This window comes from Hypanus sabinus, chromosome 13, assembly GCF_030144855.1.
Source record: "Hypanus sabinus isolate sHypSab1 chromosome 13, sHypSab1.hap1, whole genome shotgun sequence".
NCBI lineage: Eukaryota > Metazoa > Chordata > Chondrichthyes > Myliobatiformes > Dasyatidae > Hypanus > Hypanus sabinus.
This window is the reverse complement of record NC_082718.1, coordinates 67,855,354-68,143,711: the sequence shown is the minus strand read 5'-3', so window position 1 is coordinate 68,143,711 and position 288,358 is coordinate 67,855,354. Positions and strand designations below refer to the sequence as shown.

The 288,358-nt window shown below is 41.7% G+C and overlaps 3 protein-coding genes across 5 annotated transcripts; 2 read left to right on the top strand and 1 right to left on the bottom strand.

The window, feature by feature from the left end:
• The first annotated feature begins 133,651 nt into the window (after positions 1-133,651).
• LOC132403967 (E3 ubiquitin-protein ligase Hakai-like) lies at positions 133,652-180,489 on the top strand. 2 transcript variants are annotated; one of them, XM_059987856.1, is made up of 6 exons: positions 133,652-133,693; positions 134,293-134,460; positions 150,157-150,254; positions 150,970-151,053; positions 164,219-164,292; positions 178,794-180,489. In XM_059987856.1, the coding sequence occupies exons 1-6, from the start codon at positions 133,681-133,683 to the stop codon at positions 179,827-179,829; spliced, it is 1,473 nt and encodes a 490-aa protein (XP_059843839.1). In that variant the 5' UTR covers positions 133,652-133,680; the 3' UTR covers positions 179,830-180,489. The 2 variants fall into 2 exon arrangements, with proteins under 2 accessions (XP_059843839.1, XP_059843838.1); XM_059987855.1 differs by having other exon boundaries at positions 150,154-150,254.
• Positions 180,490-185,746: 5,257 nt separating this feature from the next.
• LOC132403966 (SCAN domain-containing protein 3-like) lies at positions 185,747-192,575 on the top strand. Of its 2 annotated transcripts, none has more exons than XM_059987853.1 (2): positions 185,747-192,366; positions 192,452-192,575. In XM_059987853.1, the coding sequence occupies exon 1, from the start codon at positions 190,485-190,487 to the stop codon at positions 191,460-191,462; it is 978 nt and encodes a 325-aa protein (XP_059843836.1). In that variant the 5' UTR covers positions 185,747-190,484; the 3' UTR covers positions 191,463-192,366; positions 192,452-192,575. The 2 variants fall into 2 exon arrangements, with proteins under 2 accessions (XP_059843836.1, XP_059843837.1); XM_059987854.1 differs by having other exon boundaries at positions 192,460-192,568.
• A 1,162-nt stretch (positions 192,576-193,737) lies between these two features.
• LOC132403374 (chloride anion exchanger-like) lies at positions 193,738-279,343 on the bottom strand. Its single transcript, XM_059986791.1, has 19 exons — positions 279,216-279,343; positions 277,241-277,380; positions 275,180-275,290; positions 274,929-275,092; positions 263,806-263,970; positions 263,518-263,670; positions 257,291-257,373; positions 236,102-236,249; positions 231,971-232,084; positions 223,591-223,668; positions 219,621-219,716; positions 210,364-210,470; positions 208,476-208,545; positions 208,292-208,384; positions 207,621-207,716; positions 200,874-201,107; positions 200,161-200,215; positions 199,559-199,704; positions 193,738-193,800 (listed from the first exon to the last, which is right to left on the bottom strand). The coding sequence occupies exons 1-19, from the start codon at positions 279,341-279,343 to the stop codon at positions 193,738-193,740; spliced, it is 2,244 nt and encodes a 747-aa protein (XP_059842774.1).
• Positions 279,344-288,358: the final 9,015 nt, after the last annotated feature.

Sequence of the window (288,358 nt, the reverse complement as noted above, 5' to 3'; positions counted from 1 at the left end):
ACTTTGAAGAATTAAACCAAGTCAATGGCTGTTCCACTGTAAATGGTACCAGGTAGGTTACTGAAATCAGCCTGCATTTGGGTATGCCATGGCACTGAGCACTCTACATGCAAAATCTATACAGTTCCAAACCACCCAGTTATGTACAAAACCTTACCACAGAATGCTTTGAATAGAAAGTAATGCATTCAACTCAATGGAGTGTACAGTTCAATTTTGCTGATAACTACTATGTGTTAACATGATGTAAACATTGTTAGTACACTAACCATATGATTTAGAGTTGTCTGCAACCAATTTTATGAGTGTGCTACCTATGCAACAGAAGTTACTTTCCGTAACAATACCTTCTCTACAAAGCGGAACTTTAGATTTGCAGAATTAAACCAAGTCAATGGCTGTTCCACTGTAAATGGTACCAGGTAGGTTACAGAAATCACCTTGCATGGGAGTATTCCATGGCACTGAGCACTCTACGTGCAAAATCTATGCAGTTCCAAACCATGCAGAGTAGTTATGTACAAAACCTTACCACAGAATGCTTTGAATACAAAGTAATGCATTCAACTCAATGGAGTGTACAGTTCAATTTTGCTGATAACTACTATGTGCTAACATGATGTAAACATTGTTAGTACACTAACCATATGATTTAGAGTTGTCTGCAACCAATTTTATCAGTGTGCTACCTATGCTCCAGAAGTTACTTTCAGTAACATTACCTTCTCTACGTAGTGGAACATTAGCCTTAGCAGAAGTATACCAAGTCAATGGCTGTTCGACTGTAAATGGTAACAGGTAGGTTACTGAATTCAGCTTGCATTGGCGTATTCCATGGCACTGAGCACTCTACATGCAAACTCTATACAGTTCCAAACCACCCAGAGTAGTTATGTACTCAAACTTACTACAGAATGCATTGAATAGAAAGTAATGCATTCAACTCAATGGACTGTACAGTTCAATTTTGCTGATAACTACTATGCGCTAACATAATGTAAACAATGTTAGCACACTGACCATATGATTTAGAGTTGTCTGCAACCATTTTTATCAGTGTGCTGCCTATGCTCCAGAAGTTTCTTTCAGTAACATTACCTTCTCTACATAGTGGAACATCAGCCTTTGCAGAAGTATACCAAGTCAATGGCTGTTCGACTGTAAATGGTAACAGGGAGGTTACTGAATTCAGCTTGCATTGTAGTATTCCATGGCACTGAGCACTCTACATACAAAATCTATACAGTTCCAAACCACCCAGTTATGTACAAAACCTTACCACAGAATGCTTTGAATAGAAAGTAATGCATTCAACTCAATGGAGTGTACAGTTCAATTTTGCTGATAACTACTATGTGCTAACATGATGTAAACATTGTTAGTACACTAACCATATGATTTAGAGTTGTCTGCAACCAATTTTATCAGTGTGCTACCTATGCTCCAGAAGTTACTTTCATTAACATTACCTTCTCTACATAGTTGAACATTAGCCTTTGCAGAAGTATACCAAGTCAATGGCTGTTCCACTGTAAATGGTACCAGGTAGGTTACTGAAATCAGCTTGCATTGGAGTATTCCATGGCACTGAGCACTCTACATGCAATATCTATACAGTTCCAAATTACCCAGAGTAGTTATGTACACAACGTTACCACAGAATGCATTGAATAAAAAGTAATGCATTCAACTCAATGGAGTGTACAGTTCAATTTTGCTGATAACTACTATGTGCTAACATGATGTAAACAATGTTAGCACACTAACCATTTGACTTTGAGTTCTCTGCAACCAATTTTATGAGTGTGCTACCTATGCAACAGAAGTTACTTTCCGTAACAATACCTTCTCTACAAAGCGGAACTTTAGATTTGCAGAATTAAACCAAGTCAATGGCTGTTCCACTGTAAATGGTACCAGGTAGGTTACTGAAATCAGCTTGCATTGGAGTATTCCGTGGCACTGTGCACTCTACATGCAAAATCTATACACTTCCAAACCACGCAGAGTAGTTATGCACAAAACCTTACCACAAAATGCTTTGAATAGAAAGTAATGCATTCAAATCAATGGAGTGTACAGTTCAATTTTGCTGATAACTACTATGTGCTAACATGATGTAAACATTGTTAGTACACTAACCATATGATTTAGAGTTGTCTGCAACCAATTTTATCAGTGTGCTACCTATGCTCCAGAAGTTACTTTCAGTAACATTACCTTCTCTACATAGTGGAACATTAGCCTTTGCAGAAGTATACCAAGTCAATGGCTGTTCGACTGTAAATGGTAACAGGTAGGTTACTGAATTCAGCTTGCATTGGAGTATTCCATGGCACTGAGCACTCTACATGCAAACTCTATACAGTTCCAAACCACCCAGAGTAGTTATGTACTCAAACTTACCACAGACTGCATTGAATACAAAGTAATGCATTCAACTCAATGGAGTGTACAGTTCAATTTTGCTGATAACTACTATGTGCTAACATGATGTAAACATTGTTAGTACCCTAACCGTATGATTTAGAGTTGTCTGCAACCATTTTTATGAGTGTGCTACCTATGCTACAGAAGTTACTTTCAGTAACAATACCTTCGCTACACAGCGGAACTTTAGACTTTGAAGAATTAAACCAAGTCAATGGCTGTTCCACTGTAAATGGTACCAGGTAGGTTACTGAAATCAGCCTGCATTTGAGTATGCCATGGCACTGAGCACTCTACATGCAAAATCTATACAGTTCCAAACCACCCAGTTATGCACAAAACCTTACCACAGAATGCTTTGAATAGAAAGTAATGCATTCAACTCAATGGAGTGTACAGTTCAATTTTGCTGATAACTACTATGTGCTAACATGATGTAAACATTGTTAGTACACTAACCATATGATTTAGAGTTGTCTGCAACCAATTTTATCAGTGTGCTACCTATGCTCCAGAACTTATTTTCAGTAACATTACCTTCTCTATATAGTTGAACATTAGCCTTTGCAGAATTATACCAAGTCAATGGCTGTTCCACTGTAAATGGTACCAGGTAGGTTACTGAAATCAGCTTGCATTGGAGTATTCCATGGCACTGAGCACTCTACATGCAATATCTATACAGTTCCAAATTACCCAGAGTAGTTATGTACACAACGTTACCACAGAATGCATTCAATAGAAAGTAATGCATTCAACTCAATGGAGTGTACAGTTCAATTTTGCTGATAACTACTATGTGCTAACATGATGTAAACATTGTTAGTACACTAACCAGATGATTTAGAGTTCTCTGCAACCAATTTTATGAGTGTGCTACCTATGCAACAGAAATTACTTTCCGTAACAATACCTTCTCTACAAAGCGGAACTTTAGATTTGCAGAATTAAACCAAGACAATGGCTGTTCCACTGTAAATGGTACCAGGTAGGTTACAGAAATCACCTTGCATGGGAGTATTCCATGGCACTGAGCACTCTACGTGCAAAATCTATGCAGTTCCAAACCATGCAGAGTAGTTATGTACAAAACCTTACCACAGAATGCTTTGAATAGAAAGTAATGCATTCAACTCAATGGAGTGTACAGTTCAATTTTGCTGATAACTACTATGTGCTAACATGATGTAAACATTGTTAGTACACTAACCATATGATTTAGAGTTGTCTGCAACCAATTTTATCAGTGTGCTACCTATGCTCCAGAAGTTACTTTCAGTAACATTACCTTCACTACATAGTGGAACATTAGCCTTTGCAGAAGTATACCAAGTCAATGGCTGTTCGACTGTAAATGGTAACAGGTAGGTTACTGAGTTCAGCTTGCATTGGAGTATTCCATGGCACTGAGCACTCTACATGCAACCTCTATACAGTTCCAAACCACCCAGACTAGTTATGTACTCAAATTTACCACAGAATTCATTGAATAGAAAGTAATACATTCAACTCAATGGAGTGTACAGTTCAATTTTGCTGATAACTACTATGTGCTAACATGATGTAAACATTCTAAGTACACTAACCATATGATTTAGAGTTGTCTGCAACCAATTTTATCAGTGTGCTACCTATGCTCCAGAAGTTACTTTCAGTAACATTACCTTCTCTACATAGTTGAACATTAGCCTTTGCAGAAGTATACCAAGTCAATGGCTGCTCCACTGTAAATGGTAACAGGTAGGTTACTGAAATCAGCTTGCATTGGAGTATTCCATGGCACTGAGCACTCTACATGCATTATCTATACAGTTCCAAATTACCCAGAGTAGTTATGTACACAACCTTACGACAGAATGCATTGAATAGAAAGTAATGCATTCAATTCAATGGAGTGTACAGTTCAATTTTGCTGATACCTACTATGTGCTAACTTGATGTAAACAATTTTAGCACACTAACCATATGATTTAGAGTTGTCTGCAACCATTTTTATGAGTGTGCTACCTATGCTACAGAAGTTACTTTCAGTAACAATACCTTCGCTACACAGCGGAACTTTAGACTTTGCAGAATTATACCAAGTCAATGGCTGTTCCACTGTAAATGGTACCAGGTAGGTTACTGAAATCAGCCTGCATTTGAGTATTCCATGGCACTGAGCACTCTACATGCAAAATCTATACAGTTCCAAACCACCCAGTTATGTACAAAACCTTACCACAGAATGCTTTGAATACAAAGTAATGCATTCAACTCAAAGGAGTGTACAGTTCAATTTTGCTGATAACTACTATGTGCTAACATGATGTAAACATTGTTAGTACACTAACCATATGATTTAGAGTTGTCTGCAACCAATTTTATCAGTGTGCTACCTATGCTCCAGAAGTTACTTTCAGTAACATTACCTTCTCTACATAGTGGAACATTAGCCTTTGCAGAAGTATACCAAGTCAATGGCTGTTCGACTGTAAATGGTACCAGGTAGGTTACAGAAATCAGCTTGCATTGGAGTATTCCGTGGCACTGAGCACTCTACGTGCAAAATCTATGCAGTTCCAAACCACGCAGAGTAGTTATGTACAAAACCTTACCACAGAATGCTTTGAATAGAAAGTAATGCATTCAACTCAATGGAGTGTACAGTTCAATTTTGCTGATAACTACTATGTGCTAACATGATGTAAACATTGTTAGTACACTAACCATATGATTTAGAGTTGTCTGCAACCAATTTTATCAGTGTGCTACCTATGCTCCAGAACTTATTTTCAGTAACATTACCTTCTCTATATAGTTGAACATTAGCCTTTGCAGAATTATACCAAGTCAATGGCTGTTCCACTGTAAATGGTACCAGGTAGGTTACTGAAATCAGCTTGCATTGCAGTATTCCATGGCACTGAGCACTCTACATGCAATATCTATACAGTTCCAAATTACCCAGAGTAGTTATGTACACAACGTTACCACAGAATGCATTCAATAGAAAGTAATGCATTCAACTCAAAGGAGTGTACAGTTCAATTTTGCTGATAACTACTATGTGCTAACATGATGTAAACATTGTCAGTACACTAAACAGATGATTCAGAGTTGTCTGCAACCAATTTTATCAGTGTGCTACCTATGCTCCAGAAGTTACTTTCAGTAACATTACCTTCACTACATAGTGGAACATTAGCCTTTGCAGAAGTATACCAAGTCAATGGCTGTTCGACTGTAAATGGTAACAGGTAGGTTACTGAATTCAGCTTGCATTGGAGTATTCCATGGCACTGAGCACTCTACATGCAACCTCTGTACAGTTCCAAACCACCCACAGTAGTTATGTACTCAAACTTACCACAGAATGCATTGAATAGAAAGTAATGCATTCAACTCAATGGAGTGTACAGTTCAATTTTGCTGATAACTACTATGTGCTAACATGATGTAAACATTGTTAGTACCCTAACCATATGATTTAGAGTTGTCTGCAACCATTTTTATCAGTGTGCTACCTACGCTCCAGAAGTTACTTTCAGTAACATTACCTTCTCTACATAGTAGAACATTAGCCTTTGCAGAAGTATACCAAGTCAATGGCTGTTCGACTGTAAATGGTAACAGGTAGGTTACTGAACTCAGCTTGCATTGGAGTATTCCATGGCACTGAGCACTCTACATGCAAAATCTATACAGTTCCAAACCACCCAGACTAGTTATGTACAAACCCTTACCACAGAATGCATTGAATAGAAAGTAATGCATTCAACTCAATGGAGTGAACAGTTCTATTTTGCTGATAACTACTATGTGCTAACATGATGTAAACATTGTTAGTACCCTACCCGTATGATTTAGAGTTGTCTGCAACCATTTTTATGAGTGTGCTACCTATGCTACAGTAGTTACTTTCAGTAACAATACCTTCGCTACACAGCGGACCTTTAGACTTTGAAGAATTAAACCAAGTCAATGGCTGTTCCACTGTAAATGGTACCAGGTAGGTTACTGAAATCAGCCTGCATTTGGGTATGCCATGGCACTGAGCACTCTACATGCAAAATCTATACAGTTCCAAACCACCCAGTTATGTACAAAACCTTACCACAGAATGCTTTGAATAGAAAGTAATGCATTCAACTCAATGGAGTGTACAGTTCAATTTTGCTGATAACTACTATGTGTTAACATGATGTAAACATTGTTAGTACACTAACCATATGATTTAGAGTTGTCTGCAACCAATTTTATGAGTGTGCTACCTATGCAACAGAAGTTACTTTCCGTAACAATACCTTCTCTACAAAGCGGAACTTTAGATTTGCAGAATTAAACCAAGTCAATGGCTGTTCCACTGTAAATGGTACCAGGTAGGTTACAGAAATCACCTTGCATGGGAGTATTCCATGGCACTGAGCACTCTACGTGCAAAATCTATGCAGTTCCAAACCATGCAGAGTAGTTATGTACAAAACCTTACCACAGAATGCTTTGAATACAAAGTAATGCATTCAACTCAATGGAGTGTACAGTTCAATTTTGCTGATAACTACTATGTGCTAACATGATGTAAACATTGTTAGTACACTAACCATATGATTTAGAGTTGTCTGCAACCAATTTTATCAGTGTGCTACCTATGCTCCAGAAGTTACTTTCAGTAACATTACCTTCTCTACGTAGTGGAACATTAGCCTTAGCAGAAGTATACCAAGTCAATGGCTGTTCGACTGTAAATGGTAACAGGTAGGTTACTGAATTCAGCTTGCATTGGCGTATTCCATGGCACTGAGCACTCTACATGCAAACTCTATACAGTTCCAAACCACCCAGAGTAGTTATGTACTCAAACTTACTACAGAATGCATTGAATAGAAAGTAATGCATTCAACTCAATGGACTGTACAGTTCAATTTTGCTGATAACTACTATGCGCTAACATAATGTAAACAATGTTAGCACACTGACCATATGATTTAGAGTTGTCTGCAACCATTTTTATCAGTGTGCTGCCTATGCTCCAGAAGTTTCTTTCAGTAACATTACCTTCTCTACATAGTGGAACATCAGCCTTTGCAGAAGTATACCAAGTCAATGGCTGTTCGACTGTAAATGGTAACAGGTAGGTTACTGAATTCAGCTTGCATTGTAGTATTCCATGGCACTGAGCACTCTACATACAAAATCTATACAGTTCCAAACCACCCAGTTATGTACAAAACCTTACCACAGAATGCTTTGAATAGAAAGTAATGCATTCAACTCAATGGAGTGTACAGTTCAATTTTGCTGATAACTACTATGTGCTAACATGATGTAAACATTGTTAGTACACTAACCATATGATTTAGAGTTGTCTGCAACCAATTTTATCAGTGTGCTACCTATGCTCCAGAAGTTACTTTCATTAACATTACCTTCTCTACATAGTTGAACATTAGCCTTTGCAGAAGTATACCAAGTCAATGGCTGTTCCACTGTAAATGGTACCAGGTAGGTTACTGAAATCAGCTTGCATTGGAGTATTCCATGGCACTGAGCACTCTACATGCAATATCTATACAGTTCCAAATTACCCAGAGTAGTTATGTACACAACGTTACCACAGAATGCATTGAATAAAAAGTAATGCATTCAACTCAATGGAGTGTACAGTTCAATTTTGCTGATAACTACTATGTGCTAACATGATGTAAACAATGTTAGCACACTAACCATTTGACTTTGAGTTCTCTGCAACCAATTTTATGAGTGTGCTACCTATGCAACAGAAGTTACTTTCCGTAACAATACCTTCTCTACAAAGCGGAACTTTAGATTTGCAGAATTAAACCAAGTCAATGGCTGTTCCACTGTAAATGGTACCAGGTAGGTTACTGAAATCAGCTTGCATTGGAGTATTCCGTGGCACTGTGCACTCTACATGCAAAATCTATACAGTTCCAAACCACCCAGAGTAGTTATGTACTCAAACTTACCACAGACTGCATTGAATACAAAGTAATGCATTCAACTCAATGGAGTGTACAGTTCAATTTTGCTGATAACTACTATGTGCTAACATGATGTAAACATTGTTAGTACCCTAACCGTATGATTTAGAGTTGTCTGCAACCATTTTTATGAGTGTGCTACCTATGCTACAGAAGTTACTTTCAGTAACAATACCTTCGCTACACAGCGGAACTTTAGACTTTGAAGAATTAAACCAAGTCAATGGCTGTTCCACTGTAAATGGTACCAGGTAGGTTACTGAAATCAGCCTGCATTTGAGTATGCCATGGCACTGAGCACTCTACATGCAAAATCTATACAGTTCCAAACCACCCAGTTATGCACAAAACCTTACCACAGAATGCTTTGAATAGAAAGTAATGCATTCAACTCAATGGAGTGTACAGTTCAATTTTGCTGATAACTACTATGTGCTAACATGATGTAAACATTGTTAGTACACTAACCATATGATTTAGAGTTGTCTGCAACCAATTTTATCAGTGTGCTACCTATGCTCCAGAACTTATTTTCAGTAACATTACCTTCTCTATATAGTTGAACATTAGCCTTTGCAGAATTATACCAAGTCAATGGCTGTTCCACTGTAAATGGTACCAGGTAGGTTACTGAAATCAGCTTGCATTGGAGTATTCCATGGCACTGAGCACTCTACATGCAATATCTATACAGTTCCAAATTACCCAGAGTAGTTATGTACACAACGTTACCACAGAATGCATTCAATAGAAAGTAATGCATTCAACTCAATGGAGTGTACAGTTCAATTTTGCTGATAACTACTATGTGCTAACATGATGTAAACATTGTCAGTACACTAAACAGATGATTCAGAGTTGTCTGCAACCAATTTTATCAGTGTGCTACCTAGGCTCCAGAAGTTACTTTCAGTAACATTACCTTCACTACATAGTGGAACATTAGCCTTTGCAGAAGTATACCAAGTCAATGGCTGTTCGACTGTAAATGGCAACAGGTAGGTTACTGAATTCAGCTTGCATTGGAGTATTCCATGGCACTGAGCACTCTACATGCAACCTCTGTACAGTTCCAAACCACCCACAGTAGTTATGTACTCAAACTTACCACAGAATGCATTGAATAGAAAGTAATGCGTTCAACTCAATGGAGTGTACAGTTCAATTTTGCTGATAACTACTATGTGCTAACATGATGTAAACATTGTTAGTACCCTAACCATATGATTTAGAGTTGTCTGCAACCATTTTTATCAGTGTGCTACCTACGCTCCAGAAGTTACTTTCAGTAACATTACCTTCTCTACATAGTAGAACATTAGCCTTTGCAGAAGTATACCAAGTCAATGGCTGTTCGACTGTAAATGGTAACAGGTAGGTTACTGAACTCAGCTTGCATTGGAGTATTCCATGGCACTGAGCACTCTACATGCAAACTCTATACAGTTCCAAACCACCCAGACTAGTTATGTACTCAAATTTACCACAGAATGCATTGAATAGAAAGTAATGCATTCAACTCAATGGACTGTACAGTTCAATTTTGCTGATAACTACTATGCGCTAACATAATGTAAACAATGTTAGCACACTGACCATATGATTTAGAGTTGTCTGCAACCATTTTTATCAGTGTGCTGCCTATGCTCCAGAAGTTTCTTTCAGTAACATTACCTTCTCTACATAGTGGAACATCAGCCTTTGCAGAAGTATACCAAGTCAATGGCTGTTCGACTGTAAATGGTAACAGGTAGGTTACTGAATTCAGCTTGCATTGTAGTATTCCATGGCACTGAGCACTCTACATACAAAATCTATACAGTTCCAAACCACCCAGTTATGTACAAAACCTTACCACAGAATGCTTTGAATAGAAAGTAATGCATTCAACTCAATGGAGTGTACAGTTCAATTTTGCTGATAACTACTATGTGCTAACATGATGTAAACATTGTTAGTACACTAACCATATGATTTAGAGTTGTCTGCAACCAATTTTATCAGTGTGCTACCTATGCTCCAGAAGTTACTTTCATTAACATTACCTTCTCTACATAGTTGAACATTAGCCTTTGCAGAAGTATACCAAGTCAATGGCTGTTCCACTGTAAATGGTACCAGGTAGGTTACTGAAATCAGCTTGCATTGGAGTATTCCATGGCACTGAGCACTCTACATGCAATATCTATACAGTTCCAAATTACCCAGAGTAGTTATGTACACAACGTTACCACAGAATGCATTGAATAAAAAGTAATGCATTCAACTCAATGGAGTGTACAGTTCAATTTTGCTGATAACTACTATGTGCTAACATGATGTAAACAATGTTAGCACACTAACCATTTGACTTTGAGTTCTCTGCAACCAATTTTATGAGTGTGCTACCTATGCAACAGAAGTTACTTTCCGTAACAATACCTTCTCTACAAAGCGGAACTTTAGATTTGCAGAATTAAACCAAGTCAATGGCTGTTCCACTGTAAATGGTACCAGGTAGGTTACTGAAATCAGCTTGCATTGGAGTATTCCGTGGCACTGTGCACTCTACATGCAATATCTATACACTTCCAAACCACGCAGAGTAGTTATGCACAAAACCTTACCACAAAATGCTTTGAATAGAAAGTAATGCATTCAAATCAATGGAGTGTACAGTTCAATTTTGCTGATAACTACTATGTGCTAACATGATGTAAACATTGTTAGTACACTAACCATATGATTTAGAGTTGTCTGCAACCAATTTTATCAGTGTGCTACCTATGCTCCAGAAGTTACTTTCAGTAACATTACCTTCTCTACATAGTGGAACATTAGCCTTTGCAGAAGTATACCAAGTCAATGGCTGTTCGACTGTAAATGGTAACAGGTAGGTTACTGAATTCAGCTTGCATTGGAGTATTCCATGGCACTGAGCACTCTACATGCAAACTCTATACAGTTCCAAACCACCCAGAGTAGTTATGTACTCAAACTTACCACAGACTGCATTGAATACAAAGTAATGCATTCAACTCAATGGAGTGTACAGTTCAATTTTGCTGATAACTACTATGTGCTAACATGATGTAAACATTGTTAGTACCCTAACCGTATGATTTAGAGTTGTCTGCAACCATTTTTATGAGTGTGCTACCTATGCTACAGAAGTTACTTTCAGTAACAATACCTTCGCTACACAGCGGAACTTTAGACTTTGAAGAATTAAACCAAGTCAATGGCTGTTCCACTGTAAATGGTACCAGGTAGGTTACTGAAATCAGCCTGCATTTGAGTATGCCATGGCACTGAGCACTCTACATGCAAAATCTATACAGTTCCAAACCACCCAGTTATGCACAAAACCTTACCACAGAATGCTTTGAATAGAAAGTAATGCATTCAACTCAATGGAGTGTACAGTTCAATTTTGCTGATAACTACTATGTGCTAACATGATGTAAACATTGTTAGTACACTAACCATATGATTTAGAGTTGTCTGCAACCAATTTTATCAGTGTGCTACCTATGCTCCAGAACTTATTTTCAGTAACATTACCTTCTCTATATAGTTGAACATTAGCCTTTGCAGAATTATACCAAGTCAATGGCTGTTCCACTGTAAATGGTACCAGGTAGGTTACTGAAATCAGCTTGCATTGGAGTATTCCATGGCACTGAGCACTCTACATGCAATATCTATACAGTTCCAAATTACCCAGAGTAGTTATGTACACAACGTTACCACAGAATGCATTCAATAGAAAGTAATGCATTCAACTCAATGGAGTGTACAGTTCAATTTTGCTGATAACTACTATGTGCTAACATGATGTAAACATTGTCAGTACACTAAACAGATGATTCAGAGTTGTCTGCAACCAATTTTATCAGTGTGCTACCTAGGCTCCAGAAGTTACTTTCAGTAACATTACCTTCACTACATAGTGGAACATTAGCCTTTGCAGAAGTATACCAAGTCAATGGCTGTTCGACTGTAAATGGCAACAGGTAGGTTACTGAATTCAGCTTGCATTGGAGTATTCCATGGCACTGAGCACTCTACATGCAACCTCTGTACAGTTCCAAACCACCCACAGTAGTTATGTACTCAAACTTACCACAGAATGCATTGAATAGAAAGTAATGCGTTCAACTCAATGGAGTGTACAGTTCAATTTTGCTGATAACTACTATGTGCTAACATGATGTAAACATTGTTAGTACCCTAACCATATGATTTAGAGTTGTCTGCAACCATTTTTATCAGTGTGCTACCTACGCTCCAGAAGTTACTTTCAGTAACATTACCTTCTCTACATAGTAGAACATTAGCCTTTGCAGAAGTATACCAAGTCAATGGCTGTTCGACTGTAAATGGTAACAGGTAGGTTACTGAACTCAGCTTGCATTGGAGTATTCCATGGCACTGAGCACTCTACATGCAAACTCTATACAGTTCCAAACCACCCAGACTAGTTATGTACTCAAATTTACCACAGAATGCATTGAATAGAAAGTAATGCATTCAACTCAATGGAGTGTACAGTTCAATTTTGCTGATAACTACTATGCACTAACATGATGTAATCATTGTTATTATACTACACATATGATTTAGAGTTGTCTGCACCCAAATCTATGAGTATGCTGCCTATACTCCAGAAGTTATTTTCAGTAACATTACCTTCTCTATACAGTGGAACGTTAGCCTTTGCAGAATTAAACCAAGTGAATGGCTGTTCCACTGTAAATGGTAACAGGCAGGTTACTGAATTCAGCTTGCATTGGTGTGTTCCATCCTACTGAGCACTCTATATGCAATATCTATACAGTTCCAAATCACCCTGAGTAGTTATGAACACAACATTACCACAGAATGCATTGAATAGAAAGTAATGCATTCAACTCAATGGAGTGTACAGTTCAATTTAGCTGATAACTACAATGTGCTAACATGATGGAAATGCTGTTAGGACACTAACCATATGATTTAGAGTTGTCTGCTACCAATTTTATGTGTGTGTTACCTATGCTCCAGAAGTTACTTTCAGTAACATTACCTTCTCTACACTGTTGAACTTTAGCCTGTGCAGAATTAAACCAAGTCAATGGCTGTTCCACTGTAAATGGTACCAACTAGGTTACTGAATTCAGCTTGCATTGGAGTATTCCATGGCACTGAGCATTCTACATGCAATATCTATACAGTTCCAAACCCCCCAGAGTAGTTATGTACATAACCTTACCACAGAATGCATTGAATAGAAAGTAATGCATTCAACTCAATGGACTGTAGAGTTCAATTTTGCTGATAACTACTATGTGCTAACATGATGTAAACATTGTTAGTGCACTAACCATTTGATTTAGAGTTGTCCGCAACCAATTTTATCAGTGTGCTACCTATGCTCCAGAAGTTACTTTCAGTAACATTACCTTCACTACAGAGTGGAACTTTAGCCTTTGCAGAATTAAAACAAGTCAATGGCTGTTCCACTGTCAATGGTACAAGGTAGGCTACTGAAATCAGCTTGCATTGGAGTATTCCATGGCACTGAGCACTCTAGATGCAATATCTATACGGTTCCAAATCACCCAGAGTAGTTATGTTCACAGCCTTACCACAGAATGCATTGAATAGAAAGTAATGCTTTCAACTCAATGGAGTGTACAATTCAATTTAGGTGAGAACTACTATCTGCTAACATGATGTAAACATTGTTAGTACACTAACCATATGATTTAGAGTTGTCTGCAACCAATTTTATCAGTGTGCTACCTATGCTCCAGAAGTTACTTTCAGTAACATTACCTTCTGTACACAGTGGAACTTTAGCCTTTGCAGCAGTAAACCAATTCAATGGCTGTTCCACTGTAAATGGTAACAGGTAGGGTACTGAATTCAGCTTGCATTGGAGTATTCCATGGCACTGAGCACTCTACATGCAAACTCTATACAGTTCCAAACCACCCAGACTAGTTATGTACAAACCCTTACCACAGAATGCATTGAATAGAAAGTAATGTATTCAACTCAAGGACTGTACTGTTCAATTTTGCTGATAACTACCATGTGCTAACATGATGTAATCATTGTTATTATACTACACATATGATTTAGAGTTGTCTGCACCCAAATCTATGAGTATGCAACCTATACTCCAGAAGTTATTTTCAGTAACATTACCTTCTGTACACAGTGGAACGTTAGCCTTTGCAGAATTAAACCAAGTCAATGGCTGTTCCACTGTAAATGGTAACAGGCAGGTTACTGAATTCAGCTTGCATTGGTGTATTCCATCCTACTGAGCACTCTACATGCAATATCTATACAGTTCCAAATCACCCTGTGTAGTTATGTGCACAACGTTACCACAGAATGCATTGAATAGAAAGTAATGCATACAACTCAATGGAGTGTACAGTTCAATTTTGCTGATAACTACTATGTCCTAACATGATGTACATTATGTCAGCACACTAACTGGATGATTTAGAGTTGTCTGCAACCAATTTTATGAGTGTGTTACCTATGCTCCAGAAGTTACTTTCAGTAACATTACCTTCTCTACACAGTGGAAATTTAGCCTTTGCAGAATTAAACCAAGTCACTGGCTGTTCCACTGTAGATGGTACCAGGTAGGTTACTGAATTCAGCTTGCATTGGAGTATTCCATGGCACTGAGCACTCTACATGCAAAATCTATACAGTTCCAAACCAGCCAGAGTATTTATGTACACAACCTTACCACAGAATACATTGAATAGAAAGTAATGTATTCAACTCAATGGAGGGTACAGTTCACTTTTGCTGATAACTTCTATGTGCTAACATGATGTAAACATTGTTAGTACACTAACCATTTGAGTTAGAGTTGTCCGCAACCAATTTTATCAGTGTGCTACCTATGCTCCAGAAGTTACTTTCAGTAACATTACCTTCTGTATACAGTGGAACTTTAGCCTTTGCAGCAGTAAACCAATTCAATGGCTGTTCCACTGTAAATGGTAACAGGTAGGGTACTGAATTCAGCCTGCATTGGAGTATTCCATGGCACTGAGCATTCTACATGCAAAATCTATACAGTTCCAAACCACCCAGACTAGTTATGTACAAACCCTTACCACAGAATGCATTGAATAGAAAGTAATGCATTCAACTCAATGGAGTGTAGAGTTGAATTTTGCTGATAACCACTATGTGCTAACATGACGTAGACATTGTTAGTACACTAACCATATGATTTGGAGTTGTCTGCAACCAATTTTATCAGTGTGCTACCTATGCTCCAGAAGTTACTTTCAGTAACATTACCTTCTGTACACAGTGGATCTTTAGCCTTTGCAGCAGTAAACCAAGTCAATGGCTGTTCCACTGTAAATGGTAACAGGTAGATTACTGAATTCAGCTTGCATTGGAGTATTCCATCGCACTGAGCACTCTACATGCAAAATCTATACAGTTCCAAATCACCCTGAGTAGTTATGTACACAACGTTACCACAGAATGCATTGAATAGAAAGTAATGCATTCAACTCAATGGAGTGTACAGTTCAATTTAGCTGATAACTACTATGTGCTAACATGATGGAAATGATGTTAGCACACTAACCATATGATTTAGATTTGTCTGCAACCAATTTTATGAGTGTGTTACCTATGCTCCAGATGTTACTTTCAGTAACATTACCTTGTCTACACAGTGGAACTTTAGCCTTTGCAGAATTACACCAAGTCAATGGCTGTTCCACTGTAAGTGGTACCAGGGAGGTTACTGAATTCAGCTTGCATTGGAATATTCCATGTTACTGAGCACTCTACATGCAAAATCTATACAGTTCCAAACCACCCTGAGTAGTTATGTACTCAACCTTACCACAGAATGCATTGAATAGAAAGTACTGCATTCAACTCAATGGAGTGTAGAGATCAATTTAGCTGATAACTACTATGTGCTATCATGATGTAAACATTGTTATTATAATACCATTATGATTTAGCGTTGTCTGCACCCAATTCTATGAGTGTGCTACCTATACTCCAGAAGTTACTTTCAGTAACATAACCTTCTCTATACAGTGGAACGTAAGCCTTTGCAGAATTAAACCAAGTCAATGGCTGTTCCACTGTAAATGGTAACAGGCAGGTTACTGAATTCAGCTTGCATTGGTGTATTCCATCCTACTGAGCACACTACATGCAATAGCTATACAGTTCCAAATCACCCTGAGTAGTTATGTACACAACGTTACCACAGAATGCATTGAATAGAAAGTAATGCATTCAACTCAATGGAGTGTACAGTTCAATTTTGCTGATAACTACTATCTGCTAACATGATGTAAACATTGTTAGTACACTAACCATATGATTTAGCATTGTCTGCAAGCAATTTTATGAGTGTTCCCCCTATGCTCCCGAAGTTACTCTCAGTAAAATTACCTTCTCTGCACAGTGGAACTTTAGCCTTTGCAGAATTAAACCAAGTCAATGGCTGTTCCACTGTAAATGGTAACAGGTAGGTTACTGAATTCAGCTTGCATTGGAGTATTCAATGGCACTGAGCACTCTACATGCAATATCCATACAGTTCCAAATCACACTGAGTAGTTATGTACACAACATTACCACAGAATGCATTGAATAGAAAGTAATGCATTCAACTCAATGGAGTGTGCAGTTCAATTTAGCTGATAACTACTATGTGCTAACATGATGTAAATTATGTTAGCACACTAACCATATGATTTAGAGTTGTCTGCAACCAATTTTATGAGTGTGTTACCTATGCTCCAGAAGTTACTTTCAGTAACATTACCTTCTCTACACTGTGGAAATTTAGCCTTTGCAGAATTAAACCAAGTCAATGGCTGTTCCACTTTAAATGGTACCAGGTAGGTTACTGAATTCAGCTTGCATTGGAGTATTCCATGGTACTGAGCACTCTACATGCAATATCTATACAGTTCCAAATCACACTGAGTAGTTCTGTACACAACATTACCACAGAATGCATAGAATAGATAGTAATGCATTCAACTCAATGGAGTGCACAGTTCAATTCAGCTGATAACTACTATGTGCTACAATGATGTAAACATTGTTATTATAATACCCATATGATTTAGAGTTGTCTGCACCCAATTCTATGAGTGTGCTACCTATACTCCAGAAGTTACTTTCAGTAACATTACCTTCTCTATACAGTGCAACGTAAGCCTTTGCAGAATTAAACCAAGTCAATGGCTGTTCCACTGTAAATGGTAACAGGCAGGTTACTGAATTCAGCTTGCATTGGTGTATTCCATCCTACTGAGCACACTACATGCAATAGCTATACAGTTCCAAATCACCCTGAGTAGTTATGTACACAACGTTACCACAGAATGCATTGAATAGAAAGTAATGCATTCAACTCAATGGAGTGTACAGTTCAATTTAGCTGATAACTACTATGTGCTAACATGATGTAAATTATGTTAGCACACTAACCATATGATTTAGAGTTGTCTGCAACCAATTTTATGAGTGTGTTACCTATGCTCCAGAAGTTACTTTCAGTAACATTACCTTCTTTACACAGTGGAAATTTAGCCTTTGCAGAATTAAACCAAGTCCATGGCTGTTCCACTGTAAATGGTACCAGGTAGGTTACTGAATTCAGCTTGCATTGGAGTATTCCATGTTACTGAGCACTCTGCATGCAATATCTATACAGTTCCAAACCACCCAGAGTAGTTCTGTACACAACATTATTACAGAATGCATAGAATAGAAAGTAATGCATTCAACTCAATGGAGTGCACAGTTCAATTCAGCTGATAACTACTATGTGCTACAATGATGTAAACATTGTTATTATAATACCCATATGATTTAGAGTTGTCTGCACCCAATTCTATGAGTGTGCTACCTATACTCCAGAAGTTACTTTCAGTAACATTACCTTCTCTATACAGTGCAACGTAAGCCTTTGCAGAATTAAAGCAAGTCAATGGCTGTTCCACTGTAAATGTAACAGGCAGGTTAGTGAATTCAGCTTGCATTGGTGTATTCCATCCTACTGAGCACACTACATGCAATAGCTATACAGTTCCAAATCACCCTGAGTAGTTATGTACACAACGTTACCACAGAATGCATTGAATAGAAAGTAATGCATTCAACTCAATGGAGTGTACTGTTCAATTTAGCTGATAACTACTATGTGCTAACATGATGTAAATTATGTTAGTACACTAACCATATGATTTAGCATTGTCTGCAAGCAATTTTATGAGTGTTCCCCCTATGCTCCCGAAGTTACTCTCAGTAAAATTACCTTCTCTGCACAGTGGAACTTTAGCCTTTGCAGAATTAAACCAAGTCAATGGCTGTTCCACTGTAAATGGTAACAGGTAGGTTACTGAATTCAGCTTGCATTGGAGTATTCAATGGCACTGAGCACTCTACATGCAATATCCATACAGTTCCAAATCACACTGAGTAGTTATGTACACAACATTACCACAGAATGCATTGAATAGAAAGTAATGCATTCAACTCAATGGAGTGTGCAGTTCAATTTAGCTGATAACTACTATGTGCTAACATGATGTAAATTATGTTAGCACACTAACCATATGATTTAGAGTTGTCTGCAACCAATTTTATGAGTGTGTTACCTATGCTCCAGAAGTTACTTTCAGTAACATTACCTTCTCTACACTGCGGAAATTTAGCCTTTGCAGAATTAAACCAAGTCAATGGCTGTTCCACTTTAAATGGTACCAGGTAGGTTACTGAATTCAGCTTGCATTGGAGTATTCCATGGTACTGAGCACTCTACATGCAATATCTATACAGTTCCAAATCACACTGAGTAGTTCTGTACACAACATTACCACAGAATGCATAGAATAGATAGTAATGCATTCAACTCAATGGAGTGCACAGTTCAATTCAGCTGATAACTACTATGTGCTACAATGATGTAAACATTGTTATTATAATACCCATATGATTTAGAGTTGTCTGCACCCAATTCTATGAGTGTGCTACCTATACTCCAGAAGTTACTTTCAGTAACATTACCTTCTCTATACAGTGCAACGTAAGCCTTTGCAGAATTAAACCAAGTCAATGGCTGTTCCACTGTAAATGGTAACAGGCAGGTTACTGAATTCAGCTTGCATTGGTGTATTCCATCCTACTGAGCACACTACATGCAATAGCTATACAGTTCCAAATCACCCTGAGTAGTTATGTACACAACGTTACCACAGAATGCATTGAATAGAAAGTAATGCATTCAACTCAATGGAGTGTACAGTTCAATTTAGCTGATAACTACTATGTGCTAACATGATGTAAATTATGTTAGCACACTAACCATATGATTTAGAGTTGTCTGCAACCAATTTTATGAGTGTGTTACCTATGCTCCAGAAGTTACTTTCAGTAACATTACCTTCTTTACACAGTGGAAATTTAGCCTTTGCAGAATTAAACCAAGTCCATGGCTGTTCCACTGTAAATGGTACCAGGTAGGTTACTGAATTCAGCTTGCATTGGAGTATTCCATGTTACTGAGCACTCTGCATGCAATATCTATACAGTTCCAAACCACCCAGAGTAGTTCTGTACACAACATTATTACAGAATGCATAGAATAGAAAGTAATGCATTCAACTCAATGGAGTGCACAGTTCAATTCAGCTGATAACTACTATGTGCTACAATGATGTAAACATTGTTATTATAATACCCATATGATTTAGAGTTGTCTGCACCCAATTCTATGAGTGTGCTACCTATACTCCAGAAGTTACTTTCAGTAACATTACCTTCTCTATACAGTGCAACGTAAGCCTTTGCAGAATTAAAGCAAGTCAATGGCTGTTCCACTGTAAATGTAACAGGCAGGTTAGTGAATTCAGCTTGCATTGGTGTATTCCATCCTACTGAGCACACTACATGCAATAGCTATACAGTTCCAAATCACCCTGAGTAGTTATGTACACAACGTTACCACAGAATGCATTGAATAGAAAGTAATGCATTCAACTCAATGGAGTGTACTGTTCAATTTAGCTGATAACTACTATGTGCTAACATGATGTAAATTATGTTAGCACACTAACCATATGATTTAGAGTTGTCTGCAACCAATTTTATGAGTGTGTTACCTATGCTCCAGAAGTTACTTTGAGTAACATTACCTTCTTTACACATTGGAAATTTAGCCTTTGCAGAATTAAACCAAGTCCATGGCTGTTCCACTGTAAATGGTACCAGGTAGGTTACTGAATTCAGCTTGCATTGGAGTATTCCATGTTACTGAGCACTCTGCATGCAATATCTATACAGTTCCAAACCACCCAGAGTAGTTATGTACACAACCTTACCACAGAATGCATTGAATAGAAAGTAATGCATTCAACTCAATGGAGTTTACAGTACAATTTTGCTGATAACTACTATGTGCTATCATCATGTAATCATTGTTATTAAACTACCCATATGATTTAGAGTTGTCTGCACCCAATTCTATGAGTGTGCTACCTATACTCCAGAAGTTACTTTCAGTAACATTACCTTCTCTATACAGTGGAACGTTAGCCTTTGCAGAATTAAACCAAGTCAATGGCTGTTCCATTGTAAATGGTAACAGGTAGGTTACTGAATTCAGCTTGCATTGGAGTCTTCCACGGCACTGAGCACACTACATGCAATATCTATACAGTTCCAAACCACCCAGAGTAGTTATGTGCACAGCTTAACCACAGAATGCATTGAATAGAAAGTAATGCATTCAACTCAATGGAGTGTACAGTTCAATTTTGCTGATAACTACTATGTGTAAACATGATGTAAACATTGTTATTATACTACCCATATGATTTAGAGTTGTCTGCACCCAATTCTATGAGTGTGCTACCTATACTCCAGAAATTACTTTCAGTAACATTACCTTCTCTATACAGTGGAACGTTACCCTTTGCAGAATTAAACCAAGTCAATGGCTGTTCCATTGTAAATGGTAACAGGTAGGTTACTGAATTCAGCTTGCATTGGAGTATTCCATCGCACTGAGCACTCTACATGCAAAATCTATACAGTTCCAAACCCCCCAGAGTAGTTATGTACACAACCTTACCACAGAATGAATTGAATAGAAAGTAATGCATTCAACTCAATGGAGTGTACAGTTCAATTTTGCTGAAGACTACTATGTGCTATCATGATGTAATCATTGTTATTATGCTACCCATATGATTTAGAGTTGTTTGCACCCAATTCTATGAGTGTGCTACCTATACTCCAGAAGTTACTTTCAGTAACATTACCTTCTCTATACAGTGGAACGTTAGCCTTTGCAGAATTAAACCAAGTCAATGGCTGTTCCACTGTAAATGGTAACAGGTAGGTTACTGAATTCTGCTTGCATTGGAGTATTCCATTGTACTGAGCACTGTACATGCAAAATCTATACAGTTCCAAATCACCCTGAGTAGTTATGTACACAACGTTACCACAGAATGCATTGAATAGAAAGTAATGCATTCAACTCAATGGAGTGTACAGTTCAATTTAGCTGATAACTACTATGTGCTAACATGATGGAAATGATGTTAGCACACTAACCATATGATTTAGATTTGTCTGCAACCAATTTTATGAGTGTGTTACCTATGCTCCAGATGTTACTTTCAGTAACATTACCTTGTCTACACAGTGGAACTTTAGCCTTTGCAGAATTACAGCAAGTCAATGGCTGTTCCACTGTAAGTGGTACCAGGGAGGTAACTGAATTCAGCTTGCATTGGAATATTCCATGTTACTGAGCACTCTACATGCAAAATCTATACACTTCCAAACCACCCTGAGTAGTTATGTACTCAACCTTACCACAGAATGCATTGAATAGAAAGTACTGCATTCAACTCAATGGAGTGTAGAGATCAATTTAGCTGATAACTACTATGTGCTATCATGATGTAAACATTGTTATTATAATACCCATATGATTTAGCGTTGTCTGCACCCAATTCTATGAGTGTGCTACCTATACTCCAGAAGTTACTTTCAGTAACATAACCTTCTCTATACAGTGGAACGTAAGCCTTTGCAGAATTAAACCAAGTCAATGGCTGTTCCACTGTAAATGGTAACAGGCAGATTACTGAATTCAGCTTGCATTGGTGTATTCCATCCTACTGAGCACACTACATGCAATAGCTATACAGTTCCAAATCACCCTGAGTAGTTATGTACACAACGTTACCACAGAATGCATTGAATAGAAAGTAATGCATTCAACTCAATGGAGTGTACAGTTCAATTTAGCTGATAACTACTATCTGCTAACATGATGTAAACATTGTTAGTACACTAACCATATGATTTAGAGTTGTCTGCAACCAATTTTATGAGTGTGTTACCTATACTCCAGAAGTTACTTTCAGTAACATTACCTTCTTTACACAGTGGAAATTTAGCCTTTGCGGAATTAAACCAAGTCCATGGCTGTTCCACTGTAAATGGTACCAGGTAGGTTACTGAATTCAGCTTGCATTGGAGTATTCCATGTTACTGAGCACTCTGCATGCAATATCTATACAGTTCCAAACCACCCAGAGTAGTTATGTACACAACCTTACCACAGAATGCATTGAATAGAAAGTAATGCATTCAACTCAATGGAGTATACAGTTCAATTTTGCTGATAACTACTATCTGCTAACATGATGTAAACATTGTTAGTACACTAACCATATGATTTAGCATTGTCTGCAAGCAATTTTATGAGTGTTCCCCCTATGCTCCCGAAGTTACTCTCAGTAAAATTACCTTCTCTGCACAGTGGAACTTCAGCCTTTGCAGAATTAAACCAAGTCAATGGCTGTTCCACTGTAAATGGTAACAGGTAGGTTACTGAATTCAGCTTGCATTGGAGTATTCAATGGCACTGAGCACTCTGCATGCAATATCCATACAGTTCCAAACCACCCTGAGTAGTTATGTACTCAACCTTACCACAGAATGCATTGAATAGAAAGTACTGCATTCAACTCAATGGAGTGTAGAGATCAATTTAGCTGATAACTACTATGTGCTATCATGATGTAAACATTGTTATTATAATACCCATATGATTTAGCGTTGTCTGCACCCAATTCTATGAGTGTGCTACCTATACTCCAGAAGTTACTTTCAGTAACATAACCTTCTCTATACAGTGGAACGTAAGCCTTTGCAGAATTAAACCAAGTCAATGGCTGTTCCACTGTAAATGGTAACAGGCAGATTACTGAATTCAGCTTGCATTGGTGTATTCCATCCTACTGAGCACACTACATGCAATAGCTATACAGTTCCAAATCACCCTGAGTAGTTATGTACACAACGTTACCACAGAATGCATTGAATAGAAAGTAATGCATTCAACTCAATGGAGTGTACAGTTCAATTTAGCTGATAACTACTATCTGCTAACATGATGTAAACATTGTTAGTACACTAACCATATGATTTAGAGTTGTCTGCAACCAATTTTATGAGTGTGTTACCTATACTCCAGAAGTTACTTTCAGTAACATTACCTTCTTTACACAGTGGAAATTTAGCCTTTGCGGAATTAAACCAAGTCCATGGCTGTTCCACTGTAAATGGTACCAGGTAGGTTACTGAATTCAGCTTGCATTGGAGTATTCCATGTTACTGAGCACTCTGCATGCAATATCTATACAGTTCCAAACCACCCAGAGTAGTTATGTACACAACCTTACCACAGAATGCATTGAATAGAAAGTAATGCATTCAACTCAATGGAGTATACAGTTCAATTTTGCTGATAACTACTATCTGCTAACATGATGTAAACATTGTTAGTACACTAACCATATGATTTAGCATTGTCTGCAAGCAATTTTATGAGTGTTCCCCCTATGCTCCCGAAGTTACTCTCAGTAAAATTACCTTCTCTGCACAGTGGAACTTCAGCCTTTGCAGAATTAAACCAAGTCAATGGCTGTTCCACTGTAAATGGTAACAGGTAGGTTACTGAATTCAGCTTGCATTGGAGTATTCAATGGCACTGAGCACTCTGCATGCAATATCCATACAGTTCCAAATCACACTGAGTAGTTATGTACACAACATTACCACAGAATGCATTGAATAGAAAGTAATGCATTCAACTCAATGGAGTGTGCAGTTCAATTTAGCTGATAACTACTATGTGCTAACATGATGTAAATTATGTTAGCACATTAACCATATGATTTAGAGTTGTCTGCAACCAATTTTATGAGTTTGTTACCTATGCTCCAGAAGTTACTTTCAGTAACATTACCTTCTCTACACTGTGGAAATTTAGCCTTTGCAGAATTAAACCAAGTCAATGGCTGTTCCACTTTAAATGGTACCAGGTAGGTTACTGAATTCAGCTTGCATTGGAGTATTCCATGGTACTGAGCACTCTACATGCAATATCTATACAGTTCCAAATCACACTGAGTAGTTCTGTACACAACATTACCACAGAATGCATAGAATAGATAGTAATGCATTCAACTCAATGGAGTGCACAGTTCAATTCAGCTGATAACTACTATGTGCTACAATGTTGTAAACATTGTTATTATAATACCCATATGATTTAGAGTTGTCTGCACCCAATTCTATGAGTGTGCTACCTATACTCCAGAAGTTACTTTCAGTAACATTACCTTCTCTATACAGTGCAACGTAAGCCTTTGCAGAATTAAACCAAGTCAATGGCTGTTCCACTGTAAATGGTAACAGGCAGTTTACTGAATTCAGCTTGCATTGGTGTATTCCATCCTACTGAGCACACTACATGCAATAGCTATACAGTTCCAAATCACCCTGAGTAGTTATGTACACAACGTTACCACAGAATGCATTGAATAGAAAGTAATGCATTCAACTCAATGGAGTGTACAGTTCAATTTAGCTGATAACTACTATGTGCTAACATGATGTAAATTATGTTAGCACACTAACCATATGATTTAGAGTTGTCTGCAACCAATTTTATGAGTGTGTTACCTATGCTCCAGAAGTTACTTTCAGTAACATTACCTTCTCTATACAGTGCAATGTAAGCCTTTGCAGAATTAAACCAAGTCAATGGCTGTTCCACTGTAAATGTAACAGGTAGGTTACTGAATTCAGCTTGCATTGGAGTCTTCCACGGCACTGAGCACACTACATGCAATATCTATACAGTTCCAAACCACCCAGAGTAGTTATGTGCACAACTTAACCACAGAATGCATTGAATAGAAAGTAATGCATTCAACTCAAAGGAGTGTACAGTTCAATTTTGCTGATAACTACTATGTGTAAACATGATGTAAACATTGTTATTATACTACCCATATGATTTAGAGTTGTCTGCACCCAATTCTATGAGTGTGCTACCTATACTCCAGAAATTACTTTCAGTAACATTACCTTCTCTATACAGTGGAACGTTACCCTTTGCAGAATTAAACCAAGTCAATGGCTGTTCCATTGTAAATGGTAACAGGTAGGTTACTGAAAACAGCTTGCACTGAAGTATTCCATGGCACTGAGCACTCTACATGCAATATCTATACAGTTCCAAATCACCCAGAGTAGTTATGTACACAACCTTTCCACAGAATGCATTGAATATAAAGTAATGCATTCAACTCAATGGAGTGTACAGTTGAATTTTGCTGATAACTACTATGTGCTAACATGATGAAAATTATGTTAGCACACTAACCATATGATTTAGAGTTGTCTGCAACCAATTTTATGAGTGTGCTACCTGTGCTCCAGAAGTTACTTTCAGTAACAATACCTTCTCTACACAGTGGAACTTTAGCCTTTGCAGAAGTAAACCAAGTCAATGGCTGTTCCACTGTAAATGGTAACAGGTAGGTTACTGAAAACAGCTTGCATTGGAGTATTCCATGTTACTGAGCACTCTGCATGCAATATCTATACAGTTCCAAACCACCCAGAGTAGTTATGTACACAACCTTACCACAGAATGCATTGAATAGAAAGTAATGCATTCAACACAATGGAGTTTACAGTACAATTTTGCTGATGACTACTATGTGCTATCATCATGTAATCATTGTTATTAAACTACCCATATGATTTAGAGTTGTCTGCACCCAATTCTATGAGTGTGCTACCTATACTCCAGAAGTTACTTTCAGTAACATTACCTTCTCTATACAGTGGAACGTTAGCCTTTGCAGAATTAAACCAAGTCAATGGCTGTTCCATTGTAAATGGTAACAGGTAGGTTACTGAATTCAGCTTGCATTGGAGTCTTCCACGGCACTGAGCACACTACATGCAATATCTATACAGTTCCAAACCACCCAGAGTAGTTATGTGCACAACTTAACCACAGAATGCATTGAATAGAAAGTAATCCATTCAACTCAATGGAGTGTACAGTTCAATTTTGCTGATAACTACTATGTGTAAACATGATGTAAACATTGTTATTATACTACCCATATGATTTAGAGTTGTCTGCACCCAATTCTATGAGTGTGCTACCTATACTCCAGAAGTTACTTTCAGTAACATTACCTTCTCTATACAGTGGAACGTTAGCCTTTGCAGAATTAAACCAAGTCAATGGCTGTTCCACTGTAAATGGTAACAGGTAGGTTACTGAATTCAGCTTGCACTGAAGTATTCCAAGGCACTGAGCACTCTACATGCAATATCTATACAGTTCCAAATCACCCAGAGTAGTTATGTACACAACCTTTCCACAGAATGCATTGAATATAAAGTAATGCATTCAACTCAATGGAGTGTACAGTTCAATTTAGCTGATAACTACTATGTGCTAACATGATGTAAATTATGTTAGTGCACTAAACATATGATATAGAGTTGTCTGCAACCAATTTTATGAGTGTGTTACCTATGCTCCAGAAGTTACTTTCAGTAACATTACCTTCTCTACACTGTGGAAATTTAGCCTTTGCAGAATTAAACCAAGTCAATGGCTGTTCCACTTTAAATGGTACCAGGTAGGTTACTGAATTCAGCTTGCATTGGAGTATTCCATGGTACTGAGCACTCTACATGCAATATCTATACAGTTCCAAACCACCTAGACTAGTTATGTAGAAACCCTTACCACAGAATGCATTGAATAGAAAGTAATGCATTCAACTCAATGGAGTGTAGAGTTGAATTTTGCTGATAACCACTATGTGCTAACATGACGTAAACATTGTTAGTACACTAACCATATGATTTGGAGTTGTCTGCAACCAATTTTATCAGTGTGCTACCTATGCTCCAGAAGTTACTTTCAGTAACATTACCTTCTGTACACAGTGGATCTTTAGCCTTTGCAGCAGTAAACCAAGTCAATGGCTGTTCCACTGTAAATGGTAACAGGTAGATTACTGAATTCAGCTTGCATTGCAGTATTCCATCGCACTGAGCACTCTACATGCAAAATCTATACAGTTCCAAACCCCCCAGAGTAGTTATGTACACAACCTTACCACAGAATGAATTGAATAGAAAGTAATGCATTCAACTCAATGGAGTGTACAGTTCAATTTTGCTGAAGACTACTATGTGCTATCATGATGTAATCATTGTCATTATGCTACCCATATGATTTAGAGTTGTCTGCACCCAATTCTATGAGTGTGCTACCTATACTCCAGAAGTTACTTTCAGTAACATTACCTTCTCTATACAGTGGAACGTTAGCCTTTGCAGAATTAAACCAAGTCAATGGCTGTTCCACTGTAAATGGTAACAGGTAGGTTACTGAATTCTGCTTGCATTGGAGTATTCCATTGTACTGAGCACTGTACATGCAAAATCTATACAGTTCCAAATCACCCTGAGTAGTTATGTACACAACGTTACCACAGAATGCATTGAATAGAAAGTAATGCATTCAACTTAATGGAGTGTACAGTTCAATTTAGCTGATAACTACTATGTGCTAACATGATGGAAATGATGTTAGCACACTAACCATATGATTTAGATTTGTCTGCAACCAATTTTATGAGTGTGTTACCTATGCTCCACATGTTACTTTCAGTAACATTACCTTGTCTACACAGTGGAACTTTAGCCTTTGCAGAATTACACCAAGTCAATGGCTGTTCCACTGTAAGTGGTACCAGGGAGGTTACTGAATTCAGCTTGCATTGGAATATTCCATGTTACTGAGCACTCTACATGCAATATCTATACAGTTCCAAATCACCCAGAGTAGTTATGTACACAACCTTTCCACAGAATGCATTGAATATAAAGTAATGCATTCAACTCAATGGAGTGTACAGTTCAATTTAGCTGATAACTACTATGTGCTAACATGATGTAAATTATGTTAGTGCACTAAACATATGATTTAGAGTTGTCTGCAACCAATTTTATGAGTGTGTTACCTATGCTCCAGAAGTTACTTTCAGTAACATTACCTTCTCTACACTGTGGAAATTTAGCCTTTGCAGAATTAAACCAAGTCAATGGCTGTTCCACTTTAAATGGTACCAGGTAGGTTACTGAATTCAGCTTGCATTGGAGTATTCCATGGTACTGAGCACTCTACATGCAATATCTATACAGTTCCAAACCACCTAGACTAGTTATGTACAAACCCTTACCACAGAATGCATTGAATAGAAAGTAATGCATTCAACTCAATGGAGTGTAGAGTTGAATTTTGCTGATAACCACTATGTGCTAACATGACGTAAACATTGTTAGTACACTAACCATATGATTTGGAGTTGTCTGCAACCAATTTTATCAGTGTGCTACCTATGCTCCAGAAGTTACTTTCAGTAACATTACCTTCTGTACACAGTGGATCTTTAGCCTTTGCAGCAGTAAACCAAGTCAATGGCTGTTCCACTGTAAATGGTAACAGGTAGATTACTGAATTCAGCTTGCATTGGAGTATTCCATTGCACTGAGCACTCTACATGCAAAATCTATACAGTTCCAAACCCCCCAGAGTAGTTATGTACACAACCTTACCACAGAATGAATTGAATAGAAAGTAATGCATTCAACTCAATGGAGTGTACAGTTCAATTTTGCTGAAGACTACTATGTGCTATCATGATGTAATCATTGTCATTATGCTACCCATATGATTTAGAGTTGTCTGCACCCAATTCTATGAGTGTGCTACCTATACTCCAGAAGTTACTTTCAGTAACATTACCTTCTCTATACAGTGGAACGTTAGCCTTTGCAGAATTAAACCAAGTCAATGGCTGTTCCACTGTAAATGGTAACAGGTAGGATACTGAATTCTGCTTGCATTGGAGTATTCCATTGTACTGAGCACTGTACATGCAAAATCTATACAGTTCCAAATCACCCTGAGTAGTTATGTACACAACGTTACCACAGAATGCATTGAATAGAAAGTAATGCATTCAACTCAATGGAGTGTACAGTTCAATTTAGCTGATAACTACTATGTGCTAACATGATGGAAATGATGTTAGCACACTAACCATATGATTTAGATTTGTCTGCAACCAATTTTATGAGTGTGTTACCTATGCTCCAGATGTTACTTTCAGTAACATTACCTTGTCTACACAGTGGAACTTTAGCCTTTGCAGAATTACAGCAAGTCAATGGCTGTTCCACTGTAAGTGGTACCAGGGAGGTTACTGAATTCAGCTTGCATTGGAATATTCCATGTTACTGAGCACACTACATGCAATATCTATACAGTTCCAAACCACCCAGAGTAGTTATGTGCACAACTTAACCACAGAATGCATTGAATAGAAAGTAATGCATTCAACTCAATGGAGTGTACAGTTCAATTTTGCTGATAACTACTATGTGTAAACATGATGTAAACATTGTTATTATACTACCCATATGATTTAGAGTTGTCTGCACCCAATTCTATGAGTGTGCTACCTATACTCCAGAAGTTACTTTCAGTAACATTACCTTCTCTATACAGTGGAACGTTACCCTTTGCAGAATTAAACCAAGTCAATGGCTGTTCCATTGTAAATGGTAACAGGTAGGATACTGAAAACAGCTTGCACTGAAGTATTCCAAGGCACTGAGCACTCTACATGCAATATCTATACAGTTCCAAATCACCCAGAGTAGTTATGTACACAACCTTTCCACAGAATGCATTGAATATAAAGTAATGCATTCAACTCAATGGAGTGTACAGTTCAATTTAGCTGATAACTACTATGTGCTAACATGATGTAAATTATGTTAGTGCACTAGACATATGATTTAGAGTTGTCTGCAACCAATTTTATGAGTGTGTTACCTATGCTCCAGAAGTTACTTTCAGTAACATTACCTTCTCTACACTGTGGAAATTTAGCCTTTGCAGAATTAAACCAAGTCAATGGCTGTTCCACTTTAAATGGTACCAGGTAGGTTACTGAATTCAGCTTGCATTGGAGTATTCCATGGTACTGAGCACTCTACATGCAATATCTATACAGTTCCAAACCACCTAGACTAGTTATGTACAAACCCTTACCACAGAATGCATTGAATAGAAAGTAATGCATTCAACTCAATGGAGTGTAGAGTTGAATTTTGCTGATAACCACTATGTGCTAACATGACGTAAACATTGTTAGTACACTAACCATATGATTTGGAGTTGTCTGCAACCAATTTTATCAGTGTGCTACCTATGCTCCAGAAGTTACTTTCAGTAACATTACCTTCTGTACACAGTGGATCTTTAGCCTTTGCAGCAGTAAACCAAGTCAATGGCTGTTCCACTGTAAATGGTAACAGGTAGATTACTGAATTCAGCTTGCATTGGAGTATTCCATCGCACTGAGCACTCTACATGCAAAATCTATACAGTTCCAAACCCCCCAGAGTAGTTATGTACACAACCTTACCACAGAATGAATTGAATAGAAAGTAATGCATTCAACTCAATGGAGTGTACAGTTCAATTTTGCTGAAGACTACTATGTGCTATCATGATGTAATCATTGTCATTATGCTACCCATATGATTTAGAGTTGTCTGCACCCAATTCTATGAGTGTGCTACCTATACTCCAGAAGTTACTTTCAGTAACATTACCTTCTCTATACAGTGGAACGTTAGCCTTTGCAGAATTAAACCAAGTCAATGGCTGTTCCACTGTAAATGGTAACAGGTAGGTTACTGAATTCTGCTTGCATTGGAGTATTCCATTGTACTGAGCACTGTACATGCAAAATCTATACAGTTCCAAATCACCCTGAGTAGTTATGTACACAACGTTACCACAGAATGCATTGAATAGAAAGTAATGCATTCAACTCAATGGAGTGTACAGTTCAATTTAGCTGATAACTACTATGTGCTAACATGATGGAAATGATGTTAGCACACTAACCATATGATTTAGATTTGTCTGCAACCAATTTTATGAGTGTGTTACCTATGCTCCAGATGTTACTTTCAGTAACATTACCTTGTCTACACAGTGGAACTTTAGCCTTTGCAGAATTACACCAAGTCAATGGCTGTTCCACTGTAAGTGGTACCAGGGAGGTTACTGAATTCAGCTTGCATTGGAATATTCCATGTTACTGAGCACTCTACATGCAAAATCTATACAGTTCCAAACCACCCTGAGTAGTTATGTACTCAACCTTACCACAGAATGCATTGAATAGAAAGTACTGCATTCAACTCAATGGAGTGTAGAGATCAATTTAGCTCATAACTACTATGTGCTATCATGATGTAAACATTGTTATTATAATACCCTTATGATTTAGAGTTGTCTGCACCCAATTCTATGAGTGTGCTACCTATACTCCAGAAGTTACTTTCAGTAACATAACCTTCTCTATACAGTGGAACGTAAGCCTTTGCAGAATTAAACCAAGTCAATGTCTGTTCCACTGTAAATGGTAACAGGCAGGTTACTGAATTCAGCTTGCATTGGTGTATTCCATCCTACTGAGCACACTACATGCAATAGCTATACAGTTCCAAATCACCCTGAGTAGTTATGTACACAACGTTACCACAGAATGCATTGAATAGAAAGTAATGCAATCAACTCAATGGAGTGTACAGTTCAATTTAGCTGATAACTACTATCTGCTAACATGATGTAAACATTGTTAGTACACTAACCATATGATTTAGAGTTGTCTGCAACCAATTTTATGAGTGTGTTACCTATACTCCAGAAGTTACTTTCAGTAACATCACCTTCTTTACACAGTGGAAATTTAGCCTTTGCGGAATTAAACCAAGTCCATGGCTGTTCCACTGTAAATGGTACGAGGTAGGTTACTGAATTCAGCTTGCATTGGAGTATTCCATCGCACTGAGCACTCTACATGCAAAATCTATACAGTTCCAAACCCCCCAGAGTAGTTATGTACACAACCTTACCACAGAATGAATTGAATAGAAAGTAATGCATTCAACTCAATGGAGTGTACAGTTCAATTTTGCTGAAGACTACTATGTGCTATCATGATGTAATCATTGTCATTATGCTACCCATATGATTTAGAGTTGTCTGCACCCAATTCTATGAGTGTGCTACCTATACTCCAGAAGTTACTTTCAGTAACATTACCTTCTCTATACAGTGGAACGTTAGCCTTTGCAGAATTAAACCAAGTCAATGGCTGTTCCACTGTAAATGGTAACAGGTAGGTTACTGAATTCTGCTTGCATTGGAGTATTCCATTGTACTGAGCACTGTACATGCAAAATCTATACAGTTCCAAATCACCCTGAGTAGTTATGTACACAACGTTACCACAGAATGCATTGAATAGAAAGTAATGCATTCAACTCAATGGAGTGTACAGTTCAATTTAGCTGATAACTACTATGTGCTAACATGATGGAAATGATGTTAGCACACTAACCATATGATTTAGATTTGTCTGCAACCAATTTTATGAGTGTGTTACCTATGCTCCAGATGTTACTTTCAGTAACATTACCTTGTCTACACAGTGGAACTTTAGCCTTTGCAGAATTACACCAAGTCAATGGCTGTTCCACTGTAAGTGGTACCAGGGAGGTTACTGAATTCAGCTTGCATTGGAATATTCCATGTTACTGAGCACTCTACATGCAAAATCTATACAGTTCCAAACCACCCTGAGTAGTTATGTACTCAACCTTACCACAGAATGCATTGAATAGAAAGTACTGCATTCAACTCAATGGAGTGTAGAGATCAATTTAGCTCATAACTACTATGTGCTATCATGATGTAAACATTGTTATTATAATACCCTTATGATTTAGAGTTGTCTGCACCCAATTCTATGAGTGTGCTACCTATACTCCAGAAGTTACTTTCAGTAACATAACCTTCTCTATACAGTGGAACGTAAGCCTTTGCAGAATTAAACCAAGTCAATGTCTGTTCCACTGTAAATGGTAACAGGCAGGTTACTGAATTCAGCTTGCATTGGTGTATTCCATCCTACTGAGCACACTACATGCAATAGCTATACAGTTCCAAATCACCCTGAGTAGTTATGTACACAACGTTACCACAGAATGCATTGAATAGAAAGTAATGCAATCAACTCAATGGAGTGTACAGTTCAATTTAGCTGATAACTACTATCTGCTAACATGATGTAAACATTGTTAGTACACTAACCATATGATTTAGAGTTGTCTGCAACCAATTTTATGAGTGTGTTACCTATACTCCAGAAGTTACTTTCAGTAACATCACCTTCTTTACACAGTGGAAATTTAGCCTTTGCGGAATTAAACCAAGTCCATGGCTGTTCCACTGTAAATGGTACGAGGTAGGTTACTGAATTCAGCTTGCATTGGAGTATTCCATCGCACTGAGCACTCTACATGCAAAATCTATACAGTTCCAAACCCCCCAGAGTAGTTATGTACACAACCTTACCACAGAATGAATTGAATAGAAAGTAATGCATTCAACTCAATGGAGTGTACAGTTCAATTTTGCTGAAGACTACTATGTGCTATCATGATGTAATCATTGTCATTATGCTACCCATATGATTTAGAGTTGTCTGCACCCAATTCTATGAGTGTGCTACCTATACTCCAGAAGTTACTTTCAGTAACATTACCTTCTCTATACAGTGGAACGTTAGCCTTTGCAGAATTAAACCAAGTCAATGGCTGTTCCACTGTAAATGGTAACAGGTAGGTTACTGAATTCTGCTTGCATTGGAGTATTCCATTGTACTGAGCACTGTACATGCAAAATCTATACAGTTCCAAATCACCCTGAGTAGTTATGTACACAACGTTACCACAGAATGCATTGAATAGAAAGTAATGCATTCAACTCAATGGAGTGTACAGTTCAATTTAGCTGATAACTACTATGTGCTAACATGATGGAAATGATGTTAGCACACTAACCATATGATTTAGATTTGTCTGCAACCAATTTTATGAGTGTGTTACCTATGCTCCAGATGTTACTTTCAGTAACATTACCTTGTCTACACAGTGGAACTTTAGCCTTTGCAGAATTACACCAAGTCAATGGCTGTTCCACTGTAAGTGGTACCAGGGAGGTTACTGAATTCAGCTTGCATTGGAATATTCCATGTTACTGAGCACTCTACATGCAAAATCTATACAGTTCCAAACCACCCTGAGTAGTTATGTACTCAACCTTACCACAGAATGCATTGAATAGAAAGTACTGCATTCAACTCAATGGAGTGTAGAGATCAATTTAGCTCATAACTACTATGTGCTATCATGATGTAAACATTGTTATTATAATACCCTTATGATTTAGAGTTGTCTGCAGCCAATTCTATGAGTGTGCTACCTATACTCCAGAAGTTACTTTCAGTAACATAACCTTCTCTATACAGTGGAACGTAAGCCTTTGCAGAATTAAACCAAGTCAATGTCTGTTCCACTGTAAATGGTAACAGGCAGGTTACTGAATTCAGCTTGCATTGGTGTATTCCATCCTACTGAGCACACTACATGCAATAGCTATACAGTTCCAAATCACCCTGAGTAGTTATGTACACAACGTTACCACAGAATGCATTGAATAGAAAGTAATGCAATCAACTCAATGGAGTGTACAGTTCAATTTAGCTGATAACTACTATCTGCTAACATGATGTAAACATTGTTAGTACACTAACCATATGATTTAGAGTTGTCTGCAACCAATTTTATGAGTGTGTTACCTATACTCCAGAAGTTACTTTCAGTAACATCACCTTCTTTACACAGTGGAAATTTAGCCTTTGCGGAATTAAACCAAGTCCATGGCTGTTCCACTGTAAATGGTACGAGGTAGGTTACTGAATTCAGCTTGCATTGGAGTATTCCATGGTACTGAGCACTCTACATGCAATATCTATACAGTTCCAAATCACACTGAGTAGTTCTGTACACAACATTACCACAGAATGCATAGAATAGATAGTAATGCATTCAACTCAATGGAGTGCACAGTTCAATTCAGCTGATAACTACTATGTGCTACAATGATGTAAACATTGTTATTATAATACCCATATGATTTAGAGTTGTCTGCACCCAATTCTATGAGTGTGCTACCTATACTCCAGAAGTTACTTTCAGTAACATTACCTTCTCTATACAGTGCAACGTAAGCCTTTGCAGAATTAAACCAAGTCAATGGCTGTTCCACTGTAAATGGTAACAGGCAGGTTACTGAATTCAGCTTGCATTGGTGTATTCCATCCTACTGAGCACACTACATGCAATAGCTATACAGTTCCAAATCACCCTGAGTAGTTATGTACACAACGTTACCACAGAATGCATTGAATAGAAAGTAATGCATTCAACTCAATGGAGTGTACAGTTCAATTTAGCTGATAACTACTATGTGCTAACATGATGTAAATTATGTTAGCACACTAACCATATGATTTAGAGTTGTCTGCAACCAATTTTATGAGTGTGTTACCTATGCTCCAGAAGTTACTTTCAGTAACATTACCTTCTTTACACAGTGGAAATTTAGCCTTTGCAGAAGTAAACCAAGTCAATGGCTGTTCCACTGTAAATGGTAACAGGTAGGTTACTGAAAACAGCTTGCATTGGAGTATTCCATGTTACTGAGCACTCTGCATGCAATATCTATACAGTTCCAAATCACCCTGAGTAGTTATGTACACAACGTTACCACAGAATGCATTGAATAGAAAGTAATGCAATCAACTCAATGGAGTGTACAGTTCAATTTAGCTGATAACTACTATCTGCTAACATGATGTAAACATTGTTAGTACACTAACCATATGATTTAGAGTTGTCTGCAACCAATTTTATGAGTGTGTTACCTATACTCCAGAAGTTACTTTCAGTAACATCACCTTCTTTACACAGTGGAAATTTAGCCTTTGCGGAATTAAACCAAGTCCATGGCTGTTCCACTGTAAATGGTACGAGGTAGGTTACTGAATTCAGCTTGCATTGGAGTATTCCATCGCACTGAGCACTCTACATGCAAAATCTATACAGTTCCAAACCCCCCAGAGTAGTTATGTACACAACCTTACCACAGAATGAATTGAATAGAAAGTAATGCATTCAACTCAATGGAGTGTACAGTTCAATTTTGCTGAAGACTACTATGTGCTATCATGATGTAATCATTGTCATTATGCTACCCATATGATTTAGAGTTGTCTGCACCCAATTCTATGAGTGTGCTACCTATACTCCAGAAGTTACTTTCAGTAACATTACCTTCTCTATACAGTGGAACGTTAGCCTTTGCAGAATTAAACCAAGTCAATGGCTGTTCCACTGTAAATGGTAACAGGTAGGTTACTGAATTCTGCTTGCATTGGAGTATTCCATTGTACTGAGCACTGTACATGCAAAATCTATACAGTTCCAAATCACCCTGAGTAGTTATGTACACAACGTTACCACAGAATGCATTGAATAGAAAGTAATGCATTCAACTCAATGGAGTGTACAGTTCAATTTAGCTGATAACTACTATGTGCTAACATGATGGAAATGATGTTAGCACACTAACCATATGATTTAGATTTGTCTGCAACCAATTTTATGAGTGTGTTACCTATGCTCCAGATGTTACTTTCAGTAACATTACCTTGTCTACACAGTGGAACTTTAGCCTTTGCAGAATTACACCAAGTCAATGGCTGTTCCACTGTAAGTGGTACCAGGGAGGTTACTGAATTCAGCTTGCATTGGAATATTCCATGTTACTGAGCACTCTACATGCAAAATCTATACAGTTCCAAACCACCCTGAGTAGTTATGTACTCAACCTTACCACAGAATGCATTGAATAGAAAGTACTGCATTCAACTCAATGGAGTGTAGAAATCAATTTAGCTCATAACTACTATGTGCTATCATGATGTAAACATTGTTATTATAATACCCTTATGATTTAGAGTTGTCTGCAGCCAATTCTATGAGTGTGCTACCTATACTCCAGAAGTTACTTTCAGTAACATAACCTTCTCTATACAGTGGAACGTAAGCCTTTGCAGAATTAAACCAAGTCAATGTCTGTTCCACTGTAAATGGTAACAGGCAGGTTACTGAATTCAGCTTGCATTGGTGTATTCCATCCTACTGAGCACACTACATGCAATAGCTATACAGTTCCAAATCACCCTGAGTAGTTATGTACACAACGTTACCACAGAATGCATTGAATAGAAAGTAATGCAATCAACTCAATGGAGTGTACAGTTCAATTTAGCTGATAACTACTATCTGCTAACATGATGTAAACATTGTTAGTACACTAACCATATGATTTAGAGTTGTCTGCAACCAATTTTATGAGTGTGTTACCTATACTCCAGAAGTTACTTTCAGTAACATCACCTTCTTTACACAGTGGAAATTTAGCCTTTGCGGAATTAAACCAAGTCCATGGCTGTTCCACTGTAAATGGTACCAGGTAGGTTACTGAATTCAGCTTGCATTGGAGTATTCCATGGTACTGAGCACTCTACATGCAATATCTATACAGTTCCAAATCACACTGAGTAGTTCTGTACACAACATTACCACAGAATGCATAGAATAGATAGTAATGCATTCAACTCAATGGAGTGCACAGTTCAATTCAGCTGATAACTACTATGTGCTACAATGATGTAAACATTGTTATTATAATACCCATATGATTTAGAGTTGTCTGCACCCAATTCTATGAGTGTGCTACCTATACTCCAGAAGTTACTTTCAGTAACATTACCTTCTCTATACAGTGCAACGTAAGCCTTTGCAGAATTAAACCAAGTCAATGGCTGTTCCACTGTAAATGGTAACAGGCAGGTTACTGAATTCAGCTTGCATTGGTGTATTCCATCCTACTGAGCACACTACATGCAATAGCTATACAGTTCCAAATCACCCTGAGTAGTTATGTACACAACGTTACCACAGAATGCATTGAATAGAAAGTAATGCATTCAACTCAATGGAGTGTACAGTTCAATTTAGCTGATAACTACTATGTGCTAACATGATGTAAATTATGTTAGCACACTAACCATATGATTTAGAGTTGTCTGCAACCAATTTTATGAGTGTGTTACCTATGCTCCAGAAGTTACTTTCAGTAACATTACCTTCTTTACACAGTGGAAATTTAGCCTTTGCAGAAGTAAACCAAGTCAATGGCTGTTCCACTGTAAATGGTAACAGGTAGGTTACTGAAAACAGCTTGCATTGGAGTATTCCATGTTACTGAGCACTCTGCATGCAATATCTATACAGTTCCAAACCACCCAGAGTAGTTATGTACACAACCTTACCACAGAATGCTTTGAATAGAAAGTAATGCATTCAACACAATGGAGTTTACAGTACAATTTTGCTGATGACTACTATGTGCTATCATCATGTAATCATTGTTATTAAACTACCCATATGATTTAGAGTTGTCTGCACCCAATTCTATGAGTGTGCTACCTATACTCCAGAAGTTACTTTCAGTAACATTACCTTCTCTATACAGTGGAACGTTAGCCTTTGCAGAATTAAACCAAGTAAATGGCTGTTCCATTGTAAATGGTAACAGGTAGGTTACTGAATTCAGCTTGCATTGGAGTCTTCCACGGCACTGAGCACACTACATGCAATATCTATACAGTTCCAAACCACCCAGAGTAGTTATGTGCACAACTTAACCACAGAATGCATTGAATAGAAAGTAATGCATTCAACTCAATGGAGTGTACAGTTCAATTTTGCTGATAACTACTATGTGTAAACATGATGTAAACATTGTTATTATACTACCCATATGATTTAGAGTTGTCTGCACCCAATTCTATGAGTGTGCTACCTATACTCCAGAAGTTACTTTCAGTAACATTACCTTCTCTATACAGTGGAACGTTACCCTTTGCAGAATTAAACCAAGTCAATGGCTGTTCCATTGTAAATGGTAACAGGTAGGATACTGAAAACAGCTTGCACTGAAGTATTCCAAGGCACTGAGCACTCTACATGCAATATCTATACAGTTCCAAATCACCCAGAGTAGTTATGTACACAACCTTTCCACAGAATGCATTGAATATAAAGTAATGCATTCAACTCAATGGAGTGTACAGTTCAATTTAGCTGATAACTACTATGTGCTAACATGATGTAAATTATGTTAGCACACTAACCATATGATTTAGAGTTGTCTGCAACCAATTTTATGAGTGTGTTACCTATGCTCCAGAAGTTACTTTCAGTAACATTACCTTCTTTACACAGTGGAAATTTAGCCTTTGCAGAATTAAACCAAGTCCATGGCTGTTCCACTGTAAATGGTACCAGGTAGGTTACTGAATTCAGCTTGCATTGGAGTATTCCATGTTACTGAGCACTCTGCATGCAATATCTATACAGTTCCAAACCACCCAGAGTAGTTATGTACACAACCTTACCACAGAATGCATTGAATAGAAAGTAATGCATTCAACTCAATGGAGTTTACAGTACAATTTTGCTGATGACTACTATGTGCTATCATCATGTAATCATTGTTATTAAACTACCCATATGATTTAGAGTTGTCTGCACCCAATTCTATGAGTGTGCTACCTATACTCCAGAAGTTACTTTCAGTAACATTACCTTCTCTATACAGTGGAACGTTAGCCTTTGCAGAATTAAACCAAGTCAATGGCTGTTCCATTGTAAATGGTAACAGGTAGGTTACTGAATTCAGCTTGCATTGGAGTCTTCCACGGCACTGAGCACACTACATGCAATATCTATACAGTTCCAAACCACCCAGAGTAGTTATGTGCACAACTTAACCACAGAATGCATTGAATAGAAAGTAATGCATTCAACTCAATGGAGTGTACAGTTCAATTTAGCTGATAACTACTATGTGCTAACATGATGGAAATGATGTTAGCACACTAACCATATGATTTAGATTTGTCTGCAACCAATTTTATGAGTGTGTTACCTATGCTCCAGATGTTACTTTCAGTAACATTACCTTGTCTACACAGTGGAACTTTAGCCTTTGCAGAATTACACCAAGTCAATGGCTGTTCCACTGTAAGTGGTACCAGGGAGGTTACTGAATTCAGCTTGCATTGGAATATTCCATGTTACTGAGCACTCTACATGCAAAATCTATACAGTTCCAAACCACCCTGAGTAGTTATGTACTCAACCTTACCACAGAATGCATTGAATAGAAAGTACTGCATTCAACTCAATGGAGTGTAGAGATCAATTTAGCTGATAACTACTATGTGCTATCATGATGTAAACATTGTTATTATAATACCCTTATGATTTAGAGTTGTCTGCACCCAATCCTATGAGTGTGCTACCTATACTCCAGAAGTTACTTTCAGTAACATAACCTTCTCTATACAGTGGAACGTAAGCCTTTGCAGAATTAAACCAAGTCAATGGCTGTTCCACTGTAAATGGTAACAGGCAGGTTACTGAATTCAGCTTGCATTGGTGTATTCCATCCTACTGAGCACACTACATGCAATAGCTATACAGTTCCAAATCACCCTGAGTAGTTATGTACACAACGTTACCACAGAATGCATTGAATAGAAAGTAATGCATTCAACTCAATGGAGTGTACAGTTCAATTTAGCTGATAACTACTATCTGCTAACATGATGTAAACATTGTTAGTACAGTAACCATATGATTTAGCATTGTCTGCAAGCAATTTTATGAGTGTTCCCCCTATGCTCCCGAAGTTACTCTCAGTAAAATTACCTTCTCTGCACAGTGGAACTTTAGCCTTTGCAGAATTAAACCAAGTCAATGGCTGTTCCACTGTAAATGGTAACAGGTAGGTTACTGAATTCAGCTTGCATTGGAGTATTCAATGGCACTGAGCACTCTACATGCAATATCCATACAGTTCCAAATCACACTGAGTAGTTATGTACACAACATTACCACAGAATGCATTGAATAGAAAGTAATGCATTCAACTCAATGGAGTGTGCAGTTCAATTTAGCTGATAACTACTATGTGCTAACATGATGTAAATTATGTTAGCACACTAACCATATGATTTAGAGTTGTCTGCAACCAATTTTATGAGTGTGTTACCTATGCCCCAGAAGTTACTTTCAGTAACATTACCTTCTCTACACTGTGGAAATTTAGCCTTTGCAGCATTAAACCAAGTCAATGGCTGTTCCACTTTAAATGGTACCAGGTAGGTTACTGAATTCAGCTTGCATTGGAGTATTCCATGGTACTGAGCACTCTACATGCAATATCTATACAGTTCCAAATCACACTGAGTAGTTCTGTACACAACATTACCACAGAATGCATAGAATAGATAGTAATGCATTCAACTCAATAGAGTGCACAGTTCAATTCAGCTGATAACTACTATGTGCTACAATGATGTAAACATGGTTATTATAATACCCATATGATTTAGAGTTGTCTGCACCCAATTCTATGAGTGTGCTACCTATACTCCAGAAGTTACTTTCAGTAACATTACCTTCTCTATACAGTGCAACGTAAGCCTTTGCAGAATTAAACCAAGTCAATGGCTGTTCCACTGTAAATGGTAACAGGCAGGTTACTGAATTCAGCTTGCATTGGTGTATTCCATCCTACTGAGCACACTACATGCAATAGCTATACAGTTCCAAATCACCCTGAGTAGTTATGTACACAACGTTACCACAGAATGCATTGAATAGAAAGTAATGCATTCAACTCAATGGAGTGTACAGTTCAATTTAGCTGATAACTACTATGTGCTAACATGATGTAAATTATGTTAGCACACTAACCATATGATTTAGAGTTGTCTGCAACCAATTTTATGAGTGTGTTACCTATGCTCCAGAAGTTACTTTCAGTAACATTACCTTCTTTACACAGTGGAAATTTAGCCTTTGCAGAAGTAAACCAAGTCAATGGCTGTTCCACTGTAAATGGTAACAGGTAGGTTACTGAAAACAGCTTGCATTGGAGTATTCCATGTTACTGAGCACTCTGCATGCAATATCTATACAGTTCCAAACCACCCAGAGTAGTTATGTACACAACCTTACCACAGAATGCATTGAATAGAAAGTAATGCATTCAACACAATGGAGTTTACAGTACAATTTTGCTGATGACTACTATGTGCTATCATCATGTAATCATTGTTATTAAACTACCCATATGATTTAGAGTTGTCTGCACCCAATTCTATGAGTGTGCTACCTATACTCCAGAAGTTACTTTCAGTAACATTACCTTCTCTATACAGTGGAACGTTAGCCTTTGCAGAATTAAACCAAGTCAATGGCTGTTCCATTGTAAATGGTAACAGGTAGGTTACTGAATTCAGCTTGCATTGGAGTCTTCCACTGCACTGAGCACACTACATGCAATATCTATACAGTTCCAAACCACCCAGAGTAGTTATGTGCACAACTTAACCACAGAATGCATTGAATAGAAAGTAATGCATTCAACTCAATGGAGTGTACAGTTCAATTTTGCTGATAACTACTATGTGTAAACATGATGTAAACATTGTTATTATACTACCCATATGATTTAGAGTTGTCTGCACCCAATTCTATGAGTGTGCTACCTATACTCCAGAAGTTACTTTCAGTAACATTACCTTCTCTATACAGTGGAACGTTACCCTTTGCAGAATTAAACCAAGTCAATGGCTGTTCCATTGTAAATGGTAACAGGTAGGATACTGAAAACAGCTTGCACTGAAGTATTCCAAGGCACTGAGCACTCTACATGCAATATCTATACAGTTCCAAATCACCCAGAGTAGTTATGTACACAACCTTTCCACAGAATGCATTGAATATAAAGTAATGCATTCAACTCAATGGAGTGTACAGTTCAATTTAGCTGATAACTACTATGTGCTAACATGATGTAAATTATGTTAGCACACTAACCATATGATTTAGAGTTGTCTGCAACCAATTTTATGAGTGTGTTACCTATGCTCCAGAAGTTACTTTCAGTAACATTACCTTCTTTACACAGTGGAAATTTAGCCTTTGCAGAATTAAACCAAGTCCATGGCTGTTCCACTGTAAATGGTACCAGGTAGGTTACTGAATTCAGCTTGCATTGGAGTATTCCATGTTACTGAGCACTCTGCATGCAATATCTATACAGTTCCAAACCACCCAGAGTAGTTATGTACACAACCTTACCACAGAATGCATTGAATAGAAAGTAATGCATTCAACTCAATGGAGTTTACAGTACAATTTTGCTGATGACTATTATGTGCTATCATCATGTAATCATTGTTATTAAACTACCCATATGATTTAGAGTTGTCTGCACCCAATTCTATGAGTGTGCTACCTATACTCCAGAAGTTACTTTCAGTAACATTACCTTCTCTATACAGTGGAACGTTAGCCTTTGCAGAATTAAACCAAGTCAATGGCTGTTCCATTGTAAATGGTAACAGGTAGGTTACTGAATTCAGCTTGCATTGGAGTCTTCCACGGCACTGAGCACACTACATGCAATATCTATACAGTTCCAAACCACCCAGAGTAGTTATGTGCACAACTTAACCACAGAATGCATTGAATAGAAAGTAATGCATTCAACTCAATGGAGTGTACAGTTCAATTTTGCTGATAACTACTATGTGTAAACATGATGTAAACATTGTTATTATACTACCCATATGATTTAGAGTTGTCTGCACCCAATTCTATGAGTGTGCTACCTATACTCCCGAAATTACTTTCAGTAACATTACCTTCTCTATACAGTGGAACGTTACCCTTTGCAGAATTAAACCAAGTCAATGGCTGTTCCATTGTAAATGGTAACAGGTAGGTTACTGAAAACAGCTTGCACTGAAGTATTCCATGGCACTGAGCACTCTACATGCAATATCTATACAGTTCCAAATCACCCAGAGTAGTTATGTACACAACCTTTCCACAGAATGCATTGAATATAAAGTAATGCATTCAACTCAATGGAGTGTACAGTTGAATTTTGCTGATAACTACTATGTGCTAACATGATGAAAATTATGTTAGCACACTAACCATATGATTTAGAGTTGTCTGCAACCAATTTTATGAGTGTGCTACCTGTGCTCCAGAAGTTACTTTCAGTAACAATACCTTCTCTACACAGTGGAACTTTAGCCTTTGCAGAAGTAAACCAAGTCAATGGCTGTTCCACTGTAAATGGTAACAGGTAGGTTACTGAAAACAGCTTGCATTGGAGTATACCATTGTACTGAGTACTCTACATGCAATATCTATACAGTTCCAAATCACCCAGATTAGTTATGTACACAACCTTTCCACAGAATGCATTGAATAGAAAGTAATGCATTCAACTCAATGGAGTGTAGAGTTGAATTTTGCTGATAACCACTATGTGCTAACATGATGTAATCATTGTTATTATACTACCCATATGATTTAGAGTTGTCTGCACCCAATTCTATGAGGTTGCTACCTATACTCCAGAAGTTACTTTCAGTAACATTACCTTCTCTACACAGTGGAACTTTAGCCTTTACAGAATTAAACCAAGTCAATGGCTTTTCCACTGTAAATGGTACCAGGTAGGTTACTGAATTCAGCTTGCATTGGAGTATTCAATGGCACTGAGCACTCTACATGCAATATCTATACAGTTCCAAATCACACTGAGTAGTTATGTACACAACATTACCACAGAATGCATTGAATAGAAAGTAATGCATTCAACTCAATGGAGTGCACAGTTCAATTCAGCTGATAACTACAATGTGCTAACATGATGTAATCATTGTTATTATACTACCCATATGATTTAGAGTTGTGTGCACCCAATTCTATGAGTGTGCTACCTATACTCCAGAATTTACTTTCAGTAACATTACCTTCTCTATACAGTGGAACGATAGCCTTTGCAGAATTAAACCAAGTCAATGGCTGTTCCACTGTAAATGGTAACAGGTAGGTTACTGAATTCAACTTGCATTGGAGTATTCCATGCTACTGAGCACTCTACATGCAATATCTATACAGTTCCAAATCACCCTGAGTAGTTATGTACACAAAGTTACCACAGAATGCATTCAATAGAAAGTAATGCATTCAACTCAATGGAGTGTTCAGATCAATTTAGCTGATAACTACTATGTGCTAACATGATGAAAATTATGTTAGCACACTAACCATATGATTTAGAGTTGTCTGCAACCACTTTTATGAGTGTGCTACCTGTGCTCCAGAAGTTACTTTCAGTAACAATACCTTCTCTACACAGTGGAACTTTAGCCTTTGCAGAAGTAAACCAAGTCAATGGCTGTTCCACTGTAAATGGTAACAGGTAGGTTACTGAAAACAGCTTGCATTGGAGTATACCATTGTACTGAGTACTCTACATGCAATATCTATACAGTTCCAAATCACCCAGATTAGTTATGTACGCAACCTTTCCACAGAATGCATTGAATAGAAAGTAATGCATTCAACTCAATGGAGTGTACAGTTCAATTTTGCTGATAACTACTATGTGCTAACATGAAGTAAATTATGTTAGCACACTAACCATATGATTTAGAGTTGTCTGCACCCAATTCTATGAGTGTGCTACCTATACTCCAGAATTTACTTTCAGGAACATTATCTTCTCTACACAGTGGAACTTTAGCCTTTGCAGAAGTAAACCAAGTCAATGCCTGTTCCACTCTAAATGGTAACAGGTAGGTTACTGAATTCAGCTTGCATTGGAGTATTCCACGGCACTGAGCACACTACATGCAATATCCATGCAGTTCCACACCACCCAGAGTAGTTATGTACACAACTTAACCACAGAATGCATTGTATAGAAAGTAATGCATTCAACTCAATGGAGTGTACAGTTCAATTTTGCTGATAACTACTATGTATAAACATGATGTAAACATTGTTATTATACTACCCATATGATTTAGAGTTGTCTGCACCCAATTCTATGAGTGTGCTACCTATACTCCAGAAGTTACTTTCAGTAACATTACCTTCTCTACACAGTGGAACTTTAGCCTTTACAGAATTAAACCAAGTCAATGGCTTTTCCACTGTAAATGGTACCAGGTAGGTTACTGAATTCAGCTTGCATTGGAGTATTCAATGGCACTGAGCACTCTACATGCAATATCTATACAGTTCCAAATCACACTGAGTAGTTATGTACACAACATTACCACAGAATGCATTGAATAGAAAGTAATGCATTCAACTCAATGGAGTGCACAGTTCAATTCAGCTGATAACTACAATGTGCTAACATGATGTAATCATTGTTATTATACTACCCATATGATTTAGAGTTGTGTGCACCCAATTCTATGAGTGTGCTACCTATACTCCAGAATTTACTTTCAGTAACATTTCCTTCTCTATACAGTGGAACGATAGCCTTTGCAGAATTAAACCAAGTCAATGGCTGTTCCACTGTAAATGGTAACAGGTAGGTTACTGAATTCAACTTGCATTGGAGTATTCCATGCTACTGAGCACTCTACATGCAATATCTATACAGTTCCAAATCACCCTGAGTAGTTATGTACACAAAGTTACCACAGAATGCATTCAATAGAAAGTAATGCATTCAACTCAATGGAGTGTTCAGATCAATTTAGCTGATAACTACAATCTGCTAACATGATGGAAATTATGTTGGCACACTAACCATATGATTTAGAGTTGTCTGCAACCAATTTTATGAATGTGTTACCTGTGCTCCAGAAGTTACTTTCAGTAACATTACCTTCTCTATACAGTGGAACGTTAGCCTTTGCAGAATTAAACCAAGTCAATGGCTGTTCCATTGTAAATGGTAACAGGTAGGTTACTGAATTCAGCTTGCATTGGAGTCTTCCACGGCACTGAGCACACTACATGCAATATCTATACAGTTCCAAACCACCCAGAGTAGTTATGTGCACAACTTAACCAGAGAATGCATTGAATAGAAAGTAATGCATTCAACTCAATGGAGTGTACAGTTCAATTTTGCTGATAACTACTATGTGTAAACATGATGTAAACATTGTTATTATACTACCCATATGATTTAGAGTTGTCTGCACCCAATTCTATGAGTGTGCTACCTATACTCCCGAAATTACTTTCAGTAACATTACCTTCTCTATACAGTGGAACGTTACCCTTTGCAGAATTAAACCAAGTCAATGGCTGTTCCATTGTAAATGGTAACAGGTAGGTTACTGAAAACAGCTTGCACTGAAGTATTCCATGGCACTGAGCACTCTACATGCAATATCTATACAGTTCCAAATCACCCAGAGTAGTTATGTACACAACCTTTCCACAGAATGCATTGAATATAAAGTAATGCATTCAACTCAATGGAGTGTACAGTTGAATTTTTCTGATAACTACTATGTGCTAACATGATGAAAATTATGTTAGCACACTAACCATATGATTTAGAGTTGTCTGCAACCACTTTTATGAGTGTGCTACCTGTGCTCCAGAAGTTACTTTCAGTAACAATACTTTCTCTACACAGTGGAACTTTAGCCTTTGCAGAAGTAAACCAAGTCAATGGCTGTTCCACTGTAAATGGTAACAGGTAGGTTACTGAAAACAGCTTGCATTGGAGTATACCATTGTACTGAGTACTCTACATGCAATATCTATACAGTTCCAAATCACCCAGATTAGTTATGTACACAACCTTTCCACAGAATGCATTGAATAGAAAGTAATGCATTCAACTCAATGGAGTGTACAGTTCAATTTTGCTGATAACTACTATGTGCTAACATGAAGTAAATTATGTTAGCACACTAACCATATGATTTAGAGTTGTCTGCAACCAATTTTATGAGTGTGTTACCTATGCTCCAGAAGTTTCTTTCAGGAACATTATCTTCTCTACACAGTGGAACTTTAGCCTTTGCAGAAGTAAACCAAGTCAATGCCTGTTCCACTCTAAATGGTAACAGGTAGGTTACTGAATTCAGCTTGCATTGGAGTATTCCACGGCACTGAGCACACTACATGCAATATCCATGCAGTTCCACACCACCCAGAGTAGTTATGTACACAACTTAACCACAGAATGCATTGTATAGAAAGTAATGCATTCAACTCAATGGAGTGTACAGTTCAATTTTGCTGATAACTACTATGTATAAACATGATGTAAACATTGTTATTATACTACCCATATGATTTAGAGTTGACTGCACCCAATTCTATGAGTGTGCTACCTATACTCTAGAAGTTACTTTCAGTAACATTACCTTCTCTATGCAGTGGAACGTTAGCCTTTGCAGAATTAAACCATGTCAATGGCTGTTCCACTGTAAATGGTACCAGGTAGGTTACTGAATTCAGCTTGCACTGAAGTATTCCATGGCACTGAGCACTCTACATGCAATATCTATACAGTTCCAAATCACCCAGAGTAGTTATGTACACAACCTTTCCACAGAATGCATTGAATATAAAGTAATGCATTCGACTCAATGGAGTGTACAGTTGAATTTTGCTGATAACTACTATGTGCTAACATGATGAAAATTATGTTAGCACACTAACCATATGATTTAGAGTTGTCTGCAACCACTTTTATGAGTGTGCTACCTGTGCTCCAGAAGTTACTTTCAGTAACAATACCTTCTCTACACAGTGGAACTTTAGCCTTTGCAGAAGTAAACCAAGTCAATGGCTGTTCCACTGTAAATGGTAACAGGTAGGTTACTGAAAACAGCTTGCATTGGAGTATACCATTGTACTGAGTACTCTACATGCAATATCTATACAGTTCCAAATCACCCAGATTAGTTATGTACACAACCTTTCCACAGAATGCATTGAATAGAAAGTAATGCATTCAACTCAATGGAGTGTACAGTTCAATTTTGCTGATAACTACTATGTGTAAACATGATGTAATCATTGTTATTATACTACCCATTTGATTTAGAGTTGTCTGCACCTAATTCTATGAGTGTGCTACTTATACTCCAGAAGTTACTTTCAGTAACATTACCTTCTCTACACAGTGGAACTTTAGCCTTTGCAGAAGTAAACCAAGTCAATGGCTGTTCCACTGTAAATGGTAACAGGTAGGTTACCGAATTCAGCTTGCATTGGAGTATTCCATTGCACTGAGCACTCTACATGCAAAATCTATACAGTTCCAAACCCCCCAGAGTAGTTATGTACACAACCTTACCACAGAATGAATTGAATAGAAAGTAATGCATTCAACTCAATGGAGTGTACAGTTCAATTTTGCTGAAGACTACTATGTGCTATCATGATGTAATCATTGTCATTATGCTACCCATATGATTTAGAGTTGTCTGCACCCAATTCTATGAGTGTGCTACCTATACTCCAGAAGTTACTTTCAGTAACATTACCTTCTCTATACAGTGGAACGTTAGCCTTTGCAGAATTAAACCAAGTCAATGGCTGTTCCACTGTAAATGGTACCAGGTAGGTTACTGAATTCAGCTTGCATTGGAGTATTCAATGGCACTGAGCACTCTACATGCAATATCTATACAGTTCCAAATCACACTGAGTAGTTATGTACACAACATTACCACAGAATGCATTGAATAGAAAGTAATGCATTCAACTCAATGGAGTGCACAGTTCAATTCAGCTGATAACTACAATGTGCTAACATGATGTAATCATTGTTATTATACTACCCATATGATTTAGAGTTGTCTGCACCCAATTCTATGAGTGTGCTACCTATACTCCAGAATTTACTTTCAGTAACATTACCTTCTCTATACAGTGGAACGATAGCCTTTGCAGAATTAAACCAAGTCAATGGCTGTTCCACTGTAAATGGTAACAGGTAGGTTACTGAATTCAACTTGCATTGGAGTATTCCATGCTACTGAGCACTCTACATGCAATATCTATACAGTTCCAAATTACCCTGAGTAGTTATGTACACAAAGTTACCACAGAATGCATTCAATAGAAAGTAATGCATTCAACTCAATGGATTGTACAGATCAATTTAGCTGATAACTACAATCTGCTAACATGATGGAAATTATGTTGGCACACTAACCATATGATTTAGAGTTGTCTGCAACCAATTTCATGAATGTGTTACCTGTGCTCCAGAAGTTACTTTCAGTAACATTACCTTCTCTACACAGTGGAAATTTAGCCTTTGCAGAATTAAACCAAGTCAATGGCTGTTCCACTTTAAATGGTACAAGGTAGGTTACTGAATTCAGCTTGCATTGGAGTATTCCATGGCACTGAGCACACTACATGCAATATCTATACAGTTCCAAACCACCCATAGTAGTTATGTGCACATCTTAACCACAGAATGCATTGAATAAAAGTAATGCATTCAACTCAATGGAGTGTACAGTTCAAATTTGCTGATAACTACTATGTGTAAACATGATGTAAACTTTGTTATTATACTACCCATATGATTTGGAGTTGTCTGCACCCAATTCTATGAGTGTGCTACCTATACTCCAGAAGTTACTTTCAGTAACATTACCTTCTCTATGCAGTGGAACGTTAGCCTTTGCAGAATTAAACCATGTCAATGGCTATTCCACTGTAAATGGTACCAGGTAGGTTACTGAAACCAGCTGGCATTGGGGTATTCCATGGCACTGAGCACTCTACATGCAATATCTATACAGTTCCAAATCACCCTGAGTAGTTATGTACATCAAGTTACCACAGAATGCATTCAATAGAAAGTAATGCATTCAACTCAATGGAGTGTACAGATCAATTTAGCTGATAACTACTATGTGCTAACATGATGGAAATGATGTTAGCACACTAACCATTTGATTTAGGGTTGTCTGCAACCAATTTTATGAGTGTGTTACCTATGCTCCAGAAGTTACCTTCAGTAACATTACCTTCTCTACACAGTGGAACTTTAGCCTTTGCAGAATTAAACCAAGTCAATGGATGTTCCACTCTAAATGGTAACAGGTAGGTTACTGAAAACAGCTTGCATTGGAGTATTCCATGGCACTGAGCACTCTACATGCAATATCTATACAGTTCCAAATCACCCAGAGTAGTTATGTACACAACCTTTCCACAGAATGCATTGAATAGAAAGTAATGCATTCAACTCAATGGAGTGTACAGTTCAATTTTGCTGATAACTACTGTGTGCTAACATGATGTAAATTATGTTAGCACACTAACCATATGATTTTGAGTTTTCTGCAACCAATTTTATGAGTGTGTTAGCTACGCTCCAGAAGTTACCTTCAGTAACATTACCTTCTCTACACAGTGGAACTTTAGCCTTTGCAGAAGTAAACCAAGTCAATGGCTGTTCCACTCTAAATGGTAACAGGTAGGTTACTGAACTCAGCTTGCATTGGAGTATTCCATGGCACTGAGCAATCTACATGCAATATCTATACAGTTCCAAATCACCCAGAGTAGTTATGTACACAACATTTCCACAGAATGCATTGAATATAAAGTAATGCATTCAACTCAATGGAGTGTACAGTACAATTTTGCTGATAACTACTATGCGCTAACATGATGTAATCATTGTTATTATACTACCCATATGATTTAGAGTTGTCTGCACCCAATTCTATGAGTGTGCTACCTATACTACAGAAGTTATTTTCAGTAACATTACCTTCTCTACACAGTGGAACGTAAGCCTTTGCAGAATTAAACCAAGTCAATGGCTGTTCCACTGTAAATGGTACCAGGTAGGTTACTGAATTCAGCTTGCATTGGAATATTCCATGGCACTGAGGACTCTACATGCAATATCTATACAGTTCCAAATCACCCAGAGTAGTTATGTACACAACATTTCCACAGAACGCAGTGAATAGAAAGTAATGCATTCAACTCAATGGAGTGTACTGTTCAATTTAGCTGATAACTACTATGTGCTAACATGATGCAAATTATGTTAGCACACTAACCATATGATTTAGAGTTGTCTGCAACCAATTTTATGAGTGTGTTACCTATGCTCCAGAAGTTACCTTCAGTAACATTACCTTCTCTACACAGTGGAACTTTAGCCTTTGCAGAAGTAAACCAAGTCAATGGCTGTTCCACTCTAAATGGTAACAGGTAGGTTACTGAAAACAGCTTGCATCGGAGTATTCCATGGCACTGAGCACTCTACATGCAATATCTATACAGTTCCAATTCACCCAGAGTAGTTATGTACATAACCTTTCCACAGAATGCATTGAATAGAAAGTAATGCATTCAACTCAATGGAGTGTACAGTTCAATTTTGCTGATAACTACTATGTGCTAACATGAAGTAAATTATGTTAGCACACTAACCATATGATTTAGAGTTGTCTGCAACCAATTTTATGAGTGTGTTACCTATGCTCCAGAAGTTTCTTTCAGGAACATTATCTTCTCTACACAGTGGAACTTTAGCCTTTGCAGAAGTAAACCAAGTCAATGCCTGTTCCACTCTAAATGGTAACAGGTAGGTTACTGAATTCAGCTTGCATTGGAGTATTCCATGGCAGCGAGCACACTACATGCAATATCCATGCAGTTCCACACCACCCAGAGTAGTTATGTACACAACTTAACCACAGAATGCATTGTATAGAAAGTAATGCATTCAACTCAATGGAGTGTACAGTTCAATTTTGCTGATAACTACTATGTGTAAACATGATGTAAACATTGTTATTATACTACCCATATGATTTAGAGTTGACTGCACCCAATTCTATGAGTGTGCTACCTATACTCCAGAAGTTACTTTCAGTAACATTACCTTCTCTATGCAGTGGAACTTTAGCCTTTGCAGAAGTAAACCAAGTCAATGGCTGTTCCACTCTAAATGGTAACAGGTAGGTTACTGAACTCAGCTTGCATTGGAGTATTCCATGGCACTGAGCAATCTACATGCAATATCTATACAGTTCCAAATCACCCAGAGTAGTTATGTACACAACATTTCCACAGAATGCATTGAATATAAAGTAATGCATTCAACTCAATGGAGTGTACAGTACAATTTTGCTGATAACTACTATGCGCTAACATGATGTAATCATTGTTATTATACTACCCATATGATTTAGAGTTGTCTGCACCCAATTCTATGAGTGTGCTACCTATACTACAGAAGTTATTTTCAGTAACATTACCTTCTCTACACAGTGGAACGTAAGCCTTTGCAGAATTAAACCAAGTCAATGGCTGTTCCACTGTAAATGGTACCAGGTAGGTTACTGAATTCAGCTTGCATTGGAATATTCCATGGCACTGAGGACTCTACATGCAATATCTATACAGTTCCAAATCACCCAGAGTAGTTATGTACACAACATTTCCACAGAACGCAGTGAATAGAAAGTAATGCATTCAACTCAATGGAGTGTACTGTTCAATTTAGCTGATAACTACTATGTGCTAACATGATGCAAATTATGTTAGCACACTAACCATATGATTTAGAGTTGTCTGCAACCAATTTTATGAGTGTGTTACCTATGCTCCAGAAGTTACCTTCAGTAACATTACCTTCTCTACACAGTGGAACTTTAGCCTTTGCAGAAGTAAACCAAGTCAATGGCTGTTCCACTCTAAATGGTAACAGGTAGGTTACTGAAAACAGCTTGCATCGGAGTATTCCATGGCACTGAGCACTCTACATGCAATATCTATACAGTTCCAATTCACCCAGAGTAGTTATGTACATAACCTTTCCACAGAATGCATTGAATAGAAAGTAATGCATTCAACTCAATGGAGTGTACAGTTCAATTTTGCTGATAACTACTATGTGCTAACATGAAGTAAATTATGTTAGCACACTAACCATATGATTTAGAGTTGTCTGCAACCAATTTTATGAGTGTGTTACCTATGCTCCAGAAGTTTCTTTCAGGAACATTATCTTCTCTACACAGTGGAACTTTAGCCTTTGCAGAAGTAAACCAAGTCAATGCCTGTTCCACTCTAAATGGTAACAGGTAGGTTACTGAATTCAGCTTGCATTGGAGTATTCCATGGCAGCGAGCACACTACATGCAATATCCATGCAGTTCCACACCACCCAGAGTAGTTATGTACACAACTTAACCACAGAATGCATTGTATAGAAAGTAATGCATTCAACTCAATGGAGTGTACAGTTCAATTTTGCTGATAACTACTATGTGTAAACATGATGTAAACATTGTTATTATACTACCCATATGATTTAGAGTTGACTGCACCCAATTCTATGAGTGTGCTACCTATACTCCAGAAGTTACTTTCAGTAACATTACCTTCTCTATGCAGTGGAACGTTAGCCTTTGCAGAATTAAACCATGTCAATGGCTGTTCCACTATAAATGGTACCAGGTAGGTTACTGAAATCAGCTGGCATTGGGGTATTCCATGGCACTGAGCACTCTACATGCAATATCTATACAGTTCCAAATCACCCTGAGTAGTTAGGAAAACAACGTTACCACAGAAGGCATTCAATAGAAAGTAATGCATTCAACTCAATGGAGTGTACAGTTCAATTTTGCTGATTACTACTATGTGTAAACAGGATGTAAACATTGTTATTATACTACCCATATGATTTAGAGTTGACTGCACCCAATTCTATGAGTGTGCTACCTATACTCCAGAAGTTACTTTCAGTAACATTACCTTCTCTATACAGTGGAAATTTAGCCTTTGCAGAATTAAACCAAGTCAATGGATGTTCCACTGTAAATGGTAACAGGTAGGTTACTGAAAACAGCTTGCATTGGAGTATTCCATGGCACTGAGCACTCTACATGCAATATCTATACAGTTCCAAATCACCCAGAGTAGTTATGTACACAACCTTTCCACAGAATGCATTGAATAGAAAGTAATACATTCAACTCAATGGAGTGTACAGTTCAATTTTGCTGATAACTACTGTGTGCTAACATGATGTAAAATTATGTTAGCACACTAACCATATGATTTAGAGTTTTCTGCAACCAATTTTATGAGTGTGTTAGCTACGCTCCAGAAGTTACCTTCAGTAACATTACCTTCTCTACACAGTGCAACTTTAGCCTTTGCAGAATTAAACCATGTCAATGGCTGTTCCACTGTAAAAGGTACCAGGTAGGTTACTGAAATCAGCTTGCATTGGAGTATTCCATGGCACTGAGCACTCTACATGCAATATCTATACAGTTCCAAATCACCCAGCGTAGTTATGTACACAACATTTCCACAGAACGCAGTGAATAGAAAGTAATGCATTCAACTCAATGGAGTGTACTGTTCAATTTAGCTGATAACTACTATGTGCTAACATGATGCAAATTATGTTAGCACACTAACCATATGATTTAGAGTTGTCTGCAACCAATTTTATGAGTGTGTTAGCTACGCTCCAGAAGTTACCTTCAGTAACATTACCTTCTCCACACAGTGGAACTTTAGCCTTTGCAGAAGTAAACCAAGTCAATGGCTGTTCCACTCTAAATGGTAACAGGTAGGTTACTGAATTCAGCTAGCATTGGAGTATTCCATGGCACTGAGCACACTACATGCAAAATCTATACAGTTCCAAACCACCCAGAGTAGTTATGTGCACAACTTAACCACAGAATGCTTTGAATAGAAAGTAATGCATTCAACTCAATGGAACGTACAGTTCAATTTTGCTGATAACTACTGTGTGCTAACATGATGTAAATTATGTTAGCACACTAACCATATGATTTAGAGTTTTCTGCAACCAATTTTATGAGAGTGTTAGCTACGCTCCAGAAGTTACCTTCAGTAACATTACCTTCTCTATGCAGTGGAACGTTAGCCTTTGCAGAATTAAACCATGTCAATGGCTGTTCCACTATAAATAGTACCAGGTAGGTTACTGAAATCAGCTGGCATTGGGGTATTCCATGGCACTGAGCACTCTACATGCAATATCTATACAGTTCCAAATCACCCTGAGTAGTTAGGTACACAACGTTACCACAGAAGGCATTCAATAGAAAGTAATGCATTCAACTCAATGGAGTGTACAGTTCAATTTTGCTGATAACTACTATGTGTAAACAGGATGTAAACATTGTTATTATACTACCCATATGATTTAGAGTTGACTGCACCCAATTCTATGAGTGTGCTACCTATACTCCAGAAGTTACTTTCAGTAACATTACCTTCTCTATACAGTGGAAATTTAGCCTTTGCAGAATTAAACCAAGTCAATGGATGTTCCACTGTAAATGGTAACAGGTAGGTTACTGAAAACAGCTTGCATTGGAGTATTCCATGGCACTGAGCACTCTACATGCAATATCTATACAGTTCCAAATCACCCAGAGTAGTTATGTACACAACCTTTCCACAGAATGCATTGAATAGAAAGTAATACATTCAACTCAATGGAGTGTACAGTTCAATTTTGCTGATAACTACTGTGTGCTAACATGATGTAAAATTATGTTAGCACACTAACCATATGATTTAGAGTTTTCTGCAACCAATTTTATGAGTGTGTTAGCTACGCTCCAGAAGTTACCTTCAGTAACATTACCTTCTCTACACAGTGCAACTTTAGCCTTTGCAGAATTAAACCATGTCAATGGCTGTTCCACTGTAAAAGGTACCAGGTAGTTTACTGAAATCAGCTTGCATTGGAGTATTCCATGGCACTGAGCACTCTACATGCAATATCTATACAGTTCCAAATCACCCAGAGTAGTTATGTACACAACATTTCCACAGAACGCAGTGAATAGAAAGTAATGCATTCAACTCAATGGAGTGTACTGTTCAATTTAGCTGATAACTACTATGTGCTAACATGATGCAAATTATGTTAGCACACTAACCATATGATTTAGAGTTGTCTGCAACCAATGTTATGAGTGTGTTAGCTACGCTCCAGAAGTTACCTTCAGTAACATTACCTTCTCTACACAGTGGAACTTTAGCCTTTGCAGAAGTAAACCAAGTCAATGGCTGTTCCACTCTAAATGGTAACAGGTAGGTTACTGAATTCAGCTTGCATTGGAGTATTCCATGGCACTGAGCACACTACATGCAAAATCTATACAGTTCCAAACCACCCAGAGTAGTTATGTGCACAACTTAACCACAGAATGCTTTGAATAGAAAGTAATGCATTCAACTCAATGGAACGTACAGTTCAATTTTGCTGATAACTACTGTGTGCTAACATGATGTAAATTATGTTAGCACACTAACCATATGATTTAGAGTTTTCTGCAACCAATTTTATGAGAGTGTTAGCTACGCTCCAGAAGTTACCTTCAGTAACATTACCTTCTCTACACAGTGGAACTTTAGCCTTTGCAGAATTAAACCATGTCAATGGCTGTTCCACTGTAAAAGGTACGAGGTAGGTTACTGAAATCAGCTTGCATTGGAGTATTCCATGGCACTGAGCAATCTACATGCAATATCTATACAGTTCCAAATCACCCAGAGTAGTTATGTACACAACATTTCCACAGAATGCATTGAATATAAAGTAATGCATTCAACTCAATGGAGTGTACAGTACAATTTTGCTGATAACTACTATGCGCTAACATGATGTAATCATTGTTATTATACTACCCATATGACTTAGAGTTGTCTGCACCCAATTCTATGAGTGTGCTACCTATACTACAGAAGTTATTTTCAGTAACATTACCTTCTCTATACAGTGGAACGTAAGCCTTTGCAGAATTAAACCAAGTCAATGGCTGTTCCACTGTAAATGGTACCAGGTAGGTTACTGAATTCAGCTTGCATTCGAATATTCCATGGCACTGAGCACTCTACATGCAATATCTATACAGTTCCAAACCACCCAGAGTAGTTATGTACACAACATTTCCACAGAACGCAGTGAATAGAAAGTAATGCATTCAACTCAATGGAGTGTACTGTTCAATTTAGCTGATAACTACTATGTGCTAACATGATGCAAATTATGTTAGCACACTAACCATATGATTTAGAGTTGTCTGCAACCAATTTTATGAGTGTGTTACCTATGCTCCAGAAGTTACCTTCAGTAACATTACCTTCTCTACACAGTGGAACTTTAGCCTTTGCAGAAGTAAACCAAGTCAATGGCTGTTCCACTCTAAATGGTAACAGGTAGGTTACTGAAAACAGCTTGCATCGGAGTATTCCATGGCACTGAGCACTCTACATGCAATATCTATACAGTTCCAATTCACCCAGAGTAGTTATGTACATAACCTTTCCACAGAATGCATTGAATAGAAAGTAATGCATTCAACTCAATGGAGTGTACAGTTCAATTTTGCTGATAACTACTATGTGTAAACATGATGTAAACATTGTTATTATACTACCCATATGATTTAGAGTTGACTGCTCCCAATTCTATGAGTGTGCTACCTATAATCTAGAAGTTACTTTCAGTAACATTACCTTCTCTATGCAGTGGAACGTTAGCCTTTGCAGAATTAAACCATGTCAATGGCTGTTCCACTGTAAATGGTACCAGGTAGGTTACTGAAAACAGCTTGCATTGGAGTATTCCATGGCACTGAGCACTCTACATACAATATCTATACAGTTCCAAATCACCCAGAGTAGTTATGTACACAACCTTTCCACAGAATGCATTGAATAGAAAGTAATGCATTCAACTCAATGGAGTGTACAGTTCAATTTTGCTGATAACTACTGTGTGCTAACATGATGTAAATTATGTTAGCACACGAACCATATGATTTAGAGTTTTCTGCAACCAATTTTATGAGCGTGTTAGCTACGCTCCAGAAGTTACCTTCAGTAACATTACCTTCTCTACACAGTGGAACTTTAGCCTTTGCAGAATTAAACCATGTCAATGGCTGTTCCACTGTAAAAGGTACCAGGTAGGTTACTGAAATCAGCTTGCATTGGAGTATTCCATGGCACTGAGCACTCTACATGCAATATCTATACAGTTCCAAATCACCCAGAGTAGTTATGTACACAACATTTCCACAGAACGCAGTGAATAGAAAGTAATGCATTCAACTCAATGGAGTGTACTGTTCAATTTAGCTGATAACTACTGTGTGCTAACATGATGTAAATTATGTTAGCACACTAACCATATGATTTAGAGTTGTCTGCACCCAATTCTATGAGTGTGTTACCTATACTGCAGAAGTTATTTTCAGTAACATTACCTTCTCTACACAGTGGAACGTAAGCCTTTGCAGAATTAAACCAAGTCAATGGCTGTTCCACTGTAAATGGTACCAGGTAGGTTACTGAATTCAGCTTGCATTGGAATATTCCATGGCACTGAGCACTCTACATGCAATATCTATACAGTTCCAAATCACCCAGAGTAGTTATGTACACAACATTTCCACAGAACGCAGTGAATAGAAAGTAATGCATTCAACTCAATGGAGTGTACTGTTCAATTTAGCTGATAACTACTATGTGCTAACATGATGCAAATTATGTTAGCACACTAACCATATGATTTAGAGTTGTCTGCAACCAATTTTATGAGTGTGTTACCTATGCTCCAGAAGTTACCTTCAGTAACATTACCTTCTCTACACAGTGGAACTTTAGCCTTTGCAGAAGTAAACCAAGTCAATGGCTGTTCCACTCTAAATGGTAACAGGTAGGTTACTGAATTCAGCTTGCATTGGAGTATTCCATGGCACTGAGCACACTACATGCAAAATCTATACAGTTCCAAACCACCCAGAGTAGTTATATGCACAACTTAACCACAGAATGCATTGAATAGAAAGTAATGCATTCAACTCAATGGAATGTACAGTTCAATTTTGCTGATAACTACTATGTGTAAACATGATGTAAACATTGTTATTATACTACCCATATGATTTAGCGTTGTCTGCACCCAATTCTATGAGTGTGCTACCTATACTCCAGAAGTTACTTTCAGTAACATTACCTTCTCTATACAGTGGAACGTTAGCCTTTGCAGAATTAAACCAAGTCAATGGTTGTTCCACTGTAAATGGTACCAGGTAGGTTACTGAATTCAGATTGCATTGGAGTATTCCAGGGTACTGAGCACACTACATGTAATATCTATACAGTTCCAAATCACCCTGAGTAGTTATGTACACAAAGTTATCACAGAATGCATTCAATAGAAAGTAATGCATTCAACTCAATGGAGTGTACAGATCAATTTAGCTGATAACTACTATGTGCTAACAAGATGGAAATCATGTTAGCACACTAACCATATGATTTAGAGTTGTCTGCAACCAATTTTATGAGTGTGCTACCTATGCTCCAGAAGTTACCTTCAGTAACATTACCTTCTCTACACAGTGGAACTTTAGCCTTTGCAGAAGTAAACCAAGTCAATGGCTGTTCCACTCTAAATGGTAACAGGTAGGTTACTGAATTCAGCTTGCATTGGAGTATTCCATGGCACTGAGCACACTACATGCAATATCTATACAGTTCCAAACCACCCAGAGTAGTTATGTGCACAACTTAACCACAGAATGCATTGAATAGAAAGTAATGCATTCAACTCAATGGAGTGTACAGTTCAATTTTGCTGATAACTACTATGTGTAAACATGATGTAATCATTGTTATTATACTACCCATTTGATTTAGAGTTGTCTGCACCTAATTCTATGAGTGTGCTACTTATACTCCAGAAGTTACTTTCAGTAACATTACCTTCTCTACACAGTGGAACTTTAGTCTTTGCAGAAGTAAACCAAGTCAATGGCTGTTCCAATGTAAATGGTAACAGGTAGGTTACTGAATTCAGCTTGCATTGGAGTATTCAATGGCACTGAGCACTCTACATGCAAAATCTATACAGATCCAAACCTCCCAGAGTAGTTATGTACACAACTTAACCACAGAATGCATTGAATAGAAAGTAATGCATTCAACTCAATGGAGTGTACAGTTCAATTTTGCTGATAACTACTATGTGTAAACATGATGTAATCATTGCTATTATACTACCCATATGATTTAGAGTTGTCTGCACCGAATTCTATGAGTGTGCTACCTATACTCCAGAAGTTACTTTCAGTAACATTACCTTCTCTATACAGTGGAACGATAGCCTATGCAGAAGTAAACGAAGTCAATGGCTGTTCCACTCTAAATGGTAACAGGTAGGCTACTGAATTCAGCTTGCATTGGACTATTCCATGGTACTGAGCACTCTACATGCAATATCTATACAGTTCCAAATCACACTGAGTAGTTATGTACACGACCTTACCACAGAATGCATTGAACAGAAAGTAATGCATTCAACTCAATGGAGTGGACAGTTCAATTTAGCTGATAACAACTATGTGCTAACATGATGTAAATTATGTTAGCACACTAACCATATGATTTAGAGTTGTCTGCACCCAATTCTATGAGTGTGCTACATATACTCCAGAAGTTATTTTCAGTAACATTACCTTCTCTATACAGTGGAACGATAGCCTTTGCAGAATTAAACCAATGGTTGTTCCACTGTAAATGGTAACAGGTAGGTTACTGAATTCAGCTTGCATTGCAGTATTCCATGGTACTGAGCACTCTACATGCAATATCTATACAGTTCCAAATCACACTGAGTAGTTATGTACACAACATTACCACAGAATGCATTGAATAGAAAGTAATACATTCAACTCAATGGAGTGTGCAGTTCAATTTAGCTGATAACTACTATGTGCTAACATGATGTAAATTATGTTAGCACACTAACCATATGATTTAGAGTTGTCTGCAACCAATTTTATGAGTGTGTTACCTATGCTCCAGAACTTACTTTCAGTAACATTACCTTCTCTACACTGTGGAAATTTAGACTTTGCAGAATTAAACCAAGTCAATGACTGTTCCACTGTAAATGGTACCAGGTAGGTTACTGAATTCAGCTTGCATTGGAGTATTCCATGGCACTGAGCACTCAACATGCAATATTTATACAGTTCCAAACAACCCAGAGTAGTTATGTACACAACCTTACCACAGAATGCATTGAATAGAAAGTAATGCATTCAACTCAATGGAGTGGACAGTTCAATTTTGCTGATAACTACTATGTGCTAACATGATGTAATCATTGTTACTATACTACCCTTATGATTTAGAGTTGTCTGCACCCAATTCTATGAGTGTGCTACCTATACAGCAGAAGTTATTTTCAGTAACATTACCTTCTCTACACAGTGGAACGTAAGCCTTTGCAGAATTAAACCAAGTCAATGGCTGTTCCACTGTAAATGGTACCAGGTAGGTTACTGAATTCAGCTTGCATTGGAATATTCCATGGCACTGAGCACTCTACATGCAATATCTATACAGTTCCAAATCACCCAGAGTAGTTATGTACACAACATTTCCACAGAACGCAGTGAATAGAAAGTAATGCATTCAACTCAATGGAGTGTACTGTTCAATTTAGCTGATACCTACTATGTGCTAACATGATGCAAATTATGTTAGCACACTAACCATATGATTTAGAGTTGTCTGCAACCAATTTTATGAGTGTGTTACCTATGCTCCAGAAGTTACCTTCAGTAACATTACCTTCTCTACACAGTGGAACTTTAGCCTTTGCATAAGTAAACCAAGTCAATGGCTGTTCCACTCTAAATGGTAACAGGTAGGTTACTGAATTCAGTTTGCATTGGAGTATTCCATGGCACTGAGCACACTACATGCAAAATCTATACAGTTCCAAACCACCCAGAGTAGTTATGTGCACAACTTAACCACAGAATGCATTGAATAGAAAGTAATGCATTCAACTCAATGGAATGTACAGTTCAATTTTGCTGATAACTACTATGTGTAAACATGATGTAAACATTGTTATTATACTACCCATATGATTTAGCGTTGTCTGCACCCAATTCTATGAGTGTGCTACCTATACTCCAGAAGTTACTTTCAGTAACATTACCTTCTCTATACAGTGGAACGTTAGCCTTTGCAGAATTAAACCAAGTCAATGGTTGTTCCACTGTAAATGGTACCAGGTAGGTTACTGAAATCAGCTTGCATTGGAGTATTCCATGGCACTGAGCACTCTACATGCAATATCTATACAGTTCCAAATCACCCTGATTAGTTATATACGCAAAGTTACCACAGAATGCATTCAATAGAAAGTAATGCATTCAACTCAATGGAGTGTACAGATCAATTTAGCTGATAACTACAATCTGCTAACATGATGGAAATTATGTTGGCACACTAACCATATGATTTAGAGTTGTCTGCCACCAATTGTATGAGTGTGTTACCTATGCTCCAGAAGTTACCTTCAGTGACATTACCTTCTCTACACAGTGGAACTTTAGCCTTTGCAGAATTAAACCAAGTCAATGGCTGTTCCACTGTAAAAGGTACCAGGTAGGTTACTGAAATCAGCTTGCATTGGAGTATTCCATGGCACTGAGCAATCTACATGCAATATCTATACAGTTCCAAACCACCCAGAGTAGTTATGTGCACAACCTTACCACAGAATGCATTGAATAGAAAGTAATGCATTCAACTCCATGGAGTATACAGTTCAATTTTACTGATAACTACAATGTGCTAACATGATGTAATCATTGTTATTATACTACCCATATGATTTAGCGTTGTGTGCACCCAATTCTATGAGTGTGCTACCTATACTCCAGAAGTTACTTTCAGCAACATTACCGTCTCTATACAGTGGAACGTTAGTCTTTGCAGAATTAAACCAAGTCAATGGTTGTTCCACTGTAAATGGTACCAGGTAGGTTACTGAACTCAGCTTGCATTGGAGTATTCCATGGCACTGAGCACTCTACATGCAATATCTATACAGTTCCAAATCACCCAGAGTAGTTATGTACACAACATTTCCACAGAACGCATTGAATAGAAAGTAATGTATTCAACTCAATGGAGTGTACAGTTGAATTTTGCTGATAACTACTATGTGCTAACATGATGTAAATTATGTTAGCACACTAGCCATAAGATTTAGAGTTGTCTGCAACCAATTTTATGAGTGTGTTACCTATGCTCCAGAAGATACTTTCAGTAACGTTACCTTCTCTACACCGTGGAAATTTAGCCTTTGCAGAATTAAACAGAGTCAATGGCTGTTCCACTGTAAATGGTAACAGGTAGGTTACTGAATTCAGCTTGCATTGGAGTATTCCATGGTACTGAGCACTCTACATGCAATATCTATACAGTTCCAAATCACACTGAGTAGTTATGTACACAACCTTACCACAGAATGCATTGAACAGAAAGTAATGCATTCAACTCAATGGAGTGTACAGTTCAATTTTGCTGATAACTACTATGTGTAAACATGATGTAATCATTGTTATTATACTACCCATTTGATTTAGAGTTGTCTGCACCTAATTCTATGAGTGTGCTACTTATACTCCAGAAGTTACTTTCCGTAACATTACCTTCTCTTCACAGTGGAACTTTAGCCTTTGCAGAAGTAAACCAAGTCAATGGCTGTTCCACTGTAAATGGTAACAGGTAGGTTACTGAATTCAGCTTGCATTGGAGTATTCAATGGCACTGAGCACTCTACATGCAAAATCTATACAGTTCCAAACCTCCCAGAGTAGTTATGTACACAACTTAACCACAGAATGCATTGAATAGAAAGTAATGCATTCAACTCAATGGAGTGTACAGTTCAATTTTGCTGATAACTACTATGTGTAAACATGATGTAATCATTGTTATTATACTACCCATATGATTTAGAGTTGTCTGCACCGAATTCTATGACTGTGCTACCTATACTCCAGAAGTTACTTTCAGTAACATTACCTTCTCTATACAGTGGAACGATAGCCTATGCAGAAGTAAACGAAGTCAATGGCTGTTCCACTCTAAATGGTAACAGGTAGGTTACTGAATTCAGCTTGCATTGGACTATTCCATGGTTCTGAGCACTCTACATGCAATATCTATAGAGTTCCAAATTACCCAGAGTAGTTATGTACACAACCTTACCACAGAATGCATTGAACAGAAAGTAATGCATTCAACTCAATGGAGTGGACAGTTCAATTTAGCTGATAACAACTATGTGCTAACATTATGTAAATTATGTTAGCACACTAACCATATGATTTAGAGTTGTCTGCACCCAATTCTATGAGTGTGCTACATATACTCCAGAAGTTATTTTCAGTAACATTACCTTCTCTATACAGTGGAACGATAGCCTTTGCAGAATTAAACCAATGGTTGTTCCACTGTAAATGGTAACAGGTAGGTTACTGAATTCAGCTTGCATTGCAGTATTCCATGGCAGTGAGCACTCTACATGCAATATCTATACAGTTCCAAACAACCCAGAGTAGTTATGTGCACAACCTTACCACAGAATGCATCGAATAGAAAGTAATGCATTCAACTCAAAGGAGTGTGCAGTTCAATTTTGCTGATAACTACTATGTGCTAACATGATGTAAACATTGTTAGTATACTAACCATATGATTTAGAGTTGTCTGCAACCAATTTTATCAGTGTGCTACCTATGCTCCAGAAGTTATTTTCAGTAACATTACCTTCTATACATAGTGGAACTTTAGCCTTTGCAGAAGTATAACAAGTCAATGGCTGTTCCACTGTAAATAGTAACAGGTAGGTTACTGAATTCAGCTTGCATTGGAGTATTCCATGGCACTGAGCACTCTACATGCAAAATCTACACAGTTCCAATTCACCCAGAGTAGTTATGCACACAACCTTACCACAGTATGCATTGTATAGAAAGTAATGCATTCAAATCAATAGAGTGTACGGTTCAATTTAGCTGATAACTACTATGTGCTATCATGATGTAAATAATGATAGCACACTACCCATATGATTTCGAGTTGTCTACACCCAGTTCTATGAGTGTGCTACCTATGCTCCAGAAGTTACTTTCCGTAACATTACCTTCTCTACACAGTGGAACTTTAGCCTTTGCAGAAGTAAACCAAGTGAATGGCTGTTCCACTGTAAATGGTAACAGGTAGGTTACAGAATTCAGCTTGCATTGGAGTATTCCATGTCACTGAGCACTCTACATGCAAACTCTATACAGTTCCAAACCACCCAGAGTAGTTATGTACACAACCTTACCAGAGAATGCATTGAATAGAAAGTAATATATTCAACTCAATGGACTGTACAGTTCAATTTTGCTGATAACTACTATGTGCTAACATGATGTAATCATTCTTATTATACTACCCATATGATTTAGAGTTGTCTGCACCCATTTCTATGAGTGTGCGACCTATACTCCAGAAGTTACTTTCAGTAACATTACCTTCTCTATACAGTGGAACGATAGCCTTTGCAGAATTAAACCAAGTCAATGGATATTCCTCTGTAAATGGTACCAGGTAGGTTACAGAATTCAGCTTGAATTGGAGTCTTCCACGGCACTGAGCACACTACATGCAATATCTATACAGTTCCAAACGACCCAGAGTAGTTATGTGCACAACTTAACCACAGAATGCATTGAATAGAAAGTAATGCATTCAACTCAATGGAGTGTACAGTTCAATTTTGCTGATAACTACTATGTGTAAACATGATGTAAACATTGTTATTATACTACCCATATGATTTAGAGTTGTCTGCACCCAATTCTATGAGTGTGCTACCTATACTCCAGAAGTTACTTTCAGTAACATTACCTTCTCTATACAGTGGAACGTTACCCTTTGCAGAATTAAACCAAGTCAATGGCTGTTCCATTGTAAATGGTAACAGGTAGGTTACTGAAAACAGCTTGCACTGAAGTATTCCATGGCACTGAGCACTCTACATGCAAACTCTATACAGTTCCAAACCACCCAGAGTAGTTATGTACACAACCTTACCACAGAATGCATTGAATAGAAAGTAATGTATTCAACTCAATGGAGTTTACAGTACAATTTTGCTGATAACTACTATGTGCTAACATGATGTAATCATTCTTATTATACTACCCATATGATTTAGAGTTGTCTGCACCCAATTCTATGAGTGTGCGACCTATACTCCAGAAGTTACTTTCAGTAACATTACCTTCTCTATACAGTGGAACGATAGCCTTTGCAGAAATAAACCAAGTCAATGGCTGTTCCACTGTAAATGGTAACATGTAGGTTACTGAATTCAGCTTGCATTGGAGTATTCCACGGTACTGAGCACTGTACATGCAATATGTATATAGTTGCAAATCACCCTGTGTAGTTATGTACACAACGTTACCACAGAATGCATCGAATAGAAAGCAATGCATTCAACTCAATGGAGTGTACAGTTCAATTTAGCTGATAACTACTATGTGCTAACATGATGTAAACATTGTTAGTACACTAACCATATGACTTAGAGTTGTCTGCAACCAATTTTATCAGTGTGCTACCTATGCTCCTGAAGTTACTTTCAGTAACATGACCTTCTGTACACAGTGGAACTTTAGCCTTTGCTGCAGTAAACCAATTCAATGGCTGTTCCACTGTAAATGGTACCAGGTAGGTTACTGAAATCAGCTTGCATTGGAGTATTCCATGGCACTGAGCACTGTACATGGAATATCTATACAGTTCCAAATCACCCAGAGTAGTTATGTACACAGCCTTACCACAGAATGCATTGAATAGAAAGTAATGCATTCAACTCAATGGAGTGTACAGTTCAATTTTGCTGATAACTACTATGTGCTAACATGATGTAAACATTGTTAGTATACTAACCATATGATTTAGCGTTGTCTGCAAGCAATTTTATGAGTGTGCCCCCTATGCTCCAGAAGTTACTTTCAGTAAAATTACCTTCTCTGCACAGTTGAACGTTAGCCTTTGCAGAATTAAACCAAGTCAATGGCTGTTCCACTGTAAATGGTACCAGGTAGGTTACTGAATTCAGCTTGCATTGGAGTATTCCATGGCACTGAGCACTCTACATGCAATAACTATCTGAATTCAGGAACCTACCTCATAATGTTCAGAGTGGGACAGCCAAGGACTTTGTTTTGATCTATAAAGGCTAATGTTCCACAGTGTACAAAAGATGAAGCTACTGAAAGTACCTTCTGTAGCATTGGTAGTGCACTCATATAATTGCTTTCAGACTACTCTAATTCATATAGGAAGCAGAATAATAAGGTTTACACCAAGTTCGCACATTGTAGTTTTCAGCAAAATTGTACTATACACTCCAATGAACTGAATGCTGTACTTTCTTTTCAATGCATTTTGTGTTAAGGCTGTGTGCATAAATACTCAAGGTTAATTAAAACTGTATAGATATTGCATGTAGAGTGCTCAGTACCATGGAATACTCAAATCCAAGCTAAATTCGGGAACCTACCTCATAACGTTTACAGTGAAACAACGTGACTTGCTTTAGTTCAGTAAGCGCGATAGATCCACAGTGTAAGAAAGGTGATTCTACTGAAAGTAACTTCTGGAGCTTTGGTAGTACATTCATAAAGTTGGTGGCAGACTACTCTAAATCATATGGTGAGTAGAATAATAAGGTTTACATGTAGTTAGCACTTAGTAGTTTTCATTAAAATTGAACTGTACACTCCATTGTACTGAATGCATCACTTTCTATTCAATGCACTTTGTGTTAAGGCTGTGTACATAAATCCTCAGGGTGAATTGGATCTGTATAGATATAGCATGTAGAGTGCTCACTCCCATGGAATACTCAAATCCAAGCTGAATTCAGGAACCTACCTCATAAAGTTTAGAGTGAAACAACCAGTGACTTGCTTTAGTTCAGTAAACGCAATAGATCCACTAAGAAATGTGATTCTACTGAAAGTAACTTATGGAGCTTTGTTAGTACACCCATAAAATTGGTGGCAGACTACTCTAAATCATATGGTGAGTAACGTAACTACGTTTACATGTAGTTAGCACTTAGAAGTTTTCAGCAAAGTTGAACTGTACACTCCATTGAGCTGAAAGCATTACTTTCTAATCAATGCATTTTGTGTGAAGGCTGTGTACATAACTACTCTGTCTGATTTGGAACTGTATAGATATTGCATGTAGAGTACTCAGTGCCATGGAATACTGAAATGCAAGATGAATTCAGGAACCTACCTCATAATGTTCAGAGTGGAACAGCCAAGGACTTTGTTTAGATCTGTAAATGCTAATGTTCCACAGTTTACAAAAGATGAAGCTACTGAAAGTACCTTCTGGACCTTTGGTAGTACACTCATAAAATTGGTGGCAGACTGCTCTAAATCATATGGTGAGTAGACTAGTAAGGTTTACATGTAGTTAGCACTTAGTAGTTTTCAGCAAAATTGAACTGTACACTCCACTGAGCTGAAAACATTACTTTCTATTCAATGCATTTTGTGTTAAGACTGTGTACATAAATACTCAGGGTGCATTGGAACGGTATGGATATTGCATGTAGAGTGCTCAGTCCCATGGAATATTGAAATGCAAGCTGAATTCAGGAACCTACCTGATAATGTTCAGAGGTGAACAGCCAAGGACTTTGTTTAGATCTGTAAATGCTAATGTTCCACAGTTTACAAAAGATGAAGCTACTGAAAGTACCTTCTGGAGCTTTGGTAGTACACTCATAAATTTTCTTTCAGACTACTCTAAGTCATATAGGAAGCAGAATAATAAGGTTTACACCAGGTTCGCACATAGTAGTTTTCAGCAAAATTGAACTGTACACTCCAATGACCTGAATGCAGTACTTTCTATTCAATGCATTTTGTGTTAAGGCTGTGTGCATAAATACTCAAGGTTAATTAAAACTGTATAGATATTGCATGTAGAGTGCTCAGTCCCATGGGATACTCAAATCCAACCTGAATTCTGGAACCTACCTCATAAAGATTTCACTGCAACAAACAGTGACTTGCTTTAGTTCAGTAAACGCTGTAGTTCCACTGTGTAAGAAAGCTGATTCTACTGAAAGTAACTTCTGGACCTTTGGTAGTACACTCATAAAATTGGTGGCAGACTGCTCTAAATCATATGGTGAGTAGACTAGTAAGGTTTACATGTAGTTAGCACTTAGTAGTTTTCAGCAAAATTGAACTGTACACTCCACTGAGCTGAAAACATTACTTTCTATTCAATGCATTTTGTGTTAAGACTGTGTACATAAATACTCAGGGTGCATTGGAACGGTATGGATATTGCATGTAGAGTGCTCAGTCCCATGGAATATTGAAATGCAAGCTGAATTCAGGAACCTACCTGATAATGTTCAGAGGTGAACAGCCAAGGACTTTGTTTAGATCTGTAAATGCTAATGTTCCACAGTTTACAAAAGATGAAGCTACTGAAAGTACCTTCTGGAGCTTTGGTAGTACACTCATAAATTTTCTTTCAGACTACTCTAAGTCATATAGGAAGCAGAATAATAAGGTTTACACCAGGTTCGCACATAGTAGTTTTCAGCAAAATTGAACTGTACACTCCAATGACCTGAATGCAGTACTTTCTATTCAATGCATTTTGTGTTAAGGCTGTGTGCATAAATACTCAAGGTTAATTAAAACTGTATAGATATTGCATGTAGAGTGCTCAGTCCCATGGGATACTCAAATCCAACCTGAATTCTGGAACCTACCTCATAAAGATTTCACTGCAACAAACAGTGACTTGCTTTAGTTCAGTAAACGCTGTAGTTCCACTGTGTAAGAAAGCTGATTCTACTGAAAGTAACTTCTGGACCTTTGGTAGTACACTCATAAAATTGGTGGCAGACTGCTCTAAATCATATGGTGAGTAGACTAGTAAGGTTTACATGTAGTTAGCACTTAGTAGTTTTCAGCAAAATTGAACTGTACACTCCACTGAGCTGAAAACATTACTTTCTATTCAATGCATTTTGTGTTAAGACTGTGTACATAAATACTCAGGGTGCATTGGAACGGTATGGATATTGCATGTAGAGTGCTCAGTCCCATGGAATATTGAAATGCAAGCTGAATTCAGGAACCTACCTGATAATGTTCAGAGGTGAACAGCCAAGGACTTTGTTTAGATCTGTAAATGCTAATGTTCCACAGTTTACAAAAGATGAAGCTACTGAAAGTACCTTCTGGAGCTTTGGTAGTACACTCATAAATTTTCTTTCAGACTACTCTAAGTCATATAGGAAGCAGAATAATAAGGTTTACACCAGGTTCGCACATAGTAGTTTTCAGCAAAATTGAACTGTACACTCCAATGACCTGAATGCAGTACTTTCTATTCAATGCATTTTGTGTTAAGGCTGTGTGCATAAATACTCAGGGTGAATTGGAACTGTATTGATATTGCATGTAGAGTGCTCAGTCCCATGGGATACTCAAATCCAACCTGAATTCTGGAACCTACCTCATAAAGATTTCACTGCAACAAACAGTGACTTGCTTTAGTTCAGTAAACGCTGTAGTTCCACTGTGTAAGAAAGCTGATTCTACTGAAAGTAACTTCTGGACCTTTGGTAGTACACTCGTAAAATTGGTGGCAGACTGCTCTAAATCATATGGTGAGTAGACTAGTAAGGTTTACATGTAGTTAGCACTTAGTAGTTTTCAGCAAAATTGAACTGTACACTCCACTGAGCTGAAAACATTACTTTCTCTTCAATGCATTTTGTGTTAAGACTGTGTACATAAATACTCAGGGTGCATTGGAACGGTATGGATATTGCATGTAGAGTGCTCAGTCCCATGGAATACTGAAATGCAAGCTGAATTCAGGAACCTACCTGATAATGTTCAGAGGTGAACAGCCAAGGACTTTGTTTAGTTCTGTAAACGCTAATGTTCCACAGTGTACAAAGGAAGAAGCTACTGAAAGAACCTTCTGGAGCTTTGCTCGTGCACTCATAAATTTGCTTTCAGACTGCTCTAATTCATATAGGAAGCAGAATAATAAGGTTTACACCAAGTACGAACATAGTAGTTTTCAGCAAAATTGAACTGTACACTCCAATGACCTGAATGCAGTACTTTCTATTCAATGCATTTTGTGTTAAGGCTGTGTGCATAAATACTCAAGGTTAATTAAAACTGTATAGATATTGCATGTAGAGTGCTCAGTACCATGGAATACTAAAATCCAAGCTGAATTCGGGAACCTACCTCATAAAGTTTAGAGTGAAAGAACCAGTGACTTGCTTTAGTTCAGTAAACGCGATAGATCCACTTGTAAGAAAGGTGATTCTACTGAAAGTAACTTCTGGAGGTTTGGTAGTACACTCATAAAATTGTTGGCAAACTACTCTAAATCATATGGTGAGTAACGTAATAAGGTTTACATCTAGTTATCACTTAGTAGTTTTCCGCAAAATTGAACTGTACACACCATTGTACTGAATGCATCACTTTCTAATCAATGCATTTTGTGTTAAGGCTGTGTACATAAATACTCAGGGTGAATTGGAACTGTATTGATATTGCATGCAGAGTGCTCAGTCCCATGGAATACTCAAATCCAAGCTGAATTCGGGAACCTACCTCATAATATTCAGAGGTGAACAGCCAAGGACTTTGTTTAGATCTGTAAACTCTAATGTTCCACAGTGTACAAAAGATGAAGCTACTGAAAGTACCTTCTGGAGCTTTTGTAGTGCACTCATAAAATTGCTTTCAGACTACTCTAATTCATATAGGAAGCAGAATAATAAGGTTTACACCAAGTTCGCACATAGTAGTTTTCAGCAAAATTCAACTGTACACTCCAATGACCTGAATTCAGTACTTTCTATTCAAAGCATTTTGTGTTAAGTCTGTGTACATAAATACTCAGGGTGACTTGATATTGCATGTAGAGTAAATGCAAGATGAATTCAGGAACCTACCTACCTCATAATGTACAGAGTGGAACAGCCAAGGACTTTGTTTAGATCTGTAAAGGCTAATGTTCCACAGTGTACAAAAGGATGCCACTATAAGTAACTTCTGGACCTTTGAAAGTGCACTCATATAATTGGTGGCAGACTACTTTAAATCATACAGGAAGCAGAATAATAAGGTTTACATCAAGTTAGCACATGATAGTTTTCAACAATATTGAACTATACACTGCATTCAGCTGAATGCACTACTTTCTATTCAAAGCATTTTAGTTTAAGGCTGTGTACATGAATTATCAGGGGGAATTGGAACTGTATAGATATTGCACGTAGAGTACTCAGTCCCATGGAATACTCAAACCCAAGCTGAATTTTGAAAACTACCTCATGACGTTCAGAGTGTAACAGCCAATGTCTTGGTTTAGTTCTGTAAATGCTAATATTCCACAGTGTAGAAAGGATGATGTTTCTGAAAGTAACTTCTGGAGGTTTGGTTGTACACTCATAAAGCTGGTGGCCGAGTACTCTAAATCAAATGCTGAATGAAATAATAAAGTTTACATCCAGTTAGCACTTATTTAGTTTTCATTAAAATTGAACTGTACACTCCATTGTACTGAATGCATCACTTTCTATTCAAAGCATTTTGTGTTAAGGCTGTGTACATAAATACTCAGGGTGAATTGGAACTGTATATGCCATGGAATACTGAAATTGGTGGCAGACTGCTCTAAATCATATGGTGAGTAGAATAATAAGGCTTACATGTAGTTAGCACTTAGTAGTTTTCAGCAAAATTGAACTGTATACTCCACTGAGCTGAAAGCATTACTTTCTATTCAATGCTGTGTATATAAATACTCAGGGTGAATTGGAACTGTATAGATATTGCATGTAGAGTGCTCAGTCCCATGGAATACTCAAATCCAAGCTGAATTCGGGAACCTACCTCATAATGTTTCGAGTGAAACAATCAGTGACTTGCTTTAGTTCAGTAAACGCTGTAGTTCCACTGTGTAAGAAAGGTGATTCTACTGAAAGTAACTTCTGGAGCTTTGGTAGTACACTCATCAAATTGGTGGCAGACTACTCTAAATCATATGGTGAGTTACGTAATGAGGTTTACATCTAGTTATCACTTAGTAGTTTTCAGCAAAATTGAACTGTACGCTCCATTGAGCTGAAAGCAATAATTTCTAATCAATGCATTTTGTGTTAAGGCTGTGTACATAACTACTCAATGTGAATTGGAACTGTATAGATATTGCATGTAGAGTACTCAGTGCCATGGAATACTGAAATGCAAGCTGAATTCAGGAACCTACCTCATAATGTTCAGAGTGGAACAGCCAAGGAGTTTGTTTAGATCTGTAAACGCTAATGTTCCTCAGTGTACAAAAGATGAAGCTACTGGAAGTACCTTCTGGCGCTTTAGCAGTGCTCTCATAAAATTGCTTTCAGACCACTCTTATTCATATAGGAAGCAGAACAATAAGGTTTACACCAAGTTCGCACATAGTAGTTTTCAGCAAAATTGAACTGTACACTCCAATGACCTGAATGCAGTATTTTCTGTTCAAAGCATTTTGTGTTAAGGAGGTGTACATAAATAATCAGGGTGAATTCGAACTGTATTGATATTGCATGTAGAGTGCTCAGTCCCATGGAATACTCAAATCCAAGGTGATTTCGGGAACCTACCTCATAAAGTTTAGAGTGAAACAATCAGTGACTTGCTTTACTTCAGTAAACGTGATAGATCCAATGTGTAAGAAAGGTGATTGTACTGAAAGTAACTTCTGGAGCTTTGGTAGTACACTCATAAAATTGGTGGCAGACTACTCTAAATCATATGCTGAATAAAATAATAAAGTTTACACCAAGTTCGCACATAGTAGTTTTCATCAAAATTCAACTGTACACTCCAATGACCTGAATGCATCACTTTCTATTCAATGCATTTTGTGTTAAGGCTGTGTACATAACTACTCAGGGTGATTTGGAACTGTATAGATATTGCATGTAGAGTGCTCAGTCCCATGGAATGCTCAAATCCAAGCTGAATTCGGGAACCTAACTCATAACGTTTAGAGTGAAACAATCAGTGACATACTTTAGTTCAGTAAACGCTACAGTTCCTCTGTGGAAGAAAGGTGATTCTACTGAAAGTAACTTCTGGAGTTTTGGTAGTACACTCATCAAATTGGTGGCAGACTACTCTAAATCATATAGGAAGCAGAATAATAAGGTTTACATCAAGTTAGCACATGGTAGTTTTCAACAAAATTGATCTATACACTGCCTTCAGCTGAATGCACTACTTTGTATTCAAAGCATTTTATTTTAAGGCTGTGTACATGAATTATCAGGGGGAATTGGAACTGTATAGATAATGCATGTAGAGTGCTCAGTCCCATGGAATACTCAAATCCAAGCTGAATTCTGAAACCTACCTCATAATGTTCAGAGTGGAACAGCCAAGCACTTTGTTTAGATCTGTAAACGCAAATGTTCCACAGTGTACAAAAGATGAAGCTACTGAAAGTACCTACTGGAGCTTTGGTAGTGCACTCATAAAATTGCTTTCAGACTACTCTAATTCATATAGGAAGCAGAATAATAAGGTTTACACCAAGTTCGCACATAGTAGTTTTCATCAAAATTCAACTGTACACTCCAATGACCTGAATGCAGTAATTTCTATTCAAAGCATTTTGTGTTAAGACTGTGTACATAAATACTCAGGGTGAATTGGAACTGTATAGATATTGCATGTAGAGTGCTCAGTCCCATGGAATGCTCAAATCCAAGCTGAATTCGGGAACCTAACTCATAACGTTTAGAGTGAAACAATCAGTGACATACTTTAGTTCAGTAAACGCTACAGTTCCTCTGTGGAAGAAAGGTGATTCTACTGAAAGTAACTTCTGGAGTTTTGGTAGTACACTCATCAAATTGGTGGCAGACTACTCTAAATCATATGGTGAGTAATGTAATGAGGTTTACATCTAGTTATCACTTAGTAGTTTTCAGCAAAATTGAACAGTACACTCCATTGAGCTGAAAGCATTACTTTCCAATCAATGCATTTTGTGTTAAGGCTGTGTACATAACTACTCAGTCTGATTTGGAACTGTATTGATATTGCATGTAGAGTACTCAGTGCCATGGAATACTGAAATGCAAGCTGAATTCAGGAGCCTACCTGATAATGTTCAGAGGTGAACAGCCAAGGGCTTTGTTTAGATCTGTAAACGCTAATGTTCCACAGAGTACAAAAGATGAAGCTACTGAAAGTAACTTCTGGAGCTTCAGTAGTGCACTCATAAAATTGCTTTCAGATTACTCTAATTCATATAGGAAGCAGAATAATAAGGTTTACACCAAGTTCGCACATAGTAGTTTTCATCAAAATTCAACTGTACACTCCAATGACCTGAATGCAGTACTTTCTATTCAAGCATTTTGTGTTAAGGCTGTGTACATAAGTACTCAGGGTGAATTGGAACTGTATTGATATTGCATGTAGAGTGCTCAGTCCCATGGAATACTCAAATCCAAGCTGAATTCGGGAACCTACCTCATAAAGTTTTGAGTGCAACAAACAGTGACTTGTTTTAGTTCAGTAAATGCTGTAGTTCCACTCTGTAAGAAAGGTGATTGTACTGAAAGTAACTTCTGGAGCTTTGGTAGTACACTCATAAAATTGGTGGCAGACTACTCTAAATCATATGCTGAATAAAATAATAAAGTTTACATCTAGTTAGCACTTAGTAGTTTTCATTAAATTGAACTGTACACTCCATTGTACTGAATGCATCACTTTCTAATCAATGCATTTTGTGTTAAGGCTGTGTACATAACTACTCAGGGTGAATTGGAACTGTATAGATATTGCATGTAGAGTGATCAGTCCCATGGAATACTCAAATCCAAGCTGAATTCGGGAACCTACCTCATAAGGTTTAGAGTGAAACAACCAGTGACTTGCTATAGATCAGTAAACGCGATAGATCCACTGTGTAAGAAAGGTGATTCTACTGAAAATAACTTCTGGAGCTTTGGTAGTACACTCATAAAATTGGTGGCAGACTGCTCTAAATCATATGGTGAGTAGAATAATAAGGTTTACATGTAGTTAGCACTTAGTAGTTTTCAGCAAAATTGAACTGTACACTCCACTGAGCTGAAAGCATTACTTTCTATTGAATGCTTTTTGTGTTAAGGCTGTGTACATAACTACTCAGGGTGATTTGGAACTGTACAGATATTGCATGTAGAGTGCTCAGTGCCATGGAATACTGAAATGCAAGCTGAATTCAGGAACCTACCTGATAATGTTCTGAGGTGAACAGCCAAGGACTTTGTTTAGATCTGTAAACGCTAATGTTCCACAGTGTACAAAAGGATGCCACTATAAGTAACTTCTGGACCTTTGAAAGTACACTCATATAATTGGTGGCAGGCTACCTTAAATTATATAGGAAGCAGAATAATAAGGGTTACATCAAGTTAGCACATGGTAGTTTTCAACAATATTGAACTATACACTGCATTCAGCTGAATGCACTACTTTCTATTCAAAGCATTTTAGTTTAAGGCTGTGTACGTGAATTATCAGGGGGAATTGGAACTGTATAGATATTGCATGTAGAGTACTCAGTCCCATGGAATACTCAAATCCAAGCTAAATTCGGGAACATACCTCATAAAGTTTTGAGTGCAACAAACAGTGACTTCCTTTAGTTCAGTAAACGCTGTAGTTCCACTGTGTAAGAAAGGTGATTCTACAGAAAGTAACTTCTGGAGCTTTGGTAGTACACTCATAAAATTGGTGGCAGACTACTCTAAATCATATGGTGAGTAACGTAATAAGGTTTGCATCTAGTTATCACTTAGTAGTTTTCAGCAAAATTGAACTGTACACTCCATTGAGCTGAAAGCATTACTTTCTAATCAATGCATTTTGTGTTAATGCTGTGTACATAACTACTCAATGTGAATTGGAACTGTATAGATATTGCATGTAGAGTGCTCAGTCCCATGGAATACTCAAATCCCAGCTGAATTCGGGAACCTACCTCATAATGTTCAGAGCGGAACAGCCAAGGACTTTGTTTAGATCTGTAAACGCTCATGTTCCACAGTGTACAAAAGATGAAGCTACTGAAACTACCTTCTGGAGCTTTGCTAGTGCACTCATAAAATTGCTTTCAGACTACTCTAAATCATATGGTGAGTAGAATAATAAGGTTTACATGTAGTTAGCACTTAGTAGTTTTCAGCAAAATTGAACTGTACACTCCACTGAGCTGAAAGCATTACTTTCTATTCAATGCATTTTGTATTAAGGCTGTGTACATAACTACTCAGGGTGATTTGGAACTGTGTAGATATTGCATGTAGAGTGCTCAGTGCCACGGAATACTGAAATGTAAGCTGAATTCAAGAACCTACCTGATAATGTTCAGAGGTGAACAGCCAAGGACTTTGTTTAGAACTGTAAACGCTAATGTTCCAAAGTGTACAAAAGATGAAGCTGCTGAAAGTACCTTCTGGCGCTTTAGCAGTGCACTCATAAAATTGCTTTCAGACTACTCTAATTCATATGGGAAGCAGAACAATAAGGTTTACACCACGTTCGCACATAGTAGTTTTCAGCAAAATTGAACTGTATACTCCAATGACCTGAATGCAGTATTTTCTGTTCAATGCATTTTGTGTTAAGGCTGTGTACATAAATAATCAGGGTGAATTAAAACTGTTTTGATATTGCATGTAGAGTGCTCAGTCCCATGGAATACTCAAATCCAAGCTGATTTCGGGAACCTACCTCATAAAATTTAGAGTGAAACAATCAGTGACTTGCTTTACTTCAGTGAACGTGATAGATCCAATGTGTAAGAAAGGTGATTCTACTGAAAGTAACTTCTGGAGCTTTGGTAGTACACTCATAAAATTGGTGGCAGACTGCTCTAAATCATATGGTGAGTAACGTAATAAGGTTTGCATCTAGTTATCACTTAGTAGTTTTCAGCAAAATTGAACTGTACACTCCATTGAGCTGAAAGCATTACTTTCTAATCAATGCATTTTGTGTTAAGGCTGTGTACATAACTACTCAGGGTGAATTGGAACTGCATAGATATTGCATGTAGAGTGCTCAGTCCCATGGAATACTCAAATCCAAGCTGATTTCGGGAACCTACCTCATAATGTTCAGAGTGGAACAGCCAAGGACTTTGTTTAGATCGGTAAACGTTAATGCACCACAGTGTACAAAAGATGAAGCTACTGAAAGTACCTACTGGAGCTTTGGTAGTGCACTCATAAAATTGCTTTCAGACTACCCTAATTCATATAGGAAGCAGAATAATAAGGTTTACACCAAGTTCGCACATAGTAGTTTTCAGCAAAATTCAAGTGTACACTCCAATGACCTGAATGCAGTACTTTCTATTCAATGCATTTTGTGTTAAGGCTGTGTACATAAATACTCAGGGTGAATTGGAACTGTATTGATATTGCATGTAGAGTGCTCAGTCCCATGGGATACTCAAATCCAACCTGAATTCTGGAACCTACCTCATAAAGATTTCACTGCAACAAACAGTGACTTGCTTTAGTTCAGTAAACGCTGTAGTTCCACTGTGTAAGAAAGCTGATTCTACTGAAAGTAACTTCTGGACCTTTGGTAGTACACTCATAAAATTGGTGGCAGACTACTCTAAATCATATGCTGAATAAAATAATAAAGTTTACATCTAGTTAGCACTTACTAGTTTTCATTAAATTGAACTGTACACTCCATTGTACTGAATGCATCACTTTCTAATCAATGCATTTTGTGTTAAGGCTGTGTACATAACTACTCAGGGTGAATTGGAACTGTATAGATATTGCATGTAGAGTGATCAGTCCCATGGAATACTCAAATCCAAGCTGAATTCGGGAACCTACCTCATAAGGTTTAGAGTGAAACAACCAGTGACTTGCTATAGATCAGTAAACGCGATAGATCCACTGTGTAAGAAAGGTGATTCTACTGAAAATAACTTCTGGAGCTTTGGTAGTACACTCATAAAATTGGTGGCAGACTGCTCTAAATCATATGGTGAGTAGAATAATAAGGTTTACATGTAGTTAGCACTTAGTAGTTTTCAGCAAAATTGAACTGTACACTCCACTGAGCTGAAAGCATTACTTTCTATTGAATGCTTTTTGTGTTAAGGCTGTGTACATAACTACTCAGGGTGATTTGGAACTGTATAGATATTGCATGTACAGTGCTCAGTGCCATGGAATACTGAAATGCAAGCTGAATTCAGGAACCTACCTGATAATGTTCTGAGGTGAACAGCCAAGGACTTTGTTTAGATCTGTAAACGCTAATGTTCCACAGTGTACAAAAGGATGCCACTATAAGTAACTTCTGGACCTTTGAAAGTACACTCATATAATTGGTGGCAGGCTACCTTAAATCATATAGGAAGCAGAATAATAAGGGTTACATCAAGTTAGCACATGGTAGTTTTCAACAATATTGAACTATACACTGCATTCAGCTGAATGCACTACTTTCTATTCAAAGCATTTTAGTTTAAGGCTGTGTACATGAATTATCAGGGGGAATTGGAACTGTATAGATATTGCATGTAGAGTACTCAGTCCCATGGAATACTCAAATCCAAGCTAAATTCGGGAACATACCTCATAAAGTTTTGAGTGCAACAAACAGTGACTTCCTTTAGTTCAGTAAACGCTGTAGTTCCACTGTGTAAGAAAGGTGATTCTACAGAAAGTAACTTCTGGAGCTTTGGTAGTACACTCATAAAATTGGTGGCAGACTACTCTAAATCATATGGTGAGTAACGTAATAAGGTTTGCATCTAGTTATCACTTAGTAGTTTTCAGCAAAATTGAACTGTACACTCCATTGAGCTGAAAGCATTACTTTCTAATCAATGCATTTTGTGTTAATGCTGTGTACATAACTACTCAATGTGAATTGGAACTGTATAGATATTGCATGTAGAGTGCTCAGTCCCATGGAATACTCAAATCCCAGCTGAATTCGGGAACCTACCTCATAATGTTCAGAGCGGAACAGCCAAGGACTTTGTTTAGATCTGTAAACGCTCATGTTCCACAGTGTACAAAAGATGAAGCTACTGAAACTACCTTCTGGAGCTTTGCTAGTGCACTCATAAAATTGCTTTCAGACTACTCTAAATCATATGGTGAGTAGAATAATAAGGTTTACATGTAGTTAGCACTTAGTAGTTTTCAGCAAAATTGAACTGTACACTCCACTGAGCTGAAAGCATTACTTTCTATTCAATGCATTTTGTATTAAGGCTGTGTACATAACTACTCAGGGTGATTTGGAACTGTGTAGATATTGCATGTAGAGTGCTCAGTGCCACGGAATACTGAAATGTAAGCTGAATTCAAGAACCTACCTGATAATGTTCAGAGGTGAACAGCCAAGGACTTTGTTTAGAACTGTAAACGCTAATGTTCCAAAGTGTACAAAAGATGAAGCTGCTGAAAGTACCTTCTGGCGCTTTAGCAGTGCACTCATAAAATTGCTTTCAGACTACTCTAATTCATATGGGAAGCAGAACAATAAGGTTTACACCACGTTCGCACATAGTAGTTTTCAGCAAAATTGAACTGTATACTCCAATGACCTGAATGCAGTATTTTCTGTTCAATGCATTTTGTGTTAAGGCTGTGTACATAAATAATCAGGGTGAATTAAAACTGTTTTGATATTGCATGTAGAGTGCTCAGTCCCATGGAATACTCAAATCCAAGCTGATTTCGGGAACCTACCTCATAAAATTTAGAGTGAAACAATCAGTGACTTGCTTTACTTCAGTGAACGTGATAGATCCAATGTGTAAGAAAGGTGATTCTACTGAAAGTAACTTCTGGAGCTTTGGTAGTACACTCATAAAATTGGTGGCAGACTGCTCTAAATCATATGGTGAGTAACGTAATAAGGTTTGCATCTAGTTATCACTTAGTAGTTTTCAGCAAAATTGAACTGTACACTCCATTGAGCTGAAAGCATTACTTTCTAATCAATGCATTTTGTGTTAAGGCTGTGTACATAACTACTCAGGGTGAATTGGAACTGTATAGATATTGCATGTAGAGTGCTCAGTCCCATGGAATACTCAAATCCAAGCTGAATTCGGGAACCTACCTCATAAAGTTTAGAGTGAAACAACCAGTGACTTGCTTTAGTTCAGTAAACGCGATAGATCCACTGTGTAAGAAAGGTGATTCTACTGAAAGTAACATCTGGAGCTTTGGTAGTACACTCATAAAATTGGTGGCAGACTGCTCTAAATCATATGGTGAGTAGAATAATAAGGTTTACATGTAGTTAGCACAGTAGTTTTCATTAAAATTGAACTGTGCACTCCATTGTACTGGAAGCATCACTTTCTATTCAATACATTTTGTGTTAAGGCTGTGTACATAAATTCTCAGGGTGAATTGGAACTGTACTGATATTGCAAGTAGAGCACTCAGTCCCATGGAATACTCAAATCCAAGCAGAATTCGGGAACCTACCTCATAATGCTCAGAGTGGAACAGCCAAGGACTTTGTTTAGATCTGTAAACGCTAATGTTTCACAGTATACAAAAGATGATGCCACTATTAAGTAACTTCTGGACCTTTGGTAGTGCACTCATATAATTGGTGGCAGACTACTCTAAATTATACAGGAAGCAGAATAATAAGGTTTACATCAAGTTAGCACATGGTAGTTTTCAACAAAATGGAACTATACAGTGCATTCAGCTGAATGCACTACTTTCTATTCAAAGCATTTTAGTTTAAGGCTGTGTACATGAATTATCAGGGGGAATTGGAACTGTATAGATATTGCATGTAGAGTACTCAGTCCCATGGAATACTCAAATCCAAGCTGAATTCAGGAACCTACCTCATAAAGTTTAGAGTGCAACAAACAGTGACTTGCTTTAGTTCAGTAAACGCTATAGTTCCACAGTGTAAGAAAGGTGATTCTACTGAAAGTATCTTCTGGAGGTTTGGTAGTACACTCATCACATTGGTGGCAGACTACTCTAAATCATATGGTGAGTAACGTAATAAGGTTTACATCTAGTTATCACTTAGTAGTTTTCAGCAATATTGAACTGTACACTCCATTCAGCTGAAAGCATTACTTTCTAATCAATGCTTTTTGTGTTAAGGCTGTGTACATAACTACTCAGGGTGATTTGGAACTGTATAGATATTGCATGTACAGTGCTCAGTGCCATGGAATACTGAAATGCAAGCTGAATTCAGGAACCTACCTGATAATGTTCTGAGGTGAACAGCCAAGGACTTTGTTTAGATCTGTAAACGCTAATGTTCCACAGTGTACAAAAGGATGCCACTATAAGTAACTTCTGGACCTTTGAAAGTACACTCATATAATTGGTGGCAGGCTACCTTAAATCATATAGGAAGCAGAATAATAAGGGTTACATCAAGTTAGCACATGGTAGTTTTCAACAATATTGAACTATACACTGCATTCAGCTGAATGCACTACTTTCTATTCAAAGCATTTTAGTTTAAGGCTGTGTACATGAATTATCAGGGGGAATTGGAACTGTATAGATATTGCATGTAGAGTACTCAGTCCCATGGAATACTCAAATCCAAGCTAAATTCGGGAACATACCTCATAAAGTTTTGAGTGCAACAAACAGTGACTTCCTTTAGTTCAGTAAACGCTGTAGTTCCACTGTGTAAGAAAGGTGATTCTACAGAAAGTAACTTCTGGAGCTTTGGTAGTACACTCATAAAATTGGTGGCAGACTACTCTAAATCATATGGTGAGTAACGTAATAAGGTTTGCATCTAGTTATCACTTAGTAGTTTTCAGCAAAATTGAACTGTACACTCCATTGAGCTGAAAGCATTACTTTCTAATCAATGCATTTTGTGTTAATGCTGTGTACATAACTACTCAATGTGAATTGGAACTGTATAGATATTGCATGTAGAGTGCTCAGTCCCATGGAATACTCAAATCCCAGCTGAATTCGGGAACCTACCTCATAATGTTCAGAGCGGAACAGCCAAGGACTTTGTTTAGATCTGTAAACGCTCATGTTCCACAGTGTACAAAAGATGAAGCTACTGAAACTACCTTCTGGAGCTTTGCTAGTGCACTCATAAAATTGCTTTCAGACTACTCTAAATCATATGGTGAGTAGAATAATAAGGTTTACATGTAGTTAGCACTTAGTAGTTTTCAGCAAAATTGAACTGTACACTCCACTGAGCTGAAAGCATTACTTTCTATTCAATGCATTTTGTATTAAGGCTGTGTACATAACTACTCAGGGTGATTTGGAACTGTGTAGATATTGCATGTAGAGTGCTCAGTGCCACGGAATACTGAAATGTAAGCTGAATTCAAGAACCTACCTGATAATGTTCAGAGGTGAACAGCCAAGGACTTTGTTTAGAACTGTAAACGCTAATGTTCCAAAGTGTACAAAAGATGAAGCTGCTGAAAGTACCTTCTGGCGCTTTAGCAGTGCACTCATAAAATTGCTTTCAGACTACTCTAATTCATATGGGAAGCAGAACAATAAGGTTTACACCACGTTCGCACATAGTAGTTTTCAGCAAAATTGAACTGTATACTCCAATGACCTGAATGCAGTATTTTCTGTTCAATGCATTTTGTGTTAAGGCTGTGTACATAAATAATCAGGGTGAATTAAAACTGTTTTGATATTGCATGTAGAGTGCTCAGTCCCATGGAATACTCAAATCCAAGCTGATTTCGGGAACCTACCTCATAAAATTTAGAGTGAAACAATCAGTGACTTGCTTTACTTCAGTGAACGTGATAGATCCAATGTGTAAGAAAGGTGATTCTACTGAAAGTAACTTCTGGAGCTTTGGTAGTACACTCATAAAATTGGTGGCAGACTGCTCTAAATCATATGGTGAGTAACGTAATAAGGTTTGCATCTAGTTATCACTTAGTAGTTTTCAGCAAAATTGAACTGTACACTCCATTGAGCTGAAAGCATTACTTTCTAATCAATGCATTTTGTGTTAAGGCTGTGTACATAACTACTCAGGGTGAATTGGAACTGTATAGATATTGCATGTAGAGTGCTCAGTCCCATGGAATACTCAAATCCAAGCTGAATTCGGGAACCTACCTCATAAAGTTTAGAGTGAAACAACCAGTGACTTGCTTTAGTTCAGTAAACGCGATAGATCCACTGTGTAAGAAAGGTGATTCTACTGAAAGTAACATCTGGAGCTTTGGTAGTACACTCATAAAATTGGTGGCAGACTGCTCTAAATCATATGGTGAGTAGAATAATAAGGTTTACATGTAGTTAGCACAGTAGTTTTCATTAAAATTGAACTGTGCACTCCATTGTACTGGAAGCATCACTTTCTATTCAATACATTTTGTGTTAAGGCTGTGTACATAAATTCTCAGGGTGAATTGGAACTGTACTGATATTGCAAGTAGAGCACTCAGTCCCATGGAATACTCAAATCCAAGCAGAATTCGGGAACCTACCTCATAATGCTCAGAGTGGAACAGCCAAGGACTTTGTTTAGATCTGTAAACGCTAATGTTTCACAGTATACAAAAGATGATGCCACTATTAAGTAACTTCTGGACCTTTGGTAGTGCACTCATATAATTGGTGGCAGACTACTCTAAATTATACAGGAAGCAGAATAATAAGGTTTACATCAAGTTAGCACATGGTAGTTTTCAACAAAATGGAACTATACAGTGCATTCAGCTGAATGCACTACTTTCTATTCAAAGCATTTTAGTTTAAGGCTGTGTACATGAATTATCAGGGGGAATTGGAACTGTATAGATATTGCATGTAGAGTACTCAGTCCCATGGAATACTCAAATCCAAGCTGAATTCAGGAACCTACCTCATAAAGTTTAGAGTGCAACAAACAGTGACTTGCTTTAGTTCAGTAAACGCTATAGTTCCACAGTGTAAGAAAGGTGATTCTACTGAAAGTATCTTCTGGAGGTTTGGTAGTACACTCATCACATTGGTGGCAGACTACTCTAAATCATATGGTGAGTAACGTAATAAGGTTTACATCTAGTTATCACTTAGTAGTTTTCAGCAATATTGAACTGTACACTCCATTCAGCTGAAAGCATTACTTTCTAATCAATGCTTTTTGTGTTAAGGCTGTGTACATAACTACTCAGGGTGATTTGGAACTGTATAGATATTGCATGTACAGTGCTCAGTGCCATGGAATACTGAAATGCAAGCTGAATTCAGGAACCTACCTGATAATGTTCTGAGGTGAACAGCCAAGGACTTTGTTTAGATCTGTAAACGCTAATGTTCCACAGTGTACAAAAGGATGCCACTATAAGTAACTTCTGGACCTTTGAAAGTACACTCATATAATTGGTGGCAGGCTACCTTAAATCATATAGGAAGCAGAATAATAAGGGTTACATCAAGTTAGCACATGGTAGTTTTCAACAATATTGAACTATACACTGCATTCAGCTGAATGCACTACTTTCTATTCAAAGCATTTTAGTTTAAGGCTGTGTACATGAATTATCAGGGGGAATTGGAACTATATAGATATTGCATGTAGAGTACTCAGTCCCATGGAATACTCAAATCCAAGCTAAATTCGGGAACATACCTCATAAAGTTTTGAGTGCAACAAACAGTGACTTCCTTTAGTTCAGTAAACGCTGTAGTTCCACTGTGTAAGAAAGGTGATTCTACAGAAAGTAACTTCTGGAGCTTTGGTAGTACACTCATAAAATTGGTGGCAGACTACTCTAAATCATATGGTGAGTAACGTAATAAGGTTTGCATCTAGTTATCACTTAGTAGTTTTCAGCAAAATTGAACTGTACACTCCATTGAGCTGAAAGCATTACTTTCTAATCAATGCATTTTGTGTTAATGCTGTGTACATAACTACTCAATGTGAATTGGAACTGTATAGATATTGCATGTAGAGTGCTCAGTCCCATGGAATACTCAAATCCCAGCTGAATTCGGGAACCTACCTCATAATGTTCAGAGCGGAACAGCCAAGGACTTTGTTTAGATCTGTAAACGCTCATGTTCCACAGTGTACAAAAGATGAAGCTACTGAAACTACCTTCTGGAGCTTTGCTAGTGCACTCATAAAATTGCTTTCAGACTACTCTAAATCATATGGTGAGTAGAATAATAAGGTTTACATGTAGTTAGCACTTAGTAGTTTTCAGCAAAATTGAACTGTACACTCCACTGAGCTGAAAGCATTACTTTCTATTCAATGCATTTTGTATTAAGGCTGTGTACATAACTACTCAGGGTGATTTGGAACTGTGTAGATATTGCATGTAGAGTGCTCAGTGCCACGGAATACTGAAATGTAAGCTGAATTCAAGAACCTACCTGATAATGTTCAGAGGTGAACAGCCAAGGACTTTGTTTAGAACTGTAAACGCTAATGTTCCAAAGTGTACAAAAGATGAAGCTGCTGAAAGTACCTTCTGGCGCTTTAGCAGTGCACTCATAAAATTGCTTTCAGACTACTCTAATTCATATGGGAAGCAGAACAATAAGGTTTACACCACGTTCGCACATAGTAGTTTTCAGCAAAATTGAACTGTATACTCCAATGACCTGAATGCAGTATTTTCTGTTCAATGCATTTTGTGTTAAGGCTGTGTACATAAATAATCAGGGTGAATTAAAACTGTTTTGATATTGCATGTAGAGTGCTCAGTCCCATGGAATACTCAAATCCAAGCTGATTTCGGGAACCTACCTCATAAAATTTAGAGTGAAACAATCAGTGACTTGCTTTACTTCAGTGAACGTGATAGATCCAATGTGTAAGAAAGGTGATTCTACTGAAAGTAACTTCTGGAGCTTTGGTAGTACACTCATAAAATTGGTGGCAGACTGCTCTAAATCATATGGTGAGTAACGTAATAAGGTTTGCATCTAGTTATCACTTAGTAGTTTTCAGCAAAATTGAACTGTACACTCCATTGAGCTGAAAGCATTACTTTCTAATCAATGCATTTTGTGTTAAGGCTGTGTACATAACTACTCAGGGTGAATTGGAACTGTATAGATATTGCATGTAGAGTGCTCAGTCCCATGGAATACTCAAATCCAAGCTGAATTCGGGAACCTACCTCATAAAGTTTAGAGTGAAACAACCAGTGACTTGCTTTAGTTCAGTAAACGCGATAGATCCACTGTGTAAGAAAGGTGATTCTACTGAAAGTAACATCTGGAGCTTTGGTAGTACACTCATAAAATTGGTGGCAGACTGCTCTAAATCATATGGTGAGTAGAATAATAAGGTTTACATGTAGTTAGCACAGTAGTTTTCATTAAAATTGAACTGTGCACTCCATTGTACTGGAAGCATCACTTTCTATTCAATACATTTTGTGTTAAGGCTGTGTACATAAATTCTCAGGGTGAATTGGAACTGTACTGATATTGCAAGTAGAGCACTCAGTCCCATGGAATACTCAAATCCAAGCAGAATTCGGGAACCTACCTCATAATGCTCAGAGTGGAACAGCCAAGGACTTTGTTTAGATCTGTAAACGCTAATGTTTCACAGTATACAAAAGATGATGCCACTATTAAGTAACTTCTGGACCTTTGGTAGTGCACTCATATAATTGGTGGCAGACTACTCTAAATTATACAGGAAGCAGAATAATAAGGTTTACATCAAGTTAGCACATGGTAGTTTTCAACAAAATGGAACTATACAGTGCATTCAGCTGAATGCACTACTTTCTATTCAAAGCATTTTAGTTTAAGGCTGTGTACATGAATTATCAGGGGGAATTGGAACTGTATAGATATTGCATGTAGAGTACTCAGTCCCATGGAATACTCAAATCCAAGCTGAATTCAGGAACCTACCTCATAAAGTTTAGAGTGCAACAAACAGTGACTTGCTTTAGTTCAGTAAACGCTATAGTTCCACAGTGTAAGAAAGGTGATTCTACTGAAAGTATCTTCTGGAGGTTTGGTAGTACACTCATCACATTGGTGGCAGACTACTCTAAATCATATGGTGAGTAACGTAATAAGGTTTACATCTAGTTATCACTTAGTAGTTTTCAGCAATATTGAACTGTACACTCCATTCAGCTGAAAGCATTACTTTCTAATCAATGCATTTTGTGTGAAGGCTGTGTACATAGCTACTCAGGGTGATGTGGAACTGTATAGATACTGCATGTAGAGTACTCAGTGCCATGGAATACTGAAATGCAAGCTGAATTCAGGAATTTACCTGATAATGTTCAGAGGTGAACAGCCAAAGACTTTCTTTAGATCTGTAAACGCTAATGTTCCTCAGTGTAGAAAAGATGATGCCACTATAAGTAACTTCTGGAACTTTGGTAGTGCTCTCATATAATTGGTGGCGGACTACTCTAAATCATATAGGAAGCAGAATAATAAGGTTTACATCAAGTTAGCACATGGTAGTTTTCAACAAAATGGAACTATACAGTGCATTCAGCTGAATGCACTACTTTGTATTCAAAGCATTTTATTTTAAGGCTGTGTACATGAATTATCAGGGGGAATTGGAACTGTATAGATATTGCATGTAGAGTACTCAGTCCCATGGAATACTCAAATCCAAGCTGAATTCTGAAACCTACCTCATGACGTTCAGAGTGCGACAGCCAATGACTTGGTTTAGTTCTGTAAACGCTAATATTCCACAGTGTAGAAAGGATGATGTTTCTGAAAGTAACTTCTGGAGGTTTGGTTGTACACTCACAAAGCTGGTGGCAGAATACTCTAAATCATATGCTGAATAAAATAATAATGTTTACATTTAGTTAGCACTTATTAGTTTTCATTAAAATTGAACTGTACACTCCATTGTACTGAATGCATCACTTTCTATTCAATGCATTTTGTGTAAAGGCTGTGTACATAAATTCTCAGGGTGAATTGGAACTGTAATGATACTGCATGTAGAGTGCTCAGTCCCACGGAATACTCAAATCCAAGCTGAATTCGGGAACCTACCTCATAAAGTTTAGAGTGCAACAAACAGTGACTTGCTTTAGTTAAGTAAACGCTATAGTTCCACTGTGTAAGAAAGGTGATTCTACTGAAAGTAACTTCTGGAGCTTTGGTAGTACACTCATAAAATTGGTGGCAGACTGCTCTTAATCATATGGTGAGTTGAATAATAAGGTTTACATGTAGTTAACACTTAGTAGTTTTCAGCAAAATTGAACTGTACACTCCACTGAGCTGAAAGCATTACTTTCTATTCAGTGCATTTTGTGTTAAGGCTGTGTACATAAATTCTCAGGGTGAATTGGAACTGTATAGATATTGCATGTAGAGTGCTCAGTCCCATGGAATACTCAACTCCAAGCTGAATTCGGGAACCTACCTCATAAAGTTTAGAGTGTACTAGATGTAAACCTTATTACTTTACTCTCCATATGATTTAGTGTAGTCTGCCACCAGCTTTATGAGTGTACTACCAAAGCTCCAGAAGTTACTTTCAGTAACATCATTCTGTATACACTGTGGAACATTAGCCTTTACAGAACTAAACCAAGTCATTGGCTGTTTCACTCTGAACATCATGAGGTAGGTTCCAGAAATCAGTTTGGATTTGAGTATTCCATGGGACTGAGTACTCTCCATGCAATATCAATACAGTTCGAATTCACCCTGATTATTTATGTACACAGCCTTAACACAAAATGCATTGAATAGAAAGTACTGCTTTCAGCTGAATGCAGTGTGTAGTTCAATTTTGCTGAAACGTACTCTGTGCTATCTTGATGTAAACCTTATTATTCTGCTTCCTATATGATTTAGAGTAGACTGCCAGCAATTTTATGAGTGCACTACCAAAGCTCCAGAAGGTACTTTCAGTAGCATCATCTTTTGTACACTGTGGAACATTAGCGTTTACAGATCTAAACAAAGACCTTGGCTGTTCCACTCTGAACATGATGAGGTAGGATACTGAATTCAGCTTGCAATTCACTATTCCATGGCACTGAGTACTCTACATGCAATATCTATACAGTTCCAAATCACCTTCAGCAATTATGTACACAGCGTTAACACAAAATGCATTGAATAGAAAGTAATGCTTTCAGCTCATCGGAGTGCACAGCTGAATTTTGCTGAAAACTACTAAGTGTTAACTAAATGTAAACCTTATTATTTTACTCATCATATGATTTAGAGTAGTCTGCCATCAATTTTATGAGTGTACTACCAAAGCTCCAGAAGTTACTTTCAGTAGAATCAGCTTTCTTACACAGTGGAACTATAGCGTTTACTGAAGTAAAGCAAGTCATTGGGTGTTCCACTCTGAACTTTATAAGGTGGGTTCCAGAATTCAGCTTGGATTTCAGTAATCCATCACACTGAGAACTCTACATGCAATATCTATATTGTTCCGATTCACCCTCAGTTGCTTTGTAGCCAGCCTTAACACAAAATGCATTGAAAAGAAAGTACTGCATTCAACGCAATGGAGTGTACAGGTCAATTTTGTTGAAAACTGTTATGTGCTAACTTGTTGAAAACCTTATTATTCAGCTTCCAATATGATTTGGAGTAGTCTGCCGCCAATTTTATGATTGTACTACCAAAGCTCCAGACGTTACTTTCAGTAGCATCATCTTTTGTATTCTGTGGAACATTAGCGCTTGCAGATCTAAACAAAGTCCTTGGCTGTTCCACTCTGAAAATTATGAGGTAGGTTCCTGAATTCAGCTTGCATTTCAGTATTCCATCGCACTGACTACTCTACATGCAATATCTATACAGTTCCAAATCAGACTGAGCAGTTATGTACACAGCCTTAACACAAAATGCATTGATTAGAAAGTAATGCTTTCAGCTCAATGGAGTGTACAGTTCAATTTTGCTGAAAACTACTATGTGCTAACTTGATGTAAACCTTATTATTCTGCTTCCTATACAATTCAGAGTAGCTTGCCCCAAATTTTATGAAAGTACTACCAAAGCTCCAGAAGTTACTTTCAGTAGCATCATCTTTTGTACAATATGGAACATTATCACTTACAGATGTAAACAAAGTCCTTGGCTGTTCCAGTCGGAACATTATGATGTAGGTTCCTGAATTCAGCTTGCATTTCAGTATTCCATGACACTGAGTACTCTACATGCAATATCTATACAGATGCAATTCACCATGAGTAGCTATGTACACAGCCTTAACACAAAATGCATTGACAGCAAGAACTGCATTCAGCTCTATGGAGTGCACAGCTGAATTTTGCTGAAAACTACTAAGTGTTAACTAAATGTAAAACTTATTATTTTACTCATCATATGATTTAGAGTAGTCTGCCACCAATTTTATGAGTATACTACCAAAGCTCCAGAAGTTACTTTCTGTAGAATCAGCTTTCTTACATACAGGAACAATAGCGTTTACTGAACTAAAGCAAGTCACTGGTTTTTGCACTCTGAACATTATGAGGTACCTTCCAGAATTTAGCTTGGATTTGAGTATTCCATGGGACTGAGTACTCTACATGCAATATCTATACAGTTCCAATTCACCCTGAGTAGTTATGTACACAGGCTTCACAAAAAATGCATTGAATAGAAAGTACAGCTTTCAGCTCAATGGAGTGTACAGTTCAATTTTGATGAAAACTACTATGTGCTAACTTGATCTAAACCTTATTAGTCAGCCGCCTATATGATATAGAGCAGTCTGCCACCAATTTTATGATTGTACCACCAAAGCTCCAGAAGTTACTTTCAGTAACATTACCTTCTCTACACAGTGGAACTTTAGCCTTTACAGAAGTAAACGAAGTCAATGGTTGTTCCACTCTAAATGGTAACAGGTAGGTTACTGAATTCAGCTTGCATTGGAGTATTCCACGGCACTGAGCACTCTACATGCAATATCTATACAGTTGCAATACACCTTGAGTAGTTATGTACAGCCTTAACACAAAATCCTTAGAATAGAAAGTACTGCATTCAGCTCAATGGAGGTACAGTTCAATTTTGCTGAGAACTACTAAGTGCTAACAAGATGTAAACTGCATTGTTTTACTCAGCAGATGATTTAGAGTCATCTGCCACCAATTTTATGAGTGTCCTACCAAAGCTGCAGAAGTTACTTTCATTAACATCATCTTTTATACAATGTGGAACATTAGCGTTTACTGATCAAAGCAAAGTCATTGGCTGTTCCACTCTGAACATTATGAGGTAGGCTCCTGAATTCAGCTTGCATTTCAGTATTCCTTTCCACTGCGTACTCTACATGCAATATCCATCCAGTTGCAATTCACCCAGAGTAGTTATGTACACAGCCTTAACAGAACGTGCATTGAACAGAAAGTAATGCATTCAGCTCAATGGAGTGTACTGATCAAATTTGCTGAAAACTACTAAGTGATAACTAGATTTAAACTTTATTACTTTACTCAGCATATGATTTAGAGTAATCTGCCACCAATTTTATGAGTGTACTACCAAAGCTCCAGAAGTTACTTTCAGTAAAATCAACTTTCTTAAACAGTGGAACTATAGCGTTTACTGAACTAAAGCAATCACTGGTTGTTGCACTCTGAAAGTTACGAGGTAGGTTCCAGAATTCAGCGTGGATTTGAGTATTCCAATGCACTGAGTACTCTACATGCAATATCTACATAGTTCCGATTCATCCTGAGTAGTTATGTACACAGCCTTAACAGAAAGTGCATTGAATTGATAGTACTGCATTCAGCTCAATGGAGTGTACAGGTCAATTTTGCTGAAAACTATGTACAAACTTGATGCAAACCTTATTATTTTGCTTCCTATATGATTTAGAGTAGTCTGCCACCAATTTAATGAGTGCACTGCCAAAGCTCCAGAAGTTAATTTCAGTGACATCATCTTTTGTACAATGTGGAACAGTAGCGTTTAGAGATCTAAGCAAAGTCATTGGCTGTTCCACTCTGAACATTATGAGGTAGTTTCCAGAATTCAGCTTGCATTTCGGGTAATCCATGCCACTGAATACTGAATATGCAATATCTATACAGTTCCAATTCACCCTGAGTAGTTACGTACACAGTCTTAACACAAAATGCATTCAATTGAAAGTAATGCATTCAGCTCAATGGAGTGTACAGTCCAATTTTGCTGAAAAGTACTATGCGCTTACTTGATATAAACCTTATTACTCTGCTTCCTTTATGATTTAGAGTAGTCTGCCACTAATTTTATGACTGCACTACCAAAGCTCCAGGAGTTACTTCCAGTAGAATCAATTTTCTTACACAGTGGAACTATAGTGTTTACTGATCTAAAGCAAGTCACTGGTTGTGGCACTCTGAACCTTATGAGGTATGTTCCAGAATTCAGCTTGGATTTTTGTATTCCATAGCACTGAGTACTCTACATGCAATATCTATACAGTTCCATTTCACCCTGAGTAGTTATGAACAGAGCCTGAACAGAAAGTGCACTGAATAGAAAGTACTGCTTTCAGCTCAATTGAGTGTGCAGGTCAATATTGCCGAAAACTGCTATGGCTAACTTGATGTAAATCTTATTATTCTGCTTCCTATATGATTTAGAGTAGTCTGCTACCAACTTTATGAGTGTGCTACCAAAGCTCCAGAAGTTACTTTCAGTAGAATCACCTTTCTTCCGCACTGGAACTATAGCGTTTACTGAACTAAAGCAAGTCACTGGTTGTTGCACTCTGAACATTATGAGGTTGGTTCCAGAATTCAGCTTGCATTTCAGTATTCCATGGCATTGAGCACTCTGCATGCAATATCTATACAGTTCCAATTCACCCTGAGTAGTTATGTACACCTCCTTAACACAACCTGCATTGAATAGAAAGTACTGCGTTCAGCTCAATGGAATTTACAGATCAATTTTGATGAAAACTACTAAGTGCTAACTAGATTTAAACTTTATTATTTTACTCAGCTTATGATTTAGAGTAGTCTGCCACCAATTTTATGAGGGTGCTACCGATGCTCGAGAAATTACTTTCAGTAGAATTAACTTTCTTACACAGTGGAACTATAGTGTTTACTGATCTAAAGCAAGTCACTGGTTGTGGCACTCTGAACGTTATGAGGTATGTTCCAGAATTCAGCTTGGATTTGTGTATTGCATGGCACTGAGTACTCTACATGCAATATCTATACAGTTCCAATTCACCCTGAGTAGTTATGTACAGAGCCTTAACTTAAAGAGCATTGAATAGAAAGTACTGCATTCAGCTCAATGGAGTTTAGAGGTCAATATTTATGAAAACTACTATGGATAACTTGATGTAAAACTTATTATTCTGCTTCCTATATGATTTAGAGTAGTCTGCAACCATCGTTATGAGTGTGCTACCAAAGCTACAGAAGTTACTTTCAGCAGAATCACCTTTCTTCCACACTGGAACTATAGCATTTACTGAACAAAAGCAAGTCACTGGTTGTTGCACTCTGAACTTTATGAGGAAGGTTCCAGAATTCAGCTTGGAATTCAGTATTCCAATGCACTGAGTACTCTACATGCAATAGCTATACAGTTCCAATTCACCCTGAGTAGTTATGTACACGCCTTAGCACAAAATGCATTGAATAGAAAGTAATGCTTTCAGCTGAATGGAGTGTACATATCAGTACAGATCAATTTTGCTGAAAAGTACTAAGTGCTAACAAGATTTAAACATTATTATTTTACTTGGCATATGATTTAGAGTAGTCTGCCACCAATTTTATGAGTGTCCTACCAAAGCTCCAGAAGTTACTTTCAGTAGAATCAACTTTCTTACACAGTGGAACTATAGCGTTTACTAAAGTAAAACAAGTCACTGGTTGTTGCACTCTCAACGTTATAAGGTATGCTCCAGAATTCAGCATGGATTTGAATATTCCAATGCACTGAGTACTCTACAAGCAATATCTATACAGTTCCAATTCACCGTGATTAGTTATGTATACCGCCTTAAAGCAAAATGCTTTGATTAGAAAGTAATGCTTTCAGCTCAATGTACAGATCAATTTTGATGAAAACTACTACGTGCTAACTAGATTTAATCTTTATTATTTTACACAGCTTATGATTTAGAGTAGTCTGCCACCAATTTTATGAGGGCGCTACCGAAGCTCCAGAAGTTACTTTCGGTAGAATCAACTTTCTTACACAGTGGAACTATAGAGTTTATTAAAGTAAAACAAGTCATTGGTTGTTGCACTCTGAACATTATGAGGTAGGCTCCAGAATTCAGCTTGCATTTCGGGTATTCGTAGGCACTGAGTACTCTACATACAATATCGATACAGTTCCCATTCACCCTGAGTAGTTATGTACACAGCCTTAAGACAAAATGCATTGAATAGAATGTAATGCATTCAGCTCAATGGAGTGTACAGTCCAATTTTGCTGAAAACTACTATGTGCTTACTTGATGTAAACCTTATTATTCTACTTCCTATATGATTTAGAGTAGTCTGCCACCAATTTTATGAGTGTACTACCAAAGCTCCAGAAGTTACTTTCAGTAGAATCAACTTTCTTACACAGTGGAACTATAGCGTTTACTGATCTAAAGCAAGTCACTGGTTGTGGCACTCTGAACGTTATGAGGTATGTTCCAGAATTCAGCTTGGATTTGTGTATTCCATAGCACTGAGTACTCTACATGAAATATCTATACAGTTGCAATTCACCCTGAGTAGTTATGTACAGAGCCTTAACAGAAAGTGCATTGAATAGAAAGTACTGCATTCAGCTCAATGGAGTGTTAAGGTCAATATTGCTGAAAACGGCTATGGCTAACTTGATGTAAACCTTATTATTCTGCTTCCTATATGATTTAGAGTAGTCTGCCACCAACTTTATGAGTGTGCTACCAAAGCTCCAGAAGTTACTTTCAGTAGAATCTCCTTTCTTCCACACATAGAAAGTAATACTTTCAGCTCAATGGAGTGTACAGATCAAATTTGCTGAAAACTACTAAGTGCTAACTAGATTTAAACTTAAATATTTTACTCAGCATATTACTTAGAGTAGTCTGCCACCAATTTGATGAGGGTGCTACCAAAGCTCCAGAAGTTACTTTCAGTAGAATCAACTTTCTTACACAGTGGAAATATAGAGTTTACTAAAGTAAAACAAGTCACTGGATGTTGCATTTGTGTATTCCATGGCACTGAGTACTCGACATGCAATATCTATACAGTTCAAATTCACCCTGAGTAGTTATGTACAGAGCCTTAAAAGAAAGTGCATTGAATAGAAAGTACTGCATTCAGCTCAATGGAGTTTACTGGTCAATATTGCTGAAAACTACTATGGCTAACTTGATTTAAACTTTATTATTTTACGCAGCATATGATTTAGAGTAGTCTGCCACCAATTTTATGAGTGTGCTACCGAAGCTCCAGAAGTTACTTTCAGTAGAATCACCTTTCTGACACAGTGGAACAATAGCGTTTAATGAAGTAAAGCAAGTCATTGGTTGTTGCACTCTGAACATTATGAGGTTGGTTCCAGAATTCAGCTTGCATTTCCGTATTCTATGGCATTGAATACTCTGCATGCAATATATATACAGTTCCAATTCACCCTGAGTAGTTATGTACACCGCCTTAACACAAAATGCATTGAATAGAAAATAATGCTTTCAGCTCAATGGAGTGTACAGATCAATTTTGCTTTTAACTACTAAGTGCTAACTAGATTTAAGCTTTATTATTTTACTCAGCATAAGATTTAGAGTAGTCTGCCACCAATTTTAGGAGGGAGCTACCAAAGCTCCAGAAGTTACTTTCAGTAGAATCAACTTTCTTACACAGTGGAACTATAGAGTTTACTAAAGTAAAACAAGTCACTGGTTGTTGCACTCTGAACGTTATGAGGTATGTTCAAGAATTCAGCTTGGATTTGTGTATTCCATGGCTCTGAGTACTCTACATACAATATCTATACAGTTCCAATTCACCCTGAGTAGTTATGTACACAGCCTTAACACAAAATGCATTGAATAGAAAGTAATGCATTCAGCTCAATGGAGTGTACAGTCCAATTTTGCTGAAAAATACTATGTGCTTACTTGATGTAAACCTTATTATTCTGCTTCCTATATGATTTGGAGTAGTCTGACACCAATTTTATGAGTGTACTACCAAAGCTCCAGAAGTTACTTTCAGTAGAATCACCTTTCTGACACAGTGGAACAATAGCGTTTTCTGAAGTGAAGCAAGTCATTGGTTGTTGCACTCTGAACATTATGAGGTAGGTTCCAGAATTCAGCTTGCATTTCAGTATTCCATGGCATTGAGTACTCTACATGCAATATCAATACTGTTCTAATGCACCCTGAGTAGTTATGTACACAGTTTTAACAGAAAGTGCATTCAATAGAAAGTACTGCGTTCAGCTCAATGGAGTGTACAGATCAATTTTGATGAAAACTACTACGTGCTAACTAGATTTAAACTTTATTATTTTACTCAGCGTATGATTTAGAGTAGTCTGCCACCAATTTTATGAGTGTACTACCAAAGCTCCAGAAGTTAGTTTCAGTAGAATCAACTTTCTTACACAGTGGAACTATAGCGTTTACTGATCTAAAGCAAGTCACTGGTTGTGGCACTCTGAACGTTATGAGGTAGGTTCCAGAATTCAGCTTGGATTTGTGTATTCCATGGCACTGAGTACTCTACATGCAATATCTATACAGTTCCAATTCACCCTGAGTAGTTATGTACAGAGCCTTAACAGAAAGAACTGCATTCAGCTCAATGGAGTTTACAGGTCAATATTGCTGATAACTACTATGGCTAACTTGAAGTAAACCTTATTGTTCTACTTCCTATATGATTTAGAGTAGTCTGCCACCAACATTATGAGTGTGCTACCAATGCTCCAGAAGTTACTTTCAGTAGAATCACCTTTCTTCCACACTGGAACAATAGCGTTTACTGATCTAAAGCAAGTCATTGGTTATTGCACTCTGAACGTTTTGAGGTAGGTTCCAGAATTCAGCTTGCATTTCAGTATTCCATGGCATTGAGAACTCTGCATGCAATATCTATACCGTTCCAATTCACCCTGAGTAGTTATGTTCACACCTTAGCACAAAATGCATTGAATAGAAAAAAGTGCTTTCAGCTCAATGGAGTGTACAGATCAATTTTGATGAAAACTACTACGTGCTAACTAGATTTAAACTTTATTATTTTACTCAGCTTATGATTTAGAGTAGTCTGCCACCAATTTTATGAGTGTACTACCAAAGCCCCAGAAGTTACTTTCAGTAGAATCAACTTTCTTACACAGTGGAACTAAAGTGTTTACTTATCTAAAGCAAGTCACTGGTTGTGGCACTCTGAACATTATGAGGTGGGTTCCAGAATTCAGCTTGCATTTCGGGTATTCCATGGCACTGAGTACTCTACATACAATATCTATACGGTTCCACCCTGAGCAGTTATGTACAGAGCCTTAACAGAAAGTGCATTGAATAGAAAGTACTGCATTCAGCTCAATGGAGTGTACAGATCAATTTTGCTGAAAACTACTAAGTGCTAACTAGATTTAAACTTTATTATTTTACTTGGCATATGATTGAGAGTAGTCTGCCACCAATTTTATAAGTGTGCTATCGAAGCTCCAGAAGTTACTTTCAGTAGAATCACCTATCTGACACATTGGAACAATAGCGTTTACTGAAGTAAAGCAAGTCATTGGTTATTCCACTCTGAACGTTATGAGGTAGGTTCCAGAATTCAGCTTGCATTTCAGTATTCCATGGCATTGAGTACTCTGTATGCAATATCTATACCGTTCCAATTCACCCTGAGTAGTTATGTACACAGTTTTAACAGAAAGTGCATTCAATAGAAAGTACTGCGTTCAGCTCAATGGAGTGTACAGATCAATTTTAATGAAAACTACTACGTGCTAACTAGATTTAAACTTTATTATCTTACTCAGCTTATGATTTAGAGTAGTCTGCCACCAATTTTATCAGTGCACTACCAAAGCTCCAGAAGTTACTTTCAGTAACATCAGCTTTTGTATTCTGTGGAACATTAGCACTTACAGATCTAAACAAAGTCATTGGCTGTTCCACTCTGAACGTTATGATGTAGGTTCCTGAATTCAGCTTGCATTTGAGTGTTCCATGGCACTGAGTACTCTACTTGCAATATCTATACAGTTCCAAATCAGACTGAGTAGTTATGTACACAGCCTTAACACAAAATGCTTTGAATAGAATGTACTGCATTCAGGTCATTGGAGTGTACAGTTCAATTTTGCTGAAAACTACTATGTGCGAATTTGGTGTAAACCTTATTATTCTGTTTCCAATATGAATGAGAGTAGTCTGAAAGCAATTTTATGAGTGCAATACCAAAGCTCCAGAAGGTACTTTCAGTAGCTTCGTCTTTTGTACACTGTGGAACATTAGCGTTTACAGATCAAAACAAAGTCCTTGGCTGTTCACCTCTGAACATTATCAGGTAGGTTCCTGAATTCAGCTTGCATTTCAGTATTCCATGGCACTGAGTACTCTACATGCAATATCTATACAGTTCCAATTCACCCTGAGTAGTTATGTACACAGCCTTAACACAAAATGCATTGAATAGAAAGTAATGCATTCAGCTCAATGGAGTGTGCAGTTCAATTTTGCTGTAAACTACTATGTGCTACCTTGATATAAACCTTATTATTTTACTCACCATGTGATTTAGAGTAGTCTGCCACCAATTTTATGGGTGTACTACCAAACTCCAGAAGTTACTTTCAGTAACATCATCTTTTGTACACTGTGGGACATTAGCGTTTACAGAACTAATCCAAGTCATTGGCTGTTGCGCTCTGAACGTAATGAGGTTGGTTCCAGAATTCAGCTTGCATTTGAGTATTCCATGGCACTGAGTACTCTACTTGCAATATCTATACAGTTCCAAATCACCTTCAGTAGTTATGTACACAGCCTTAACACAAAATTCATTGAATATAAAGTAATCCATTCAGCTCAATGGAGTGTACAGGTCCATTTTGCTGAAAACTACTTTGTGTTACCTTGATGTAAACCTTATTATTTTACTCACCATATGATTTAGAGTAGTCTGCCACCAATTTTATGAGTGTACTACCAAAGCTCCAGAAGTTACTTTTCAGCAAACAAAACCTAAAGAGTTGTAATCTTAGCTTACATGTATACTACAAAAGTTCATGCAAATACTAATCTTTATGTTACTTTCAAACTTAACAGTCAAGCTTCCATGGGGGTTGTCTTTCTTATTCACATGCTTGGCCGAAATCCCTTAAAACCGGCTTCTGCTATTTAAAAATGGCGTCCCATTAACCCTCGAACTTTTTTCCAGTTAACTCCCATGTGGTGAGCTTGTGCCCCATGGTGAAATAGTCTTTCGCCCGCTACTTTCATAGGGGTTATTTTATCAGCAATGTGTTCCAAACTTAGACCATTTTCCAAATTTCCACCCAATTCTTTAAGTTTAAGGAAGTTGCTAGTTTTCTCTTCAGGCTATTAGTTCTCAATGCCAGCAATCCCTCTTTGTTCAAACAGCATTTCGAATTATGCGGTTTCACACCACACTCTGGAATAACAATAGTGTGTGGGGTACCTTTACCTTCCAACTCAACCTGTAATTGATTCACAGCCACCGCGGTACCAAGCCATTGTCTCTGTAGCCTGGTTGCTGCTTCTGACATCAGTCCAGACTTTAAATTTTCTTCATTCACTTTGGGAACTACGCTTTTCCCTTTTCCTTCAATAATAATATTCACCTCACCACCTTTTATCTCCTCACTAACTTTTAACGCACCTTTGACCATAAACAACTGGGAATTCTCACTTTCCACTATTACCAAAGTTAACCCTTTCTTCACTGAACCAAGTCCATCTGACCCACTAGGACTGCATTCCTTTTCAACTGAATCAAATACCTCAGACTTTTTCTGAGCTCCATTACTAGGTTCAGTACCACGTGCATCCACATCTTGGACACACTCAAACGGGACATCTGCCTCTTCCAGGCTTTCAATACCTGTACCCTTTTCAAATTCTAAATTCCCCTGATCCTCCCAGCTACTCTCTGGGCTACTCCCTTCCAGAGTAAACTCAACCCCGCGGGCTGAAACAACCTCATCTGCCAACCCTGCAGACTTCTTCAAGGTAATGGTATCCTTTTCATCTAGGACTGCACTCATTTCATTATCGGGAACACCTTTAGAATTTTCAACTTCTTCAAATAGTTCTGCCAAACCAGACAGATCATCCATGTCCAACTCTGGACCTTTCAACAGCTTTATCTGTTTCTCATCTTTATTTCGTGCTTCTAAAACTTCTCTCCTCGCTAAGGGCAGGTCTACTTCCCCTCCCTTACTCTCTTTCACTTTACTACTCTTCGTTTTACCACCCTCTAAACCCTCGAGGTACAGGGTCAGTAAAAATGTCTCAGCCAAATCGATACTGGCTGGATTTAAACTGCTCTCATTCTCAGCGAGTGATCGCGCATGTGGGATAGATCTTGGAATCTAGGGGCGGGACCGCAACACTCACCAGCTGTCTCGTCAGCTTCATTGCTGACCAAACCTTACCACCGGCTAAATCATTACTCAGAAGGACGTCCGCGTCAGTTCTCTGGAATTCTGATCGCACCCCCATTTCAACCGGTCCAGATACCAGCTCATAATTTATAATGATCCTATGCAAGAAAACCATTTCTGTCCCTTTTCCTATTCCTTTCAAAGCTGCCATTCCCATCTTGCGACTGAAATCCAGTACCTTACTGCTAATCAAGGACAGTCATCTCCCGTGTCTGGTACTGGAACTGGGGTGTCTCCCTCCCTCACAGACATGGTTCCATGTGACAGACAAGTCTCAGACCCTTCTCGTACTCTGTCTACCCAGGGCTCTCTTGTTGATTTACTGATCACCACGGCACATCCTATAGGGACTGCAGCTTTCCATTTTCCTGTCTCCTTCCTCGGAGTAAAGCACCTAGATGCAATATGTCCCACCTTTCCACAATTAAAACAGGTCAAGCCAGGAACTCTCCTGCCGTCTTGCCTCTCCTCCTCAATCTTACCGCTAGCTCCCGGCGGGACCTCTGCCTCAGCCGGCGGGTTTTCTCTGTCATTCCCACGGTCTCTCTGGTAACTTTCATTCGAGGAAAACTTTGTCTTGTGGGTTAAGACATAGTCATCTGCGAACCTAGCAAATTCAGAGATGGACTGATTCGGCTTCTCATTCAAATACATCCAGATATCCTCTGAAACACCACCTTTAAATTCCTCAATCAGAATTAACTCCCTGATATGCCAAAAATCCTCTTCCACTATTTCTGCTGTACACCAATGATCCAAGAGCAAACCCTTATCATAGGCAAACTCGGTATACGTCTGATTCCACCCTATCTTTAAATTTCTGAACTTTTGTCTATACGCTTCAGGTACCAATTCGTAGGTCTGGAGAATGGCCTCCTTTCCATAATTCTCCACCTCTTCCTCCTCCATGGACAACGCCGCATATGTCCTTTTAACACTCTTTGTAACAACACCTCCCACTGTTCTTTGGGCCACTTCTGATTCACTGCCACCTTTTCAAAAAGCAAGAAATAACTATCAACATCTGTCTCCTCGAACAGAGGTACTAACCTCAACTCCCAACTAATATTAAACCGCTCTTCTCGGTTTGACCTTTGAGCTCTTTGCTCTTGCCTTAACTTCTCCATATCCAAGTCACGTTGCCTCTGTTTCTCTGCCTCCCTCTCCTTTTCGGCTCTTTCCTTTTCTTTCTCAGCTCTCTCCCTTTCTTTTTCAGCTGCTTCCAACTGTTTTAACTGAATTTCATGCTCTCTTTGTTTCTCAGCTCTTTCCTGCTCCCTTTTCACCTCTAACTCCTTTAGCTGGAGCTCATGCTCCCGTTGCTTCTTGGCCCTTTCTTTCTCTTTCTTGGCTCTTTCTTTCTCCTTCTCAGCTGTTTCCAGCTGCTTTAATTTAATTTCATGTTCCAACCTTAATTTCTCCAACTCTAACCGAGCTGTCCCACTAGCTGGTACCTTTTCAGGGATATTTTCCAATACCTCAGCTGAAAACACATTCTTCACAATATGGCCCTCCACACCTCCCACTTTTTCATCGATAACCTCACCTCTGCGAAGCTTAGTCCTTTTGTAATATTTATTAATTCTGACTTGGTGGCCACCTCTAGCGCCTCCAGAGCCGGGTTTTCTATAAATTCATCCATGTCCATCTTTACTTGTTTCCCGTCTGGCTACCTGCATAACCGGATCCAAGTTTGGACTTACAAGCCTGATTCACTGGCCCCCCAATTTGGTATCAAATCCCGAGAGGAGAACCGCAAGTTGTTACGTACCCCGTAACTGGGTAACTTACCAGCAAAGATAGAGAGGTCCATTGAAGTCTGATGGTACTATTTTAACAGTATTTATTGATAAAAATACACAAAAATAATATCAATGCAAACATACAGATACTTTACGTCGTCAATACTAGATCAAAAGGTGTGGGTATAATAATAATCAATAAGAAATTGCTCTATCATTGTCTAGGGGTTAATGTATTGTCCGATGGAAATATAAAAGTCACTTTAGTTCATTCAGGCTGCAGCCTTTGGTTGGAGTCAACAGAGAGAGATTTTGGAACTTGCCAGAGTTTCCTTTTTTATGATGTCGATCCTTCGAAATGTCGTCTGTGCCCTTTTCCTTTTAGCTAAGCCGTTCTTCCATGGTCAGTCCCACCAATCCCAGGCAAAGGGAAAGGACGCACGCGGGCCCCACCAGCTGTCACTATTAAACGCTGTCACGGGATTTCTAGCGTTTCTCCTGGTGCGTCTGAAGGGGTCTCAGATGTCAATCAGGTTGGGATGATGCAATCCCTCAACCAGCCCCCTCTGATCATTCCCTGAGGACTTCCATGAATAGTACAGTACTCAATACACAATTCCGCCTCCAAGAGACAATGGCCGTTATCCGTGGCTTTGTATCGCGGAGGCCGGAACACAGTCCAAACGTCTCTCTCTCTCATTTCCTGGGTCTCCTGACCTGAATTAATAGTGATCTTGTGATTCTTAAAAAGGAGGGGGCTACTTTGTACCCTTCGGCCCCTCAGAGTTGGGGCACAGTCGTAACACTTTGGATGTAAATGTACTGCCCTGATCCGACTGTATTTCCTTAGGTAGCCCCACTGTGGTAAAAATTTAATGAGTTCCTTCACCACCACAGGGGTCCTAATATTCCCCAGAGGCACAGCCTCTGGAAATCTTGTAGCGGCACACATCATGGTCATGACGTACTGTCGCCCACTCGCAGTTTTTGGTAAAGAACCCATAAAATCCACAATGACTCGGGAGAAAGGCTCCTCACAAGCGGGTATTGATCAGAGAGGTGCCTTAGGGATAACTTGGTTTGGCTTTCCTACCACCTGACATGTATGGCACCTTTTACAATAATCAGCAATATCTTTTCTCATGTTTGGCCAATAGAAATCTTTCATAACCCTATCCACTGTCTTCCTTACTCCCAAATGTCCACCTAAAGGTCCCTTATGAGCTAAGTTCAAAATTTCATCCCGATACACCTTCGGAACTACCACCTGATGTACCACCACCCAATCCTCATCGACCGGCACCGTGGTGGGCCTCCACTTCCTCATCAACACACCCTCCTTCAGATCATAACCCTCTGGCTCTTTCTCAATCTCTGTCTCAGAAAGAACTGACTTTCTCGATGCTACCAGCAACTCGTAACGTTCCTGCTCTTTTATAAATTCTCTTCTTGCTAAGGGTAGGTCTACCCCCTCTCCTTTACTCTCTTTCACCTCCTTATTCTCCATTTTACCATCCTCTAACCCCTTTTGGTACAGGGTTGGTAAAAACGTCTCAGCCAAATCGACACTGGACTGATTTAAACTGGTCTCTTTCTCAGCTGCCTTTCTCGACATGCCGCGAGTGATTGCGCATGTGGGATAGATCTTGGAATCTAGGGGCGGGTCAACACTTACAGGCTTGCTCGTCAGCCTCACTGCTGAACACACCTCACCACCTGCTGAATCATTACCCAGAAGGACGTCCACGCCGTCTCTCGGTAATTCTGACCGCACCCCTATTTCAACTGGTCCAGATACCAGATCACAATTTATAATGCAAAGGTACAGCTTCTGTCCCTTTTCCTATGCCTCTCAAAACTACCTCTCCAGTCTCAGGACTAAAATCTAGTACCTTACTTAGAATCAATGATTGATCAGCTCCAGTATCTCTCCAGATTCTCACTGGAACTGGGGTTTCTCCCTCTTTCACAGACACGGTCCCTTCTGAAATAAATTTCTCACGCCCCTCTCGTATTTTATCTACCTTGGCCTTTCTCGCCGATTTGCTGATTGACTCAATGCACCCTGTAGGGACTGCTGCTTTCCCTTTTCCTGTCTCCTTCCTCAGAGCAAAGCACTTAGATGCAATATGACCAACCTTTCCACAATTAAAACAGGTCAAGCCAGGAACCCTCCTGCCAGCCTGCCTTTCTTCCTCCTTACCTTTACCACTAGCTCCTGGCTTATTTTCTACCTTAGCTGGCGGGCTTTCTCTACCGTCCCTACGGTCTTTCTGGTAACTCTTATTCGAGGAAAACTTTGTCTTGTGGGTTAGGGCATATTCTTCTGCAAACCTGGCAAATTCTGATATAGACTTATTCAGCTTCTCGTTCAAATACATCCAGGTATCATCCGAAACACAAACTTTAAATTCCTCAATCAGAATTAACTCTCTGAAATGCCAGAAATCCTCCTCCACCTTTTCTGCTGCACACCAACAATCCAAGAGCACACCCTTCTCATAGGCAAACTCTGCATATGTCTGATTCCACACTTGCTTTAAATCTCTGAACTTTTGTCTATATGCTTCAGGGATTAATTCATAGGTCCGAACGATGGCCCGATTTCCTCATAATCCGCAGACGCGTCCATGGACAATGCCGCATATGCCCGTTGAGCCTTCTCTTTTAACACACTTTGTAACAACGCCACCCACTGATCTCTGGGCCACTTCTGATTCACTGCCACCTTTTCAAAATGCAAGAAATAACTATCAACATCTGTCTCCTTGAACGCAGGTACTAACCTAAACTCCCTACTAACATTAAACTTCTCCTCTCGGTCTGCCCCTTGGACTCTTCCCTCTTGCCTTAACTTCTCCATGTCCAGCTTATGATGCCCCTGTTTCTCCTTTTCCCTTTCCTCCATCTCCCTTAGATGGAGCTCATGTTCCCTTTTCTTCTGTTCCACAGCCAACCTTAATTTTTCCATCTCTAACTGGACCATCCCAACAACTGGTACCTTTTCAGGGATAAGTTCCAATACCTCAGCCGGAAACACATCCTTATCAATATAATACTGAGCTATGGCCCTCTGCATCTCCCACTTTTTCATTGACGACTTCACCTCTGTGAGATTTAATCCTTCCACAATATTTACCAAGTCCGTCTTTGTGGCAATCTCTTGCGCCTTCAAAGTCGGGTTTTGTGTAAATTTGTCTACTTCCATCTTTGCTGGTTTCCTGTCTGGTTACCCATGCAACGAGATCCAAGTCTGGATTTACAGCCCGATTCACTGGCCCCTCAATTTGGTATCAAATCTCGAGACGAGGCCCCAAATTTGTTACGTACCCCTTAACTGGGTATCTTACCAGCAAAGATAGAAGTGTCTGTTGGAGTCTGGTGATGCCATTTTCAACAGTATTTATTTGTAAAAATATACAAAACAATATCAATGCAAATATACAGATAATATACGTTAGCAATACTAAATCTAAAAGTGCAGGTATAATAATAATCAATAATAAAACAAGCTCTATCGTTGTCTAGGGGATAATGAATTGTCAGATGGAAATATAAAGTTCAGTTCAGTTCATGCAGGCTGCGGTAGTTGTCGGTCGACGTGTTGCAATTGTTGGAGAGAGAGAGAGACGAGAGAAAGAGAGCGCGCAAACAGTAACAGCTATGGTCTTTGCCAACCTTCCTTTACGATTTTGATCCATTGATGTGTCGTTGTTGTGGCCATTCAAGTGTGACCCCTCTGTCCTTTAGCTAGACCATTCTTCCGTGGTGGACTCGTCACCCAGGCAAGGGTGGACACACACACAAGCCCCCACCGGTCTCGCTATAAACACTGTGAGTTAAAATTTACCGACCCTTCATTCGGTCTCCAATGTCCCAGACTGTCTTGTGGGTTTCTGCTGCTCACTAGCATTTCTCCTGGTGTGTCTGAGGGGAGTCACCCCAGACCTCAATTTTACCTTCAGGGAACTATGCACCATTATTACTAGATCACTCTGTTCAACTGCATACCTCAATGCCTTACCATTTACCATTTCTATTTGGATTATTCCTACCAAAATGTAGCACCTCACACTTTTCAGCATTAAACTCCATCTGCCATCTTTCAGCCCACCCTTCTAACTGGCCTAAATCTCTCCGGAGCTTTGAAAACCTACTTCATTATCCACAATGCCATCTATCTTAGTATCATCTGCATACTTCCTAATCCAATTTATCACCCCATCATCCAGATCATTAATGTATATGACAAACAACATTGGACCCAGTACAGATCCCTGAGGCACACCACTAGTCACCGGCCTCCAACCTGACAAACAGTTATCCACCATTACTCTCTGGCATCTCCCAAACAGCCACTGTTGAATCCATTTTGCTACTTCAATATTAATACCTAACGATTGAACCTTCCTAACTAACTTTCCGTGCAGAACCTTGTCAAAGGCTTTACTTAAGTCCATGTAGACAACATCCACTGCTTTACCATTGTCAACTTTCCTCATAACCTCTTCAAAAAAATCAATAAGATTTGTCAAACATGTCCTTCCATGCACAAATCCATGTTGACTGTTCCTAATCAGACCGTGTCTATCCAGATAATTATATATATCATCTCTAAGAATACTTTCCATTAATTTACCCAGCACTGATATCAAACTTACAGGCCTATAATTGCTAAGTTTACTCTTAGAACGCTTTTTAAACAATGGAACAACATGAGAAATATGCCAATCCTCCAGCACCATCCCCGTTTCTAATGACATTTGAAATATTTCTGTCAGAGCCCCAGCTATTTCTACAGTAACTTCCCTCAAGGTGCTAAGGAATATCCTGTCAGGATCCGGAGATTGATCCACTTTCATATTCCTTAAAAGCGCCAGTACTTCCTCCTCTTTAATGGTCATAGTTTCCATAATTTCCCTACTTGTTTCCCTTACCTTACACAATTCAATATCCTTCTCCTTAGTGAATACCGAAGAAAAGAAATTGTTCAAAATCTCCCCCATCTCTTTTGGCTCCGCTCGTAGTTGTCCACTCTGATTCTCTAAGGGACCAATTTTATCCCTCACTATACTTTTGCTATTAATATAACTGTAGAAACCCTTCAGATTTATTTTCACCTCACTTGCCAAAGCAACTTCGTATCTTCTTTTAGCTTTTCTAATTTCTTTCTTAAGATTCTTTTTACATTCTTTATATTCCTTGAGTACCTCATTTACTCCATGCTGCCTATATTTATTGTAGATCTCTCTCTTTTTCTGAACCAAGTTTCCAATATCCCTTGAAAACCATGACTCTCCTAAACTTTTAACCTTTCCTTTCAACCTAACAAGAACATAAAGATTCTGTACCCTCAAAATTTCACCTTTAAATGACCTCCATTTCTCCTACATCCTTCCCATAAAACAAATTGTCCCAATCCACTCCTTCTAAATCCTTTCACATATCCTCAAAGTTATCACTTCTCCAATCAAAAATCTTAACCCTGGGGCCAGTCCTATCCTTCTCCATTGAAAACAAGTGGCATTGTGATCACTGGATCCGAAGTGCTCCCCAACACATACCTTCTTCGACTGACCTATCTCATTCCCTAACAGGAGATCCAACACTGCTCCTTCTCTAGTCAGTACCTCTATGCACTGCTGCAAAAAAAAATCCTGCATACATTTTACAAACTCCAAACCATCCAGCCCTTTTACAGTATGGGCTTCCCAGTCTATGTGTGGAAAATTAAAATCTCCCACAATCACAACCCTGTGCTTACTACAAATATCTGCTATCTCCTTACAAATTTGCTCCTCCAATTCTCACTCCCCATTAGGTGGTCTATAATACACCCCTATAAGTATTACTACACCTTTCCCATTCCTCAATTCCACCCAAATAGTCTCCTTAGATGAGCCCTCTAATCTATCCTGTCAGAGGACCGCTGTAATATTTTTTCTGACAAGCAATGCAACACCTCTCCCTTTTGTCCTTCTGATTGTATCACACCTGAAGCAACGAAATCCAGGAATATTTAGTTGCCAATAACACCCCTCCAACAACCATGTTTCACTAATAGCTACAACATCATATTTCCAGGTATCAATCCATGCTCTAAGCTCATCTGCCTTTCTTACAATGCTCCTAACATTAAAATAAATGCATTTAAGAAATTCTCCACCTTTTCCTCTCCATTTATCTCTAATGGTGCAAACAACTTTACTATCTTCTTTTTCTTCCTTCTCCCATACATCTGTTCCTACACTCTGGTTTCCCTCCCCCCTTGTTTCTAGTTTAAATCCACTGAAGCCTCTCCAGCAAACCTACCTGCAAGAATATTTGTCCCCCTCCAGTTCAGATGTAAACCATCCCACCAGAACAGATCCCACCTGCCTCGGAAAACTGCCTAATTATCTATAAATCTGAAGCCCTCCCTCCTGCTCCATGCCTTCAGCCACATGTTGATCTGCGCTATCTTACTATTTCTAAACCCACCTGCACGTGGCACTGGTAGCAATCCTGAGAGTGCCATCCTGGAGATCCTGTCCTTTAACTTGGCATCTAACTCCCTAAACTCACCTTTCAGGACATCCTCATTCTTCCTACCCATGTCATTGGTCTCTACATGGACCATGACATCCAGCTGCTCACCCTCCCTCTTGAGAATACTGAGAACTTGATCCGAGATATCGCAGACCCTGGCACCAGAGAAGCAACAGACTATCAGGGATTCTTGATCTCTTCCACAGAATCTCTTATCTGTCCCCATAACTATCGAATCCCCTATCATTACTGCTCTCCTCTTTTCCCTCCTTCCATTCTGAGCTGAGCATCCAGTCTCGATGCCAGAGACGCAACCACTGCAACTTGTCCCTGGTAGGTCATCCCCACCAACAGTGTCTAAAACAATATACTTATTATTGATGGGAACGGCCACAAGGGTGCTCTGCTCATTCTATCTAATCACCTTCCCTCTTCTGACAGTCACCCTGTCAGCTGACAGGGAGCAGTCACACTGTCTCCTGACCCATAGGCGTGACTATCTCCCTGTAACTCCTGTTTATTTCTGCCTCTGCCTCCCGAATGATCAGAAGTTCATCCAGCTCCAGCTCCAGTTCCCTAACACTGCAGAAGGAAAAGGGAGTACATTCAGATTGGAGGGTTGTGACTAGTGGTGTCCCACAAGGATCTGTTCTGGGACCTCTACTTTTCGTGATTTTTATTAACAACCTGGATGAGGGGGTAGAAGGGTGGGTTGGCAAGTTTGCAGATAACACAAAGGTTGGTGGTGTTGTAGATAGTGTAGAGGATTGTTGAAGATTGCAGAGAGTCATTGATAGGATGCAGAAGTGGGCTGAGAAGTGGCAGATGGAGTTCAACCCGGAGAAGTGTGAGGTGGTACACTTTGGAAGGACAAGCTCCAAGGCAGAGTACAAAGTAAATGGCAGGATACTTGGTAGTGTGGAGGAGCAGAGGGGTACATGTCCACAGATCCCTGAAAGTTGCCTCACAGGTAGATAGAGTAGTTAAGAAAGCTTATGGGGTGTTAGCTTTCATAAGTTGAGGGTTAGAGTTTAAGAGTCATGACGTAATGATGCAGCTCTATAAAACTCTGGTTAGGCCACACTTGGAGTACTGTGTCCCCAGAGTCAATGAGGTCAGTGATAGTGCAGGAGACAATGGCCTGATGCTCCTTTGTGGGGTCCTGTTCAGTGGTAAGTAAGAGGAGTTGTTTGAGAGTTGCTGCCTGGCCTTAGCAACTCTAGGACAGTCCACCAAGTTACTACAGCACCCACCTTATTTGGAGGTTTGATTGTAAGGTTGGGATTAGTGCAGAGAGTGAGAGAGAAGTTTGAGTTGGAGAGTGGAGTGTTAAGTCAAGATGGTTGATATCACATCAGCAGTTAGCAATAAAAAGAGCAGAGCAGGTAGAAGACCAGAGTGGGGTTTCCAAAAAGAGACAGCTCAAGATGGGAAAAGGGGTAATCAGTGCAGGCTGGAGAGTCCTTGCAAAGAAGTGGACTCGGCCTATAATTTATTTTCTTCTGCCTCCCTCTGTCCTCTGGAACCATTCCAGAATCTAGTGATTCTTGAAAGATCATTACTAATGCCTCCACAATCTCTCCAGCTATCTCTTTCAGAACCCTGGGGTGTAGTTCATCTGGTCCAGGTGACTTGTCTATCTTCAGCCCTCTCAGCTTCCCAAGCACCTTCTCCTTAGTATTATCAACTGTACTCACTCCTGCTTCCTGACACTTACAAATTTCTGGCATACTGCTAGTTACTTCCACAGATTGATTTATTATTCATCTACCATTTGTTTTGACCCCCATTACTACCTCTCCAGCAGCCTAATATCCACTCTCACCTCTCTTTTACTCCAAAAAAAATTCTAGTATCTTCTTTACTATTATTGACTAGTTTACCTTCATATTTCATCTTTTCTCTCAAGTTTTTTCAGTTTTTGAAAGCATCTCACACCTCTAACTTCTCACTAATTTTTGCTGTTATATGCCCTATCTTTTGCTTTTATGATGTCTCTAACTTCATTTACCAGGCATGGTTTCTTCATCCTCCCTTTAGAATACATCTTCAACTTTTGGATAAATCAATCTTGTGTGTTCCATATTTCACCCGTGTACTCGAGCCATTGTTGTTCTGGTGTCATCCCTGCTAATGTACCCTTCCAGTCAACTTTGGCCACCACTTCTCTCATGCCCCTATAATTCCCTTTATTCCACTGTAGTACTGATATGTCTGACAACCCTCCCATTTTGCTCTAGGAAATGTGCATTCAAGGGTATTGGTCTCCCTTAAGTTTTGGTGTAACCTGTTCTTTTTGTATGGCTTTGTGAGGGGCAAGACATGCTCATGAGCCTGATTGACTTTTTTTCGGCAATGACAAAGCAAATTGATGAAGTTAGAGCAGTGGATTTGGTGTTGATAGATTTTAGTAAGAATTGTGATAAGATTCCCTATAATAGGCTCATTCATAAAGTCAGAAGATATGGAATCCGGGAAAGCCTGTATGTATGGAATAAACAAGCTGACTCATTTGCCAAGGCAGTAACAGCAGATCTTTATGGCTATGTAATGCCCAGTATGATCATGCTGCCAATACTTCCCAATTTCTTTGATGAACTAGTACTAGTCAATGGCTGAAAAGACTTTGTGCACAAGAAGGAGGCGACAATAAGGATCATGGGAATAGTAGAAAGTGAGAGATTCTCAACCATTGCCAGAAAAGTATCAGCAAGCTATATGATTTGCCAGACATAATTCTGAAATACACAAGTATCCACTGCTATTGGGCCCTCCCTCTGGGGGTCATTTGTGCATCTCCAAATGGACTTTATAGTGTTACCTAAATATATAGGCTAATAGAACATAGAATAGTACAGCACATTACCCGCCTCCCATATAACCCCCCACCTTAAATCCCTCCATATACCTGTCTAGTAGTCTCTTAAGCTTCACTAGTGTATCTGCCTCCACCACTGACTCAGGCAGTGCATTCCATGCACCAACCACTCTCTGAGTGAAAAACCTTCCTCTAATATCCCCCTTGAACTTCCCTCCCCTTTCTTTAAAGCCATGTCCTCTTGTACTGAGCAGTGGTGCCCTGGGGAAGAGGCACTGGCTGTCCACTCTGTCTATTCCTCTTAATATCTTGTACACCTCTATCATGTCTCCTCTAATCTTCCTTCTCTCCAAAGAGTAAAGCCCTAGCTTCTTTAATCTCTGGTCATAATACATACTCTCTAAACCAGGCAGCATCCTGGTAAATCTCTTCTGTACCATTTCCAATGCTTCCACATCCTTCCTATAGTGAGGCGACCAGAACTGGACACAGTACTCCAATTGTGGCCTAACTAAAGCTTTATAGAGCTGCATCATTACATCGCATTTCTTAAACTCTATCCCTCTACTTATGAAAGCTAACACCCCATAAGCTCTCTCAACTACCCTATCTACCTGTGAGGCCACTTTCAGGGATCAGTGGACATGTACCCACAGATCCCTCTGCTCCTCCACACTACAAGTATCCTGCTATTTACTTTGTACCCTTCCTTGGAGTTTGTCCTTCCGAAATGTACCACCTCACACTTCTCCGGGTTGAATTCCATCTGCCACTTCTCAGCCTACTTCTGCATCCTATCAATTTCTCTCTGCAATCCTCTGCACTATCTACAATACCACCCAACCTTTGTGTCATCTGCAAACTTGCCAACCCACCCTTCTACCCTCACATCCAGGTCGTTAATAAAAATCACGAAAAGTAGAGGTCCCAGAACAGATCCTTGTGGGACACCACTAGTCACAATCCTCCAATCTGAATGTACTCCCTCCACCACAACCCTCTGCCTTCTGCAGGCAAGCCAATTCTGAAACCACCTTGCCAAACTTCCCTGGATGCTATGCCTTCTGACTTTCTGAATAAGCCTACCATGTGGAACCTTGTCAAATGCCTTACTCAAATCCATGTAGGTCACATCCATTGCACTACTCTCATCTATATGCCTAGTCACCTCCTCAAAGAACTCTATCAGGCTTGCTAGGCACGATCTGCCCTTCACAAAGTCATGCTGACTGTCCCTGATCAGACCATGATTCTCTAAATGCCCATAGATCCTATCTCTAAGAATCTGTTCCAACAGCTTTCCCACCACAGACATAAGGCTGACTGGTCTATAATTACCTGGACTATCTTTACTACCTTTTTTGAACAAGGGGACAACATTTGCCTCCCTCCAATCCTCTGGTATTATTCCCGTGGACGAGGACATAAAAATCCAAGCCAGAGGTTCAGCATTCCCTTCCCTCACCTCGTGGAGCAGCCTGGGGAATATTTCATCAGGCCCCGGGGACTTATCCGTCCTAATGTATTTTAACAACTCCAACACCTCCTCTTCCCTAATATCAACATGCTCTAAAACATCAACCTCACTCATATTGTCCTCACCATCATCAAGTTCCCTCTCAGTGGTGAATACCGAAGAGAAGTATTCATTGAGGACCTCACTCACTTCTGCAGCCTCCAGGCACATCTTCCCACTTTTATTTCGAATCAGTCCTACGTTCACTCCTGTCATCCTTTTGTTCTTCACATAATTGTAGAATCCTTGAGGTTTTCCTTTATCCTACTCGCCAAGGCCTTCTTGCTCTTCTCAGCCCCTTCTTAAGCTCTTTTCTTGCTACCCTATATTCCTCAATAGACCCATCTGATTCTTGCTTCCTAAACCTCATGTATGCTGCCTTCTTCCACCTGACTAGATTTTCCACTTCACTTGTCACCCATGGTTTCTTCACCCTCCCATTCTTTATCTTCCTCACCAGGACAAATTTATCCCTAACATCCTGCAAAAGATCCTTGAACATCGTCCACATGTCCATAGTATATTTCCCTGCAAAAACATCATCCCAATTCACACCCACAAGTTCTAACCTTATAGCCTCATAATTTGCCGTTCCCCAATTAAAAATTTTCCTGTCCTCTCTGATTCTATCCTTTTCTGTGATAATGCTAAAGGCCAGGGAGTGGTGATCACTGTCCCCCAGATGCTAACCCACTGATAGATCTGTGACCTGACCCGGTTTGTTAACTAATACTAGATCTAGTATGGCATTCCCCCTAGTTGGCCTGTCAACATACTATGACAGGAATCCATCATGGACACACTTAAAAAACTCTGCCCCATCTAAACCATTGGAACTAATCAAGTGCCAATCAATATTAGGGAAGTTACAGTCACCCATGATAACAACCCTGTTATTTTTGCACCTTTCCGAAATCTGCCTCCCAATCTGCTCCTCGATATCTCTGCTACTACCAGGGGGTCTATAGAATACACCCAGTAGAGTAAGTGCTCCCTTCCTGTTCCTGACTTCCACCCATACTGACTCAAAAGAGGATCCTGCTGCATTACCCACCCTTTCTGCAGCTGTAATAGTATCCCTGATCAGTAATGCCACCCCTCCTCCCATTCCCCCCCCCCCATCCCTTTTAAAGCACTGAAATCCAGGAATATTGAGAATCCATTCCTGCCCTGGTGCCAACCAAGTCTCCGTAATGGCCACTACATCATAATTCCAAGTATGCACCCAAGCTCTCAGTTCATCACCTTTGTTCCTGATGCTTCTTGCATTGAAGTACGCCCACTTTAGCCCTTCTACCTTACTACCTTTACACCCTTTATTCTGCTTCTCTTTCCTCAAAGCCTCTCTATATGTTAGATCTGGCTTTACTCCATGCACTTCTTTCACTGCTCTATCGCTCCGGGTCCCATCCCCCTTGCAAATTAGTTTAAACCCTCCCGAACCACACTAGCAAACCTACCTGCAAGGATATTGCTCCCCCTCAAGTTCAGGTGCAACCCATCCAATTTGTACAGGTCCCATCTTCCCCAGAAGAGATCCCAATGATCCAAAAATCTAAAACTCTCAGCCACACATTCAATTGCCATCTCCTCCAGTTCTTACCATCACTATCACGTAGCACTGGCAGCAATCCTAAGAATGCCACCCTTGAGGTCCTGTTCTTCAGCGTTCTGCCTTGTTCCTGAAACTCACACTTCAGGACCTCATCCCTCTTTCTGCCTATGTCATTGGTACCAACATGTATCATGACTTCTGGTTGCTTTCACTGTCATATCAGGATGTTGTGCACCCGGTCAGAGACATCCTGCCACCCAGGAGGCAACAAACCATGCCTTTCTCACATCCACAAAATCTCCTGTCTGCTCCTCTGACTAGAGTCCCCAATAATGACAGCTCTCCTCTTCTCCGTCCCACCCTTCTGCACCATGGGTTTAGACTCAGTGTCGGAGGCCCTGCCACTGTGGCTCCCCCCCACCCCCCCCGTTGGTCATTCCCGCCAACAGTATCCAGGACGGTATACTTATTATTCAGGGGAATGGCTACAGGGGTGCTCTGCACTACCTGTCTACTCACCTTTGCTTTTCCCCCTCTGACTGTCACCCAACAACCTGCTTCCGGCAGCCTAGGTGGACTACCTCCCTGTACCTCTCATCTATGACTGCCTCATTCTCCTTTATGAGTCGAAGGTCATCCAGCTGCTGCTCCAGATTCCTTACACGGTCTTCCATATCGCCCAGCCGCATGCACTTCTGGCAGATGTGACTCTGCGGGAGAGGGGAGCTCCCCCAAGACTGCCACATCTCACATGAGAGGCACATCACCGTCTCAGGAGACATTATAAAGCCTAACTCATTGTAAAGCAAGCTCATCCTCTGCCTCTTTTCATCAAAGCCTCTCAAGTCAAAGCCTCAAAGCTCCACTCTTCCACTGGCCCACTCACTCACTGGCCATTTTAGAAACAGGATGATATGGCAGATAAATGCATGGCTGAGAAGCTGGTGCAGGGGGGCATGATTTCATGTTCTCAGATCATTGGGATCTCTTCTGGGGAGAGGTATGACCTGTACAAAAGTGACGGGTTGCCCCTGAACCCAAGGGGGACCAATGTTCTCTCGGGTAGGTTTGTTAGAGACATTGGGGAAGGTTTAAACTAATTTGGCAAGGGGATGCGAACTGGAGTGAAGGAACTCAGTTTAGGATGGATAATAAAAAAAGCAAAGACACCATGCAGTCACACTGTCCAGAAGAGCAGCCAGCAGGGTGAGTATCAATTCATTAGGGATGCAGAATCAAAAAGGGTAGCAAATCCAGTATCAAAGTGTGATATCCCAATGCATAGAGTCTAAGAAATAAGGTGGATGATCTTGTTGCACTTTTACAGATTGTTCAGTATAATGTTGCGGCTATCATTGAATTGTGGCTGAAGGATGGTTATATTTGGGAGCTGTATGTCCAAGTTTAGAGGTAGGCAGAGGAGGTGCGGAACCTCTACCAGTAAAGAATGGCATCTAACTATTTGAAAAATGTGATATAGGATCAGAAGATGTAGACTCCTTGTGAGTTAAGAAACTAAAAGGTAAAAAGACCCTAATGGAAGTATATAGGCCTCCAAACTGTAGCTGTATTACAACATGAAATAGAAAAGGTGTGTCAAAAGGGAAATGTCATGGGAGATTTTAACATGCTTGGGAAAATCAGGTTGGTAATGGATCTCAAAAGAGTGAATTTGTTGAATGCCAATAGGACAGCTTTTTACAGCAGTTTGTCATTGAGCCTACTTGGGGATTAGTGACACTGGATTAGGTGTTATGTAATGAACCAGACGCAATTAGGGAGCTTAATGTGAAGGAACCCTTAGGAGTCAGTGATCACAATAAGATTGAGTTCAACTTGAAACTTGATAGGGAGAAAGTAAAGTCTGACATAGTGGTATTTCAGTGGGGTAAAGGAAATTACAGTGGTATGACAGAGGAGTTTACCAAAGTAAATTGGAAGAAGATGCTATCAGAGATGTCAGCAGAGCAGCAATGGCTTGAGTTTCTGGGAGAAATGTGGAAGGTGCAGAATAGATGTATTCCAAAAACAAAGAAATACTCAAATAGCAAAATAGTACAATCACGGCTGACAAGGAAATTTAAAGCTAATAAAAAAGTAAAACAGAGGGCATGAAACAAAGCAAAAATTAATGGGAAAATAGAGGATTGGGAAGCTTTGAAAATCCTACAGAAAGCAACTAAAAGAATCATGAGGAAGGAAAAGATGAAAAAGGAAAACAAGCTAGCAAATAATATCAAGGTGCATAGAAAAAGCTTTTTCAAGTGTGTAAAAGTAAGAGAGAGGAAAGTGGATATAGCACCACTAGAAAATGAGGCTGGAGAAATAATAATGGGGAACAAAGAGATGGCAGATGAACCGTGAATATATTGCTTCAGTCTTCACTGTGGAAGACACCAGCAATGTACCAGGTGTTGAGGGGTATGAGGGAAGAGAAGTGAGTACAGTTACTATTGCAAGGGAGAAGGTGCTCAAAAAAGATGAAAGACCTAATGGTACATAAGTCACCTGGACCAGATGAACTGCACCTTAGGATTCTGAAAAAGGAAGCAGGCCTCACTAGTTGGGAAGATGTTGGAGTCAATTGTTAAGGATGAGGTTATGAAGTTCTTGGCGACACAGGATAAGATAGGACAAAGTCAGCAAAGTGGAAAATCTTGTCCAGCAAACCTGTCAGAATCTTTGAGATTACAAGTAGGATAGACAAAGGGGATGCAGTGGATGTTGTGTATTTAGACTTTCAGAAGGCATTTGACAAGGTGTTACACATGAGTCTGCTATGAGTCCAAGTTAAGAGTCCATGGTATTACAGGAAAGTTACTAGCATGGTTGGAGGCACTGAATGGAAATAAAAAGATCCTTTTCCAGTTGGCTGCCAGTGAGTAGTGGTGTTCTGTAGGGGTCGGTGTTGGGACCGCTTCTTTTCATACTGTATATCAATGATTTAGATGATGAAATAGATTGCTTTTTTGCCAAGTTTGCAGATGATATGTAGATTGGTTGAGGGGCAAGTAGGATTTGAAAGAAGGCAGCGGGAGAGCACCTAAGGATTTCCAGCAGGAAGACATTTTGAGTTCTCGGCATAAGAGAGAGGCCAGACTGCGCAGGCACATGACGTCAGCCAGTTGAGCGTGAACAGTTTAAAAAGGCAGCCATACCCAGCGGGTAGAGTTGGGAGCGGGCAGTGGAGTGAGAGGCAGCAGAGTGAAAGGGCTTTGGCTCTACGGGCTTCAGCAGTAACGGGACGAGGTGAGGCAGTTGTTGATTGCTAATGGAGGTAATATGTGTGTGAGGCCAGTTTTCTGTGGTCGGTGTCAGATGTGGGAAGTCCTGGAGTCTCCCGGCATCCCGGACGGCCACATCTGCACCTGGTGCATCAAGATGCAACTCCTGAGGGACCGTGTTAGGGAACTGGAGCTGCAGTTCGATGACCTTTGTCTGGTCAGGAAGAGTGAGGAGGTGATAGAGAGGAGTTAGACAGGTGGTCACTCCGGGGCCATGGGGGACAGAGAAGTGGGTCACAGTCAGGAGAGGGAAGGGGAAGAGTCAGGTACTAGAGAGCACCCCTGTGGCTCTACCCCTTGACAATAAGTACTCCTGTTTGAGTACTGTTGGGGGGGGGGGACAGCCTACTTGGGGGAAGCGACAGTGGCCATGCCTCTGGCACAGAGTCCAGCCTTGTGGCGCAGAAGGGTAGGGAAAGGAAGAGGAAGGTAGTAGTGATAGGGGACTCTATAGTCAGGGGTTCAGACAAGCGATTCTGTGGACACAGGAAAGAAACTCGGATGGTAGTTTGCCTCTCAGGTGCCAGGGTCCGGGATGTTTCTGATCGCGTCCAAGATATCCTGCGGTGGAAGGGAGAACAGCCAGAGGTCATGGTACATATTGGTACCAATGACAGAGGTAGTGAAAGGGAAGAGGTCCTGAAAGAAGACTACAGGGAGTTAGGAAGCAAGTTGAAACGCAGGACCTCAAAGGTAATAATCTCAGGATTACTGCCTGTGCCACGCGACAGTGAAAATAAGAATAGAATGAGGTGGAGGATAAATGCGTGGCTGAGGGATTGGAGCAGGGGGCAGGGATTCAGATTTCTGAATCATTTTGGGGCGGGTGTGACCTGTACAAAAAGGACGGGTTGCAGTCGAATCCCAGGAGGACCAATGTCCTGGCAGGCAGGTTTGATGGAGCTATTGGAGAGGGTTTAAACTAGTTTGGCAGGAAGGTGGGAATCAGAATGTGAGTGCAGGGATTGAGGTAGAAGGACAAGGGCATGTTCTGAGTTGATGAGGAAAGACAGGCAGTTGAAATGTGTCTATTTCAATGCTAGTAGTATTAGGAACAAGGAGGATGAACTTAGAGCATGGATTAGTACGTGGAATTATGATGTTGTGGCCGTTACTGAAACATGGTTGGACGAAGGGCAGGATTGGATGATGCAGGTCCCAGGGTTCAGGTGTTTTAAAAGGAATAGGATGGGGGGTAGAAAAGGAGGGGGGGTGGAGAGGCATTGCTGGTCAGGGATAGTATCATGGCTATAGAAAGGGAGGACGCTGCAGAAGGAGTGTCCACTGAGTCAGTCTGGGTGGAAGTCAGGAATAGGAAGGGATCAATCACTGTGCTGGGAGTAGTCTATAGGCCCCCAAATAGCACTCAGGACGCCGAGGAGCAGATAAGCAGGCAGATTTTAGAATGGTGCAGGAAATACAGGGTGGTAGTTATTTCAACTTCCCTCATATTGACTGGCATCTCCTGAGTGCAAGGGGGATAGATAGATGGGGCTCAATTTGTCAGGTGTGTTCCAGAAGGATACCTGACACAGTATGTGGACTGGTGAACGAGAGGAGAGGCTATACTAGATCTAGTTCTGGGTAATGAACCTGGTCAGGTGACAGACCTTTTGGTGGGGGAGTATTTTGGTGAGAGTGACCACAACTCCCTTAGCTTCAGATTAGGGATAAGATCAGACAAAATGGTAAAGTGCTTAACTGGGCAAGGGCTAACTTTGAAGGGATGAGGCAGGAACTAGTGAGAGTAAATTGGAAACAGATGTTCAAAGGGGAAAGCACAGAAGTAATGTGGGAGAGGTTTAGGGATCATTTGAGCTGGTTTCAGGATAGGTTTGTCCCACTGAGGCAAGGAAAAAATGGTAGGAAAAGGGATCCGTGGCTGACGAAACATGTGAGGCAACTCGTCAAGAGGAAAAGGAAGCATATGTTAGATATAAGAAGCAGGAAGTAGGAGGGGCTTTTGAGAAATCTAGGGTAGCCAGGAAGAAGCTAAAGAAAGGACTTAGGAGAACTTGAAGGGGGCATGAGAAGGCCCTGGCATGGAGAATTAAGGAGAACCCCAAGGTGTTCTATGCTTATGTGAAGAATAGGAGGATGACAAGAACAAAGGTGGGACAGCTAAAGGATAAAGAGGGTAACATGTGCCTGGAGGCGGAGGAGGTAGGAGAGGTCCTAAATGAATACTTTGCTTCAGTATTCACAAGTGAAAAGGATCTTGATCAGGATGAGGTCGAAGTAGAGTGAGCCTGTGTGAAAATTAAGGAAGAAGAAGTACTGGATCTTCTTAAAAACATTAAGATTGATAAATCCCCAGGGCCAGATATGATACACCCCAGGTTGTTGTGGGAATTGAGAGAAGAGATCACAGGAGGATTAGCTATGATCTTTGAATCCTCTTTGGCTGCAGGGGAAGTGCCGGAGGACTGGAGAATGGCAAATGTAGTTCCCTTGTTTAAAAAAGGTAATAGGAACTATACCTGGGAACCTGGGAACTATAGACTGGTGAGTCTTACGTCGGTGGTCTGCAAACCACTGGAAAGGATTCTTAAGGATAGGATCTATGAGCATTTGGAGAAGTACAGTCTCCTCATGGATAGTCAACATGGCTTTGTGAAGGGAAGATCATGGCTCACGAGCCTGATTGAGTTTTTTGAAGAGGTAACAAATGAAATTGATGAGGGTAGGGCAGTGGATGTGGTCTACATGGACTTTAGCAAAACATTTGACAAGGTCCCTCCTAGAGACTCATCCAGAAAGTCATGAGGCATGGGATAAGTGGAACCCTGGCTGTTTGGATAAAAAATTGGCTTAAAGGAAGAACGCAGAGGATGGTTGTGGAAGGAAAGTATTCCGCCTGGAGGTCGGTGACTAGTGGAGTGCCACAGGGATCTGTCCTGGGACCCCTGCTATTTGTGATTTTTATAAATGACCTGGATGTAGAGGTGGAAGGATGGGTGAGTAAGTTTGCGTATGACACCAAGATTGGAGGAGTCGTGGATGGAGCTGTATGTGGTCAAAGGTTACAAGAGGATATAGACAGGCTGCAGAGTTGGGCAGAAAAGTGGCAGATGGAGTTCAATCTGGACAAGTGTGAGGTGATGCATTTTGGAAGGACAAACCAGAAGACTGAGTACAGGATTAATGGTCAGTTACTTAAGAGTGTGGATGAAAAAAGGGACTTTGGGTTTAAATACATACATCCCTCAAGGTCGCTGCACAGGTTAATAGGGTAGTTAAGAAGGCCTATGGGTGGCTAGGTTTCATTAACAGGGGGACTGAGTTCAAGAGTAGAGAGGTCATGTTGCAACTCTACAAATCTCTGGTGAGACCGCACTTAGAGTATTGTGTTCAATTCTGGTCACCTCATTATAGGAAGGATGTGGAAGCTATAGAGAGGGTGCAGAGGAGATTTACCAGGATGTTTCCTGGATTGGAGAACAAGTCATATGAAGCAAGGTTAGCAGAGCTGGGACTTTTCTCTTTGGAGCGTAGAAGAATGAGAGGAGACTTGATCGAGGTCTACAAAATTATGAGAGGCATAGATAGGGTGGATAGTCAGTACCTGTTTCCCAGGGCACCAAAAGCAAACACCAGAGGGCATAGGTACAAAATTAAGGAAGGGAAGCTTAGGGGGGACCTCAAGGGGTTTTACACAAAGGGTTGTGAGTGCCTGGAATGACTTGCCAGGGATGGTGGTGGAGGCTAAAACATTAGGGGTATTTAAGAGCCTCTTGGACAGGCACATGGATGAAAGAAAAATGGAGGGTTATGGGGTAGTGTGGGTTTAGTACTATTTTTAAAGATTATATGGGTCGGCACAACATGGAGGGTTGAAGGGCCTGCACTGTGCCGTAGTCTTCTATAGTGTTGAGGAAACAGGTAGGCTGCAGAAGGGCTTAGACAGATAGGAGAATGCGCAAGAAAGTGGCAAATAAAACAGAATGTTGGAAAATATGTGGTCATGCACTTTGGCAGAAGAAATAATTATGTGGACTATTTTCTAAACGGGGAGAAAATGCAAAAATCTGAGATGAAAAGGAACTGGAGAGTCTTTGTACAGAAGACCCTAAAGATTAACTTGTATGTTGAGCCAGTGATGAGGAACGCAAGTGCAATGTTAGCATCCATTTCAAGAGGTCCAGAATATAAGAGAAGGGATTTGATGCTGAGGCTTTGTAAGGCACTGGTGAGGCCTCACCTTGAGTGTTGTGGACAGGTTTGGGCTCTTTATCATAGAAAATATGTGCTGACATTGGAGAGGGTTCAGAAAAGGTTCACAAAGGTGATTCTGGGAATGAAAGCTTTATATGAGGAACATTTGATGGCTCTGGGTCTGTACTGACTGGAATTTAGACAGATGGGGGGGGGGTATCTGATTGAACCCTTTCAAATGTTGAAAGGCCTAGACAGAGTAACAGAGTAGATGTAGAAAGGATGTTTCCCATGGTGGGAGAGTTTAGCACAAGATGACACAGCCTCAGGATAGAGGGGCATCTATTTAAAAAAGAGATGCAGAGAAATTTCATTAGTCAGAGAGTGGTGATGAATTTGTAGAATTTGTTAGCACAGGCAGCTGTGGAGGCCAGGTCATTGGGTGAACTTAAGGCAGAGATTGACAGGTTCTTGATTGGTCAAGGCATAAAAAGGTTACAGAGAGAAGGCTGGAATATAAAGCTGAGGAGGGGGAAAATGATCAGCTATGATTGAAATTCCTCCTCATTTCTTTTCTTATAGGTCACCACTCTATTCTGAGGCCATGTCTTCTAGTCTTAGACTCTCTAACTATAGGAAACACCCTCTCCACATCCACTTAATCAAGGACTTCTAACATTGGATAGGTTTCAATGAGGTCACCCCTCATTCTTCTGAATTCCAGCAAATACAGAGCCATCAAATGCTCTTCACATGACAAGCCATTCAATCCTGGAATCATTTTGAACCCTCTTCAGTTTCAGAATCAGAATCAGGATTATGATCACTGATTCTGATTGATGTGACTTGAAATTTGTTAACTTAGCAACAGCAGTTCAATGCAATACATAATCCAGCAGAGAGAGAAAATAATAATAATAAATAAAATAAAACATAATAAATAAACAAGTAAACATGAGGAAATCTGCAGATGCTGGAAATTCAAGCAACAACACACACAAAATGCTGGTGGAACACAGCAGGCCAGGCAGCATCTATAAGGAGAAACACTGTCGACGTTTTGGGCCGCCGAGACCCTTCATCAGGACTAACTGAAAGGAAAGATAGTAAGAGATAAACAAGTAAGTCAATTACGTATATTGAATAAAAATGTGCAAAACCAAAAATACTGTATATTTTAAAAAATGAGGTAGTGTCCAAAGCTTCAATGTCCATTTAGGAATCAGATGGCAGAGAGGAAGAGGCTACTTCTGAATTGCTGACAGTATGCCTTCAGGCTTCTGTACCTCCTATCTGATGGTAGCAGTGAGAAAAGGGTCCTTAATAATGGGCATTGTCTTTCTGAGACACCGCTCCCTAAAGATGTCCTAGGTACTTTGTAGGCTAGAGCCCAAGATGGAGCTGACTAGATTTACAACCTTCTGCAGCTTCTTTCAGTCCTGTGCAGTAGCCCCTCCATACCAGACAGTGATGCAGCCTGTCAGAATACAATGTAACATTGTATTTGTCTTCCTCAATACAGACACAACCTGCAAATTAATTTTTAGTGAATCCTGCACAAGGACTCCCAAATCCTTTTGCCTCTCAATTTTTTGTATTTTCTTTCCATTTAAATAATAGTCAACCTTTCATTTCTTCCGCCAAAGTGCATGACCATACACTACCCAACACTGTATTTCATCTATCACTTCTTTGCCCATTCTCTTAATCTTTCTAAGTCCTTCTGTAGTCTATTTCCTCAAAACTACCTACCTTCATATTGTCTGCAAACTTTGCAACAAAGCCATCAATTCCATCATCCAAATGATTGACATAAGAATATTATGTATAACATAAGAATTAGTCCCAACACTGACCCCTGTGGGACACCACAAGTCACTGGCAGCCAGCCAGAAAAGGCTCTCTTTATTCCCACTTTTTTCTTACTGCAAATCAGTAACTGCTTTATCCAAGCTAGAATCTTTTCTGCAATACCACAGGCTCGTAGTTTGTTAAGCAGCCTCCTGTGCGACACCTTGTTAAATTCCTTTTGAAAATCCAAGTGCACACCATCAACTGATTCTCGTTTGTCTATCCTGTTTGTTATTTCAAGCCTATCTCTGCATAAGATAGAACGCAGGTTTCCTATACACTTGACAGTCACTTTTGGTTAAGCAAAAAGGGAAAGGATGGGAGGGTACAAGAACCATGGTACAAAGGCTGTTGTAAATCTAGCCAAGAAGAAAAGCTTATGAAAGGTTCAAAAATCTAGGTAATGATAGAAATTTATAAGATTATAACGCTAGCAGGAAGGAGCCAGAACGGGGCATAAGAAGGACTTGGCGAGCAGGATTAAGGAAATTCTACAAGGATTAAGGCATTCTACAAGTATGTGAAGAGCAAGAGGATAAGACATGACAGAATAGGACCAATCAAGAGTGATAGTGGAAAAGTGTGTATGGAACCAGTGGAGATAGCAGAGGTACTTACTGACCTTGGCGATTGTAGGGATGACTTACAGCAGACTGAAAAGCTTGAGCACATAGATATTAAGAAAGAGGGTGTGCTGGAGCTTTTGGAAAGCAGCAAGTTGGATAAGCCACTGGGACCAGACGAAATTTACCCCAGGCTACAGTAGGAGGCGAGGGAGGAGATTACTTAACCTCTGCCGATGATCTTTGCATCATCATTGGGGACAGGAGAGGTTCTGGAGGATTGGAGGGTTGTGGGTGTTGTTCCCTTATTCAAGAAAGGGAGTAGAGATAGCCCGGGAAATTATAATGACCAGTGAGTCTTACTTCAGTGGACTGCCAGTGATGTGGTGGAGGCAGATATGATAGGGTATGAGAGGTACAATATGATTAGGAATAGTCAGCATGGCTTTGTCAAAGGCAGATCATGCCTTACAAGCCTTATTCAATTTTTGAGGATGTGACTAAACGCATTGATGAAGGTAGAGCAGTAGATGTAGTGTATATGAATTTCAGCAAGGCATTTGATAAGGTACACCATGTAAGGCTTATTGAGAAAGTAAGCAGGCATGGGATCCAAGGGGCTGTTGTGGATCCAGAACTGGCTTGCCTATGGAAGGCAAAGAGTGGTTGTAGACAAGTCATATTCTACATGGAGGTTGGTCACCAGTGGTGTGGCTCAGTGATCTGTTCTGGGACCCCTTCTCTTCTTGATTTTTATAAATGTCCTGGATGGGGAAGTGGAGGGCTGGGTTAGTAAATTTGCTGATGACACAATGGTTGAGGCTGTTGTGGATAGAGAGGATGGCTGTCAGAGGTTACTGCAGGACAGCGATAGGGTGCAGAACTGGGCTGAGAAGTGGAAGATGGAGTTCAACCTAGACATGTGTCAATGGTTCATTTTGGTAGGTCAAATATGATGGCAGAATATAGTGTTAATGGTAAGAACCTTGGCAGTGTGGAAGTTCAGAGGGATCTTGGGGTCCAAGTCCATAGGACACTCAAAGCTGCTGAGCAGGTTGACTCTGTGGTTAAGAAGGCATATGGTGCATTGGCCTTCATCAATCATGGAATTGAGTTTAGGATCCAAGAGGTAATGTTGCTGCTATATAGGACCCTGGTCAGACTCCACTTGGAGTACTGTACTCAGTTCTGGTCACCTCACTACAGGAACGATGTGGAAATCATAGAAAGGGTGCAGAGGAGATTTACAAGGCTGTTGCCTGGATTGCGGAGCATGCCTTATAAGAATAGGTTGAGTGAACCCAGCTTTTTCTCCTTGAAGTGACGGAGGATGAGAGGTGAACTGATAGAGGTGTATAAGATGATGAGAGGCATTGATCGTGTGAATAGTCAAAGGGTTTTTTCCAGAGATGTAATGGCTAGCATAAGAGGGCACAGTTTTAAGGTGCTTGGAAGTAGGTACAGAGGAGATGTCAGGGGTAAGTCTTTTTTACACAGAGAGTGGTGAGTGGCTGGAATGGACTGCCAGTGATGTGGTGGAGGCAGATATGATAGGGTATTTTAAAAGACTCCTGGATAGGTACATGGAGCTTAGAAAAATAGAGGGCTATGGGTAACTCTACGTAATTTTTATGTTAAGGTCATGTTCGGCATAGCTTTGTGGACCGAAGGGCATGCATTAGAAACATAGAAAAGCTACAGCACAACACAGGCCCTTCGGCCCACAATGCTGCGCCAAACACGTCCCTACCTTTTAAATTACTAAGCTTACCTACAGCCTTCTATTTTACTAAGCTCCATGTACCTATCTAAAAGCCTCTTAGAAGACCCTATCGTATCCGCCTCCACCACTGTTGCTGGCAGCCCATTCCACGCACTCACCATTCTCTGTGTAAAAAAAACTTACCCCTGACGTTTCCTCTGTACCTACTCCCCAGCACCTTAAACGTGTGTCCTCTTGTGGCAACCATTTCAGCCCTGAGAAAACAGCTCTGACTATCCACATGATCAATGCCTCTCATCATCTTATACACCTCTATCAGGTCACCTCTCATCCTCCGTTACTCCAAGGAGAAAAGGCCGAGTTCACTCAATCTGTTTTCATAAGGCATGCTCCCCAATTCAGGCAACGTCCCTGTAAATCTCCTCTGCACCCTTTCTATGGCTTCCACATCCTTTCTGTAGTGAGGCAACCAGAACTGCTGAGCACAGTACTCCAAGTGGGGTCTGACCAGGGTCCTATATAGCTGCAACATTACCTCTCAGCTCCTAAATTCAATTCCACGATTGATGAAGGCCAAAAAACAATCGCCTTGAATTGTGCTGTAGGTTTTCTATGTTCTAGATGCACATGCACACCATGAGTGAAATCATGTTGCCGTATTGTATAGCACTAACACAAGTTCTTAAAGGCTTCCATCAACATATACCTGAAGCCCAGAAGATGATGCTGACAAGTGCCATACCTACCAGTCAGGATATCCCACCAATGAAAAAACTGCCTATTTCAGAAACTGTTAACTTCATGTGAAGCTCCAAGGGAAGTCCTGCCAATGCAACTGCTTTGAAGGGTGGTATCAATCTTCCTACTTCAGACTGCTGTGATGTTGCTTCAGTAGGATAAAGGTGAAAGCTGTCATTTCAACCACCAAGCGATAGGACCAGAATCTGAAAATATTACATGCATTTTTGCACCACCTATGACCTTCCAGAATTTCTTAGTGGTACTTATTGTGTGTGTGACTGCTGGAGATCTCCCTTTGGTCTTATTATCTTATGGTCTTATCAGTGGTTGATAGATTCTCAATTGGATAAGATAATGGACAGGCAAGCAGAGTTGTCAGCAAACTTAAATATGGATTGGACTTTAGCCCCACAGTCACAAGTATAAAGTGAATAGACCAGGGAGCTAAGCCTTGTGGTGCACCTAGGCAATGAAGATTGTGGAGATGATTTTGCCGATCCAAACATGACTGGGGTTTGAGAAGTGGATGATCATAACATGATAAGTTTTTATCTACAATTTGAAAGGGATAAGGGCAGATCAGAGGTGTCAGTGTTGCAATTAAATAAAGGAGACTACGGAGCCATGAGGGAAGAGATGGCTAAAGTTAAATGGGCGGATGCCCTGGCAGGAAAGACAGTGGATCAGCAGTGGCAGATATTCTTGGGCATAATACAAAAGATGCAAAAGCAGTTCATTCCAATGAGAAGGAAGGATTCAAAGAGGGGGAAGGGGCCACAGTGGTTGACAAAGAAAGTCAGTGATTGTATAGCATTAAAGAAAAAGAAGTATGACAGGGCTAAGATGAGTGGGAATACAGATGATTGGGAAAGTTTTAAGGAACAGCAGATCTTAACTAAAAAAGCAATACGGAGAGAAAAAAATCAGGTATGAGCTCAGTCTAGCCAAGAATATAAAAGGGGATAGCAAAAGCTTTTTTAGCTATGTGAAGAGAAAGAAGATAGTTAAGAACAATGTTGGCCCCTTGAAGAATGAATTGGGAGAAATTGTTATGGGAAACAGGGAAATGGCAACAGAATTTAATGCGTACTTTAGATCTGTTTTCACCAGGGAGGACACAAGCAATCTCCCAGATGTATGGATGGGCCAGGGTCATAAGATATCAGAGGAATTGAAACAGATTGACATTAGGAAAGAAACTGTGATGAGTAGACTGATAGGACTGAAGGCTAATAAATCCCCGGGTCCAGATGGTCTGCATCCGAGAGTTCTAAAAGAGGTGGCTCAGGAAATTGCGGATGCATTGGTAATCATTTTCCAATGTTCCTTAGATTCAGGATCAGTTCCTGATGATTGGAGAGTGACTAATGTTATCCCACTTTTCAAGAAGGGAGGGAAGGAGGAAACGGAGAACTATCGTTAGCCTAACGTCAGTCATGGGGAAGATGCTTGAGTCCATTATTAAGGACGAAATAGTGGTATATCTTGATGGCAGTAATAGGATTAGGCCGAGCCAGCATGGATTTACCAAGGGCAAATCATGCTTGACTAATCTGTTGGAGTTTTTTGAGGGTGTAACAAGGATGTTAGACGAGGGTAAGCCAGTGGATGTAGTGTACCTAGATTTTCAGAAGGCATTTGATAAGGTGCCACATAGGAGATTGGTGAGTAAAATCAGAGCTCATGGCATTGGGGGCAGGGTTTCAACATGGATAGAAAACTGGTTGGCAGATAGAAAGCAAAGGGTAGCAGTGAATGGGTGTTTCTCGGACTGGCTGGAGGTGACTAGTGGGGTACCACAGGGCTCTGTATTGGGACCACAGCTCTTTACGATTTATATCAACGATTTAGATGAGGGCATTGAAAACTATATCAGCAAGCTTGCTGATGATACTAAACTGGGTGGCAGTGTGACATGCGAAGAGGACGTTAGAAGAATACAGGGAGACTTGGATAGGCTGGGTGAGTGGGCAGATACTTGGCAGATGTCATTCAATGTGAATAAATGTGAAGTTATCCACTTTGGAAGCAGGAACAAGAGGTCAGAGTATTGTCTGAACGGTGTAGAGTTAGGTAAGGGAGAAATGCAAAGAGACCTAGGAGTCCTAGTTCATCAGTCAATGAAGGTGAATGAGCAAGTGCAACAGGCAGTGAAGAGGGCAAATGGAATGTTGGCCTTTATTACAAGGGGAATTGAGTACAAGAGCAAGGATGCCCTTTTGCATTTGTACAGGGCCCTGGTGAGACCACACCTGGAATATTGTGTACAGTTTTGGTCTCCAGGTTTAAGGAAGGACATTCTGGCAATTGAGGAAGTGCAGCGTAGATTCACTAGGTTGATTCCTGGGATGGCAGGGCTGTCTTACGCAGAGAGATTGGAGAGATTGGTCTTGTACACGCCGGAATTAAGGAGATTGAGAGGGGATCTGATTGAAACGTTTAAGATAATTAAAGGATTTGATAGGATTGAGGCAGGAAATATGTTCCAGATGTTGGGAGAGTCCAGTACCAGAGGGCATGGATTGAGAATAAGAGGTCAGTTATTTAAAACAGAGTTGAGGAAAAACTTCTTCTCCCAGAGAGTTGTGGAGGTGTGGAATGCACTGCCTCGGAAGACGGTGGAGGCCAATTCTCTGGATGCTTTCAAGAAGGAGCTAGATATCTGATGGATAGGGGAATCAAGGGATATGGGGACAAGGCAGGGACTGGGTATTAATAGTGAATGATCAGCCATGATCTCAGAATGGCGGTGCAGACTCAAGGGGCCGAATGGTCTACTTCTGCACCTATGTCTGTTGTCTATTGTTTGCAAGTGAGGAAATCGAGGATCCAATTGTATAAGGTGGTATTAAGCCAAGATCTTGAAGCTTATTGATTAGTTTTGAGGGGACGATATTATTTGTTGCTGAGCTGTGGTCGATAAAGAACATCCTGATGAATGCAGCTTTGCTGTCCAGATGTTCCAGAATTGAGTGAAGAGCCAATGAAACGGCATCTGTTGTGCCGGTAGGCAATTTGGAGCAGATCCAAGTAACTTCTCAGGCCGGCTCGTCACTCAAAGGATTTCAGCAAAGTGGATGTAAGTGTTACCAGACATGTCCACGATTTTACCATGAGTATGTCAATAGCTGAACTTGAGTAGCCAACAGAATGCAGAGACTTCAGAGACGCAGGTTAGAAAGCAAATGGTATGATGGCCTTTGTTGGAAAAGGCTTTGAGTAGTTGAATAAGGATGTCTCACTGTAAGTATACAGGATAATGGTTAGACCATAGCTATGGTAATTGTAGTCATAGTGTCCATATACATTGCTGTCCCACAGTGGACATCAAAGGCTTACCAGACCATGTGTTAGATTAGGTTTTTGCCCTTATTGCCTCACTCCTCAAATCTCTCTCAACTCACTATCCCTTCCCTCAGCCCCTATTCCCACCCCTTACTCCCCCACTGTTCCTTTCCTTCATTCTCACATTTCCCCAACCCCTATCACCCTCCCCTCATTCCTCCATACTGCACCCAACTCACAACTATCATCCTCCCTTTACACCACCAACTCACTATCCTCATTCCCACTCTATTCACTACCATACTCTTTTCAAGCCTTACCCCATCATGTCTGCCTATTCACTACCACCCTCCCCTAACTCCACCACTCGCCCAAGAACACATCCCTCCATTCTGAAGCTTGAGGCGCCTGGCCAGGCCAGGCCAGGCTAGGCCCCTCCCCCCCCCGTTGCCCGGTTACGGACTCCACCTCCTCCTTCCCACAATGCTTCATTCAAGATGGAGGAGGGAGGTGAGTATTTGGGGCTTGTCGGCCTGTGGTCTCTGTTCCCATCGCTTACTGGTTTACGGCGTGAAGCAGCCGCTCCCGCACATCACCGCCCTAGGCTCCGCATCGCTCCGTCATTGCCCGCCTGAGCGAAGCGAGGCCGGTGGTGGTAGGATATCTGTCGGCCTTGGCCCTTCTGTGTTCTCACTCACTGACACCCCGCTAAAAGGCCTCTTGTCCTCACGGGAGAAGTCATTCGACGCCGCGCACAGCCCTTGTGGTGTGGTGGCGGGTGAACCGTGCAAAGCGCGGGCACGTATGTACCCTCCCGTGGCACTTCCTCATTGAAACACCGTGACCTTCGCCTCATTCCCTCGTGTTCCCTGCCTTATCGCCCCCCCCCCCGATCCCCACTTCTCCCTGTGCCATTTACTTGATACCCCCACCTAAACTTCCCTTCTTCATCTGTGATCCCTAACCCACACCCCACCGAACTCTGTCTCACCCTTTGTGTCCAGCTGCCGTTCTTTTTAATTGTGATTTGATTCTATTGTTTGTTTCACGTCTGTATTTATATGTTCAATTGCTACTCATTCCAATACAATGTCTTTCTATTTCCAAAGATAAAGATCTGCAAGCCACTGATAATTCTGGATGTCTTGGCGGTGTTGACGTTCGTAGGCGAATCCCCATCAAACTGATTTCCAAACAGTCTAACCGAAATCGAATCTCAGCTCGAAGTCAGAGAAATATGAACAGGAATTCTTCAAAGTCAGTCCCCACGGATGAAGGTATATTGCTCAGATATGATGAAAATAACTCTTTAGTTCAATTGAATATTACAACTCGATTTGGTAACGAATGACCCAGATAGAATTTGCACCAAAGACCAAAGGGTCTCTGCTTTAGATGTAGTCAGTTATCCAACTGCAAATTGGAGTTAATAATTGTTTAATTTTCTGTTACACTGTTGTTAATTTTTTTGTTGTGAGATAATTGTTCATTCACCATCAGTGAGTAACAAACTGAAGAAACAGATCTGGTCTTATTTCTCAAAAATGTTTCCATGGTTTTCTGTTTTCATTCAATAATGTGGTAGATTCTGTAACTTGGTTCTCTGAACACTATTTCCCTTTATTTATGTTGTGTAAACTGCCTCACCTCTTGGGATCGAGCAGTCAGCCCTTGCCCCTCAGATAGTCAGAATGTTTTTTTCATGGTCGGGGTCTCAAAAACAATAGGGTACAGATTTAAGATGACAAGAATGAGATTTAAAGACCACAAGACAGAAAAGCAGAATTAGACCATTCAGCCCTTCGAGTCTCTTCCACAATTGCAGCATGACTGGCTTATTATCCCCCTCAGCCCTAATCTCCCGCTTATCTCCTTAACATTTGATGCCCTGACTAGTCAAGAATCTATCAACCGTAGCTTTAAATATACCCAATGAATTTGTCTCCACTGCCTCTGTGGCAGTGAATTCCACAAATTTACCACCCTCTGGCTAAAGAAATTCCTCCGCATCTCTGTTCTATTCTGGGGTAGTGCTGCTGGTCCTAGACTCCTCCTGTGTAACAAACATCCTCTCTACATTCACTCTATCTAGGCCTTTTAATATTCAATAGGTTTTAATCATACCTCCTCATTCTTCTGAACTCCAGCAAGTACAGGCCCAGAGATATGAAATGCTCCTCATATATTAACTCTTTCATTCCTAGGATTATTCTCATGAACTTCCCCTTAGATAAGGTGCCCACTGCTCCCAATACTCCGTGCAGTCTAGCCAATGCCTTATAAAGAAAGCCGCAGTATTACATCCATGGTTTTATATTTTAGTCCTTAAAATGAATGCTGCTATTGAATTTGCCTTCCTTGCTACCAACTCAACATGTAAGTAAATCTTTAAGGAATTCAATCCAGGGACTCTCAAGTCCCTTTGTACTTCATGAATTTTGAATTTTCTCCCAGCTTAGAAGTCTATGCCTTTATTCCTTCTATCAAAGTACATGACCATGCACTTCCCTACGTTATATTCCATCTGCTACTTCTTTCCCCATTCGTCCCATCTGTTCTGCTGACTCCTTGCTTCCTTAACACTACTTGCCTCTTCATCTTCATACCATCAGCAAACTTGGCCTCAAAGCCATCAACTCCATCATCCAAATCATTAATATATAAAGTGAAAAGGGTCCCAACACTGGCCCCTGTAGGTTGTTTATTGGGGGTGAGTTTATTTTTACAGAGTGATTAATATCTGGAACATGCTGCAAAAGGAGGTGGTGAAATCAGATACATTAATTGTTTGAGGGATTTAGACAACCACTTAAATGCGCAAAATATAGAATAATAGAGATCTAATTTTGGATTAATGGTGGTGAGTAAAAAGGTCAATTAAAACATATTTTGTGTGGCGCAACTCTGATCACATCCAAAACAAGTTGTATCCTTTTAAGTACAGAGATCAAAATTCCAGTGATCCTCATGGTGTAAAGATGCATTGAGTTCACTTGTGAGTAGCCCTGGAATAAACTGTACTTATAAATGTTGTAAATGCACATTCAGTTCCTGGGTCTGAACAGTAGTTTTTAAGCATTTCCAGCTATTTTTAAAAGGAAATTAAGTTCTCTTGTTCTCATCCACTTTGGTATGTTGTCTTACAACTGTCATATGTCCCATTAGTAGTAGTGCTCAAAACACTTCCGTGTCTGGTACCACTTGTAGAAAGGGAAATAGAGTTAATGTTTCATGCAAAATCTCAAGTGGGAAAGGCAATTGTTTTGGGAATGTGAGCAATTAGCAGGTGGTGAAGAACAATGATATATTGTAAATATATGGAGAGAGTTTATAAACACTGAGCCTTTACCAGATACAACTGAAAACAAAAATTGCCAGATTTGACTTGGACAAATAAGGCAAGTTAACGGAAACTGGACCAAAGTGTTTGGCTAAGCTGTCAAAATGGATCCAGAACTGGCTTAGTAATCAGGTGAGTTGTTTTTCTGATTGACACACAGCACACTGACCAGCGGTGTGAGCGTTGGTTCCTGCTGGGAACCTTGATCTCAGTTGCAAGTAAATGTAGAATATGTAAATTAGCTTTCTCATAGGTTATAAGGAGGGTTCTCCAAGATCACAGCAGGATACAAATCAGATAGAAAGTTGGTTGAAACATTGGCAAATGGAATTTAATTCAAGTTAACTACAGGGAAAATCAAATAGGGATATGACATGTATACAAAATGGTGAAATGCTAAGGATTGTTGACAGAGATAGTTTTGGGTTCAAGTGCATAGTTCCCTGAAAATGATGACTCAGGTAGATATGGAAAATAAAATTTCGAACTTTATTATGGGCTTCATTACAAGACCTGTTGCAACTTCATTAATCACATGTCAGACCATACTTGGGGTATTTTATATAGTTCTGTTTGCCACACTATAGGAAGGATTGTGCTGAAGTGAGTGCAGTGAAACTTGTAATTATAGACAATAGGTGCAGAAGTAGACCATTCGGCCCTTCGAGTCTGCACCGGCATTCTGAGATCATGGCTGATCATTCACTATCAATACCCAGTCCCTGCCTTGTCCCCATATCCCTTGATTCCCCTATCCATCAGATATCTATCTAGCTCCTTCTTGAAAGCATCCAGAGAATTGGCCTCCACCGTCTTCCGAGGCAGTGCATTCCACACCTCCACAACTCTGGGAGAAGAAGCTCTTCCTCAACTCTGTTTTAAATAACTTATTCTCAATCCATGCCCTCTGGTACTGGACTCTCCCAACATCTGGAACATATTTCCTGCCTCAATCCTATCAAATCCTTTAATTATCTTAAACGTTTCAATCAGATCCCCTCTCAATCTCCTCAATTCCAGCGTGTACAAGCCCAATCTCTCCAATCTCTCTGCGTAAGACAGCCCTGCCATCCCAGGAATCAACCTAGTGAATCTACGCTGCACTTCCTCAATTGCCAGAATGTCCTTCCTTAAACCTGGAGACCAAAACTGTACACAATATTCCAGGTGTGGTCTCACCAGGGCCCTGTACAAATGCAAAAGGACATCCTTGCTCTTGTACTCAATTCCCCTTGTAATAAAGGCCAACATTCCATTTGCCCTCTTCACTGCCTGTTGCACTTGCTCATTCACCTTCATTGACTGATGAACTAGGACTCCTAGGTCTCTTTGCATTTCTCCCTTACCTAACTCTACACCGTTCAGACAATACTCTGCCCTCTTGTTCCTGCTTCCAAAGTGGATAACTTCACATTTATTCACATTGAATGACATCTGCCAAGTATCTGCCCACTCACCCAGCCTATCCAAGTCTCCCTGTATTCTCCTAACGTCCTCTTCGCATGTCACACTGCCACCCAGTTTAGTATCGTCAGCAAACTTGCTGATATAGTTTTCAATGCCCTCATCTAAATCGTTGACATAAATCGTAAAGAGCTGTGGTCCCAATACAAAGCCCTGTGGTACCCCACTAGTCATCTCCAGCCAGTCCGAGAAACACCTATTCACTGCTACCCTTTGCTTTCTATCTGCCAACCAGTTTTCTATCCATGTTGAAACCCTGCCCCCAATGCCATGAGCTCTGATTTTACTCACCAATCTCCTATGTGGCACCTTATCGAATGCCTTCTGAAAATCTAGGTACACAACATCCACTGGCTTACCCTCGTCTAACATCCTTGTTACACCCTCAAAAAAACTCCAACAGATTAGTCAAGCATGATTTGCCCTTGGTAAACCCATGCTGGCTCGGCCTAATCCTATTACTGCCATCAAGATGTGCCACTATTTCGTCCTTAATAATGGACTCAAGCATCTTCCCCACAACTGACGTTAGGCTAAACGATAGTTCTACGTTTTCTCCTTCCCTCCCTTCTTGAAAAGTGGGATAACATTAGCCACTCTCCAATCTTCAGGAACTGATCCTGAATCTAAGGAACATTGGAAAATGATTACCAATGCATCCGCAATTTCCTGAGCCACCTCTTTTAGAACCCTTGGATGCAGACCATCTGGACCCGGGGATTTATTAGCCTTCAGTCCTACCAGTCTACTCATCACAGTAATAATAAGTACAGCTGAAAAGTACCTTTTTGGCCCACGTCATAACTCCCTATCTACATTGTTTTATATAGGTTTATTATTGTCACGTGTACAATGAAAAGTTTCTCTTGCATACAGGTCAGATCATTACACAATGCAAGTTAGAACAATGACAATACAGAATAAAATGTACAAGCTACAGATAAAGTGTAAGATCACAACACGGTAGATTGTGAGGTTGAAGAGTCAATCTTATATGAAAGGTCCATTCAAGTGTCTCATAACAGTGAGATAGAAACTGTCTTCAAATTTGATGACGTGGTTTCAGGCCTTTATATCTTCTGCAATGGGAGAAGAGTGGGTGGGTGTCTTTGATTATGCTGGGTGCTTTACTGAGGCAGTGATAAGTATAGACAGAATCAATAGAGGGGAACTTGGTTCCCATGATGTGTGCATCAATAAAAATCAGTAAGAGCCGATTGGGACATGCCAAATTTCTGTAGTCTTCTGGATTTCCTATCAAGTATCTGTTCAAATGCCTTTTAAATTATGTAATTGTATCTAGTTTCCCTATCACCTCTGGCAGCTTGTTTCCGGTAACCACTATCTTTTGTGTGGAAAGAGCGACCTTTTGGATTTCCTCACACCCCAGTCCCCTCCACCCCAACCACAAATCTGCCTTATTGTTCTGGATTCTGCTATTATGGGAAAAGAACTACCTTATCTGTGCCCTCCATAATTTTAGAAATCTGTATAAGTTACCTCTCAGTCTTTTAGTGAAAATTAACCCATCCAATCTAATCATTCCATTTAATTACAGCTCTCCATTCCAAGCAATGTTCTAATTAATCTCTCCATTTCATATGGGTGACCAAAGCTGTACACAATAGTGTGGTGTAATGAATATTTTGTACAATTGCAACATGACATGACAACTCTTGTACTCACTGCCGCGGGCTGTGAAGGCAAGAATACTTCATGGCTTTTTCATTATCATATTTAGCATTGCCATTTTCAGGGAGCATTTGACTTGCACACCAATATTCCTCTGTAGGAACTTTTTAGGTCTATATATTCTACCAGAAAGTGACCTCACACATATCTGAATTAAATTTCATCTGCGGCTGCTTTGCCAATTTTTCAGCTGTTATGTGTGCCTGTATCCTTAGACAATCATCTTTGATTGACTCCACCAACTTTCATGTTCCAATCTTGTCTGGATTGGAGGATTATACTGTGGAGAGACTAGATAGGATGTGGGCTTGTTTTCCATCGATTTGAAGGGGCTCAGAGTGACATGATAGAAGTATGTAAGGACAGTTGGATAATTAGAATCCTTTTCCTTTAGTAGGTCTATAGAAAACAGGTTAAGGAGTAGAGGAGGTTTAAAGAGGATTTGGAATGGAAGATGGAAGTGTTTTTTGCACAGAGAATGGTTGATACCTGGTACTTGCTGCCAGAAGGGATAAGAGAGGTACACAGACAGGCACTTCAGTATCATATCCATGCGGCCCATCAGGTCTGCTTCAATATCTGATCATGGTCGATTATCCTTCTCGACCCTCTTCTGCCTTCGGCTCATAATCTTTGACACCTCTGCTTTAAGTATACCCAATGACTTGTCCTCCATAGTCATCTGCGGCAGTGATTCCACAGATTCACCACCCTCTGGCAAAAGTCGTCCCTGCTTATCTCAATTCTGAAGGGATGTCATTTTATTGTGATAAGTTAACTGTGAGCAGGCTTTTTACACGGGGCTTTGGTAAGACCAGAACTAGAGATACACACACAATGCTGGTGGAACTCAGCAGGCCAGGCAACACCTATAGAAATGAATAAACAGTTGACTTTTCAGCCCAAGGCACTTATACAGGACTGGAGAAAAAAAATTATATTTCTTCAGAGTTGGCATCCTTCCAAGAGATTCTTCAGATGCTGTAAATCCAGTGCAACACACACAAAATGCTGGAAAAACAGCAGATCAGGCAGAAATGAATAAACAGTTGATATTTCAGTCCAAGACCCTTCTTCAGGACTGGATCTTTTAGAACTAGAGGTCATGAATTAAAAGTGAACGATTAAATGTATAAGGGGAGCATGAGGGAGAACCTCTTCACTGAGATGATGGTGCAAGTGTTGATCAAGCAGCCAGCGGAAGTGGTAGTAGCAGGCTTAATCTCAGCATTTAAAAGAAATGTGGACAAGTACATGGATATGATAGTTTGGCACAGACTAGATGGACTGAAAGATCTATTTCTGTGCTGCAGTATCCTATGACTAAATAACAGGCAGGATAGCCAAAGGATAGTCAGTGGATGTTCCTTACTTAGATTTTCAGAAGGCCTTTGACAAGGTGCCACACATGACACCACTAAACAAGGTAAAAGCGCATGGGCAGATGATAAGTTGACTGGCAAGTGCAAAGAGAGAAAATAAAGGATCCTTTTCTGGTTGGCTACGGTGACCAGATGTTTCTCAGGGGTTGCTGTTGAGTCCATTGCTTTTCGGCACTTTTGTTTTATGTAATGATTTGTATGACAGAATTGATGGCTTCGTGCCAAGTTTGCGAATGATAGAAAGATGGGTGAAGGGGCAGTGTTGAGGAAGAAGGGAGTTTATAGAAGGAATTGGGCAGATATGAAAATGAGCAAAGAAGTGACATGGAATGCAACATAAGGAAATGTCTATATGGATTTCAGCAAAGTCTCTGATAAGGTACTGCATGGTAAAATGGGATGAAATGTTGGATCACTTGGGATCCAGGGGAAACTAGTTGGTTGGGTTGATTGAGGATGATGTTGGAAGATTGTTTTTCAGACTAGAGCAGTTGCCCAACCACATGCAAATTGGTATAGGGTTAATAAAACCAGACAGCTAAAGGTGTGGCTCAGAGATTAGTGAGGGAGAAGTAGGTTTGAATACTTAGGACATTGGCATCAGTATTGGGGAAGCAACCTGAAATTAGATTCTTATACCTTTCTAAACTTATCTTACTCCTTATTCTTGAGAGAAGCCAAACTGCAGAATAAAGAATAAGACAAAAAAGTTTGTAAAGGTATAAGAATTTAACTTTAGGCAACATGGAGACAAAGTTGAAAGGTTGGTGAAAATGGGACTAAAAGTGCAATATTTGTATTCACATAGTATACAAAATAAGGTAGATGATCTTATAGTGGAGTTAGAAATTGGCTGATATGACATTGCAGTCATCGCTAAGTTGTGGCTGAAAGAAGATCATAGTTGGGATCTTAGTAAAATAGATTCAACAGGGCTGGGTGGGAGATGCCAGAGAGTAGTGGTGGATAACTGTCTGTCAAGTTGCAGGCCGGTGACTAGTGATGTGCCTTAGGGGTCTGTACTGGGTCCAATGGTGTTTGACATATACATTAATGATCTGGATGATGGGGTGGTAAATTGGATTAAAATGTATGCAGATGATACTAAAGATAGGTGGCGTTGTGAATAATGAAGTAGGCTTTCAAAGCTTGCAGAGAGATTTTTAGGCCAGTTAGAAGAGTGGGTTGAAAGATGGCAGATGGAGTTTAATGTGAAGTGCTACACTTTGGTAGGAATAATCCAAATAGGACATACATAGTAAATTGTAGGGCATTGAGGATTACAGTAGAACAGAGTGATCTAGGAATAATGGTGCATAGTTCCCTGAAGGTGGAATCTCACGTGGATAGGGTGGTGAAGAAGGCTTTTGGTATGCTGGCCTTTATAAATCAGAGCATTGAGTATAGGAGTTGGAATGTAATGTTAAAATTGTACAAGGCATTGGTGAGGCCAAATTTGGAGTATTGTGTACAGTTCTGGTCACCAAATTATAGGAAAGATGTCAACAAAATAGAGAGAGTACAGAGGAGATTTACTAGAATGTTACCTGGGTTTCAGCACCTAAGTTACAGAGAAAGGTTGAAGAAGTTAGGTCTTTGAGGGAAGTGCCTGGTGTGAAAAGTGCTAGTCTTTGGTTTGAGAGTCTTCGGCGAGGAGGCTGAGGAAAGAGACTACGCCAGGCACAATTGGAGAGGGTGAAGACATGACCGCTAAGCTGATTCAGTATGCTACGTGCATGATGTGGGGGGTCAGGGACACTGATGGTGCCCCCAGCTGCTACAGCTGTGGAAAGTGTGTCCAGATTCAGCTTCTGAAGGAGCATGTTGCAGCACTGAAGAAAGAACTGGATGACCTCAGGTTTATCTGCGAAAACGAGAGTTTTCTAGACAGGGCCTACAGTGAGGTCGTTACACTGAGGATACCGGAAGAGAGAAAGAGGGTGACGATGAGGAAGGAAAGGATGCTTGAAGTACAGGAGACCCCAGGGGATGTACCTCTCCTCTCGTAAACAGGTTCTCCCTCTTGGAAGCTGTCGGGACAGAAGAATGCCAGTCTGCGAGGCGGACAAGTCTGCGAGCCGAGGAGTCAGACATCAGGAAGAGCCGTGGTAGTAGGGGACTCCATAGTAAGAGGTATGGAAAGGGGTTTCTGTGGCAACAGGTGAAATTTAAGGATGGTGTGTTGCCTCCCTGGTGCAAGGATCCAGGACATCACGGGAATCCTCAAGGGTGAAGGTGAACAGCCGGAAGTGGTAGTGCATGTCGGCACAAATGACATCTGGAAGAAGAGGAAGGACATTCTGCAGCGGGACTTCAAATAACTCGGAAGAAGGCTGAAAAGCAGGACTTCCAGGGTGGTTATCTCTGGTTTGCTTCCAGTTCCTCGTGCTGGAGAGGGCAGGAACAGGGAGATAATCGATCTGAATGTGTGGCTGAGGAACTGGTGCAGGAAGCAAGGATTTACATTCTTGGGGGTAGGGATGAATTGTACAAAAGGGACGGGTTGCACCTTAATAGGCAGGGAACCAGCATTCTGGCAGACAGGTTTGCCACTGCAATACGGATGTGTTTAAACTAAGTAGTGGGGGGGGGAGGGGATGAACTGGAAATATAAGGATGGAGTTAAAGGGAAAGTGAAAATAAGAAAAGTTAAAAAGGACAACAGAATCAATAGAGTAGAAAGCTCAAGAAGAGATCATACAGTATGGCCAAGTGAAATAGGAATTGATATGAAAGGAGGGGGGAGTAACGAATTAAAAGTATTATATATGAATGCAAGAAGTATAAGGAATAAAGTAGATGAGCTTGAGACTCAGTTGGAAATTGGCAAGTACAATGTTGGGGGAATAACAGAGACATGGCTTCAAGCGGACAGGACCTGGGAAGTGAATATTCAAGGATATACATCTTATCAAAAAGACTGACTGACTGGAAGAGGGGGTGGGGTGGCTCTGTTGGTGAGGAATAATATTCAGCCCCTTGCGAGGGGGGACATAGAATCAAGGGATGTAGAGTCAGTATGGATAGAACTTAGAAATTCTAAGGGTAGGAAGACCCTAATGGGAGTTATCTACAGGCCCCCAAACAGCAGTCTGGATGTAGGGTGTAAGTTGAATGAAGAGTTAAAATTGGCATGTCGCAAAGGTAATGATACAGTTGTAATGGGGAATTTCAACATGCAGGTAGACTGGGAGAATCAGAATGGCACTGGACCCCAAGAAAGGGAGTTTGTGGAGTGCCTCTGAGATGGATTCTTAGAATAGCTGGTACTGGAGCCTACCAGGGAGAAGGCAATTCTAGATTTAGTGTTGTGCAATGAACCGGATTTGATCAGGGACTTCGAGGTAAAGGAACCATTAGGAGGTAGTGACCATAATATGATATGGTTTAACCTACAATTTGAGAAGGAGAAGGGAAAATCGGATGTGTCAGTATTACAGTTGAACAAAAGGAACTGTGGAGCTATGAGAGAGGAGCTGGCCAAAGTTCAATGGAACAATACCCTAGCAGGGAAGACAGTGGAACAACAATGGCAGGTATTTCTGGGAATAATGCAGAAGGTGCAGGATCGGTTCATTCCAAAGAGGAAGAAAGATCCTAAGGGGAGTAAGGGGCGGCCTTGGCTGACGAGGGAAGTAAAGGGCATTATAAAAATAAAACAGAAGAAGTACAACATAGCAAAATGAGCGGTAAACCGGAGGACTGGGAAGCTTTTAAAGAGCAACAGAAGATAACAAAAAAGGCAATACGCCAAGAAAAAATGTAGATGAAAAAAGTAGATGAGCTTGAGACTCAGTTGGAAATTGGCAAGTACGATGTTGTGGGAATAACAGAGACATGGCTTCAGGCGGACAGAGCCTGGGAAATGAATATTCAAGGATATACATATACTAAGAAAAATACTAGCCAAGAATATAAAGGAGGATAGTAAAAGCTTCTTTAGGTATGTGAATAGCAAAAAAATAGTTAAGACCAAAATTGGGCCATTGAAGACAGAAACGGGTGAATTTATTATGGGGAACAAGGAAATGGCAGATGAATTGAACAGGTACTTTGGATCTGTCTTCACTAGGGAAGACACAAACAATCTCCCAGATGTAATAGTGGCCAAAGGAACTAGGGTAAAGGATGAACTGAAGGGAATTTATATTAGGCAAGAAACGGTGTTGGATAGACTGTTGTCTGAAGGCTGATAAGTCCCCGGGACCTGATGGTCTGCATCCCAGGGTACTTAAAGAGGTGGCACTAGAAATCGTGGATGCATTGGTAATCATTTTCCAATGTTCTATAGATTCAGGAACAGTTCCTGCTGATTGGAGGGTGGCTAATGTTGTCCCACTTTTCAAGAAAGGAGGGAGAGAGAAAACAAGGAATTATAGACCGGTTAGCCTGACGTCAGTGGTGGGAAAGATGCTGGAGTCAATTATAAAAGAGGAAATTACAACACATTTGGATAGCGGTAGAAGGATCAGTCCGAGTCAGCATGGATTTATGAAGGGAAAATCATGCTTGACTAATCTTCTGGAGTTTTTTGAGGATGTAACTATGAAAATGGACAAGGGAGATCCAGTGGATGTAGTGTACCTGGACTTCCAGAAAGCTTTTGATAAAGTCCCACATAGGAGATTAGTGGGCAAAATTAGGGCACATGGTATTGGGGGCAAAGTACTGACATGGATTGAAAGTTGGCTGGCTGATAGGAAACAGAGTAGCAATTAACGGGTCCCTTTCGGAATGGCAGGCTGTGACCAGTGGGGTACCGCAAGGTTTGGTGCTGGGACCGCAGCAATATACATTAATGATTTAGATGAAGGGATTAAAAATAACATTAGCAAATTTGCTGATGACACAAAGCTGGGTGGTAGTGTGAAATGTCAGGAGGATGTTATGAGAATGCAGGGTGATTTGGACAGGTTGGGTGAGTGGGCAAATGTATGGCAGATGCAGTTTAATGTGGATAAATGTAAGGTTATCCACTTTGGTGGCAAGAACAGGAAGGCAGATTACTATCTAAATGGAGTCAAGTTAGGAAAAGGGGAAGTACAACGAGATCTAGGTGTTCTTGTACAGCAGTCAATGAAAGCAAGCATGTAGGTACAGCAGACAGTGAAGAAAGTTCATAGCATGCTGGCCTTTATAACAAGAGGAATTGAGTATAGGAGTAAAGAGGTCCTTCTGCAGCTGTACAGGGCCCTGGTGAGACTCCACCTGGAGTATTGTGTGCAGTTTTGGCCTCCAAAGTTGAGGAAGGACATTCTTGCTATTGAGGGAGTTAGGTTCACGAGGTTAATTGCCGGAATGGCGGGACTGTCATATGTCATATGTTGAAAGATTGGAGCAACTGGGCTTGTATACACTGGAATTTAGAAGGATGAGAGGGGATCTGATTGAAACTTATAAGATTATTAAGGGATTGGACACACTGGAGGCAGGAAGCATGTTCCCGCTGATGGGTGAGTCCAGAACTAGAGGCCACAGTTTAAGAATAAGGGGTAGAGCATTTAGAACAGAGATGCGGAAAAACTTTTTCACCCAGAGAGTGGTGGATATGTGGAATGCTCTGCCCCAGAAGGCAGTGGAGGCCAAGTCTCTGGATGCACTCAAGAGAGAGTTAGATAGAGCTCTTATAGATAGCGGGGTCAAAGGATTTGGGGAGAGGGCAGGAGCAGGGTACTGATTGTGTATGATCAGCCATGATCACAGTGGTGCTGGCTAGAAGGGCCGAATGGCCCACTCCTGCACCTACTGTCTATTGTCTATTTATTCTTTGGAGTGTCGAATGTTGAGGGGGGACTTGATAGAGGTATTTAAAATCATGAGGGGGATAGATAGACATGGATAGGCTTTTTCCATTGAGAGTAGGGGAGATTCAAACAAGAGGACATTAGTTGAGAGTTAAGGGACAAGAGTTTAGGGGTAATGCGAGGGGGAATTTCTTTACTCAGAGAGTGGTAGCTGTGTGGAACGAGCTTCTAGTAGAAGTGGTAGATTTTGTCATTTTAAAAAAATTGGATAGGTATATGGACAGGAAAGGAATGAAGGGTTATGGGCTGAGTGCAGACCAGTGGGATTAGGTGAGAGTAAGAGTTTGGCACGGACTAGAAGAGTTGAGATGGCCTGTTTCCGTGCTGTAATGGTTATATGGTTATAAGGACACATATTGTATTTCTAGGTGTTCACCTGGCAGAGAATCTCACCTAGTCCCTCAACACCAGCTCCATAGCAAAGAAAGCCCAGCAGTGTCCCTGCTTTCTGTGAAGGCTGAGGAAAGTCCATCTCCCCCCGACCCCCCCCCCATCCTCATCACATTCTACAGGGGTTGTATTGAGAGCATCCTGAGCAACTGAATCACTGCCTGGTTTAGAAATTGCACCATCTCGGATGCAAGACCCTGCAGCGGATAGTGAGGTCAGCTGAGAAGATCATTGGGGTCTCTCTTCCTGTCATCACGGACATTTACACTACACGCTGCATCCGCAAAGCAAACAGCATTATAAAGGACCCCACGCACCACTTGTACAACCTCTTCTCCGTCCTGCTGTCTAGGAAAAGGCACCGAAGCATTTGGGCTCTCACTGCCAGACTATGTAACAGTTTCTTCCCCCAAGCCAGAGGTCGGCAACCCGCGGCTCCGGAGCCGCATGCGGCTCTTTCATCTATGTGATGCGGCTCCCCGTGGTTTGTTAGTTTTTGAAATGTAATTCGAAATTTGAAGATTACGGTGATCTTGTACAATCCCATTTCCTGGCACATCCGAACCGGCTCACAATTAGCCACCGTTCCGGTAAGGGAGATAGCCTACGGGGGTTTGTGAGTACGTGTCTTTTGGAGCATCCGCGCCCACGGGGACGGGTTGAGGGAGGCTTTAAAGCAAGGCTGTTTAGTTCGAATAAAGCTACCTTTGACTGCAGTGTCTTTATTTTAGCACTGCGTGTAGCACACTGCTACAACGTGTTTTTTATCGCTATTAATATACATCACCACTGCCAATGCCTGAAACCCGCCAGTGCGCGCTTTCTTTTAATTCTTCGATCCAAGGTAGGCTAACTATGGAGTAACCTTCAACCCAACGTCTTTTTTTCGGAGTTCAAAATGTTTTTGTTGCATGCAGAAATGTAATTTCGTTTTCTCTGCAGGAGTTCATCAATTTCATAAATGCAACACATTATAGTTTGTTTATACATAGTATAAAGGCAAAAAAAACCATTGTATGCGGTGTTATTTCATTTTAAATGTCAAACGGGTTTTGTGTCTCCCAGTGTTTTCTTTTCTGTGGGAAATGGGTCCATATTGGCTCTTTCAGTGGTAAACGTTGCCGACCCCTGCCCCAAGCTATCAGACTCCTTAATACCCAGAGCCTGGACTGACACCTTACTGCTCTATCGTCCTGTTTATTATTTATTGTAACGCCTGCACTGTTTTGTGCACTTTATGCAGTCCTAGGTAGGTCTATAGTTTAGTGTAGTTTTTTTTTCTCTCTGTTTTTTATGTAGTTCAGTCTAGTTTTTGTACTGCGTCATGTAACACCATAACGTTGTCTCATTTTTACTATGTACTGTACATAGCAGTTATGGTCGAAATGACAACAAAAGTGACTTGACTTGTATCAAAAGGACAAATATGTTGGTAGAGGAGATGGGGTGGCATTGTTTGTGTAAAAAAAATATGAAATCAAATTCTTACAAAGTACAGGTGGCCCCTGCTTTTCGATTTACAACAACTGGCTGTTACGAAAGACTTGCATTAGTACCTGTTTTTGCTGACTAAAGAGGATTTTCGCTTTTACGAAAAAAAAGATGCCCGATTTATATGTGTGTTTACCCCGAGAAAGACTATGAAGCCTTGTGCGGGCAGTTTTTTACGCATGCGTTTACGTGCCAATTTTTTTTCCTCCAAATCGATTTTGGTTCGCTGCCTTCCCGAGTTTGCTAAGTGAAACTACACCGTACCTACAGTATTTCTACTTTATATAGGGTGTAAATTTATTATATCATTTCTGCTTTTACTATATGTTAGTGTTATTTTAGGTTTCATGTGCTATTTGCTTTGATTTGGTAGGTTTTTTTTGGGTGGGAACGCTCAAAAATTTTTCCATATAAATTAATGGTAATTGCTTCTTTGCTTTATGACTATTCAGATTACAAGCAGTTTCATAGGAACGCTCTACCATCGGATTGCGGGGGAAACCTGTAACAGGATCAAAAGATGTAGAATGCTTGTGGGTAGAGTTGAGAAACTGCACGGGTAAAATGATCCTAATAGGAGTTATATACATGCCTCAAACAGTAGCTAGGATTTGGGAGATAGAGGAAGCATGTAAAAAAGGCAATGTTTGGATTTCAGTATGCAGGGTAATTGGGACAATCAGGTTGGTGCTAGATCCCAGGAGAAAGAGTTTGTGAAATGCTTACAAGTTGGCTTTTTAGAGCAGCTTGTAGTTGAACCCATTAGAGAAAAGGCAATTCTCAGCATTCTAAAGAGAGGATAAGGTGACTGGGCAGATAAGGGAAGTCAAATAGAGCAAAAAAGCAGAAGACGGGCATACAACATAGCAAGCTGGAGGATCGAGAAACCTTTGAAAACAAACGGACTTATTAACCATGCCATGTACATTCTTATTCAAATCATTGACATGAATAACAAACAGCAATGGGCTCAGTACCAACCTCTGAGGCACACCACAGTTTACAGCCCTCCAGTCCAATAGACAGCCTTGTATGTCACCCCCTGCTATCTACCATCATTTTGTATTCAGGTAGCCAGCTCTCCTGGACCCAATGCAATCTAACCTCCTTGAACAGCTTAGCATATGGAACTTCATCAAAGCCCTTACTGAACTCCATGTAAGCTGCATTTGCTGCCATGTGCTAATTGACATTTTGGGTAACATCAGCAAGAAACTCAGTTTTAGGTTTTAATACGTGATGTCCCACAGACAAAGCCATGTTGGGTACTGCCTCTCAACCCTGGTGTATAATAGCTGTGCTTTTTTATCTCACTGTGTATCATTCTATACTTCTCCCGAATTTCTTGCTTGTGAACGTATTGACAACAGATTCTCTTGTAAAACTTTTCACTCTGGTATCTTTCAGAAGGCTTTGACTATAATGAAGATGAGATCTATGAATGTAAGGGTGGAGAAGTGTTTGGGAACCAGCGCAGATTCTCTCTGCAGTTTTTCTGGGATTTTAAGGTAACTTTTTGATACAAATAAATATCCTTTTGTATATATAGATTATATATCTATATCAAAAAAAATATATACACACACACACACATACAGGTGTCCCCTGTTTGTTGAACATTCGCTTTACAGCAGCTTGCTGTTACAAAAGACCTACATTAGGACCTGTTTTCGCTAACCAAAGAGAATTTTCGCTTTTATGATAAAAAGACACCCGCTTTATATGTATGTTTACCTCGAGAAATACTGCTGTGACAGTGAAGCCTTGTGCATGCAGTTGTGTGTGCATGCGTGTACGTGCTTACGCATGTACGTATGCGTCTACGTGTGTATGTGTCAATTTTTTTCTCCAAATTGATTTTAGCTCGCAGGCTTCCCGATTGTGATCAGTGAAACTACACCGTACATACAATATTTCTACTTTATATAGGCTGTATATTTATCATATCATTCCTGCTTTTACTATATATTAGTGATATTTTAGCTTTTATGTGTAATTTGGTATAATTTGGTAGGTTTTTTTTGGGTCTGGGAATGCTCAAAAAATTTTCCCATATAAATTAATGGTAATTACTTCTTCACTTTACGACATTTTGGCTTACAGACGGTTTCATAGGAACGCTGTACCTTCAGATAGCAGGGGAAACGTGGAAACGTGTGTGTGTGTATATAAATGTATTGTATTCTTGGGTATGGGAATAATCTGGTCAAATGTGTTTTACAGGTAAATTTGTTGGGTGAAAAAGATGACACCCCAGTTCATTTCTGTGATAAATGTGGATTGCCAATCAAGATATATGGGCGAATGGTGAGTGAGGTGGTTTTAATTTCTTCAGCTGTAATTCTACTGTTTTTTTCTCCAGTGTTCAAAGATGCTTTTCTGTTTCCTGTTCGTTACACAGTTCGAAATACACTATTCATAGAAGATACAAGACTGTAGATACTGTAAACTGAACCCAAAAACAAGTTGTTAGAAAAATTCAGGTTGAGCAGCATCTATGGAGACAACAGGATGATTGACTTCTCTTTGTTCTTTTTACTATATTTTTATTCAGAAGAAAAAACAAGATTTACAAAGTGCAACACATAGATACATCTCAACATAAATTATGTACATTCATATATTGTAATAAAATTGATCAAAATGTTATAGCATATCACAAAAACCAGTCTGTAATCAAAAATTTAAAGATAGGTCATACATCATAAAAGAAATTTTTTATAAAATAAAAAGTCAACCCCCTGCCAGCTACCAAAGAAAAAAGCTGATGGATGATAATGGATAATTAGAAAAAAAACATATTTGCTTAAGAAGAGAAAATAAAAATATACATAAAAGTCTGTGCACTATTAAACTTTATAAATTGGGAAAGTAATTTAGGAAAGGTCCTCAGATATCATAAAAAGATGGTTTTGAATTTAAGACTGAGCAGTGGATCTTTTTCTAAATTTAAGTAAGGCATAATATCACATAGCCATTGAAGATGTGTAGGAGGGGTAGACTCCTTCCATTTAAGCAAGATTGCTCTCCTTGCTAAAAGAGAGGTAAAAACTAAAACTTAAGAATATTTAAAGTTATATCTTCATTTGCAATAATACCAAACAAGGCAGTAAGGGGATTTGGGCAAATTGGACCCTAAAAAGTTGTGAGAAGGTATGGAATACTTCCCGCCAAAACTTTTCAATTTTAGGGCAAAACCAAAACATATGAATTAAAGAGGCATCAGCAGAGTTGCATTTATTACAAAGTGGAGAAACGTTCGGATAAAAACTGGACAGCTTCTGTTTAGAAATGTAAGCTCTATGAACCACTTTAAATTGTAGAAGAGAATGATGATGATATTTTACTTTTTATCTCTTAACACTGAAACTTCTTTACCTTCGGATCTTTCTTTAATTTCCCAGTTTAGTTTTTTTTTCAGGATATAAGCTGAACTTACATAAAAGTGACCTAATGTCATCAAATGCCAAATTTCCATTCCAAGTTGTTAAAAGTCAATTTACATATCTAGGTGTAACAATTACTAAAAACTTCAAGAATTTATTTAAAGAAAACTTAAACCCCTTATTGAATTATGTGAAAAAGACGCTTTCTAAATGGTCTCCTCTTTCTTTATCCCTAATTGGCTGAATTAATTCAATTAAAATGAAGATTCTTCCTAAATTTTTCTATCTTTTTCAGGCTTTACCTATTTTTATTCCTAAGACCTACTTTGATTCTTTAGATTCAATTTTAACATCATATATTTGGAATAATAAACAAGCTTGTTTCAGTAAAGTTTACCTACAAAGAAATAAAGAGATGGGTGGATTAGCCCTACCCAATTTTAGGTTTTACTGTTGGGCTGGCAATATAAAGAATATTACTTTGTGGTCCTATTATATTTATCGTAAAGATTGCCCATCGTGGGTCTCCTTAGAAGTTAATTCTGTAAAAAAAATTTCTCTATTGTCTCTCTTCTTGGATCATACTCTTTTTCAGCAAATAAAACAACAGATAACATAATTGTTAAGCAAACTTTAAGGATCTGGTCTTAATTTAGAAAATTTTTTGGTTTAGCGAATTTTTCATTATCATCTACCATTCTCCTTAATTATTTTTTTTTATCCCTTCCATGACTGACAAAGTCTTTAAGGATTGGGATGAACTAGGTATTATGTGTTTTTGGGACCGGTTTATCTCAGGATCTGTTGCTTCATTTGACCAATTGTCAACTAAATTTGCACTCCTCTAAAAACACATTTTTACAGATATCTTCAAATTAGAGATTTCTTAAGTTTCCAATTAACTACTTTTCCTATAGGTCCTGATAAAAATTTACTGGACGATCTTTTAAATCTAAAACCTTTTGTTAATAGTTCTACTACTGGTATCTATAACTTGTTGATTGATTTTAGACAAGACTTTTTAGATAAAATAAAAAAAGCTTGTGAGGATGACCTAAATTGTCAGATTTCTGATGAAAGATGGAATAAGATTCTTAAACGGGTTAATAAATCATCTTTCTGTGCTCATGATTGACTTCTCAAATCAAGGCATTGCATCAGATCTTGATCCAAAATATCAAGTATTCCTTTGCATCAGTAGATGCTGTCTAATCCACTGTCTTCCTCTAGCAGTTCGCATTTAACTAGCTCTGGAAAGTTTTTTTTTGTTATGAAAGTATAAACCCTTAATTGTTTTTGTTCACTTTCACAAACTCACTGAGATGTCTGAAGGTGGATAAGTCACCTGAACCAGATTGACTACACCCCAGGCTTCTGAAGGAGGTAGTTGAAGGCATTGGTAATGATCTTTCAAGAAAAGCTCTAGATTAAGTTTTTGTTTTCCATCTTTTATATCTGCTCAGCTAGGACAGTAGAGATATTTTAAGACAAGATTTTTGCATAGTAGTGGAAAAGGCAGTCGCTAGAAATGAGTCCATGGTCAGATCAGCCAATGTCTTATTGAATGGAAGAGCAGGCTCGATGGGCCACATGGCCTATTCCTGCTCCTGTTTGTTATGTTCTTATGCCAGGCAGGATGGTGAAATGCTCCTCTTGCAGGGTTGGGAAGGCAGGGAGATCTCCAGTGTCCCTGACGACTGCAACTGTGAGAAGTGCATCCAGCTACAGCATCTGACAATCCACTTTAAGGAATTGGAGCTGGAACTGGATGAACTCTGGATCATTTGGGAGGCTGAGCAGGTGAGAGATAGGACATACAAATGGGTAGTTACACCCAAGGTGCAAGGCACAGGAAACTGGGTGACAGGAAGGGGAAAAGGGGTTAAGGTGCCACTGCAGAGTACTGTAGCAATCCCCCTCAACAACAGGTATATCACTTCAATCTAGCAGAGGAAGGTCACAATGGTTGGGTTTCTGGTGCTGCGTCTGGCTCTGTGACTCAAAAGGAGTGGTGGAGAAGAGGCAATAGGGGAGGAGAATGGACAGGAGGTTCTGTGGGTGAGACTGAGATCCCTGGGTGGTATGTTGCCTCCTGGGTGCCAGAGCCTGGGAAATCTTGGATCTAGTCCTCAGCATTCTGAAGTGGGAGGGTGAACAGCCAGAGGTTGTGGTCCGTGTAGGTACCAATGGCATGGGTAGGACGATTGACAAGGTTTTGCATGGGGAGTTCTGGGAGTTAGGTGCTAAGTTAAAGGGCAACATTCCGGGGTTATGATCTCAGGATTGCTACTTGTGCCATATGCTAGTGAGACCAGAACCAGGAAGATTATATAGTTTAATGTTTGACTAAAGAGTTGGTGGAGGAGAGAGAGCATAAGATTTTTAGATCATTGGGCTCTCTTCCAGGGAAGGCAGGGTGTGTACAGGAGGGATGGTTTGCACCTGAACTGGAAGGGGACTAATATCCTTGTGGGAAGGTTTGTTTAATGCTGCACTGTGAGGTTTAAACTAGAGTTGCAGGTGGATGGGAACCAGAGTGTCAGAACAGTTACTGGCGAGGTTGTGGAGGCAGATGTTTGTAAAAGCTCAGACAAAGTCAGGAATCAAAAGGAATCAAAATGGTGGGACCAGTGTTCTGAGCTGCGTATATTTCAATGCAAGAAGTAACATAGGAAAGGTGTATGAGCTCTGGGCATGGAACAACACCTGGAATTATGACGTTGTAGCCATTAACGAGACTTAGTTGCAGGAGGATCAGGACTGGCAGCTCAATATTTCAGGGTTCCATTGTTTTAGACGTGACAGAGTGGGAAGGATTAAAGGAGGAAAGGAGGCGTCAGGGCTGACTGGAGAACTTGACTAGTGAGGTATTACAGATGGAACTGAGAAATAAGAGGCATGACTATATTTATAGATACATTACAAACCACCCAACAGTCCGAGGGATTTAGAGGAACAAATTTGTAAAGAGACTGCAAACTGTTGGCAAGAAACTTAAAGTTGTTACAGTAGGTGAATTTAACTTTCCACATATTGACTGGGAGTCTTTTACTATGAAAGGACTAGATGGGATAGAGTTTGTCAGATGTGTTCCGCAAAGTTCCCTTCATCAGAATGTAGAAATCTCAATGAGAGAGTGTGTGATACTGGATCCGACATTAGGGAATGAGACAGGGCAGGTGTCAGAAGTTTGTGTAGGGGAACACTTTGCACCCAGTGACCACAGTGCCATTAATTTCAAAGTAAATATGCAAAGAGAAAGGTCTGGTCCACAGGTAGAGATTCTAGATTGAAGAAAGACCAGGTTTGATGGTATCAGAAATGATTTGGCAAGTGTGGATTGAGACAGACTCTTTTCTGACAAAGGTATACTTGGTAAGTGGGAGACCTTCAAAAGCAAAATGTTGAGAACATAAAACTTGTATGTGCCTGTGAGAATAAAAGGTGAAGATAACAAGTGTACAGATCCTTTATTTTCAAGAGTTATTGAGGGTCCTTTTAAGAGAAAAAAGGAGGTACAAAGCAGCTATAGGCCAATAGGAACAAATGAGATGTTTATGGAGTACAAGCAATGCAAGAGAACACTTAAAGAAATCCAGAAGGCTAAAGGAAGGTATGAAGTTACTCTAGCAGACAAGGTGAAGGAGAATCCTAAGGGATTCTACAGGTGTATTATGAGCAAAAGAATTGCTAGGGACAAATTGGTCCTCTGGACCAATCCATGTGTGGAGCTAAAACAGATAGGAGATTTTAGATGTGTCCTTTGCATTTGTATTTACTCAGGAGACAGATAGAGAATCTGTAGAAGTGAGGCAAAATAGCATCAACTTCACAGACCCTGTACAGATTACAGAGGAGGAGGTGTTTGTTACCCTGAGGCAGTTCAGGGTGGATAAATCTCCAGGGGCTGACAAGGTGTTCCATCGAACCCTACAGGAGGCAGGTGCAGAAATTGCCAGGGCCTAGCAGAGATATTTAAAACTTTGTTAGGAACAGGAGATGTACCAGAGGATTGGAGGACAAGACAATATGGTTTCACTGTTTTAAAAAAGGCTCTAAACAGAAGCCAGGAAACTAATGACTCTAACATCAGCTGTGGGGAAAGTTATTGGAAGATATTCTAGGGGATCGGATATGTAAATGTTTGGATAGACATGGACTAAATAAGGATAGTCAGCATGGCTTCATGCATGGTAGGTCTTGTCTAACCAATCTTAATAGAGTTTTTTGAGGAAGTTACCAGGAAAGTGAATGAAGGCAAGGCAGTGGATGGTGTCTACGTGGGCTTTAGTAAGACATTTGACGGGATCCTGCTTGGTCAAGTTGCTCACATTCAGGATGAGGTAGTAAATTGGATTAGACATTGGCTTTGTCAGAGAAGCCAGAGAATGGTAGTAGAGGATTGCCTCTGTGACTGGAGGGCTTGATGCTGGGTCCTCTGATGTTTGTCGTCTATATCAATGATTGGATGATAATGTGGTTAACTGGATCAGCAAATTTGCGGATGACACCCAAGATTGAGGGTGTAGTTGATAGCAAGGAAGGGTATTGTGGCTTGCATTGGGATCTGCACCAGGTGGAAAAATGGGCTGAAATGGCAGATTGAAGTTAATGGAGATAAGTGCAAAGTTTTGCACTTCGGTAGGACCAACCAGTGCGTTTTTGCACCGTGAACAGTAGGGCACTGAGGAGTGTGGTAGAACAAACAGATCTGAGACTGGTCCATAATTTGTTGAAAGTGGTGTGACAGGTAGATATGGTCGTAAAGAAAGCTTTTGGGCACATTGGCCTTCATAAATCAATGTATTGAGTACAGGAGATGAGATGTTATGTTGAAGTTATATAAGATGTTGGTGAGGCCTAGGTTGGAGTATTGTGTTCAGCTTTGGTCACCTACCCACAAGAAAGATGTAAGCAAGGTTGAAAGAGCGCAGAGAAAATTTACACGTATATTGCTGGGTGGATGATGTTCCCTCTAATTTGTAATGACCAATGTGCGCAAAAAAGTCTTGTGCAAATTTTTGCCCAGTGACAAGTATATGTAATTCGATTTAAAAACAACAAAGCCAGGCAGTTTTAAAATCTGCAGGCTCCACGTTATCAACACCGTTCACATCAGAAACCAGAAAAGGAAATGTGATAGTGTACTGTTACAAGCATCACCCCTTGTAATAATGATCAGTGAGGTAGAGAAAACCTGTATTTAGCAACAAGTAACTTTTATTGTTTCAACTAAAACGCACATGAGTTCACACTCTTATCTACCTATGTGCTCCCTGCTAGAATCCCTGACCCTCCATGAACAGTCAATGAAGAGAAAAGTTTATTACCCAGAAAAGGAGTCTACGCTGCCAGGCGTTCCTCATGGTCCCGATCTCCATATGTCCTTGGGGTCCTCCTTATCCGCGACAGTTGGTCTCTGGCTGCTAGAGAGTTATCGCCCCTGCATATTTGAAGCTCCTGAATCTTATATTGTTCCTCATCGATTGAACCATTGGATCTCCATCCCATTGGCTCAAGGTCGCCTGACCTACCTGGGTCATCTTCTTACTAGTTAGTGTACAGGGCTACAGACAACATTGTTTCATGGCTTTGACTGGTCCAAACCCAGACAGTCTAACAAGATTACCTATTGCAGGTCTGGCATTTTACAGAACAAATAGCACTCTCTGAAAATGGTCTCAGGTTTATTGCTCTGATTAGATTGTCCCAGAGCAAGAATCAGTTCAGAGTAGATGGCTACCTGTTTGAGAATGCTCTCAGGTTTAGCAGATCATTACCTGAAGCTTCCTGTGTCCAGATTTAGTTGCTCTGATTAGATTACCCAAGAGCAAGAATCAGTTTAGAGTCAACCAAAAGTTGGAAACAAAGACAACTGCCTTGTCTGCTTCACCTGTCCTTGATTAGATTGAAGTTTCTTCTGGCCACCAATACGGTCATGAAATATACTTAACATGCCAACAAGGCCGAAGACGACAAGCTTTTGTGCACAGTTTAAATTCCTACGTGTGCTATTAGCAAAAGATGTGTGCGTGCACACCTTAGAGGAAACGTTGCGGGTTGACTGTCGCGTTTAGAATGTAGAAGAAATTTGATAGAACTATACAAAATTATGAAGGATATAGATAGGGTAAATGCAAGCAGGCTTTTACCACTGAGGTTGGGTGGGACATAGAAACACAGAAAACCCACAGCACAATACAGGCCCTTCAGCCCACAAAGTTGTGCCGAACATGTCCCTACCTTAGAAATTACTAGGGTTATCCATAGTCCTCTATTTTTCTAAGCTCCATGTACCTATCCAGGAGTCACTTAAAAGACCCTATTGTATGCGCCTCCACCACCGTTGCCAGCAGCCCATTCCACACACTCGCCACTCTCTGCGTGAAAAACTTACCCCTGACGTCTCCTCTGTACCTACCTTCAAGCACCTTAAAACTGTGCCCTCTCGTGGCAGCCATTTCAGCCCTGGGAAAAAGCCTCTTACTATCCACATGATCAGTGCCTCATGGGTTAAAGGTAAAAGGTGAGAAGCTTAAGGGGAGGGGAGACTTCTTCACTCAGAAGGTCGTGAGAGTGTGGAATGAGCTGCTAGCGCAAGTGGTCCATGCAAGCTCGATTTCAATGTTTAAGAGAAGTTTGGATAGGTCCATAGATGGTAGGGATATGGAGGACTATGGTCCTGGTGCAGGTCGGTGGGAGTAGATAGCTTTGGCATGGACTAGATGAGCTGAAGTCCCTACTTCTTTACTTCTCTGTGACTAATAATCACTAGATTCTGGCATTCTGTTGTTGATTTGCTCTTGTTTTTTAGATCACTGTCTTGTTGCATCATCCAACTTCTATTCAGCTTCAGGCGACGGACTGCTGCCCTGACATTCTTCTGTAAAATGTCTTGATATAATTTTTGAATTAATTGTTCCCTCAACAAGTTGCATGCCCTGAGGCAGCAAAGCAGTCCGAAACTATGATACTCCTTCCACCATATTTCGCAGTTGGGATGAAGTTTTGGTTTTGCTTTCTCCGCCAAGCATAGCAATATACAATTTGGCTAAAAAGTTCAACTTTTGTCTCATTTATCCACAAAATATTGTCACAGCAGAGTTGTGTAACATCCAGGTGGTCTTTTGCAAATTTGAGATGTACAGCAACGTTTTGTTTTGGAGAGTAATTATTTCCTCTGTGGTGTCCTTCCATGAGCACCATTCTTGTTCAATTTTTTTTTCTTATGGTAGACATATGAATAGAGACTTATCAAGTTTTAGAGATTTCTGCAGGTCTTTTGCTATTGCCCTTGGGTTCTTTTTCACCTCCATCAACATTTCACGTTATGCTCTTGGTACGATCTTTCCAGAATGCCCACTCCTGTGGAGAGTAGCAACAGTACTGAATTTCTTCCATTTGTAGACAATTTCTCTTACTGTGGACTGATGAACACTCAAGTTTTTAGAAATGCTTTTGTAGCATTTTCCACCTTCATGCATCTCTGCGATTCTTCTAAGGCTCTCTGAAAGTTGTTTTGATCGAGGCATGGTGCACATAAAACAGATTTTTCTTGAGAGGAGCAGGCTCTGTCGGTAACCTGACCTTGCGTGCCTTTTTATAGGGCAGGGCACCTCGACAACCCACACCTCCAATCTCATCTCATTGATTGGGACATCTGACTCCAAATTGCTTTTGCGGAAGGCATTACCCAGAGGTTTCCAATATTTTTTGAGCCTAGATTGTGATTGTTTAAATGATGTACTCTCTGCAACTGTGATGGGATGGATATTTTAATGATGGATGTCTAAGTGGTAAGGGTAATGACCATAGAACATGGAACATGTAATAGCCATTGTAGAGTCTTGGTTGAGAGGGGGGTAGGACTGGATACTTAATGTTCCATGGTTTTAATGTTTAGATAAATATAGAGCATGGTAAAGGTTGAGAGAGCTGCATTATTAATTAATTACTCAGAGGACTCATTCACTAAGTATACATGGACAGAATCAAATATAAGAAAGGTGCAATGATTTTGATGGGGTTCCTTTACAGAACCCAAATGTCAACGGGACATTGAGGAACAGAAATGCAGGCATCTTAGAGAATGCTGCAAAAGCCACATGGTTGTTGTCATGGGGGACATCAACTTCCCCAATTTAGACTTTGACTTCTTTAGAACTAAAATGGTGGATGCATCCAGGAGGGTTTCTTAAATCAGTATGTAGGAAGTCTAGCTAAATGAAAGGACATATTGGACTTGATACTGGAAAATAAACTTGGCCAGGTGACTAACTTTTCAGGAGAGGAACATGTAAGAGATGGTACTCACCAATCCTTGATCTTTAGTATAGTTATAAATAAGGATATAGAGTCACAGAAAAATACTGCACAGAAACAGGTCCTTTGGCCCATCTAGTCTGTGCAGGTCCATTTAAAGTGCCTACTCCCATAGACCTGTACCAGGTCCATTTTCATGCCCCTATCATTCATGTATCGATACAAACTTCTCTTAAATGTTGAAATTGAGCTCGCATGCACCACTCATTTCACACTCTCACAACCCTCAGAATGAAGAAGCTTCCCCTCATTTTCCCCTTTATATCTTTCACCCTATCTATACCCCTCATAATTTTGTATACCTCTATCAAATCATCCCTCATTATTCTATATTCTAAGGAATGAAGTCCTAACCTGCTTAACCTTTCCTTATAACTCAGGACCTCCAGTCCTGGCAACATCTGCACACAACACTCCATATAAGGCCTTACCAACATCTTAAGCAAATTCACCCTAATATTCTTTCTCCTGTAACATGTCAATGTGCCAAAATGACCCTAGCTACTTTCAATTACTTATGGACCTGTATCTGAGACCAGAACCTTTTGCTCTACGGAATTCTTCAGTGTCTTTCTGTTCACTGTGTAAGACCTATTTTGGTTGGTCCTACAAAAGTGACACCTTACATTAGTCTGCATTAAATTCCATCTGCCACTTCTCAGCACATTTTTCCAGCTGATCAAGATTCCACAGCAAACTCTAATAGTCTTTCTCACTGTCCACTACACCCCCAATCTTAGTGTCATCCACAAGTTTGTGAATCCAGTTAACCGCATGATTATCCAGATCATTGATTATAGATGACAAACAACAACGTGTATATATCTTGTAGAAGAGTATTAAATTATGGTAGGGTAAATTACGAGAGTACTCAGCATAAACTAGGGAGAGTTAATTGAGAATAGCTGTTTGGGCAAATCCACATCTAATATTTGGAGGGTGTTTAAAGATCAACTAAACAGAGTACAGGGCAGATATGTCCCAGGAAGAAGGAAAGACAAGGGAAGCAAGATTTTTATTTTTTGTTATCTTTTGGAAGGAAACTATAGCACCTGGGGAAAACCTGTTCCATGGGGAAGATATATAGCAACTCCTTACAGAACATTTCTGGAGTTGAACTCCGAACTCTGGACTGCCTGAGCTGTAGCAGTACTGTGCTAACCACTGCATTACTGTGGCACCCAGATATAGAACCTTGGATGTAAAGCAGAGTTGGTGAATGTGCTCAACAAGAATATAGAAGCATATGTAAAGTTTAGGAAGCTAAAATCAAACAGAGCCTTTGAAGATTATAAACAGGAGGCACCATGAAAAGTCTTTGGTGAGTAGGATTAAAAAGAATATACATACATGCATCAAGAGCAAAGGGATAACTAGGGAGAGGATAAGACCACCCAAGAATGAGGGAGAGAGCATATGTGCTTAGAGGCAGAGTATCTGGTAGAGGTTCTAAATGAGTACTTTGCATTGGTGTTTAGCAAGCAAAAAAGGTACTGATGGATAGTGGGTGTGCTAATATGCTAGGACATTTGAAGATAAAGAGGAGGAAGAATATTAAGGTGGGGAAGTCCCCAGGCCTGATGGAATATACCCTGTATTATTTAGAGAAGCAAGAGATGCAAATGCTGTGGAATTGACGAAGATCTTTGTGTCCTGTCTGGCTGTAGGCAAAGTCCTGGAAGGCTGGCAGATAGCTAATGTTGTTCCTTTGTTAAAGTGAAATAATGGGGATAAAGCCTGGAAATCATATTCTGATGATCCTCACGCGAGTAGCAGGGAAACCTTTGGAGAGAATTCTTGGGGACAGGACGAGAGCATTTGGAAAACTGTGGCCTAATTCGGGGCAGTCAGCATGGTTTTGTGTGGGGCAAGTCACATCTTACAGGCTTGATTGAGTTTTTTGAAGGAGCGTGAAAGTCATTGATAAAAGTAGAGGAGTGGACACTGTGGACTTGGATTTCATTAAGATGTTTGACAAGGGCCCTCATCAAGAAAATTAAGATGCATGGAATTCTTGGTGAATGGTTATTGGATTCAAAATTGGCTTGCCCATAGAAGACTAAAAGGAAGTGTTTAATCGGACTTATCCTGGCATATGAAGTCCATGACTAGTAGTGTTCCTAAGGTATCTACGTTGAGATTTATTGCTGTTTGTGATAGATATAAATAACTGATAAAAATGTGGATGTGTGGGTTAGTATGTGCAGATGGTACAAGGATTAGTGTGGTTAGTGCAGAAGATTGCTAAGGGAAAGAGATCAGTTACAGATATGGGCAGAGATATGGCAGATGGTATTTAATGTGGCCAGAGGTAAGGTGTTGCACATTGTGAGATGAAATTAAAGCAACTGTACATTGTTAATGGCAGGACCCCTAACAGTGTTGATGTACAGAGGGATCTTGGAGGTCCAAATCCATTGGTCCGTGAAAGTAATTATACGAGTTGATTGGCTTGTAAAGAAGGCATATGGTGTGCATGACTTTATTTGTCAAAGCATTAAATTCAAAAGTCTGGAGGTAATGTTCAAAGTAAATTTTTTATCAAAGTATATATTTGTCATCATATACTACTCTGGGATTCATTTTCTTGTGGGTATTCACAGTAGATACAAAGAAACACTATAGAATCAATGAACAATTGCACACAAATTCAGGCAAACAACCAATGTACATTAGAAGACAAAACTGCAGTTGCAATACATAAATAATATCAACAACATGGGTGCAGTGTCCTTGAAAGTAAGTACATAGGGTGTGGAATAGTTCAGTGTTGAAATGAGTGAAGGTTCAGGAGCCTGGTGATTGAGTGGTAATAACTGTTACTGAACTTGGTGGTGTGGGACCAAAGAGAGCATGGCCTGGATAATAAGGGTCCTTATTGATTTCCGGTTTCCCCGTGGCCATCCATTTTATTAGCTATCTTCATTCCTGATACAACATGTTGGCAAATGGCTTCCTCATCTGCTGCGATGCCACTTTCTGGATGAAGGAGCACCTTCTGGTATATCATCCAACCTACCTGATGACATGAACATCAATTTCTCCTTCCAGTATTTTGTTTCTTCACTCCCCTCTCCCCTTATATTTCCCACTCTGGCCTCTTAACTCTTCTCCTTGTGTGTCTATCATCACCCCTGGTGCTCCTCCTTCTTCCCTTCTGCCCAAAGTCCACTCTCTTTTCCTTTCAGATTCTTTCTCTCGCATTTCTTCCACCTTTTCCATCCACCTGGCATCACCTATCACCTTCTAGCCTGTCCTCCTTTCCCTCTGCCCACAATTTTAATCTGGCGTCTTCGCCATTCCTTTCCAGCCTTGATGAGGGTCTTGGACCGAAATGTCAACTATTTATTCATTTTCATAGATGCTACCTGACTCTGCTGAGTTCCTCCAGTATTTTTTGTGTGTTTCCAGTATCTAGCATTGGAAATCAACACTTAATAATTTGGTAAAAATTTGGAACTCTTTACTCCAGATGTCTGTGATACTCTGAGATTTATTTTAGGATCAGTAGGAGTCAAGGGAATTATTCCACAGAAGTGTGGAATAATGGAAGATCATCAGGTTTGATCTTGTTGAAACAGTGCAACTTGAGGGGGCATACAGCCTTGGGACATACATTAGCTTCTGATCTTATCCTTAAGAATGGGAGATGAGTCAAAATCTAATTTTCTCCTTCAAAGCTGTCTTTCCTATCAATTTAACATTTTGTCCCTAGTAAGCACAAAGCCACAATCTCATGTTTTGATGTCTTAATTTCTTTACAGATTCCATGTAAACATGTTTTTTGTTTCAACTGTGCAAGTTTGCAAGAGAGAAAGGGGGACCGGATATGTCCTGGGTAAGATCACATCTACTAACAAGAATCTGTATTTCTCAGATGGTATTCATGGCATTATTTTCTGACTGCTTAGCATGGGTTTTATTCTCTAATTTTATTCAAATGTACAAGATTGTGCAGATTATATGAGAACTGTAATTGGTATATAGCACTATTTGCAGGTGTCGACATCTAGTGTTCAAATCAACCTTGTAATCTACTCCTCAGCATTTTTTCTCTAGTCTTGACCCAAAACATCGACTGTACTCTTTTCATAGATGCTGCCTGCTGAGTTCTTCCAGCATTTTTGTGTTGGCTTGTATTCTGCAGATGGTTAACCATCAAAAGAAAGGTGCCTTTCTTTTTTAGGGCCACTGTATTATAACCACAAGCTGATTTACCACTCAGATTGTTATCCATAGAACTGCTTGGTTTTTCATTATTTTCTAAAGTGTTTTTTTAATCCATTTACTTGGGGAGCTTTAGCTTTATCATAGTAGGTAGGGAACAAGTAGACAGTCCTGATGAAAACTCTTAGCCCAAAGCAATGTCTATTTATTCCTTTCAGTAGATGCTGCCTGACTACCATTTTGTAGATTTCCAGTATTTGTAGACTCTCTTGTGTCTAGGTGAACAAGAACAACTTCTGAGCTTCTGTTTCAGTTCTGAATTATTCTAATATCATGTAATTTCCTTACAACCCTTAATGCTGATCTGCAGAAACTAGAAATTTAAAAAATGCTGGAAAAACTTCGGTCAATTAGTATCTTTAATAGAAATATAAAAAACTTACAGCACAATACAGGCCCTTCAGCCTACAAAGTTGTGCCAAACATGTCCCTACCTTAGAAATTACCAGGCTTACCAGCCCTATATTTTACTAAGCTCCATGTACCTATCCAAAAGTCTCTTAAAGACCCCATCGTATCTGCATCCACCACTGTTGCCCATTCCACGCACTCACCATTCTCTGTGTGTAAAAAAAAAACTTACCCCTGACATTTCCTCTCTACCTACTCCCCAGCACCTTAAACTTATGTCCTTTTGTGGCAACCATTTCAGCCCCGAGAAAACAGCTCTGACTATCCACACGATCAGTGCCTCTCATCATCTTATACACCTCTATCAGGTCACCTCTCATCCTCCGTTTCTCCAAGGAGAAAAGGCCGAGTTCACTCAACCTGTTTTTGTCAGGCATGCTCCCCAATTCAGGCAACGTCCGTGTAAATCTCCTCTGCACCCTTTCTATGGCTTCCACATGCTTCCTGTAGTGAGGCGACCAGAACTGAGCACAGTACTCCAAGTGGGGTCTGACCAAGGTCCTATATAGCTGCAACTTTACCTCTCGGCTCCTAAATTAAATTCCAGGATTAATGAGGGCCAATACACCGTATGGCTTCTTAACCACAGAATCAACCTGCGCGGCTGCTTTGAGCATTCTATGGACTCAGACCCCAAAATCCCTCAGATCCTCCACACTGCCAAGAGTCTTACCATTAATGCTGTATTCTGCCATCATATTTGACCTACCAAAATGAACCACCTCACACTTACCTGGGTTGAACTCCATCTACTACTTCTCAGCCCAGTTTTGCATTCTATCAATATCCCGCTATAACCTCTGACAGCCTTTCACACTATCCACACCTCCAACCTTTGTGTCATCAGCAAACATACTACCCCATCCCTTCACTTCCTCATCCAGGTCATTTATAAAAATCACGAAGAGTTAAGGTCCCAGAACAGAGCCAGTTCTGGATCCAGAAAGCAATGTCCCCTTGGATCCCATGCCTCCTTACTTTCTCAAGAAGCCTTCAGTGGGGTACCTTATCAAATGCCTTGCTGAAATCCATATACACTACATCTACTGATCTTCCTTTATCAATATCCTCAAAAAATTCAATCGGGCTTGTAAGGTAGGTCCTGCCCTTGACAAAGCCATGCTGACTATTCCTAATCATATTATACCCCTCAAAATGTTCATAAATCCTGCCTCTCAGGATCTTCTCCATCAACTTTCCAACCACTGAGGTAAGACTCACTGGTCTATAATTTCCTGGGCTAGCTCTACTCCCTTTCTGGAATTAAGGAGCAACATCCACAACCCTCCAATCTTCCGGAACCTCCCCCGTCCCCATTGATGTTGCAAAGATCATCACCAGAGACTCAGCAATCTCCTCCCTCGCCTCCCACACTAGCCTGGGGTACATCTCATCTTGTCCCGGCGACTTGATGCGTTCCAAAAGCTCCAGCACATCCACTTTCTTAATATCTACATGCTCAAGCTTTTCAGTCTGCTGCAAGTCATCACTACAATCACCAAGATCCTTTTCCTTAGTGAATACTGAAGTAAAGTATTCATTAAATACCTCTGTTATTTCCTCCGGTTCCATACACACTTTCCCACTTGATAGGTCCTACTCTTTCATGTCTTATCCTATTGTTCTTAACATGCTTGTAGAGTGCCTTGAGGATTTCTTTAATTCTGTCCGCCAAAGCCTTCTCATGGCGCCTTTTGGTTCTCCTAATTTCCTTTTTAAGCTCCTTCCTGTTAGTCTTATAATCTTCTAGATCTCTAACATTACCTAGCTCTCTGAATCTTTTGTAAGCTTTTCTTCTTGACTAGATTTATTACAGCCTTTGTACACCACGGTTCCTGTACCCTACCAAAACTTCCCTGTCTCATTGGACGTACCTTGCAGAACTCCACACAAATATCCCCTGAACACTTGCCACGTTTATTCTGTACTTTTCCCTGAGCATATCTGTTCCCAATTTAAGCTTTCAATTCCTGCCCGATAGCCTCATAATTCCTCTTACCCCAATTAAACGCTTTTCTAACTTGTCTGTTCCTATCTCTCTCCAATGCTATTGTAAAAGAGATAGAATTATGATCACTATCTCCAAAATGTAGATTTCTGTAAATTCATAGATTTCAAAGGTTCATTTATCAGTGAGTGAACCTTTGAACCACTGAGAATGAAGAAAAGTCATTGCCCTGAAAGGATGCTTTGGTTTCTCTCAGCAGTTGGTGCCTTACATACAGTACCATGCTGTACAATATATACTTACATATATCCTAAGACTTTTGCAGTGTTTTGTAGTATTTTATTAATTGCATTGTACTACTGCAAAAAAAAATAAATTTCATGACATATGTGAGTGATGATAATAGGCCTGTGTTTTGGACTGAGTGGGAAGGAGCAGGAAGAGGGGGATCATGGTTCGGAAAAGGAGAAGGGAGGAAGTGGGAAGCACCAGAGAGACATTCTGTAATGATCAATAACCCAATTGTTTGCAATGAAATGACCTTAGCAGCTGTCTCACAGCTGAGTGTGTCTGTACCTATGCAACTCCTCCACACCCCTCCCATGCTGCTCCACATTGACAAATAGAGTACTGAGTAAAAGCTTTGTGTACCCAAACTATATATCTGTGCCTACAACTTTTGTACAGTACTGTATATATTTCCTGCACTTCCTGTTGAATTATCAATACACTTTCCTTAACACACACTATCTGTGATTCAGCCATTGCTGGTGCAAAGTTTCATATCAGCAGCTTGTACAAGTGCTTTCTTTTGCTTCTGTTTTCTGGCTTTAGTATTTAGTTTTCAATGGTGCTTATGCAGTCTGAGCTTCACAGAATCTGAATTGGGTTTATTACCGACATAAGTGAAGTGAAATTTGGTGTTTTGCAGCAGCAATACAGTGCAAAGACATAAAATAGCTATAAATTGCAAAAGCAGTGGGGAAAAAAAGGAAAAATAAAGTCTTGTTTATGGACCATTCAGAAATCTGATGGATAGAGGGAAGAAACTGTTTCAGAATCTTAGAGTGTGGGTTTTCAGGCTAGTGTACCTGTTCTCTGATCATAATAATGAGAAGAGGGCATGTCCTGGGTGGTGAGTATACTTGGTGATACTTTCTTGAGGTTCCACCTCTTGGGGGAAGGTTGTGCATGTGACGGAGCTGGCATGTGACGAAGGTCTACAACCTTCTGTGCATTGGAGCCTCCCTTGAGAGAAAACAACATGTTGACACCCCGCACTTCCTGTTTCTACCTCCTACCACACCCTGCACTTCCCGTTTCTACCTCTTACTCAAGATTCACAAACCTGCCTGTCCAGGTAGATCTATTGTCTCAGCTTACTCCAGCCCCACCGAACTCATTTCTGCATACCTTGACACCGTCAATTTCTTGTTCAATCTTTTCCCACCTATGTTCGTGACACTTCTCACGCTTTGAATTTTTTCAATGATTTTAAGTTCCCTGGCCCCCACCGCCTTATTTTCACCATGGACGTCCAGTCCCTATATACCTCCATCCCCCACCCGGACGGTCTCGAAGCTCTTTGCTTCTTTTTGGATTCCAGACCTAACCAATTCCCCTCTATCACCACTCTCCTCCATCTAGCGGAATTAGTTCTTACTCTCAATAATTTCTGCTTTGGCTCCTCCCACTTCCTCCAAACCTAGGGTGTTGCCATGGGCACCCGTATGGGTCCCAGTTCTGCCCGCCTTTTTGTTGGCTTTGTGGAACAGTCCATGTTCCAAGTCTATACGGGTATCTGTCCCCCTCTTTATCTTCACTACATCGATGACTGCATTGGTGCTGCCTCCTGCATGCATGCTGAGTTTGTTGACTTCATTAACTTTGCCTCCAACTTTCACCTTGCCCTCAAGTTTACCTGGTCCATTTCCGACACCTCCCTCCCCTTTCTTGATCTTTCTGTCTCCATCTCTGGAGACGGCTTATCTACTGATATCTACTATAAGCCTACAGACTCTCACAGCTACCTGGACTATTCCTCTTCCCACCCTGTCTCTTGCAAAAATGCTATCCCCTTCTCACAATTCCTCCATCTCCGCCACATCTGCTCTCAGGATGAGGCTTTTCATTCCAGGACGAAGGAGATGTCTTCCTTTTTTAAACAAAGGGGCTTCCCTTCTTCCACCATCAACTCTGCTCTCAAACGCATCTCTCCCATTTCCTGCACATCTGTCCTCACCCCATCCACCCGCCACCCCACCAGCCTCAGGTCCAACATATAATTCTCTGTAACTTCCGCCACCTCCAACTGGATCCCACTACCAAGCACATTTTTCCCTTCCCCCCCCTTCTGCTTTCCGCAGGGATCGCTCCCTACGCGACTCCCTTGTCCACTCGCCCCCCCCCCCATTCCTTCCCACCGATCTCCCTCCTGGCACTTAATCCTTGTAAGTGAAACAAGTGCTACACCTGCTCTTACACCTCCCATCCCATAATCCTTTCCCCTCTCCAGCTCTGTATCACTTTCGCCTATCACCTTTCCAGCTCTTAGCTTAATCCCACCCCCTCCGGTCTTCTATCATTTCTCATTTTCCCCCTCCCCCCACTACTTTCAAATCTCTTACTATCTTTCCTTTCATTTATTCCTGACGAAGGGTCTTGGCCCGAAACGTCGACAGTGCTTCTCCTTATAGATGCTGCCTGGCTTGCTGTGTTCCACTAGCATTTTGTGTGTGTTGTTGACACTAATGACAGTATAGAAAATTTGAGGGCAACCTGCCTACTGAAATTGCTGATCAAAATGTGGCAGCGGACCTTGGTATTTGCAGATACACTGTCACGTACCCACTGAGCTGTATATTATGTTTCCTTACTTTAGAAGAGCACACTGCACAGCCAATTAAGTCTATCATCCATGTGCCCATCCAAAAGATTCTTAAATGTCCCTCTCTGTAAAGAACTTGCCTCTAAATTCCCCTTATGCTTTCCTCCAGCCATCTTAAAATTACGCTCCCTGGTATTGGCCATTTCCACCAAGGGAAGAACTTTCTAGCTATGCACTTGATTTATACTTTTTATCACTTGCACCCTTCTACCAAGTTGCCTCTCACCCTCCTTCACTCCAAAGACAAAAGCCCTAGCTTTTCAATTTATCCCCATAAAACACGCTGTCTAATCCAGGCAGCAAGCATCCTGGTAAATCTCCTCTACAACCTCTCAAAGCTTCTACATCCTTCCTTTAATAAAGTGACCAGAACTGAGCACAATATTCCAAGTGTGATCTAACCAGGATTTTATAAGACCATATGATAGAGGAGCAGAGTAAGGCTATTTGGCCCTTCAAGGCTGCTCCGTCATTTTATCATGACTGATCCAATTTTCCTCTCAACCCCAATCTCCTGCCTTCTCCCTGTATACCTTCAAGCCCTAACCAATCAAGAATCTATCAACTTCTGCTTTAAATGAATTCCACAGATTCACCACTCCTCATCTTGGTTCTAAAAGGATGCCCCTCTATTCTGAGGCTGTATCCTTTGGTCTGATACTCTCCCACCACAGGAAACATCCTCTTCACACCCATCCTACCAAGGCGTTTCGTGGTTCATGGAAGGAGCATGATGGTTTGGGGCTACTTTGCTACCTCAGGGCCTGGACAGCAGTTGTTGAGGGAACAATGAATTCAAAGTTGTATCGACATTTTACAGGAGAACGTCAAGGTAGTGTCTGTCACCTGAAGCTTAATAGAAGTTGGTTAATGCAACAAGATAATGATCCAAAACACAACAGTAAATCAACAACAGAATGGTATAAAAAGAAAATAATTGTGTTTTGGGAAGGCCAAGTCAGATTCCAGACCTTTCCAAATGAGATACTGTGGCATGACCTGAAGAGGACTGTTCAAGCAAGGTACCCCAGAAATATTGATGAACTGAAACAGTTTTCTATGGAGGAATGGTCTAAAATTCTTACTCGCCAATTTGCAAGTCTGATCAGCAGCTACAGAAAGCATTTACAGCAGGTTATTGCTGCTGAAGGAGGCTCCAGTTGTAATTAAATACAGGGGTTCACATCCTTTTTACTGTTATTAGTTTAGGCAACAAGAGCATTTATTTGTTGAATTAAATAATTTTTAAAAATGGACTGGTAAAGTAGCTTGATGAATTCCTGGATTGGTCAACAGAAAAGTGGGACAATGGATGTTCAGGAGTTTTAGATCATGAATTAGTTTGATTGCACAGGCATGGGTTTAAATCATACTCGGAAATTAGAAGAAACGATTTAATGGAAGTTCTGACGATTGGAACGTTATCCATTTTTTTTTAAAAAGGGTATCTTTTCATGGCAAACTGGGAAGTGGATAGTAGCTGCAATGGAACTAAGGGAAGAGAGATAACTCTTCCCTGGGATAAGACTGTTGAACAAAGCTAAGATCTTGACCACACAATCTACCACATCATAGCTTTGCACGTTATTGTCAGCCTGCACCACACATTCACTGTAACTGTAACTGTAACACTTCTGCCTAGTACTATCTCAATGTACTAATGATGAAATGATCGATATGGCTGATATGCAATACCATGCAATACTGTCGCTCAATACATGTGACAATAGTAAATAAATTCACCAAACATAAGCATCAATCAGTTGGACCAAGTGGTCTTTCTTGTTGTACTTCCCATTTAGAATAATAATAATTATAGAGCACTTTTCATACAGACAGTGGGAAAGTAATCAAAGTACTTTACAATGGGATAAAGTGCAAACATGAAAATAAAAGATGTTAGTTAAAAGTTAAGTAGGATTTGAGTTGGCTTTTAAAAGTGTCAACTGAGTCTGTATCACTTGTAGTTTTAGATAATGAATTCCATAATTTAGGAATTACATTTCAAATAAATTACTTCATAATATTTGTAATATTGTAAAGTATCAGGGATTATTTGATAGGACTTAGGAACCCAACTCAAAATCAATAGTGGACAACACAAAGGATATATCTGGCAAATCCCTCAGAAGTTATTTTAGGAGACCAATATAAAAATCAACCATTTTTGATTTCAAAAGAAACCTGACTGGTCTGCAACAAGATTATCAGACAAATCACTATAATTACATTGGTCCATTATCTACATATTAGGCTGATTTGCAGACAAAACTGCCTTCAGAAGCCAAACTAACAATTCCTTTAAAAATTGTTCATTTTAACTAAGTAGAAATAAAAAATGAGCATGTGCCAATGGTCTGTTGAAAAAAGAAATACTTGGAAGTGTCTTACTAAGTTTACAACTTGAGTGAACTGTAAATGGCACTTTGTGTGTCACTGCAGAGTGCAGAAGGGCATGCTGAAAATAGTGCCAAGCACGCCTGAAGATAACATGCCACTGTGCCAACAGGCAAAGTTTATGATCTCTTCACTAAGTTGCAGACCAAGTATCCGGAGTTCTGCAGTATTTATTTCAATGTAAGAAGCATAAGGGTGATAAGCTTAGAGACTGGATCAGTATGTGGAACTATGATGTTGTGTCCACTTTGGAGATCTGAATACAAGAGACAGGACTGGCAACTCAAATATTTTGGTTGCGACAAAGGGTCAAGAAGGTAACTATGGAGAGGGTAGGACCACAAAGGTAAAGGAGGGCGTTTATGCTTGGAGTCAGGGGATGTGGACAAGATATTCACTGAGAAGAGGACAGGAGGGTAGCGAGAGCAGTGTAGGGATTGTTATTGTGACCAGTAGCATTAATTGGAGATCAGGAAAGTAGTGGTGCTGTGTCTTTTGAAGTGCATTAAGGCGGATCAGTCCTCAGAGTCTGATGAAGAGGGGAAGTTGGTTGAAATTTTCACAAGTTTTCATTCCCTCCCTAACAACAAGTGAGGTCCCAGACCAATTAACTAGTGTTGTGCCTTTGTTCAAGAAAGGTAATGGGAAGAATCCAATAAATTACAGGCTGGTGAGTATCATGTCAGTGGTAGGGAATATACTAGAGTGGATTCTTGGGGATCAGGATTTACACACATGGAAGTATCATGGTCTGATTAGGGACAGTCAGCATAGCTTTGTGGGAGGCAGGTTACAAATGTATTGAAGTCTTGAAGAGGTGATGAAGCTGATTAATGAGGGTATAGCAGTGAATGTGTGGATTTTAGTAAGGTATTAAACAAGGTCCCTATTCATAGGCTAATTCATGAGGACACTTGGGATCCACAGTGACTTGGCTGTTTGTATTCACAATTGTCATTGCCATACAAGGCAAGAGGGTTGTGGCGGAAGGGGGTTATTCTGTCTGGAGGTCTGTGACCAGTGAGTTCTACAGTGATCAGTGCTGGGACCTCTGCTGTTTGTTTTGCTTATAAACTAAGAAACAGGTGGGCAGTCAGATGGATTTTGTTTTAATACCTATATTTACTCAGGAGATGGGCACAAAAAAGATGTCAGTCAGGTCACGGACCTTTTATGGATTACAGAGGAGGAGGTGCTTGCTGTCTTGTGGCAAATTGTCAAATTCCTGACAGATTGTCCCCTTGGACCGTGGGAGACTAGTGCCGAAGTTAGAGGGGCCTCAGCAGAGGTATTTAAAACAGCCGATGTGTTTCTGTTGCTGTAAGAATAAGCCAGGAATTTATGGACCAGTGAGCCTGACTTCAGTAGTGGGTAAGTTGTTGGAAAGTATTCTAAGGGACCAGATGTATAAGGACAGTGGATTCTGGTTAATTAGGACCAGTGCATTTTGGCCCAATTAAGCAGCTGCCCCAATTAGCCTACTTTTCATGGAAATACAGTAGTCAAAAAGGTATTTAAAAAGCCATATGTCATTTAATTGACTATTTAAATGAAATGCAGAACAAATTGAAACATTTGTACAGTACCGTAAGTGAGTATTGGTTTCTAATAGTTATCAATGGAGAAATTTGTCCATGTTCCTTTAGATTGTGTTACGTACCCCGTAACTGGGTCACTTACCTGCAAAGATAGAGAGGTCCGTTGAAGTCTGATGGTATTATTTTTAACAGTATTTATTGATTAAAATACCCAAAAATAATATCAATGCAAACATACAGATAATATATGTCGTCAATACTAAATCTAAAAGCACGGGTATAACAATAATCAATAAGAAATAGCTCTATCGTTGTCTAGGGGATAATGTTGTCCGATGGAAATATAAAAGTCACTTTAGTTCATTCAGGCTGCAGCCTTTAGTTGGAGAAAGACAGATTTTTAGAACTTGTCAGCTTTTCCTTTTTATGATGTCGATCCTTCAAAATTTTGTTGGTGGTGATCTCTTCTTTAGCTAAGCCGTCTTCCGTGGTAAGGCCCCAATCCCGGCAATGGGAAAGGACACACGTGGGCCCTCCACCGGCTGTCGCTATTAAACGCTGTCACGGGATTTCTAGCATTTCTCCTGGTACGTCTAAAGGGGTTGTCCCCCAGACCTTCTTTTATCCTTACTCCCGGGGTCTCAGATGTCAATCAGGTTGGAATGATGCCATTCCCCCCCCCCCCCCAACTAGCCCACGTTGCTCATCCCTTGAGGACTTTGAGGAATAGCACAGTGCTCAATACACAATTCCGTCTCCAAGAGACAATGGCCGTTCCCCGTGGCTTTTTATCGCTGAGGGGCCAGGACATTCCAAACCCCTTGTGGATTCTGCGTGTCTTTCTCTCATTTCCTGGGTCTCCTGACCTGAATTAATAGCGATCTTGCGATTCTCAAAAAGGAGGCGGCTACTTTGTACCCTTCGGCCCCTCAGAGTTGGGGCACAGGCGTAACAATTGTAAATGAACAAAGTCAGTGTCAGCACCTGGTACAGATAATAGACTGCCTTTGTAAGATGCTTTTCTCAATTGTACTTTCCAAATCTTCATTTTCATTGTAACATTCAAGATGATTGCCGATACCTTAATTCTTAGTGGTTTCTAACTTCTTCAAATTGTGAAATCATTACATTTTCACTCATGGCCATTTCTGTCATCTACAAACCTGAATCCTTGAAACTGCAATGAACAAAACAGTTCAGCTTATTTCTTTCCAACTATCAGTGACAAAAATTACAGACTTTTTGCTCCACAAAGCCTGCCTGTCCTGGTAGACCCATTGTTTCTGCTTGTTCCAGCCCCACTGAACTTGTATCTACATATCTCAACTCTGTGTTATCCCCCCAGTTCCGTCTCTTCCTACCTACATCTGTGACACTTCACACACTTGTGATCTTTTCAATGACCTCAAGTTCCCTGGCCTGATTATCTCATTGCACCTCCATTTCCCTCATCAGGAGGGCCGTAAAGCTTCTTTCTAGACAAAAGACCCAATCTGTTCCTATCTACCACCATTCTCCTCCATTTGGTGGATCTGGTCCTCACTCTCAGTAACTTTTCCTTCGACTTCTCCCTCTTTCAAACCAATGGGTCAGGCAGGACAGGCAGGCTTTGTGGAGCAAAAAGTCTGTAATTTTTGTCACTGATAGTTGGAAAGGAATAAGCTGAATGACATGGGCACTCACATGGGTGCCTGCCTTTTTGTTGGCTACATGGAGCAGTTTATATACCAAGCCTACACCGGTATCACTCCCTAATGTTTCTTACACTAAGTCTCTTAAATGCTCTTTAAATGCACTAAGGAAGATTTTTGTAGTTGTAAGGAAATCATCTTAGTCCTAGGGTATTACCACAGAAGTACTGTACCTCAGCTAAAGAGATTCTGCAGGTGCTGGAAATCTTGGGCAACGTGGAAAATATTGGGTGTTAACATTCTCCATCGACAGTCTGTATCTGGAGATGGAGACAGAGAGAAGAGCGATATCAGAGAAGGACCAAGTAAATTTGAGAGCAGAGTGGAAGTTGGAGCCAAAGTTGATGAAATTGATGTGCTCAGTCATTAATGTATTAGAGAATTAGTTGGGGAGTATTACCAGAGTGAACTTGGAAAATGAGCAGATCCACATAGCTGTTGAAAAGGCAGGCCTAGCTGAGGCCTGTGGCTATACCTATGATTCTGCAAGATGTCCACAGGTAATCTGCTCCGGTAGCTGGTAACAGATCAATAAAAGGGAGAGGAGTATCAAACATGGAGCAAGTGACAAGATCATGGACAAGCATATTTTGTTTGTTACCATGGGATTGTATCCTAAACCCAACTTGATCTCTTTCTTCCATGACTGGGATGAAAATGGGAATCTTCGCTGATGCTTGAACAACTGGCAGCATGTTAGCAAAGGAGGCAGGCTATGCCTGCACACTTTAAGACCTAGACAACATTCAGGCATGAATCAATCTGGCTGCTACCAGAGACACAGTGCAAGTCTCAGTCCTAAATCCTTAGACAATTAATGATATTACTTGAATGAAAAGACTTGTGTGAAAATGATGTGAGGAGTAAGCAGAGATCTGCTTACTCAAGGCTGAATAAGACAGCAGCAAAGAACACTAAGAAATCGGAAGAATAATAAATGGAATATAGAATGCAGGAAAGAAAGAAAGGTTGATAATTGCAGACTGAGACAGGAAATAACAGAGAAGTTAATATTGTTGTCACACAAGTCCCGGAAAATTTCCTGGCATTAGTGGAAAGCATCAGGTTTGGAATGAAAGGAATTTGTTTTAATTTATCCCAATATGTTTTTCTTAAAAGGAGACTCCAGGACTCTGGCCTAAATCCCATTGTTTCAAAGGAGCATGTGGAGATAACAGTTGCATTGGATGTCTGTTAGAATTCCAACCATTCTAGAATGGTCCCAAACTTAGACAATAGCAAAAGAAACCCCTCTATTTAAGAAAGGAGGAAGTGAAAACCCAGGTAGCTATAAATTAATAAGGAGGGCAATACTCCAATCTGCTCTTAAGGAAGTAGTAATACAAAGCCAGTTACAAAATAATGATAGAACAGAGCAGAGTCACAGAATCAGAATGGGTCCAAAAAAGGATGTTTGACAAATGATTAACTTTTTTGAGATTATAACTAGCACATTAGATGAGGAGGAACCAGTTATGTATTTGGATTTGATCATTAGAAGAGGATTTTGAGCAGTATTGGAGCCTGTGGGTTTGTGGTGTTGGTATATTTTGTGGATTGAGGACTTGTTAAGGAACAGAATATGATGGGAAGAAATGTGCCAGTTCTGGTCTGGTCTCTTCGCCAAAGCCACAATGAACTCATGGCTAGAGAGTCTGCAGCAATTTGTTTTCACTTAGTTGCTAGATTGAAGGGTCTGAATTGTGAAGAGAGATTAAAGCAGACTAGGCCAGAGGCTTGAAGGCTGAGGGTTGATCGCATTGAAATATCAAGTTCTATTGGGTATTTACAGCAGAGATGCTGTTTAGATAGAAATAAACAGGTCAGCATAATGGGTCTGCTTTTCTGAACTGAGATGAAATAAAATTCCTTTGATTGAAAGGTTCTGAACCTTTGGAACTTTTCGGAGTAGCTTTAGACTGGTTGAGATTCATATCCAAAACTCTCTGAGAAGCAGATTGTGGTTTTTGCAGGAAGGTGGGGCTGATGGAGGAGAAAGGTGTAGCAGGTCTGATGTTGCTCCTACTTACATTCAGGAGTTGGGGAGTTGATGCGGTTGTGGAAAATCTTCATTTGGCTGTAAGAATGAATAAATATTTTTAGCAGAGAAATGTGCAGAGCAATTTTGGTGTGCTGCATCATGAAACGTGTCAGAACAGGGAGCAGGAGCCAGATCACAGTTCATAAGCAAGTGCAGGGAACACTTTGCAAGGGAAGTGGTGCATTAGAGTAAGAAGAGTGAGCATACTGTATGAGGGCACGCTTGATCTATCCTCTAAAGGAGAAAAATGTTAATAATGAATAGGTAAGGTGGATAGAGAAATGGCAGGTGGAATTTAATCCAGATGCGGTTTGGGAGGATTATATGATACGGGCTTTGGAAGTATTGAGTAACAGTCCAAGGATCCCTCGAGTTAGGAGCACAAGAAGAGAAAGTCTCTGTTCATTGAGTTTGACTCTGTTTTAGATCTGTTAGGATCAATATTGTGGAGCAAATGTAAAACTGAAGAATTTCTGTGGGCATCAGAAAGTGAGTGGAGTGTTCTACACTTGTTGATGGAGTCAGAGGTTTTAGTCTGTTCAGAAAATGTTGCACATAGTAGTTGAAGCTCTATTCTACATCTCCTTTTGAGTAAAAATTATATCCTTTGAATGGGCAGTATCAGCACTTTGAAGCACAGTGATCCTTTCTTAGTCACTGGGAGGCTATCAAGAAGGATCCTGGAGACAACTTCCCTGTGCTGTACTGTTCTGTTTCCTAGGTGTGGATGGCCTGCTTATTCAGGAATGTACGAGACTCATCTCTGACTGATTTTCATCAGTTTTTTGAGTTTGCCATGTAACCTACATTTCAAAAGTCTTTTTCAGATTGGAGGTGTCACAAGTGCACAAACATGCAGTTGTGAATATGAATGGTTTTGATACAGCTTTCTGGCCACTTCACAATCATGCTTTGTTGTAGTCCTGTCAGCTCAGTGAAGCAATGGCTGCTCCATCATTGGAGATGAACTGTGAACTCACTGCTAAGCTCATGGTCTGTGTTACTGAATCTTGATTTCTTTATATAACATTTTAGAAGGTGATGTTCACTTGTTCTAATGATCTTGATATCCATAATGAGCAAATATAATGCAGAGTTTAATTGTGGGGTGAAACTTCCATAGCACATTTATCAGTGTTCTTGAACCAAAGCATAATGTTATTGAGGTTGATAAAATCCATTTATTTTATATCTTTTAGGTGTAATGACCCAGTCCAGCGCATTGAGCAGTGCTTAAGGGGGTCACTGTTCATGTGTAGTATTGTCCAAGGCTGCAAACGGACATATCTTTCTCAAAGAGACTTGCAAGCTCACATTAACCATAGACACATGAGAACTAACAAAGCCGTCATTAGGCCCCAGCCAGAGCAGCTGCACAACGCCATGACTCCTGCGGCCGAGATTACAGAACGTTTCCTGATGCCACAAGATAAGCATCACCTGCCTCACCTTCCACCCAAGCAGCATGCCATCATGATGCCACCACCTCCTCTGCAGCACGTGTCACATGATCATTACAGCCAGACGCATGAGGACATCCGCCCACCGCCCTCTGAGATGGCTCTTGCTCCACCACCACGGTCCGTGAACCAGGAGACCTTCCGAATCTCAACAGTGACCACAAGGAAGCACAGCAACCTGATCACCGTTCCTATACAGGATGATTCTTCCAGTTCAGGCAGTCGAGAGCCCCCGCCTGCAACCCCTCACCACCATCCTGAGTACCAGAACAATCCTGTGGTACCTCACCCACACCACATGTTGCCTCCACAGCAGCACTATGCTCCGCCGCCTCCCCCTCCTCCACCCATCAGCCACCCCATGCAGCACCCGGCACAGACAGCCGGCAACCCACACATGGTCTACAATCAGGCACCACCCCCACCACTGTCAGCAGCTCCCCCCCCAATCAACCCCCCACCAGGGCACATCTTGGCTCAAATGCCACCATATATGAACCATCCTCCCCATGGGCCACCTCCACAGCATACGGGACCCCCCGTGAATACTCCTCCTCCCCATCATTACTCTGCTTCCTCAATGCCTCAGTACACAGAAGACCAAGGAACTCTCAGTCCTCCATTCTCCCAACCTGGAGGGCACAGCCCTGGTATTGGTGTTTGGCCTGCTCCCCGAGGTCCACCTCCACCAAGGATTCAAGTTCCACCGCCACAGGCTCCATTACCTGCACCACATCACCCTGACCAGGCGCGGTACAGACCGTACTATCAGTAAGCTCTTCACTGTCCAATGGTCTAACATTGGTTCCATATCTCTTTATATTAGAAGGGAGCATGCAGTAAAGGAGTTACAGTGTAAAGGGTTAAGAAGAGAGGCTCTGCATCTCAACTTGTGTCAAGCCCATGGGGATTCGTGTTTTGCCATCCATGGAGTATTTTTCAGACTATGTACAACTACATTTTCAATCGTGCACAAAGTTGTCCTGTAACAATCAGTACTTGGGTGAAGAAATGAGGAATGAGTAGCTGAAAATTCCGCTTTATTTCATTTTGGAGTGTTGTTTACTTTTCTTAACATCCATTCTTTGACACCACTGTAAAATATACTGTATATACAAATATACTTCTAAGCATTTTATGTTGTTTTAAGATGAACATACACATAAAGCCTTAAGCTGACAATGTGTAGGGTTCAATGCCAGATCATAGAATGGAGATATTTTTATTAATTTCTGTGTATAAATTCACATGCATTTGAATATTAAATCCAAACTAAGTGATTGCCAGCAACTTTTAATGAGTTTGCATTCTCTGTAATATGTTGTTGATTGCTTTGCCTCAGGTCTTCTCACCCCAGCTGAATATTGTTTTATTATTGAAAACACCTTTTACTGACAGGAAAAGAAAGAAAAATAAACTTCAAAGTGAGTTTTAATTGAAGGTCTTTTGTATTGCAGTGATTTCTAATAAAATGTGCAGAGTATAGAGATGCAAAGGGTCTTGGGAGTCCTTGTGCAGGATTCCCTGAAGGTTAATTTGCAGGCTGAGTCTGTGCTGAGGAAGGTAAATGCAGTGTTAACATTCGTTTCAAGAGAGCTAGAATATGAAAGTAAGGATGTAATGTTAAGACTTTATAACACACTGGTGAGGCTTCACTTGGAGTATGCTGAGCAGTTTTGGATCCTTATCTTAGAAAGTATCTGCTGAAACTGGAGAGGGTTCAAAGGAGGTTCACGAAAATTATTTCAGGATTGAATGGCATGTCATATGAAGAGCATTTGATAGCTCTGGGCCTGTATTCACTGGAATTCAGAAGAATGAGGGGTAACTTCATTGAAACTTATCGAATGGTGAAAGGCCTTGATAGAGTGGATATGAAGAAGAGGATACTTCCTCTGGTGTGAGAGTCTAAGACCACAGGACACTGCCTCAGAATAGAGAGGTGTCCTTTTAAAACGGAGATGAGGAGGAATTTCTTTAGCCAGAGAATGATGAATCTGGAATTCTTTGCCGCAGGCAGTTGGGAAGGCCAAGTCTTTATGTATATCTAGGATAGAGATTGATTGATTGATCTTGGTATGAAGATATATGGAGAGAAGGCAGGAGATTGATGTTGAGAGGAAATTTGGATCAGCCATGATAAGGTAGTGGAGCAGACTTGAAGGGTCAAATGGTCTAATTCTGCTCTTATATCTTGTAAGACCATAAGACATAGGAGCAGAATTAGGCCATTTAGCACATCGAGTCTGCTCCACCATTCAATCATGGTTGAATTCTTTCTAACCCTCCTCAGCCCCACTCCCTTGCATTTTCCCCATAACTTTGATGCCATGTAAAATCAAGAACCTATCAATCCCTGCCTTAAATACACCCAACAACCAAGCCTCCACAGCTGCCTGGTTCCACAAATTTACTACACTCTTGGCTAAAGAAATTTCTCCTCATCTTTGTTTTAAATGGATGCCCCTCTCTCCTGAGGCTGTGCCCCCTTGTCCTAGACGCCATCACCATGGAAAACATCCTTTCTACATCTACTCTGTCTAAGGCCTTTCAACATTCGAAAGGTTTCAGTGAGGTTCCCCTTGAACCTAAATTCCAGTGTGTACAGACGCACAGCCATCAAACGTTTCTCATATGATAACCCTTTCATTCCTGGAATCATCCGTGTGAACCTCCTCTGGACCCTCTCCAATGCCTACCTGTTTCCTCAACAATACCTGCCCCTCCACCAATCTTCGTATCATCTGCAAACTTGGCATCAAAGCCATCTGTTCCATCATCCAAGTCATTGATGTACAGCATAAAAAGAAACAGTCAAAATACCGACCCCTGTGGAACACCACCAGTCATTCGAGCCACACAAATGCCTGGCAATGATCATCTCCAACAAGAGAGGCTCTGACAATCATCCCTTGACATTCAATGGCATCTCCGTCACTGAATCCCCTACTGTCGACATCCTGAAGTTACCATTGACAGGAGACTGAACTGGTCTAGCCATATAAATACCATGACTACCAGAACAGAACTAGGAATCTTGAGGTGTGTAACTCACCTCTTGACTCCCCAAAGTCTGTCCACCGTCTACAAGGCTCAGGTCAGGAGTGTCATTGGAATACTTGCCACTGGCCTGGCATTCAGTTCCATCAACACTCAAGAAGCTTGACACTATCCAGTACAAGGCAGCCCACTTGATTGGTACCCCTTCCACAAGCATCCAATTCCTCCACCATCAAAGAACAGTTGCAGCAGTGTGTACTATCTACAAGATGCACTGCAACAGCACTCCAAAGTTCCTAAGTCAGTACCTTCCAGCCCAATGACCACTACCATCTAGAAGGATGAGAACAGCAGATACCTGGAAACAACACCTCTTGGAAATTCCCCTCCAAGTCACTCACCATCCTGACTCGGAAGCACATCGCCGTTCCATCAATGTCTTTGGGTCCAAATCATGGAATTCCGTCCCTAACAGCACTATGGGTGTACCTACACCTCAGGGTCTGCAGCAGTTCAAGAAGGCAGCTCATCACCACCTTCTCAAGGGCAACAAGGGATGGGAAATAAATACTGGCTTAATTGGTGACATTCACATCCCATAAATAAATTTTTAGAAAGTCACTGGCAGATCATCTGAAACGGATCCTTTCATTCCCATTTGCTGCCTCCTACCTATCATCCAATGCTCCAACCGTGCCAATAACTTTCCTGTAATACCTTGGGCTATTAACTTGGTTAGAAGCCTTGTGTGTAGCACCTTGTCAAAGGCTTTCTGAAAGTCCAAATATACAACATCCACTGCATCCCCTTTATCAATCCTTCTTGTAATCTCAAAGAATTCCAACAGGTTTGTCAGGCAATATTTTCCCTTAAGGAAACCATGCTGACTTTCTCCTATCTTGTCCTGTGTCACCAAGTAACCTCATCCTCAACAATTGACTCCTACATCTTCCCAACCACTGAGGTCAGGCTAATTGGTCTATAATTTCCTTTCTGTTGTCTCCCTCCTTTCTTAAGGAGTGGAGTGACATATGCAATTTTCAGTCCTCTGGCATCATGCCAGAGTTCAATGATTTTTGAAAGATCATTACTTCTGCAGTGAAGATTGATGCAAAATACTCATTTAGTTCATCTGCTATCTCCTGTTCCCCTTTATTATTTCTCTGGCCTCCTTTTCAAATGGTTCTGTATCCACTCTTATCTCTCTTTTATTTTCGCATACTTTTACTATCCACTTTGATATTGTTTGTTAGCTTGCTTTCATACTTCATCTTTACCCTCCTAATGATTCTTTTAGTTACTCTCTGTAAGTTTTAGAAGCTTCCCAACCATTTATCTTCCTGCTAATTTTTGCTTTGTTGTATACCCTCTCTTTTGTGTTTACATGAACTTTGACTTCCCTTGTCAGCCATGGTTGTACTATTTTGCCATTTGAGTATTTCTTTGTTTTTGGAATACATCTATCCTGCACCTTCCTCATTTTTCCCAGTTCGGCACAGACTAGGAGGGCCGAGATGGCCTGTTTCCGTGCTGTGATTGTTATATGGTTAACTTACGCCATTGCTGCTCCGCTGTCATCCCTGCCAGCATCTCCATTGATGCTTGAATGAACAAGTGAATAGTGAAATGAGGAATTTTTCACTGCTTCTCCACTTTACTGGATAATTTTGCAAGACACTTTGTTAAGCTTTGGTGAATGGTTTTTCATACCAGATCCATGAGGATTTTATTTAAAATGTAAGTTAGAATGATACCATAGAGGAGTATGTGCTTGATTATGTTTTCTCTTAGCAAATGTTGTTAAGTATACACTTAAATCACATTCCGTTTTCAAATAGAGTTGAGTTTGCTGAACTGAATTTGTTTTATTCGCATCCAGCCAGTGCCAGTACATGGTTGTACATGGTTCCCTAAGTGTATGTAAAGTGGTGGGTAAGCTACCAGGCTGACCTCCTCATCCTTTTGAAGGAGGTGCTCCTTCTGGGTAGAGAGACTGGAGTGGCAGGTTTCCTTGGAATGGAGATGGTTGGCAGGTGGCTGAACCTGTGATAGGGCTCGATAATATTAAGAAAGGCAGAACTGTGTAGATGGAAATTTATTCCATGACAGTGATGACAAAACTTAGCAGACATAGGAAGAGATAGGAGGTTTAGAGAGGATCTGAAGAAGAGTATTTTCTCCCCCAGAAGATGGTTGGACTCTGGAGCACTCGCAGCATTTAACAGTATCTGTATGAGCACTTGTTGCTGAGGGAGTGAAGACTTGAGACCAAGTGCTGGTAAATTGGATTGGTGGAGATGGGTACTGATGGTTGGCATGGATAAGGTGAGGTAAAAGGCCTGAGGGCACAGAGACACTGTATATCTTGATAGAGTTCATGAAATCAGGGTTGTTATTGATGTGGACTAACACATGTTTATTGGACAGAAAGCAGAGAGTGGGGATAAATGGATTCCTTTTCGTGTTGGTGACTGACCAGAGGCCAACCTACTCACAGTATAGGCCAACAGCATGCCTGATGGCACCATTACTGCTGACAATGCTAAACCAAGAGGGGGTCTTTACAGAAATGTGGGCAAGACTATGGTAGATGAAGCATAAAGTGGGAAGTGTGCAATAAGGGCAGGACACACAGTGAACAGGATGGCCTTAGGGGATTATCGATGAACTTCAATATACAATCCATGGATCCCTAAAGGTTAGAGTAAGGCAGTAAAGAAGGCATAATTGGGCAGTAACATAGAATATAAGAACATGGAACTTGTAGCACAACTTCATAAAACTTGAGTTAGACTGCATCTGAAAGAGAGTGTGCAGTTCTGGTTACTGCACTACTGGAGGGAATGTAGAGGTGGTCACCTGGGATGACATGTTCATGTTTTGATGAGCAACTGGATTCTTTGGGTTTGTTTTCATTGGACTGAGGCGGCTAAGGTGGGGGGTGGGGGGGGAGACCTGGTGCAGGCATACAAAATTATGAGGGACATAGAACTGCACATGAGAAAGCCCTCATGTTGTGTTAAACTAGTAAGTACCTGCCTAACTAAACTAATCCCTGCCTGCAGAGTCATATCCCTCCATCTCTATCTAAGAGCCTCTTAAATGTCGCTATCATGTTTCCCTCCACCACCACTCTTGGCAACACATTCCAGGCACCCACCAGTCGTCGTGTGTGTAAAAAGATTAATCTGCTGCACATATCTCCTTTGAACTTACCCCCTCTCACCTTAACACCATAAACACAATGCTTCTAGTATTAGACATTATGACCCTGGAAGATGGATACTGGCTATCTACTAACGTATAATTTAAATTTCTATTAGGTCTCCCCTCAACCAAGACCTCTCCAGAGAGAGAAAAAAAGTGCTCTCCTTGTAGCTATGTTCTCTAATCTAGGCGGTAACACTCTTAGAACCATAGAACATTACAGCACAGAAACAGGCCTCTTGGCCTTTCTTGGCTGTGCCGAACTATTTTTTTGCCTAGTTCCACTGACCTGCACCTAGATCATATCCCTCCATACACCTCTCATCCATGTACCTGTCAAGTTTTCCTTAAATGTTAAAAGTGAGCCCACATTTACCACTTCATCTGGCAGCTCATTCCACACCCACCACTCTCTGTGTGAAGAAGCCCCCCCCCCATATACCCTTTAAACTTTTCCCCCTTCACCCTTAACCCATGTCCTTTGTTTTTTTTCTTCCCTGGCCTCAGTGGAAAAAACCTGCTTGCATTCACTCTATCTATACCCATCATAATTTTATATACCTCTATCAAATCTCCCCTCATTCTTCTACACTCCAGGGAATAAAGTCCTAACCTATTCAACCTTTCTCTGTGACTCAGTTTCTCAAGTCCCGGCAACATCCTTATAAACTTTCTCTGCACTCTTTCAACCTTATTAATATCCTTCCTGGAATTAGGTAACCAAAACTGCACACAATACTTCAAATTTGGCCTCACCAATGTCTTATACTACCTCACCATAACATTCCAACTCTTATACTCAGTACTTTGATTTATAAAGGCCATCATAACAAAAGCTCTCTTTACTACCCTATCTACCTGTGACGCCACTTTTAGGGAATTTTTTATCTGTATTCCTAGATCCCTCTGTTCTACTGCACTCCTCAGTGCCCGACCATTTACCTTGTATGTTCTACCTTGGTTTTTCCTTCTAAAGTGCAATACCTCACACTTGTCTGTATTAAACTCCATCTGCCATTTTTCAGCCCGTTTTTCCAGCTGGTCCAAATCCCTCTGCAAGCTTTGAAAACCTTCCTCACTGTCCACTACACCTCCAATCTTTGTATCATCAGCAAATTTGCTGATCCAATTTACCACATTATCATCCAGATCATTGATATAGATGACAAATAACAATGGACCCAGCACTGATCCCTGTGGCATACCACTAGTCACAGGCCTCCACTCAGAGAAGCAATCCTTCACTACCATTCTCTGGCTTCTCTCATTCAGCCAATGTCTAAATCCAATTTCCTACCTCACCATCTATACCTAGCGACTGAATTTTCCTAACTAACCGCCCATGTGGGACCTTGTCAAAGGCCTTACTGAAGTCCATGTAGACAACATCCACTGCCTTCCCTTCATCCACTTTCCTGGTAACTTCCTCGAGAAAATCTAATAGATTTGTTAAACATGACCTACCACGCACAAAGCCATGTAGACTCTCCCTAATAAGTCCCCGTCTATCCCAATAGTTGTAGATCCTATCTCTTAGTACTCCTTCCAATAATTTTCATACTACCGATGTCAAATTTACCAGCCTATAATTTCCCAGATTACTTTTAGAGCTATTTTTAAACAACACAACAACATCAGTTATCCTCCAATCCTCTGGCACCTCACCCGTTTATACCGACATTTTAAATATATCTGCCAGGGCCCCTGCAATTTCAACACTAGTCTCCTTCAAGGTCTTTTAACTACTCTGATTTGCCTCAAGATAGCAAACATCTCCTCTTCTTCAATTTGTATAGGTTCCATGACCTCACTACTTGTTTCAAGTCAAGTCACTTTTTATTGTCATTTCAACCATAACTGCTGGTACAGTACATAGTAAAAACGAGACAACGTTTTTCAGGACCATGGTGCTACATGAAACAGTACAAAAGCTACACTGAACTACATAAAAACAACAGAGAAAAAAACTATACTAGACTACAGACCTACCCAGGACTGCAGAAAGAGCACAAGACAGTGCAGCATTACAATAAATAATAAACAAGACAATAAGCACAGTAGAGGGCAGTAAGTTGGTGTCAAGTCCAGGCTCTGGGTATTGAAGAGTCTGATGGCTTGGGGGAAGAAACTGTTACTGTTTGCCTTATTTCAATTAACTCCATGTCAGCTTCCTTAGTAAATACAGATGCAAATAAAACCATTTAAGATCTCCCCCAATTCTTTTGGTTCCATACATAGCCAACCACTCTGATCTTCAAGAGGACCAATTCTATCCCTTACAATCCTTTTGCTCTTAATATACCTGTAGAAGCTCTTTGGGTTATCCTTCACCTTGACTGCCAAAGCAACCTCATGTCTTCTTTTAGCCCTCCTGATTTCTTTCTTAAGTTTTTTTTTTGCACTTTTTATACTTCTCAAGCACCTTATTTGCCCCCTATTTTCTGTACATGTCATACATCTCTCTCATTCTTTATCAAAATTCCAATATCCCTTGAGAACCAAGGTTATTATTCACTTTGCCTTTAATCCTGACAGGAACATACAAACTCGACTCTCAAAATTCCTCCTATGAGGGCCTCCCACTCTAAAGTCTGCATGTCCTTCCTGTAAGAGGGAACTGAAAGTAATAACTATAGATGTGGATAACCAGAGTTTTTTAGACCTGCAAATTAACTTCCTGACCCTTGACCTCAATGCCTTAACTGATAAAGGCAAGACTAACACCCTCTCAGTCTATGCAACCAGTTTTAGAGAGCTCTGAATAGTTAAGAAAAGTAATGAGAAATTTTGCCCATATGGAGGGTTGTCCAAACTCCAATGGCATAGAAATGAGGTGAGGAAGGTTTAGAGGGGATCTGAGAAAAATATTTTCACCTGGGTGGTGGGGTTGGACACTGGGACACACTCCCTGAGAATGCATGGGAACAGTTTCAAATGCATCTGAACAAGTGCTTGCATCACCAAGGTACAGTTTGACCACAGACCAAGGAAAAAGTACGGAAGAAATGTGGCAAATGTTCAGGGGATATTTGTGTGGAGTTCTGCATAGGTATGTTCCAATCAGAGGGAAGTTATGATAAGGTACAGGAACCATGGTGTACAAAGGCTGTAATAAATCTAGTCAAGAAGAAAAGCTTATAGAAGGTTCAGAGAGCTAGGTTCCGGAAGATTGGAGGGTTGCGGATGTTGTTCCTTTATTCCAGAAAGGGAGTAGAGACAGCCCAGGGAATTATAGACCAGTGGTTACCTCAGTGGTTGGTAAGTTGATGGAGAAGATCCTGAGAGGCAGGATTTATGAGCATTTGGAGAGGTATAATATGATTAGGAATAGTCAGCATGGCTTTGTCAAGGGCAGGTCCTGCCTTCCGAGCCTGGTTAAATTTTTTGAGGATGTGACTAAACACATTGATGAAGGAAGAGCAGTACATGTAGTGTAAATGGATTTCAGCAAGGTAATTGATAAGGTACACCGTGCAAGGTTTATTGAGGAAGTAAGAAGGCATGGTATCCAAGGGAACATTGCTTTGTGGATCTAGAACTGGCTTGCCCACAGAAGGCAGAGTGGTTGTAGATGGGTCATATTTCGCATGGAGGTCGGTGACCAGTGATGTGCCTCAGGGATCTGTTCTGGGACCCCCAGTGGAGGGATGGGTTAGCAAGTTTGCTGATGACACAGAGGTTGGAGGTGTTATGGATAGTGTGGAAGGCTGTCAGAGGTTAGAGCGGGACATTGATAGAATGCAAAACTGGGCTGAGAAGTGGCAGGTAGAGTTCAACGTAGATAAGTGTGAAGTGGTTCTTTTGGTAGGTCAAATATGGTGACAGAGTATAGTATTAATGGTAAGACTTGTGGCAGTGTGGAAGATCAGAGGGATCTTGGGGTCTGAATCCATAGGACACTCAAAGCAGCTGCGCAGATTGACTCTGTGGTTAAGAAGCCATATGCTGTATTGGCCTTCATCAATCATGGAATTGAATTTAGGAGCTGAGAGATAATGTTGCAGCTATATAGGATCTTGTTCGGACCCCACTTGGAGTACTGTGCTCAGTTCTGGTCGCCTCACTACGGGAAGGATGTGGAAGCCATAGAAAGGGTGCAGAGGAGATTTACAAGGATGTTGCCTGATTGGGGAGGATGCCTTATGAGAATAGGTTGAATGAAAATGGCCTTTTCTCCTCGGAGCGATGGAGGATGAGGGGTGACCTGATAAAAGTGTATAAGATGATGAGAGGCATTGATCGTGTGGATAATCAGAGGCTTTTTCCCAGGGCTGAAATGGTCACCAGAAGAGGACACAGGTTTAAGGTGCTACGGAATAGGTACAGAGGAGATGTCAGGCATAAGTTTTTTACTCAGTGTGGTGAGTGCATGGAATGGGCTGCCGGCAACAGTGGTGGAGGCGGATACAATAGGTTCTTTTAAGAGACTTTTGCATAGGTACATGGAGCTTAGAAAAATAGAGGGGTTTGGGTAAGCCTAGTAATTTCTAAGGTTGGGACATGTTCTGCACAACTTTGTGGGCTGAAGGGCTTGTATAGTGCTGTAGGTTTTCTATGTTTCTATGATGTAGATGGTCAGTACAGTCATAATGGGCTGAAAGGCTTATTTCTGTACTGTGCTAATCATGAGAGGCCATTGCTTTAATGCTCAAATTAGAAAAGCATGGTGAAAGATCAGGTAATTTTGATGCTTAAAGATATCTAGTTTGCTAGGGCCCTGGTGAAGATTTTTGTGCATCTTTGTTAGCCATAGATAAAGTATCTGAAGTCTAGAGAATAGCTAGAATATGGTGGCAGGATTAAGGCAGGTAACTGCAGGTCAATTTAAATTACATTGGAAGTAGGCACATTACAGGAAAAAATTCAAAGGGACAACATTTATGTTCATTTGCAAAGAGGGACTGATTAGAGCAGGGGTCGGCAACCCGCAGCTCTTTCATCTCTGTGCTGCGGCTCCCTGTGGCTTTGGAAAATAAATGAGTATTTAATTAAAATGTATTTTATGTTAGTTTGTTAGTTTTTGAAATGTATTTCTAAATTTGAAGATTATGGTGATCTTGTACAATCTAAATAAAACGTGTTTTTTGTCGCTATTAATATACGTCACCACTGCCATTGCCTGACACCCGCCAGTGCGCGATTTCTTTAATTTTTCGATCCAAGGTAGGCTAACTATGGAGAATTCTAAAAAAAGAAAAGTGACTGTAGAAAACAGAACGTTTAATGATAACGTGGGCAGATTCATTTGCTTTCAGTGCTGACGAGACTGGTTTACCGGTATGCTTAATATGCAATGAGAAACTAGCAAACAACAAAAAGTCAAATGTCGCAAGACATTTCCAGAATAAACACGCAGCCTTTGCTCAAAAATATCCGGATGGAGATGAGAGAAAAAAAGCCGTTTCGGAACTGATGTGCAAGGTTGATCTGAGCAAAAATCATTTCAAGAAGTGGATGAAGTCTGGAAAATCAACGACATATGCTAGTTATGTTGCCGCTCAGGAAATAGTCAGGCACGGGAAGCAGTTTACAGATGGTGAATATATAAAAGAATCTTACATTAAGATTTCGGAACATCTATTCACGGACTTTAAAAACAAGAGTGAAATTGTGCAGAAAATCAGGGATATGCCCCTCTCTGCAAAGACTGTCAAAGACAGAACCATAAAAGTGGCAGAAGACATCACAAGACAGCAAATTAAAGACATCAATTCAGCTGTGGCCTACTCGATTGCCTGTGACGAGTCTAAAGACAAAGGTGATATTGAACAAATAGCGCTGTTCTGCCGGTATGTAAACTCTGCCGGGCCACAGGAAGAAATGATTGAGTTGATACCTCTAAAAGGCCAAACACAGGGGGAAGACATCTGTGAGGCTGTCTTGAATTGTTTAAGAGCCAAAGGAATAAAGACCACCCACCTGGTGTCAGTAGCTACTGATGGGGCACCAAGTATGACAGGAACGCACAAGGGATTTGTGGCTTTACTGCAGAAGTCGCTGGACAGAACTTTTCACTGCATCTTGCACCAAGAGGCACTGTGCGCTCAAACATTTCCTCCGGAATGCACAGAAGTAATGGATGTTGTCATTCAGATTGTCAATAAAATAATGGCAAAAAGTTTAAATTACCGTCAATTCCGTTTGTTACTGGACGAGCTGGAAAGCGCATATTCTGATCTCCTGCTGCACAACAAAGTCTAGTGGCTGTCAAGAGGGGAGGTGCTGAAATGCTTTGTCGCGTGTCTAGAAGAAGTGAAAACTTTCCTGGGCAGCAAAGGGCTCACCTTTCCTGAGCTGGAACAGCCAGAGTGGCTGGAAAAGCTACACTTCATGGTAGACATGACAGCGCACCTGAACACACTGAACACAGCTCTTCAGGGGAAAGGACGCACAGCCCTGCACATGTTGGAGGATGTTTTGGCATTCGAGCGCAAGTTGACAGTGCTTGCCAGAGATTTACAGAAAGGCACATTGTCTCACTTCCCCAATTTGAGAGAGTTCAAACAAGCTCACGACATGATAAATTCGGAGTATTTACATTCTGCAATCATCGCAATGCAAGCATCGGTTGGGAAACACTTCTGTGAGTTCAGAGAGGAAAAAAACACATTATCCTTCCCGGTCACTCCCCTAAGCATCGATCCATCCCTACTGAATACGACTGCATTGGCAGGTGTGAGTCAACCTGATCTTGAGATGGAACTGGCCGACGTAGCCGACAAAGACATATGGATGTCCAAGTTTAGACGCTTGACAGCAGACCTTGAAGATGTTGCCCGTCAGAAGGCCGTTCTTGCTCAGAATCACAAATGGAGTGATATTGAAAACCTCCTCGGACCGGACAAACTTGTGTTCGAAACATGGAATGCTAACCCCGACATTTATGTAAACATTAAAAAGTATGTGCTTGGAGTCCTGTTGATCTTTGGATCCACATATGTATGTGAGCAGGTGTTCTCCAACACGAACTTTATTAAAAACAAACATCGCGCACGCCTCACAGGTGACAGCTTGCGATCCTGTGTAAAGATGAAGGTGACGTCATACATCCCTGATGTGCAGACGCTGTGCGCTGAGGTCCAGGAGCAGAAATCCCATTAACCAAGTATGATAAATATTTTAATTGCCTATTATTTTACGTATATTCATATTTTTTCATTGTTCAGTGAAATAGTCCTTTTATTTTTCAGGTTGACAGCTGGCTGACGTTATTTTTGGTTTGCTGTTGGCGGACAATTTAAGTTCGGCGTTTTTCATAAATACAAGAAGGACTCAAATAGACATTGAGTATTTTACTTAAAAGTAACCTTCAACCCAACATCTTTTTTTCAGAGTTCAAAATGTTTTTGTTGCATGCAGAAATGTAATTTCGTTTTCTCTGCAGGAGTTCATCGATTTCATAAATGCAACACATTATAGTTTGTTTATACATAGCATAAAGGCAAAAAAAAACATTGTATGCAGTGTTATTTCATTTTAAATGTCAAACGGGTTTTGTGGCTCCCAGTGTTTTCTGTGGGAAACGGGTCCAAATGGCTCTTTCAGTGGTAAAGGTTGCCGACCCCTGGATTAGAGAGTAAGTGTTGATTTATACAGAAGAAATGTTGTCTCTAATTTGCAGAGGTAACAAAGAGAATGAAAGCATAGTGGAAGTATTGTCTAAATAGAAAGAATGGAAAGGAATTTAACAAGGTTTCACATTGGAGATTGGTTCAGAAGGTTTGGAAACATAGGATACAAGGTGAGCTGGCTAATTAGATCCAAAGCTAGCTTGGTGCTAGTTGTAGGAGAATGATTTACAGATTGGAGGTCTGTGATCAGTGGTGTACCGTGCTGGGATTTTGTTTGCTTGTTACATAGCTAACAATATGTATATAAATGCAGGAGGAATTTGCAGATCACATACAAATTGGTGGTGTTGCAGAGTCAGATTGTCCAAGGCTACAGCAGGTTAATGGATCAGATGGAAGGTTAGACAGAGCATTGTCCAATGGAATATTAGGTGGACAGGATCTGGAGGGATATTAACGTGCAGAATCTTAAGGGCAATAATTCTCAGTGCTGGCAGCCAAGAGCACAAGAGAGCAACATACACAAAGGTATGGTTGGAAAGAGCTGGGTGGGGGGGTGGGTTGAAGATCAGATTCTCTGAGGTTGCAACCAGTTCTGAGGAAACTGAGATCTGCACATGCTGGATAGACTGCACCTCAACACAATTAAGCTAGTTTTAACAGGGTATTGGTTTACTATTGTCACATGTCAAGATACAACCAATAGCTTGTCTTGCGTACTGGCATGGGAAGCTGAGAAAAGAAACCAAAGGAGCAAAAGCGGAACTAGAAGGCTGAACATACATGAGAGTATCTGGGAAACTGAGTAAGAAAAGTTCAAATGGATGGAATTTGTGGGGTGTATCTGAACACTAAATACAGGTAGGTGAGTAGAGAGAGCTGATCAAAGCTTGACATGGCCTGTTTTACAGAGCTGAACTGAAGCAGGATGATAAATATTCATGGGACTGGAGTTTCTGCAGGGCCAGCTGTAAGAGGGTTATAGAGAGGTTTCAGGATGAAGTGCACAGGTAAAGTGAGGATGTGGAACACATGGAAAAATATAGGAAAGCTGTTCCCTAAATGCCCACAAACTTGGGGGGGTGGAGTGGATGCTGTCATTCAGGGACTATCTTTGAACATACATCACTTGGAATTTAACCAAGGAAATAAGGTCAGTGGCATGTTGGCCATTGCAAGGGAATTTTAGTGCAAGTATAGAGGTGTTTGTTCCCTGACCAGACAACACATGTAACACTGTGTTGATGTGAAATATTCATTATTCAAGCTCTGTAAAACAGGTCATGGCTGGTCACCCAACCTACAGAAGGATTTATTTCCAACAGAACAAGTACACCAAAGGCTCTTCAGATTCATTCCTCAGATTTAACATTCGGACTTCAAAAGAATGAGAGTTGATGAGAAAGCTCCTGTGGGGCTTGACAAGACCAGTGCTGACTTGCCTGCCCAGAACCAGGCATCACAGCTCCAAGAGAAGTCCATTCAGGACAGGGAGAAGCATTTTACTTGGCCATGGAGAAGCAAATCATAGGAGATGTGTTATAACTTTGCTTACAGCAGATCCCCATGGTCAACCTGGTTTTATCCATTAGAGACATCCCACCTCTCCCAATCCCTCCCCACAGTTTCTTTTATCTCCTTCCCAGTTCTGACTCAGGGTCTTTGATCTGAAGCATTAGCTCTGTTTCTTTTCCCCCATTTTGTTTCCAGAATATTCTGATTTTAAATCTTCACTGGCCACAGGTGAGGTGCCAGATAACGGGACAGCGAACGTAGTGCCTTTATTCAAGAAGGGCCACAGAGACAGGCTGTGAGTCTTAACATTAGAGGAGGGAAGGTAAGTTATTTAAAAAAAACATTCTAACAACACATTTAATCTACAATGAGAATACAGGGACTGCTAGGGGTGTTCAGTGTGAATTTGTGGGTGAGATTGTGCCTTGGTTAAGTTTTCTGAAGAACATTTAAATCTTTTGATGTGGTTCACATGGACTTCTGCAAAGCATTGACCAGGATCACAAGGCAAGTGAGCAAAATGAATGGAGACAGAGGGTGACTGTTAAGTACAGATGGTCAGCATGGACATGCTGGCTGAAGGGCCTGTTTTTTTCCACTAACAAAGGATAGGTAACCTGTTTTGATTGGTTAACTTCCAGATGCTGACTGCTGAGGTGTGCTTGTGTATTTCTTCACTAAGGTTTTCTCCGAAGGATAGGACTCTTACCCTGATTCACAATGCTGCCTTTTGCCGCCTGAGAGATACAAGTGAATGGAACTTGTAATGACAATTTTCAGGATTTCTGGTAATAGCTGCACAGCCAGAAAGCAGACAAATAATGTCCTTCTTTCTAAACATTTTATTTCAACCTGACGTACATAATTAGATAAATCCAAGCATCAGGAATACATTAGTTTTTCTTCATTTCTCTCTGGACTGATCCTGGAGGAAACTTGCATATTTTCTGCTATGGCCACTCTTTTACAGGCTGTACCATAGTACAAAGTATCATGTGGATTTCTGCATTTTTAGCATGGAAATACCAATAAGAATCAGGAATTGAGACAGGACTGAATGTTGCTGGCCACCGGTCAGCATTTCCAACCGACGAGGCACATACGGCTGGAGGAACTCAGTGGTTCAAGCTGCATCAGTGGTGGCAGAAAGTCCCGATGTGGAATCTCAACCTGAAATATCGACTACCCTGCCTACACAAATGCTGCTCGGCCCACTGAGTTCCTCTGGACTTTGTCTTTTACTCCAGATTCCAGCATCTGCTTTCTTACAATCTCATCAATCAACAGGAATCAACAAGGTGCTCGATTAAACCTAGACACTTCATTGGCTGTGACTAAACATATAACTAAACTGATTGAACAGTATTTAACTTGCAGGTCTCCATACCAGTGGCAGCTGGTGAGCTGAGAGACAGGAACCCATATGGAGTTTCCAGTATTTCCAGCCTACACTTCTCCATCCACCAGTCCCATATCGGCTTTCACATCTCGCAAAGGAACGGTATCCTCTTGGCTCCACTGGTCCAGAATCTCCAACCATCCTCCCAGCACTGAGCCACAAACTGCTATGCTCTCCAGTACATTTACATTTTATCAACTGGTTAAAGGAATACAAAATCATGGGGAAGTGTAAGCTAATTCTGAAATCAGTGCCTTCTTTGAATTAATAACCTTCCCAGTGACTCTTAGCACACTAAGAATAAAAGAATGGTAAAATCTGAGAAGTTGGGTCATACTTCATAGGAATTCTCTCATAGGAACAGCACATGATGCGGTTTCACATCCAGGTTACTATTGTTGCCCAGTGGATGAAGTGGAGCAGACACAAGATATTGCAGCTTGCCATTGATGCTAAAAGGCAGTTGGCAGAACCTGAGCCTCTGAGCCCCAGCAATGTAGTGTTTGTATGGAACAGCCACATCCTCCCTATGACCATACAAGTTCCCTCTGGGTGCCTTGGTCTCCTCCCACAGCCCTTGGACAAGTGGGTTGGTGGGTTATATTGCCCTTTGGTGGAATCTAGGAGGGTGGGTTACAGTAAAAATAAGTGCAGGAATGATTTGAATGCCAGTTAACATGGACTCAATGGGCCAAATGTCTCCTTTTTATGTTAGAAGGAAATATGGAGAAATTTCAGTCAGATCTCAGATTAGCGGTGATACCAGGCACTGTTCATTATATCCATCTGACATCACATCCTTTTCATTAAAATATTTACAATTATACATTAATAAGCTTAGAAGTGCTTTAGCAGGGAACCTGAATAAAATTTTGCATGGGAAGGTGATAAAAGTTAATATAAAACAGCCATCGCTAAATGTGGTGTAGTTTTCAAAGCAGTGATGAATGTGATGTGTATTGGTGCTTCGTTGGCTGGAAGTTCAGAACTGTGTTGTTGATGGCACCTGAAAGCAAATCACACAAAAGGGATATCAGTACAGAGGAGCAACACCCAGAAAGCAGCCTCTCGCACAAGTGATGTTTCTGACTTACTGAACTGTCTCTCTTTCTCAATTCCTCAGCACGTAATTTTTCACTGGTCCCAATAACCTGCAGACAATATTTGAAAGAACTGTCAGCTTCTCATTCTCGTGACACTTTGTTACAGTTGATTAAAATGACAACTGGAAGCTTGGGAAATGGTCATTTATTGAAATATTAATTTTCTCTGGAGATGTTTCTGGAATGATGGTATTTCCAATATTTGCATTTTTGGTTTCATGTGCTGTCAATATTTTCATTTGGCATTTCTCCATGGCTAATAGTCTGGAAGTAAAGCCTGCTGCAGATACGTATTCAGTTCTTGCCATCTGGTGCGATATACAGCCCGTCATGTCCAGTCTGTCAGTGAGTGAACCTTCACCACACTGAGACTGTCCTAGGCCAGTGAGTGAGGAATATATGGATGTGGACTACAATATTACTCTCGTCCTCCACACTGTGAAGAATCCTACCATTAAGCCTATATTCTGTTTTTAAATTAATCCTTCCAAAGTGAATCACTTCACACTTCTCAGCCCAGCTCTATATTCTGTTGCAACCTATGACAACCTTAATTATTCACCATTTCACCAACCTCATCTACAAACTTGCGACAACCACCTCCTTCCCCCTCCCACTTTCTCATCCAAGTAATTTATAAAAATCACAACGAGCCATACCAGATTCCATACCAGATCCCTGCCCATCACAGCTGGTCACCAATCCCCTGCCAGAATACTCTTTATCTACTACCACCCTCTTCTTTTCCATGAGCAAGCCAATTCTGTATCCACACAGCCAAGTTTTCCTGAATCCCATGTCGCCCGATTTTCTGAATGGGCATCCTATGACAAATCTTATCAAATGCCTTACTGAAATCCATATACACCACAAAGAATTTAATCAACTCAAGAGCCATGCTAATATGCTTATGCTAATATCCCTGATTAGAATATGCTTCTTCAAACGTTCATAAATCCTATCTCTAAGAATATTCTCCAATCATTTTTCACCACTGAAGCAAGACTCACTGGTCTGTAATTCCTCGGGTTTTCCCTTCTCTCTTTCTTGAACAAAAGAATTATATTCACCACTCTTCAAACCTTTGGTACAACTCCTGTGACCAGTGCAGATGCAATGATCATCACCAAAGCACAGAAGTGTCTTCTCGCTTCTCATGGTAACCTGGGGTATATTCCATCCAGCTCCTTCTAGGCTATCTTGTAACTCTCTAGAACCCTGTCTGATCCTTTCTTCCTAAATCTTAAGTAAGCTTCTGCCCTCCTCTTGACAAGATGTTTCAAATCTCTTCAACCATGCTTCCTCCACACTACCATCCTTTCCCTGTCTCGCTGGGACAAACCCATCCAGAAGCCCATGCAAATTGCAACCGGTACAGACTCCATGTTTCCATTTTGCATTTCCCTGAGTACATCTGTTCCCAATTTACATTCCCAAGTTCCTGCCTAATGCCATCATAATTTGCTCTCCCCCAATTAAATACTTTCCTATACTGTCTGTTCCTATTCATCTCCAAGGCTATGATAAAGGTTAGGGTGTTGTAGACACTGTCTCTGAAATGCTCACCCACCAGGACATTTGGATCCTGGCCAGGTTCATTGCTTAGTACCAGATTCAGTATGGCCTCTCCCTTAGTCTAAACCTTTTACCCGGCGGAGGTGCTAATCAATATTAGGGAAGTTGAAGTCACCCATCACAACATCTGTTATGTTTACACCTTTCCAAAATCTACCTCTCAGTCTTTCTCAGTTGCTCATGGGCAGTCTATAGCATGTTCCCAAACAAGTGATTACTCTCTTCCTGTTTCTGACTTCCACCTACTCTGTAGACAATCCCCCAACAATGTCCTCCCTTTCAGTAGCTGTGATACTATTCTCAATTAGCAATCCCTAAAAGCAATATTCACCCATTTTACTTCCCTTCCTGTCCCTATGCAAACGTCTAAACCCCAGAACATCCAATGGCCATCCCTGCTCTTGTGACAGCTACAACAAAGAAGGTCCATGTACTGACACATGCACAACATTCATCACCCTGTTCCTGATACATCCTGAACACAAATCATTCCGTCCAATATTACTCGATCTGCTTGCCTACCCCTCCTCAGACACTCTGTGTCAGAATCTCCTGTACATCAACTGCCCCATCCTATAAAGCTATCACCATGGTTTTTATCTCCCTGCCAAACTAGTTTAAACCATCTGCAACAGCTCTAACAAACCTGCCCACAAGATTATTAGTTCCTTTCAAGTCCGGATGTAAGCTGTGGTGGGTCTCTGCAGAGGCAGCTTTCCATCTTCACACTGACAGTGGCCTCCATCTTCTTGTGTGGTGTTATGATAGTGGTGACTGTGAGTGTCCCAGAACAGACTCAAATATGGAGCTGCCTGTCCCTGCCAGATGTTGCACCCTTCTTTCCTGTGGTGTGTGACCTCGGGTCACCCAGGCATCCTTCACTTCCTCAGAGGTCATTGTGACCAGTCAGCTGTGGTACAGCATGCCAAGAGCAGAAAGGAGTTCAGCAGAAAAGAAGCCCACCAGCCGTGGAGACGATGCTCCCTCACTAAAACCCTGAAAACCTGGCACTGTCTCCTCAAACACTGCCTTGGCCAACACCAAAGAAGTCCACACTGCAACTGCTGGGGCACAAGAAATCCTGAACAACACAGAACGTAGAGGAAAAGCAGCAAGACTATGGGGAGAACACACCTTTCCGTGGCTCAAGTTCACAGTATGGATGGAGTCGTGTCTATCCAGAATATGGAGCATTGCATCATGGATTGTAAGGAAGAATATTTCTGGAGTGATTTCATCATCAAAAAATCCACATCTTTCTAATTTTTCCAGGAGAAGACCTGAAAATAATTAATCAAAGTAATTATATTGAAGTACCTACATTTAAGATCTTTTGCCTCTAATTTCAAATGAAAGACCAACACATGATGAGAAGCTGCTCCCTTGTATCCTGGTCTTGGGGTTACACAGTCAACAGTTGAAACACAATGAAACTATCGACCTACGTAACTCACTTGCTAATACTAACCTGAGCAGATGGGTCCCCACTGAACTCACACCCACCCACCACTTGTCTGTAAATGGTGGAGGCTGAAGGTGCTGGAGATGCCTTGGAAGGTTACATTTACAGCTGGCGTGCCTCAGCAGAGTTGAAAGTGAACAGAGCACATTCCAACATCCAGTGTTCCAGTGTTCTGCCTCTAGTGCTAATCATTGTGAGCTACAGTGAAGTCCCACCCTCAGTATCCTCGGCTGTTCCAAATTCCGTCAGACAGTTAGTGGAAGCTAACACTCACCATCACAAGCAGCAATGTAAACATCAATTTCAAGCCTGACAAATTCTTTCAAGGTCTGTTGGGACAGAAAGTGAAAAACGAGAAACATCATTCGGTGTGCATTTGAGGTACAAAAATGGCAGCAGATTCATAACTTTCTTGTTATTCTAGTCCTGACAAAGCTGCTTCAGCTATTAGTGAAGAGAGGACACTCAGTTCTGTGTCTCAAAATGTGGACTTTGGCACATTTGTTGGCAAACACACAGGACCACTATAAGTGTAAACACACACACTATGGTCACTGGGCCTCTGAAAATGTGAATGTCGTGTGATCACTGGGGCCACTAGAAGTGAAAACACACACCGTGTGGACACTGGGACCACTGTAAGTGGGAACACACTCCATAGGACCACCGGAAATGTGTGCACACTTACTGGGGCCACTGGAAGTGTACACATATGTGATCACCTGGACCACTGGGTGTGTGATCACTGGGACCACTGGAAGTGGAACTCACTGTGTGAGCTATCATCCCACTGGAGATGTGAGCATACAGTATTATTGATCACTGGGTCTGCCAGAAGTGTAAACATGCACTGTGACCACTGGGCCCACTGGAATTGCAAACTCACAGTAAGTGTGATCACTGGGACCACTGGAAATGAAAGTGTGAACACACAGTACTGTTCCCAGATAAGTCACCCAATTAACAGCCTGACCCATTAGTGTTTACCGACTGCAAGCCTTTCATGGCGGACATGTCAAGGAAAGAGACAGCGGCGAAGTCAAAGACGATGCTGTGTAATTCCAGCCTGGGAACATGAATCCCAGCAGGTGGAGATCTCCAGTCAACCCGCAGTGGCAACTCCTGCATGTCTGGTGCTGCGCCTGGGTCCTCCTCACTCTTGTCCTCCTCGTTGTCTGAGTCCTTCGGGTAACTTATGTCAGTGGTCTCCACATACCCTCTCTGCAGAGAGAGAGGAATACAGGGTTAGGGCTGGGGCAGGTTGGCTGCTCTGGTGATCAGATGTTGTAGGGCTATGTCGCAGCTGCCATCCTGAGAAAGGAAATGGGTGGTCTGGAGTCCATCTGATTGTGGGTAGGGGCTGCACATGAGGTGTTGTGGGTGGTCTGGAGTCTGTGTGACAGGGGGTGGGGGCTGCACATGAGGTGTTGTGGGTGGTCTGGAGTCTGTGTGACAGGGGGTGGGGGCTGCACACGAGGTGTTGTGGGTGGTCTGGAGTCTGTGTGACAGGGGGTGGGGGCTGCACATGAGGTGTTGTGGGTGGTCTGGAGTCTGTGTGACAGGGGGTGGGGGCTGCACATGAGGTGTTGTGGGTGGTCTGGAGTCTGTGTGACAGGGGGTGGGGGCTGCACATGAGGTGTTGTGGGTGGTCTGGAGTCTGTGACGGGGTGGGGGCTGCACATGAGGTGTTGTGGGTGGTCTGGAGTCTGTGTGACAGGGGGTGGGGGCTGCACACGAGGTGTGGGTGGTCTGGAGTCTGTGTGATGGGGTGGGGGCTGCACATGAGGTGTTGTGGGTGGTCTGGAGTCTGTGTGACAGGGGGTGGGGGCTGCACACGAGGTGTTGCGGTGGATAGCCACGGGATGGAAAGGCTGCATGGGAAGAAGGGAAGGAGAGGGTATCACTGGTAAATAACTTTTGGTGCAGAGAAAATTTCTGACCCGACCTGCAACAGAACAGGCTGTGCAGATTATTAGGATTAAAATCCAGCTGATGGATAGAAAACTCTGGATATTTTTTCTTGTGAATGTTGCTTATCAGAATCAGAATCAGAATCAGACTTTAATCGCCAAGTACCTGTGCGCATACAAGGAATTTACTTCCGGCAGATGTTGTCTCTCTGCTCATAACAATAATAATAATAAATATAAATGAAAATATAGATTATACATACAAGTAGTGCAATCCAAGTAATAGTTAGCTGACAGTTAACCGGCAGTTAACTGTTCAGCAAAGTGACCGCAGTAGGGAAAAAACTTCTCCAGTGCCTATTAGTCTTAGTCTGGAGGGATCTGAAGCACCTACCAGACGGAAGCAGTTCAAACAGTCCGTGTGCAGGATGGAAGGAATCCTTTATGATGTTCTCCGCCCTCTTCTTCAACCTGGAAGAGTACAGGTCCACAATAGAGGGCAGGAAGGCTCCAATAATGCGCTCGGCAGTCCTCACTGTGCGCTGTAGTCTGGTTCTATCCTGCTTGGTGGCGGCTCCAAACCACACAGTGATGGAGGTGCACAGGACAGACTCAATGACTGCAGTATAGAACTGCAGCACCAATTCCTGAGGCAGACCATATTTCCTCAAGAGCCGCAGGAAGTACATCCGCTGCTGGGCCTTCTTTAGGATGGAGCTGATGTTCTGTGACATAAGGTGCCGATGATGTTGCTGTAAGTAAGTTTTGAATTGGAATTGGATCATTAAAGACCCCATCCAGATTCTGATTCTGATTTATTACCACATGTACATCAAAACACGCAGTGAAATGCATCGTTTGCGTTAAGACCCACCACAATGTGTCACTGCTCAGCAGAACAACCAGGGTCATTTTTAAAGAAAAAGAAGATTTTTTTTCTGTTAATGTGTGATTAATTGGTGAAACTCAGACCAAGTTTTTAGTGTATGGTAAGTGATTTTGGTTCGTTAGGATTCTGTATAATTTGCCTGGTTAGATTTGCTGCTGGATTTTTATAATAAGTACTTTGTTTTGTTACATTGCCAAAGCCTCTATGGTTCATGCACTTGAGTGTACTACTAACCCTTACAACAATGCACAAGGCCACAACCAACAAAAGCAAAACAAATTCCTTTCCTCCCTCCCTCCGTCCAACACATTGACAGCCCCTCAACTCCAGGACAGGCCTCCCCGTCTCCAGTCCCCAATCCCCATCTCCAGCCCCCAATACCCATCTCCAGATCCCGTCTCCAGTTCCCAATCCCTGTCTCCAGACTCATCTCCAGTCTTTGGACTTTCTCTCTTCTTTCTCTGACTGGGCAAAGGTATATAGACGCCTGTAATTGTGTACATCAGACTCGGTGGCACTGCCTGCCCCGTTGGTATATGACTTATTGAAGTCTAGTACAATAAGATGAGACCATAAGACATAGGTGCAGAATTAGGCCATTTAGCCCATTGAGTCTGCTCCGCCATTTCATCTCAACCCCATTTTCGTGCCTTCTTCCCATAACCTTTGATGTCTTGACTAATCAAGAACCTATCGAATTCTGCCTTAAATGCACCCAGTGGCCTGGCCTCCACAGCCACCTGTAGCAACAAATTCCACGGATTCACCACTCTCTGTCTAATGAAATTCCTGCTCATCTCTGCTCTAAGTGGACATCCCTCTATTTTAAGGCTGTGCCCTCAGGTACTAGACTCTCCACCATAGGAAACATCCTCTCCATATCCAGTCTATCTAGGATTTTCTACATTCAATAGGTTTCAATGAGATTCCCCTCATTCTTCTAAAATCCAGTAAATACAGTCCCAGAGCCTTCATACACTGCTTATATGATGTGTCTTTCATTCCCTGAATCATTCTGCCTCCCTCTCTTCTTGAAGAGTGGAATGATTTTTGCAATTTTCCAAACCTGTGGAACCATGTCAGAATCTATTGATTCTTAAAGGATCATTGCTAAAGCCTTTACAATCTCTTCAGCTGCCTTTTAGAACCTTGGTGTGTTGTCCATCGGGTCCAGGTGACTTAACTACATTCAGATCTTTCAGTTTTCCTAGTAATAGCAACTGCACTCACTTCTGCCCCAACACTCTCAAACGTCCGACATACTGCTGGTGTCTTCCACAGTGAAGACTGATGCAAAATACTTGTTCAGTTCATCAGCCATTTCCTTGTCACCTGAAACTATCTCTCCAGCATGATTTCCCAATGGTCCAATATTTACTCTCACCTCTCTTTTACTCTTTTTATATCTGATAAAACTTCTGGTAACATTTTTGATATTATTGGATAACCTACCTTCATATTTCAATTTTTCCTCTCATGTTTTTTAAGCTTATGTCTGCTCTATTACGCCCTCTCTTTTGCTTTTGACTAACCCTGTCAGCCACAGCTGCAATTTGGAAATCCTGCCTTTGGAGTACTTCCTCTTCTTTGGGATGTATCTATCCTGCACCTGTCCACTTCAAATAAACTTCAAATACACTTACAAATACATTTCAAATAAACTTCGGCCATTTCCTCTCTCATGCCTCTGTAATTCCCTTTACTGCAGTGTAGTACCAATACATCTGACATTAGCTTCTCCTTCTCAAATTGCAAGGTGAATTCTGTCATTTTATGATCACTGTTTCCTAAGGGTTCTATTACCTTAAGCTCCCTAATCATATACTCACCGACTCCAGAATTTCTGATCCCCTAGTGAGCTCAAACACAAGCTGCTTCAGAAAGCCACCTCAGAGGCATTCCACAAATTCTCTCAGCATCAACTTAATTTTTCCAATCCATCTGCATATTGAAATACCCCCATGACTAATGTAACATTACTTTTTTGACATGATTTTTCTATCTCTCGCTGTAATTTGTAGACCACATCCTGCCTTCTATTCAGAGGCCTATAAATAACTCCCATTTTGGTTTCCTTACCCTTGCAGTTCCTTAACTCTATCCACAATGATTCTACATCTTCTGATCCTATGTCACCTCTTTCTAAAGATTTCATTTCATTTTTTACCAGCAGAGCCTCTCCTCCTCCTCTCCCCACCTGCCTGTCCTTTTGATAGATTGTGTATCCTTGGATATTAAACTCCCAATTACGAACATCTTTCACTCATAACTTCATGATACTCACAACATGATTCCTGGCAACCTGTACCTGTGCTCAAGGTCATTACTTCGTAAGATGGATGCATTCTGGTAAGATGGGGTGCACTTGGCCACTATAGCCACTCAGGGTCCAATCAGAAGTGCATTTCTTCACCCTGTATATGTTGTTTACAATCAAAGGTCACTGTGGGATGCTAGGAACATCAGGTACTGCAAGACAATCCCATCAGTGAGTTACTCGATAGTGATGGAGTTGGCACTGTTGTTGTGTTTTCACCTGGACTTGTTACCTACCATTGTGCCAAGAAGGTGCACAGTCCAACAAATGGAGTGAATTATTGTCTTGGATGTTTTTATTGGGATCACAACAGCCTACTGGACATTGTTGATGTAGAATTCTGCAAGTCCAGTTCACTGGTTCATTGCCAAAGCCAACAGCAGGGAAGCTGCAATGCCTTGGTTGTGGCAAGGACTAGACCCATACCACGGGGTTACCTGTTGCAGGTGACCAAGGAGAGGGGACACCGAAGCAAAGTGAAAGATTCTCTATGGAGCATGGTGGAATTCAATCAGTGCTGTCCTCCAGTGTTTGCTCAGTGCTTCCCTCCAGTGTTCGCTTATTGCTGTCTTTCAGTGCTGCTCTCCAGTGTTCGCTTGGTGCTGCTCTCCAGTGTGTGCTCAGTGCTGACTTCCAGTTTTTTTCTCAGTGCTGTCTTCCAATGTTTGCTCAGTGCTGTTCTCCAGTGTTCACTTAGTGCTGCTCTCCAGTGTTTGCTCAATGCTGTCCTCCAGTGTTCACTCAGTTCTGCCTTCCAGTGTTTGGTACTGTCCTCTGGTGTTGACTTTGTGCTACTCTCCAGTGTTTGCTCAGTGGAAGAACAAGCTGGATCTGAACAAATTTTTGTAAATCCACAGTCATTCCACTCAGGGACTTGGGCTATATAATTACTTTTTCTTCATGACTGGATGTTTTTCTGTTTGTTACCAAATATGCTATTTCTGCTGTACACTGTGTGTTGTTGGTAATATGATTTGCACCTTGGCCCGGAGGAACACTGTTTTGTTTTGCTGTATTCATATGTGGTTAATTGAACTTGAATTTGAACCTGAGCTTTCTCTCCCACTCTACCTCCTTGATCTGCTCTGCACTTTCCCCGTAGCTGTTCAACTTTATTCTGCATTCTGTTATTGTTTTACCTTGTTCGACCTCAATGTTCAGAGTCTGATCTGTATAAACAACATGCAAGGCAGGCTTTTCACTGTATATGTGATAACAATAAACCAATTCCAATTTAATTGCATTGTGCATACGTAAATTTGCCTTTACCTTGGAGCATGAGGTGAAAGCAAAGGTAAGGAAAGAGCAAGAGGCAGAGGGCAGAGTGGTGTATCAGTAGTAGAGAAGTAGTCTCAGAACTCCAAAGAATCGGGGCTCAATTCCTGATCTGGGGTTCTCCATATCTCAAAGATGCATGAGCTGCTCTCAGTTGCCTGTGGTGTGTGTAGATTGAGTGTAGAGACCGGGGGGGGGGGGGGGGGGGATCGATGGGAATCAGGAGATGTACAGACTTGTCAGTGAGTGTCCTGGTGAAAGACCGCTATGTGTCTGGTGTTCCAGCCTGAGCTGCTGGTTAATCTTTTGCATCAGCTGAGAGAGATCTCACCACCTGAGCATCAGCCCTGAGAACTGGGCTGAAGAGAGGTAGTTTCTGCTGATTGTTATAGCATGGACAGCTGGGTGTACAAGTCTATGGATTGCTGAAGGAGGCACACAGGTAGATAGGATGAGGCTGTTATATGGGTAAGGAAGGCATGTGGGTTGCTGGCCAGGAAGACAAACACAAGAACTTTACGAAACCTTTCTGCAGGCCACAGCTGGAGTATTATACACACCACACTACAGGAAAGATGATTGCTCTGGAGAGGCAGCAGTGGAGATTCAGAGGGATGTTGTGTGCGATGGAGCATCTGTTATGGGGACAGACTGGATAGGCTGGTTTGTTTTCCCTGGAGCAGAGGAGGCTAAGGGCAGGGACCTGGTAGAAGTGCACAAAATTAAGAGAGAATATTTTCAACATTGCACACTACAGGCCTTTCAGCCCACAATGTTGTGCCGACCATAGAAACTACTCTAGAAATTGCCTGGAATTTCCCTACTGCACAGCCCTTTATTTTTCTAAGCACCATGTACCTATCTACGAGTCTCTATTGTATCGGTCTCTACCACAATTGCTGGCAGCCCATTCCACGCACCCAGGTGAGGACTAAGATGTTTATAGGGGATCTGCAGGGACTATTCACATCTAGAGGATTGTGGACCACATTGTTCAAGAGAGTGGTGGAGACAGACATGGTCACGTTCAAGGAGTATCTGACCAGGTGGTGGTAAATGGCTAAGCTGGTCACGTTTTCACAATGAGCTGAAGTCTCTGGGTCTCTGCTGTGTGACTCTACATTTAATAAGCCTGGGTTGATCAGAGTATTATTTTCCAAAGAATATTCTCATTCAGATTAAACGAAAGGCAGGATGAGTGCTTGTGATACAAGTTTCACGTCGCTCTAACTGATCCATGTCTTTTGTAGCTGTGGGCAGAATCTAAAAATATCAGACGCTGAGCTGCTGGAAACGAGTTTGTTGTGAAGGGGTCTGATCTAGTGACTGCCACTGGAACTCACCGTCGTGGCCACGAGCTCTCCTCTCAAAAGCATTTTCTTGATTTTTTGAAGGGCTTTATTCCGCTTCCGGAGAATCCTGAGTGGATTAAACCCAACCTGTGGGAAGAATTAAATCCTGACTGAGAATGCAGATGAAGATCAAATAAAAGATATCAATACCAACTTTTAAAAAACACAAATAAATTTAACCAGTATTTTACAAAAGTCTGTTTTACCAAAAAAATTAAACTCACAACCGTCTTGGTCTGAAACGTTAATTGTACTATTTTCCATAGATTCTGCCTGGCCTGCTGAGTTCCTCAAGTATTTTATGTGTGTTGCCTGGATTTCCAGCATCTGCAGATTTTCTCTTGTTTAAGATAAATAAGCTGTTTTTTATACAACCTAGGTGAGATTTCTGGTGATTAACTGGTGTCATCTGTGAAATGAAACAAATGTTCATTGTTCACTCTGTGGTAAAGGTGCAAGTTTGATGCTGGAAACCAGGCCTTGGTTAAATAGCCAAGTTAGTGCCAGAGTAAATATGGTGGTTGAGATGAGTTAACCTGGTAAGTTTATGAGATGTAAGTTAGTAAATGTTGTCAGGGTTATATAGTTGTGAACAGGGTTGTATTCCCTTATGAGAATTCAGGGATCAATCTTTGAAAGTTCTGTGATGAACAGCAACTCACAGCTTCTGTCAGCTTGGCCCGGAAAAAGTCAATGTTTGCAAAGAAAATGGGTGAAGGACATCGGAAGATCTTCACTCCCTCTGGCTCATAAATCTGCAATAAGACACAAGAGAAATCAGTGCATGCAGGAGCTCACTGAAGGCTTAAATCCCAGTGTTTAAGGTCAGTTGTTTGCTTCACTTACATTGACAAAGTCCTTCCTGTTTCTGTACAGGTCTGTCTCATTGATGTTAGCCAATACAGCACACTGTGGGCTGAAGATAAAAGACAGTCACATGCACACTTATGCTGGTGATGGAAGGGTGCACTGTGCCCACTGAGACCTCAGATTAAGATCCATGCTGAGACCATGGTAACATGGGGCCTGTTTGTCTGCATCACGCTTTCCATGGTGAAATCCAGGCCATACTTTGCTCAGCTTCTCCCACACCAGGTTACGTTCCTTATTCCTCTGCCCCCCTTATTCCTCTTCACCCCGAGCAGGTTTGTCAGAATCGTATACAGCATAGTTACTTAATTAATAGGATGTACAATGATTCAGCAAGTACAGGCCCTTCACTCACCACCTCTGTGTTGACCATGATGCCAAATTAAACAAATCCTTTTTGCCTGCACCTGGCCCCATACCCCACCAATCACTGCCCACCTAAATGTTTCTTCACTGTTATTTTTGTATCTGTCTCCAGTACCACCCTGGCTGTACATTCCAGACACCAACCACTCTGTGTAAACAAAATCTTGCCTTTAAACTTTCCCCAATGTTTCTCCGAAACAGCTGCTGTCCAGTATTTGAATTTCCCATCCTGTAACTAGTGGAAAGACACAGTTACAATACCTGCCCAGACTACACTTGAGGAGCTTGTCCCTTCTCTCCTGCTGGATGTGACTTTACCGAGAATACCTGGTGCTATCACCACAAGTGTGCAGGGGAACAGAACCACCCAGAACTGGGTATGCAGCACAGCCATACCCAGGCATGTATAATGGACAAATCAGTAGGGTCCAAGAGAGGTTTGGAGAGTTAAAAAGAAACACTCATGGTGCATCTATAGTTTCTCACTTCCATCTCCTTCCTCAGTCAGAAAATGCAATGAAAGTTCCTGCTCTTCCACACTGAAGATAATTTCCAGAGAAAGGCACAGGGAGGGTGGGAGGATTGAGAGGGGTACTAATCAAGTAATAGAACAGTGATAATAAAAGCATAAAGGGAGGGGGGAATAGAAGGAGAGGGAGTATCAGAGGTAAGGAGTCAGAAAGGAGAGGGGCATTGAAGGGAGGGGGGAAGAAAGCTGAGAGGACAGGAGAAGGGGTGAAGAGATTCAGGGAGGGAGTGGGGAAGGAGACAAATGGGAAGGGGGTAGTGGAGGAAGGGGATCGGAGGAAGGGAAAAGAAGGAATAGAAAGAAAGGATGAGAAGAGTTTGCAGGAAGGGGAAATAGGAGGGATCAACTGGATGGGTCAGACAAAGACATTGGGATATACCACCATCTTGTTGAATAAAAATTTGCAAATGAGTGATAATGAAAGAAAACTGGCCACTGAACAGCAGATGGAAACATGGAATCTACTTGTTTGTGGAATCTCCATTGTATCTGAGATGAAGTTCCTATAACCAGATCTTTCCACGCCCAACATCTCCAGGACCCGTCCTTTGAAAATTTGATGGTACAACATTTTAAAAAATTAAGACTGAGACCTGAGTCTTTATGAAGGATTTTAAAGGGGGGAGTGTGGTAGAGAGTTTAGAGGGAGTTCAGAAGCTTTAGGATGGGGCAGATAAGGAAGGAGGAGATGGGGCACATGTTAAATTGGGATCAAGTGTGGATCATCAAGGAGAGGCACTTGGTGAAGTACAGTGGAGGCAGCACATCCCGAACACCAACTAGTCTGAGCAAGGCAGAAGAGAATTTCAGAGATAGCACATTGCTGAATACTGAGGTGGTTGAAACATTAAACAACATTGGTGGGCACAGTGTTCACACCAGCTCACAGTTACTGAAGCTGTTTCCTGACATCCAGTTGGCTCTAAACTGAATTCCACTCTAACATTACATGAGTGAGAAGGTACTCACAACTGGGTTCTGAAGACAATGGTCAGCAGCTCAAATCCAACTGCAGCACCGAGCCCAATGTCCAGGCCGAGGAGAACAGCGGCGATGCAGGCCACTATCCAGATCAGCTGTGAACCAACAACATATCAATCGACAGGTCAAACCGTCAAGTGCAGTCAAATACACAGTTCTCCCCATTATTTAGTATGATGCTTTAGGGTACTTGTAGGCACATATAGAATAGGCCTAAGTCAGCATGGGTTCCTTAAGGGAAAATCTCGCCTGACAAATCTGAGGAAATTACATGCAGGATAGACAAAGGAGAGTCAATGGATGTTGTTTACTTGGATTTTCAGAAGGACTTTCACAAGGTGCAACACATAAGGTTACTTAACAAGTTAAGTATTACAGCAAAGATACTAGCATGGATAGAGCATTGGCTGATTGACAGGAGGCAAAGAGTGGGAATAAAGTTGGCTGCCAAAGACTTAACCTGTTCCATGGGGGTTGGTGTTGGAACCCTTTCTTTTCGCATTATATGTCAATGATTTGGATGCCAGAATTGATTATTTTGAGGCCAAGTTTACAGAAGATACAAAAATAGTTGGAGAGGCAGATTATGTTAAGGTAGGAGGGAGTCTGCAGAAGGACTTAGCCAGATTGGGAGAATGGGAAAAAAAGTGGCAGATGGAATATAGTGTAGGGAAGTGTAAGGTCATTCACTCTGACAGAAGGAAAAAAGGCGTAGATGGAGAGAAAACTCAAAAATCTAGGTACAAACGGACTTGGGAGTCTTCTTTAGGATTCTCTAAAGGTTAACTTGCAGATTGAGTCTGTGGTGAGAAAGGTAGATGCAATGCCAGCATTAATTTCAAGAGGACTGGAATATAAATTCAAAGTTGTAATGTTAAGGCTTTATTAGGCACTGGTGAAAGCTCACTTGGAGTATTGAGGGCAGTTTTGGGTCCCTTATCTAAGAAAAATGTCCTAATATTGGAGGCAGTCCAGAAGAGGTTCATGAGAATGATTCCATGAATGAAAGGCTAAACACATGAGGAGGGTTTGATGGCTCCAGGCCTGTACTCGCTGGAGTTTAGAAGAATGGAGGGAGAGATCTCATTGCAACCTGTCAAATATTGAAAGGCCTAGATAGAGTGGATATGAAGAGGATGTTTCCTATGGTGCTTGAGTCCAGGACCAGAAGACACAGCCTCAGAATAGAAGGATGTCCATTTAGAACAGAGGGAATTGTTGCCAGATGGTAGTGGAGTTGCTGGGTATATTTAAAGCAGATGTTGACAGGTTCTTGAATAGTCAAGGTGTCAAATGTTACACAGAAACATAGAAAACCTACAGCACAATACAGGCCCTTCGACCCACAATGCTGTGCTGAACATGTCCTTACCTTAGAAATTGCTCAGGGTTACCCATAGCCCTCTATTTTTCTAAGCTCCATGTACACATCCAGGAGTCTCTTAAAAGACCCTATCATATCTGCCTCCACCACATTCACCAGCAGTCCATTCAATGCACTCACCACTCTCTAGTAAAAAAACTTATCCCTGACATCTCATCTGTATCTGCTTCCAAGCACTTTAAAACTATGCCCTCTCATGTTGGCCATTTCAGCACTGGGAAAAAGCCTTTGACTATCCACACAATTAATGCCTCTCATCATCTTACACACCTTTATCAGGTCACCTCTCATCCTCCGATGCTCCAAGGAGAAAGGCCAAGTTCACTCGACCTATTCTCATAAGGCATGCTCCCCAAACCAGGCCACAGCCTTCTAAATCGCCTCTGCACTCTTTCTATGATTTCCACAACCTTCCTATAGTGAGGCAACTAGAACTGAGCACAGTATTCCAAATGGGATCTGACCAGGGTCCTATATAGCTGCAACATTACCTTTCGGCTCCTAAATTCAATTCCACGATTGATGAATCCCAATACACCATATGCCGCCTTAACCACAGAGTCAACCTGTGCAGCTGCTTTGAGCATCCTATGGACTCAGATCCCAAGATCCCTCTGATCCTCCACACTGCCAAGAGTCTTACCATTAATACTAGATTCTGCCATCATCTTTGACCTACCAAATGAACCACTTCACACTCATCTGGGTTGAAATCCATCTGTCATTTCTCATCCCAGTTTTGCATCCTATCAATGTCCTGCTGTAATCTCTGACAGCCCTCCACACTATCCACAACACCCCCAACCTTTGTGTCTTCAACAAATTTACCAACCCATCCCTCCACTTCCTCATCCAGGTCATTTATAAAACTCACAAAGAGGAGGGGTCCCAGAACAGATCCCTGAGGCACACCACTGGTCACCAACCTCCACGCAGAATATGACCCATCTACAACCACTCTTTGCCTTCTGTGGGCAAGCCAGTTCAGGATCCACAGAGCAATATCCCCTTGGATCCCATGCCTCCTTACTTTCTCAATAAGCCTTACATAGTGTACCTTATCAAATGCCTTGCTGAAATCCATATACACAACATCTACAGCTCTACCTGCATCAATGTGTTTAGTCACATCCTCAAAAAATTCAATCAAGCTCGTAAGGCACTACCTGCCTTTGATTAAGCCATGTTGACTATTCCTAATTATATGATGCCTCTCCAAATGTTCATAAATTCAGCCTCTCAGGATCATCATAAGCTCTCCATCAGCTTACCAACCACTGAAGTAAGACTCACTGGTCTGTAATTTCCTGGGCTATCTTTACTCCCTTTCTTGAATACTGGAATCTACAACCCTCCAATCCTCCCATCCCCATTGATGATGCAAAGATCATTGCCAGATGCTTAGCAATCTCTTCCCTCACCTCCCACAGTAGCCTGGGGTACATCCTGCCCAGTCCCGGTGACTTATCCAACTTGATGCTTTCCAAAACTCCAGCACATCCTCTTCCTTACTATCTACATGCTCAAGCTTTTCTGTCCACTGTAAGTCATCCCTACAATCGCAAGATCCTTTTCAGTAGTGGATATTGAAGCAAAGTATTCATTAAGTACCCCTGCCACCTCCTCCGGTGCCATACACACTTTTCCACTGTCACACTTGATTGGTCCTGTTCTCTCACATCTTATCCTTTTGCTCAAACTTGTCGAATGCCTTGGGGTTTTCCTTAACCCTGACTGCCAAGGCCTTCTCATGGCCCCTTCTGGCTCTCCTAATTTCATTCTTAAACTCCTTCCTGCTAGCCTTATAATCTTCTAGATCACTATCATTACCCAGTTTTTTGAAACTTTCATCAGCGTTACTTTTCTTCTTTGAGGTATTGATCATGTGGATAGTCAGAGGCTTTTTACCATAGAACCATGGAACATTACAGCACAGAAACAGGCCTTTTGACCCTTCTTGGCTGTGCTGAACCATTTTTTTGCCTAGGTCCACTGACCTGCACTTGGACCATATCCCTCCATACACCTCTCATCCATGTACCTGTCCAAGTTTTTCTTAAATGTCAAAAGTGAGCCTGCATTCACCACTTCATCTGGCAGCTCATTCCATACACCCACCACTCTCTGTGTGAAGAAGCCCCCCCAGTGTACCCTTTGAACTTTTCCCCCTTCACCCTTAACCCATGACCTCTGGTTTTTTTCTCCCCGGCCTCAGTTGGAAAAAGTCTGCCTGCATTCACTCTATCTATACCCATCATAATTCTATACACCTCTATCAAATCACCCGTCATTCTACTACGCTCCAGGAATAAAGTCCTTAACCTGTTCAACCTTTCTCTGTAACTCAGTTTCTCAAATCCCGGCAACATCCTTGTAAACCTTCTCTGCATTCTTTCAACCTTATTAATCTCCTTCCTGTAATTAGGTGACCAAAACTGCACACAATACTCCAGATTCAGTCTCACCAATGTCTTATACAACCTCACCATTACATTCCAACTCTTATACTCAATACTTTGATTTATAAAGGCCAATGTACCAAAAGCTCTCTTTACAACCTTATCTACTTGTGATGCCACTTTTAGGGAATTATGTATCTGTACTCCCAGATCCCTCTGTTCTACTGCACCCCTCTGTGTCCTACCATTTACCTTGTATGTTCTACCTTGGTTTGACCTTCCGAAGTTTGACCTCACACTTGTCCACATTAAACTCCATCTGCCATTTATCAGCCCATTCCTCCAAGTGGTCCAAATCCCTCTGCAAGCTTTGAAAACCTTCTTCACTGTCCACTACACCTCCAATCTTTGTATCATCAGCAAATTTGCTGATCCAATTTGCCACATTATCATCCAGATCATTGATATAGCAATGGACATAACAATGGACCCAGCACTGATCGCTGTGGCACACCAGTAGTCACAGGCCTCCACTCAGAGTAGCAATCCTCCACTACCACTCTCTGGCTTCTTCCATTGAGCCAATGACTAATCCAATTTACTACCTCTCCATGTATACCTAGCGATTGAATCTTCCTAACTAACTTCCCATGCAGGACCTTGTCAAAGGCCTTACTGAAGTCCATGTATACAACATCCACTGCCATCCCTTCATCCACTTTCCTGGTAACTTCCTCGAAAAACCCTAATAGATTGGTTAAACATGACCTACCACACATAAAGCCATGCTGAATTTTTCTAATAAGTCCCTGTCTATCCAAATACTTGTAGATCCTATCTCTTAGTATTCCTTCCATTAATTTAACTACTACCGATGTCAAACTTACCGGCCTATAATTTCCTGGCTTTTTGAACATTTTTTAAACAACGGAACTACATGAGCTATCCTCCAATCCTCTGGCACCTGACCTGTGGATATCGACATTTTAAGTATTTCTGCCAGGGCCCCTGCAATTTCAACACTAGTCTCCTTCAAGTTCTGAGGGAATACCCTGTCAGGTCCTGGGGATTTATCTACTCTGATTTGCCTCAAAACATCAAGCACCTCCTCCTCTTTAATCTGTATAAATTCCATGATCTCCCTACTTGTTTGCCTTGTTTCCATAGACTCCATTCCAGTTTCCTTAGTAAATACAGATGCAAAAAAACCTATTTAATATCCCATTTCTTTTGGTTCCAAACATAGCCGACCACTCTGCTCTTCAAGAGGACCAATTTTATCCCTTACTATCCTTTTGCTCTTAACATACCTGTAGAATCTCTTAGGATTATCCTTCGCCCTGACTGCCAAAGCAACCTCATGTCTTCTTTTAGCCCTCCTGATTTCTTTCTTTAAGTATTTTCTTACTCTTTTTATACTCCTCAAGCATCTTATTTCCTCCCTGTTGCCTATACATATTATACATCTCTCTCTTCTTTATCAGTTCCAATATCCCTCAAGAACCAAAGTTCCTTATTCTTATTCATTTTGCCTTTAGCCCTGACCAGAACATACAAAATCTACACTCTCAAAATTTCTCCTTTGAAGGCCTCCCACTTACCAATCACATCCTTGCCAGAGAACAACCTGTCCCAATCTACGCTTTTTCTTTTCTTCAAATTTGTCCTTTTTCCAGTTTAGAACTTCAACCCAGGGACCAGATCCATCTTTATCCATGATCAAGTTGAAATTAATGACGTTGTGATCACTAGAACCGAAATGTTCCCCTGCATTCACTTCTGTCACTTGCCCTAACTCATTTCCTAATAGGAGATCTAATATTGCATCCTCCCTAGTTGGTACATCTATATATTGATTTCAAAATCTTTACTGAACACATTTCACAAACTCTAACCCATCTAGACCTTTAACAGTATGGGAGTCCCAATCAATGTGTGGAAAATTAAAATCCCCTACAATCACAACTTTCTGTCTCCTGCAGTTGTCTGCTATCTCTCTGCAGATTTGCTCTTCCAATTCTCACTGACTATTGGGTGGTCTATAATACAACCCTATTAATGTGGTCATACCTTTCCTGTTTCTCAGCTCCACCCATATGGCCTCAGTAGACAAGCGCTCTAAACTTTCCTGCCAAAGCATTGTTGTAATATTTTCTCTGACTAGCAAAGCCACCGCCCCCCCCCCCCCCCACCCACCCTTCATCCCTCTGCCTCTATCACGTCTGAAACATCAGAACTCTGGAACATTAAGCTGCCAGTCCTGCCCCTCCTGTAGCCAAGTTTCAGTAATGGCTATGATGTCATAATTCCACGTGTCAATCCAAGCCCTCAGCTCTTCCGCCTTTCCCACAATACTCCTTGCATTGAAATATGCACACCTCAGAAGATTATTACCACCACACACAACCTTACTATTTGTGACTTTGCATGAACTACTAACGTCATTTATTTTTACCCCCGTTCCACTATCTACTCTAGTACTCTGGTTCCCATACCCCTGCAAATATAGTTTAAACCCTCCCCAATAACACTCCCTGCAAGTATATTGGTCCCCTTGTAGTTCAGGTGTAACCCGTCTCTCTTGTACAGGTCCCACCTGCCCAGAAGAGGTCCCAATGATCTAGAAATGGTTAACAGGGCTGAAATCCCAGGGCTGAAATGGTTAACACGAGAGGGCATGGTTTTAAGGTGCTTGGAAGTAGATACAGAGGAGATATCAGGGGTAAGTTTTTTTATGCAGAGAGTGGTGAGTACATGGAATGGGCTCCCAGTGATGGTGGTGGAGGCAGATTTGATAATCTCTTTAAAGAGATTCCTGAATAGGTACATGGAGCTTAAAAAAATAGAGGGCTATGGGTAACCCCAGGTGATTTCTAAAGTAAGTACATGTTTGACACAGCTTTGTGGGCTGAAGGGCCTGTATTGTGCTGTAGGTTTTATATGTTTCTATGTTTCTTGACTATGGGGAGTAGGTTGGAGAGTGAGGCTGAGAGGGAATATTAATCGGCTGTGATGGACCACGGGGGAGGGGGTCTCGATGGGCTGAATGGTCTGATTCTGTTCCTATGTTTTATGGTCATTACTGTGAAGGCTGTAAGTGTGCCCAGATTGGTAACAAAGGCATCCCTGATAACTGAGACCAAAATCTCATCTAAATGTTTCCTGCACAAAGTAGCCAAGCAGATAACACAGAAGCAGGAAATCAGGAATAGAAGCCAATCTCCTTCGAATGGTGCAGGTACTACAGCAGAGAATACTGGCTTTTTATTTAGTCGGTTAGTTACTTGTTGAGGCAACAGACAGAATTGGCCCTTGGAGCCACACAGTCCAGCAATCCCACAATGTAATCCTGTCATAATCATGGGACAACTTACAATGATCAATCAACAGGTACTGGTCTGTGGGAGGAAACCAAAGCACTCAGAGGAAACACATGCGGTCTCGGGAAGAACATACCAACTCGTTACAGGCAGCAGTGGGAATCAAACCTGGGTCACCTGTACTGCAAAGCATTGAACTAACCATTAAGCCATCCTTTCCGTGAAATTGGTAGAAATCATGAATGCACTGAGCTGATATGAACAACACTATTTTTCACATTGTTTATCAATGGTTTGGATAATGGAATTGATGGCTTTGTGGTAAAGTTTGCAAATGATACAAAGATAGGTGGAGGGTAGTGCTGAGGAAGCTATGGTGAGGGTATCCAGAACTAGAGTGCACAGCCTCAAAACTGAGAGGCAGCTTTTTAGAACAGATGTAAACAGCAATTTTTTTTAGCCAGAGAGTAGTAAATCTGAGGAATGCTCTGCCACAGGCAACGGTGGAGGCCAAGTCCATGGGTATTTTTAAGGTGGAAATTGATAGTTATTTGATCAGTCAGGGCATCAAAGGATACGGTGAGAAGGCAGACATACGTGGTAGAGTGGGATCCAGGATCAGCCATGATAGAATGGTGGAGCAGACTTGATGGGCTGAATAGCCTAACTCTGCTTCTATGTCTTATGGTTTTATGGCCTTAACACTGAGTCCCAGGGGAGGAGTCCCTGCCACTGAGACAATGCAGAGGTATTCCATACCAGCTCACTCTCCATTAGTGCCTTGCAGGTCCAGCAAGCCCAGCACAAAGGTCTGAGAATTGCCTCCTGTTTTAGAACTGTGGACAGTGAAGGGTGTCACATGATACAATGGGGTATACTGTAGATGATTTAAAGATATGGACCAGAGAAAGGGTAGACAGGGTTTAACCTGAGCAAGTGTGAGGTTGCACTTTGGGAGGTTAATAGTAAGAGGGATGTATGAAGTTAATGGCAGAGCCCTTAGGGACATTGAGGTCCCAGGCCAGAGCTCCCTGAAAGTGGTGTCGCAAATGAATAGGTCATCATCATTCAGGGTGCTAAGTATAAAAGTCAAGAAGGTACATTGCTGCTGTATGAAGACTTGGTGAGGCTACTTTCAAAGCATTGTGGTCACCTTGTCATGAGAAGGTGTGGATGCTGAGGATGTTCACCAGGATGTCTCCAGGATAAAGAGACACTAGAGAGTTTTCTCTGGAACAGCAGAGGCAGATAGAATTTTTTCCTGGAGTATGAATATCAAAAACTAGAGGTTTAAGGAGAGAGTGAGAAGGTTTATAGAAAACATTAGGAGAGGACATTTTACACCGAGAGTTACACACAAAAAAATGTTGGAAGAACTCAGTAGTTCAGGCAGTATCTATGGAAACAGCATTTCACTGGGACCCTTCGTCAGGGAAGGTGCCTGGAACGCAAGTGGTGGGAGCAGTGTTTAAGAGGCATTTAGACAGACCCATGAACAGGCAAGGGATGGAGGGATATAGACCAGATGTAGGCAGTTGGAATTATCTTAATTTGACCGTGATTAGTACACATATTATGGGCACTGCGAGTGTGGGGGGTGGGGAGGATGGCAGACCCAGGCCCCAGTGGGGGGATGTCCAAGCTTTCTAACATGGGGGGGGGGGGGGGAGACAGACCGAGCATTCTTACACGAGGTGGGGAGCGGGAGGGAGTCATCATTGCCATCACTCAGACAGATTCAAGTGTCCAAGTGGGGAGTAGGTGGGGGGTGCAGACCCAGGTCCGAGTGGGGGGTGACGCAGCTTTCTTGCACAAGGTGGCGGCGGGGGGGGAGTCATCATTGCCACAGCCAAGACAGATTCAGATCAGGAGCACTCACTTCATGTAAAGTGACAGAGAGTTTCAGAGTCTCAAGAGACTGCAGATGTGGGAACTAAAGCAAAAAGCAAGCTGCTGAAAGAATGTCGACAATCCTCCCCATTGTTAGCAAGGTGCCACTCAATGACTCAGGGCTGCTCCCCCAGCAATGCTGCTTCTATGTTTCGGGGGGGGGGGGGGTCGTCACAGAACTGAGCAAGAGTAATGTCCAGCAACGGTGAAGTGAGTGGTGTGGAATGGCTCATCAAAGACCCGATCACTTACACAATCATACTTGTCTTTCTTCCACAGAACTCCAATTTCTCTGAACTGCATTAACATTCCTTTCAAATTAATAATGACAATCGCTCCAAGAACTGACTGTAAAAAGAGCAGGAAGACAAAGTTAGGCACTGATTCCACAGGTTTGCAAAACAAAATGCCCCACACTGATTGATCCTCAAACAATGATACAACATTTGCAGAGGGGAGTGACTGTAAAATTCTGGAGGATAAACTCCTTGAGGAGTTACATCCATTGTTAGTCTTGGCTTTAGGCCAGGAGGGGCCTGTAGGAAGTATGAGCAGGGAATCTGATTGAATGGTTCCTTTTGCTACCTCACACTTCTCGTGGTGAAGACAAGCCTGCACTTTGCATCACTGCAGAAAGTCTTGTCTTACTTATATACAAGGCCAAACATGATAGATAAATGGGGGATGGGGGCTGGGTTAGATTGATCTTAGAGTAGGTTAAAAGGTCGGCACAACATCATTGGCCAAAGGACCCATACTGTGTTGTTGTGTTCCTTGTGCTACGTCCCATGAAATGCATGCCAAACTTTATAACATTAGTAGGGTGAGGCTGCAAGGTTGCGCTAAATTCTGTATGTTCAACATCAGGGAGGATGCGAAAGCTGAGGGCAGTGACCTGAGTGGGTGAGATTCCTGGCACTGGGTATGTGGGAAGATTTATGGCTGGAGAAGGTTCAGGACAGCTTTCTTCCAAGATACTAAAATATAAATATGTTTGGTGGCACAGTGGTTCAGTGGGTTGATCCACAGCAGAGACAATGTCAATCCCGCACAGTGACAGAAATCAAGGTCAATGTCAATCACAGCGGCAGAGACCCGGGGTCAATGTCAATCCCTCACAGTGGCAGAGACTGGGGTCAATGTCAATCCCTCACAGTGTCAGAGACCCGGGGTCAATGTCAATCACAGTGTCAGAGACCTGGGGTCAATGTCAATCCCTCACAGTGGCAGAGACTGGGGTCAATGTCAATCACAGTGTCAGAGACCCGGGGTCAATGTCAATCCCTCACAGTGTCAGACACCCGGGGTCAATGTCAATCACAGTGTCAGAGACCCGGGGTCAATGTCAATCCCTCACAGCCACAGAGACCCGGTGTCAATGTCAATCACAGTGTCAGAGATCCGGGGTCAATGTCAATCCTTCACAGCGGCAGAGACCCGGGGTCAATGTCAATCACAGTGTCAGAGATCCGGGGTCAATGTCAATCCCTCACAGCCACAGAGACCCGGTGTCAATGTCAATCCCTCACAGCAGCAGAGACTGGGGTCAATGTCAGTCCCTCACAGTGTCAGAGACCCGGGGTCAATGTCAATCCCTCACAGCCACAGAGACCCGGTGTCAATGTCAATCCCTCACAGTGTCAGAGACCCGGGGTCAATGTCAATCCCTCACAGCGGCAGAGACCCGGGGTCAATGTCAATCACAGTGTCAGAGATCCGGGGTCAATGTCAATCCCTCACAGAGCCAGAGACTGGGGTCAATGTCAATCCCTCACAGCGCCAGAGACTGGGGTCAATGTCAATCCCTCACAGCGCCAGAGACCCGGTGTCAATGTCAATCCCTCACAGCGCCAGAGACTGGGGTCAATGTCAATCCCTCACAGCGCCAGAGACTGGGGTCAATGTCAATCCCTCACAGCGGCAGAGACTGGGGTCAATGTCAGTCCCTCACAGTGTCAGAGACCCGGTGTCAATGTCAATCCCTCACAGCGCCAGAGACTGGGGTCAATGTCAATCCCTCACAGCGCCAGAGACCCAGTGTCAATGTCAATCCCTCACAGCAGCAGAGACTGGGGTCAATGTCAGTCCCTCACAGTGTCAGAGACCCGGGGTCAATGTCAATCACAGTGTCAGAGACTGGGGTCAATGTCAATCCCTCACAGTGTCAGAGACCCGGGGTCAATGTCAATCCCTCACAACGGCAGAGACCAGGGATCAATGGCAATCACAGTGTCAGAGACCCGGTGTCAATGTCAATCCCTCACAACGGCAGAGACCCGGTGTCAATGTCAATCACAGCGGCAGAGACCCAGGGTCAATGTCAATCCCTCACAGTGGCAGAGACCCGGTGTCAATGTCAATCACAGCGGCAGAGACCCAGGGTCAATGTCAATCCCTCACAGCGGCAGAGACTGGGGTCAATGTCAATCCCTCACAGCGGCAGAGACCCGGTGTCAATGTCAATCCCTCACAGTGTCAGAGACCCGGGGTCAATGTCAATCCCTCACAGCGGCAGAGACCCGGGGTCAATGTCAATCACAGTGTCAGAGACCCGGGGTCAATGTCAATCCCTCACAGCGGCAGAGACCCGGTGTCAATGTCAATCACAGCGGCAGAGACCCAGGGTCAATGTCAATCACAGTGTCAGAGACCCGGGGTCAATGTCAATCCCTCACAGCGGCAGAGACCCGGTGTCAATGTCAATCACAGCGGCAGAGACCCAGGGTCAATGTCAATCACAGTGTCAGAGACCCGGGGTCAATGTCAATCACAGTGTCAGAGACCCGGGGTCAATGTCATTTTCATTTTAAAAAAAATTATTGATACATAATCTTCTACAGCTGTAAAATGATACAAAACTTCAACAAGTTGATATATATACAATTAATAAAGCTGAAGAAAAAAACTTATCAAAAAAGAATGATATATGATAATAGAAAAAATTTTTAAAGAAAAGAAGGAAAAAAGCGAAAAAAGAGGTTAAATGAAATAATTTGGTAGCTTTTAATTCCAAATCAATCCAAGCTGGTTTTTGACTCTTATCGAGCCAAAACATAATTGTCGAATATTAACAGCCCAATAATACAATCTTAAATTAAGAAATGCAAGTCCACCATCATTTTTAGATTTTTGTAAATGATACTTATTAATTCTTGGTCTTTTATTGTTCCAAATAAAGGATGAAATAATAGTCAATTTGATCAAAAAATTTTTAGTTAAAAAGATAGATACATTTTGAAAAATATATAAAAATCTAGGTAAAATCATCATTTTCACAGAATGGATATGACCTGTTAAAGAAAGTGTAAGTGGGTTCCATCTAGAAAATAATTGTTCCATAGAGTCCATTAAAGGAACCACATTAGCTTTATAAAGATCTTTATATTTTTTAGTAATTATAATACCTAAATATTTAAAAGAATTAACAATTTTAAATGGAATATTGTTAGATATAAAAACAGGAGCATTTAATGGAAACAATTCACTTTTATTTAAGTTTAGTTTGTATCCTGTAAATTTTCCAAAATCATTTAGTATTTCCAAAAGATTAGGAATAGATTCTTCAGGGTTCGAGATATAAACCAAAAGATCATCTGCGTTAAGAGAAATCTTATGAATGGTAGAAACCGAGGTCAATGTCAATCACGGCGGCAGAGTCCCGGGATCAATGTCAATCCCTCACAGTGGCAGAGACCTGGGGTCAATGTCAATCACAGCGGCAGAGTCCCGGGGTCAATGTCAATCCCTCACAGTGGCAGAGACCTGGGGTCAATGTCAATCACAGCAGCAGAGTCCCGGGGTCAATGTCAATCACAGCAACAGAGTCCCAGGGTCAATGTCAATCACAGCGGCAGAGTCCCGGGGTCAATGTCAATCACAGCAACAGAGATCTGGGGTTAATCCTCCGCTCCTGTCTGTGTGGAGTTTGCAGGATTTCCCCCCATATGTCAAAGGCAGGTTGGTGAGTTACATAGCTGTTTTGTGTATGGTTTTGTGTATAGATACTGGGGGAAGGGTGGTGCTGTGAGAGAGAACAGTTTCCAGGGAAGTAAGTGGGGTCTGACAGAATTATTCTGAGAGCCAACATTGATTCGATGGGCCAAATGACCTCTGTGGTAAAAGCTATGTCACTTCATAGTTTCCATTGCTTCTGTTGGGCTGATCATGCTGCCAATGCTATAGAGTAGTTAACAGTGGGAAGCAGTTATGTGTGATTCCTCACCTTGGGGAGAGGGGCTAACAGGAATCCAATGGCCAGAGTCACAATCATCACCACCAAAGCCGATAACAGACCAGCAACCTGCAGCAAAATAGGTTCATTGTCAACTTTTAAAAAAAAAAATTTCACACTGTATTCTTAACTTTCTTTTGTGTTAGGATAGTGTTCCATTTCCCATGAACTGCTGCTAAGTGCTAGGTTCCCCATTTAACCTCTTTAACTGTACTGTACTCTGGTGGCCAGACACTGAGAGTACTGAGGACTGCAGCTTCCTCCATTCTCTGTACAGTCCTGGATATGTTAGATTTGGGCCTGGCTGTTTATCCGCTGGTGACTGTCCTTAATCTTTTAACAGTTCCACTTTGCTGCAATTATCCTGACCGACTTTTCACACTTCTCCTCCTTTGTCTATTCCGGGGGTCGGCAACCTGCGGCTCCCGAGCCATTTGAGGCTCTTTCACCTCTGTGCTGCGGCTCCCTGTGGCTTTGGGAAATAATTGGTCAGTATTTAATTAAAATGTATTTTATGTTAGTTTGTTAGCTTTTGAAATGTAATTCTAAATTTGAAGATTATGGTGATCTTGTACAATCTAAGTGTGGCGACACATTTCCTGGCACATCCGAAACGGCTCACAATTAGCCAGCATTCCGGCTAAGGGAGATAGCCTACGGGGGTTTGTGAGTACGCGTCTTTTGCAGCATCTGCGTCCATGGGGGCTGGGTTGAGGGAGGCTTAAAAGCAAGGCTGTTTAGTTCGAATAAAGTTATTCGACTGCAGTTTACTGACTGCGTGAGCACACCGCTACAACATGTTTTTATCGCTATTAATATACGTCACCACTGCCAATACCTGACACCCGCCAGTGCGCGATTTCTTTAATTTTTCGATCCAAGGTAAGCCAACTATGGAGAATTCTAAAAAAAGAAAAGTGACTGAAGAAAACAGAACGTTTAATGATACGTGGACAGATTCATTTGCTTTCACTGTTGACGAGACTGGTTTACCGGTATGCTTAATATGCAATGAGAAACTAGCAAACAACAAAAAGTCAAATGTCGCAAGGCATTTCCAGAATAAACACGCAGCCTTTGCTCAAAAATATCCGGATGGAGATGAGAGAAAAAAAGCCGTTTCGGAACTGATGCGGAAGGTTGATCTGAGCAAAAATCATTTCCAGAAATGGATGAAGTCTGGAAAATCAACGACATATGCCAATTATATTGCCGCTCAGGAAATAGTCAGGCACGGGAAGCAGTTTACAGATGGTGAATATATAAAAGAATCTTTCATTAAGATTTCAGAACATCTATTCACGGACTTTAAAAACAAGAGTGAAATTGTGCAGAAAATCAGGGATATGCCCCTCTCTGCAAAGACTGTCAAAGACAGAACCATAAAAATGGCAGAAGACATCACAAGACAGCAAATTAAAGACATCAATTCAGCTGTGGCCTACTCGATTGCCTGTGACGAGTCTAAAGACAAAGGTGATATTGAACAAATAGCGTTGTTCTGCCGGTATGTAAACTCTGCCGGGCCACAGGAAGAACTGATTGAGTTGATACCTCTAAAAGACCAAACACGGGGGGAGGACATCTGTGAGGCTGTCTTGAATTGTTTAAGAGCCAAAGGAATAAAGACCACCCATCTGGTGTCAGTAGCTACTGATGGGGCTCCGAATATGACGGGAACGCACAAGGGATTTGTGGCTTTACTGCAGAAGTCGCTGGACAGAAAGCTGCTGACTTTTCACTGCATCTTGCACCAAGAGGCACTGTGCGCTCAAACATTTCCTCCGGAATGCACAGAAGTAATGGATGTTGTCATTCAGATTGTCAATAAAATAATGGCAAAAAGTTTAAATCACCATCAATTCCGTTTGTTACTGGACGAGATGGAAAGCGCATATTCTGATCTCCTGCTGCACAACAAAGTCCGGTGGCTGTCCAAAGGGGAGGTGCTGAAACACTTTGTCGCGTGTCTGGAAGAAGTGAAAACTTTCCTGGGCAGCAAAGGGCTCACCTTTCCTGAGCTGGATCAGCCAGAGTGGCTGGAAAAGCTACACTTCATGGTAGACATGACAGCGCACCTGAACACGCTGAACACAGCTCTTCAGGGGAAAGGACGCACAGCCCTGCACATGTTGGAGGATGTTTTGGCATTCGAGCGCAAGTTGACAGTGCTTGCCAGAGATTTACAGAAAGGCACTTTGTCTCACTTCCCCAATTTGAGAGAGTTCAAACAAGGTCACGACATGATAATTTCGGAGTATTTACATTCTGCAATCATCGCAATGCAAACATCGTTTGGGAAACGCTTCTGTGAGTTCAGAGAGGAAAAAAACACATTATCCTTCCCGGTCACTCCCTTAAGCATCGATCCTTCCCTACTGAATACGACTGCATTGGCAGGTGTGAGTCAACCTGATCTTGAGATGGAACTGGCCGACATAGCCGACAAAGACATATGGGTGTCCAAGTTTAGACGCTTGACAGCAGACCTTGAAGATGTTGCCCGTCAGAAGGCCGTTCTTGCTCAGAATCACAAATGGAGTGATATTGAAAACCTTCCAAAACCGGACAAACTTGTGTTCGAAACATGGAATGCTATGCCCGACATTTATGTAAACATGAAAAAGTATGCGCTTGGAGTCCTGTCGATCTTTGGATCCACATATGTATGTGAGCAGGTGTTCTCCAACATGAACTTTATTAAAAACAAACATCGCGCACGCCTCACAGATGACAGCTTGCGATCCTGTGTAAAGATGAAGGTGACGTCATACAGCCCTGATGTGCAGACGCTGTGCGCTGAGGTCCAGGAGCAGAAATCCCATTAACCAAGTATGATAAATATTTTAATTGCCTATTATTTTATGTATATTCATATTTTTTCATTGTTCAGTGAAATAGTCCTTTTATTTTTCAGGCTGACAGCTGGCTGATGTTATTTTTGGTTTGCTGCTGGCGGCAAATTTAAGTTTGGCGTTTTTCATAAATACAAGAAGGACTCAAATAGACGTTGAGTATTTTACTTAAAAGTAACCTTCAACCCAACGTCTTTTTTTCGGAGTTCAAAATGTTTTTGTTGCATGCAGAAATGTAATTTCGTTTTCTCTGCAGGAGTTCATCAATTTCATAAATGCAACACATTATAGTTTGTTTATACATAGCATAAAGGCAAAAAAAACGTTGTATGCAGTGTTATTTCATTTTAAATGTCAAACGGGTTTTGCGGCTCCCAGTGTTTTCTTTTCTGTGGGAAACGGGTCCAAGTGGCTCTTTCAGTGGTAAAGGTTGCTGACCCCTGGTCTATTCCATCCAGAACATTCACTCAGAACCTGCTTCAAGTCTTCCATCTCTGCTGCTCTCAGTCCACACAAAGCCCTTCTCCTCTCTACTTTATTCTCCTCTTGTTTCTTGTCACCAAACTTGCTCTTGCCCCAGTACCATCTGCCATCTCTGCCCATATCTTACCACATTGTATTCTTTGTCAATCTTTGACACTCTCCACGACACCACCAATCTTCGGATCATCTAGAAACTTATGAACCCATCCATCCTGATAATCCCCACAGAAGTTCTCTCGCTCTCCTTACACCAGACTGGGTTCATTATCAAAAATGAAACTAGGAGCTGGGTCTTCCCCTCCGGGCTGCCACTGACCACTGGTTCTCTGGAGTGCAGTTTAAGAAAAGTTGCCGTCTGCAGCCTGTACTCCAGTTAATGTTGGGTGGTTGAAGCTGCACCTTCACTGGTGCAGGGACAGGGTTGGTTTGGTGACGGGAAGTGGATCTTCTGGACTGGCAAGGGTGATGGCGGTCTTAAGTGTGTTTCTGTGTAGATATTCACTTCTCAGGAAAACTGGTCCCAGCCACTGAAATGACCAGACAACACTGTGGGAAGAGGCTCCTGCCCTAACATTCCAAGCCCATGATCTCATCCCAATGAAGGAGTGGCCAGCTGGAGGTCCAACTCTCCCCAGACTCATTAGCAGCACCGCCCTCAGGCTGAGCAGCCAACACCAGGGCACTTCTAAAAGACCTTGATCTCAATGGCACTGTTAATGATGTCAGGGCAAGCCCTGGCAGCAGGGACAGAGGCAAATGCTTAATGTAGAATTAACAGGGATACGTTCATCACACCAACAGATGCGAGTAGTTCCATGGGGAATCTGTAGGTTACCATCTTCTCAAAATTCATTAGTCAATTATATTTTAAAATACCAGAGGGACATCAGGGACTGCTGTGTACTTTGCATTATAGAGAAATGACTAGTGTTGTTCCTCAGGGGACAGTATTGGGACTGCTACTTTTCACATTGTTTGTCAATGATTTAGATAATGGAATTGATGGCTTGTGGCAAAGCTTGCGGATGATACGAAGATAGGTGAAGGGGTAGGTAGTGCAGAGGAAGCAATGTGATTGCAGCAGGACGTAGACAAATTGGAAGAATGGGCAAGAAAGTGACAGATTGAATACAGTGTTGGTAAATGTATGATAATTCATTCTGGTAAAAGGAACAACAGTGCAGACTATTCTCCAAATGGGGAGAAGATTCAAACATCAGAGGTGCAGAGGGACTTAGAAATCCTTGTGCAAGACTCCCAGAAGGTTAATTTACAGGTTAAGCCTGTGGTAAAGAAGGCAAATGCAATGTTGGCATTTATTTCAAGGGGAATAGAATATAAAAGCAAGGAAATAATACTGAGCCTTTATAAAACACTAATCAGGCTGCACTTGGAGTATCGTCAACAGTTTTGGACCCCATATGTACAATGTCCTGTGTATGTTACTCAAAATGGCTTAGACAATAGACAATAGAGACAATAGAAAATAGCTTCTTTGGTTTGTTACGAGCAGGAATGCTTCTTTGTCGGATAAGTGTTTCTCTCGCCATTGTTTCACTTTAGAATGGCTGATATGGTAATTGTATTCATTTGTTAATCAATGGGGAATGTTATTGTGTCTTGTGATGCTGGGAACTTGGGGGAGGTGTTTTCGCGGGTTTTGGGTGTGAGGGGAGTCGGGAGGAGGACGCCGAGGAAGGTGGACGTGTGCTGGACTGCTCGTAAGACCACCGGGGTGGTCCCAGGTGTGACGGCGTGGTTGTTGGATGGGTCGATTGGTTCGGTGATTGAGCTCCACTGAGTGCACTAAACAGACTGAACTTTGATAAGTTGGCGCCTTTTGTTTTTTTTCCTTTTATATATATATATTGTATTGCCTAATACTCTTTTAATTTTAGTAAACTCTTTAAAGTGTATTTCATAACAGTATTTGTTGTGGGTTTGATACTGTTGGCAGGCGCGAGGCATAAACTCGATTCTCACAGCACCTGCGTGTACGGGAGGTGGGTTGGTGAGTTGCTGGAACTCCGTTTCCCCTAGACATATACCAGCCTTTTGGGTAAGTGTTACACATATTTCAGAAAGGATGGAATTTTTAAGAATTCAAGGGGATCTCGTTGAAATCTACCAAATGTTGAAAGGACTGTTGAAAATTGATCAGGTGGATGTGGAGAGGATGTTTCCTCAGGTGGGGGTATCCAGAACTAGAGGGCACAGTCTCAGAATTGAGGGGCAACCTTTTTGAACAGAGGTAAGGAGGTATTTTTTATCCAGAGAGGAGTGAATCTGTGGAATGCTCTGTCTTATGTCTTATGTTCCTGTTCGACACTGATAGATACTGTGTTTCTTTCTCTGTCAATGTTGACTGTGGGGGTTTTCAGGAGCAGGCTGTCTGTCTCAGGGGGACTTGATCTGATGGAGAGAGGCTGATACTTGCCCACTGTGGTGAAAAGCACATTGAACTTACCGGGCCAGGTAAAGTTCTTCCTCACCCTTCCCATTGATGTGCTGATGGCCCTCATTCACTCCATCCTCCAAACTTCCTCCTACTCCTGATCTGTCTCACCCAGTCTCCTCCAACACCTTGGTCCTCCCCTAGCACTGCTGTCTCACCCGGTATCCTCCAACTGCTCTGCAAGTTGTAATTCAACCCAAAACACCAGCTCTCCGCTCACTCCCCTCCATATCTCACACACACACACACACACACACACACACACACACACACACACACACACACACACACACACACACACACACACACACCTCTTGCCACAGAAATAGCCTGACACTAGATATGCTTTTGTTTCTGATACCAGTATCTGCGTTTGTATTTGTTTCCAGAGTATTTTAAAACTTGTTGCCTCTCTGACTGGAGCTTCTGACTAGTGGAGTACCACAGGGATCTGTACTGGATCCTTTATTGCTTTTCATCTGTACCAATGATCTGGACATTCATGTGGTTAACTGGATCAGTAAATTTGTGGATGACACCAAGATTGGGGGTGTGGTGGACAGTGAGGAAGAATATCATGGCTTGCAGTGGGATCTGCGTCATCTGGAAAAATGCGCTGGAAAGCAGCAGATGGAACTTTTTAATTCAACGTCCCTTTCCCATTCCAATATGTCAATCCATGGCCTCCTCTACTGTCGAGATGGAGCCACACTGGGTAGCCTCCAACCTGATGGCATGAACATTAATTTCTCTAACTTCCGTTAATGCCCATCCTCCCCTTCTCACCCCATCCTTAATTTTTAATTTAAAAGAAAAAAATTCTTCCTCTCTGCCCCTCTCACAATAACTCCTTGCCTGTTCTCCATCTTCCTCTGGTGCTCCCCTCTCCCTTTCTTTCTTCCAAGGCCTTCCATCCTATGATAGTCCCCCTTCTCCAGTCTTGTATCCCTTTTGCCAAGCAACTTCCCAGCTCTTAGCTTCATCCCTCCCCCTCCTGTCTTCTCCTGTCATTTTGGGTCTCCCCCTCCCCACCCACTTCTTAATCAACTTCTTAGCTCCCCTCTTACTATCTCTTTTTTCCGTTAGTCCTGATGAAGGTTCTCGACCTGAAACGTTGACTGTAATTCTCCCTATAGATGCTGCCTGGTCTGCTGTGTTCCACCAGCATTTTGTGTGTGTTGCTTGAATCTGCAGATTTCCTTGTGTTTAATATGAAACTTAATGCAGACAAGTGCAAGATTTTGCAGTTCTGGTTCTGGTAGAACCAACCAGGGTAGGTCTTACACAGCAGACAGTAGAGCACAGAGAACTATGGTAGATCAAAGGGATCTGGAAATACAGGTCCATAATTCATTGAAAGTGGTGTCTCAGGTGGATAAGGTTGTAAAGAAAACTTTTAGCCACATTGGCTTTTCTTAAATCAAAGTATTGAGTGCAAGAGATGGAATGTTTTGTTGAAGTTGTATAAGATGTCGGTGAGGCCTAATTTGGAGTATTGTGTGCAATTTTGGTCACCTACCTACAGAAAAGATGGAAATCAGGTTGAAAAAGTGCAGAGAAAATTAACAAGGATGTTGCTAGGACTGGAGTACCTGAGTTATAAGGAATGATTGAAAGGGATAAAGTTATAAGGAAGGATTATATTCCTTGGAATGTAGAAGATTGAGAGGAGATCGGATAGAAGTACACAAAATTATAGGGATATAGATAGGGTAAATGCAAGCAGGCTATTTCCACTGAGGTTGGGTCGGATGACAACCAGGGGCCATGGGTTCAGGATGAAAGGTTAAAAGTTTAAGGGAAACATGAGGGGAACTTTTTCTCTCAGAGTGTCGTGAGAGTGTGGAATGAACTGCCAGCGCAAGTGGTGCATGTGAGTTCAATTACCATGTTTAAGAGAAGTTTGGATAGGTGGGATGTCAGTGGTAGGGGTATGGAGGGCTTTGGTCCCAGTGCAAGTCGATGGGAGTAAGCAGTTTAAATGGTTTCTGTATGGACTGGATGGCCAAAGGGCCTGTTTCTATGCTGTACTTTTCTATAACTCTGATGAGAGACAGAGAGGTGGGGGTGTCCAGAAGTAAGCAGGTAGCATGGGATGACCTTGTGCACAAAGGGCTGTCAGCTAATGTGTTAGATAGGCAACATGAGCTTGGACTTTTATTGCAGGAGCTCTGTGCTCCATTTCTACAGAACCTGATTTGAGGGCATCTGGAATATTGTGGACAAATGTCACCGCCCTACCCCTGTGATCAACGGTGTGCAGGGAGGATTCACCAGACTGCATGCTGGGATGGGGGCTGCTTGTATCCTAAGGAGAGATGAAATAGATTCTCACTGTGTCCCTGACTTTCAAAGAATAAGAAGCGATCTGACTGGAAGGCAAAACATTCCCATGAGACGAATGTGGAGCTGTCAGAGTGTCAACTGTCACTAGTGCGTGGGAAATCATTGGAAATTCCCTACCTGAGATGCCCTGTGTTTGGGACAGTGGCTGACAAATGCATTAGTGCAGGGAAGGGCCGTTGAGGTGAAAAGTGAGTCAAGGACAGTGAAAATGGCAAGGTGTGAGTTCCTGTACCTGTGTTTTTCCTCCTGTGCTCTCCTGAACAGCCGTCCTGGAGAGAGCAGTGCTTGCTGCAAATCCCCGAAACGCACCACAGAACATGTTGCTGATTCCAAAAGCCACCAGCTCCTGCGAAAGGAAGAGCAGTTTCCTTTCATTACCTGCCCCTGCTGGATCCACACTGACATCACAGGCTCCAGTTCTCAACGCCATCTCAGCCCCCAAGCCCCCAAAACACCCATCCCCCCATTTGCACTGCAGTTTCCCCATAAACACACCACACAACCTCATAAACAGCCCAAATACATGAATTACCTTTCAAGGAATTGTAATTCTGACCTTCTCAACTGAAGTCAGTTATGTTCAACTGATGGATTAGGACTAGTCCAATTGACCCAGAGAAGACTAGGAGTGGATCAGGTCTGACAGTGTATCGTGCTGATGGAGTAGACCAGGAGCGGACAAAGCCTGACAGCAGATTGGACTGATGGAGTAGACCAGAATGGACCAGGTCTGACAGTAGATCAGACTGATGGAGTAGACCAGGAGAGGACAAGGAGTGAATCAGGTCTAACAGCGGATCAGACTGATGGAGTAACTCTTAATATGATTGAATTCACCTGGAAGTTTGAGGAGAAACTAAAGTCAGATGTATCAGTATTACAGTGGAGTAAAGGGAATTAAAGAGGCATGAGAGAGGAGGTGGCCAGAATTGATTGGAAAAGAACACTGGCAGGGATGATGGCAGAGCAACAGTAGCTGGAATTTCTGGAAACATGGAGCAATTCGGAAGCCACAGGGTGTGTGTGTATATCCCAAAGAGGAAGAAGTATTTTGAAGGCAAAATGACATAATCATGGCAATCAAGGGAAGTCAAAACCAACATAAAAGCGAAGGAGATGGCAAATAATAGAGCAAAAATTAGAGGATTGGGAAGCTTTAAGAAAGCTACAGAAGACAACTAATAAAGCTGTTAAGAAACTAAAGATGGAATTTGGAAGTAAACTAGCCAATAATATTGAAGAGGGTATCAAAAGTTTCTTCATATATATGAAGTGTAAAAGAGGGACAAGTGTGGACATTGGACCGCTGGAGAGGTAGTAATGGGGGAAAACAAAATAGCAGATGAACTGAATAAGTATTTTGCACAAGTCTTCACTGTGGAAGTTCCAAATATCAGGCCATGAAGTGTGTGAAGTTATCATAACTAGACAGAAGCTGAAAGGTCTGACGGTACATAAGTCACCTGGACTAGATGGTGTACACCTCAGAGTTCTGAAAGTGGTGGTTGAAGAGTCTGCAGAGGCATTAGTAATGGTCTTCCAAGAATCACTAGATTTTGGAATGGTTCTGGAAGACTGGAAAGTTGCAAATGGCACTCCACTCTTCATGAACAGAGACAAGCAGATGAGAGGAAACTACAGGCCGGTTAGTCTGATCTCAGTGGCTGTGAAGATGTTGGAGTTGATTATTAACAATGAAGAGTTAGGGTATTTGGAGGCCATAGTCACCGTGGTTTCTTCAAGGGAGAATCTTGCCTGACAAATCTGTTGGAATTCTTTGAGGAAGTAACAAGCAGGATAGACAATGGAGAATCAGTTGATGTTATGTGTCAATGACTTAATGATGGAATTGATGGCTTTGTTGCAAAGTTTGCAGTCATCATAAATATAGGTGTAGGGGCAGGTAGTTTTGAGGAAGTAGAAAGGCTACAGAAGGACTTGATTAGGAGAATGGGTGAAGAAATGGCAGATTGGGAAGTGTATGGTCATGCACTTTGGTAGAAGAACGAAAGGGTTGGCTATTTTCTAAATGGAGAGAAAATACAAAAAACTGAGAGGCAAAAGGATTTGGGAGTCCTTATGCAGGATTCTTTAAAGGTTAACTTGCAGATTGAGTCTGTGGTGAGGAAGGCAAATGTAACGTTAGCATTCATTTCAAGAGGACTAGAATATAAAAGAAAGGATGTAATGTTGTGACTTTATAAAGCACTGGTGAGGCCTCACTTAGAGTATTATGAGCAGTTTTGGGCCCCTAATCTTAGAAAGGATGTGTTGAAACTGGAGATGGTTCAAAGGAGACTCACGAAAATGATTCCAGGAATGACTGGCTTGTCATATGAAGAGTATTTGATGGCTCTGGGCCTGTATTCACCAGAATTCAGAAGAATGAGGGTTGACCTCCTTGACACCTAAAGGCCTTGATAGATTGAATGTGGAGAGGATATTTCCTTTGAATCCTCTAAGGCCAGAGGACAGAATAGAGGGGCATCCTTTTAGAACAGAGATGAGGAGGAACTTCTTTATCCAGAGAGTGGTGAATCTGTGAAATTCGTTGCCACAGGCAGCTGTGGAAGCCAAGTCTTTATGCATATTTAAGGCAGAAGTTGATAATTCTTGATTGGTCAGGGCATGAAGGGATGTGGGGAGAAGGAAGGAAGCTGGGGCTGAGAGGAAAATTGGTTCAGCCATGATAAAATGGCAGAGCAGACTTGATGGGCCAAATGGCCTAATTCTGCTCCTATATCTTATGGTCTAAACCAGGAGAACATAAGAAGTGGATCAGGTCTGTCAGTGGATTGGACTGATGGAGCAGACCAGGAGAGGACAAGGAATGAATCAGGCCTGACAGTGGATCGGACTGATGGAGTAGACCAGGAGAGGACAAGGAATGGACCACAATTGTTGAAGAGAGGCTGAGAAACAAGAGCATGACTTTGCCCAAGAAACAAGCTGCTGCAGGAACTCTGTGGGTTTTTGCCACTCCACTTTTCCTGCCCGGATGAAGGGTCTCGACCTAAAATGTTAATTCGTCACTTCCTGAACAGATGCAGCCAGGCTCACTAAGTTCCTCCAGCAGTTTGTGAGTTACTGCCAATTCTTGTGTCTGCTGTCTGTGTCTCTGAGGTTTGGCACGATAGATTTTGGGAATGGGACAGAGCTCAAGCTGTGGGATGGCTGGATGGATGGATGGTAATTACACAGATGGGTAGATTAGAATAGACGAGTTCCAGCTAGAGTCTCAATGGAGGAGCTTCCCCCTCCACCCACCTTTCTTTACTGCTTTCATTCACTGAAACAGGGAGGGAACATTTCAAATTGAGGGTGCCCTCATCATGGCAAAAGAGGAGGCCGTGCGCCAACATGTTAGAACGGGAATGGGGATCAGAATTAAAATGGTTGTTCCCCCCCCCCCAATTTTTTATACTGGCTTCATCTATCACCTTCCAGCTTGTACTGCTTCCCCTCCTCCCACCTTCTTATTCTGGCGTCCTCTCCCTTCCTTCCCAGTCCTGAAGAAAGATCTCAGCCAGAAACATCGACTGTTTATTCCTCTCCATAGACACTGCCTGACCTGCTGAGTTCTTCCAGCATTGTGGGTACTGCTCTGGATTTCCAGCACCTGCAGAATCTCTTGCATTTGTGAGAGGGACAGGATTTGAATTTTTAATGTTCCAGGGGTTCAGTGTTTTGGATGGATAAATTCACTGATGAGAATTCCCAGGCTTGTGGGAAACAAGGGAGGAGTGCAGGGTTCCTGATGGAGACATTTATATCTTCACTGGCCTCAGGTGAGGTGCCAACAGACTAGTGAGCAATATAGGTGATTCCTTTATCCAAGCAAGTCATGGGGAATACAGCAGATTGTAATACAGCAGCCATTATAACAGTGGGAACCCTACTAGAAAATGTTCTGAAGGAACGATTCCGCACCCGGAAAGGCAGGGACAAAGCATAGCCTGTGAATCAGAGTCTATGGGATTCCACCTTCCTCAAACACATCATTTTTTCTTCTTGCTCATCTGCTCTTCCAATTTCCTGCTCCATTCCCTTTTCTCAGTTTTCACAATACCACTCTATTTTCCCACCCTCTCTCTCACTTCCTTCTCCCCTCATTCCCTCCTCTACCTACTCCCTCTCCTCATTCTCCTCCCCTTCTACCTCTTGCCCTCCCTATTCCTCTCCATCTCCCCTCCACTAACCCCCATTACCCAATGTGGCCCCCTTCTTCTCCTCATTTCTCTCCATCCACCACTTCCTTTCATTTTCCCTGTCCATCCCCCACCCACACCACTCTCCAGCCTGCCCATCACCCCCCACCATTGCTCAGGTCTGGACATGTGTCCATCTGTCCTCCCATACACACCTGGTTTCCATCGATAGTGTAGTCATGCTTAATGGAATAAACTTTGGCCACAGAGAATGCAACAGCGAAACCAACAATGGCAACTGAGAAGGCATCTCCAAAGCTCTGCTGTAGGACGGCAGTGTTGGGTGGAAGGGGAGTCTGATAACTTAAATACAACATCCATTATTACTTCCATAGACCTCACAGCAGACCCACCCCCCACCCCCCCACCCCGCCATTTGTCAGATATCTGCTGCATCCTCTGTTTCCAAACACCCTCATCCCACACATCCAAACTGCTCCACCGAAACAGTGACAGCTTGTGAAGAGCTGGAGGGAACAATCCCAGCTGGAATGCAGGTAGCATCACCACTCGCAATGCAAGGCCGGTGCTAATGTGGAGAGTGTAGAAGGTTTGAATGGGATGTAGGATGAACTGCCGGGTGAGAAGTGGCACATGGAATTCAATCCAGAAAAGTGTGAAGTGAAACACTTCCAAAGATTGAAGCTAATGGTTCTCAGTAGTGCAGAGGAGCAGACAGATTTTGGGGTCCAAGCCCACGGATCCCTTAAAGTTGCCTCCATGTTGATAAGGTGTTTATGAAAACTTCTGCTGTGTTGCCCTTCATTAGTTGAGGGATTGAGTTCAAGGGCCACAAGTTAATGTTGCAGATCCATAAACCTCAGGTTAGACCACACTTGGAGTATCATGTTCAGTTCTGGTTCCTCGTTATATGAAGAATGTGGCAGCTTTAGAGAGGGTGCAGACGAGATTTATCAGGATGCTGCCTGGGTTAGGGAGCATCTCTTATGGGGATAGATTGAGGAAGCTAGGACTTTCTTTTTTGGAGTGAAGAATGAAAAGGGGTAATTTGATAGAGGTTACAAGGTTACAAGAAAATTGATAGTGGATAGACAGACAACACACACAATATGCTGGTGGAACAGAGCAGGCCAGGCAGCATCTATAAGGAGAAGCACTGTTTACGTTTCGGGTCTTGGCCAAATTGAATTTCCAACATCTGCAGATTAACTCGTGGATAGACAGAGACATTTTTCAGGGCACAAACAGCTAATACAGGACGGGGCCTAAATTGAAAGTGGTTGGAGGATAGTATGTTGGGGGGAGTCAGTGGTAAGTCTTTTCCACAAAGACTGGTGAATCCATGCAATGGGGGGTGCTATAAGCAGATATATTAGGGATATTTAAGAGACTAGCACTGCTTGTAAGACAACTGGAGGATTATGGACTGCATAAGAAAAAGGTAGTTCATGGAGTACAATGGCAACATGATGTAAGCCAAAGGGTCTGTACAGTACTTTACTACGGACAATGTGAAACCTACAGGTACCACTGCAGCAACAATAGTTAGTCACATGAGATGGGATTTTGCAATCAAATGCTTGATCACACAGCAGGTGGACAGCTCCTTCTGTGCTAACAACCCAACACCCATCAATGATTGAAAGGTGGGAAAAGCAGAGAGGGCAACATGACAACATTTACAACACGACACCGGTCCCATTGAAACAGGTCTTTAATCAGTCCAACCTACACAGCTCCAACCCCAGTCAGACTGATATAACTCCTACCATGCACAAACACACAGCCCCAACACACCGTTCAACTGACACTGCTCCGAAACCTGGTCCCACTGACACCAATTCAGCACCCAGACCCACTGACACCTCAACCCACCCTTACCCACTGACACCAATTCAACACACAGTCACACTGACACCTCCCCTACAGCCATAACCACTAACACCAATTCAACAACCAGTCTCACTGACACTTCAACCCCACCCTTACCCACTGACACTATTTCAACACCAAGTCCCACTAACAACACTCCCACAGCCTTACCCACTGGCACCAATACAACACCCAATCCCACTGATATTTCAAACCCACACTTACCCACTGACACCAATTCAACACCCAGTCCCACTGACACCAATTCTACACCCAGTTCCAATGACACAAATTCACCCAGTCCCACTGACACCTCAACCCCACCCTTTTCCAATGACACCAATTCAAAACCCAGTCCCACTGACACCTCTCCCACACCCTTACCCACTGACACCAATTCAATTCCAGTCCCACTGACACCTCAACACCACACTTACCCACTGACAGCATTTCAACACCCAGTCCCACTGACAATGCCCCACATCCTTCCCCACTGGCACGAATTCAACAAACATTCCCACTGACACCTCCCCTACACCCTTCCCCACTGACACGAATTCAACACCCAGTCACACTGACACCTCAACCCCACCCTTACACATCGACACCAATTCAAAACCCATTCCGAATGACACCTCCCCCACACCCTTACCCACTGACACCTCAACCCCAACCTTATCCATAGACACCAATTCAACACCCAGTCCCAATGACACCTCCTCCACTCCCTTACCCACTGATACAAATTCAATTCCAGTCCCACTGACACCTCAACACCACCCTTACCCACTGACAGCATTTCAACACCCAGTCCCACTGACAACTCCCCCACACCCTTACCCACTGACACCAATTCAACACCCATTCCCAATGGTGCCTCCACCACACTCATACCCACTGACACCTCAACCTCACACTTACCCATTGAGACGAATTCAACACCCAGTCCCACTGACACCTATTCAGCACCTAGTTCCAATGACACAAATTCAACACCCCTCACTTACTCACTGACACCAATTCAACATCCAGTCCCACTCACACCTCAACCCCATCCTTTCCCACTGACACCATTTCAATACACATTCCCAATGACACCTCCTCCACTCCCTTACCCACTGATACAAATTCAATTCCAGTCCCACTGACACCTCAACACCACCCTTACCCACTGACAGCATTTCAACACCCAGTCCCACTGACACCTCCCCCACACCCGTACTCACTGAAACCTCAACTACACCCTTACCCACTGAGACAAATTCAACACCCAGTACCACTGACACATCAACCCCACACTTATCCACAGACACCAATTCAACACCCAGTCCCACCAACACCACCCACACATCGTTACCCACTGACACCAATTCAATTCCAGTCCCACTAACACCTCAACCCCATCCTTTCCCACTGACACCATTTCAATACACATTCCCAATGACACCTCCTCCACTCCCTTACCCACTGATACAAATTCAATTCCAGTCCCACTGAAACCTCAACCCCATCCTTTCCCACTGAAACCAATTCAACACCCATTCCCAATGGCACCTCCACCACACCCGTATCCACTGACACCTCAACTCCACACTTATCCATTGAGACAAATTCAACACCCAGTACCACTGACACATCAACCCCACACTTATCCACAGACACCAATTCAACACCCAGTCCCACCAACACCACCCACACATCGTTACCCACTGACACCAATTCAATTCCAGTCCCACTAACACCTCAACTCCATCCTTTCCCACTGACACCATTTCAACACACATTCCCAATGACACCTCCTCCACTCCCTTACCCACTGACACCAATTCAATTACAGTCCCACTGACACCTCAGCACCACCCTCCCCACTGACAGCATTTCAACACCCAGTCCCACTGACAACTCCCCCACTGACACAAATTCAACACACAGTCCCACTGACATCTCAAAACCACCCTTACCCACTGACATCAATTCAACAACTATTCCAAATGACACCACAACCCCACCCTTACCCACTGACACCAATTTAACTCACATTCCCCGTGACACCTTCCCCACACCCTTACCGACTGACGGCAATTCAACAACCAGTCCCACTGTCACCTCCCCCTTAGCCTTACCCACTGACACTAATTCAACACCCAGTCGCCCTGACTCCTCAACCCCGCCCTTACTCACTGACACCAATTCAACAACCATTCCCAATCACACCTCCCTCACACCCTTACCCACTGACACCTCAACCCCGCCCTTACTCACTGACAGCAATTCAACGCCCAGTCCCACTGACATCTCAAACAGATCCTTACACACTGACACCAATTCAACACCCATTCCCAATGGCGCCTCCCTCACACCCTTACCCACTGACACCTCAACCCCACCCTTACACACTGACACCAATTCAACACCCATTCCCAATGGCGCCTCCCTCACACCCTTACCCACTGACACCTCAACCCCGCCCTTACACACTGACACCAATTCAACACCCATTCCCAATGGCGCCTCCACCACACTCATACCCACTGACATCTCAACCCCACACTTACCCATTGAGACGAATTCAACACCCAGTCCCACTGACACCTCAACCCCATCCTTTCCCACTGACACCATTTCAACACACGTTCCCAATGACACCTCCTCCACTCCCTTACCCACTGACACCAATTCAATTACAGTCCCACCGATACCTCAACACCACCCTTAGACACTAACACCAATTCAACACACATTTCCAATGACATCTCCCCACACCCTTAGACACTGAAACTAATTCAATTCCAGTCCCACTGACATCTCAACACCACCCTTACCCGCTGACAGCATTTCAACACCCAGTCCCACTGACAACACCCCACATCCTTCCCCACTGGCACGTATTCAACACACAATCGCACTGACAACTCAACCACACCCTTACCCACTGACACCAATTCAACAAACATTCCGAATGACACCTCAACCCCACCCTTACCCACTGAAACCAATTCAACAACCATTCCTACTGACACATACCCCACACCCTTACCCACTGACACTAATTCAACACCCAGTCGCACTGACGCCTCCCCACACCCTTAGACACTGACACGAATTCTACACCCAGCCCTACCGCCACCTCAACCCTACCCTTACGCATTGACACTATTTCATCACCCAATCCCTCTGTCACCTCCCCCCAGCCTTAGCCTCCGACACCAATTCAACACCAAGTCCCACTGACACCCCAACACCACCCTAACCCACTGACAACTCCCCCACACCCTTCCCCATTGACACAAATTCAACATCCTGTCCCACTGATGCCAATTCAACACCCAGTCCCACTTACACCTCAACGCCACCCTTACCCACTGCAACCCCACCCTTACCCACTGACACCTCCCCCTCAGCCTTACCCACTGACACCAATTCAACTCCCATCCCACTGACACTTCCACCCCACCCGTACCCACTGACAGCATCTTAACACACAGTGCCACTGATACCTCAACCGCACCCTTTCTCACGGACACCATTTCAACTCCCAGTCCTACTGACAACTCCCCCACACCCTTACACATTGACACCCATTCAACACTCAGTCCCACTGACAGCTCAGCCCAACCCTTCCCCACTGACATGAATTCAACAACCATTCCCCCGACACCTCCTCCACACCCTTACCCACTGACACCTCAACCCCGCCCTTACTCACTGACAGCAATTCAACGCCCAGTCCCACTGACATCTCAAACAGATCCTTACACACTGACACCAATTCAACACCCATTCCCAATGGCGCCTCCCTCACACCCTTACCCACTGACACCTCAACCCCACCCTTACACACTGACACCAATTCAACACCCATTCCCAATGGCGCCTCCCTCACACCCTTACCCACTGACACCTCAACCCCGCCCTTACACACTGACACCAATTCAACACCCATTCCCAATGGCGCCTCCACCACACTCATACCCACTGACATCTCAACCCCACACTTACCCATTGAGACGAATTCAACACCCAGTCCCACTGACACCTCAACCCCATCCTTTCCCACTGACACCATTTCAACACACGTTCCCAATGACACCTCCTCCACTCCCTTACCCACTGACACCAATTCAATTACAGTCCCACCGATACCTCAACACCACCCTTAGACACTAACACCAATTCAACACACATTTCCAATGACATCTCCCCACACCCTTAGACACTGAAACTAATTCAATTCCAGTCCCACTGACATCTCAACACCACCCTTACCCGCTGACAGCATTTCAACACCCAGTCCCACTGACAACACCCCACATCCTTCCCCACTGGCACGTATTCAACACACAATCGCACTGACAACTCAACCACACCCTTACCCACTGACACCAATTCAACAAACATTCCGAATGACACCTCAACCCCACCCTTACCCACTGAAACCAATTCAACAACCATTCCTACTGACACATACCCCACACCCTTACCCACTGACACTAATTCAACACCCAGTCGCACTGACGCCTCCCCACACCCTTAGACACTGACACGAATTCTACACCCAGCCCTACCGCCACCTCAACCCTACCCTTACGCATTGACACTATTTCATCACCCAATCCCTCTGTCACCTCCCCCCAGCCTTAGCCTCCGACACCAATTCAACACCAAGTCCCACTGACACCCCAACACCACCCTAACCCACTGACAACTCCCCCACACCCTTCCCCATTGACACAAATTCAACATCCTGTCCCACTGATGCCAATTCAACACCCAGTCCCACTTACACCTCAACGCCACCCTTACCCACTGCAACCCCACCCTTACCCACTGACACCTCCCCCTCAGCCTTACCCACTGACACCAATTCAACTCCCATCCCACTGACACTTCCACCCCACCCGTACCCACTGACAGCATCTTAACACACAGTGCCACTGATACCTCAACCGCACCCTTTCTCACGGACACCATTTCAACTCCCAGTCCTACTGACAACTCCCCCACACCCTTACACATTGACACCCATTCAACACTCAGTCCCACTGACAGCTCAGCCCAACCCTTCCCCACTGACATGAATTCAACAACCATTCCCCCGACACCTCCTCCACACCCTTACCCACTGACACCAATTCAATTCCTGTCCTTCTGACACCTCAACCCCACCCTTACCCACTGACACCAATTCAACACCCAGTCCCACTGACACCTCAACCCCTCACTTACTCACTGACACCAATTCAACACCCAGTCCGACTGACACCTGAACCCACACCCTGTCTTACTGACACCTCTCCTATACCTGGTCCACTGACGCCTCCCCCCCATCCTGTCCCAACGATTTACTGTGTTGTCACGTGGTCACCTACATGAAGTGAGTGTAGTCACATGGTCCATATACAGGAATTGCGTGCAGTCATATGATCCAACTACTGGAAGTGAATGAGGATATTGCTCCTCTTTTCACACTAATCTTTGCATCCTCACTGTCCAGCCATGATGACAAAATGATAAAGGGCATCGATAAAATGGATATCCAGAGAACTGTTCTCAGAGGAGAAATCACAAATACAAGGTGCGTAATTTCAAGGTGATTGGAGGGAATTAAAGGGGAGGTGTCAGAGTTAGGGTTTTTATACAGAGATGGTGGGTATATGGAACATGCTCTCAGGTGTGGTGATAGAGGCAAATACTTTAGGAACATTTAGAAACTTCTAGATCAGCGCATGGTCCATTTCCAGAAATAGAAAAATGGAGAACTAAGTGGAAGAGAATAGACTGAGGTTGGTTAGCACAAGGCCTGTACTCTGTTGTTATGTTCTACATTCTATCTTGAAATTAACAGTGAAACTGTGATCAATCACTGAGCAGCAGTACGCAAAGAGCCTCTTTTTCAATCACGTCTGCAATCAAGATTTAAAAGGCAGATCTTTGCGGCAGTTTTTCGGAGTTGGACTGTGATCAAACACCAAGTGGGATTCATTAGAAAGGGCAAAAAAAAATAACACAACTACAAGCAGAGCGGCCAGTCTTTGGACTGTGCCAGTGTTTAGAGTGGTGTGTCTCTTCAAGATCAGCAAGATCAGGGTTCGGCGAGGTAATGTATCTCTTTCTTGCTTTAAGAAAGTTACTCCCTTTCTGTTCTTACATATTCATTCCACATCTGCTAGGCTATTGTAGTTTAGAGAGAATAGCTCCAGGGGCATTATTTTGTACTGTGTGTGGGATGTGGGAAGTGTGGGAGACTTCAGGTCTCCTAGATGAACACAACTGCACCATCTGCACTGAGCTGCAGCTCCTAAGAGAACATATTAAGGAACTGAAGCTGCTCGTATGTGACAATGAGGTGATGAGAGATAGAAGCTACAGGTCGCAGGAGACAGCTAAATGGGTGACTGCCAGGACAAGGAAGGGAAATGAACAGCAGGTGTAGAGTGTATCTGTGACCATTCCCCTCAATAATAAGTATGCAACTTTAAATACTACTGACAGGGATAACCTAACTGTGGGGGGAGGTGGGCGGCCCCCTGGTCACAGTGACCAGGTCTCTGGCACTGAATCTGGTGCTGTGGCTCAGAAAAGCAGAGAGATGAAGAGGATGGGACTGTTGATAGGAGATTCTTTAGTCAGAAGAACAGAGACAAGATTGTTTGGGTGCAATAGAGACACCTGGATTGTATGTTGCCTCCCTGGTGCCAGGGTCTGGGATGTTTTGGTTCGGTTCCATGGCATTCTCAAGGGCAAGGGTGAGCAGCCAGAAGTCTTGGTACATTTTGGCACCGATAGAAAAGGTAAAGAGATCCTGAAGAGAGATTTTAGAGAACTGGGTAGAAAGCTGAAAAACTGGACCTCTGGGGTAGTAATCTCTGGATTTCTGGCTGTGCCACATGCCAGTGAGGGTGAGAATAGGATGATTTGGCATGTGAATACATGGCTGAGGAACTGGTGTGGTTTCAAGTTTACAGATCATTGGGATCATTTTTGGAGAAGGTATAACCAGGGGTGCAGTGCTGTTGGAGCTCACAGGAGCACCGCTCTGGCACATCTGTGAAAAAAAGTCAAAATAAACAAGTGGGGAATTTAACAGCGGCTGCATATTAAATAGAGGGAATTTTACAAAAGTGGGGGTTGGGGAGATGGGGTGGTAGCTGGTGGGGAAAATATCATTAATAACATTAGGATACTTGATCGTTTTTGGTGAAATCCTGGAGCTGTGACTGTTTTTTATTTAGGTATTTGTGAAATTCCTCCGCGCTCGACCCGTTGTCCCAGCATACCCTGCTGTAGCCTCCCGCCATTTCACAGATCCTCAGTCTCTCTCCAGCACTCATTCTTTGAGCATTGTTCACCGAGAAAATAAAAATCTTAGATCTTTTGAAAAGAGGCTTGTCGCTTGCCGAAGTGGGCCGTAAGGTCTATAAGAATGTATCAAGCATTTGCACAAAGCAGAAAGAAACTGAAATTCCTGGAAGTGTTAGTGCTACTCCTATAATGGCAGAAATGGTCTCTGTGGTTCGTGATAAAGTGCTTGCAAAGACGGAGAAAGCATTAAGTATGTGGCTAGAGGACGTGTCACAGAAGCACATCCCTGTTGATGGCAAAATTATGCATGAAAAAGCACCACCTCTATGAGCACTACAGTGAGGGGGTTGAGGAGAGTGAGAGGAAGGAGGTTAAGGCTAGTAAGGGATGGCTGGCTGGCTATGTAAAGTGCTATCACCTCAAGAACTTAAAGATCATGGGAGAATTGGAAGGATGTAATAAAGAAATGGAGGTCATTTAAAGGTGAAATTTTGTGGGTACAGAATCTTTGTGTTCCTGTTAGGTTGAAAGGAAAGGTTAAAAGTTTGAGAGAGCCATGGTTTTCATGGGATATTGGAAACTTGGTTCGGAAAAAGAGAGAGATCTACAATAAGTGTAGGCTTATTAAGTGTAGGTGCTCGAGGAATATAAAGAATGTAAAAAGAATCTTAAGAAAGAAATTACAAAAGCTAAAAGAAGATATGAAGTTGCTTTGACAAAGTAAGGTGAAAATAAGTCTACAGTTACATTAATAGCAAAAGGATAGTGAGGGATAAAATTGGTCCCTTAGAGAATCAGAGTGGACAGCTATGTGTGGAGCCAAAAGAGATGGGGGAGATTTTGAAGAATTTCTTTTCTTTGGTATTCACTAAGGAGAAGGATATTGAATTGTGTAAGGTAAGCAAAACAAGTAGGGAAGTTATGGAAACTATGGCAATTAAAGAGGAGGAAGTACTGGCGCCTTTAAGGAATATAAAAGTGGATAAATCTCTGGGTCCTGACAGGATATTCCCCAAGGACCTTGAGGGAAGTTAGTGTAGAAATAGCAGGGGCTCTGACAGAAATATTTCAAATGTCATTAGAAGTGGGGATGGTGCCAGAGGATTGGTGTATTGCTCATGTTGTTCCATTGTTTAAAAAGGGTTCTAAGAATAAATCTAGCAATTAGTAAGTTAAACCTAGTAAGTTTGACATCAGTGGTGGGTAATTTAATGGAAAGTATTCTTAGAGATGGTATATATAATTATCTGGATAGCCAGGGTCTGATTAGGAAAAGTCAACATGGATTTGTGTGTGGAAAGTCATGTTTGACAAATCTTACTGAATTTTTTGAAGGGGTTACTAGGAAAGTTGATGAGGGTAAAGCAGTAGATGTTGTCTATATGGACTTCAGTAAGGCCTTTGACAAGGTTCCACACGGAAGGTCAGTTAGGAAGGTTCAATCTTTAGGTGTTAATACTGAAGTAGTAAAATGGATTCAACAGTGGCTGGATGGGAAATGCCAGAGTAGTGGCAACCTGTTTGTCAGGTTGGAGGCCGGTGACTAGTGGTGTGCCTCAGGGATCTGTACTGGGTCCAATGTTGTTTGTCATATACATTAATGATCTGGATGATGGGGTGGTAAATTGGATTAGTAAGTATGCAGATGATACTAAGATAGGAGGCATTGTGAAGTAGGTTTTCAAAGCTTGCCGAGAGATTTAGGCCAGTTAGAAGAATGGGCTGGAAGATGGAAGATGGAGTTTAATGCTGAGAAGTGTGAGGTTCTACATTTTGGCAGGAATAATTCAAATAGAACATACAGGGTAAATGGTAGGGCATTGAAGAATGCAGTTGAACAGAATGATCTTGGAATAGTGGTGCATAGTTCCCTGAAGGTGGAATCTCATGTGGATAGGGTGGTGAAGAAAGCTTTTGGTATGTTGGCCTTTATAAATCAGAGCATTGAGTATAGGAGTTGGGATGTCATGTTAAAATTGTACAAGGCATTGGTAAGGCCAAATTTGGAGTATTGTGTACAGTTCTGGTCACCAAATTACAGGAAAGATGTCAACAAAATAGATAGAGTACAGAGGAGATCTACTAGAATGTTACCTGGGTTTCAGCACCTAAGTTACAGAGAAAGGTTGAACAAGTTACATTTTTATTCTCTGGAGCATAGAAGGTTGAGGGTGGACTTGATAGAGGTAATTAAAATTATGAGGGGGATAGATAGAGTTGACGTGGATAGGCTTTTTCCATTGAGAGAAGTGGAGATTCAAACAAGAGGACATGAGTTGAGAGTTAGGGGCCAAAAGTGTAGGGGTAACATAAGGAGGAATTTCTTTACTCAGAGAGTGGTAGCTGTGTGGAAGGGGCTTCTAGTCGAAGTGGTAGAGGCAGGTTCGATATTGTCATTTAAAGTAAAATTGGATAGGTATATGGACAGAAAAGGAATGGAGGGTTATTGGCTGAGTGCAGGTCGGTGGGACTAGGTGAGAGTAAGCGTTCGGCACGGACTAGAAGGGCCGAGATGGCCTGTTTCCGTGCTGTAATTGATATATGGTTATATATGGAGAATAGGCATCGGCTAATACCGAGGCAGCATCAGCATTCTCAGAAGAGCTCAAGAAACTCTTGTCATTGTTCCCTAAACAATGCAGTATAACAACTATACTGTATGTCACATCATGGCTGCAGTACCACAGATCAGCAGATGACACCAGGACAAGATTTGCTTCAGACCTCTGAACACATATTATGCTTGCCCCTTTGTGGAAATTACTGTGAATCTTCTCATTGGTGGCATTTGGTAAGTAGGTAATTACTTTTAAATTGGTGAAATACATGATTAACGTCTTTTTCTTTACTTAATTGATAATTATATTTTATGATAATTAGTGAGTGCAACCGTGCAATACTTTGTCATATTATTCAATTAAGTATTATATGTTTTATTGTACCAGTTATACATTGAAATGTAGCGATAGGCTATAATCTTGTTAATCTCTTAACTATTATATACTTCTGTGGAGTTCTGGAATTCATCTATTTCTTTCATCTTGGTTTAGTGCTTGACATTATAAGAAGCCTTATTCATATATATTTATGTCACACCCAATTTGTGTACCTGCTCATTACAAACAGTAGTAAGGCTGTGATCTCAAATTACAACAGGAGATAGAAAATGCATGACAAAAGTTACAATCATGTGAATAGGGCTTCTTATATTGTCAAGGAAGTTGCCCAGTACATGAAATGAGCAGGTACACAAATTGGGTGTTGTGGCGACCCACTTCCTCGGGCACTCGAACCGGCTCACAAATAGCCTGCGTGCCAGCATAAAGGCCAGACACAAAAGGGCGCCAAGTCTGCTTCACCAACAAAGGGAAAAGCCCGCGCAGGACTGTGAATACGTGCCCCCTACAGCATCCGCGCCTGGGGAGGGCGGGATCAGGGAGGCTTTAAAGCGAGGGCGCAAAGTCCGAATAAAATATTTTTTAACTGCAGTTTACCGACTCCGTGTCGTTATTTCAGCGCTGCGTGTAGCACACCACTACAATTGGTGACCCCGACGGCCCAAACAATATTTGGGCCGAAGATGAACAACGCCACATCTGTTCATGCAGTTTCGTTAAAACTGCCAAACTTCTGGACGCTGCGACCTCACCTATGGTTCCAGCAAGCAGAAGCCCAATTCCACGTTCAGCAGATAACCTCGGAGGACACACGTTACTACTACTTGGTGAGCTCCCTCGACCAGGACACAGCGGCCCAGGTTGAGGAGTTCATACAGTCTCCCCCAGCGGACGGCAAATACACGGAATTCAAAGCCCTGATCATACGGACTTTTGGACTCTCACGGCGCGAGCGGGCTGCCCGCTTACTGCACTTGGGTGGTTTGGGAGACAGACCTCCATCGGCTTTAATGAATGAGATGTTGACTCTGGCCGGAGGACACAAACCCTGCCTCATGTTTGAGCAGGCATTCCTGGAGCAGCTGCCCGAGGACATGCGCCTGCTGCTGTCCGACGCGGATTTCAGCGACCCCCGGAAGGTGGCAGCCCGGGCGGACTTGCTGTGGAACGCCAAGAAGGTGAGTGGGGCGTCCGTCGCACAGATCACCAGGCCACGATCCCAGTAGCAAACCAGACCAGGCCTGGCCACAGAGCCCGCTAACCCCAGAGGCAGGGGTGAGGCGACCAATGAACAATGGTGCTTCTATCACCAGCGGTGGGGCACAGAAGCCCGCCACTGTCACCCGCCCTGCAAGTTCCTGGGAAACGCCAGGGCCAGCCGCCACTGATGGCTATGGCGGCTGGCCATCGGGATAGCCTCCTGTATGTGTGGGACAAGCAGTCGGGACGCCGTTTTTTGGTCGACACTGGTGCCGAGATCAGCGTCTTACCTCCAATGAGTTCTGACACCTACAACAGGGCACCGGGTTCCACCCTGAGGGCTGTGAATGGCAGCACAGTAAGGACCTATGGCACCCGTATGGTGCAGCTACAGTTCGACTCCAGCCGGTTCACGTGGGACTTCACACTGGCCGCCATAGCCCAACCGCTTCTGGGTGCAGATTTTTTGAGGTCTCACAGCCTACTGGTCAACCTGTCAAGGCAGAGACTGGTCCACGCCGACACCTTTCAGACGTTCTCCCTGGGTGAAGCCCAGTTGCCAGCCCCTCACCTCGACTCCATCACGCTGTCCGACAATGACTTCAACAGGGTCCTGGCAGATTTCCCATCAGTTCTGGCACCGCAGTTCACGGCAGCCATGCCCAGACACGGCGTACAGCACCACATCCTGACCCAGGGACCACCCCTCCACGCCCGTGCTCGGCTTCCCCCGGACAAGCTCCGACTGGCGAAGGAGGAGTTCAAGAGGATGGAGGAATTGGGGATCAAACGGCGGTCCGACAACCCATGGGCCTCTCCCCTGCACATGGTGCCCAAAGCGACAGGGGGCTGGAGACTATGCAGCGACTACCGCAGGCTGAACTAGGCTACAACACTGGACCACTACCCTGTGCCGCACATTCAGGACTTTGCAGCAAACCTGCACGGCGCACGGATCTTCTCCAAGGTAGACCTCGTTTGGGGATACCATCAAATCCTGATGCATCCGGACGACGTCCCCAAAATGGCACTCATCACCCCTTTTGGCCTTTTCGAGTTCCTCCGCATGCCGTTCGTCCTGAAGAATGCCGCACAGACATTTCAGCGGTTAATGGACGCGGTGGGACACGACCTGGACTTCGCTTTCATCTATTTGGACGACATCCTCATAGCCAGCAGCAGTTGTCAGGAGCATCTGTCCCACCTCCATCAACTCTACGCCCGACTGAGTGAATACGGCCTGACAATCAACCCGGCCAAATGCCAGTTCAGGCTCGACTCCATCGACTTCCTGGGCCACAGGATCACTACAGACGGGGCAACCCCTCTGCCCGCTAAGGTAGACGCAGTCCGCCATGTTCCCCGACCCACCACAATCAATGGCCTTCATGAATTCATGGGTATGGTAAATTTCTACCACCGCTTCCTCCCTTCAGCTGCCCAAATCATGCCCGAATCATGATTCAGAGGACATGAATCATGTTCACCCTGATGTCGGGTAAGGGCAAGACATTACCTGGGACGAGGAGACCGCCGCCGCTTTCATTAAAACGAAAGAAGCCTTGGCGAACGCCACAATGCTAGTACATCCCAGAATGGACGTCCCTACCGCCCTCACAGTGGACGCATCTAACACGGCAGTCGGTGGGGTACTGGAGCAACTCATCGAGGGTCGCTGGCAACCCCTGGCGTTTTTCAGCAAACACCTGCGACCACCCGAGCTCAAATACAGTGCTTTCGACCGGGAACTGTTGGCGCTATACCTGGCAATCTGGCATTTTAGGTACTTCTTAGAAGGTAGGCCCTCCATCGCGTTCAGCCCGCCAGCAGCGCCATCTGTCCTACATCTCTGAGTACACGACGGATGTCCGGCACGTCTCGGGTAAGGACAATGTCGTGGCGGACGCGCTCTCTCGCCCTAACATTCATGCCCTTTCCCAAAGGGTAGACTTTGAGGCACTGGCAGAGGCACAGCAGACAGACGAGGAGATCCCTAGTTACAGAACCACAATCTCCGGTTTGCAGCTCCAGGACCTCCCCGTCGGCCCAGGTGAGAGGACCCTACTCTGTGATGTCATCATCGGCCAACCCCGTCCCGTTGTCCCGTCATCCCGGCGGCGACACGTTTTCAACTCCATTCATAACTTAGCGCACCCCTCCATCAGGACAACCGTCCGGATGGTCTCCAGCAGGTTCGTTTGGCACGGACTCCGCAAGCAGGTCAGTGAATGGGCCAGAACGTGCATGCACTGCCGGACGGCCAAGGTGCAGCGGCACACCAAAGCTCTGCCGCAGCAGTTCCACCCCACCCACCGGCGTTTCGACCACATTCATGTGGATATTGTGGGCCCCCTGCCAGTGACACGTGGAGCGCGGCACCTCCTCACTATTGTGGACTCCTCACCAGATGGCCAGAGGCGATCCCGCTCACCGACACCACCTCCGAATCTTGCGCCCGGGCACTGATCGCCACCTGGGTATCCCGCTTTGGTGTACCGGCCCACATTACCTGTGACAGAGGCGCCCAGTCCACCTCCGGCCTGTGGTCAGCTATGGCCAGCCTTATGGGGACACAGCTGCACCACACAACTGCCTGCCACCCACAGTCAAACAGCCTGATAGAGCGTTTCCACCATCACCTAAAGTTGGCTCTCATGGCCCACCTGAGAGGAGCTAACTGGGTGGACGAGCTTCCCTGGGTCCTACTCGGCATCCGCACGGCACCCAAAGACGATCTGCACACCTTGTCGGCCAAGTTGGTGTACGGCGCACCCCTGGTCGTCCCCGGGGAGTTCAGACCAGCCCCAGGGGGGCAAGAGGAAGAACCCGCAGCAGTCCTGGACAGACTACGCAAGAGGCTCGGCAACCTGGCCCCCATACCCACTTCGCAGCATGGGCAGAACCCGACCTACGTACCCAAAGACCAGCAGAACTGTAAGTTTGTGTTTGTACAAAGGGGCGGGCATCGGCCACCGCTACAGCAGCCCTACGAGGGGCCATTTACGGTGATCAGGAACAACGGGTCCACGTTCGTGCTGGACGTTGGGGGGAGAGAGGAGGTTTTCATGGTGGACTGACTCAAACCGGCCCATGTGGACGCGGTGCAACCGGTTAAGTTTCCGGCACCGCGGCACAGAGGCCGACCTCACAAACAGTGTCCGGCCCAGACTGTGGACATTGGGGGGTATATCGCCGGTTCTTGGGTGGGGGGTAATGTGGTGACCCACTTCCTAGCGCACTCGAAGCGGCTCACAAATAGCCAGCGCGCCGGCATAAAGGCCAGTCCCAAAAGGGTGCCAAGCCTGCTTCACCAACAAAGGGAAAAGCCCGCGCGGGACTGTGAATACGTGCCCCCTACAGCATCTGCGCCTGGGGAGGCTTTAAAGCGAGGCCATGAACTTCGAATAAAATCTTTTTTAACTGCAGTTTACCGACACCATGTCGTTATTTCAGTGCTGCGTGTAGCACACCGCTACAGTGTGACATATATAGAGAGAGGATATAGGAAGTGGCAAGCATTTTGTCACCTCCGGCACCTAAAAAATTACCAATGCACCCCTCTGTATAACCTGTACAAAAGGGGGTCCAATATCTTTATGGGCGGGTTTGCTAGAATTGTTAGGGAGAGTTTAAACTAATTTGGCAGGGGGATGGGAACTGGAGTGATGGTGCTGAAAGTGAGATAGCTGGTTTACAAACTGAGGCAGTGTGTAGTGAGGTTCTTAGCAAGGAGAAGCTGATGATAGACAAAATTGGAGTCAACAGGATGAGTTGCAATGTAAAAGGCAGAACAGGGTGATGAATACAGGACTGAAGGTGTTGTATCTGAATACCACTCAGTATACAGAATAAGGTAGATGAACTTGCAGCACAGTTGCAGATTGGCAGGTATGATGTTGTAGGCATCACTGAATTGCGGCTGAAAGATTATAGCTGGGAGCTTAATGTTCAAGGATACACATTGTATGGAAAGGACAGGCAGGAAAGCAGAGGGGGTGGTGTGGCTGTGTTGGTGGGAATGAAATCAAATTAGTAGAAAGAGGTGACACAGGATTGGAAGGTGTTGAATCATTGTGGATAGAGCTAAGGAATTGCAAAGGGTAAAAAGTCTCTAACGAGAGTTATATACAGACCCCCAAACAGTAGTAAGGCTGTGATCCCAAATTACAACAGGAGATAGAAAATGCATGCCAAAAATTACAATCATCATGGGGGATTTCAATATGCAGGTAGACTGGGAAAATCAAGCTGCTGCTGGATTCCAAGAGGAGGAATTTCTAGGAAGCCTACGAGGTGGCTTTTTAGAGCAGTTCATGGTTGAGCCCACTAGGGGATCAGCTATTCTGGATTGGGTGTTGTGCAAAAAATGGAAATTGATTAGGGAGGTTAAGGTAAAGGAACCTTTAGGTTTACAGTGATCATAATATGATAGAATTCATCCTGAAATTTAAGGAGAAGCTAAAGTCAGATGTATCATCAGGGTAAGGGGAATTACAGAGGCATGAGAGAGGAGCTGGCCAAATATTATTGAAAGGGAAGACTAACAGGGATGGCAGCAGAGCAGCAACGGCTGGAATTTCTGGGAGCAACTTGGAAGGTGAAGGATATATATATATATATATATAGCCCAAAGAAGAAGACGTTTTCTTAAGGCAGGTTGACGCAACCATGGCTGACAAAAGTCAAAGCCAACATACAGTAAAAGCCAAGGAGAGGACATATAATGAAACAAAAATTAGTGGAAAGCAGAGGACTGGGCATCTTTTAAAAACTAACAGAAGGCAAATAAATAAGTCGTTAAGAAGGTAAAAAGTTAAACTAGCCAGTAATATTAAAGAAGATACCAAGAGTTTCTTCAGATATAAAGTGTAAAGGGGAGTTTATAAGGCATTGGTGAGGTCTCACTTAGAATATTGTTAGCAATGTTGGGCCCCTTAGAACTGATATGCTGAAACTGGAGAGGGGTCAAAGGAGATTAACAAAAATGATTCTAGGATTGAAAGGCTTATTATACCAGGAGACTGTGATAGCTCTGGCCTTCAGAAGAATGAAGGATGACCTCATTGAAATCTATTGAATATTGAAAGGCCAAGATAGAGTAGATGTGGAGAGGATGCTTCCTATGGTGGGAGAGTCTAAGACCAGAGGACATAGCCATATAACCATATAACAATTACAGCATGGAAACAGGCCATCTCGGCCCTTCCAGTCCATGCTGAATGCTTACTCTCACCTAGTCCCACCAACCTGCACTCAGCCCATAACCCTCCATTCCTTTCCTGTTCATATACCTATCCAATTTTACTATAAATGATGATATCGAAACTGCCTCTACCACTTCTACTGGAAGCTCGTTCTCCACAGCTACCACTCTCTGAGTAAAGAAATTCCCCCTCGTGTTACCCCTAAACTTTTGGCCCCTAACTCTCAACTCATGTCCTCTTGTTTGAATCTCCCCTACTCTCAATGGAAAAAGCCTATCCACGTCAACTCTATCTATCCCCCTCATAATTTGTATTCTATCAAGTCCCCCCTCAACCTTCTACACTCCAAAGAATAAAGACATAACTTGTTCAACCTTTCTCTGTAACTTAGGTGCTGAAACCCAGGTAACATTCCAGTAAATCTCCTCTGTACTCTATCTATTTTGTTGACATCTTTCCTATAATTTGGTGACCAGAACTGTATACAATACTCCAAATTTGGCCTTACCAATGCCTTGTACAATTTTAACATGACATCCCAACTCCTATACTCAATGCTCTGATTTATAAAGGCCAACATACCAAAAGCTTCCTTCACCACCTTATCCACGTGAGATTCCACCTTCAGGGAACTATGTACCGTTATTCCTAGATCACTCTGTATTGTATTGTATTGTATTGTATTTTTGTATTCTTTTTGTATTTTCGTATTTTGTATTCTTCAATGCCCTACCATTTACCATGTATGTCCTATTTGGATTATTCCTACCAACATGTAGCACCTCACACTTATCAGCATTAAACTCCATCTGCCATCTTTCAGCCCACTCTTCTAACTGGCCTAGATCTCTCTGCAGGCTTTGAAAACCTACTTCATTATCCACAATGCCACCTATCTTAGTATCATCTGCATACTAACTAATCCAATTTACCACCCTATCATCCAGATCATTAATGTATATGACAAACAACATTGGACCCAGTACAGATCCCTGAGGCACACCACTAGTCACCGGCCTCCAACCTGACAAACAGTTATCCACCATTACTCTCTGGCATCTCCCATCCAGCCACTGTTGAATCCATTTTACTACTTCAATATTAATACCTAATGATTGAACCTTCCTAACTAACCTTCTGTGGGGAACCTTGTCAAAGGCCTTACTGAAGTCCATATAGACAACATCTACTGCTTTACCCTCATCAGCTTTCCTAGTAACCTCTTCAAAAAATTGTCAAACATGACCTTCCACGCACAAATCCATGTTGACTGTTCCTAATCAGACCCTGTCTGTCCAGCTAATTAGCCTCAGAATAGAAGGACATCCTTTTAGAATAGAGATGAGAAGGAATTTCTTTAGTCAGAGGGTGGAAACTTTATGGAATTTGTTACCACAAGTGGCTGTGGAGGCCAAGTCATTGGGAATATTTAAGGCAGAAGTTGATAGATTCTAAATTAGTCAGGGCATAAAGGGATACGGGGAGAATGCAGGAGACTGGGGCTGAGAGGGAAAGTGGATCGGCCATAATGAAATGGTGGAGCAAACTCAACGGGTCAAATGGCCTAACTCTGCTCCTATGTCTTATGGTGTTGGCCAGGAAATCTGAGCTGCCAGTCTTGCTCATTGTGCAGGTGTAATATCAGAGTTCTGTTGACCCTCCCATACCATGAGTCAATCTGCCTCACCCGCCAGTCTTCTTGCACTAGAATACACACAGTTCAGCTTGTCAGTCCTTCCTTGCTCTCTGCTCTGCCCCTGGATGGGCTGCCTGCTGGACTCACTCACCTTAATCTCTCTATCTGCCTCAGTTTTCTCAACTGTCAATCTACTACTTTCAATCATCACACCACTCTGCTGCACATTTAGACCCTCCTGAGGAACACTGCCCCTTCTCCTTGAGAATATCCTGCAAACTCTCAAAGGCATTCTTTGCCTATGGCACTCAGGAGGCAAAATACCATCCTGGAGTCTTGACACAGCCACAGAATCTGCTATCTGCCCCCCTGACAATAGTGCTCCGTATCTCCACCCTCCTCTGCTGTACATCAGAGCTGGTCATGGCATAGAGCTGGCTGCTCTCCCCAGGAAGGCCATCCTCCCAACAGCATGCACTGGGAACCCTGGTGTGGTGGAGACACACGTGTCACTGAAGCACCAGCAATGATCCAGAGGAATTAGAGGCAAACACAAAACATTGTAATCTCAAGATCACAAATTCAGTCAGAGAGCAAAATGGAAAAATTGAAAACACTTGTAATAGTTCTGGTCACCACAGTAAAGGAAAGATTAATAGTAATAGAGAGAGAGAGAGAGAGGGAGAGAGAGAGAGAGAGAGAGAGAGAGCACAAAAGACTCACGAAGACATTGCTTGGAAAGAAGGGCTGTCCTTATAAGAAGAGATCAGTTAGGCTGGTATTACTCCCACAAAACAGAAGAGGCTGAGGGGTGACCTTATCAAATTATGAGAGGCTTAGACAGGATAGATAGAATTATTTTCCCAGGGCAGGGGAATCTAAAACTAGTGGGCACAGATTTAAGTTGAGAGGGGAGAAATTTAAAGGGAATCTGAAGGGTAATTTTTTCACCCAGAGATCAGTGGGTATCTGGAATGAGGTTGATACAATTATAATGTTTAGAAAGTGTTTGATAGGAAAAGTGTAGAGGGATATGGTCCTAATGAGTCCAAATGGGATTGTTGTAGGTGATTTTCACAGTCAGCATAGATTGACTGGTCAATCTGCTCAATGTGGTCAATGTGACTAGTCAATCTGGTCTATGTGATCAATGTGACTGGTTAATGTGGGCAATGTGACTGGTCAATCTGGTCAATGTGACTAGCCAATGTGACGAGTCAATGTGACTCCACGGCTATATGGTTGGATGAAATGTATATCTGAAATACTCACCCACTCGGTAGGCTTCCAACAATGGCGACGTTATAGGTCTCTTCAAAGTTAAATGCATAAGAGACACCCGTTGCGATTATTGTCTGAAATATAATGAAGAACAGTGAACAGCTCGATTGTGTTAATACTGATTTCATCCAATCAATGTCCAGTTCACCCTGGACATCCCACCCATCAGCCTTTTCCATTCACCCACAGACTCACCCTGGAAATCCCACCCATCAGCTTCATCCATTCACCTAACAGTTCACCCTGCAAGGCCCACCGATCAGCTTCAGCTGTCCGCTTGCTCCAAACACATAAAGTAGAAATGCCCATGTGAAATCATTGTGGGATTGACAGACATATGACAGGAGCTACTGAAATCTGTTGATGACAAACTAGTTTTCTCCAAGAGACTAATTTACATTAGAAACAGGATATTAAAATGCCTGCTCTGAAATAAAGCTCAGAAATGGAATATTGATTGGAATTGGAATTGGTTTATTAAAGCTATGTGTACTGAGACGCAGGAAAAAGCTTGTGTAGCATACTGTTCCTACAGATCAATTCATTTCTGGGCTTTGGAGAAGAAGCTGAAACAATAACAATGCAGATTAAAGTGTAACAGCTGCAGAGAAAGTGCAGTGCAGGTCAACAATGTGATGCAAGATGATAACGAGGTAGATTGTGAGATTGTACTGGGGCAAAACTCTTACAACATCAAGATAGAAGATAGAATGGATGTTGGTACACACCCATTAGGGACATTACATTACATTAAATGCACTGTGGTAAACCCTCACTAGGGAGATTACACTGTCTGCACTGTGGAATTTCTATCAATCAATATAAACTGCAAGGTTACTTCCGCAATTTCAAATCCGGATTTTAAATTTGCAAACTTAGAAGCAACTATAATAATGTTAAAGAGCAAAGCTCTTTCAACCTAAGTTCTTCCAATTTATCGTTTCCTTGTGAAATAATTCACTCACCAGGTAGGAGTTTCCTATTACAATCAATAAATGCAGTTGTACCACTTGGTGTAAATCAGTTACAAAGCCAAACAAATGATAAGGAAATCATTACATATTCTTGTCCTTGTTTCTGAGACTCATACACTTCTGGATACTGTAGTCCATGTGCAACAGAGGGCAAATAAATCTAAATCAAGAAGAGTCATTTGAACTGGAAATTGGTGATGGAGAAAGTGAGATTAAAGTGAAATGGAAAACATTGCTTCGTTGAATAACTTTTCTTCCTGCAACCACCAACTGACCTGTTGAGGAACTGGGCAGTTTCTCTTTATTTCAGGATTCCAAAAGCTGTACTATTTTACTTCTGGGCTCAAGATATCGAAGACTTGTACTTTTGGTGGACCCCACCCTCAGGAATTAAAAGGGATGGAAAGTTACTACACATAGTCTACATTTCCCAAGCAAGATGGGACATTGCCAGCATTACTTTGTTACTTAATCTCAAGAATAGACAGGTAATCAGCAGGATGAAAGTTAGAGGAGAGGAATTCTGAGAAAGCAGCTTATGTTATGGTCCAATCCGGAACCCACATTCCGTGTCTTGATCCGGTCCACAGACTCCAGACTCTGGCTCTTGTAGCCATCCCTCCTTCCACCCTTCAGCCCAAATAGGATCAACTTGGCTTAAGGAGGTGCACCTGATGCCTATCAGCTGGCAGGTGTATATAAGGGGCTCTGTGAGTAAACCTAGGTGGGGTGAGGTGGGGTGGGGGTAAGGAAGGAAGGAAGGAAGGAAGGAAGGAAGGAAGGAAGGAAGGAAGGAAGGACGGAAGGACGGAAGGACGGAAGGAAGGAAGGAAGGAAGGAAGGAAGGATGTTTTGCATCTGTTTGGTTTGGAGTGCTCACTGTTAATCATCTAGTTCTGTAAGTCTGTTCTTGCAGTCACCCTGGTCTGAGCTCCCTTCTGATCCCTTGCTTCTGTCTGGTAAGTAGGCTGGACTCTGTTGCCTGGTGGGAGGACTCTGACTCTTTCCTACCCCTTGCTTCTGATGGGTGGTGACCTGCATCCTGTCCAGGTACCCTGTGACCTTCCCAGGCCCCTGTGTTCCTGCCTGGGAGGCTGGGCCCTACCCAGAAGTAATGTGGCCTGCCCAGGGGGCTATCCTCCCAGCATTCCTTGTCCCATAGACCCATCCTCTAGCCTAGCCAGGGTCCTGCCTTCACCATGAACTCTCTGAACCCCAGGATCATTGTTGCATGCCATGGTCTCCTGTCCCTAGTATTTCAGTGCCTGTGTCCAGCATTTGGGTCCAGTCTCCACATCCCCCTTGTGACAGCTTATTGAGTTTAGTGAAGTAATCTTTTGTCAACATTCTGCATTGTGTGTGTGCAGGCAGGTGAGGTGAGGGGACAAAAATGTGGTAGGGGAGTTAATGTGGCAAGGCCTGGGGATTTACTTTAATAGTTCAGAAAATGGGTATTTTAACTAATGTGTCACCAACCCAAATATGGACCTAACAAGTCAGATCTGAATGTGCAGTCTGTCTTCAGTGGTAGGAAGAGAGGGAGGGAATGTCCAGTGGTAGGGTGCTGAGGGAGGGAGGGAGATATCCAGAACTAGAAAACCTTGCTCTAGATACACATCAGGTTGATATTGAAAAGTAAGAGGCAGGTCTGTGGATAATTTGGTCATGAGTATGGAGTAGTGTTGTGGATAATAAGGGAAGGGTCATGTTGTTGATAATCTGTGGTCAGGATGAGAAGGTACATGAATCTTTTCTCGCATGAGAAAGAGTTGGGAAGTGCAACCAGAGAAGGCTTAGAACAGGGACTGTTCCATGTCACCCAGAAAAATACAGCTATTGCTAATTCACGTGGAAGTGACCATGGCTACACTGTTTCTGGTAGAAAGAAGTCAAAGTTCTTCAGGACCAGCACAAAAAGTTCTTCATGTTCCCCTTGAACCTTTTGCCTTTCACCCTTAACCCAGTTGTAGACTTACCAAACCTCAGTGGAAAAGGCCTGCTTGCACTTACCCTGTCTATAACCCTTATAATTTTGTAGACCTCTGTCAAACCTCCCCTCAATCTTCCACTTTCTAGGAAATAAAGTTCTAATCTATTCAGTCTTTCCTTATAACTCAGGTGCTCCAGTCCCAGTGACATCAGAAAGAAATGGAGGGAACTAACACCTTCCTAATGGGGGTTGGAAGTAACGTCCTCCAGCCTCATCTGCTGCTTTTAGGGATCACAATTTGCAGTCCTCTACACAGACATGACCAAACGTAGACTAGCTGACCATTTCACAGAACACCTGCACTTTGTCTGTAGTTGCCATCCCAAGCTCCCAGACAGACCATTTCAACACCCTATGACATTCCCACAAAAACCTGTCCATCCTCAAACTCTTCCACTGCTAGTGTGAGGCCAAACATAAATTAGAGGAATGCCACTATCTCATAAGGTTATGAGAGGTCATCAGAATCTTTTTCTGAGACTCAATGTCTTGTACTGCGTCAGGGTGGTCTACATCCTAATAATCATTGAGTTTTACAACTTCTGGCATCTCTTACCTGCTGAATCCCCACTCCTTCCTGATGAATCTCTTGTCCCCCCCTTTTTTCATCCCTTCTCCCACAACAACCTTTCATCAAAACCCATTCCTATTTTTGTCCCCCTTCACATTTCACCTACTCATTCCTCCTCCCAATCTGCTTCCATCTGTCCACCATCTCTCCCTCAGTTTCACACTATCTCCTTTCTTACTGACCAGAAACCAGCACCAGTAGCCTCCATGCTCCTGATTATCATCTGCATGCCTCTTGGCTCCTTCCCTCTCCAACATCCCCACCCACTCCATTTACCCACCATGCTTCAGCTCTCTTCAGTCCACCAGCCACCAGCCAGCCCCAGTCTCACCCCACGCATAAATCTACGGGCCTTCTCCTCTCCTCTCTCATTCTGAGGTAACATTTGAACATGACATATCGACAGTCCCTGCCCCTTCCTCAAGATCCTGCTCATAGAAACATAACAACTGCAGCACAATACAGGCCCTTCCATCCACAAAGTTAGTTAAAAATGTCCCTATCTTAGAAATTACTAGGCTTACCTATAGCCCTCTATGTTACTAAGCTCCAAGTACCTGTCTAAAAGTCTCTTAAAAGACCCTACTGTATCTGCTTCCACCGCCGTTGCCAGCAGCCCATTCCACGCACTCACCACTCTGTGTGTTTATTAAAAAAAAACACAACTTACCCCTGAACCTATTCCTCAACACCTTAAACTTGTGGTCCTCTTGTGGCAACCATTTCAGCCCTGGGAAAAAGCCTCTGACTATCCACACGATCATATCACATTACCTCTCATCCTCCTTCGCTCCTGTACCCTACCATAACTTCCTTGTCTCATTGGAACGTACCTATACAGAGCTCCACACAAATTTGCCACATTTCTTCCTTACTTTTCACTGGGAACATCGGTTTCCAATTTAAGCCTCCAAATTCCTGCCTGATATCCTCATAATTCCCCTTACTCCAATTAAACGCTTTTCTAACTTGTCTGTTCCTCTCTCTCTTCAATACTATGGTAAAGGAGATAAAATTATGATCACTATCTCCAAAATGCTCTCCCTCTCAGAGATCTGACACCTGACCAGGTTAATTTCCCAACACCAAATCAAGTACAGACTCTCCTCTTATAGGCTTATATACATTCTGTGTCAAGAAACCTTCCTGAGCACACCTAAAAAAACTCCATCCCCTCTAAACCCCTCGCTCTAGGGAGATGCCAATCGATATTTGGGAAATTAAAATCTCCCATCACGACAACTCTTACTATTACACCTTTCCAGGATCTGTTTCCCTATCTGCTCCTCAATATCCCTGTTACTATTGGGTGGTCTATAAAAACACCCAGTAAAGTTGTTGATCCCTTCCTGTTCCTGACTTCCACCCGCAGAGACTCCGTAGACAATCCCTCTATGGCATCCACCTTTTTTGCAGCTGTGACACTATCTCTAATCAACAGTGCCATGCCCCCACCTCTTTTGCCTCCCTCCCTGTGTCAGGGTCCGATCCAGAACCGTGTTCCGGGTTTTGGTCCGGTCTGGGGGCTCTGGACTCCGGGTTCTGCAGTTGTCCCTCCCGTCACCTGTGATCTAGTTAGGACCCTCCTGGTTCAAGGAGACACACCTGTAACTCATTGAGCTGCAGATGTTTATAAGGGGCCTTGGGACTGGGATCAGACTGGGGGTCGTTTTGTTCTGTTTCCCTGCCGGCTCCAAACTCATCTCTGCATTCTGTTATCCCGCCCGGGCTCAGACCTATTCTTCAGCATGGTTCTCTGCCTGTACCATTATTGCCAGGTTGGTCCGCTCTCCCACCTTTCTTCCCATGCGCTGGTCCCGCTTCTCCGCTCGGTTTTGTGTTTCGCGCGGTTGCGCTGTCTGCCGGCCGTTTCTGAATTTTCCCATTGTCACGGCTGTTGTGTTGGTTGACCTGGTCCTATGCCTGTTCCTATCCTTTGCCTCTGTCGGGTGTTTCCGGCCAATGGGCCGTGGCCCTACAGGGGTCCTGCCTGTTCCTATCCCTTGCCTCCGTCGGGCAGATCCGGCCAATGGGCTGTGGCCCGGCAGGGGTTCGGCCTGTTCCCATCCCTTGCCTCTGTCGGGCAGCTCCCGCCGACCCACCGTGGCCCAGCAGGGTTCTGCCCCCTCCTTCTCTTCCGCCCGAACTCTGGGATAGTGCCTGCACCTGCCTAGGGGTCCGCATCGTGCCCAGGCCTCCGGTGTTTCCGCCTGGGAGGTGCCCCTACCCGGGATACATGCGTGTATACTCAGGGAGGGCTCTCCGCTAGCCTATTGCCATCTAGACCTGTCTGTCTGTCTGCCTGCCTGAACCTTGGGGACCTGCCTGCCTGAACCCCAGGGACTTGTTTGCCTGAACCTGGACTTCGGGAGTCACTCCGCTCCGCCTGCCAGAACTCTATCTGCCTGAACCCCAGCTACCCTTAAGTGCCATGGCATCCCCATCCTGTCCTTCCCCTAGTACTTAAGTGCCTGCGTCCTGCGTTTGGGTCCATCTGGCCCCTCTTGACACCCTGTCCTTTCTGAAACATCTAAAAGCTGGCATTTGAAGTAATCATTCCTGTCCCTGAGCCATCCAAATCTCTGTAATGGCTACCACATCATATCTCAGCTCACTGAGTTCCTCTAGCAGATTGCTTGTTGAGAGTTCAGTTCTAAGTCAGAGGTGAATGTGTCCAACTCACCATAATAACCTCAATGGGGATTGGCACCGGCAACTTGGACTTGAATCGGTCATTAATTTCCTTGAAAACGAACACCACGGTCATGATGATGAGTGAAATGATGACGTCAGCAACGTTTGATTCCGTGATGTGAGTAAAGATGTGTTTCAGTGTCTAAAGTAACGCACAGTGGCACAATCAGTAACCTGGACTTTGATGGAAATTCAGAATTATGGTTTTTACGAAACAAACAGATAAGTACTGTATAATAATTAGAAATGCAATGTTGTCAAAGTCATTTATACTCACATAAATCAGGGAAAGAGGGCCACTGAAGCCAGGGACAGTCAGCTGGAAGACAAACTTGAGCTGGGAGACCAGGACGTGAATTGCAGCGGCTGTGGTAAAGCCAGAGATCAGTGAGTCTGACAGGTAGATGACAATAAAACCAACCTGGAGGAAGCCAAGAGCCAGCTAGAAGAGGGAGAGAAGGTAAATTTGAAGAGAGTTACAATGAAGCTGGAAAGATTTGCCTGCCTAGAAAGATCAGCAGTTGTATCTGCAGGAGGCACTGCCTCAGTAGCAATTTGTGCAGTAGTTTTACTGCCACAGCGATCTCCGATTCCCATCACTTCACTGCCCCAGCAATGTCCAATTCCCAGCACCTTACTCCCCCAGTGATCTCCGATTCCCATTGCTGTCTGTACCAGTGATCTCCGATTCCCATCGGTTCACTCCCCCGGCAATCTCCGATTCCCATCGCTTTACTGACACAATGATCTCTGATTCCCATCACTTCACTCCCCCAGCGATCTCCAGTTCCCATCACTTTACTCCAGCAGTGATCTCTGAATCCCATTCATTCACTCCCCCAGTGATCGCCGATTCCCATTGCTTCATTTCCCCAGCGTTCTCCGATTCCCATCACTGTCTGTATGTACATTGTCAACATGACAACATGGATTTCCTCCAGGTGCTCTGGCTTCTTCCCACATTCCGAAGTTGTACAGTTCAGATTATTAAGTTGTGGGCATGCTATGTCAACACTGGGCATATGGTGATACTCGAGGGCAGTGCCCAGAACAATCTTTGGACTGTGTTGGTCATTAGCACAAACGAGCAGCAACCAGTTGGAGAGATCAGAAGCCTGCACTCGGGTTCACTGATCGAGTAGAAAAGGTAGTGGCTTGCAGCAGCCAGTCAGTATTTTGGATTGATTAGCAAGAAGAAATTGAAGTAATGCAGAGGCAAGCAGAGTGTCCAATCTTGGAGGGGACAGAGCTTGAGTAGAGATTTTACGGCTTTAATACTCCGAGGCTTCATTGAGGAGAGGCCTCAGTGAGAGAAGCCAAAAATGGCTGTAGGTGGAGCCCCCACTCCCCACCCCCTTTACATTTGCAATTAGACCAGGAGAGAGGCCAGGCAGTATAGTGGAAATCCCTTCTTGCAGGATGTGGGAAGACAGAGAGATTCCAATGTCCCTGATCACTATGCCAGCGAGAAAAACATCAAGGTGCAGCTTCTAACAATCACGCCATGATGAGGCCACACTCAGGTTGGAGGAGCAACACCTTATTTTCATTCTGTGTAGCTTCCAAACTAATGGCACAAACATCTATTTCCGGAACTTCTGATAATTACTTCCCCTCCTCTCCTTCCAACGGTTATTTTTTGGATTGGGACAAGAAGAGCGGCGTGAGAGCTAAATTCTGAAGGCCATTTTTTTTAAAAAACTTCTTTGGGTACAAGAAGTGCGAGACTGCGAAGGTGCATGCCGTAGACAGAACAAAGCGGAGAGTTTAAAAAGAAGACCACCCTATACAGTGGGCAGTGGAGTGAGTGGCAGCAGAGTGTAGGGACTCAGAGACTGTGTTAGGGATCTGGAGCTGCAGCTTGATGACCTAATGCTTATTAGGGAAAGTGGAGAAGTGATAGACAGGAGCTACAGGGAGGTAGTCCTCCCTAGACTTACAGGGGTCAGAAAACTGGGTGACTGTCAGGAGAGGGAAGGGAAATGCCCAGATAGTGGAGAGCACCCCTGTGGCTGCCCTCCTCAGCAACAAGTATATCATTTTGGATGCTGTTGAAGGGTATGACCTGACAGGGAACGGCCACGGTGACCGGGTCTCTGGCACTGAGCCTGGCGCTGTTGTGCAGGAGGGAGAAGAGGAATGTGGTATTCATAGGGGATTTCATGGTCAGGGGAACAGACAGGAATTAGATTCTGTGAGCCTGATAGAGATACCCGCATGGCGTGTTGCCTCCCAGGTGCCAGGATATGGGGTGTCTCGGATCGGGTCCACAATATTCTGAAGGGAGAGGCCGATCAGCCAACTGTCTTGGTACATGTTGGTACCAATGACATGGATAGAAAAAGGGAGGAGGTCCTGAAGAGAGATTTCCAGGAGTTAGGAAGGAAGCTGAGAAGCAGGACCTCCAGGGTAGTAATCTCAGGATTGCTACCTGTGCCACATGCTAGCGAGAGCAAGAATAGAAGGATCAGGCAGATGAAAGCGTGGCTGAGAGACTGGTGCAGGAGCAGGGCTTCAGATTCTTGGGTCATTGGGATCTCTTCTGGGGGAAGTATGACCTGTTCAGAAAGGACAGGTTACACCCGAACCCGAAGGGGACCAATATCCTGGCGGGAAGTTTTAATAGAGCTGTTAGGGAGGGTTTAAACTAATTTGGCAGGGGGATGGGAAACAGAAGGCTAGAGCAGAGGAGGGGGAAAACAGAAATAAATCTAAGCTAGTGATCAGTAAAGATGTTAGGAAGGACAGGCAGGTGATGGGGCAAATTTGCTGCCCTTTGGATAAGTTGCAGTGTAATGAAGTTGCAGAGCAATCAAAGCAAAAAGTACCAAATACTGGACTTGAGGTGTTGTACTTAAATGCAAGCAGCATAAGGAATAAGGTGGATGATCTTGTCGTACAGCTACAGATTGGCAGGTATGATATTGTGGCCATCACTGAGACGTGGCTAAAAGATGCATGTCTCTGGGAGCTGAACGTCCAAGTGTATTGGAAGGATAGGCAGGTAGGCAGAGGGGCTGGTGTGCCTTTATTGGTAATAAATGATATTAAATCATTAAAAAGAAGTGACATTGGATTGGAAGGTGCAGAATCTTTATGGGTTGAGCTAAGAAATCGCAGGAGTAAAAGGACCCTGATGGCAGTTATATACAAGCCTCCTAACAGCTGCAGTGATGTGGACTACAAATTACAACAGGAAATAGAAAAGGCTTGCCAGAAGGACAGTGTTAACTGTGTGAGGGATGTTAACTTGCGAATGGATTGGGAAAATCCGGTCAGCACTGGATCTCGAGAGAGAATTTGTAGAATGTCTATGAGATGGCTTTTTAGAACAGCTTGTTGTTGAGCCCACTAGGGGATTGGGTATTGTGTAATGAACCAGAGGTGATTAGAGAGATTGAGGTGAAAGAACCCTTAGGAGGCAGTGATCGTAACATGATGAAATTCACTGAAATTTAAGAAAGAGAGGCCAAAATCTGTGTCAGTATTTCAGTGGAGTAAAGGAAATTACAGTGGCATGAGAGAGGAACTGGCCAAAGTTGACTGGAAAGGGACACTAGCAGGAAGGATGACAGAGTAGCAGTGGCTGGAGTTTATGCGAGAAGTGAGGAAGGTGCAAGACAGATATATTCCAAAAAAGAAGAAATTTTCGAATGGAAAAAGGATGCAACCATGGCTGACAAGAGAAGTCAAAGCCAAAGTAAAACCAAAGGAGAGGGCATACAAGGAAGCAAAAATTAGTGGGAAGACAGGATTGGGAAGTTTTTAAAAGCTTAGAAAAGGAGAATAATGAGGTCATTAAGAGGGAAAAGATGAACTGTGAAAGGAAGCTAGCAAATAATATCAAAGAGGATACTAAAAGTTTTTTCAAGTGTATAAAGAGTAAAAGTCAGGTGAGAGTAGATATAGTACCAATAGAAAATTATGCTGGAGAAATTGTAATGGGAGATAAGGAAATGGCGGAGGAACTGAACAAATATTTTTCATCAGTCTTCACTGAGGAAGACAGCAGTATACTGGACACTCAAGGGTGTCAGGGAAGAAAAGTGTGCACAGTCACAATTATGACAGAAAGTTCTCAGGAAGCTGAATAGTCTAAAGGTAAATAAATCTCACGGACCAAATGGAATGCACCCTCGTGTTCTGAAGGAAGTAGCAGTGGAGATTGTGGAGGCATTAGCAATGATCTTTCAAAAGTCAATAGATTCTGGCATAGTTCCGGAGGACTGGAAGATTACAAATGTCACTCCACTATTTAAGAAGGGGGCAAGGAAATATAATGGAAATTATAGACCTGTTAGTTTGACATCGGTGGTTGAGAAGTTGTTGGAGTCGATTGTCAAGGATGAGGTCAAGGAGGCATATGACAAGATAGGCAGAACTCAGCATGGTTTCCTTAAAGGAAAATCCTGCCTGATAAACCTAGTGCAATTTTTTGAGGAAATTACAAGTAGGCTAGACAAGGGAGATGCAGTGGATGTTGTGTATTTGGATTTTCAGAAGGCCTTTGACAAGGTGCCGCACATGAGGCTGCTAAACAAGATAAGAGCCCATGGAATTATGGGAAAGTTACATATGTGGATAGAGTGTTGGTTAATTGGCAGGAAACAGAGTGGGAATAAAGGGATCCCATTCTGGTTGGCTGCTGGTTACCAGTGGTGTTCCACAGGGGTCCGTGTTGGGGCCACTTCTTTTTACGTTGTTTAATTTGGATTATGGAATAAAAACACAAAATGCTGGCAGAACTCAGCTGGCCAGACAGCATCTATGGGAGGAGGTAGTGATGACGTTTCGGGATGAAACCCTTCATCAGGAGTGAAGTTACATGGGGTGGGGGGAGGGATGAAGTAGAAAGCTGGGAAGTGATAGGCTGGAGGGAAATGGGCTAGGTGGAGATAAGGTATTGCTCCATCGACCTGCTCCCACGTAGGTAGCCTACTACCTGCCGGCATGAACATCCATTTCACAGACCTCTGTTGATACCCCTGCCCCCCTTATCTATTATTTTAGTCTGGTTCTCTTTCTCTGTCTTTCCCCCCCTCACTATAATCTCCCCCCCAGCCCTACCTTTCTTTCTCTTTTATTTCCCATAATTCTCCACCTTCGCCCTAGCCCATTTCCCTCCAGCCTATCACTTCCCAGCTCTCTACTTCATCCCTCCCCCCCACTTCTTATCCCCTCTCCACCATCCCATGTTACTTCACTCCTGATGAAGGGTTTCGACCCGAAACGTCGTCACTACCTCCTCCCATAGATGCTGTCTGGCCTGCCGAGTTCTGCCAGCATGTTGTGTTTTTATTTATTTCCAGCATCTGCAGATTCACTCGTGTGCCTTTGGATTATGGAATAGATGGCTTTGTGGCTAAGTTTGCTGATGATACAAAGATAGGTGGAGGGGCTGGTGGTGCTGAGGAAACAGTCTGCAGAGAGACTTGGATAGATTGGGGGAATGGGCAAAGAAGTGGCAAATGAAATACAATTTTGGGAAGTGTATGGTCATGCACTTTGGTAGAAGAAATAAATGGGCAGACTATTATTTAAATAGGGAGAGAATTCAAAGTTCTGAGATGCAACAGGACTTGGCAGTCCTCGTGCAGGATATGCTTAAGATTAACCTCTAGGTTGAGTCAGCAGTGAAGAAGGCGAAAGCAATGTTGGCATTCATTTCTAGAGGAATAGAGTATAGGAGCAGGGATGTGATGTTGAGGCTCTATAAGGCACTGGTAAGACCTCACTTGGAATACTGTGTGCAGTTTTGGGCTCCTTATTTAAAAAAGGATGTGCTGACATTGGAGAGGGTTCAGAGAAGATTCACTAGAATGATCCCGGGAATGATAGGGTTAACATATGAGGAACATTTGACTGCTCTTGGACTGTACTCCTTGGAGTTTAGAAGAATGGGGGGGACCTCATAGCAACATACTGAATTTTGAAAGGCATGGACAGAGTGGATGTGGCAAAGTTGTTTCCCATGGTGGGGGAGTCTAGTACGAGAGGGCATGACTTAAGGATTGAAGGGCGCCCATTCAGAACAGAGATGCGAAGCAATTTTTTTAGCCGGAGGGTGGTGAATCTGTGGAATTTGTTGCCAAGGGCAGCAGTGGAGATCAAGTCATTGGGTGTATTTAAGGCAGAGACTGATAGTTATCTGAGTAGCCAGGGCATCAAAGGTTATGATGAGAATGTGGGGGGAGTGGGACTACATTGGAGAATGGATCAGCACATGATAAAATGGTGGAGCAGACTCGATGGGCTGAATAGCTGACTTCTGCTCTTTGTCTTATGGTCTTCACCATTCCCTGTTCCCATTTCCCTCTCTCACCTTCTCTTCTTACCTGCCCATTGCCTTTCTCTGGTGCTCCACCCCCTTCCATTTCTTCCATTGCCTTCTGTCCTCTCCCATCAGATTCCCCCTTCTCCAGCCCTTTATCACTTCCACCAGTCATCTTCCCAGCTTTTTACTTCTCCACCCTTTCTCCCCCCCCCCCCCCCCCCCCCGGTTTCACCTATCACCTACTACCTAGCACTACTACTTCCCCTGTTTCACCTTCTCATTCTGAGTTCTTCCCCCTTCCTTTCCGGTCCTGATGGAGGGTCTCGGCATTCTTTGTTTATTCCCCTGCATAGATGCTGACTGACCTGCTGAGCTGCTCCAGCACATTGTGTGTATTGCTCTAAATTTCTGGCACCAGCACTACCTCTTGTGTGTATAATTCATTGAAAGTGCTGTCACCAGTAGGTGGGGTTTTAGAGAAAGCCTTTGGCACATTGGCCTTAATAAATCGAAGTACTGATCACAGGAGCTGAGAAGTTGTATAAGACATTGATTGGTGAGGCCTAATTTGCAGCTTTGGTCACCTGCCTATAGGAAAGATGTAAACAAGGTTGAAAGAGTACAAAGAAAATTTACGAGGATGTTGCCAGGTCTGGAGAACCTGAGTTATAAGGAAAGATTGTAGATGTCAGGACGCTATCTCTTAGAACAGGGGTTCCCAACCTGGGGTGCCCGCACCCCCAGGGGGTGTGAGATGGAATTTCAGGGGGTGTGACAAAGAGTGGCTTGTGTCCTTGAGTGACGAGTCACGAGTCACCACTCAGTCAGCTGCCAATGTGCCTCGAAGTGGTATTAACATTTGTCCCAAGTACACTCCAGTCTCCCACTGCCCGAGTCGAGAGAGACATAAACTCACGCCAGTCTCCCGCTGCCCGAGTCAACGCTGAGGATTCTCATCAGTGTTACCTGGGAAGTTACACCTCAGAGTTGAGGAGTCTCATCTGTGTTACCTGGGAAGTTACACCTCAGAGTTGAGGAGTCTCATCAATTTTAGCTAGAAGGATACACCTCAGAGTTAAAAATCATCTCATAATGCCAAAATCTTTATACATCCTGAATCAACCATCAAGTAACAACTTCGCGTTAAAACCAAACCCGCAGACAGTAGGTAAATTATTCAATTATAAAATTTTAAAAAGCCGCATTTTGATTAAAAAGCAGCTGAAGTCATTCATTCGTATTTGTCTAAATGCATTAAAGAAGTTTTTGAATTTCAAAGGTTTTTTTCTTTTGAAAGGTTTTTTTCTTGAATCGTTGATAATTTTGAATTGTGTTAGTTGAGGAGGTATCATGGTTAACATCGAGGACTTTGAATTGTGTGATGGGAGTTTATATTTCTGGTAATCATCGGAAATAGGTGTGTAAATTCAGTGGAGAATATCCTAATAAGTCGCGTCACGTCCCCGTAGCATTTCCACCTGATGATTTATCTTGGCGTAACCGCAGATAATATCGTAATATAATATTCAAAAGCGTATTTCTCGTGATACTTTGCTATAGGCGTGTCTGGTTGAGTAAAGCGTTCATCCCTGACTTAGATAGTTTTTCTCATATTAGCTCATATTTTTCCCTTTACCCTTAACCCTTCATTAACCCTTCATCATGTCAAAAAGAAGGAATTGGAATGATGACTATGTGTGCTTTGGTTTCACTTGCACAACAGGAAATGATGGCTTGCAAAAACCCCAGTGCATTCTTTGTAGTGTTGTGTTTTCCAACTCAAATCTGAAGCCATCTGAGCTTCAAGAGCACTTCAAGAACAAGCATGGCGGAGCTGATGAAGGACATGATGTTGGGTCATTGAAAATCAAAAGAGCTCATTTTGATTCACAAGAAACTCTTCCAAAATTAGGTTTTGTTTCTGTTGAAAAACCATTACTTCTTGCTTCATACCAAGTGGCATATAAAGTGGCAAATCCAAGAAGTCCCATACAATTGCAGAAGATCACATCAAGCCATGTACACTGGAAATAGCAACAAATATCCTAGGCAAAGAAACAAGAAAAAATTTTTGAACTGGTGCTCCTACCAAATAATGTCATTCACAACCGAATCAGTGATTTGAGTGAAGATATTTTGGTCCAAGTCATCTCAGATGTCAGAGCTAGTCCTCTTAAAATCTCTATTCAGTTGGATGAGTCAACTGATTTCTGCAGTTGTGGTCAACTCATCACATTAGTGAGGTATGTCAATGATGGTGCTGTGAAGGAAGATTTCCTGTTTTGTAAAGATCTAGAAACAAACACAACTGCAAAGGATGTGATGCAGCTAGTGAAAGACTTCTTAGTCGTACATAATTTAGATATCAAAGTCATTGGTTCTGTGTGCACTGATGGGGTACCTGCAATGTTTGGAAATAAATCTGGCTTTTCTGTATTGATGAAAAAGAAGATTCCAGACTTGCAAGTTACCCATTATTTTCTTCATCAGCATGCTTTGGCATCAAAAATATTGCCTTCAAATTTGAAGAAAGTCATTGATACTTGTGTGAAGATCATCAACTGGATCAGGGGGCGTGCTTTGAACCATTGCATCTTTAAATCATTTTGTGGGGATCTGAGAAGTGAGCATTCAGTTTTGCTTTTCCGCACAGAAGTCCGTTGGTTGTCATGAGGACAAGCTTTAACCCGCTTCTTTGAACTGCAGGAAGAAATCAAAGTTTTTCTGGAGAAGTGTGAATGTGATCTGGTTGGGGCAACGGAATCACAGGAATTCGCCCAAATGCTGGCTGACTTAGCTGATATTTTCACTCGTATGAATGACCTGAGTGTTTCCCTTCAAGGAAAAGGGATAAACATATTGAAGGCTTGTGAAAAGTTGAATGCCTTCAAAGAAATGTTACGTCTTTGGCGTCGAAGGATAGAAAGAGGCAGTCTCTCAAATTTTCCTTCACTGGAAGAGATGGTTGATGATGCTGGATCCATAGCTCCTACTGTGTGTGAAGTTGTGGCTCATTTGGAAATGCTGTCAGAATCGTTTGATGGATATTCTGCTACTGGAGACCTGAAGATTTTAGAACAATGGATCATGAATCCATATTCCTACAATTTGGAGAAAATGTCAGATAATGAAGAGCTGAAGGAAGATCTTATTGATTTGCAGACAAATCAAGTTCTTGAAATGCAATTTGAAAGCAAGACTTTGGAGGAGTTTTGGTGTGCAGCACCTGGATATGTTCCCAAGACTTGTTGGAAAAGCACTTTGTGTCCTCATTCCATTTGCAACAACATACTTGCGTGAATCTGGATTCAGTTCTCTTTTGTCAGTCAAGAGAAAATCTAGGAATTGCCTGAATCCACAGGCAGACCTGCGGATCGCAGTCAGCAAGAAAGTTCCACGCTTTGACAAAATCATGAATGAGAAGCAGGAGAAAAGAAGTCATTGAATTTTATGTTCATAGTTGGGACTGATTTTACTGTTTACAATTTTTCTGAATAAATTAGAATCTAATTGCTCAATTTATATTTGCATTTTACGCACTGAGTTAAAAGCTTATTTTAAGTTCAATTTGTTCACCCACAGTATTGTATGTGGTTCAATTTGTGGTTCAAGAATTAGAAATTAGACTTCTTCATCTTCAAATGTGATATTACTTTTGTAGGGGGTGCGAACATTAATCAAACATTTCCTAGGGGTGTGGGGCATAGAAAAGGTTGGGAACCACTGTCTTAGAACATAGAAGACTGTGGGGAGATTTGATAGAGGTATACAAAATTATGAGGGGTATAGACAGGGCAAATGCAAGCAAGCTTTTCCCACTGAGGTTCAGTGGGTCTTCAACCAGAGATCATGGGTTAAGGGTGAAAGGTGAAAAGTTTAAGAGGAACATGAGGGGAAATCAGGGGTTTATGAGAGTGTGGAATGAGCTGCCAGCACAAGTGGTCCATGCAAGCTTGATTTCAATGTTTAAGCAAAGTTTGGATAGGTACATGGATGGTTGGGTGTGGAGGGCTTTGGTCCGGGTCAATGGGAGTAGGCAGTTTAAATGGTTCAGCATAGACTAGATGGGTTTCTGTGCTGTACTCTGACTCTGTGATATAAACAAACCTTTTCTCAGTTTTTTTTCCCTCTTTCCTTTTCCTTGTTTCTTGTTTTCCTCATATTCATCACCAGCCACGCTGTGCCATTTTCTAATTGCTATCACCTGCTAACAAGGCCTAAAGTCTGAAAATCAGGAAACAGCTACTCCATTTCAATCATTTGGTTCTTGAACCAACTGGCAAAACGCTAATCAGTACAGTTTAGTCAAGTCACTTTTATTGTCATTTCGACCATAACTGCTGGCACAGTACACAGTACAAACGAGCCAATGTTTTTCAGGACCATGGTGCTACATGAAACAATACAAAAACTATGCTGAACTACATAAAACAACACAAAAAACACTAGACTACAGACCTACCCAGGACTGCATAAAGTGCACAAAACAGTGTAGGCATTACAATAAATAGTAAACAAGGCAATAGGCACAGTAGAAGGCAGTAAGTTGGTGTCAGTCCAGACTCTGGGTATTGAGGAGTCTGATGACCTGGGGGAAGAAACTGTTACATAGTCTGGTCGTGAGAGCCCCAATGCTTTAGTGTCTTTTCCCAGATGGCAGGAGGGAGAAGAGTTTGTATGAGGGTTGCGTGGGGTCTTCCATAATGCTGTTTAGCGACACAGTGACCACCTTGATCACTGTACACCAAAATGGGCTCTTTTTAATATCACAAACCTTGTACTTCTTCCTCCCCTCCTCCCACCTTCTTACTCCCACTTCTCATCTCCATTTTTTCAGTCCTGATGAAGGGTCTCGGCCTGAAATATGGACTGTACTGTTTTTCACAGATGCTGCCTGGCCTGCTGAATTCCTCCAGCATTTTGTGCTCTTTTTAATATGCTCCAGTTGCAATCATCCTTGTAAACATTGTGTATAATATATGATTAATTTATATTTGAAACACTGCTTAATCTGATGGCATGTTCCTGTGATCCTGCTGCAGGTATGTTTCTCATTGTACTTGTGTACACACCTGTATTAGCACTGGTGGCAAGAAGCTGAAATATCACTTTTGAAGGACACCAACCTGGAAGATGCCAGAAAGAAAGGTGACGGAGCCCGCCACCCACACCTGCCTCTCCTCTTTGCTCATGTCAGCAGGAAAGATGGTGGAGTTGGCCCCGAGACTGTCGTCAGTCACCATCCTCTCCACCACAGTCCCCACCATCAGACTCACCACAGGGAAAGGCCCTGGGGAAGATAAGGAACAGTCAGCTGGGGAATCCAGTGAATGAAAGGCAGCTCAGGGAAAGGGGGAGAAACAGGTCAAATTCTCACCGACTGATATATGTCTTGATGTTCCCAGGAAAAAGTAGGTCAAGATGGGGAAGAAGGCTGCATACAGTCCGTAACCAGCAGGCACTGAGACCAGGAGTGCGTAGGCCAAACCTGAGCAAACAGAGCAGAGACATAACTCGAGGGGAGTACACCCTATCAGCAATGCCGTCATTGTTTGGGGATGGGATGGTCTCCTCCTTAATTCACTGTCACTCTCACTGGGGGACTGGTGGTGTTATGATAAAGGCTATTCCCCCACATGTGACTGACACTTGCCGAGGACTGGCCCATGTAAAGTTCCCTGGGACCATAAAACCATAAGATATAGGAGCAGAAGTAGGCCATTGGGCCCATCAAGTCTGCTCCACCATTCAATCATGGGCTGATCCAATTCTTCTAGTCCTCCCCACCCCCCTACCTTCCCCCCCCATACCCTTTGATGCCCTGGCCAATCAAGAATTTGCCTATCTCCACCTTAAATACACTCAATGAATTGACAAGAAATTCCACAGATTTACCACCCTCTGACTAAAGTAATTTTTCTGCATTTCAGTTCTAAAAGGACGTCCTTCAATCCTGAAGTTGTGCCCTCTTGTCCTAGAATCCCCTACCATGGGAAATAACTTTGCCATATCTAATCTGTAACCTGGGGCAAGACAGCAAGACCTCTCTCACACCTACCCATCAGGCACTGACATGAAGCAGAGGCATAGGTCATCACTGCATAGTTGTTCACACCAGCAGTGCACAGCGGTGTAACACTGGCACCACTCACTAACACTGACTCACATACTCACTACAACTGACACACACACACATTCACTATCATGGACACACTTACTATCATTAACAGTGACACACACTCTAACACTGACTGACACACTCATTGATGGTCAAACTCTCACTAAGAGTGATGCACTCACTAACAGTAACACACTCACTATCACTAATAGTGACACATTAACATTGACACACTCACCAACAGTAACACACAAACTCAAGGTGACGCATTCACTCCACATTCCACCATTTTCTGAACATTTCAGATCACTGTTGGTTGATACCAGAAAATCTCGTCATCTGCAAGACATATCTAATTTTGCCATCAACATTCAATTTTGTTACGTGAATCTTCACTGAATTACTTTCCCCAGAAGCACATTACAATATATAATGAACTGGATAACCTCCTCAAAGAGTCAAGCTAACTGGTGAATGAGAAGCAGATTTTGTCCTTGTGTTGGGAGATAGGCTGAGTGCCTGCGGGAGGGCTGGCACCAGGAATAGAATTGCTTGCGTTATCTTGCATATAATCCTCTTCACATTCTCCTATAAATATTTGAAGGTGTACTCTTATCAGATTATCTTTATTACCCTCATCTTCTATCCTGTGGTTTGATGCTTTTTATGAATTGATGTGATCTTTGAAACCTTGATATGGAGATAACAAGCAGGTAATTGTGTCAAGCAAGCAAGGCCAAGCTGAATCAATCCGTGATATCTATTTATAAACTGTGTTGTTAGACTTCCTTATCTTTCTCAACTGATTTGAAATACAGACATGGATTTTGGAACAAAGTATCATTTCCAAGAAGAAATATCATTAAAATTATTCCACAAGAAGACCAGTAAACTAGAAATAGCACAGAGAAGGTACACAAAGGTTGCCAGATCTGAGAAGTTTGTATTATAGGGAGAGTTGGGACAAGCAAGGAATGTATTCCTAGGGGCACAGGCAGGGACAATACAGGTAGTCATCTTCTCAGGACATATGTTTAGGTGAGAGATGAAAGAGTTAAAAAGACCCACCAAGGGCAACTTCTCCTGCAGAGAGCGATGGGATGTGGAATGAGGAAAATGGCAGAGGTGGTTAGATTAGCAATTTTCAAAAGGCCCTTGTACAGATACATGGATTGGAAAGGTTTAGAGGGTTAGAGTTATGCGATATGGGCCAAACGTGGGCAAATGAAACTAAGCTTGCTAGGCACCTTTACTGGGATGAAGGGCTTGTTCCCCATGCTGTATAACTGAGTCTGTTTGCTGAGCCAGTAGGGATGGTACCTTGTAGAACAGAGACGAGACCTGTGCTGAGCCCAGACACAATGTCACTGATGAGCCATTCCTTCACGTTGTAGGCTGGCAGCCAGGAGACAATTGGGAACAGACTGAGGCAGATCCTCTTTGCCTTTGCGGTGGAGCATCTGAAAGAGAGAACAGTTGAGTGTCTGGGAGCAGGAGATGCATCTCTTCAGGATCTCCACCTCCCACTCCCATCCCCACCTGCCAAAGACACTGCAATTAGACATCCATCTTCTGTTTCCTGCTGGGGATACACCCTCAATCCACTGAGTCCCAGCCATCCCTGTGCCCCATCACTCCTGACTGCCATCAAAAAGAGAGGCAAGAATGGATATTGGACCACTGGAAAATAACGCTGGAGAGGTAGTAATGAAGGACAAGGAAATGGACAATGATCTGAGTAAGTACCTGCAACAATCTTCACTGTGGAATACACTAGCAGTATGGTGAAAGTTCCAGGTGTCAGGAAGCATGAAGAGTGTGAAGTTACCATAACTAGAGACAAGGTGGACCAGATGGTATACACCTCAGGGATCTGAAAGAGGTGGCTGAAGCTATTGTGGAGGCATCAGTAATTATCTTTGAAAAATCACTAGATTCTGGAATGATTCCAGAAGACTTGAAAATTGCAAATGTCACTCCACTCTTCAGGAAAGGAGAGAGGCAGAAGAAAAGGAAGTATAGGCCAGTTAGTCTGACCTCAGTGGTGGGGAAGATGTTGGAGTCGATTATTAAGGATGAGATCTCAGGGTACTTGGACACCCATGATAAAATAGACCACAGTCAGCATGGTTTCCTCAAGGAAAAATCTTAACTGACAAATCTGTTGGAAATAACCAACAGGATAGACAAGGGAGAATTGGTTGATGTTGTAACACTCTCACTGGTCTCTTAAATAAACCTGGCTCATTAACTAATTCTGCTAACAGCCACATGACTCAACAATGAGAAGGCCACCATTCAAACAGTGAACAGGAAAAGAAAAGAAAATTAAAAGTGCCCATTACAGTTAGATGAGTCCAATGTGCACATAAACATTGGAGCTCATTTCCTGGAGTAGTTGGGTGTATTACTTTACTCATGCACTTAACCAATGTTCTGAGTGAAAGACTCCAGTCACAGTACGAACGTCCCTCGAAGACCATCTTGAACAAACTAGCTGACTCAGGACTATTGGCACTTTGTCCTTAAACCATCCGTCTGCAGAAGCACCTCTTACAACGGGGACTCTCCTCCAAGCAGCATTCTGCATCATCCCTTGTGCCTGGCTCCACAGCTTCACCGAGAAAGCCCGAACCAAACTACTGTCCTTCACAAATCTGATCTGGCCCAGCCCTCTCAAATCTTTCCTTGCAGCCCACTGGGCAGGAAGTACCAAAACAACCTGATTGGCTGACACAACATTCCTAAGTTGAATAACATGGCTTCTTCCACAGCCTTCCACATCCAGACATTTCAGTGCTGGTCAAGTAACACTGCTTCCCTGCTCTCTCCAGGTGTTTCATGTAGTGCTGAGTTTGCAAGAGACTGCCCTCACATCTCCTCTAATTCTGCTATCCTTTACCAGAAATTTCTGTCCCCACTTTTTCCTTTAAGGGGGTAGGGTTTCATGCAGTCTCCTCTATCTATACCCCCCATATTATTACATACCCCAATCACATCCGCTCTTAAACTCCTCTGGTCCAGGGACAGCAAAGCCAGCCTGTCCATAATTGAAACACTCTATCCCTGGAGCTGGAAAGGCAAACTGTTCATATTTCTGTGTCAGACTGGGACCAGTCACGAAGTGATCAGCGTTTTGCAGGGCCTTGGACTGGTGTCATCATTCACACAGCAATGAGAAGTTTGAGCTCAGTCCAGTTCCCGGGCCCCTGTGATGCTGGAATGGGAAGACCCTCACACACTGAACATAGTGTTCTGGATACTCCGTGGCGGATTCGCCATTCACAGCACTCACCTGAAGTAGATCTTCACATGATCCAGGGTGGTTTTGTGATACCTCTCAACTGGCTGGTGCTGAGCTTTGAAATCAACCTCCGAGAAGGCAGAGCGGGCTACCACGTATTGCAGTTTCCCAGAGCTCATGGTCCTGCGTCCTGCAATGGGTTCGATGACCATTGCCCCTCTTCACCACCTCCAGTGATTGTCCTGGGAGTGAACAAAGTACTGGGTCAGGTGACATGAGGAAGTTGGCAAGAAAGCCCAACTCATGTCCACCAAATAAACAGTTGACATAATTCAAAACGAGGTTTCGGTGCTGCCCTGGGTGAGCAAGACTTCAATTTTTTACTGTTATGTACAATGTGAACATCACTCTGATGACATCCCTCTGGCCACCACTGATGCTACAGAACAAGTCCGATGTTCACTAACTGTTCTTGCCAAGGTGGGGTGTAGAGTCAGCTCCCTCCTGGGGAAGCAGCTGCAGGATTTAGAGATGATGACGGTAAACGTTAGCTGCCACAATGGGTCTGAGCCTGAGAATCACAGATTTCTTGTTGCAGCCACTCTGTGAACAGAGGTGGACGTTGTGTTTGTGTAAGTGAGTCCAGAGAGCAGCTTGTCATAATTACTCAAAACTCCAGAAGAAGGACATATCCCCTTTTTGTTCTCATTGACTTCCTTGTCCTAAAAATCTCAGTGGAGAGCCAAGGTCATAGGTTTAGGGTGAGGAGGAAAGATTTGGGGGGGTGGGGTAACATTTTCACACAGCAGGTGGTGAGTATATGGAACAAGAAGTGGTTGAGGCAACTACGGAAGGATCATTTCAGAAGCACTTAGATAGGTTGGACATGGCATAGAGGATATGGGACAAATGCAAACGATTGAACTAGCTGAGTAGGCACAATGGCAAGCAAGGACTGGTTGGGCCAAAGGCCCGTATATCTGAGCTGTATTGTTTGATGATTCTATGACTTCAGGTTCCTTCACCCACGGAATCCATACCAACCATCAACCCCCACTTACACTAGTGCCTCATTAATCCCATTTTACTCCCCCTATTTCCATCAACTCCCCCTTGTTTCTACTGTTAGAAACATGAGGGTTAACTTACATGGTCACAGGGAGAAAGTACAAACACCACACAGACAGTCAAACCAACATGAGACTAATGCTATGAATAGCAGGGCGATGGAGAGTTTAATCAAACAGAGAGCAAGTGCAGAGTTTGTTGAAATCAGCATCACAGATCGACAAGTTGCTGAAAAAGGGTAATTAGCACACTGGCCTCTGTCAGTCAGGGCACTAAATACAGGAGCTGGGACATTAAATTTAAGTTCAGCTTTGTTGTCATCCGAGTGTACATATGTACAGCCAAATGAAACAACATTCCTCTGGACAATGGTACGCCCATGAAACATACAGCACAGTTGGAAGTGTCCGCAGTGTTCAGTGCAGGTAAACAGTAAACAGCTTGCTACCCTGCAGCTGAGACCCTGGTGGTGGCAGGGATGTTCATTAGTCTCACAGCCTGGGCAAAGAAGCTGTTACCCAGTCTGACAACAGTCCAGTCCTAGTCCTGATGCTCCTGTACCTCCTTTTTGATGGCAATAGGTTTAAGAGATTGAGAGCCACAGCGCTTCAAGCCCTTTGTATACAAGATATGCATGTTACAGTTGTTTAAGTCACTGGTGAGGCTACGCTTGGAGTACTGTATACAGTTCTGGTTACCTTGTTATAGGAAATCTGTTGTTAAACTGGAAAGATTGCAGAAAAGATTTACAAGGGAGGACTGGATTTCTTTGGAGAGGTTGGCAAGGCTCCTTGAAGCTTAGGAGAATGAGAGGCATCCTTACAGAAATGTTAAAATGTTGGGAGTGGTTTAAACTAATATGGTGGGGGGGGGGGGGATGGGAACCAGGATGACAGAGCTGAGGATGAGCCAGCAGGTTTACAAGTAGATGCTGGGTATAACATGGATGTAAAGAAGGGCAAGCCAATGATTGGATACAAATGCAGGTAGAGCAAAGAGTTAAATTGTTTCACAGAGGCAAAATTCAAAAGGGCAAAGAATGCAGGACTAAAGGTGTTTGTATTTAAAGGCATGTAGCATTCAGAATAAGGTGGACAAACTCATGGCGCAATTGGAGATTGTTTGGTATGATGTATCACTGAGTCGTGGCTGATAGGAGGCCATAGTAGGGAGCTTAACGTCAAAGGATATACTTTGTATTGAAAGGACAGGCAGGAAGCCATAAGCAGTGGTGAGGCTCTGTTGGTAAGAGATGGAATTACAACTTTAGAAAGAGGTGACATAGTTTCAGTGAAACTCTGATCTTTCTGAGTGGAGTTAAGAAACTGCAAGGGTAAAAAACCCATTATGGAAATACATATAGGCCTCCAAATAGTAGCCAAGATGTGGGGTTGAGATTGCAAAGGGAGCTGGAAAGGTGCATTTAATAAGGGTAATGTCACAATTGTAATGGGGGACTTCAATATGCAATGGGATTGGGAAAATCAAGTTAGTATCATATCACAAGGCTTTGTTGAATGCCTATGAGATAGCTTTTTAGAGCAACTTGTGCTTGAACCTATTTGGGAAAAGGATATCCTAGATCGGGTGTTGTGTAACAACCCAGATCTTATTAGGAAGCTTAATATAAAGGAACCCTTAGGAGATAGTGATCATAATATGATTGAATTCACACTGCAATTTGAGAGGAGAAGCATAACTCACGTGTATCAGTATCACAATGAAATAAAGAGAATTACAGAGGCTTGAGAGTAGAGCTTGCCATTTGGATTGGAGGAGGATACTGGCCGGGCTATCAGCAGAGCAGAGATGGCTGAAGTTTATGGGAATAGTTCACAAGGCGCAGGATAGGTAAATCCCACAGAAGAAGAAGTTCTCAAATGGCAGGTATGGCAAATGTGACTGACAAGGGAAGTTAAGGACAGCATAAAAGCCAAAGAAAAGGTATATAAGGTGGCAAAAGTGAGTTTAAAGTTGGATGATTGGGAAGCTTTTAAAATCTAACAAAAAGCAACTAAAAAGCTATAAAAAGGGAAAAAATGAAATATGAGGCAGACTAGCCAATAATATAAAGCAGGATACCAAAAGATTTTCAGTTATATAAAGAGTTAAAGGGAGGTGAGAGTTGATATTGGACCACCGGGAAATTACGCTGGTGAGGTAGTAATGGGGTCAAAGAAATGGCAGATGAACTTAGTAAGTACTTTGTATCAGTCTTCACTGTGGAAGGCACCAGCTGTGTGCCAGAGGTCTGTGAGTGTCAGGGAGCAGGAGTGAGTGCCATTGCTATTACAAAGGAAAAAGTGCAAGGCAAGCTCAAAGATGGATAAGTCACCTGGACCAGATGAACTACATCCCAGAGGCTTGAGAGAGATAATAGATGCATTGGTCATGATCTTTCAAGAAATCACTTGATTCCGACATGGTCCCAGAGGACTGGAAGAGTGCAAATGTCGCTCCACTCTTTAAGAAGGGAGGAAAGCAAAGGAAAGGAAATTATAGGCCAGTTAGTCTAACCTCAGTGGTTGGGAAAGTGTTGAAGTCCATTACTAAGGATGAGGTTTTGGAGTATTTGGAGACTAATGATAAACTAAGTTAAAGTCAGCATGGTTTCTGTAAGGGAAACCTTGCCTGACAAATCTCTCAGAATTCTTCAAGGAAGTAACAAGCAAGGTGGACAAAGGAGAGGAAGTGAATGTTATTTCCTTAGATTTTTAGAAGGCATTTGATAAAGTGCCATGCAAGAGGCTGCTTAACAAGATAAAATTCTGTGGTGTTGCGATAAAGATACTGGCATGGATAGAGGAATGGCTGACACAGGATATAGTGAGTGGGAATAAAGGTTTTCATGCCACTGGGTTGCCATAGTGACACTTACACTGCTGACCTCACCTGGAAGCTGGTTTTATCTGGTTGATCTCCCACATTGTTGGGAGAGCTGTTTTGCACAGTATAGCCACGTAGAAACAGCTCAAGAAAACTCCATCTCTGTAGAGAGCTCTACAAATCAGCAAATGGGGTGCAAATTTTGGGAATTGGGAGAGGAAATTGTATTGTGAGTTGGGCAAGGAAAATACATTCAATGGGTGGGGAAATTAGAGCAAAGTGAGTGTGAATATTGGGTTTGATGTATTGGGCTATGGAAGGAGGAAAGATCAGCATTTGATAAGGGCATAGTTTATGGAGTAGGTTGGAAAAGGGGGAAGGAGAATAGGGAGGAATGGAAGAGCATGGAGAGGTGAAGGAGAGGAAGACAGAAAGAGGGAAGGAAAGAGAAAGGGAAAAAAGAGAGGGGAGAGGGAAAGATAGAAGACAGAAGGAGAGTGGGAAAGGAGAGAAAAGAGGGGAGAGTGATAGGAGAGAGAAGTGGGAGAGAGGGGGACAAGAAAGGGAGAGGAAGATCAGTGGAGAACCAGGTAGAGTGTTGCAGAGAATGGAGAAAACCTATGATAAAGAACCTCCTTCTAACTTGTGATAGCATCAAAAACTTGAACCCATTCCTAACCCAAGGAACACAAGAAGAGACCATTCGATCCACCAATCCTGCCTCACCATTCAGTACGATCATGATTGAACTTTTCCAGATCTCATCTCTCTCCTTTCACAATTCTTCACTGTCATCAGTCCTTTTTAAAAATATCCATCTCCTCCTCAAACACTCCCAGTGATGCAGCTCTACACCTCTGGGAGAGAAAAATCTAGATATTCACCACTCTCTACACAGAGAAGTCCCTGTGTTCTAAATCACCACTCATTGAAATTGAAGCAGCATCTTCACATTTGAGACTCTGCCACTCTGTCACATCCCTTTAGATTCTTTACTCTCTCAATAAGTTTACCCATCATTTTCCTCAACTCCAGACACAGAGACAGATCCAGCTTCTATAGATGGTGGTTAAACGCTCTCATTGAAGGAAGTGGACAAGTGAGTCTCTTCTGGACTACGTCTAATGTAATACTGTATATCCTTCCTTAACAACAGTAATAATACTTCCCTTAAAGCTCAACAGACCAGTTTCCTTCCTCACCACTTGCTGCACAAGCCTTGTCTAACGTAATATACAAAAATACCTGTGAACTTCACTCATCTGTAGTCTCCCTCCGTTTATGATAAAATCCACCTGTTGACTACACTTACAGAGGTGTATGGCCTCGCACACTTCAGAGTCATCGAGATGTACATCACGAAGGAAGTTCCCTCAGTCCATACTTGTCCGTCTGACCAACATGTAGGTATTTTCAAGCTAATCCCATTACCCAGAACTTAGCCCATATCCCTTTCAATTCTTGTCATTCTTTAATGGTCCACATACTTAAATGTATCCAATATACCTAATTCAACCACATCCTTTGGCATATGGTTCTGTACACCTACAGTATCACCTGCTGTGTAAAAACATTGCCCCTCACGCCTTTCTCTCCTAACCTTAAAGCTATATCCTCTAGTTTTCAATTCCTCAGTCCACTATTTATATCCCTTGTGATTTTACATAAGATCAGCCCTCTATACTCCAGGGAGTATAGGACCAGCCTATCTAACCTCTGCCTGTAATTCAGTCCCTCGAGTCCAGGCAACATCCTGGTAAATCTTCCCAGTTTAACCGCATCCTCCTTACAACCCGGTGACCAAACTGAACACAACACGTGTGTACTTACTAATGTCTTGTACATTTGTAATATAAACTCCCAATTTCTCTATTCATTGCCCTGACAGATGAAGGCCAATCTGCAAGAAGCCTTTTTGTCTTCCTTTGACTTCATTTTAACGGAACTGTGCATCTATACTCCAAGGTCCCTCTAACCCATGGCATTCCATTCAAAAGTCCTACCTTGATTTGTACTGCCAAAGTGTAATGCTTTACACTTAACTGAATTAAATTTAATTCACCATTTTTCAGCCCAGCTACCCAGCTGATTATGATCCCACTCCAATTCTTAATATTCCTCTTCAATGTCAATGACATCACCTGTTATAGAGTTATCTGCAGACTTACTAACTCCCAATACTCTCATCCAAATCATTAATATAGACAAACAACTGGACCTAGCAGCAATCCCCAGGCACAACCACTAGTCACAGACCTCCAATCTGAGAAGCATCCTTCCATCATCACGATCTGTTCCTACAATCCAGACAATTTTATTTCCAGTTTGCTAACTCTTCTCAGATTCCATGCAATTGAACCTTCTAGAGCAGCCTTTCACACGGAACCTTATCAAAAGCCTTGCTCAAATCCATACATACTATATCTACCCTGTTCTGTTCCCCTCATCACTTCATCAAAGTTCAAGCAAATTTAAAAGACAAGGTCTCCCATTCAAGAAGCTGTGCTGCTACCCGAATCAACCCCTACCTTTCCAAATGTAAGTGTATCTTATCACTCAGACATTTTCCAGCACCTTCCCTACCACAGATGTTATGGTAACAGGTTTGTAATTTGCAGATCTATCCTTACTGCCTGTCTTAAATAGTTTTCAATATTAAATTCCACTTAGAACCATCCTCATTTCTGTCAGTTCTATTAACACTGTGAAACAGATGAGGCTGCAGATGATAGAATCCAGAGCATAAAACAAACTGCTGGAAGAACACAATGGGCCAGTCAGCATCTGTGGAGGCAGAAGGGTGATTAACATTGAAGAAATGAAACATCAAAACATCAGCTATCTCCCTGTCTTTGCAGGGCTGCTCAGCTGCTTGAGTTTCTCAAGCAATTTGTTTTCTTTCTCTCTATATAAACCCCATCTTTTGATTTAAGGGCATCTTTAGTTTCTCAGGTCAGTCATAGATAAATCACACCTCCTTTTGGGGTTTTGTGCCTGAAAAGAATTTCTATGTTTTTGACAAACATGTATTATTGCTGGTATCTGCCTGTGCTTCATTATCGTCTTTGCCAGCCAACCACATCACCCGTCCTCTACTACCTTCAGAGCTTCTGCAGTCATGTGGCACAGAAACTGGTCATACATCCAAACTTGTCTTTGCTAACCAAGTTATCCATTTGAGTTGCCCATTTTCCTACCATTAGCCCATATCCTCTCTAAGCCTTTAAGCTATCTAAGCCTTTCCTCTCTAAATGTCTTTTAAATGCAGTAATTGTACCCACCTCTACCACTTCCTCTGACGAAACCACTACCCTCCATGTGAAAACCCTTTTCTTCCTCACGTTAAACCTTGTTTTAGACTTCCATGTCCTGGGAAAAGGATTGCAGCTGTCCAGTTTTTCTCAATCCCTCATGATCTAATAAACCTAAATGAGGACAACCCTATGTTGCAGGAAAAGAACAGTCCACCTATCCATTCTTTCCTTATAACTCAAGCCCTTCAATCCTGGTATCATCCCTGTGAACCTTCTCTGAACCTTGTCATTCTCAATGGCATCCCACCGCCCTTATACCCAGGTCAACAGAACTGAGCAGAATCAAGTGTGATCTCACCAACCTCCTGTACAGGTTTACCTGACATCCCAATGCCCCGGATCTCTTTGCTCCACAGCTCTCTTCAAGCCCTGCCATTTTCTGGTTGAACTTTTCAAGGGGCAACCCTTGAAAAATTTAACACTTATCTGTTAAATTCCATCTGCCATTCATCAGAGCACTCCCCAGAAATGCTGGGATTGGCTTTGGAGTTGGTTTATTATTGTCACAGTGACAAGCAATTCTGGTGCAAACTTAGATAGCCCTCTTCACTGTTCACTAATTCTGGAAACTTATTAACATCATTGACAACCATATCATCCAGATCATTAACATAGGTGACCCCAGCACCGATCTCTGGGGCACACCACTGGTTAGAAGGCTCCAATCTGACTAACACCCTGTACTACCACCATCCATCCATCAAAATTGTGTCTAACTGCTAACACCCCCTGTATCCCACGTGATCTAACTCGGTCAAGCCTCCCAAGCTGTTAAGCACATGTCTGGCTTTAGTCCCATCAATGAGTCCACTACCTTGTCCTGCGCTAGCAATCATGGCAAGTTCCTCTCTGCTAGCAACCCTGTTCTGATAGTAATGTCTTCAGAGAGCTGGACTGCAGTGGTGACACCCTGATGCTGCTAATATCAGATCCTCCCCTAGCAGGGTTCTATAACCCGGGGATTCTGAGAGTATGAGTCTCACATCCACCCCATCTCAGGAACACGCTCCATTATATCATTTCTTCCCCTAATACAGGTACTTAAACCCACAACATTAGCAAGGGGTGGGGGTCTTGTGATTACTAACAAGAAACAATGAGTGCTAAAGCAGGACATTTACTCTGAGTATGGGAAGGATTGGTCTAGTCCACTCCTCAGGCAGGATATGGAGACCTCAGTGATTTAGGGAGCCACCTCAGTGGGTCCAGAGTCAGACTGTGTATTGCCGGCTGTTTGCCTTGGAGCACAGAAGGTTGGGAAGAGATCTAGGCAGATCCTAGTGGCTCTATACAGGATGAGGAAAGAGACCTGCCCCAGCACTGGGAGCCACTGTTCCCTCTAAGCTGAGCGGGTGTGTAGCCATGCTGAACTGAAATGGTCCTGTACACAAAGCCTTAGTTTGGGTACAACTGGAATTAAGTACAATGTTATTGCTAAAGAGCCGTGCACTTTTCAGACTGTGTAAATTTTCCTGCTCGGAGCAATGGTTTGACCACACTGCTATAAAAAAATTAGAGCACATTAGAGCATTGCTGTGAGCACAAAGCTGGAGGATCTAACCATCGGGTCCATGTATAGACACAGCTATCGACATTACAGTGGATAAAAGCTGACACAGGATTCCACTCAGGAGACAATTTGAGATGTACTCACAAAACTCTGCAGTTCTTCAAGTGAAAAATAACAGCCAAGGCATTTTGCAGAATGTAACAAGGATCTTACCTGCACTTTTACCTTCTCTGTGGACCGCACTTGCCAATATACAGCTACACTTTTACTCAACATGGATTGAACTCTTTTATACAATCTAGCCACAACCATTTTCATTGCCATGTTAATAATTAAGCATAACCAGATTTTGATTGAGATTGACAATCCTTCAAGGTCTGAGAAAGGGAGGGAGGAAGCTTGCCTTGCCCATCATTGAACAATTCTTTGGGAACAGCCATTGTTTTTATGGCAAAATGAGATAAAGTAAACAGAGA

Coding starts and splice junctions, on each gene's coding strand:
- LOC132403967 (XM_059987855.1), top strand. Junction 151,054..164,218: donor TCAAGATATATGGGCGAATG/GTGAGTGAGGTG, acceptor ATTTCTTTACAG/ATTCCATGTAAACATGTTTT. Junction 164,293..178,793: donor GGGGACCGGATATGTCCTGG/GTAAGATCACAT, acceptor TATATCTTTTAG/GTGTAATGACCCAGTCCAGC.
- LOC132403374 (XM_059986791.1), bottom strand. CDS start 279,343: ATGAGCTCTGGGAAACTGCAATACGTGGTAGCCCGCTCTGCCTTCTCG. Junction 275,093..275,179: donor ATCAAGACATATATCAGTCG/GTGAGAATTTGA, acceptor TATCTTCCCCAG/GGCCTTTCCCTGTGGTGAGT. Junction 232,085..236,101: donor ACACTATCGATGGAAACCAG/GTGTGTATGGGA, acceptor TTCCTTTCGCAG/GAGCTGGTGGCTTTTGGAAT.
- LOC132403966 (XM_059987853.1), top strand. CDS start 190,485: ATGATAACGTGGGCAGATTCATTTGCTTTCAGTGCTGACGAGACTGGT.